General features: G+C 58.3%; 5 protein-coding genes and 1 long non-coding RNA gene across 20 annotated transcripts in view; 2 read left to right on the top strand and 4 right to left on the bottom strand.

The window, feature by feature from the left end:
• The window catches only part of TNNI1 (troponin I1, slow skeletal type), a 9,569-nt gene extending 1,701 nt beyond the window's left edge, over window positions 1–7,868 (bottom strand). The window contains exons 1-6 of the mRNA XM_043924215.1: window positions 7,780–7,868; window positions 5,000–5,029; window positions 4,412–4,415; window positions 2,714–2,755; window positions 2,120–2,251; window positions 801–890 (exon numbers count right to left, since the gene is read on the bottom strand). Coding sequence (XP_043780150.1) covers window positions 801–890; window positions 2,120–2,251; window positions 2,714–2,755; window positions 4,412–4,415; window positions 5,000–5,010 — 279 coding nt within the window. The 5' untranslated portion in view covers window positions 5,011–5,029; window positions 7,780–7,868. The remainder of the gene's footprint in view (window positions 1–800; window positions 891–2,119; window positions 2,252–2,713; window positions 2,756–4,411; window positions 4,416–4,999; window positions 5,030–7,779) is intronic.
• Window positions 7,869–23,734: 15,866 nt separating this feature from the next.
• On the bottom strand, window positions 23,735–26,849 carry LOC122707486. Its single transcript, XM_043922945.1, has 4 exons — window positions 26,742–26,849; window positions 26,218–26,383; window positions 25,171–25,824; window positions 23,735–24,138 (listed from the first exon to the last, which is right to left on the bottom strand). The coding sequence occupies exons 1-4, from the start codon at window positions 26,847–26,849 to the stop codon at window positions 24,113–24,115; spliced, it is 954 nt and encodes a 317-aa protein (XP_043778880.1). The 3' UTR covers window positions 23,735–24,112.
• A 102-nt stretch (window positions 26,850–26,951) lies between these two features.
• PHLDA3 (pleckstrin homology like domain family A member 3) lies at window positions 26,952–30,199 on the bottom strand. 2 transcript variants are annotated; one of them, XM_043923165.1, is made up of 2 exons: window positions 29,516–30,199; window positions 26,952–28,203 (listed from the first exon to the last, which is right to left on the bottom strand). In XM_043923165.1, the coding sequence occupies exon 1, from the start codon at window positions 29,914–29,916 to the stop codon at window positions 29,545–29,547; it is 372 nt and encodes a 123-aa protein (XP_043779100.1). In that variant the 5' UTR covers window positions 29,917–30,199; the 3' UTR covers window positions 26,952–28,203; window positions 29,516–29,544. The 2 variants fall into 2 exon arrangements, with proteins under 2 accessions (XP_043779100.1, XP_043779099.1); XM_043923164.1 differs by having other exon boundaries at window positions 29,502–30,189.
• A 10,337-nt stretch (window positions 30,200–40,536) lies between these two features.
• CSRP1 (cysteine and glycine rich protein 1) lies at window positions 40,537–60,770 on the bottom strand. 2 transcript variants are annotated; one of them, XM_043923162.1, is made up of 6 exons: window positions 60,518–60,770; window positions 49,990–50,102; window positions 45,375–45,543; window positions 44,445–44,574; window positions 42,164–42,257; window positions 40,537–41,778 (listed from the first exon to the last, which is right to left on the bottom strand). In XM_043923162.1, exons 2-6 carry the CDS (start codon window positions 50,099–50,101, stop codon window positions 41,702–41,704), a joined length of 582 nt encoding a protein of 193 aa, XP_043779097.1. In that variant the 5' UTR covers window position 50,102; window positions 60,518–60,770; the 3' UTR covers window positions 40,537–41,701. The 2 variants fall into 2 exon arrangements, with proteins under 2 accessions (XP_043779097.1, XP_043779098.1); XM_043923163.1 differs by lacking the exon at window positions 60,518–60,770 and adding an exon at window positions 59,595–59,657.
• Window positions 60,771–60,894: 124 nt separating this feature from the next.
• Window positions 60,895–83,379, top strand: LOC122707569. Its single transcript, XR_006344844.1, has 5 exons — window positions 60,895–62,677; window positions 71,880–73,247; window positions 79,628–79,747; window positions 80,053–80,340; window positions 83,210–83,379. It is a non-coding gene; the product is annotated as an uncharacterized LOC122707569 (long non-coding RNA).
• Window positions 83,380–84,246: 867 nt separating this feature from the next.
• On the top strand, window positions 84,247–274,907 carry NAV1 (neuron navigator 1). 13 transcript variants are annotated; one of them, XM_043923139.1, is made up of 34 exons: window positions 84,249–84,608; window positions 137,559–138,304; window positions 143,109–143,212; window positions 151,218–151,310; window positions 156,811–157,593; window positions 199,131–199,233; window positions 202,407–202,772; window positions 250,250–250,388; window positions 250,828–251,125; window positions 251,752–252,445; window positions 252,644–253,087; window positions 253,783–253,824; window positions 254,320–254,468; window positions 255,897–256,067; window positions 256,881–256,933; window positions 257,365–257,388; window positions 257,490–257,567; window positions 259,923–260,006; window positions 260,120–260,231; window positions 263,323–263,444; window positions 264,062–264,070; window positions 266,456–266,652; window positions 266,765–266,957; window positions 267,267–267,435; window positions 267,720–267,817; window positions 267,932–268,027; window positions 268,236–268,395; window positions 268,699–268,934; window positions 269,541–269,695; window positions 269,856–269,927; window positions 270,317–270,513; window positions 270,969–271,087; window positions 272,473–272,670; window positions 274,062–274,907. In XM_043923139.1, exons 2-34 carry the CDS (start codon window positions 137,589–137,591, stop codon window positions 274,155–274,157), a joined length of 6,570 nt encoding a protein of 2,189 aa, XP_043779074.1. In that variant the 5' UTR covers window positions 84,249–84,608; window positions 137,559–137,588; the 3' UTR covers window positions 274,158–274,907. The 13 variants fall into 13 exon arrangements, with proteins under 13 accessions (XP_043779080.1, XP_043779082.1, XP_043779076.1 ...); XM_043923140.1 differs by lacking the exon at window positions 84,249–84,608 and adding an exon at window positions 126,173–126,179 and having other exon boundaries at window positions 137,556–138,304; XM_043923145.1 differs by lacking the exon at window positions 255,897–256,067 and having other exon boundaries at window positions 84,247–84,608.
• The last annotated feature ends 2,812 nt before the right edge of the window (window positions 274,908–277,719 follow it).

The raw sequence follows: 277,719 nt of genomic DNA, 5'->3' as shown, positions 1-277,719 counted from the left end.
CGGACGGGGAAGGCGGTCAGCCGTGGTGGTCACACACGGATGTGTCCTTTGGAAGCCCCGTTTGGATTGGGGGGATGGGCACGTCCTCCTATTCCCGCTTCTAACAAGTCCCTCCCGGTGAGCCTTCAGGGCAGCCCAGTGAGGGCAGGGCCATGCCCCGGGGTGTTCCCAGGGCGCAGCCTCCGAGGGAATTCTGGGGAGATTCATGACCCGCAGACCCGCGGTCCTCCTCCGGTCCCTCCCCACGCCCCTCTGAACAGGTTCCCGCAAGCCGCCCACCCCAGGCGCAGAAGCCCTGCCCCCTGCATCCCACCCACCCCCCTGGAGCTGACGCCCTCACGCCCCAAGCTGAGGGAGCACTGAGCGCCGGAGTCGGGGTCAGGGACAGGCCGTCCCAGGCCCACTGCTGTGTGACCCCGGCCGAGGTTTCCAGCCTCGCTGAACCTCAGGGCCTCATCTGTCAGGTGCAGGTAAAAGCACCGCTTGGTGCACAGGTGCGCAGGGTGATCACAGGCTCAGTGCACAGAAAGGCCGTGCCCAGGGGAGCTGTCATCGCCAGGCTGTGATGATGGGTGTGGGTGAGCAAACGGGGGCTGCTCTCCCACCAAGGAGCCCGCCTGGAGGGCTGGAGGAAGTCCTGCCTTTCATCAGTGAGACTGTCCTCCCCTGCCATCTCCAGAGTCCGCAGTGGGAGGGGGAGCCGGTCCACACCTGCCAGTCAGAGTGCGCCTCCCTACCCAGCGGCCCCCACACCGCCACACCCCCAACCCTCCCAGCCCCTCCAGCTGCGCCCCCCTCACCTCCCTGGTGTTGTGCAGGCACTTGGCCTCAATGTCGTATCGCTCCTCGTCCACCACCTCCACTTTGGCGTGCAGGTCACGGCACAGGTCCTGGGGAAACAGGGAATCCGGAAGGGAGACTAGGAATGCTCAGCCCCCAGACCCTTTTCCGCCCCTCAGCCTGGGGCCCTTGGCCACCTCCCACCCTCAGCGAGACCTGAAGAGGCTGCTGGACCCACCCCCCACCCCGCCACTCTGAATGGAAGCACTTCGTTTTCCTTTCTGAATGTACTTGTTATCGCCAGAAAGTTTTCTTATGATAAAAAGAATATGTTATTTGTAAAATTTTGAAAACTGTGTATTAACCAAAAATAATAAAGAATAATTAGTACTGCCACCAGTTGGAGGGAACCATGGATGACGTCTTGATTTACAGATTGCTGTTTAGTCGCTAAGTCATGTCTGACTCTGACCCCATGGACTGTAACCCGCCAGACTCCTCTGTCCATGGGATTTCCCAGGCAAGGATGCTGGAGTGGGTTGCCACTTCATTCTCCAGGGGATCTTCCTGACCCAAGGATTGAACCCACATCTCGAGTCTCCTTCATCGGCAGGCGGATTCTCTACCACTTCACCACCTGGAAGCCCTGGTTTATGGATGGTCTCTGGTCTAAGGATGGTTCAACTTATCAGTGGTGAGGCACTGATGCACGTTCAGTAGAAACCATCCTTGGAATTCTGGATTTTTACCTTCCTCGGGCTGACATGCGGTGCCAGCAGGGCAGCCCCATGCTCACCCAGGGAACCATCAACACATTCAGAGCCATTCATATCAGACAACCACTTCTCATCATCAGTGAGTAACAGGAGATACTCAACTCTTCATCATAACATAGGCTTCCTGTGAGCTGATTTCACCCAACTGTCGGCTGCGGGAGTGCCCTGCACGTATTAAACTGGGCCAGGCGAGCTGTGATGTGCAGTGGGTGAGGTGTAGACCACGCACATTCACACTTGGATATTTCACCTGACAGTGCTTTATCAGTTCACAGCCACATCCTAAGTCAAAGGAGATCTGTTTCCTTCCAGCCCCTTTGCTCTGCAGTCACTGGTATCTACCTTCTTATTAATGTTAGGAAAACTTTAAAGCCGTCTGCAGGGGAAGCCAGGCAGGTCTGGAGAAGGGGCCTCGCCAGCGTGCTGCCCACCTGCCTGCTGGGCACCATGAGCTGGTCTGCCCCCCGCTCCCGGTCACCTGTCGGGGCCCTCCTCCTCCCGGACCCTCCCCCCCCCGTCCCCACCCCCACCCCCGTCCCCACCCCCACCCCCACCCCCCCCACCTGCAGGGCGCTGAGCGACAGCCCGCGGGTCTGCAGCGCTGGGATGCGCTCCGCCAGGTAGCGCTTCTTCTCAGCCTCGCGCTCCTCGTGCTCCTGCTCCCAGCACTCCTTGGCTTTGGCCAGCATCAGGCTCTGTGCAGGACGGAGCCGGATGAGTATCCGGGCACCGCGGGGGAAGGCGGGCCCCAGGCTGGGCCGGCCCTGGCCCCGCCCCCGAGGAGGCACGTGTGCACAAGGCACGTGTGCGGGCGTGTGTGCGCCACGTGAGGCCAGACCCTGGGACCGCATCTGACCACGTGGGTGCTCGGACCCTGGGCCTGACTGCCCTTCCACCTTCCTCTTATCATTTCCCATCCTTGTGGGACCCAGAGCGCCTGAGAGAGAAACCCTTACCAAAACAGAGCCAGCCCTTTGTCCCTACGAGGGGTCCTGCCTCCCCCCAGGCCCCGAGCTCAGTCTCTGGGCTCCACTGGCCCCCTCCGCTGCGCCTCCGTTCCTCCGCCATCTCCCCCTCCCCCGTCACCCCAGTCTCAGAGGAGCCCTGCACCCGTCTGCCTCCCAAGCTGTCTCCCCCAGGGCCAGGACCCCGCTCACCTTCAGCAGGAGTTTGCGGGAGGCAGTGATCTTGGGTTTTCTCTGAGAAGAAGGAGGAGGAGAGACAGCTGAGGCGGACGGCACAGAACCAGAAATCTGGACCAGCACTGCCTGGTCACCCTCAGCACCCAGAACCCTTGCCTCAGGGTCCCTTAAGTGCCCGTCTGTGATTTAACCCCTCAGATTCAGAGACTCAGCTCCCTGACCAATGAGCTGCATCCTGCAACACACCGAGCGGCCCTGGGGTCTGCGCGCCCCTCCGTCATCTGTGAATCGGGGTGCCGAGACACTCCCCCCGGCCAGGCCGGCAGAGGGCCTGTAGACAGAGTGAGGTCTGGGCAAGCACAGGCCTTGGGCGGCAAGGATGGCCCGCAGCTCTGGGGCAACTCCACCTCACGTCAAAGAAACAAGTTGTGAGTTCCTCAGTGAAGAAGCTTATCTCTTCAGTCGTCAAACTTTTTGTTGATGTCAACACCATCCACATAATTGCTCTCAGAAAACAGTATTTTCTCATCTTATTAAAAATCTTTGACATCTCTTGCTGACTAGATACGTTCTAATAGGTCTCAGCCCTGTAGGTGCATTCTCCAGGAAAGCGAAGGGGTCAGCTCTCCACCTCTGACTCCCAGGGCTCCTGTCCCCTCCTGGACACAGGATCACGAACCCCACTCCCGCCAGCAGCTGCTGGACTGACCCTAGACCACAGCTCGCTTTGCCATTCGTGTGCATAAGGTGGAAGTGATGGGCCATGAGCAGTCCCCATGGGAGCAAACGAATGGGCTTTGGAACCTGGAGCAAGCTTCTAATCTGCCGTTCAGTGTGGTCTGTCTCCTCCTCTGGGAAAGCCTGGGGTCTGACTGGAGTCCAGTCAGTGTGGTTGCCAGGGGTGGACTGTGGCTAAGGTCATCGCCAGCCTGAGTGTCCACTGTCCCTCACCCTTGGAAACGCTTCCCAGCAGTGCTGTCTCCCCACCACGTGGGGAGCTTGGGGCCACCTTGCACTCTGTCAGTCACCAGGGACTCACATTCATACAAGCCTCAGCAACACTCAGAGATTCCCACAACTGCTGAAAGCCAGGCTCTCCAATTCTCACTGAGAACCTCTGCCCAGCGCCCGTCCATCCTGCTGCTGATTTCTGTCGGCCAGCCCTGGGTCCACAGCTGCCCACTGCAGTGCCCACCCGAGCTGAACAGAGCCTGTGTCCTTAGCAGCCTGAACAGACCAGGACTGGCGCGGGGGCGGGGCAAAGACCTGAGGGGCGGGGCAAGGGCCCTGGCTCCTCCCTCAACGTCCTGTGGGTAGTGGGGGCGGGGCATGGACTAATCCGAGGAGGATCTCCTCCCACCCTGCAAGTGTGGCTTTGCTCAGGACCGTCTCTGCAGGGACAGGATGGCCCGCCAAGGTTGGAGCACTCTCAGACCCGGCGAGGCAGAACTGCTGGGTGGTCAGTGTGGGTGCAGTCACACTGGTCCCAACCTCAGGACCACCTTCAGGGAGGGGCGTCGTGCACAGGGCCCCCACCCCCGGACTTTGAGGCGCCCCACATCCAGTGAGTTTGCTCAGCCGCTGGACTCCCCCTCCCCAGGGGTGTCCCCAAGGGCTTCTCCCAAGCCCTCTGCTCTCCCTAAATGCCCACCCCACACCCCGTCACCCAACTGAAGACGCAACCAGGACGAAGATACCCCGGGTCTCACTCACCTCGCTGCGGGCATCCGTCACAGGAAGGCCAGGGGCAGAGGGGAGCAGAAAACAGAGTGAATGTGGACAGTGCTCAGCTTCCAGGGGGACAGACCACGGGGACAGGCTGGGACAGGGCCGCTGGGACAGCGCCCCAGAGAGAAAGCAGACACCACGCAGAGGGGCCACTCCGAGGAGGAAAAGCCACAGGCTCCGTGGGCTGCTGGAGCCCCTCGTTGGGAAACACCAGTCATCTTACGGTGGGGAGAATGGGGTCCTCGAGGGGGCCCGGGCTGCAAAAGCTTCCGTCCTGGGTGCTCGGCCGGAACCTCCCCAAGCTTTGTTCATCTACTGGGTGATATTGTCACGGCTTATGGTCCACCCATTTCACCAGCACAGACAGACTCTGAGATGCAGGCAACCCGGAAGAGTTCTGCTCAAACCCTGGGAGCACTTGTGGGGGCCCTGAGGACCCCAGCATGCAGCACTGTCCCTGTTTTAAGATCTGGCCTCCCGGGGAACTGCTTCAGGGACTGAACAGATGATCTGAAGTCTGAGGCAAAAGGACACGCCTTCTTGGACCCTGGGAAGGGGCGGGGGACTACTTACACTTCTGGCATGGTGATGGACGTTTGGCACCTGGGGTGGAAGGAACCACTGATGAGTGAGACGCACCATTCCTGCCCCACCCGCACTGGCTGGGCCTGGGGCTGTCAGCCGCCCAGCCTGGGAGAGAGAGTCCACAGCAGGAACAGACATACCGCCCCCCAGTGGGTCAGGAGGTGGCACACACTTGTCCATTCACTCTTTTTCTCTCTACTCATTTCCTCCTTCATACACAGGGGACAGAAAACTCATGAAGGCAAATAAGTAACAGAAGAACCGAAAGCGTTTCTGCTGGGTGGGTGTGTAGGGTCAGGATCTGCAAACCGCAGCCCACAGGTCAGGAACGGCCTGTTTTTGCTTGAAAGATTGTAAAACAAAGTATATGTGTCAGAACTATATGTAACATACAAAGCCTAAAGTGTTTCCTATCTGCTCCTTTCCAGAAAAAGTTAACTGATGCCTGTGGGGACCCGAATGGTATCCAGGGAAGAGGTGTTTGGAGGGCGCTCACTCAGGGGCCTTGGATGACAGGGTGAGACAGACCATCCTGTGGGCAACAGGTGGTCATGGATGGCTCAGAGAGGGAGGGTCTGCGAGAGTGACCACAGAAAACCAGAAGCTGCCACCTGGCACATGTCCAGGGGGTGCCATTCATGTGGACAGTGATGCACCCAGGGCAGGGCTGTGGGGGGCACTGCAGGGAGAGGGGCTCAGGTCAGGAGGAAGGGCAAGCCCTGTGTCCCACTCTTGTTTCACCCTGAGCCTCTGCAGGCCCATTTTCCTCTGCAAAATCAGGGATCAGAGAAGTTATTTTCCACTCAAAGTTTAGTTCTTGAACCCATTGTTCAAGCCAAATCACTAGAGCAGCCAGCCCTGGTTGGTGGGGGCGGCGGTTAGCCCAGGACCCCCATGCTCCACAGTGGGGTCCTCTGCCTATGGAGCACAGTTTGAAGCCCCCTGACCAGTGATCCTGGAACCCCTTTTAGCCTGACAGTCAGATCAAGGAAGGAGTCCTTGAGCCATAGAAGGGGCATGTTCCAGCTGGGCTGACCACACTCGGGGCCAGCCTGAACAGAGAGAATTCGGTGCAGGGGGTGGACACTGGGCAAAAGATTCAGGGACGACCGGTGGGGGCAGCTGCGCAGGACAGGTCAGGAGTCCTGAGCTGGGTTGGAGGGGGGAGGATGGGGGGGAGGGGGGCTGCGCACAGGGTCGGGAGTTTGGATTCTGTCCAGGACCTGGAGTGAGTGGGGGAGTGCAGCGGCCATGGGATCTCCTCCAGAGCCGTCCACCTCTGCCTCAGTCCTCCCTGCTCCCCTGTGCCCGTGACACCCAGGTGGGGGCTGCCCCCCGCCGACTCCCCCATCAGAAAGTCTGTGGGCCCCCTGCCGCTGGGTTGCAGGAATGTGACCCGAAGCCTCAGCTGTCACCTTGGGGCATAGAGGGGAGTGGAGCAGTCTGCACATTCCCGAGATGCTTGGCTGAAGTTAGATTTTATCGCCAGCTGTTTATTCTGGGGCCTCTGAGGAGGTCCAGAGCGGAGGGCGGCTGGGGAGAGCACCCCCTCCCTGGCTGTCATCCATCACAGCCCCTGGTGAGCAGCCCCAGGGACACAGAGCCCCCCTGAGGTGGACATGCTGCCCTCGGGCTGTGCCCACGCCTCCCAGGGGCCCACTGCCTGCCCGGCCAGTGCCAGCCCCCTGCCCAGCCACAGCCCACCCCCAGCCTGCCTGCTGACAAATGCCAGGCCGAGGGACCTCTGTGCTGCTCAACACCTGTGGGACGGGACTCCTTGACAGGTCCCCTGGAAAACAAGCGGGACCAGTGATAAGAACTGCGGAGGAGGCAGCTCCGCGGTGGGGGTCGCATGCCCGGCCCCCATGGCGGGGGGAGATAAGGACCGCAGGAGTGGAGGCTGAGGCCGCGTGTCTGTGGCCATGAGGCATGTGAGTTGCGTGTGCGTGGCTGTGCACGTAGGGAAAGGACTGAGCACTCCCCTCGGGTTCGTGTCCGCCCTCACCCCCGGCCTCCCTAACCTTGGACCCCAGCTCAAGGGCGCTGCAGGCCTCCAGACCCCCAGCGAGGCTTGTGCCGCTCTGCAGCCCGCAGCGCTGAGCAGGAAAGCCCACCCTCAGGGCCTGGGGCAGGCTCCCAGCCAGCGGACTTCACGCTCCGCACCCCAGTTAGAGAGCCCACCCAGGTTCCAGTCCCCGTGCCCCCCTCCAACAGCCCCCTCGGGGCCCTCTGCCTTCGCTCTCTGCCCTAGAGCCGGCTTGGCGCTCTGCCTGCTCCTGTTGTGTCCACTGTGCAGACAGCAACGGGCGCTGAGCGAGTCACCAAAGACGGAGAACAAAGAGGCGCTAGGGTTTCCCTGGTCAGCGGTTGGGGAGGGGAGGGAGTGCAGCCTTTCCAGCGCCTGGGTCCTGCCCCCACCCCCACCCCGGCTTCTCTGCCTCCCACCCACAGCGTCGCCCCTGCCCTTGCCCCAAGCTCTCCGTCTGCGCCCTCTGGCCCCAGAGCACCCTGCTCCTTCCTGGGACCACAGACGGGGTGACCGCGTGGAAACTAGTCCTGGAGGCTCTGCCCTGGGGCTCCCAGGGGCCTGGAAAATCCAGCTCACGGCTCCCAGCCTAGACGGCCGGTGGGCTGTCCCTGCAAAGCCATCTCGGACAGTCCACTGATAGCCCAGCCGCGCAGGCGGGAGCCACCCTCCTCGACGTCCAGGCCCCGGCCGGCTCCAAGTCTGAAGCCCCAGTGCCGCGGCCCAGGCGGGGGACACTCACCTTCCTTGGTCTCCAGGGGTGAGTCTGGCTTGCAGCTGACTGCAGACTGTGGGGGCAGAGCGGCGGGCAGGCTATGAAAGCTGTGCTCCGCAGCCACTGGCCGGTAAAAATAGAACAGGCCTGTGCCCCTCCCCTGCCTGCTGCCCCTGCCCACCACACATGGCCTCACAGACAGGCCAGGGCAGCTCACGGCAGCCGGCAAGCTCCAAGACGCTCGTGTGCCAGCTCAGGGGCACATGGAGCCTGGGCACATGGCACCACACCCAGGAGACGAGAGCCCCAGAAAGGGGGAGCCCACAGACCAGAGGGGCTCCAAGCGGGAGTGGGGCCCTGGGGAGCTGTCTCGCTGACCCCACATCCCTTGCAGGGACGTGTGGAAACTAGGCCCCGGCTCGGGCTCCAGGAGGGCCAGAGGCTTGCTGTTTGGGCATCACCTCAGACTCAGGTACGTGCCCCAGAAGGGCGTCTGACCCTGGGGCTTAGGTCATCAGGGCTGGGGGTGCACCGAGGAGCCTGGACCCTAGCTGACCCTCGGGCTGGTGGACTTTGAGGGTCCACAGATGCTCCACACCCTCTCCTGGCAGGTTTCCCAGATGGCTCCCCACACCCGAGCCTGGAACTTGGTGGCACTAAACCCCCTCCCCTGGCCCCCCACCCCTACCCCGCTCCAGTCACATGCCAGCAGCATGGGGGGGGAGTGCACCTGTTTACTGGCTATTTTTAGAATGATGGATGAACACCTAATACCCACCCTCTGGTCAGAGGAAGACAATGCCTGCTATGTTAATCCAGTGGCTATTATTGTTGGTCACCTCATGGGCCGAGAGTCCAGGCCGGGGCAAAACAAGCAGGACGCTGACCCTCACAGAGACCAGGAGAGGCTGTGCCAGCAGCAGGAGGATGGGAACAGAGCTGGTGGGCCGGAGTGTCCTTGGGGACATCCCCAAGGGCCACGGCAGGTACAGAGCCTGCCCTCTCAGGCCAGTAGAAGTGACTTTGATTTATCTTTTGTCAGGTCACCTTCGGGAAGCCTCCATGCAAGAAGGCTGCCAGGGAGAGAGCCGGGGTCTGGGAGGTTATGTGGGGTCAGGGTTCCAGGTAGAGCGGCCTGGGTGGAAAACAAAGTCAGGCGCCTGCCAAGGAGCAGCTGGGGTCGGAGAAGGAATCTGGGAACTGGGGGTGAACTTATTGTGTGGGTTTATCATGTTTATAACTTTTGCAATAACTTTCATACAAAACCTTAACATGCGCAAAGACAAAATGAATTGTCTACTTGGATTACCCTGCTTTCTAAAAAGAAAAAAACAAAGAGAACAGGCTGACAAATGGAAGAACGGATACAGTCAAAGCAACCTAAAAGGTCGGCTACCAGGTGACCTCAGAAAACGTGCTGACCGAGATCCGCTACATGGTCCCTCCCTTGTGGTGCCCCGGAGGGGCTTGATTCATTCTCAGGCTTCGTGCGAACCCCTGTCCCGGGCTCCAGAGTCCCACGCCCACCCACACCCTCACCCCACCAGCCTGCAGCGTCCTCAGCCCCACAGTCTCCGGCCACCCGCCGCCCACACCGTGCTGCAGGGCCTGGCCTGAGGCCGCAGCTCCGAGGCCCCACTCTCTGCTTCCTGTTGGCGCCTCTGCGGCCTGTCTCCTGCCCTTGCTTAGAGTTACCCTGAAAAAGCCCCCTCTTCTCAGGGTTCATCTGCCCAGACGCCAGGTCCACTGCCCCCCCGCCCCCCACCGCCTGCACCCCGCCCGCCGTCAGCACAGCTGTCCCGGGGCTGTGAGCCTGTGAGGCTCTGGTGCAGACGTGCCCCTGGCCAGGGAGGACCCTCCGCAGACACAGAGTCAGGACCGGTGCCCTCAGCCCAGGAGGGGTGCGGGCAGATTCCCTGTGTTGGCTGTGTAGCGCCCCTCCCCACCTCCTACTCCCCACCAACGGTTATACCAATGAAAATGGAAACATGCCACCTCCTCGGCCAAAGGGGCTTTGAAAATGTGATTAACCAAGGCGTTGAGTCTGGGAGATTCTACTGAATCGTCCATGGGGGCCCCACCCAATCTCATGGTCCATGAGAGCCGGAGGGTGAGCGGCAGCTCAGGAGGAGGGGTAACAAGGAGGCAGAGGTCGGGAGGGGGACCCCCGTGAGGTTGGGACGTGCCTCCAGAGCGAGTTGCTCAGGACGCCCAGTGAGGCTCAGGTGGGCTGTGGAGCTCTGCAAACGTTAGGACGCTGAATTGTGCGGCTTTGGGAGCAGCAGGTAGGCTGGGCCCTTGGCTGGGGTTCAGGTAGCCCTTGAGGCCCCCAGGACCACATGGGTTCGGGGGCTCCAAGAGCAGAGTGGCCCAGGCACAGGGGCCCCAGAGCGCAGCAGGCACCCAACGCGTCCCTGGCCAGAGCCCAGCCTCAGTCGGGGGTGGTCCCGCTCCTCATCCCCCGGCGCGGACCCCAGGATAAGGTGAGGACCCCGCAGTGGGCCACCCACACTGTGACCCCCTCTCAGCCTCCCTGCCTCCACACACTCGGCTCCTGGGGCCACAGAGGCGTCTCAGAGGCCTTTTCTCAGTCCACTTGCCTCCAAGTATCAGAGGAGCGTTGCCTCTCCCAGGAAGTTGGCTCTGACCACCCTGACTACACTTGGAGCCTCCTCCAGCCTCCACAGCCCCAATGCCTCCTTCTTTCCCTGCACGTGACCCACAACACAGAGGTCATCTACCGACTCGTCCAGAGAAAACTGAGTGTCAACTCCACGTGCTACTCCTGGTCGTATGCTCAACACCCGGCACAGTGCCTGACACACAGTAGGTGCTTAATCCATGCTCGTGGGGTCAATGAGTGGACACAGTGCCTGACACACAGTAGGTCCTTAATCCATGCTCCTGGGGTCAATGAGTGGACACAGTGCCTGACACACAGTAGGTCCTTAATCCATGCTCCTGGGGTCAATGAGTGGACACAGTGCCTGACACACAGTAGGTCCTTAATCCATGCTCGTGCGGTCAATGAGTGGACACAGTGCCTGACACACAGTAGGTCCTTAATCCATGCTCCTGGGGTCAATGAGTGGACACAGTGCCTGACACACAGTAGGTCCTTAATCCATGCTCCTGGGGTCAATGAGTGGACACAGTGCCTGACACACAGTAGGTCCTTAATCAGTGCTCATGGGGTCAGTGAGTAGACAGATGCGAACTTGGAGAGGAGCCTTCTGACCAAAGACGGTGCAGAAGATCAGCTCTGGGCTCAGGAGGTCCCGCTGGTCCCTGGGGAGCCCGCGGCCCCAGGCAAGGTCGGATGGGAGCTGCGCACTCAAGCTCTGGCTCCCAAGCGTCCAGGCCGCAGCCGCCCCCTCTCCTGGGGCGGGCAGTCCTGCCTCTCACTACCCTTGACACAGGGGCGAACTGCTGTCCCTCCAACGAGGAGCTCAGAAAGGAGAGGGGCAGCGCAGGGCAGCTGTGCCTTTGTTGATGTGGCACTGAGCTGTGCCGCCCTGCACCCCGCACCCACGCCGAGGCCAGGAGCGCCCACGGGACGTGGTGCCAAGGCAGACAGAGGGCCTGCCGGTGACAGGCGAGCACCTCCTCCCTGCCTGCCACGCCTCTATAACATAAATAAAATATTTTATGTTGTACAGTCTTGTTATGTAAACTTATCTGGGCTTATATAAAAAATGTCACATGGGCTTATTTGTATAATTATTATGGAAATTAATCAATATTAATTTTTTCCATTTCCATTTCTAATATGGTAAATATTGGTAATCATGACCAACAAACAAAAGGTTTTTAGAGTCCTCAGTAAATCTCATAAAGAGTTCTTGAGACCCAAAAGTGTGAGAACCACTACTCTTTTTTAAAATTTTTTATTGAAATGTAGACGATTTACAATGTTGTATGTTTCCAGTGTATAGGAAAGAGATTCAGAGAGAGAGAGAGAGAGATACCTATATATTCTTTTTTCACATTGTCTTCCGTTACCGGTTATTACAAAATACTGAGTATGGTTCCCTGTGTGACACAGTAGGTCCTTGTTGGCTATCCATTTTATATACAGTGTCTGCATATTTTAACCCCAAACTCCTCACTTATCCCTCCCCCTCAGAACTACTATTCTGTTTTTAGTAGATTATTAATACTATTATCTTGGCTAATTTACTTTATCTATAAAATAAAGATAAAAAAACAAAATGATCAATAAAAATGTGAAGTGTGATTTTTAATCCTGTCAAGTGGCAACCAGAAGCAGGAATAATCAAGAAATTATTTTTAAAAAGTTTTTTGATGTGGACCATTTTAAAAGTCTTTATTGAATTTGTTACAACATTGCTTCTGTTTTCTGTTTTGGTTTTTGGGCCATGAGGTATGTGGGATCCCAGGTCTCCAACTAGGGATCCAACCTACATCCCCTACACTGGAAGGCAAAGTCTTAACCACTGGATCACCAGGGAAGGCCCAGGAAATTCTTTAATATCCAAGTTATACAGTGTGGACTGGCCATTGGTAATCCGGGAATTTTGTGGCTTTGTGGTTTCATAAAATGCCCCTGAAATGACAAGTTAGGGAGACTTGGAGAAGGAATCCTATGAAACTGGGATTTTATTTCAGATTTTTGGGTGAGAAAACTCTGTCCAAATTCTAACTCTTGGAAAGTGTGTGTGTGCCTCATTCGTGGCCCACAGACCAGTACCTGAGCGCCTTCTCTCCATCCACCCAGCCCACCCTGCTGCTATACAGTCAGCCATCCTCAATCTGGCCCAAACCCTTCGCCTGTGAACCTTCCCTGCTGCGCACACCTGTCCACCCAGGTGGGCTGGGCCCGTCTCAGCACTAGACCCAGAGAGGACAAACACAGCTCATCTGGCAGAAGTCTTGCAATGCAGTCACCGTGACCCCCATGTCGCTGCTTTGACAGCAGTTTATCTTCTTTAAAGTCGGGTCCCTGAATCTCAAAGTCCTCCTAAGGCTCTAAGTGGTTAAGGGGTTCTTCACTTTGGGGGGCTTAGAACTTTCACTGAAAACTTTTGAAATCTGTAACTTGCACACACGTCATTTGGAAATCATCCCTTTCACATGCACATCGAGTGGGAGGCTCTGCGACCCTCTGAAACCCACTCCAGGATACACAAGGGCTCTGAACCAGTGGCGTGTCCCCAGGGACTCCTAGTCCTTCAGGGAGTGCGGGAGCCCTGCGCCCGGCTGGGGTCAGGGGTGACGCTGAGAAAGGGCTGCAGGGGAAGCCAGCAGCAGAGGGCGATGCTGAGCAGGGCGGTGTGGGGGTCGGTTCCTGACACCCAAGGAGAAAGAAGGGGAAGAGAATTCCTGCTGCTTCTACATCGAGGATACTAAGGTTCCCGGAGCCCTCATGGAGGCCAGGGAACCATGGCATTTCAGAATCTGTGACAAAATGGTATTCATTCTCACCGACACCTTTCCCCATGGACAATCACCTCAATAATTCAGGGGGTCCACGTGAGACACACACTTGCTACAAACAGCTGTCATCCTCTCTCCGACTTCGATAAACATGAACGCATCACAATTCAGACTAAAATCTAGACAGACGGGAAGTCTTCCCCTACTGCTTTGTTGTTCACATGAATATATTAAAAACTCCCAAAACAATTGAAATAACGTGTGTGGTTTATGAAAAAACTAACGTGGTGTGATGAATCCTGAGAGGAAACTTAGCTCATTAGGAAATATAGAAAGGAGTTCATCAGGCAGCCAAGGAGAAAGGGCATTACAGACCCAAGGTGTCTGTGTCTGTGTCTGAGACAGACACAGACAGCGGCAGGAAGACTTGTGGGGCAGCTAGGACTACCGGCAGTTTGCTCTCGCTAGAGTGTAGAGGACTAGGCTGGGGCCAAGCAGGAGGTGGGCTGGGAGAGGCTGTAGGGTGATTGCAAGTCGCAAAACCTGGTGTGCACCCACGTGCCAAGGAGCCTGAACTCTGTGCAGTCAGCAGAGGTCCGTCAAAGTGCTGTAACCCAGAGTAACCCAAAAGTGTAACGCAGGAAGGTGTGCATTTGAGAAAGTTCATGCAGGCTGCAGGATAAACCTGGACCCGAGGGTGGAAGAATTGGAGACCAAGGGACCAGTTCAGAGGCAGTCACAGTAATAATAATAATAAGCAAATATAGCAAAATGTGAATATAATATAAATCACATTCAATACAACATGCTCAGTTCCTCAATCGTGTCCAACTCTTTGTGACCCCACGGACTGTAGCCCCCCCAGGCTCCTCTGTCCATGGGATTTCCAAGGCAAGAATACTGGAGTGGGTTGCCATTTCCTTCTCCAGGGGATCTTCCTGACCCAGGGGTCAAACCCATGTTTCCTGTGTCTTCTGCATTGCAGGCAGATTCTTTTACCTCTTAGGCACCAGGGAATCCCAACAGTACAATAATAACAGTAATAGGAAAGCAGCTACTGGGGAGGGAGCAGCTGTGCTGTGGAACAGAGGAGAGTCCAGCTGAAGAGAAACACGCCACCTCTGTGTTGCGAGTTGTTTTATTTGGGGACCTTGAAGGTTGGGCTTCCCAGGTGGCTCAGTGGCAAAGAATCTGCTTGCCAATGCAGAAGATGTGGGTTCGGTCCCTGGGTCGAGAAGGTCCCCTGGAGGAGGAAATGGCAACCCACTCCAGTATTATTGCCTGGAGAATCCCATGGACAGAGGAGCCTGGCGGGCTATAGTCCTTGGGGTTGCAAAAGAGTCGGACACAACTTAGTGATTAAAACACAACAAACAACTGAGGGTTACAGTCCGGGAGACAGCCACTCAGAGAGTGCCAAAGAATTGCTCTGAAGAAGTAGCAGAGGAGCCAGCATACAAAGAAATGTTTCTTGGGGAAAAAACCCCAAAACCCAAAAACTTGTAGTTGAACATCAAAAGGTTCCTGCTAATCAGAGAAACCAGACATTTCAAGTCAAGGACTATTGCCTTTCTATGAATGGAAAGATATAAGCATCCTTGCTCGTTGCCATTACTCCTGAGACATGCATCTCAGCTAGCCGGGTCAGCGACCTGGGCCCTGGGGGTGCCCCATAGGAGTAACCGCTGCAGCAGCCGCTGGCTAGAGGAACATGCTGTCACAGGAATGTCAGGCAACATTTTTTGTGAGGAAGACAGACCCAAGAGGCCATCGGGAGGATGATCTCCAGCTCCAGCCGCTGACTGGTGTGCGTTGGGGGTGAGGGCAGAGGCCGCAGGGAGGAAGAAAGAGTCTAGACTGATTCTCTGGCTCAGTCAACAGCACAGCTGAAAGGGTCCACCCTGGAGAGATGGCGCCTGGGACGCTCGGGGGACGGGCCGGGGCCTGTCCGGCAGCTGAGGGAGGGGTGGATGTCCTGGTGCAAAGCTCAGGGGACTCGGTGCCTGGAGATGGGCGGGGTGTGGGGACAGGAGAGGGGGAGGGGGAACCCCAAGGGTCAGGCGTGCAAAGGGAAGGGGGACAGAAATCAGAGGAGGAGAAAGAGATGGACGTGGGCAGGGTGAGGTCAGCAGGGGCCTAGATGGCAGGCGGGAGGACAGCAGTCATGGACACAGGTTCAGTCAAGAGCATGGGCGTCATACCGGGACCCAGGATGGAGCGAAGCTTACAGATGGAGGGTGACCCCCCACTTCTGTTCTGGACACGCGGGCAGCCAGCCTCAGATGGGCCCAGAAGGAGATGAAAAATTCTGACCTGGGAAAGGGGGCCATCTCCAGGAAGCACTGATGTCTGGGGGCTGCAGAGAGGCTGAGGGCCTCCAGCCCCAGCCGCAACCCCGAGCTTCCGACGGCCTTTGCATGCTTCCAGGTCCTATCTGTAAATGCACAGTGGGGACCACCGCATGCCAGAGGAAAACTGAGAAACAGAATATCTCTGCCATATCAACAAACCAGGATGTCACATCACCAGGGATTGCAGCCTCTGCAGACGGCGAGCTGGCAAGCCCTGAGGGACGCAGGGAGGAAGGAACACTGCCGACCAGCAGCCGCCAGCTGCAGCCACCCCACGGTGAGCCTGGAGGAAGCTCAGGATGCGAGGACACTGCGCAGAACTCCCCCGGCAGTGCAGGGGACCACAATCCACCTCTCTTCTGTCCTCAATGCAGGGACATGGGTCCGCCCCTGGTCCAAGACAGGCCCCTGTGCACCACAGCTCCCGCGCCCACGCTCCAGAGCCAGAGCTTCTCCAACAAGCAAAGTCCCGCAGTGAGACACCCTGCACAGAAACAGAGTAGCCTCTGACCTCCACAACGGGAGAAAGCCTGAGCAAAGCAAGGAAGACCTGGCACAGTCAAAAATAAATCAATAATTTTTTAATTAAAAAAATATACAAGATACTGACCCCAGATAGGTGAGGTACATATCAAAGGAGTTTCAGTGAGCCCAGTCTCCTACGTCTTCCCACATGTAGAAAAGCCCTGCATTCCTTAACTTGGGATATCTGGTTTCTTTAATTAACAATAAATTTTGATGTTCAGACTACCTGTCCTTTATTGCAAAACTCCCGTATAACCTGGCTCCTACCCTCGCCTCCTCGGAGCAGTTTCTCAGAACTCTCTGAAGTGCTGTCTCCAGTCCTGATTTTGCCCCAAAGGAAACTTAACTTGAAACTTTCATGTTGTGCAACTTTTTCCCAACAACATCTACTGTGAAAGAGAACTGAAACACCCAAAAGTAATCTGGAGAAAACACAAAATGCAAGGAACAGAGCAAAACTTCCAAAACTGATAGAGAGAGAGGAGATACCGTGTCCATGGAATGGGGGAGAATGCTATAGAGAGAAGAAAAGGAACATTCTGGAAATAAAAAGAACTCTCAGAAGTTAACAATACGATAGCAACAACAAAGCATTCCATAGAAGCACTGGGTGGGAAGGTTGAAGAAATCTTTCAGAAAGCACAAAGAGAAACTGGTCAGGGAAAATAAGAAAGTTGAAGGACCATCGGGGCCCAACACTTTATACCTGGGGGCCTTGGCACCTCAGAGAGCAGAAGAGTCAGTTATGAAAGACCCTGAGCCACACCTCTAGGACTCAAGCTCCCAGCTTCACAAGTACCAAAATGCTGAGGACCAGCAGCCCAGCTCCAGAGAGAAACGTTGCTGTTTATTGTTTAGCTGCTGAGTCGTGTCCAACCCTTTAGCAACCCCACGGCCCGAAAGAATTCAGAGAGAAATGTGGTCACATGCAAAAACTTTAGTCGCCTCAGGCTTCTCAGTAGCAGTACCAGAAACCAGAATACAAGAGAAAATGTCTTCAAAATCCTATGGGATAATGATTTCCAACTAGAAAGACACAGGTGACCAGCCAAACTATCAACTGACCGTGAGGGTGGAGGAAAGATTTTTTTTTTAATTTATTTTTTATTGAAGGATAATTGCTTTACAGAATTTGGCTGTTTTCTGTCAAACCCCAACATGAATCAGCCATAGGTGTACGTGTGTTCCCTCCCTTTTGAACCTCCTCCCATCTCCCTCCCCATCCCTCCCCTCTAGGGTGATTCAGAGCCTGTTTGAGTTTCCTGAGCCATACAGCAAATTCCTGTTGGCTGTCTATTTTACATATGGTGATGCAAGTCTCCACGTTACTCTCTCCGTACGTCTCACCCTCTCCTCCCCTCTCCCCCTGTCCATAAGTCTATTCTCTCTGTCCGTTTCTCCATTGCTGCCCTGTAAGTAAATTCTTCAGTACTATTTTTCTAGATTCTGTATGTATGTGTTAGAATACAGTATTTATCTTTCTCTTTCTGACTCACTTCACTGTGTATAATAGCTTCTAGGTTCATCCTCCTCATCAGGACTAACTCAAATGTGTTCCTTTTTCTAGCTGAGTAATATTTCATTGTGTATATGTACCATAACTTCTTTATCCATCTATCTGTCGATGGACATCTAGGTTGCTTCCATGTTCTAGCTATTGTAAATAGTGCTACAGGGAACAATGGGATACATGTGTCTCTTTCGATTTTGGTTTCCTCAGGGTATATGCCTAGGAGTGGGATTGCTGGGTCATGTGGTGGTTTTATTCCTATTCCTAGTTTTTTAAGGAACCTCCATACCGTCTTCCATAGCGGCTATATCAATTTACATTTCCACCAACAGTGCTAGAGCGTTCCCTTTTCTCCATACCCGCTCCAGCATTTATTGTTTGTAGACTTTGGTGACAGCTGTTCTGACTGGTGTGAGGTGATATCTCACTGTAGTTTTCATTTGCATTCCTCTAATAATGAGCAATGTTGAGCATCTTTTCATGTGTAGGTGTGTTTAAATAAATATGTGAAGCTTCAGAGTCTTGTGTCTCTTTTCTCAAGAAGCTCCTGGAGCCCGGGTTTCACTGAATGAACATCCTGCAGAAGGGGAGGGCTGGGTGCCAGGCAGAGGTGAAGGGTGTCTCCCGGGACAGCGAGAAAGAAGGTTCCCAGGTCCAGCAGGACCCACGCAGGTTAGAGTGGGGGTGCTGGGGGTGGAAGGAAAGGAAAGGGGGAGGGGAGGAAGGGACTCTGCGTTCTGAGGTCCTGAGCACTCTCTGCCAACGGCGAAAACGGAGGCTCATTGCATCGTGGACACACAGGCGACCAAGCACGCACAAACAAGGCAAACCTAAGCGTCAGAGGAAACCGAAGTGGGAGAAACAGGGAGCGCCATTCATAATACACGACTCTGGCTCAGTTGTGAAAAGTGTCTACAGAGTCCAATTACCTAAAGACTATTAATTTGACCAGATTAAACTCATCAGAGGACACAAGGCGCACAGAGGAGTGCACCGCGCCATGGGAGGGGGCTGGCGACTCGGCCCCCAGATGGCCGGCAAGGGGCAGGGTCAGCAGGTGGACGGCTGAGCCGTGAGCCCTGCCACCTGACCCGCGCGGGAGCGGCTGTCCTCAGGGTTCCACAGGGACCCCGAAGCCCTCGTCTCCCCAGAGTGAGCAGGTGCGGCCCTGCGTCTCGAGAGCACTGCCGTCTCTCAACGGGAGTGAGCCCCGGCCGGCTCATGCAGCCCCTGGACTCCAAGCTCGCCTGTGAGCCGGGGTCTGGCATCTCCAGCCCCCGGAGGAGACATCCGAGGAGTGCAGGCGTCCAGGGCTCCGAGAGCCTCGCAGGGGACCAGGCAGAGCGAGTGCCGGCCAGACGCCCCAGGCCCCAGCCAGTCTGGCCATGACGCCCTGTGTGCACTTTGGAGGGCACGGGTCCCACCTCAAGGCACTTGACCCTCGGGAGGCTGAGCGGTCAGGAGACAGACCTGTGGACCAGTAACAACCACCAGAGCTACCGGCCAGCTGCACACAGGTGAACTTCAGAGCCACCGGAGCCTGTGTGATGAGTGCCGCTGACTCATCATTCAAGGTTCTGTTTCATCATCAGAAAATGTGACCTGGCAAACCCAGAGCCGTGGCACACAGGACTCAGGGCTGGGGTCCCCGGGGCACCAGCTTGTCAGTACACCACCTTCTTTATGCGTGTTTCTGTTTACACACACCCTATCCGATACGTGCCGTTGGCTCATTGACGTTGAACTCGGGGCCAACAGCCTGAGAACTCACACCCAAATGAAGCTCATGTAACACGTATTTTCTCCATCAAACATGTCCCGGCTTCTTCATGCTTAGGACAGCAGACAGCCCTACAGCACCAACTTCGGGGCCATCTTAAATGCTGGAGTCACCCACAAAAGCACAAATACGCAAGAAGCATGGCATCAAACGCTTGTTTGCAGCATGAGATGGAAACCAGAAGGCAGCTGTCACCTTGCGGAAGCTCTGCGGGGAGTGGGGCCTACAGGGGTCTCGCAGTTCTCACCCACCTGGCACAAAAGCCCCACGAGTGCTGACTGGGGGTGATACATACATTTTAGCAAGTGGGCCGCTTTGCAAATACAGATAATGAGGAGTGACTGTTACTCAGCCCATTTTATGGGTCAAGAAACAGGCTCATCAGGGTAAACAGCTGGCACCTGACCAGCGAGGGGCAGAGCCTGGATTTGGAGCTGGTCCAGAGAGGATGCTGAATCACCCAAGGCCACACAGCTACTGGGGGCAGTGCAGGGCTGAGCCCCGGCCCTGGACTGGGAACAGCACCCTCTTCACGGAGCGCCCGATCACCTGCACTGTGGACTCTCCCCTCCCCTGGTTTGCTCCACCGGGACCTGAGAACACAATGGGGAGAAGTGACTAGGTCAGAAGAGGCCCTGAGGCCGCTGCCACCCGCCCAGCCCTGGCACCTCCATGGTGCCTGCAGACTGGGGCAGCAGGGGCACCTCCCTCCCTGACGCTGGTCCCCCCCCCGCCTGAGAGGCCCAGGAAAGGGAAGGACAATGGGGAGATTGAGCAGGCGCCCTGAAAGACAGATTGTTCCGAAAAAGAGCATTCCGGGCACCAGCCAAGTGCTCGCGTGTGTGGAATGTCAAGGAAAAGCTGAGTAAACGCGGCCGTCTGGCTGGGGCCCTGGCCCCGCCTTGAGGTGCTGCAGGCTCAGTTAGGCCCCAGGGGTGGACTCTGGCGGGGTGGGGGTGGCAGGGAAGCAGACAGAGGTGAGCGTGGGTGGGAGGGGAGTGCTCTGGGACTCCGGCCCCACCCTCTGGCAGCTTCTGGACACACTCAGACACGCACCCCAGGTCCTGTCCCCACACCGGCACTGCTGTGAATCCCAGGGTAGCCTCTCTGAGCTCTGCCTTCTCATCTGCAGAGTGCCCTCTGCACCCAAGGCCACGGCGAGGGCCAAGGGGGAGGGCTAGACGCTCAGCATCTCCCCCATTCAGGTCAAAAGAGGCCACCTCGAGCCCCGCCAGGAGCCAGCCCCCCGCTCCCAGCTCGCTGCCCAGTGCCACCCTGCTCCCGAGACCCCCAGGTGACCCACCAAGCGTTGGCCCCAGTGTGAGCACCCAGCCTGGTCCACCCGAGAGCTGAACTTCCGAATATCCCCAGGGCCCGGGGAGGAAGGAGATGGCGAGGGCGCACAGGAGCTGCTCATCCGCTGGCGGTCCGTCCCAGGAGGAGTCTCTCTGGGACTCTTGTCTTCCTCTCGGGGTGCTGGGGTGGCAGGTCAGGGCCCACAGCCGCCTCACATCCCAGATCAGCCCGCAAGGCTGGGGCCAGGACTCAGCGGATGTGTACACCCCACAAGGGCCCAGGCAGTTAATGCAGCCTTCCCGCTTTATTACTGAATTATTTACAGTTCTTCCCACACACCTGGCAGAGCCCCACCCTCATCAGCCTTCAGTAAAACGCAGTGACAGCACCCCCATCACCCCAAGTCTCCCAGGCAGGGGCATAAACGCCCGAACCTTTGCTCGGGCGCCCCTCGCAATGCATGTCGCGGTCCCTCCTGCGGGCCTCCAGCCCCGCCCCAGCCAGTTCCCAGCCCACAGACCTGGGCGCAGACCCCACAGCAGGTCAGCGCCGTGTGACTTTGAGCAAGCGACTAGCATCTCTGAGTCTCCGCTTCTCTCTCTGCAGAGACGGATCCTCTCTGCTCCCAGCAGTGGGGAGACCAAACGAGGCTGCAGGGACAGAACCCCGTGACGCCGTGCACCTGCACACAGCGGGAAGTCCTAAGTCTGGTCCCTGCGCGGTGGGCAGCCTCCCCTCCCAGTCCAGTCCTTGGAGACCACTGACCACGGTCCCCAAGGTGAGCGATGTCCTTTGAACCATTGTAACTTTCCCAAGGGAGCCAGCGTCAGCAGAGGTGGAGAGGGGTGACTGGACAGCTGGAAGCCTTCGGCCTCACCTGGCCATTCATCCAGGACTTAATGTCTGCCAAAGATAAACAGGCCCACCCCCCCGGACACCCACCGTCTGCTGAGGAGGAGCTGAGTAAACAGGCTGGGCCAGGTGCTCCCTCCCAGCACTGGCAGAGTCCAGCTCTGAACAAAGGCCTCTTGGGTGCTGCTAACAACTGAAGCGGAGGCCTGCGTGCCCAGGGGTCCTGCTAGGGGGAAGGGTGGGCTGTTTTAAGTCCCCCAGTAAATGACGCTGGGGCCGTTTGCATCATACATGTAAGCGCAGGCCCAGTCCAGGGCCCGTCAGCCTGGACGGGGTTGTGTGTGCAGGACGGGCCTGCGACCCAGCAGTCCCCGTGGATGGGGTGGGCTGGTGGGGTGACAGCCTTTCCTTCTGGGGGGCTGCCACGCCCGCACTGTGAGGAGATGCTGCTCTCGGGGACAAGGAGAGCCCCTCGCTACAGCTGGATGCCCCACACACAGCCTGGGCCTCCCACAGGGGTGCCTGGGAAAGGGGGCCCTCAGGGAGATGCCGAGGTGGGCACACGTGAGGCTGGCCTGACTGCTTCAGGTGGGGGCGGCCGCAGCAGCAAGGCCAGGCCTCCCCAGAGCACCAGGCACAGGTGTCGTCTCAGCCTCCAACGGCTGGAGGCCTGGACGTGCCTGGCTGGGCCTCTGCCCCAGGGCATCGCAGGACAGTGGTCAGGATGTCGGCCAGAAGGGGCTCTCATCTGAAGGTCCAACCACGAGGGATCTGCTTCCAAATGTACGTGATTGTCGCCGGGGCCCAGCTTGTTGGCCATGCTCAGTCCTGCGAGGCAGACCTGCCCAACACAGCGATTCCTTCAAAAGCAGGCAGGAAGAGGGATGTCACTGGCGGTCCTGTGGTTAAAAAGTCCAGGCTCCCAATGCAGGGGGCATAGGTTTGATTCCTGGTCAGGGAACTAGGATCCCACAGGCCACATAACATGAGCAAAAAACAAAAACATTTAAAAATAAATAATAAAACTTAAAAAGAAGCTAGGATGAGTGGAGGCAGTGAGCAAGATGGACACTCAGGCCTTCAAGAGCCCTCACTGTGTGTGGGTGAGACATCCGTCTGGTCTCCAGGCCAGTCACTCTTGAGGGGCAGGGTCCACACGAGCCCCTCGGAGGCAGAGACCAGCGGGGCTGCATGGGGTCTGCCCGCCAGCGGCGCTCCCGAGCTGACTCTTGGAGGAGCAGGGGGCTCAAGGAGAGCACGGGGGTGGGCAGGAAGCCAGAGCCAAGGGGTTTCCACATGTGTGTGTGTGTCTGTTGTGTGTGTCTGTGTATATGCATGTGTGTGCACGTGCTTATGCGTGTGTGCACACGCTTGTGCATGTGTGTGCGTGTGTACGTGCATGTGAGTGCCTGTGTGTGCATGTGTGTGTGTGTGCGTGCGTGTGTTTGTGAGCTCGCAGGGCTCTGGGCCTCTGGAGAGGGGCCTGGTTAGCAGTGCTGGTGGAGAGTGACCACGGGGCTATGCCCGCAGATGGCCTGTGCACCTCGAATGCTGTCCTCTTTACAGGCACTCTCTCCACACGTCTCACGGCGATCCAGGAGGCAGACCATGTCAGAAAGCAGACACGGGCGGGGTTTGCACTCGGGACTGTGATCAGGGCTCGGGCTCCAGCTGCTGCCCGTACGCCTGCTCGTGTGGCTCCAGACCCGGCCCACAACGGTGCTTCCGCACCAGCCCCTCACCCGTGTCCCCTCCTGCCCCCCAGCTCCCACCACCCCTCTCTCCGTCTCCTGCGACCTCCAGCCTCCTCAAGCAGCATGCCCACACTCCCCGGCTCTCATGAGGGCCCAGCCATGGCGCGTCACGATTCTTCTAAAGAATATATTGTGATGCCTCTTACATATGGAATCTAGAAAACACAACAAACTAGCAAACGTAACAGAAAAGGAGCAGACTCACGGAAACAGAGAATAGACAGCTGGTTACCAGGGAGGAAGACGGGTTGATACAGGGGAAGGGGGTTAAGAGGATGGAACTATTATGCATAAAATAAATAAGCTACAAGGATATACGTACAAGGGATAGAGCCAGTATTTCATAGTAACTATAAATGGAGTGTGACTTTTGAAAACTGTGAGTCACTATATTTTACACCTGAAACGTAATTTTTTAAAAGAGAATGCACTTCATGCACTTCAATTTTTAAAAAAAAAAGAAAATTTAAATTAAAAAAGAATATTCTCAGAAAGAAACATCCAGAGACACAGAGAGATTCAAATAGGCAAATGTTCATTGCATGCTTATATACACAGAGATAAAAACAAAAAAGATGTGGGGTTGTCCAAGTAATGAGGGGCTGGATGGCAAATAAACAACAGTAGACCATAAACACACAGGCATTAAAATACTTAATGTCATGGTCTCATAACTCAGTGGATTTATACATTAAAAATGAAGATATAGAATACACACAGTATGACCCTGTGTGTGAAAAGTAATTACATATTACAAATCATGTGATAAGTATTACATATATTTACACAGGAGTAAAGGTAGAGGGAAATACCACGAGATGCTAACAAAGGTTATCTCTGAAAGATGGGAACACCAAGGTGATGTCTGTTTCCTTCTTTATAACTTTCTGTCCTTTCACATTTGCCTCAATGAATGGATGTCTGTAATAAAATAAAGGATTATGTATAAGAACAGCAGTTTGCAACAGGTTCCCCCTTGCCTGGAGGGAGAAGCAGGGACCAGGCCAGGGGCCCCGAGTCAGCACCTCCTCTGTGCTCTCTGCTGCACCCGTGCTCTGCACCTCTGGCCCAGCTACGTCTCCCCTGCATTCCCTGACCTTGGGAGGCAGAATCGGGGGGGCGGGCTCGGCACTGATGAAGCGGAGGCAGAGCTGACTGGGGAGCCTGGAGACACCCCCTCCTCCCTGCAGCCAGGAGTCTGTGTGTCCTGAGGACGCAGGATGCTCTGCTGGCGGAGCAGGGGTGACGGTGCCCCTACCCCGCAGCTCACAGCCCAGGACTCTGCAGGGTGCCCTTCCCAGGGCCCCAGGCCAAGGGCAGGCCTGACAGCTGGAATCAGGAAAGGGGGCGCCAGGCTTCCTGACCCTGGGCAGTGTGGGAGGGGGGTAACTGACGGCCCAAGGGCCCGGGCCTGCGGCGTTCCAATGTGGAAACCAGGGGGGTCCCCGCTCACTCCGGTAGCAGGTGGCCCCCCTGTGGGTCTCAGGGCCAGGCTGCGCAGCACGGGGTCCGCCAGCGGAGCCCAGGCCTCACCCCCAGGATGGGCCCTGTGCCCAGGTCATGAGATGGAGCATTCGGGCCAATACAGGACATGCACTGCCCTGCCCCGGGCCCCTCTGCTGCTCCAGGGGGTCCTGCCCAGGGCTGCCCCTGCAGGCTCACACAGACCCTTCCAAGCTGAGGGGCCCCTTGCTGGTCCCCTCCTGGAGTTGGACCCAGCGCTGTGTCAAGGCCTGGCTGCAGCCTCTGTCCATGAGCGCCCTCCGCACAAGCCCCCCGACGCCCCTTCTCAGGCCCCGGCCTCCGCTCTCACCCTCACCGCCCGCCTGCGAGCCCCTCTCCCCAGCCACTAGCCCGTAACCCCACAAGAAGGACTCATCTGCTGTGGATTCAGGGCACACACGCAGGGCCCACCCCCGGTTAGCTGCTGGGATGCCTAGTAGGTCACATAACCTGTTTCTGAATCCACAGCCTCCGTGGCTGGATGACTCCTTGTGCTGACGTGGGCCCGTGGAGTCAGCTCAGTCACCGTCATGATGACAAGGCACCTACTGAGTCCCAGGGACTCAGGACAGTGGCGCGTATGAACAGCGGGAGTGGCCACCCCAGGCGGTGACGGGGGCCATGGCTGAGGAGCAGAGCAGCTCTGCGGTCTGGATGGAGCAGGGAGAGTCCCCAGGGCTGGGGGCAGTGGGGGTACAAGGGCCCCCGCCTGTCCTGCGCAGGGGTCCCGGCTGGGAGTGTGGGGATGGGCAGGAGATGCCTGACGGTGCAGGGCGCGCCTCCAGGGAGCTGGGACGTCTTCCAGGCACCAGGTTCCGATCAGGAGGGTGAGCCGCGTCCCAGGCGGTACACTCCGGCAGCCGGGAGGGGCACCCCGGACTCCTGCAGCGAGGTGCACAGTGGGCCAGGGTCTGCCAGGGCCCCTGCACGAGGCCTGCTGGCCCCACGACCAAGGCACCTCTGCACCCCCAGCTCTGGGAGAGGGCCTCCAGGTCAGCGTGCAATGCCCGCTCCCCCTGCTGCAGACCCCCGCTTCCAGAGGCTCCCTGCTGCCACCCCCAGTCCCCGCCACAGGCTGGTTCTTGTCGGCGCCTCCGCCCCACCCTTCTCACCTGAACAGGGCCCCCTGCCCCCGCCTGCCAGGACTCGCCCTGCCTCACTTTCCCACTGATGACTCAGGGCTTGGCAGGGATGAGGCCACAGCGGCCGGGCAAGCAGAGTGGCGAGGGCCCCACCCAGGCCTCCTGTGAGCGAGGTTTTTCCACCCCGTGCCTGTCTGTAGGGCATGGCCGGGCCTCTCATTGCCCCCGGGAGGCCCTGACCCCACTCAGTGGTCCAGCTGAGCACTCCCAGGGGTGGGCACAGGGCCCAGGCTCCTCCCCTTGGCAGAGCGTGAGGTTACCCCTGATCCCAGGGAGAACTTCTTCCCCAGCAGACGCCCCAGGAAGGTCTGAGCCCCATGCCCTCCAGGGTTCCTAGTGCTTCTCTTCCACTCACCCACCAGCTGCTCCAGCATCCCCGGTGCTGGGGCCCGCAGCAGCACACCTTTCAGAGGGGCCGGGATCTCCCAGCAAAGTGAGCAGCCCAAGTGGGCTTGGACAGGAACCAAAGCATACTTGGAACCAACAGGGCGGTGTTCCCCAAAAGCAGGGAGCGCCAGGAGCTGAAACCACCCCACACCGGCCGTGCCCCTCACTACCCTGCACAGCCAGCCTCCCGGGATGATCCCCTCACCGGCTCTGCTGAGGACACCCCCCACTGCACCTGCCTCTCAAGGGCACAGCAGCAACTGCTCGCCCCCTGGACTCAGCTCAGACCAGGTGCTCCGTCTCCACTCCCCCAGGGCCTGCCTGCGAGAGGCTCATGTTTGCCAGACGAGTGTGTCCCACACCCTGATCCCATCTGATCACAAACACACTCCCATTTCTGAGTGTCTGGACACCTCCCTCGGTTTGCTGGAAAGAGCAAGGATCTATCTTAGAACCTGCTGTTTTACAGCAGGATGAAGCCAAGCCACTCACATAGCTTGAGTCCAGGACGTAGTGGCAACACCAATCTCTCTCGCTCTCCACCCACACACAGACAGCCATCAGCCTCCACACCTTTCTCCCGAGGCTCCCAGCAGACATCACCGACTGAGCACAGCGCGTGAGCTGGCACGGGCGAGGGTGCTTATTTGCATCGTGGACTGGGTGGACAACCTGAGACCACAAATGAGGCATCTGTAAAAATGCCTTTGTACCTTTAAGTTCTTATTCGATTGTAAGATGAGGTTCACATATGGAGAAACGAGAAGCTGCAGAGGGCTCTGGGGGACGGGGACAAAGGACAGGGGTCGTGACCGGGTGGGAGGAGAAGCCTGCGGGGAGCAAGAGGGTTGGAAGCAGCTTCCAGACTCCTGCAGCAGACACTCGATCTTCCTGCCCCATCGGACTCTGAAGCCGCCACACCGCAACAGGGCAGGCCGGATGTGGATCAGCCAATGGGCAGTCTCTGTGTCACTCAGGGCAGTGCTGTCTCTACCTCCATTTCTCTTTTGCTGAAACGATTCCTTTTAAACCATTGCGCGGAGAAGACGTGATGTCAGCGGAGCAGGCCCAAGTGTGTGAGTGATGAAGGGACGAGCCCTGCCGGGGAGACTCAGCCGCCTCCCAGGAGGACAGCAGAGGCCCACAGCGGCCCGTGCAGGCCCCATGGTCCCACTTCCAGCACCTCTGAGGCCGTGTTCTCTGGACTGCAGGGTCTCTGCCTCCCCAGGCTGGAGACTTCAGGATGGGGTTTAGCGTGGGAAACTAGAGGCGAGGAGAGAGATGTTCCCAATACCAGGTCTTTGTCTCACTCAGAGAACAGCGTGGTCACTGCCCTCTGCAGGGCATCAGATTCTGGGACAGGCGTGAAATGGTAATGGTTGAGCCTCTACCCACCCCACCACCTCCAGGCCTGGCACAGCAGTGCGGGGAAGATGGACAGGAGGGGGGAAGAAGTGTGCAAAGAGAGGCCTGGAGGAGTGGGGGTCCCGAAAAGGACCCAAGCAGCAGACGACCCCAAGAGTGGGTCTCGGGCCCATCAGCTACCCCCACCGAGGTGAATCCAGAGCTGAGCCTGGGGGGTTCATCTCGTGGGCCCCAGGCGGGCCTCTTGAGTCCTGAGGCACTGGCTCAGTGCCCCTAGGGGGCCACCCTCCTGCAGGCACGGCACCAAGCCTGAGGCGGACAGCCTGCAGAAGAGACACCAGGGCCACAGCGGGCGAGGGCTCTGCCGGGCCTCAGAGGCTGGGCCCGGGGCGGGCACGTCCTCATAGCCTGAGCGCCCGGGGCCAACTCCTCATCCTCAGCGCCCCCGTGGCCGACCCCTCCTCGCTGGTTCCCGCTGACCCGTGACTCCAACGCCTCCTCCACAGGGGTGTCCACAGCTGCAGCCTCGCCCCCCCGGAGCACAGTCAGGAGCACAGTCACGCCCCAAGAGCCAAAGTGGGACCGGAAGCTGGAGAGGAAGCACAGCCGTCAGGGCGGAAGCAGGTGCGGTGGGGAGCGTGTCCACAGGAGCTGTTTGTCCAGGGTCCCTGGACCTGCTCCCGCATTTCAGGAGAACACGGGGTGTCAGTACAACACCCTGTGACCCCCGCAGGGAGCTGCCCCCTCCGGGTCCCTGAGGCCAGGGGCACCAAAGAGAACCAGCTCAAAGGCCACGGGTCTGCCTGTCACCAGCCACTCAGGGCCCCCCACTTCACTGAGAGGCCATCAGCTGGGGTGGGGGTGGTGCTGGGCTCCACCTGCAGCGGGGAGAAGCTGCGGGATGGGACGGGGGGGGGGGGGGGGCCGCGGTCCCAGAGCGTGGCCGGGGGGAGGAGAATGTCAGTTTCCTCCAAGACAGACATACTAGACCTTCCTTAACCTGCTCCTGGTTCCCAGGAGAGGGCCTGGGTGGGGGAGCCAGGGCTTCTGGTTCTGCCCCTGGTCCCTGCCAAGCTTTCCTGACCACAGGCCCGCCCCCTGCCCCTGCCCCTGCCCGAGGGCCCAAGGAAGATCAAGGCATCACAAACAACAAATCGTGGCCGGATCCACCCACCACCAGGGCCCCAACCCCTCCTCCAGCCCCCTTCTCTGCCCAGCCCACATGCTGGACACCAGGGGCAGGTGGACAGGCCCACCTCCCTTGGCAGAGTGGCCTGCCTGCAAACCTCCCAACTCTCCTGGTTTCCCAAACAGCTCAGCCCTAGGACCCCCCAGACCCACCCCTGAGCACAGGTAGTGGAGGTCCCAGGTACAGCCCAGACTCTGCCAAAGTCCCACCCTGGGATCCGTGGCTTCTTGGTTACCGTCCCAACCCTGAGCACCCTGCCACTGATGGAGTCTTCCTGCCACAGTTCCCCGCTCAAACTCCAGGGCAAGAGTCATCCCAGCAGAAAGTGGGGGCAAGCCCATCCCCTTCTGTCCCACCCCCACCCCGGCTCCCTCAACCCAGGAGCCCCGCCCTGGCAGGGGTGGAGGCCCAGCGACCTGTCCGCCAGCCTCCTCCGGGAGTCAGGGCAGAACCAGCCTCTGGAGGCCGGCTGCCCGGAGAGGGAGGTCACAGTCCGGCCCCCTGACGGCGCCCGGGGGAGGCCGACTCTTGGCTCCAGGCTGGACTCCTGGGCGCTCCCCTAGGTTTCTCTATTCCCGCTGGCCCTCGTACGGCCCAGCCTGGAGGGGGCACGCAGGTTGGGGGCCCCCATTTCCTCCGGAGGGGAAAAAGCCGACAGGAGGTCCAGAGAGGAGGGGGGCTCAGACCCGGGGGCTCACCTGACACGACCGACCTCGGGAAGGCCAGGCGCGCCCCAGCGCTCTAGGACACCAGCGCCCCGGCCCCGAGGCTTTGCCGGGCGCGCACGGTCTGGATGGCCTGCTGGTTCTTGAACTTGACCAGGCCGAGGGTGATCTGCGCGTTCCAGCCCGGGTCCTCCGGCGGGCAGCGGAAGTCGATCTCACCGCCGCCCTCGGTCACCAGCGTGAAGTAGGTGTGGCGGCCGGTGCTCTCCACGCACTCCACGGCCTTGATGCGGGCAAAGCTGAGCTCCTTGGGCCGGCCGCCCGCGCCCTTGGCCTCGAAGAGCTGCAGCCCGCGCTCGGTGAGCACGCAACGCTTGCGCTTCCACTGCTGCAGCAGCCCGCCGCTGCGCTTCTCCAGCACGCCCTCCCGGAGCACGGCCGCCGTCATGGGCGCGCGCGGGGCCGCGGCCAGGCCGCGCTGCGCCCTGCCGGCTCTCCCCACCGCCCGGCCGGCGCGCCTGGTGCCTGTCGGGCCCCGCCTCGGCCCTGGCCGCCGCTCCGCGCCGCCCCGGCCCCGGGCCCCAGAGCCCCCTAGCCCGTTCGCTCTTTCGCCCGCTCTTCCTGGGCCGTCTGCGCGCCGGGCGGCAGCTCTTGGGATGTGCCCTCACATGTCCGGCGCCCGCCCCCTGCCTCCTGCGCCGTCGCGCATTCCAGTGCGCCCGGCCCGCCCTCCGCTCCCCTCCCATCCGCTCCCCTCCCGTCCGCTCCCCTGCGCGCCCGGTCCGCCCGGGGGCGGGGCGCGGTCACCCTGCGGGTTCTGGGCGGGGGGCGGGGTAGGGGGGACCGAGGGGGCTGCTGTCCCACCGCTCGGGCCTTCGGGCCTTTAGTCCGCCGCTCCCGGGGACCTCCGGGCCTTGGACTCGGCGGGGGTGGGGCGGGGGGTGGGGGAGGGGAAGGAGGGGTAGTTGTCTAGACTATTGAGGCCTAGCTGCTTAGGAGGGGCCAGTTCCGTGGTCGCCCACCGGCACGGCTGGGTCTCGCCGGGGGCGGGGGATTGCCAGACAGCTGCTGGAGCTCCCCAGGCCACAGGAACCCTGCCCCAGTTCTGACCCCCTTCCTCGCTTGGCCAGTTGCCCACTGGCATTGCGCAATCAGAAAAGTGAGGACGGTCCTGGGGTTTGGGCGGGGTGGGGTGGGAGGGGGGATCGGGCTAAGCTGGGTTCCTCCCCCTTGGGCAGATTTCCACGTGTGGGGGCCCCAGACAGGCTGCCCACAACGGTCTCTCCTTGGACGGCCCAGCCTCCCGCGCTGCCTCCATCCCCCTGTGGTTTAGGAGGCAGGAACCTGAGGCCCCTCAGCCTCCCTTCCGGGGGGGGGGGGGGGGGCGGGGGGAGGAAGCACCGAGTCTGCACTGGGACCTGGGACGGCCACTGACAGGGCCGCGCTCAGCCCACTTAGACCTGGGCCTGGGGGAGCCAGGCCTGGCGGACGGGGCCTGCTGCCTCTCCCCCCAGGTTCAGTCCGCCGTCGCCCACCCCCACCCCCAGCTGAAGGCTGCCCTCTCTCTGCCACCTGCAGAGCTGCCTGTGGACTCCACCTTTGCGGTTGCTGTTGGTGTGCTGTCGCTCAGCCGTGTCCAGCTCTGCGACCCCGACTCCTCCCCTTGGCTGTGTCCTGCCCACTTTCATTATCTTTCAATTTCCTCATCTGTCAAGAGGGAAGGCTAATTGGCTCTGATTTCAGGGAACTCTAACGAGCAAGATAACATCTGTGAGGAGCACAGGAAGGAGGCTCAAGAAATATTCCAGGGAATTCCCTGGGGGCCCAGTCGTTAGGACTCCAGGGTTTCACTGCTGCGGGGCCTCTGTCAGGGAATTAAGATTCTGCAAGATGCACGGCGCTGCCCCAAAAAATTAATTGAAAAGAAAAAGTCATTCCACTCCTTCCGCCACTTTTACTGACTTTAGAGGAAGATGGGAACCCTGAGACGACTAGGCTCTCACGGGTCATCATGCATACCCCATGTTGGCCCGTTCCCCCAGGACTTCCCGTCTCTTAAGGGCCTGTTCATACCCTTGTTAATAGTAGATTATTATGGGAATAGCGATATGTAACAATGATGGTGTGCCCACACCCTCTGTTTGCACCCTCCTGCCCAGTGACGCGGAGCCTAACGGGGACAGAGCGTGTCCAGGGGAGGGGAGGCACCGCCACCCCGCCCCCCCCCCCCCAGCATCCAGGTCAGGGGCTGTCAGTTCCCACCCACAGCTCTGCAGCCCGCCTGCTTAGGAAACATGCACGCACACGCCCACACGCGCACGTGGGCTCGCTAGCCCCCAGCCCTCCCGGAGAGGGCGTGGTCAGCCGTGAGGGAAGAGAGGCCATCAAGACTGGCAACGTCTGAGGTGGCAGAGGGGGGAGGTCAAGTGAGGGCCGCGGCCGGCCTTAGGGACCCCAGGTCTCAGCCTGTCTGCCGGCCACACCCTCCTGGGGCGCCCAGGCCCCGCCCCTGTTCCTCCGTAGGCGTCTCCTGGGGGCGCCCGCCTGGCCGGCCGAGACCTGCATAATCTGGAATTCTCCTGAGCAGCCAGCTCCAGACCAGCTCCGCTCCGGCTGGTTTCCTGTGGTCACCCCTCCCTCTCCAGGCCTGGGACACACTGGTGCTCTCTCCAGGCCCAGGTGATTTCACAAACTGGCTTTAAACGTTTGCAGAGCACCCTCACGTGTCTTTGAGTCGCTTGACCGATGAGATCAGAGAGGCGGAGCAACCTAGATGAAGTCGCACAGCTTCTAAATGACAAAGTTGGGCGAGACAGGGGAGAGGACCTCCGCTGTGTCGGCATCTGGGGTACAGATTTCCTTTTAGGTGGGAACCAGCCACCCGCACTCTCCTCTCCAGCTGACTGTGGAGGAGCGCCAGGCCTTTGGACACGGGAGTTTGGGCCGGAAACAGACGGGAGCACTGGGGCAAAGGCCCCGGGAGGGAGCTCAGCAGGGCGCCCCCTTGTGGAAACGTCGGGTCATTAGCAACTAAGCCTTGGTTCCCAGACCCACAGCTCCCGGGGCTGCTTGTAGATCCTTGGGACCTGGGAGACCCGCCCTCCAGGTCTGTCAGGGATGAGGAGAGACAGCTCACTCTAAACCTTTCCCCGAGCTGATCTCTGCTGGTGGCCCCGTCTGGGAGAGGTTCAGACCCCAGCTGGATTACTTGAGCCTCTGACGGCTCCAGAGGGGCAGGGGGCTAGCACTGACACCCCCTGTTTGCCAGAGCATCTGGACCCCGCCCCCGGGAACTGCACCCCAGGGAACACGGCCCTGGGCACAGCGCTGGCGCTCAGCTGCTGGGGCCTGGCTGGGTCCTGGACACACTCCCTCAGTTCTGGACCTGACCCGACGTGGGACTGCTGCACAGAACGTCCCCGCGTGCCAGCTCCCTACCCTCCGCAGGCATCTGCTCCGGTCTGCTCCCTTTGTCCATCCGCCTGCAGCAGCTGCAATGGGCTGGACTGCAAAACGGTCCCAGGGACCAGCGCCCTGGAGATGCTCTGAGCTGCAGGGCATCTGGTCTGCTCCAGGGGACTGCCCAGAATGGGATGGAAAGGAAGATGGGACGAGGTGGATTGGAGGCAAGAACGGGGCCGGAGAGGAACCAGGAGTAAAATCTCTGCTGTTTTATACAGTATTTACTTAATCTTATTGTAAATTCACTTTAGTGCTCATTGATTGTGAGGCTCAGTCCATAGAACAAGCCCTGAAGATTAATTTATTTACGAAGAGAATGTATATTAACGCCATACAAACTTAAACTGAAGGGAGTAGAAGTTGCCCCTTTGCTTATAACTCTCCAGAGCCTGAGGCCTGTGATGCAGCCCTGGGGGGCTGCCCCTTTCTTCCTGACCTGAACCCTGCCCCTCTCAGCTCACCGGCCTCTTCACCAGCCCTCCCCCAGGGCCACCGGCTCCTCCCTGCCTGGACCGTGGCCCCCCAGCATCTCCGGGTTTGTCTCCTCCCCTCACACAGCTCTGTACTGAGGCAGCACCTTCTCTGGGAGGTTGTCCCACCACCCTGCTGAAACTACCCCACACAGTCCCACTCACACACACAAAGACACACAGTGACACTCACAGACACAAAGACACACACACAGTCATACAGACACACATTCATACCCTCTCTCTCTCTCTCTCTCTCACACACACACACAGTGTCTGCTTCCCTGCCTGATTTCTCTCTGAAAGTCTTGATGTTTTCCTTACTTACTATCCACCCCCTACTAGAATGCAGGCTCCATGCCAGCAGGGAGTTTTGTGTGTTTTCTTGACCCTGTGGACCCAGCACCCAGCATGTCGTCTGGCACACAGTAGGGCCTCAGTACGTAGCTGCTGAGTGACTGGATAAAACGGAAATGGAACCAACAAAAATTGGAAGGAAGAAAGATAACACAAGAATTTCCCATTCTTTCATCATCAGGAGTCAATAAACACTACCTACAGTAAATGAACCGATAAAGTGAGGTCCAGGTATATTATTTTAAATGACAGTAACAGCCCCTAGGTGGTCACAGGGGATATCAGGGCAGTCTGTAGTGGTGGATACACAACATCAGATACATGACACCTGGGACAAGTCCGTTCCCTCTCTGACCTCAGCCTCTGGTGTCTGGCAGTGTCTGGGGGGGACGCGCTGTCGTCCTTCTGGAGAGACAGCAGGAGCGAGTCTTCTCCCCCACAGTCTCCTCTGCAGCCCCAGGACAGGGAGGAAGGTGGGTCAGCTTGCAGCCGGGTCCCCCCAAGCCCACCTGTCTGGGGACACCCCCCAGCTGGCCTCTCCCAGAGACGTCTCCTGACTGCTCACACCCCTTTGATAGAGAATGCTTTGTTCTAGAGCTTTGGAGTTTCCTCAGATCTGTTTTTCTAAAGGGCAACATAGGAAAAAAGAAACCAGATCAAGGCTTCACGTCTCCACGGATCTGGGTTTTACAGGCAGCGTTGCAACAGCCTTCAGGAGGGCCACGGCCTGCAGCTGGCCCGCCTGGACTTGCTCCCGGCTGAGCGCTCTCTGTGGAAATCCCCTCCCACGCTCACCCTTTAATCACTTTCCAGCCCAGTGACTTTCCTGATTCACCCAGGCTCCCTTTCGTCTCGAGAGTGCCCACTGCCCCTCTCCGATCCCCGAGTCTGGGCTTGAAGGCGTTTGATCCCTGCTCGGGCTGGGCGGAGGCTGCCCTCAGGCTTCAGGTCCTGGCCTGCAGGGTTCCCTTTCCCACGTTGCCGTGGCATCTGGGCGCCCCTGCCAGAGGAGCGCGGAGCAGCTCACCCTCGGGGTTCTGGGTCCGGGTGACCCCCTCAGAAGCCTGGCCACTGCCCAGGGATCCAGAGGCCTCAGCCAGCCTGCCGGCACCCACTGGGCAAACTCGGACACGTCGCCTGCTTCCTAGTTTTGTTTTTCATTGCCTTTTAACAATACTAATGGATCTGAAGTATAAGTAACACTTGAATGCACTGTTGCTGTAAAAAATTCAAGACAGAGTCTTCCTTGTTCAGTGGTTAGGACTTTACCTTCCAATGCGGAGGGTGTGGTTGGATGATCCCTGGCGGGGGAACTAAGATCCCACATGACTTGTGGCTAAAAAATCAAACCCAATACAAAAGCAATATTGTAACAAATTCAATTAAGACTTAAAAAATGGTCCAGGAGGAAAAAAAAGGATCACATTCAGGACAAGAAAGTATCTTCTTCTACCCCTCCAGTCCCCCAGCCCCAGAAACAAGAGTCCCTCAGCTTGGTCTTGGCTCACACACATTTGCACCCGGCAGAGGGAGGGGTCAGGACCCCGCAGGCTTCTACCTGGCCATGTGCGGGGTCTGCCCCAGGAATCCCAAGTCCCCGTCCCGCCCTGGCCCCTTCTGCACTGTCGGGTAGCTATTCCGTCTCCTCCTAAAGGGCAGCCCCGTCCATGGACTTGAAGTGGGTAGGGGTGATGGAGGGGAAGGGAGCCAGGTCCCCACAAGTTCCTCCTACGTGAGAGGACCGTTTTCCCTGCTTGCCTTCTCATTTCCAATGTTGTGTAGTGAGGATTATGAATTTTCAACTTCATTACTTTGATAAGTGAGATGTTCCTATCGGGGCCTTTTGTCAAGATCAGTCAAAGGTGGCTGTAGCTGTCCAGCCTGGGACTGGGGTCCAGGAGAAGTGAGGAGGGGAGAGGCTGGGGAAGGGAGGAAGTTCCCTGTGTGTTCGTGAATGTGATCCTGGGGAGATCCGTGGGGAGGAGCATCGGTGTGGGCCCTGGGTGTGAGCTGTGTTCTGCCAGGGAACAGGGTGAGCGCGGGCTGGGAGGAGTAACCCCGAGTGGTAGTGGCCTAGGACCAGCGCTTGAGCCCTCCGAAGGGTCAGGATGAGGTCACAGGGTGGAAGGGCCCGGGCTCAGCTGGAGCAGAAAATGCCCACTAAGCACTTTATTCACCATTACTGGCCTCCAGGAGGAGGCTCAGCAGGCCCATAAATGCAGGACATCAGAGCCGGCCAGTGCCCTGGAAGCCACAGCCTCAGCACCTCCCTCCACTGGGAGCCCACAGGAGGCACTGGGTCTCAGGCCCCACCCAACCGCCAAGCTGGAATCTCAGCTTTGCAAGATCCCCAGGAGGTTCTCAAGCCTAAGAAGCACTTCTGTGGACTTAATCGAGGTCACATCTCCATTCACACGGGAGAGGCTGACGCCCAGAGGGAGGAGGCGGGCCCAGGGTCACACAGCTGGTTCCAGCCTTGGCTCCGTCACTTACACACTCACTACTTCTCGGTTTCCTCTTGTAGGATAAAGGGGTAACATGACTACTGCTTACTGCTGATGGAGGGGTCAAGTCAGACAGCACGCAGACCCGTGCCGGGTACGCAGGGTGTGAGTGCCAGCACTGCTACAGTTCCAGCACCACCCCGCGCTGCCCGGCCCACAGCGGTCGGGGAAGAGAGTCAGGTAGGTGGTGCAGGAGGCGGGCCTAGACCCAGCTCCTGCCTTTCTATCCTGCTTGCTGTTTACCTTGAGCCAGATCCCAAGCCACTCTTTGGTTCTTGGCTTCGGTTGGATCGTTTGTAAATGGCAGTAATGACAGCACCCAACCCAGAGGGCTGAATGCATTTAAGGCCTTCACAGAGGCCTTGGCCCTAAGTGCACAGGATGTGGAATGAAACCCACGAAGTGTCCAAAATTGCGAGCGGCGAGCTGGCCTTGGCAGGGGCGTCTTCTCCAAGGGAGTGGCCTTGCTTTGCCCTTGACTCAGTGCAAGCCCCCCGTCCACTTCTCCAGCCCTGGGACCCCCACCCTGACTATGCTTCTCCTTCTCACCAGGCCCCTTGTGCCTCAGTCAGGACGCCCAGGAGGCAGGGACATCTGTCCCCAGAAGCAGAGTTAGCATCTCTGCAGGACTGTCAGCGGGGGTGCAGATGGGGAGCTGTTCTGGTGATTCCGGGGCAGAAGCAGCAAGTGCCGGGAGGTGGTCTCCAATTATCAGACCTACCCGTTCAGAGACAGCACCAGCTGCCGGGTGGAGTGCTGAGGACCCTGGGAAATGGGGCTGGGAGGCACCCACCTCTTGGCCTGCCCCAAGGCACCGCCTGCAAGGTGCAGCCCCACAGACACCACCTCCTCTGGGACCCCCACTTTGTAAGCAAGGTAAGTGTGTGCCCATAGCCCAGCCCCTCTGGCAGCTGGTGTTTGCCGCAGAGTCAGAGTTTGTTTGCAGGGTGCCCAGCAAGGAGACTGGGCAGCTCAGGCTGCAGAGACAAAGGCTTTCAAGCAAAATTTTTTATTTTTTGTGATATTTATTATTTGGCTGCAGCACGTAGAATCTATATCGTGGTGCGCGGACTCTCCAGATCCGTGCGGGCTTAGTTGCTCCGCGGCACCTGGGATCTTAGTTCCCTGACCAGGATTGACCCCGGAACCCCCTCCTTACGCGGTGGATTCTTAACCACTGGACCATCAGGGAAGCCGCAGGCGAGGGTTTCAGAGCCAGTGCTGGGGGAGGGCTCTGGGATGCCTGAGCAGCTCCTGGGCCTCCTTCTGGTTGCTGGTGAGGCGACAGGGTGACATTCCAGGACTCTCAATCATCCACCTTCTGGTTCCAGCCAGTCTGGGGTCTATGTGCTTGTGGTCAGCACAGAGCTGCCATCCTCCAGGGTAAGGGTCTTAGTTTCTACAGAACAGCTCAAAGATACACCTCAGATTGTAATCTACCTCCTTCAAGGGGAGCAGGGGCCTGGACCTGGTCCTGGTCTCTGACTGGCGAGTCTGCTCTTTGGAATCAGGGAGGACCCAGGAGACAAAGCCTTTCTCTGCAGACAGGAAACGGGGGACCGGGAGGGGGTGTACTGGGAGGGCCCTGGGGGTCCTGCTTGGTCTCAGCACCCCCTTGCCTTTGATAGACCTCAGTCCTGACAAGAAAGGGAATAAAGTGATGGGTAGAGAGATTCATCATGAACCCGGTCAGGGGACTCAGGTTTAGGGGGCCTGGCCTCACTCACAGCAGGCGGGCCTCCTCCACCCGCACCATGCTGCCCTGAGGGGCTTCCAGGCCGGCGGCCGGCCTCTGGGAACAGCGTCTGCCTTAACCCAGCTTCACCCCGGAGGTGCGTCCGGCCCCCTCCCCACGGAGGCTGCACCGGGTCATGCAACCACAGTTTCAGCTGGTGTTGCAGGCTGGCCGATGGCCTTCTGCTGTGGCTCCACCAGAGGGCAGCCTGTCCCCAGCTTTGGGGCCCAGATGCCCCACCCAGCTGTTCCTGTAGGCCCTCCCAGAGTGGCCGCTCTGGTGATCTGTTTGCGGAACTATCCATCCCCACCCCATCCCCATCCCCACTGTGCAAACCCTTCTGGGAAGACATCTGGTCGCCCACATCCCGGGCTGCACAGAGTGGAGGTGCCAGGATGAGGGCACCTTGTCCCAGGGACCTCACCTCGCACTTCCCTGCACACTGCGGCGCTGACTGGTTTAAACCAGTCCTGTATGTTCAGGACCCATGTATATGTCAGGGGTTCCTCCCCGGGGTCTGGTCCTATGGACATGGTGCACAGACTTGCTGTTGTTAAAGCAGCTGCTTCTTGTTTTGTAAATCCAGTGTGGGCAGAGGAGCCCAGCCCCCAGCATGAGACAGGCCGCCCTCAGCCGAGCTCATACAGAAGTTCACGTGTCCATTGACTTGGCCGAGGAGGAGACCGGAACTCATGCGTTAAAATGCTAATCCCCAAGGACATGGCGTTGGGAGGTGGAGCCTTTGGGAGGTGCTTAGGGCTTGAGGGAGGGGCCCTGGTGAGTGGGATTAGTGCCCCCACTGAGAAGCCAGAGCCCCCGCCCCCTGGTGAGGTGGCTCTGTCTGTGAACCAGCAGGCAGGCTCTCCCCAGACACTGAACCTGCCTGTACCTTGACCTTGGGCTCCCAGCCTGGAGAACTGGGAGGAGTACAGTTCTGTTGTTTAGAAGCCCCCTCAAGCGCCCCCCTCTGTACTGTGGCATTCTGTTATAACAGCCCGAACAGACCAAGGCAGAAACTGGTGCCAACCAGTGGGGTGCTGCTGTAACAAATACCTAAAACTGTGAAAGTGGCTTTGGAACTGGGTGATGGGTAGAGGCTAGAGAGGTCTGGGAAAGTCTGCTCGAAAAAAACCTACATTGTCATGAACAGACCTTGAAACAGGATTCTGGTGAGAGCCTAGAAAGGAGAGAGCATTGGAGAAAGAGCCTAAGTCGTCTCAGAGCAAGAGGAAGAAGTAACTCCAAGCAGAATGTTGTAGAAATACGGATGACAAGAGCCATTCTGATGACAGAAATGAGAGGCGTGGTATTGGAAAGGGGACGGGGGAACCCCTGTTATAAAGTGGCAAAGAACGTGGCTCGGGCATATTCAGACTCTGGTATTTTGTGGAAGGCAGACCTCAGATCAATGGTATTTAGCTGAGATCTCTGGGGAAAGTGTGGACAGAGCAACCTGGCTTCTCTCCGCTACTGAGAGGGAAATGCAGAAGTGCCCGGAGGGCGACCTCGTGAGTGCACAGGAAGCCGACCTTAAACATCAGCCTGCCCGGCTGCAGAAAGGGCATTCAGGGTGCGGCCAGGTGACCTCCGGAGAGATGAGGACAGGTCGGCCCTTAGGGAAGCCGGGTGCAGTTCCCTAGGACACTGGGGGGTGGCCCAGAAGGTGACTCAGAGACCAGGGCTGCCTCCACCTGGGGTCAGCTGAGGGGCCCCTCTGTGGGGTCTGGCAGGGGCGGGGGGCACCTGCTGTGCCCTGGGGGACAGGCCCTCCCCACCCAAAGGCAGAAGACTGGTTTCTGGCTTTGTGGTCCAGAGGCGCCTGACCCACTCCATTTCGGATTCTGTTGTTCCTGTTTCTCCCTTCCTAGTTCTCCCTCAGAAGAGGGATGCATGCCCGGCCTCTGCACATTTTCAGAAAAGAGGAATCAGCCTCAGCAACCCTCAGCCCCGGCCAGCGTTATGGCTATGGGAGGAAAGTCCAGACTCTGGGGCTGGAGGGAAGGAACTCCACGCGTGAAAGGCGCTGAATCTGGGGGCAGAATACTGCTGCCCGCCCCCCCACACGGTCACACGCTGGAATCTGGGGGAGCAGCCTCTGGGAGCTGCTGCCCCTGGAAAACCCCCGTCCCTCCCCCCATACCACTGCGCCCTCCCTGCAGACCTGAGCTTCCTGGATCTGACACAAAGCTCCTGTGACCGAGCTGCCCTCTCACTCAGGCGCTTCCAATGCTGGAAACAGCTCTGAGCACAGTCTGGAGGCCTGACTCACAGCTCTTACGCCCGGATAGGGCAGCAGGATCGGGCTGGCTGGACCCCATGCCTAGGTTCAGTTAGAAACGGACACTGGGGAGGAAGCAGACACTTTCCCTCCCCAGGCCTCCTGCCAACTTGGTTGCTCCCATCAAGTCCCCCCCAGAGCAGGACACCAGTCCCCCACCTCGAGAGCAGGACACAGTCCCCCACCCCCAGAGCAGGACACAGTCCCCCACCCCCAGAGCAGGAAACGGCTCTCCCGCCCCCAGAGCAGGACAGACGCCGGCTCTGTTCTGACAGCTTTATTGACAGGGTGCAGGGTCAGCTTGAGCACAGCCCGTGCTGCAGCCCTCGGTCCAGGCAGCGCCACGTGGCATCACCCTCTGACCCTGGGGTCAGCGGGCCTGGCCCCGCCCCGTCCTCCTGCTGCTCCGGACCTGGGGCCTGGAAGGGGTGGGCGGTGTGGCCAGAGCGCGAGGGTCCCAGGAAAAGGGTGGGGGCAGGGCCCAGGTGGGAGGGGGCAGGTGTCCAGGTGAAGGCAGGCCGCATGTGCCTCCCTCCGCGTCTGCAGGTCAAGCCGGGCATACTGAGGATGGGCCCGGGGCTGGGCTGCGCTGATGGGTGCAGCCTGACCCCCCCGCCCCCCGCAGCCTCAGGACCGAGGCTGGGCAGAGACGCGCCCTCAGGTTTGGGTGGCCATAAGGTCAGGGGTGTTTCATCAGGGCCCTGCCACACAGAAGCTCGAGCCCAGGGAGGCCAGACCACATCCTGAACTGGGGCCCTTGGGCCTGGCTTGCTTCCCCGCCCCCCCCACAACCTCTGAGCTGGGGGGCACTGTGGCCCACAGCCTCGAAGGCGATAGGCCAGGGCAGGTGGCCCCTCCGTTTGGGGCCCATCTGCACATCCCCCGTGACTGCCGGGCGGGGATGCCCCAGGCCTGCTCTGAGGGACACCAGGAGGCCCCCCAAGAGGAGCACGGCTCTCCCCAGGCAGGGCCCCAATGACGATGACGGACACTCAGCTTCTGAGAGCTGGGGGGGGGGGGGACGGGGGAGGGGGGGGAGGGAGAGGGGGGAGGGGGGGAGGACGGGGGAGGGGGAGATGGGGGGAGGGGAGGGGGAGGGGAGGGGTGGGGACACCCAGAGTCAGAGGCCCTGCTGGTGACAGGTGGGGAGGGAGAGGGGGGAGGGGGACGGGGGAGGGGGAGATGGGGAGGGGGAGAGGGAGAGGCGGGGACACCCAGAGTCAGAGGCCCCGCTGGTGACACGGTGGCCCAGGTTGGGGGCGTGCCTCCAGCAGACGCCCAAACCCAAGGGAGCCAGACACCCCGGGTCGAGTCCTTAGTAACGCGTGCAGGGCTGAGGGAGGGAGGAAGCCTGGCGGTCTCGAGGTCATCGGGGTGGGGGGCGATGAGAAGCACAGCGTGGGCAATGGGGCGTGGGCGCGGGGGTCTCACTCAGAGTGAACCAGAGCCCCAGCCCCCTGCCCGAAGCCGAAGCCCTTGGGCCCGAAGTTCTTTGCATAGCATCCTGCAGAAAGAAGAGGGGTGAGGACTCCCACTCCCGCCCCAGCACCTGCCAGGGGCTCTGGAGCAGTGAGGCGCACAGCAGAGCCCCCCAACATCGACGCTGACAGTGAGGAGCGTCCTGGCTACTGCCCTGCCTCTGAAATCCCAGGAGAAGCGCCACCTGTGATTGAGCTAGGAGGCGGAAGGGAGCCCAGGCCCCGCCCCGCCCCGCCCTCTGTCCACTGCACGTCCCCCCGCACCCCCACCCGGGCTCCTTCTCGGCTGGCTGCACACAGAGGCCTCAGGAGACGCTTGGGAAGGGACTCCAAGGCTGGAACTGGCCACTGTGTATGGGCCTGACTGATCGGCCCTCCAGGGAGGGAGGGCGTCGAGGGAAGGCTGCTCACCTTTGCAGTAAATCTCGCCATCCTTGTCAGCCAGGGTGGTGGACTCAAGGCCTTTGCCGCACTTGGCACATCGGAAGCAGGACTTATGCCAGGACTGGGGAGGGAAGGAAAGAATTAACTCCGCCACCCCAGCCCATCCCCTTGGAGGTGTGACAAAGACACCTGTGGGGTCTGCCCAGCCTCCCCCACCTCCTGGAGAAGGTGCTGGGGCCAGTGCAGCAGCTGCCCCACGAAAGGCAAGTGGGGCCCCCCAGTCTTGTCCCAACTCCCACCCAGGACCCCTGGTCTGGGTGTGGGCTCAGACCCATCTGGCCCGAGTTCCAGGCCAGTGGCCCCCTCATTCCTCACGGAGGACGTGAGGAGCAGTCATACATGCTGGGGCCTGGCCGCAGGGCCGGCTTTTGTGGTCAGCAGGCCTCTGGCGTTCTCGAGGGCGCTCACTGCAGCGGGAGGCCACAGCCAGGCAGGGGCCTGGTGCAGAGGCAGTGCCTGGCACCCCGGAAGGAGAAAGGGTCCACGGAGCTCCAGGAGAAGGCCGGGGGCCAGAGAAGCCCCGCTGGAGCTCGGAGGTCACAAGGCCAACAGCCCCTCAGGGGAAGGCAGCCCCGGTCTGCACCCGGCGGGGGCCAGCCAGACCCTAGGTCAGCCGCCAGCTCCCAGCTGACAGCTCTGCATAGCCCGAAAAGCCGGAGGCCAGCAGCGGCAGACGGAACAAAACAAAACAAGGCCTTTTAAGGGCAAGGAGGCTCCCTTGCTCAGCTGCCCTTTCTGAGCTAGAGATGGGAAGGGAAAAGGCAGGCCCTGGGCTTCCTGGCAGCCAGGCCCATGCGTGTTGACTCCTGCCCAGGGCTCTAGGGGCCTCGGTGTTTGCACTGAGGGCACCCTGGCCTTGGCTCGTCCTCAGGGAAGCCCAGGCTGCCCCCCAGTCTCCAGGCAGACGGAGGACTGACCACCACCACTGTCCCTACAGACACAGTCGGGCCCCGCTGGTGGGGTCAGCACCTAAAGTCCTGCTCCTCAGCCCTTCCTCGGGCACGGACGCTGGGCTCCTCCCACCACCTCTGCCCACAAGAGAACCCTCCTCCCTAGGGGAGAGACTCAGGTCCAGAGAGGCCACAGACAGGCTCTAGGCCCCGCGGCACCACAGCTGACCACGTGGCCCCGGCCACATCTGTGTGAAGGCCCAGCACCGTCTCCAGGCCCCTGCTGAAGAAGCCTCTTCTGCGGCCCTCTGACAGCTCATCTGAGGCCACCCCTCCCTGCAGCCTCTCTGAGGGAGGATCCCATTGCACTTTGGTGACTGGGGTTGGGGGGCTACTACTGGAATATCGCAGTGGGGGGCGGGCAAGACAGCCAGACCAAGTTTGCCTCCTAGGAGGCTCTGACAGGCCTCAACCTTGGCTAACTCTGCCATGGGGGCACATGAGTGGGTTTCTGTGGATTTGGGGTGGTTCTTAACATTTCTGTATCACAAATCCTTTTGAAAATGTGATGAATGCTATGGATCTTCTTCCCAGAGAGAGATGAGACCCCACACAACTATGCACATTCTTTTCAGAGCTGGTGTCCATGCACCCTTAGCAGTCAGGAGACCCTGACTCTGGAGACATGGATCGATCAGAAGCTCCCTATGAAGTGCGCTATTGTTGTCCAGTCAGTCAGGTGTTTCTGGTTCTTTGCATCCCACTGGACTGCAGCATGCCAGGCTTCCCTGTGCTTCACTATCTCCCAGAGTTTGCTCCAACTCATGTCCATTGAGTCGGTGATGCCATCCAACCATCTCATCGTCTGTTGTCCCCTTCTCCTCCTGCCTTCAATCTTTCCCGGCAGCAGGGTCTTTTTCAGTGAGTCGGCTCTTCGCATCAGGAGGCCAAAGTATTGGAACTTCAGCATCAGCATCAGTCCTTTCAGTGAATATTCAGGACTGATCTCCTTTAGGATGGACTGGTTGGATCACCTTGCAGTCTAAGGGACTCTCAAGAGTCTTCTCCAGCACAATTTGAAAACATCAATTCTGCGGCACTCAGCCTTCTTTATGGGCCAATGGTGAGGCTGCTATGATGGGGGATTCAGCTCTCTGGAGACTGGGAGGCACAGGAGACAGCCTCAGAGACAAACGGACTCCTTTTGTGGTGGGCTCTGAAATGAAGGGGGAGCTACATGCAGGGCCCAGGCTCCCCTGAGCAGTGGGAGCACACTTCAAAGCTTCAGAATGCACATTTCAGGAAAGTGTGTGCCCCCCCCCACCCCCCACCCCCACCCCCGGCACGCCCAGCCTTACCTTCCCAGCGCCAATCACCTTCTCAGCCGCATAGACGGCCTGGCTGCACCGCGGGCAGCGCTCGGAGCCCCCGATCTTCTGGGCGAACTTGGACGTGTTGGGATTGGTGGTGGGCCTGTGGCCGGGGGCCCTGCTCAGGGAAGAGCATGCGGTGAGGGGAGGTGTGAAGGCCCAGAGAGTGACACGGGGTGGGGGGGACAGGCCTGGAGGGCACCACCCGCCTGCACCTGGCCCAGCCCGCCCCAAGGCCGCCGCTGCCAGGGCTGCAGGGTCACCTCCCTGACGGGGGACGCACCGAGGACCCGAGGGTCACCTCTGCTGACAGGGGACCCACCAGCGGCCCATAGTATTCCTTCCTCAAGACGTCAGACTCCCCTTGGTGCCAGTTAGAACGCCGGAGTCACTGACAGCTCGTCTGCTAAGAACTGGCCCCCTCTGCCCCCAGTTCCTGCAGCACTATTACTAGAGTCTTCCCAGGAGAAATCAGCTGACAGGTCGCTCCCATGGGGTGACAACCTTGGCCAAAGTGTGGAAAGTCACCGTCACTTGCGACCATCCCCCAGGGCCAAGGGGCTGGCGGACTGACTGCCAACACCCCGCTCACAGCAGGTCAGTGGTCAGGGGGTGCTGGGGGCTTAGTGACACCCGTCTCCAGGAAGGGAACTGACACCCGGTGAGCACGGCTGCGAGGTGGCCCGGCTCAGACCCTCAGTGGCTGTGGGGCGCCTTCAAGTCACTGAGACTGGCTAGGTTTCCTCATCTGTGGACAGAGGAGAGGGGCCCAGCCATTCTCAGGGCTCCTCCCAGTGCATGGAAATACGGCTGCTGCTCCGCACGGGGAGGGGCCTGGCCGCTCCAGCCCCTCTGCCCCTGCTGCTCTGCCAGGGCCTGACGCACAGTAGGACCTCTGTTCCGGGCGGGGGTACTCACTCCTCATGTCTGATGCCGAGCGACTCCCCCTTGTCCATGCTCAGGGTGCCCGCGCCCTGCCCGTAGCCGTAGCCCTTGGGCCCGTACTTCTTGCCGTAGCAGGACTTACAGTAGATCTCCTCGCCGTGCACGGCCACGGTGGTGCTGTCCAGGTTCTTCTTGCAGACCACTGTAGGGGCCACAGGGCCAGCGGGTCACGGCTAGCCCCTGCCGCCAAAGATCCCTGGGACGCTGTGCATGCAACATCCTGACCTCCCAGGAGCCAGGGGCCTGGAGATGGGGTTGGGGTGGCCAGGGAACTGGGAGGGGAGGAGGGCCTATGGATGCTGGCCCAGTGCCTCTCCCGGAGCTGGGTGGGCTTCCTCGCCCCCACACCCTGAGAACTTCCCGAGCTCACAGGGCCAGCGGCCTAGGCCGACCCCATGCCCCAAGGGGTGTGCCGGGCCTTACTGCCCTTGACAGACACCGTGGGTCCCAACAGAAGAGGAGAAGCAAGAAGGGCAAGGCTGTCCTGCCTCCCGCGATTTGATTCAGAAGGGACGCCTGTGGGTGCGGGGGCAGGGGGCAGGGTGGAGACGCTTCCGGGGGAAGGTCACGTTTATTCGGCGCCCAGCGCAACTGGCTTAGAAATGAGATAGAGGTTGTGTTCATCATGACAATGGGATCTGAAGTTTCTAGCTGGAAATCACTTGGCCACAGGAGGTCAGATGCTGGGAGAATTCCCTGACTCGGGTGCAGGGAGATTGGAATGGGGAACACTGGAAGGCCTGCAGAGCGCCCGCAGCCTCCTGTGGGTCTCAGAGCAGCCCCGTGATCCAGAGTGAGACACTGTGGAGCCCAGGGTCACACGGAACCCAGGCTAGCCCACGTCCAGGGAGCGTCCTGGCCAGGCTGTGCCTTCCCAGCCAGCAGATGTGTCCCCACCAGCAGATGATGACGGTGCCCCCTGATAAGATGGCTGAAAATTAAATGAGATCTCGCCTGGGAAGTGCTTAGCACAGTGCCCTGCGCACAGTAGGTCATCATGAACATTGGCTGCCCCAACAGTGTGACCTAGAGTTAGCGCCCTGGGAACACAAGGGTGGGAAGGGCCAGGCCCCAAAAGACCGTCAGTGTCCAACCCCCAAGTGCTTCTCTCCAGAGACTCACGTCCTGTTGATGTAGGTTTGGGCCTAGGATAACGATCAGGTTCCACGAAGGCCCTGAGATGGGGGTGTCACTGTGCCCACCAGGACCACGTCCTCAAACACGTCCTTCTGAAGAGGGACCCCTGGAGGAGCCAGCCTCTCCTCCTCTCGAGGAGCACTCAGCTTACCTCCGTGCCCCTTGCCAGTTCCTTTGCCTTTAGGTAGATTCCTCCCCGCCCCCCCCCCACCCCACCCCCATGTGGCTCTTGGGATCTTAGTTCCCTGAGCAGGGGCTGAACCTGGCCCTTGGCAGTGAAAGCATTGAGTCCTAACCACTGGATCTGCAGGGAATTCCCAGCCTTCCCCTTGCCTTTAAAGGCCAGCTCTCTGCCCCTACCCCCACCCGTGGGCCCAGGTTGGAGACTTCAGGCTAAATAAGGACCCTCCGGTCCTGCCTGTGAGATCCCCATGTTCTTCCAGCATGCGGGCAACCAAATATGGGCTGTCCTGCCGCCTCCCCAGGGCTTGGCTCCGGCCTGGAGGAAGCGGGCACAGCCAGCCAAGGGCTCCAGCATTCCCTTCTAGGGTGGGAAGCCCGGGGTCGTTCTGAAACTGCTTCCTGTAAGACCCAGAGTGACCTGGAAATTCCTAAGACTAGACGGGAGGCGGCAAGCGAGACTGAGCGGCCTGGGGACTGAGGTCTCCTTGGGCTGAACTTCCCTGCAGGGACCTGGGGATTCAGCTCAGAGGGGACCCCGGGGTCTACGAGTGACACCTCCCAAAGGCCTTGCCATCTGGCACCTGCAGGCTCCCCCAAATTCTCAATGAGGGGGAGTCTTGAATGATGGCCTAAATGCATTTCTACCAAATCATGTTAAGCAGAAACCAACCAAAAAGAAGAACTTAGGCCAAGGCTTGCTCTGCTCTGCCAGCCAGGAGCCCTTCCAGGGGGGTCAGGCGTGAACCACAGCCTGCAGGCAAGGGGATGCCGCTGTGGCTGGGGCTGTGAGCACCCTGGGGCTCTGGGTTCTGGGGCACAGCCCCGTTCCAGCAGCTGTCCCCTCGGGGCAAGGCCACACCAGTTCTGCCTTCCCATGGGCTGGCCTGCCCCAGGACAAGGCTGTCACAGCTCAGAGACAATGCAGCCTAGGGGCCGGTGCCCACAAAGCCAAGGCCTCCCGGGCTGGGGACTGGCTGCCGCTTCTCGGACACCAGGGCACACGCTCCAAGCCCAGCCCAGCGTCTGTCCCATCCCCCCAGCCCCGCACCCTTGGCTTTCCTGACCGCCCCGCTGGCGGCCGCTCCTCCCCGGCAGCTGCTGTTGGTGATCAAAGCCACATGTGATGGTGGAGAGGGGTCCTTGGGGCCAGTAGTATGGACCGTCTCCCTGGCCAGCACCAAGCCCTCTTATGCCCTCTGAGAAAAATAAATGGCCTGAAAATTCCTGAGCACAGTGAGCTGCTGATGAAACGCCATGGCTGTCGGCCTCCTCCCAGCTGGACGCCAAAGGCTCCGCCCAAGCTCACTGCCCACCCGCGGCCGGCACAGCCCTCAGTCAGCATCCGCGGGCGTGGGGCCTGCGGGGCCTGCTCTGGAGGTGGCTTCCGGCTGGCCCGCCCACAGCCGGTGGGAGCTGGTGCTCCTTCAGGGGCAGGTGGCCCTGGGGGTCTGGGTCCCGCTCAGGAGCATGGGCTCCAGAAGCAGTGAAGCCACAGTGCGGGCGGCAGGGCCCGGTTCCCGGACCTCCCCGACAGTTTGGGGCCACCCTGAGTCCTAGGCTTCTTGCTGGGGATCCCCTGCACTGTCTCTGTGTGTGTGTGTACATGTATGCGCAAGTGTTCATATGTGTGCACACACGTGTATCTATGTGCATGGGTGGGTGTGCGCATGTGTGCACACCGTGTGTCTGTGTGGATGTGTCCACATGTGCATGGACGTGTGTGCATGCACATGTGTCTGTGCACACGTGCATGGGTGTGTATGTGTGCATGTCTGTGTGCATACATGTCTGTGTGGATGTGTGCACATGTGTATGGGTGTGTGTGTGCGCATGCATGTGTGTGCATGTCTGTGTGTGTACATGTGTCTGTGTGGATGTGTGCACATGTGTGTGTGTGTGTGTGCGTGTCAGGAAGCGGCTGTCGTTGACTGAACACTCACAACTGCTCTAAGCGCTCCTTTTGTTTTCTGACCCATTCCTCTCAGTTCCCACAGCCCTGCCCCATGAAGTAGGTGTTGTTTTTCTCCTCTGTAATGTGGAGAAAATGCAGAGAGAGGAGGCACCTGATGCTCAGCACCCAGAGAACAGAAAGGAAATTCACATGTGGACTCTCACCCACTGGTTCTGAAGGCTCAAGGCTCAGCTGACACACTCCTGCCCGCCCAGCGCTCTGCCTGGGCTCAAGGGAAACAGGTCACCTCCTCTAAGCCCCTCGGCTGTGAGCCCGTCAGTCAGGAGCCTGCGGACGTCCCCCACCTCCAGGGCCAGGCGCTCAGGACACCTGGGCCCCGGCCGCGGCTTGCACCCCGGGCATCTAGGCGCCTGCCTACCAGGTGGTGACTGGGGCCTGTCTCCTCCCAGCTGTCAGTACGACGTCAACATCCCCTCACCCGGACCGTTGGGCGGAGGTGGGGGCTGAGGGGAGAGGCCTCCCACCCAGAGACGCCAGGGGAGCCCAGCCCCTCCCCAGACGCAGCTGCCCATGAGGCTGCTGCCGGTGAGTTTTATGTTTAATTGAGGGTTAGTTGACATGTCTGTGTCCATTGCCCAAGGACATGAACTCAGGCAAACTTCGGGAGATGGTGAAGGACAGGGAGGCCTGGCGTGCTAGGGGTCCATGGGATCACACGGAGCCGGACACGAATGGGCAACTGAACAGCAAATAGTTGTTGCTGACTTACTGTGTCATGAAGTGCCAGCTTCGCAATGCAGAGGCTCACCATTTTCAGAGTTACTCGCCGTGACCACTACCGTGTCCCTTGTGCTCCGCAGTGCTTCCTCGGAGCTTTCTTATCTGACACGCAACAGTCTGCACCTTTTAATCCTCTCCCCCTGTCTTGCTCTCCCCCAACTAGAGTGTCCTCCACATCTGTGGTTTCTGTGGACTTTTAACAAAGGGTAATCTGGGTCCAGGGGTTGGTGAAACTCTGGGCTATAAGCGTCTTGCTCTTAATTGCCAGGATTGTGGTAGGGAGAGAGGCAAGACAAAGTGAGTGGGAAGTTTTCCCCACCGGGTCTTTCCGGCTTGGCGCGCAGGTGCTGGTGTGTCCACCCCCTCCAGCTCAGCGGGCCAGCCCCCCACAGCCCCCGCCTCCGCCTTAGAAAACAGCTTCTGAGGAACACAGGGGCCCTGAAGCGCCTCCCCGCCCCACTGCGCTCCAGCCAAATGTCAGGCTGTTTACGACCATCCCTCCCGAGGACCGCCCCCCAGGGGCTGACAGGCCGGTCATCCCCATGGCGACAGCCGCCGGTCTGGGCGGGCACTCACTGCACAGGAAGCAGGACTTGTGGAAGCTGCTGCCTTCGCACTGGACCTCTTCGGCAAAGTACACCGTCTTCTGGCACACCCCACACTTCTTGCCTCCTCCCCAGTTCGGCATCCTGGAAGTGGACACAGAGAAGGGAATGAATTTTCCAGGGAGGCGGAGACCCGGATGGCCCAGGACAGCGCCTGGGGCAGAGGCCTCCCCAGACAGCAACCTGGGGGCTTCCCACCCCAGAGCCACAGGGGACCGCTGCGCAGTCACTCTATTTTCAGCCCCCTCCCCGGCCCGCTAGGACATAAACTCGCACGAGACACAGGCTGGTGCACAAACAACAATAAACCCTTTGCTGTGTGCATCCACGTGGTGAGTCTCACAGCAAAAGAAGCAGGTGAGCTAGAACCCATAAAACACGAACTATCTGTGTCGGGCCTCAAACAGGCAAAACTCAGTGTCAAGGGAGGAACACATGTGTGGGAGAGCTACAAAGAAAGACAAGGGTGAGTATCAGAGACTACTTAGATTTGGCACCTCAAAAACAGAAAAAGAGGGCCGCCACGGGTCATCACATGGGGGCTCCTATTGTAATTATTCTTTGAACTTCCATGTAGGTTTAGAAAAATATATATATTTATTTATTTGGCTATACTGTGTCTTGGTTGTGGTATGCAGGATCAAGTTCCCCAACCAGGCATCAAGCCTAGGCCTCTGCACTGTGAGCGAGAATCTTAGCCACTGGACCACTAGGTAGACCCCAGTTCAGTTCAGTCGCTCAGTCCGACTCTGTGGCCCCATGGACTGCAGCACGCCAGGCCTCCCTGTCCATCACCAGCTCCTGGAGCCTGCTCAGACTCATGTCCATTGGGTCAGTGATGCCACCCAACCATCTCATCCTCTGTCGTCCCCTTCTCCTCCTGCCATCAATCTTTACCAGCATCAGGGCCTTTTCCAATGAGTCAGCTCTTCACATCAGATGGCCAAAGTATTGGAGTTTCCACTTCAGCATCAGTCCTTCCAATGAATATTCAGGACTGATTTCCTTTAGGATGGACTGGTTGGATCTCCTTGCAGTCCAAGAGACCCTCAAGAGTCTTCTCCAACATCACAATTCAAAAGCATCAATTCTTCAGCGCTCAGCTTTCTTTATAGTCCAACTCTCACACCCATACATGACTACTGGAAAAACCATAGCTTTGACTAGACGGGCCTTTGTCGGCAAAGTAATATCTCTGCTTTTTAATATGCTATCTAAGTTGGTCACAGCTTTTCTTCCAAGGAGCAAGTGTCTTTTAATTTCATGGCTGCAGTTGCCATCTATAATGATTTTGGAGCCCAAGAAAAGAAAGTCTGTCACTGTTTCCATTGTTTCCCCATCTATTTGCCATGAAGTGATGGGACCAGATGCCATGATCTTCATTGTTTGAACGTTGAGTTTTAAGCCAACTTTTTCACTCTCCTCTTTCACTTTCATCGAGAGGCTCTTTCTTCTTCACTTTCTGCCATAGGGTGGTGTCATCTGCATATCTGAGGTTATTGATATTTCTCCCGGCGATCTTGATTCAAGCTTGTGCTTCTTCCAGCCCAGCGTTTTTCATGATGTACTCTGCATATTATTTAAGTAAGCACGGTGACAACATACAGCCTTGATGTACTTCTTTCCCAATTTGGAACCAGTCTATTGTTCCATGTCCAGCTCTAACTGTTGCTTCTTGACCTACATACAGATTTCTCAAGAGGCAGGTCAGGTGGTCTGGTATTACCATCTCTTGAAGAATTTTCCACAGTTTATTGTGATCCACACAGTCAAAGGCTTTGGCATAGTCAGTAAAGCAGAAGTAGATGTTTTTCTGGAACTCTCTTGCTTTTTCAATGATCCAGCAGATGTTGGCAATTTGATCTCTGGTTCCTCTGCCTTTTCTAAATCTAGCTTGAACATCTGAAGTTCATGGTTCATGTACTGTTGAAGCCTGGCTTGGAGAATTTTGAGCATTACTTTGCTAGCGTGTGAGATGAGTGCAATTGTGCGGTAGTCTGAGCATTCTTTGGGATTGCCTTTCTTTGGGACTGGAATGAAAACTGACATTTTCCAGTCCTGTGGCCACTGCTGAGTTCTCCAAATTTGCTGGTATATTAAGTGCAGCACTTTCACAGCATCATCTTTTAGGATTTGAAATCGCTCAACTGGAATTCCATTACCTCAACTAGCTTTGTTCCTAGTTATGCTTCCTAAGACCCACTTGACTTCACATTCCAGGATGTCTGGCTCTAGGTGAGTGATCACATCATCGTGATTATCTGGGTCGTGAAGATCTTTTTTGTATAGTTCTTCTGTGTATTCTTGCCACCTCTTCTTAATATCTTCTGCTTCTGTTAGGTCCATACCATTTCTGTCCTTTATTGAGTCCATCTTTGCATGAAATGTTCCCTTGGTATCTCTAATTTTCTTGAAGAGATCTCTAGTCTTTCCCATTCTGCTGTTTTCCTCTATTTCTTTGCATTGATCACTGAGAAAGGATTTCTTATCTCTCCTTGCTATTCTTTGGAACTCTGTGTTCAAATGCGTATATCATTCCTTTTCTCCTTTGCCTTTCGATTCTCTTCTCAGCCATTTTGCCTTTTTGCCTTTTTTTACTTGAGGATGGTCTTGATCTGAACCCCTGTCCATAGTTCTTCAGGCATTCTGTCTATCGGATCTAATCCCTTGAATCTATTTGTCACTTCCACTGTATAATCGTAAGGGATTTGATTTAGGTCATACCTGAATGGTCTAGTGGTTTTTCCTACTTTCTTCCATTTGAGTCTGAATTTGGCAATAAGGAGTTCATGATCTGAGCCACAGTCAGCTCCTGGTCTTGTTTTTGCTGACTGTATAGAGCTTCTCCATAAGCTCTATAAGTCCCTGCATGTAGGTTTTATATGTTCTTTTGTATGTAAGATTTAGCTCACCAAAATTTTTCTTTAGCCACATCACAGGGCTTGCAGGATCTTTGTTCCCTGACCAGGGATCAAACCTAGGCCCTCGTATTGAATGTGTCAAGTCTTAACCCCCTGGAAATTTCATCCCCCCCCAAAAAACCCAATTTTTTTTTGAAAAAGCAGGAGTCAGACACAGAGGGCACAACGGAAGTTTTAGAGTCCATTAGGGTGGGGGGAGGGGGAGCATTTGCAAAATCCGATTTTCCAGCGCCACCCCCAACCTGATGAATCATGACCTCTGAGGATGGGGCCCAAGAACAGGAATATTTAACAAGCACCCAGGTGACTCTGAAGGCAATAGTCTGCGACAAGTTGAGAAGCTCGAGGTTGGTTCTGAGCTGGGGTCCTGAGGCAGGCAGGCTTAGTCCTTTCCTGACCCTGCCACTCACTGTTGTGCGTTCCTTGGGCAAGGGAGCTAGCCTTTGTAAACCTTCGCTTCTGCATCTGTAAAATGAGGACAAAAGCAGAAGCTACATCACGGGTTACTTCTGGGGAATCAGGGAGGCACAGCTCAGTGCCTGATACAGGGTGAGTTCAGGAACCCAGGGCTGCAGGGTCAGAGCCCAGGATCAGGGACAGCGACCCTTCCAGCTCTTTGGACAGAAGTGCACGGGGGGAGGGACTCCACGGGAGGACTGGGGTGCTGGGAAACAGTGGGAGGGCTGGGGAGGAGTACCCTCCTTGGGAACTCAGGGATGGGCACCCAGGGCGGTGCCGGCAGCTGGAGACTGGGCAGGAGCAGGGGGCATGGTCCCTACCACCGGGGGCTTCCCATCTGATGTAGTGCAGGGAGGAAGCTTGCCCCCAAAATGTCTCTTTGCCATGTGGATTATTTTGAGCTGAAAACAATCAAGGCCCAAGAGATTCAGGAAGAACCATCAACCTTCCCTCAAATGCCTGAAAGAATTTCGATAGAGGGCCAGTTCCCCAAATACCAGTTTCCAGAGATCTCTGTGAAGAATGCGGGCCGGGTATGGTGGGGAAACCAGGCAGACCTAGGAGACCAGTCCCGTTATCCCTGCCCAACCCAGCAAACACTGGTTTCCAAACATTTGCTTTTCCTTCTCCATGTCAACTGGCTTTCTCACCTCTGAAGTTCCAAACCACTGCCCCAACTTCCTCTTTTGTCTTTAGCTGAGCATGGTATTTAATGTGAGGGTTTGGGCCACTTTGGGAGTTACTCAGTTTTTTGGGGTCTCTCCCATGTAGACATGTTATTAAGCTTTGATTTTCTCCTATTCATCTGTCTCAGTTCAAGGTAATTCTTTTCGAGTCAGAAGGAGCTAGAAGGATGGAGGGAAATTTCTTCCCCAACATTGGACACAGGTGTCAGCTCAAAGAGGAGGTCCAGTCCAGGTTCACTACCACATCCCCAAGTCTGCATGTGTCTAGCACACAGGTGTTCACACAGGTGTCTGAGACGTCAGCCCCCCTAATGCTCAGAGCTGCAGCCCAAGGCCCGCAAAATGCTCAGTAGGGTGTGCGGGCCAAGAGCACCCCTCCTGTGGGTGAGGGGCACAGAGAGCTGGGGCACTCACTCTTCACAGCCTCTGCTCTGTCTCCCCGTCCCACTGCTCTTGCGGTCACCCCACCGAGGACTTCCACTGATCACTGACCTTGACCTCTGCCCTGAGCCCAGGCTCACACACCGAGTTTCAGGGGAGCGCCAGCCGCCTGAGCTCATCACCTTTTCTCTCCAACATGCTCTTCTTCCTGACTGTCCATTTGTTGCTGGAACCATAATCTTCTCTGATCGCTAAGGAATCTCATCCTAAACCCCAGAATGGGGAGGAGCTCTGTACCCAACTCCACCCACTCACCCCAAGCCCTGACCTCCCTGCCTCTCCAGGCCTCTTCTCACCACTGAGGTTCACTGGCCCTCAGCAGCCCCCTCCTCCTTGGGAATCAGCCCGATTTTCATCCAGGGCATTGGACCTAAGCTGACTGCCAAGGTTCCTGGCTCAGGGCTCAGCTCCCAAACGCCCAGGGCCGGTCCCTGAGGCCCCGATGTTCCTCCGGCCCCCTGTGGCAGGGCTGCAAAACCATCTCCGTGACGGACAGTCAGGTGGGTGTAGTGTGGTCATTACAGTCGGCCTAACCCCCAACAGCCTCCCGACCCTTTTTTGTTGCAGAACCCCATTCAAATCACGCAGCCCCCACTCCCTTGAGTAACCCCCAGGAGGTGCTCAGGGCAGAGCCTGGACCTGAAAGTCACCCAGTGACTCCAGTCCCCTGAGGGGTGGTGCAGGGACAGCGTGAGCAGGGCGGAGAGTCCTGGGGGACAAGCCAGTTCCTATAGAGACACACGGGTTCACTCCTGCCTCTTGACGGGTGCCAGGACGTGACCTCCGAACCCCAGCTCTCAGCATTCGGCAGACAGCCTGCCCCGAGCCTGCAGACCCACCGTGTGCCAGGTGGTCTGCAAGCGCCATCCACCCTTCCTGGCCACCCAGAGGCGGGGACCTGCCCAGAGCACGGATGAGGACTGGGGCGGGGGAGGCCTACAGTCGGAGCTGCGGTGAGGCTGGCCACCCAGCCCCATGCGGGCCCTCCGTGCTCAGCAGACGGGGCTTGGGGACATGGGGACCCAAGGGCTCCTGCCTCACCTTGTCCCACCCCTGAGCCCACAGGTTTCATCCTCCAGCCCCGGGACGCCCCTGACGACAGCACGCTGGGGAGACATTCCCAGCAGTGGTTTGTTCCCGACACAGAAGCCCTCCTCCCTCAGGAAACCCGCCGCCCACAGGCTGCCCTTGTTCTCCCTGGCCCTGCGTCAGGGCCCATGTCCAGCAGGGCCCGGGAACCCGAGGTGGGAAACTGCCCAGGCCGCCTCCCAGCCAGGGCCCCCAAAACCATGGGGGGGCCCCTTTAGGAACCCAGGGGACAGACAGGGCTCAGCACCCTGGGGTGAAGAGCACTGACCCAGGCCATGGGCTCCCCCCTGCCCTCGTGAGGACCCCTCGGGAATCTACGGGTTGGGGGGCTCAGCTGGGGGCCCAGCCACCTCTTCCCACAGGGGAGGTTCCTGCTCTACCCACTCCCTCCCGCCAGCCTGAGTTCAGCTGATGGAGCCCGATTGCCTTAAAAGGAAACCTACTTCCCAGACCATCTGGAGTTCAATAGGGACGACTGGCTCCCTCTCAGCTGCCTCCTCAGGTCTGGGGGCAGAGGCCCCACAGGAGACGGGGGTCAGGGGTCAGGGGTCAGGCAGTTCAGAGGTCGGGAAAGGGGATCTGGACCCATTTCTTCCCAGCCGAAGGGTCAGGCTCCCTTCCTCTGCGCCTCTTTGTGCTCATCCCTAGGTCAGACCATCCACTGACTCAGAGTCTCGTTCTGAGGGTCAGGGGGAAATAACAGCAGCGGCCCAGGGCCCGGCCTGAGGGCCCCCCAGGGCCGGACGTGCGCTGTCCTTGCCCCAGGCCATGTCTGCTCCGGGTGCCGCCCCTGTGATCACACCAGCCCTGAGCCCCGGGTGTTTTGGTTTGTCCACTTCACCGCGTCTACCATCTCCACTAAGCACTGGGCTTCATCTCCTGCAGGATGGCTGGAGACACCAGGGCAGCTATTCCCCTGAAATGTCAGGGCCTTCAGGGCCGCCATAAGCTAGAAATCCGGGACTGGATTCTTCCGACCAGCGCCCGGGTCGGCCCGCTGGCCCCAGCCACGTCCAGCTGCAGCATGAAGACCGGCCCGCGGCTCCTCTGTCCTGGGAGCAGAGACCCGGCCGGGCTCGGGCCGCGGAAGACAGAGACGCTCATGTTCCGCCAGCGGCGTGCGAATGTCAGGCTGAGGTGACGCCCAGGGCGCTCACGGTTCATGTCTAAGAAACCGCCTCGCTGATGTCAGCCCTTAACCACTGGCCGCCAGCGTCTGCGGGAAGGTCTCCCTTCCTCAGATCAGTGACCTGACGGCATTCCCCGCCGCGTCTTTGTCCCCCGTGGAAAGCCCCAAACTTCTTTGTCCCAAAGCCTTCTGCTCCCCAGGGACAGAGGGCAATTCCTGGGCACAGAGCGCAGGTGCCCCCACTCACAGTCTGGCAGTCCGGTGTTTTTCCACTTGGGCTCGCCGGGCTGGGCGGAGCCTGGCCGGGCGGGGTGGGGCCTGGCCGGGTGGGGCGGGGCCTGGCCGGGCTGGGCGGGGCCTGGCCAGGTGCACATGGGAGCTGTCATCCTTTCCAACCTGCTGCTCAAGCCTTCCCCAGCCCCCCACCGGAGGGCAGCCAAAGAAGGAGGGGCGCCCGGAGAAACAGTCCGGGAAACGGTCCTGAAAGGAGTGGTCAGTCACTGCGGGGGCGCAAGGACCGACATGGGGTGCAGGCCCGGCCTCAGCGTCACACGGTTCCTGGAACTCTGCCAGCGACTCGGCTCGCCAGCACCCCTGTGCGGACCCCACGGTGCTCCAACCCCGTGTCACCCTGCTCCCTCTCTCCCCGCTCTGAGTTCTCTTCAAGTCCAGGCCCTGAGGCCCTTGTGGGGCGGTGACTGCACCCCTCTTGCCTTTACCAGCAGGACACTCCCCGCAGGGTTCAGAATCTGAAGGTCAACAAAAGTAGAAACAGCGGGCTAGGATTTAAGCATTTCCAAACTGTCACAGGAAGCCCGATATTGTAACAAGATCCCACAGATTAACCAACAGATAAAGTTCATTTGCTTTCATCTGGGATAACGTCAATTTAGTAACAGTTGGTTACCCACGCTGAAAAGGTCTGAATTATTTTCCTGGATTAAATTTTTAAAAGCAAAAACAAAGCACATGAGCCCTTAGCCCGTGTAAAACAGGCTGCTAGCAGCTGACACGTCAGGCAGCCCCCGCGAGCCCTGCAGAAAGGCGGCACCGCAGATGGGGGTCTGCTCGCCTCTAGTAGGAGTCAGACGCTGCCTCCCGCCCAAGGAAGCCGTGGAAAAGCTAACTGCCTCCGTATTTACTCTCTTTACCATACATGGAATCACTCAGCGATGACGTCAGATGAATTCCTGGGGAGCTGCGTAGTGAAAGCCCAGCGTCACCGCAGAAATTCCTGACCACTGGGTCTGCAGGCGCCCCCCCCCTCCCCCGCCCCCAGCAAATCCCTGACCACTGGGTCTGCAGGCGCCCACCCCTCCCCGCCCCACCCCAGCTCTGCGCCTGGCTTCTCCTCAGTAAGGCTCTTTTCCAGGCTGCTTCTCTTTCTTGCCAACCTGACACCGAAATCCACACACACACCAGACTTGGGGAGAGCGCGTCCCCGGGACCCAGGCCCCAACTTCCGGGGGGCCGCCCCTCTCCCCACCTTGTAGAGGACCCAGCGATGGCAAGTTCTAACCTGACTTCTTCCACACTCACACTAGCAGAGCTGCATCCTCCCTAAGCAGTGTGGAAGCTGCTATAAAGCTCTTTGTAAAGCATGTCTGTCTTGGGAGTGGCGGGTTTGTCCCTGGAGAGCTGATCAGAGACAGGAAAGGCAGAGTTACAGGGAGGCCGGGCATGGGCCTGAAAGGTGTCTGCCTGGGTCTCAATGGCAGCCGCAACCCCGAGCGAGTCACTGGTCACCTCTGAGCCCCAGCTTCCGCCCCACCTCACATGCTGCCCCAGACGAGACGGCGAAGGACACAGGCCAGTCCCGGGGCCGGGCAAGCACAGACGTCAGCCAGCTGTTCTCTCGGGAAAGGCCAGCTCTCCTGCCAAGAGTCGTGACTCTTTCCTTATTTGCCGACACGCAAATAATTGTGGCAAGTGGCAATCTTTATTCTCCTCGATGCCTCAATATATCCAATGCATGACTCCCGTGTCCTCTCCAAGCCAACCTCACAAGAAGCCGGCTTACAGAAACTTCAGCTCCAGCAGCCTCTCAAAGAAGCCTCCCCAGTCTGCCTTCCATCAGGAGGCCCACGGTTAATGGAAACCTGACCTGGGCCTTGGCGCCACCGGGCCAGCATGGGTTTGCAAGGGTCACACGTGCCCAGCAGGGCAGCTCGGCTATGAGCCCACGTCCACCCGTTCACTCACCAGATGTTCACTGCCCGCCAACCAGGTGCCAACACTATGCTCCCGGCCAGGGAGGCCCTGCCAGGACCACAAGGCTGAGGCCTGCTGTGCGAGAAGGGACACCTGGGCCAGGAAGGCAGGCGCTGGGCGGCCCAGGGGCAGGGGAGTGGCCCTGCAGACCTGTGCCCACAGCCATGGGTCTGCTCTTCCCTTTCTCCCCAGGGGCCCCCAGACCTTTTAAAGGCCCAGCGCTGCCCCTCCCCCTCCAAGCACACCCTCCCCGCAGTAAACCTCTTTCCTTGTTCGCCTCCTCCGCCCCAGATTTCCTCCCTGCGGGACCGGGTCCTTCCCTGGGAGATGGCGGGCAGTGCAGGCTTGGATCCAGCCACAAGGATAATCTCTCTGGAAAGAGGTGGATGGGGCCCCCAGCCGGAGCCCACCTTGACCCTCAGGGGCTGACAGTGAGTGGCGGCAGGGGACACGACCCCCAGGGAGTGCCCAGATCCCAGTTGCTCTCTGAGAAGACAGGGGGCGGCCAGCTCCTCCCGCCTCTCCAGCTTCCGGGAGGCAGGAAGGCTGGGGGAGAAGACAACCGGCCCCGCCCTCCCAGGACCGCGGCCAGAGAAGCAGAGCCCCGGATCCAGGCCGGCAGAGTATCCCGGTCAGTCACCTCTCCAAGTCGAGGCCCCACTTCCACCAGAGCCCCGCGGGCCTCCAGGAGCTACTGCGACAGGACCCCCAGGCCAAGTCCCCCCAGCTGGGAGGGGCTGCACACCCGTCCACGCCCAGGAGCAGGGGCGGAGCCCACCCCCGCTCCCGTCTAGCCCCGGGTCTCCTCCACTAGATCACAAACCGCGGGACCAGACCAGAGTTTGCAGCAAACTCCAAAGCTGTGAGGGCGGAGGACGCGCCTGCCTGCACGCTGTTTGTTGGGTAACGGGCTGCAACTTGCTTCAAGTGTGCTCACAGCGCACCTTTCTGCCCCCGGCCTTCGGGACTGAGGCCGCAAACACCGTGGCTTCCTCCAGGCTTGGGTGGTGGTCCCTGCGCCGCGCCAAGTCCCAGAGAGTCAGGGGTGAAGGGGGCGGGGCGACCTCCATCTAGCCCCTCGCAAAAGGGGCCCGCCTGGCACAGCTGTGCCCGGAGAGCGGGTGCGAGTTTCCCCTTTTGCGAGGGGCACGGATGCCCTCATCCCCCGCCGCACAAGGAGCGTCAGTGCGCGCAGAATCGCCCATTGTCCCGCCGCGGGACCCGCCGGGGGAGGGAGCCAAGCCGTCCCAGGGCAGAGGCACGTGCGGGCCCTTTGCGTCCCGGCGCCCGGGGCAAGAAGGGGCCCCGCGCTAACTGGAAAGAGAGCCGCGGCCACTTCACCCCTGTCCTCCGCCCACGCCCACCCATCGCCCCTTTTTCTTGAGACCCTCCCTGTAGCATCCCTGGAGGCGGCGGCGGCGGGGCTGGAAGGCCAGGGGCGCCCTGCGCGCGCGGGTAGGCGCTCCGGCGGGTGGGGGACCTGGGCGCTCGGCGCTCCGGCGGGTGGGGGCCTGGGTACTCGTCGGCGCGTGGGCCGGGCGTCCGGGTCCGGAGCGCACTCACCTGGCAGCGGCTGAGCGCGGCAGGCGGCGGGCAGGCGAGAGGGCGGGCTCTGGAAACGAGGCTGGGTGCGCCGGCCCGTGCGCAGTTTTGTTCCGCTCGGGGAGGGCGTGTCCGGGCCGCGCCAACCCACAGGCTTTGCACACCGCACTAGGCCGGCGCCGATGTCACCGCCCCGGGCTGATGTCACGGCGCAGGGCCGCCCCCAGGGCCGGGCCGCGCCGGCTGCGCTCCGGGAATCCCCTGTGCGCCCCGCCGCAGAGGAAGCAGCGGCTCACTGTGCCCGGAACTTCTCAGCGGTCCCGGCCGCCGGACGAGGGTGGAGACACACGTGATCCGTGATCCACGAGCCAAGAGCCCAGATAAACGTGTGCCACAGGAGAAGGGGGGTCGTCGTGTTTGGTGTCCTGGTGGCAGGATGTCAGGGACACGGGGAGGGGGCGCCGCGCCCCGGTTAGGGCAACCCCCCTACCCGGAGGTTTGATCCCGCCCCTTCCGCACACCCGCTGGTCCCCAGGCTTGGACAGTCCGCTCCTAGGCCTTGGTCCCCGTCTGTGAAGGGAGTATAATCCACAGGGAAGTGGGCTTATGACGGGCAGGGGAGATCCTATAGGCTTAGCACGCCTTCAGTAGTGCCCCTCTATGACGGTCACCCCGCCTCCAACAGCTCTGTCCCCTCGGCCTTCCCCAGTCGAGGAGCCCCCTCCGCCCCCCAAACAGCAGCTCTGAGAAGTGGGTGTGACGCTGGGCTTTTCTCCGGGCCTCGGAAAGCTGCCTTGGGGTAGCTGCTGGTGACTGGGCCACCCAGAGCGCCCGCTGCGGGCATCTCAGAGGGCATAGGGGCGCCCAGCTCTTCCCTGGGTGCAGGAACAGCCCAGAAACCCAGTGGCCTGGACGGGGAAGGAGCAAGGAGTACCCAGGCCCCTGGCAGGGAGGATCTTGATGGGGAGCAGAGAGCACCAGGCTTTCAAGGAAGGTGCCATCCCGTCCCCGACGATCCTGCCAGCCTCTGGGTCCCAAGGCTCACTGCCTTTGAGGCTTGTGGATCTGGACTCAGAGGGTCATGGAAATCTGAGACACTAGTGTGCCCAGGACCTGGGGCACCTCCAAAGACAAAGCACTTTCTTTTTGTTTGTAGTTTCTGTAGCTCATTCACCACGTTTCTAAGTCAGAAGGGAACGCCCTCTGATCCTCCAGGCTGGATGGCACGGTTGGCGCTGACTGCAGCCTGAGTATGCACGTGGCACACTCTTGGGTGCCCATTGCACTGTGGCTGTGTCCACGGGGTGGGTGCCGTGTGCCCCTCCCTGCTGCCCTCTTGGCTGCAGCGTCTCTGGGAGAAGGACGCCCCCTCTGCTCAGGGCAGTGCACTGGGGGCAGGCCCCTCCCCGAGGTCACCTGAGGATACAGAGGCTGCTGGACCAGGGTCAGAACCTCAACACTCACAGCCGTCCTTTAAAGCCCAGGCAGCTGAATCAACTCTTCCAGGAATAAAGTCAGGAATCTTACAGTTCAGAAAATGAAAGATTTGTCTAAGCTTTTCTTACTTTCTACCCTAAGAACATCTTTCCCTGGGCCAGGCCCTCCGTACAAACAGGGCCCTCCCAAGATTGGGAGCACCGACCCCACCGGGATTTCTTGCAGATCAGGCCCTTCTCATCTGACCCAACCTCGATGTAGGAGGAAAACCCAGGGGGACTGCTGGTCACCCCACACCAAGCGCGCAACGCAACAGGCATGTTACCCTGCAGAGCAGCAGCCTCAGAGCCCGTGGGCCCGCTGCCCAGACGCGCCCGTCTCCCGGGAGCATCCTGCCTCCCTTCGGCTGCCCCATCCCATGGGGCGCAGCTTTGGAGTCTTGCCTAGGATTGTACAGAAGGGCCTTTCCTTCTTTGGTCTGGGTTTGTCCTGCCTGGATGGGGAAGCTGCTGGAAGACTTCCCAAATGAGGACAGTTAACGTGTGCTGGGAAGTGGCCTTAGGGCAGGTCTGGGGAAAGGCCAGCACACCTGGATTCTCCTGCAGGCTCTTAGAGAACCTCGTAAATGGGGGGCTGTGTGCCGAGTCCTGCCCTCGGGATAGCTGCTGAGAGCGGGAGCCGGTGCTGCTTCACAGGGAGCTGAGGCAGCAGGATGGCCCCAGGCCACGCAGTGACCCAGCACAGGTAACCCTTCTCTGGGGGGAGACCAAAGGGTCGGTGAGAAAGTGAATCCTTACAGGGCTGAGCGTCTGCCGGGAGCTGCACGGGCACATGGGGGGCCAGGAGGACAGAGGCAGACGAACGCGATGACCACACGCCCAGGGCAGGCACAGCCACTGCACAGCCAAGCAGGCCCTGAGACAGCAAGACCCGCAGATGACCGGGGCTCTGACGCTCCAAGGGAGCCAGGGCTGAACCCGTATTGTGAGTCTCAGCTCCATCATCAAGGATTTAAAATAATGATATTGGGACTTCCCTGGTGGTCCAGTGGTTAGGGCTCCTAGCCCTCACTGCTGAGGTCCCAGGTTCAGTCCCTGGTAGGGGAACTAGACCCCACACGCCACAGGTTGCAACCAAAGATCTCGTTTGCCCCAAATGAAGACCTGAAATAAATAAATGAATAATAAAAAAAAAAAACTGAGATCAGATTCATGCTTACAAGAGGCAGGGAGAATTGGATGAAGGCAATCAGAAGGTATAAACTTCCAGTGATAAGATTGTAAGGTATAGTTCAGGCTGAGGCAGAAAAGGAAAGAGGACCTCAAGGTAGGTTACCTTTATTCAGCCAAGGAGGGGCGACAGTCTGCCTAACGACCAGGCTGAGTGCTGGGAGGGATCAGGGAGGCTCCATATTTATAGGGAGGTTTGTGGAAGTGATAAGGGAAACGTTAATCAGGCGGGATGTTTTGGGTATTTTTTAGTTGAGATGGCATTTGTAGTCTGGTAGGGGATGATAAGTCTTCTGGGCAGGTGTAGGGGGTGGAAGGTTTCTGCAGGGGGTGATAAGTCCCAGATAGATGCAACTGGCCTGGAGCATCAGGGTGGAACCAAAGTTCTATTTTGTTTTCTCTGAAGTTAAATGATTCAGCAAGGGCCTTTGAGACTGTTGTTTTCTTTTCTAGGCCCAAAAGACTCCTTCATTCCAGACCCTGAAATCATAAAAAAATGGGGAAAAGGGCACCGTATCTCTCTGGCTTCTTCCTGCTGGATAGGGGCGATGGTTTGGGGTCTGGAATGGAGGCTCATCCTAGGGCCCAAGATCTCCTTTTTCTGAGCTTGGGGTGAGGCTCTCGAGAAGAATGGTCTTGACCTGATCTCGAGAGATGGCCCCAATCCATTCTTGGAGAAACCTTTGAAAGAGATTGAAGAGACAGGGTCCAAATAAGAAGAATAGAATGATAAGTACCAATGGTCCCAGAAAGGGAGCAACCAAGGGAGGATCTGTTGGAACAGGTTTTGGGGAGTGTAAAGGTTTTGTAACTCTTTCCTGCGGCATTCAATTCTGTCTCTAAGTTTTTTGACTCTGCCCTGGACTATGCCTGTTTCATTAACAAAATAGCAGCAGTCCTCTCCAAGGAAAAGGCAGGTCCCTCCTTTTCTGCAGTGAGAAGGTCTAGGGCCACAGAAGCTGATGAGTTAATTTGTCTTTGGATTGAAATGAAGGACTCTACTACCTGCTCCATGTCTTCTTAAGTTCTTGGGACAGCCTGTAGTAGAAATGGGCAGAGGTCAAGATGCCTCCAATCCCAGTGCCTAGGGCTGCTGCTATGCCAGCCCCAATCAGGAGGGGGGCTACAACAGCTCATCTTTTTCTGTGGGGAAGTTCCCCTTGGGGGTAGACCATTTGTTCTACCTCTTCTTCTTTGAGGAATGTTAGGCCCCAGGTCAGGAAGACCAAGATGCAGGGTCCAGAGGGGTCCAAGGGGAGACATGAATATGCATAGGTCCTGCAGAGATTGAAGATTCCCGGATTGGTGCAATTATTTGTGCTGTTCCAGAGAACCCAAGTGGAACAGAAGGAGGGAGTGGAGTTTCTAAGACCAGTGTAGTTGGGACTAGAGTAGTTGATACAGGTTAGGTTTGAAGAGATTGATAGTAGGATGTTGTCAGAGGCTGGTCCAATGAGTTGTGTAGTTTTCTGTTGGGAAGGGGAGGTATAGTTGCCTTGTAACAGCCAGGTTGAAGGTGAAGGAATTGCTATGTGTGGTGAGGGAGACAGTGACATGCATACCCAGCTCTGGGATGTGTGTTGTGTGTACTGGAAGAATTGGAAGGAAAAGTTGAGAAGGCGGGTAAGGTGTTGGTTGCCAGAGGGAGGTTTTAGGAGAGGCCGTAATTGGGAAATGAGGTCTAGGTGTTTGTAAGGCTCAGGGGTCGCCTATAACCGGAAATTATGTTCTTTGTGACTTGTTCTTGTTTCTTTTCCCGATTTTGATCTAGTACCCCGCCCCCGTCTGAGTACCCCCAGTGGGTAATGGGATAGAAACATATGTTTCTTCCATTTGGCTTATGGCAGGTACTCACGAAACTCCCTCTCTTTTGTACTTTGACAGTGAGTAGGGATTTGGACTTCGCGCCCCCGAGGTTCATGGTGCATGGTTTTGGAGCTGTATTATAACATGAGGAATGTACATAGGAATAAATGTCTGAGCAGGGGCAGGGAGTGGCCAGAAGGCTGGGGAGTGCAGCAAGGATAAGGAGCAGAGGAGTCATGGGCTGTTAGTTAGGCAGTGCAGAGGAAATAACACCCTAGGAGTAGAACACAGCTGGCAACGTAGGCGATACCCACGGAAAGACGAAGGATAGGGGGCCAGTCCTGAGGGGAGACAGTTACTAGGCCTATAGCAAGGATTAAGATTAGGAGTGCAGTTATAGTTAGAGAGACAGGGAGAGGCCAGTCAGGGCGAGGGGCAGAAGGCCCCGAGTTGGTGGTTGTTTGAATCAGGAGGGACAGTGCTCATTAGGATGTAGAATGATGTAGAGAATGAGAGTAAAGAAATCAATTTCGTCTGGAGTCAGGTTGTAGAAGGTTCCCTGGAGCCACAGTTGAGACACCAGTGTAGTCAGGTCTTTGAAGGAGGTTCCTGTTGGGGCGCTGATCCAGAGGTCTTGTAGTAGTTGGGTCAGGAACAGTTGTAGGTTGAAGAGAGTCCAGGTCATTCAGTGTCTTCTTGGATGTTTGACAGAGGTTGTTGCTGGGTGAATTTTAAGGAGGTAGGTCCTGTGAGGGAGACCTGATAGGTGTCATTTAAGGAGGGCAGCGCAGGTTCGGAGGTGACCTGTTTTAGGCGAGAGAGGTGTACCCAGGAGGTGACCTTCTCGAGTTTAGCTGCAGTTGGGGTAAGGAGGATGACTTTGAATGGTCCCTGCCACTTTGGGGTTAGGTCACTCTGGGGATTATCAGACAGATAGACCATGTCCCCAATTTGTATAGGGGGCAGGGAGGCTTGTGGGTCAGGGGCAGGCAGATTGTGGTTGGCGTATCTCCAGAGGGCATTGCGGAGTTGCGCCAGCAGAGGGGAGTGTAGGAAGCTTGGTGTGGGAGGAGGTTCAGGGGGAAGTCCAGGAGGGAGCATGGGCCTTCCATACATCACCTCAAAGGGGCTCAGCCCCAGGGGCTTTCTGGGCAAAGCCCGTATTCTGAGGAGAACAATTGGCAAAAGTTTAGTCCAGTCCAGATGTACCTTGAGGGTTAGTTTGGTAAGGGTTTCTTTGATTATTCTATTCATCCTTTGTACCTTTCCTGAGGACTGGGGACGGTATGGAATGTGAAATTTCCAGGGTATCTGTAAGAATTGGGCAAGTTGTTGGGTGACCTTGGATGTAAATTCTGGGCCATTATCAGGCTGTAGGGATGAAGGCAGGCCAAACCTGGGGATAATTTCTGTGAGGAGGATTGGGGCCACGGTGTGGGCTCTTTTGTTTGTAGTGGGAAATGCTTCTACCCATCCGGAAAAGGTGTCCCCAAGGACCGGGAGGTATCTGACTCTCTGGACCCGGGGCATATGAGTAAAGTCTATCTGCCAATCTTGTGCTGGGAGGCTGCCTCGCATTTGATGGGTTGGAAAGGATGTCAGTTTAAGGTTGGAATTGGGGTTAGTACGTTGACATGTTTGAGAGGAGCGGGTAAGGTTATCTAAATATTGTTGGTCAGCATTGGATATGGGGAAGTGGCTACGGAGGAACTGTTGGAGTGTCTTGGATGAGGGATGAAAAGGTGAGTGTAGATAAGAGAGGATTTCTCTGGTGGTGGGAGGGTCGGGTGGAGTCAAAGATAAGATGACAGGGGACTGGAGGGAAGGGTGGGACAGTGCTATCTCCTTTGCCTCCTGGTCTGCAGCATTGTTGTAGGCTGATATGAGACTTCCCTTTCAAAGTCCCCTACAGTGGAGGACGTCGGCTTTGTTTGGTAAGAGTGCTGCTGCCTCTAGAAGTTTGTGGATCAGGTATGAATTAATAATGGGGGATCCCTTTGGGGTTAGGAAACCTCTTTCTCTCCATATTAGGATGTTTGAGTGAAGTATGTTATAGGCATATTTGGAGTCTGTGTAGCTGTTAACCCTTAGATTTTTAGCCAGAGTTAAAGCTCTGGTGAGAGCTATCGGTTCTGCCTGTTGGGAGGTGGTGTGAGGTGGCAGAGGTGAAGCTTCAATTTTCTGGGTTCTGTGATTGTGATGAAGGTCCCCCTGGATGATGGCATATCCTGCTGCAAAGGGTTGGGATTTTTGAGAGCTGCCATCAACGAACCAGTGTGGGGCATCTGGGTCTAGGATGGGCTGATCTGTTAAATGTTGGAAGGGGTTTTGGGTCAGATCTTCTGTTAGGCTGCAGCTATGTAGGAGGGAGTCTGTTGTAGAGGACATGGGTAATAAGCTGGCGGGGTTAAGGGGAGAGAAGGGGGAGAATGAGAGCTGAGGGTCAAGGAGAAAGGCATGTAGGACCTGTACCCTGGAAGGGGGAAGGGAGAGGAAAGCCCGATGTGACAGCAAGTCTCGGAAGGTGTGTGGAGAACAGACTGCTAAAGGGGCATGTCTAGAGAGTTTATTTGCTTCGGGTACGAGGGCTGCGATAGCAGCCATGGCCTGTATGCAGGGAGGCCACCCCTTGGTCACCATGTCCAGCTGTTTTGATAGATAGGCTGTGGGAGCCCAGGTGTCTCCAGCCCGCTGACATAGAAGCCCCAGGGCCTGTCCTTGGTTGGAATGTGCAAAGAGAAAGAATGGTCTGGTGTGATCTGGCAGGTGGAGAGTTGGCACCCGCAGGAGGCTCTGGGTGAGCTGGCGAAGAGGATTGGCCAGCGAGAAGGGATTAAAGAGGGACTCATCCAGACATTCTTCAGTTGCTTCATAGAGCGGCTGTGCAATGAGGGAGAAGTTAGGAATCCAGATACAGAAAAAATTTAGGAGGCCGAGGATAGACAGGAGTTCCCTTTTCGTTTTTGGAAGTGGACAGTTAATTAAGGCCTGGATTCTGTCTGGGGGAATAGTTCTTTGTTGATGAGATATGGAGAGCCCCAGGTAGGTGACATTTGTCTGGGCTATTTGGGCCTTAGATTGGGATACCCGATAACCCCAGGATCCCAGGGCCCCAAGGAGTTTGGCAGTTATGTTGGAGGCAGAGTTTTCAGGTTGGGCTACAAAGGAGGAGGTCATCTACATATTGAAGGAGATGACTCGGGGCTAGGTCGAATGTCTGTAAGTCCTTTTGTAAAGCCTGTGCAAAAAAGTGGGGACTGTCTCTGAACCCCTGGGGGAGAACTGTCCATGTTAGTTGTTGGGAAATGTGAGTCTCAAGGTCTTGCCAGGTGAAGGCAAAAAGGGGTTGGGAGAGGGGGTGGAGGGGGATGGTGAAAAAGGCATCTTTGAGATCTAATACTGTGAAGTGGGTTGCAGTCGGGGGTATGGTAGACAGAAGGGTGTAAGGGTTAGGGACTACTGGGAATGTCGGCATGATGGCCTCATTGATTTTTCTCAGGTCCTGGACCAGTCTCCAAGAGTCTGGTCCCTTCCTTACTGCCAGAATAGGGGTGTTGTGTGGTGAATGGGTAGGAGTTAGGATAGAGGCTTGGAGAAGATGGTCTATGATAGGCTTAAGTCCCTTGTGGGCCTCCGGGGTGAGGGAGTACTGTTGTTGGGTGATTATAGTAGAGGGGTCTTTTAGGGTAATGTGAACTGGGAGATGATGTTTGGCTATGGATGGGTGATCAGTGTCCCAGACTTGGGGGTCTAAGGCGGGTAGATCTAAGGGAAGGTCAGGGGTGAGGGATAGGGACTGTCCAGGTGCCATCTGCATTCAGAATATAGAGACTGTATCAAGGGGTGGTATGGTAATAAAGACCCCCAATTTGGACAACAAATCTCTCCCTAGGAGTGCCATCGGGCACTGAAGCATTATGAAGAATGAGTTGTATAAGGGTAGATTTTCCAAATTGACAGAGTAATGGAGGACTGATTTTTGGCCTTAGGGGAACTCCAGAGACCCCCTGGATTGTGAGTTCTGAGTCTTGAGTTGGGCCAGAGTAGGAAGTTAAGAGAGAGAAAGTGGCTCCAGTGTCTACTATAAAAGAGGTCTTTTTTCCGGCCACTACCCCGTCTACCCTAAGTTTTGAGCTCATGTTCAGAACACGGGCTGGGGGGCTGGAACCCCGGCCCCGTCATTGAAACAACTCTTGTAGAGTTGGGCTGGGGTTCTGGGGAGAAGTGGGGGTCTCCCCAGAGGCACCTGGGCACCCCTGTGGACATTCCACTCTCCAGGTCTGGGAGGTGGGGACCTCCCCAGGGGTGCCAGGGCACCCCTGGGAACAGTCCGTCTTCCAGTGTCTCCAATGGCATGCTTTTATGGGGAGCTGTGGGTTTGGGCATGCCTTTGCCCAGTGTCCTGACTGGTTGTGTTGGAAGCAGGGTCCGGGGGGGTGGGGGGTGGGTCTTAAGCCCCATTCTGGGATGACTTGGGCCAGGCTGATCTCTTCCCTTAATTGCTGCTGCCAAAAAGGCATATTTAGCTTTTCTCTCATGTTCTTTTTCTCTCTTAGCCTCCTCCTCTCTATTATTGAACACCTTGAAGGCTACTTCTAGAAGGTCTCTTTGGTGGGTCTCAGGGCCCTTTTCTAGTTGTCGAAGCTAGCGCCTGATGTCAGGGACAGATTGGCCGATGAACTGAATGTGAAGGTACAGTAACCCAGCAGGGGTAGTGATATCTAGGTCGGTATACTTCTGGACTGCCTCTGTGAGGCGTGCCAAGAATAAGGCTGGATTTTCGTCTGCCCCTTGGGTGATTTCTCTGACTTTATCATAATTGACATGGATATGAGTATTTTTCTGCATTCCTTCTAGAATGCAGGGAATCATATGATTGAGTCTCCTGATACCTGGGTCACCGGGCTGGTAAGTCCAGTGGGGATCTAACTGAGGCACCGCTCATCAGCAACTGGGCTGTCCCGGTCTTGGTTATGTAAATGATAAGCATGGGCTCTTGCCGCTTGCCAGATATGGTCTTTTTCATCTGGAGTGAGTGTGGCATTTAGGATATAATATACGTCACTCCATGTGAGGTTATAGGCCTGGGAGAGTCTCAGGAATTCTTTTCTGTATCTGGTAGGATTTTCAGAAAATGATCCTAACTTTTATTCTATCTGGCTCATATTTGACAATGAAAATGGCACATGGACTCGGGTGGGACCCTCTGGTCCTGCCATCTCTCTCAGGGGAAACATGTGCTGGGTACGTGACCATGTGGCAGCGGGGGAAGGGAGGGGGGAGGGGGAGTCGGGGAGATGGGGTAGCGGGGCCAAGGGGGAGTCAGGAGAGGTTTCGGGGCCAGTAGGTGAGTTGGATGAAGGGGAAGGAGAAGGGCGATGGGGTGGCAGGTAGGGAGGGGGCTCGTCCGCGGGGTTGAACTCTGGGGGTGCAGAAGGTTGCTGTCTGCGGTTAGTTGAGGAAGAAGAGCCCTTTTGCTTGGGAGGCAAGGTGCATAGAAGGACCTCATGGGTGGAGCAGGCCTGGCATAGGGAGGGCCTGCTCCGAAGGGCCCAAAAGGCTTGGGCATAGGGGATCTCCGACCACTTGTCATTCCGTTTAAGGAAGTCAGTGAGATTTTGGAGAATGTTAAAGTCAAATGTGCCGACCTCAGGCCAGCGGTCTTGATTGTCTAATTGGTATTGAGGCCAAATCTGTGTACAGAGTTGCTTTAAGCGGTTAGCTTTGAGTTCAGTGAGTGAGAGTGGTTTGAGATTTTTGAGAACACAGGCCAGAGGGGAATCTTTTGGGACAGAGTGGCCAGACCCCATAATTGAAAGGCAAGCAGAGGCTCCTATTGGGAACTCGAGTCGTCACCTGCAGTCGCAATAGGCGTTATGAGAAAAGAGCTCTGTGTCGAGGTGGAGCGTCCCCCACCGTTGCCTACAGATTGGCCCTGGGCCGGGGGTCCCCAGGACCAGGAGAGGACTTTAGGAGCTCTAGAGCGCCTCTAGAACTCCATCCAGATCGGATCTCACCTTAATCTCTGGCCGGTTTGAGTGGAGTGTTGCATGTAGAGCGGTTGAATGGCAAGAGGTCCCTATTCTGGAGGTCATCAGAGAGAGAGAGAAAAGGGGGTAAAGCCGAGGCCTGGGGGTACGCAAATCATCAATAAAGCCTTAGTACAAGGCTTGCACCGCTCATGACGGCACTAGGCGTCCCTGAGGGGAACTCAAGAACCCTGGAAGAAAAGTGAGCTTGGCGGATGTTTGCGCTCCCAGACTCCAGGAAAAGGGAAAACAATGAGAGGGAGGGAGAGAGAGAGTGAGACGAGTGCACCAAGAACGTAAGGTATAGTTCAGGCCGAGGCAGAAAAGGAAAGACGACCTCAACAGAAGTAGGTTACCTTTATTCAGGCAAGGAGGGGCGACAGTCGGCCTAACGACCAGGCTGAGCGCTGAGAGGGATCGGGGGGCTCCATATTTATAGGGAGGAATCAGGCGGGATGTTTTGGGTATTCTTTAGTTGAGATGGCATTTGTAGTCTGGTAGCGGGTGATAAGTCTTCTGGGCAGGTGTAGGCGGTGGAAGGTTTCTGGACAGGGGGTGATAAGTGCCAGATAGATGCAACCGGTCTGGAGCATCAGGGCGGAACTAAAGTTCTGTTTTGTTTTCTCCGAAGTTAGACAATTGGGCAAGGGCCTTTGAGACTGTTGTTTTCTTTTCTAGGTCCAAAAGACTCCTTCAAAGATAATAGGTAGTAGGGATGAAATGTGCAGCATGGTAATTAACACTGCTGCATGGTACATATGAAAGTTGGTAAGGTAAACCCTAAGAGTTCTCATCACAAGGAAAATGTTCTTTACATTTCTTCAATGCTGTATCCGTGTGAGGTGATGGAGGCTCACCAAGCCATTGTGCTCATCATTCCAGGATGTGTGAGTCAGATCGCGGCGCTGCACACCTTATCCCAACCCCGAGCTGTGTGCCAGTTACGACCCGACAAGACGGCATGACTGATGTCAACACTGACCGCACCAGTGCCCTTCGGGCCCTTTCCAGTGGCTTCCCCACTGGTCTCCCCAGGGCCTGAAGGTTGTGGGACTATATTCACCCCCTCTTTGGCATGTAAGTGACCACGGGCAGTAATCAACTCAGTGACCATGTGACTGCGATCCAGGCCCTGGTTTTCCTCATGTGTGAGGTGAAGACTGGGACCAGCTCTGAGCCATCGAAGGTTCCCACCCGGTGGTCCTGCCAGCGTAGAGGGATGTGCCCACCCTGGGCGCCCGGAACATGGGTGGGATTGGCCACCCAGGGCCCTGAGGGCTTTGGTTTTATGGTAAAAAATTGTTTAAAATTTGCTTTCTCCTTCACAAATACCTGTGTTTGTTTAATTAAGAGATATTGTTGAGAATGATTTACGATAAGAGAAATCATCTCTTGGAAAGTGTGTCCTGTGGGCCTCTGAGGACCCTGGGCTGTGACGGGCTCTGTGTGGGGCTTAGGGGCAGCTCTGAGGTTCTTCCCAGCCCTGGATCTCCCCAGATCCACCTGAATCCTCCTGGATCTCCCGGGATCCACCAGGGTCTCCCCAGATCCACCTGGACCCGGCTCTGCTGCGCTGAGGCTGTGGCAGAGGGCTGACGGATGGGCCCACATTCCTGACCTGGGCCATCAGTCCCCGTCTTCATGTTTCCTGAGGGGGAATCCCAGAGCCCCTCAGGATCTGCAAAGAAATGAGTCTGATGGCCAAATGGCAAAAGAAAGGGCAAGAAAGTTCATGTGTAAAAGTCAGGAGGAGAAAATGCTTGGAAGCAAGATAGGGGGACATCTACCTGGAGAGGAACAAGGGCCCTACAGGGGCTTCGATGGGGAAATGCGTTTCCTTCTTCAAGCTCCTTACACGGTGAACCACGTGAATATTCCAGGGAGCTTGGAAGGGGACTCAGAGGCCTCAGGCTGCTGCTCAGGGGTGTTGTGAAACTGGAGGAATGACTTTTAAATGACCTCTTCTCCTTTCCGGCCCCCACCCGAAGGCCACGTGAGGCCACTTCCCCTCCTGCGTTCACCCAGGGGCAGGGCTCACCGCCTCTGTGGGCGGGGAATGGGGGGCGCGCGAAGAGGAGAGAGGGGGCCGGACCGCAGCGAGGGGAGCAGGAGGCCTGGAGGGCCCCCTCCTGCCTCCTCTGCTCCTAGCCCCTCTAGTTCCCTCTTGCTTTAATACTTTTTTCCCGGTTCTCCTGTCCAAGACCCTCCAAGCATTTCTGGTCGCCTGGCCAGCCCGCAGAGGGATGAGCGGTGAGTAGATTGAGAACAACCCGGTTTAGGAAAGAGCCCCGCGGCCTCTGGTCCACCGGGGTTGATCAGTGAGGCTGAGAGGCGCAAGAAAGGATCAGACGATCCAAAGAGAGCGTTTACTCGGCTACACAGGCGCAAAGGCAGGCGGTGGCTCGGTCTCCTTTGTAACTCACAGACGCCTTGCTTGGAGATGTGCTTGGCTTTACTTCTTTTCCGTTTAGGTTTTTTATTTTTTAGGAACTCCAGCACCGAAAAGTTTCTATTTGCACAAGAACTGTGAGCACGGCTGCCCCCTGCTGGTGAGCTTGTGAATCACACCCTCAGGGGCACCGGGGTCTCAGCGCCCTTCATCCTTTTTTCACCAGGATCGTTTGATACTTAAATTCCTTTGACTCTCACTTGAGACATCCTGGCTTCTCAGCAGAGAAGCCCAGAGCTCTGGGCCCCTGGTCGGAGAGAAAGGCCTTTGGAGTAGTGAAAGCTTGTTCGGCCCAGGGCTCCCATCCTCCCCACAGTGCCCACCGTGCGCCAAGCCCGGCTTCCCGGGAGGGGTGGGTGCAGGGCGGACAGCACAGAGCACCAGGGTCTCTGGAGGGCCACGTCAAAACGTTGGACTCTCGCCTAACCATGGCTGCAGGAGTCACCCCAAGCCCAGTGGCTTAGACCCACAGCAGTCACTCATCTTTTCTCCAGGTTTCTCACTCCATTTTTCTGGGGTTATGGGCTCAGCTGGAGACCACCAGAGTTGTCTAGTGATGATGGCTGGCCACAGTTGTCACAGGACTTCCTTGCCCACAGGGCTGGCGGCTGGCGGCTGGGACTGTTAGCAGGAACCCCACGTGCAAGATCCCTGGGCTAGGCTGCGAGGGCAGGCGCGCCAGGAGGGAATGCCTGGTCTTTGGCAAACCAGCCCAGAAGGCGCAGAGCTGGACCTCCCTGAGCTCTGCTGGGGTCATGGAGCCCCGGCCAGCTTCAGGGAAAGCAGATACAGACTATGCCCCCTTTCTGTGCACATGGGAGGTTCTAGAAGAGCACGTTGGGGGGCTGAGAAATACTGTTGCAGGTCTTTCGGGAAAAGACCATTTCCAGAGGCAGGAAGGTTACTCCAGGTGGGTCCCTTCAGTAACTGCCTTCAGGGACGCATTTCCTGGGGAAGAAATCAGTTTTTACAGATGGGGTGTTGCTAAGAGGAAACATGAGGGTTTAGAGGTATCCACTGAGGATTTTCCTGGTGGCTCAATGGTTAAGAATCCGCCCACGGATGCAGGAGACACGGGCTCGACCCCTGGTCTGGGAAGATTCCACATGCTGCAGGGCAGCTAAGCCTGAGCGCCCTAACGACTGAGCCTGTGCTCACAGCCTGGAAGTGCAACCACGGAAGCCCGAAGCCCGCGCTCCTGGAGGCCAGGATCCACAAGGGAAGCCAGCGCCATGAGACGCCGGACGCGCCTCAAAGAGTGGAAGACCCAGCGCATCCATAAGTAGATAAATAAAAACTGTTTAAAAAGACAGCTCTTAAGAAAGAAAAAAGTATCCACTGAGCCATCCTCACTAAGAATGGCCAAAACATTTCATTGCAGAGGAGCCTCCGAAAAGGGCCAATGCAAGCTGCGCTCCCGGGGGTCCCCGGGGGGCTATGACCACGCCCAGCTGTCCACCAAGGCGAGGCAGTAGTGGCCTTTGGGGGGATCTGCCAGGTGAGATTCTGCCAAGATGGACTCTCAGAGGGAAGAACTGGGCGGTGTCGCCGCAGCCAGAGGCCGAGAAGGGCCAGAGCCTCGGCCCTGCCGGGGCCCTGTGAACAGTTGGCTCAGAGCAGGAAGCAAGCAGCAGACGCGTGGAGAGAGGTGAGACCCGTGATCACTCGGAAGCCCCCTGCAGGTGTCACACAGAGCAGGAGCGGCCCTCTTTGGGGACAGAACTGTGTCTTGATCAAATTCTGCATGCCCGACGCCTGGGTTAGTATCCTATCAGAGTTAAGTGAATAAAGGAAAGAAGAAAAGAAAAAGAAAGAGGGAAGAACAGAGTCAGATGTAAAATAATAATAAAAACCTCTGCTGGTTTCCTAGTCACACCTGATCTGGTCAGTCCAGGAGAGCCAGGGGAGTTCTGGAAACATCCATGACTCATCCAGACAGAGTTAAAATAGTCTATGCGTGTATAGTGCATACTGGGGTAAAAGTGTAAAGAGGCACAGTGCAGACTGGCAGCCCTCTGTGGGAAGAGAGAAGGGCAACCAGCAGTGCTGGGGGAGCTTAAACTGTGTTCTTGAATTGCTTCTTACACTGGATGCTGTTTACGGTTGTGGTGGTTAGAATTTACATGTGGATGTGATTGGGCCCAGGTACTTGGCCAAAATTATTCTGGATGCTTTTGTTTTCAATAATTCTCATCACTTTTTGGCCATACCTCCCAGCATGCAACAGCTTAGTTCCCTAACCAGGGATCAACCTGTGCCCCCGGAAGTGGAAGCAAGGAGACTTAATCACTGGACCACTTCCCTCCTTGGGGACAGAACTGCATCCCCTGTGGGAAAGGCCCTCTGGGTGTTTTGGATGAGGTTAATGATTCGGAGAAGGCAATGGCACCCCACTCCAGTACTCTTGCCTGGAAAATCCCATGGACGGAGGAGCCTGGTAGGCTGCAGTCCATGGGGTCGTGAAGAGTCGGACATGACTGAGCGACTTCACTTTCACTTTTCACTTTAATGCATTGGAGAAGGAAATGGCAACCCACTCCAGTGTTCTTGCCTGGAGAATCCCAGTGATGGGGTTGCACAGAGTCGGACACGACTGAAGTGACTTAGCAGCAGCAGCAACATTTAGGTTAGTAGACTGAGTCAACCAAATTGCCCTTCCTAATGTTGGTGGGGCCTCTTCCATTTCAGTCAAGGTTAGACTAGAACAAAGAGGCTGACCCTCCCTTGCATAAGAGAGCCTCCCTCCTGTCTCACTGCCTTCAAACTGGTACATTGGCTTCTCCTGGGTCATCAAGCCTGGTGGCTTTCCGACCAGAACTATACCACCAGCTCGCCTGGTTCTCAGGCCTTGAGACTCAGACTGGAAGTAAACTGTTGGCTGCCCGGGTCTGCAAGCCGCCAGCCCCCTTGGGACAAATCAGCTGTCATAACTGCCTGAGCCGGCTCTTTGCGATAGGTAAATGAATGACGAATGAATGAATGTCCTATCGGTTCTGTTTGTGTGCAGAACTTTGATGAATGCAACAGGTATGTTTGCTATGTTATTTTCCATACCTTTAGCACGTCTAAAATATTTCATAATAAAATTGTAAATAAATAAATGACAAATGGTGTTAAGATGTCAGATGCCATAGCAGTCAAGCAGAATGAGAGCTGGGAAGCGCACCCGAGACTCATCTCCCAGGAGGCCAGCGGCACATGCAGAGCAGACCCGCTGGTGACGGCAGTGGGTGGGGGAGTGTGCACCTGGAGGAGGCTGGCTGTGCCGAGGAGGGAGGCCTGGTCTGTGCGAGGGTCGGGACAGGGTAGAAGAAGGGAGTCAAGGAGGTGTGACCTCACTTCTCCTGGTGGCTCCCGCCCTCATTCTGTTGGAACTGTTGGAGTCTGGTGCTTTGATCCCTGGGAACATTGCAGTAAAGATTCTGGAAATTGCATCCCTAGGGCACACAAAATGATTTTTAAATATCTAACCACAGGCAGGTTCTCCAGATGTCAGCTTTCTTGGTAGCGGTTTTCCAAAGTGTAACACGAAGCCCTCTCATAGAAGAGGAGAGAGCACAGCCTTAATCACCCCATGTCAGCCCAGGTTCAAGGGACGCAGCAGACCCACAGAAACTTGTTCTCAAAGTTCAGTGTTTCCTTTTCTTTCCGGTTGAGTAGCTCAACTTGGCTGGTGGCGTCTTGCTGACGGTTTCTTGGGCAGCTGGGAGCTGACCAGGCCACGGAGGCTGGAGGACACGCCAGCAGCCCGCCTCCCTCCTCCCAGAAGCTCCGTCTGGGTTTCATTCTGATTCCTCCTTGGCCTCATCCGAGAAGCCCAGCAGGTCCTAAGCCGGGCTGTCTCTTCCCACCCCTCCTAGACGCCTGGCCGGGCCGCCCACACTCGGTCCCCAGCCGCCAGCAGGGGTCAGCAGCATCCCGCGGCTGGCTGGGGCCACCGCCTCCCGGGCTGTGGGTCCTGGCGGGTCGGGGTTTACTGGGAGCTTCCTGCAGGGACCTCGCCAGCTCGAGGATCCCCTCCCTGGTGGGTGTGGGGGTGGGTGTGTGATCCAGACGGCGGCCCCGCTGATTCACTGCCCGGCTCTCTCCTGGAACGTTTTCACGTGGATTGACACACGCGATGCTGTGTGTGTGTGTGTGTGTGTGTGTGTGTGTGTGTGTGTGTGTGAGAGAGAGAGAGACAGAGAGACAGAGAGACAGAGAGAGAGATAGCAGGAGAGAGATAACGCCCTGTTGAGGTTTTCTCAGGGACCTCGAGTTCCTAGCTGGGTGCGGGCCCAGCTCGCCGAGGAGTTTCATGAGGCTGCTGTGCCCCACCCCGCCCCCCTCAGCTGGAAAGGGGGGCCCTCCGACTGGCACCCCCTGCAGAGGTCTCTGCAGACGAGCCCCGCAGCCAGCTCATCCCTTGTTTGCAGACACGCCCCCCCACCCCCACCCCCAGCCCATGGCCCACTCTCTCCCGGCTCCGGAGGCCTCTGCCTCCCCCAACCACTGCTCCAGCCCACCCCTGCCTCTGGGACAACCCCCGGCCTGCCCACACCCAGGTGGGGGCGCCCAGAGAACCAGAAGCCCCCGTGGGATAGTTGCAGGGCTGGATGCGGGCTCAGTCTGTGCCAGACACGGGCCCAGCCCCCTCGAGGCAGCCTCCACGTGCCAGGCTGGCAGACGCTGTGCCTTCTCGCCTGCATAGGACGCTGCCCTGCCCTCCCTGGAGGAGAGCAGCTGACCTGGACGGCAGGTGCGGGCCGGCAGGCATCCCGGCTGCCTCAGGGCACGTCTGTAACCAGGGAGGGGCAGCCGCAGCCAGCAGGCACACGCACCACCCCAGGCCGGCGGGAGGGGTCGCCCCAAACATGGGGGACTGGGGTCAGCACTCACAGAGACCCTCCTCCCAGCACCCCAAGGAGGGACCCCCTTGCAGCCTCAGGGCCAGAGCCCCGTCCTCCCGTCTCTGCCCAGCCCTCTGGCTGCAGCGGCTGCTGCCTTCTCCCTGGCAGAGGAGGGTGGCTTGGCCCAGCCTCCACGGGCTGGATGCAGCTCCTGGAGGGAAGTCCCGGAAAGAAGGCTCTCCATACATGCACATGACCTCTCATCATATCCGTGCCTCAAACTGCAGGCAGTTAAAGGGCAGGGGGATGTTCGGGGCTCCTGGTGTGAGCCAGGTGCTGGGTCCAATGTTTCACTGACGTCATCTCATCACATCTGCCCGACAACCCTGCCACATGTGTACTGTCAAGAGCCCCTGTCTCCCAGGGGACAGACACCAGTCATGGTCATGTCGCACAATCGGGATGCGGTGACTCAGAGATCCGACTACAGCCTTGACTCCATGGGGCTTCCCTGGTGCAGACAGCGAAGAATCTGCCTGCAATGCAGGAGACCTGGGTTCAATCCCTGAATCGGGAAGATCCCCTGAAGAAAGGCATGGCAACCCACTCCAAAATTCTTGCCTGGCGAACTCCAAGGACAGAGGAGCCTGATGGACTGCAGTCCACGGGGCCGCCAAGAGTCAGACGCGATTGAGTGACCAACACACACACGACTGCAGAGCTTGTAGTCTCTCCCCGGGGACGGGCCTGGCCCCTCCTGTCTCCTGGCGCACCACACCCTGGGGCCCATCCCCTCCTCCTGGGGAGCGAATTCCCCCCTGCCCCCAGCCTCCACCTCTGCTCACCGTAGCCAAAGTCACCTCCACAACACCATCACCAGGTTCACTGGGCAACTCACACCCCACCCAACACACCCTGTCGCTGCCCCTGGCACCAGAGGGGACCCCGCGGCCTCCAAATCCTCAGGGGCCAGGCCCAGCACTTGCCCTGTGGGCGACGGCTCCCAAGCCAGCTTCCACCACCTCATGTCCAGCCCCCTCCCGCAGCCCTACTGCATCTGAATCTTTCTCTCCTCTGCCTTCCGTACACGTGGGTGTTCTGTCTCTTCCCTCTTAAGACACTTGTGTTCTGGCCTCACCGTGTGGCCTGTGGGACCTCAGTTCCCTGACTAGGGACTGAAACCAGGCCCTTGGCAGTGAGACCGTGGAGTTCTAACCACTGGTCCACTAGGGAATGCCCACAAGACATGTCTTAATATGTTAAGAATAACTGCAGATTTATTAAGGGCATCTTACCATCTTACTCATCATCATGTAACTAATACCTGGATATGTTCTCCTTGTAAAAACAAGCCCAGCAACACAAACACACGGGAAGGATTGACCGGCCCCTGGGTGACTCTCCTCCAGCAGGGACCACTGCCATCAGTGTGGAGACTTTCCAGAGCTCTCTGAGAATGCGTTTTCACACAGGTATTAATACAGTGCTCATAGAAATACACGGCTTTGTGGGGCATCTTTTGACATAACTTGGATCACAGTGTGCAAACTGTTTTGGAAATTTTACTTCTCTTAATGCAAAGCAATAAGACCCTGCAGTGGTGTTGTGTATGCTACCAGCTCCTATGCAAGTTCTGGGTGGACAGACGCTGTATCTTACTGAGGTCTTGAGAGTCTAGCTTGGGCTCTGCTTTCTGTCACATGAGCAAAACTGACTACACAGTTTACAGGGGCTTGTGTGAAAAAAATGTGGAATCCTGTGTTTAAAAACTTTGTAGGAATTTGAAGATGGCAACAGCAAAGCACTGAAGCGCGCACAGATCCTCCTCGGTGTGGGGTCTGTGTGACCACACAGGTCTTGTGCCCATGAAGCTGGCCTGCCTGTAGGTGCTCCGAGTCCACGAGTCGTCTGTCCTGACCACGAACATTCCCGCCGCAGCTGCCACCTTGGGCCATGTCCCTGGAGTCCATGTCCAGCTTTCCGCAACTGCGCTCTCTGCTCCAAGGCCAGAGTCCTGGGTCTTCTGCCTCCAGCACCAGCAAACTCCTCTGGTCCGTGCCTGCTGGTAAGCATTGCCGAGGGGATCCCCACAAAGAGCGAGGCTGCTGGCAACATCACCCCGAGCCTCAGGTGAGGGTCTTGCAGGAGGTAAGATGCGCTGAACTGCCACCCAAGAGACCTGAGTTCTAGTCCAGCCCTGCCGCTCAGCTTGCTCCGTGACCTGAGCTGTGTGTAGCTGGATTTCCCGGCACCTCAGTTTCCATTTCTGCTGAAGGACAGAATGGGGTCTGACAGTCTCCCAGGCCACGCCAGCTCTGTATAAAGGTGATGCTAAGGAGCCAGAGCGGTAATAACTGACACATTTGCCATGTGCCACTGGTATGCCCACTTAATGCTTGAGACAGGCCTGAGGCAGCCACCGCTGTTTCCATTTTACAGACAAGGGAGTCGAGGCTCATTAAAGCAACTGAAAGAGGAAGTTTCCGGGGGACAGACACGTTCTAGAGCCCAGTGTGGTCATGGCTGCCCAGCTCTGCAGACAGAGCACAAGCCACAGACCCGCACGCTGACGGGGTGAACTTTCAGTATGTCAGCTACAGCCCACAAAGCCACTTGAGCAGAGAGAGAGAAGGAAGCATTTGCAGCCTGGGGGTCACAGAGCCCGGCCGCATGCGGCCACCCCGCCCCCTCGCTCTGCGCCCACGTGGCCGGGAGCGCGGGTTCAGCCCCGGGCTGCCCGGCTGCTTGTCTCAGCTCCAGCGCCAGCCGGCCAGAGGACTCGGGCGAGACCTCAATCTCAGTTTCTTCACCTGTAAAACAGAGACAAAGATGAGAGCACTGTTAAGGGCTCAAGGCAGCAGCTGCCCCCAGCGGAGCTCAGAGGCCTGGGCTGAGACGACCGTTTCAGCTCAGCTCCAGCCAGAGCCGGGTGCCCGAGAGGGGACTGGCTCCGTGCCCAGCCCATCCGTGCCCAGCAGGCCCTCCCCTCCTGGCACCTGGAGAAGCTGTCTTTGGGCAGACGCGGAACGTCAGCTCAGCTTGCTTCCTGGGACGGACAGAGAGCAGCACCTCCCCCAGGCGCCCCGGGGCCCCCGGGGGCTCAGACCATCGATACTGGGCCTGAGGCTGGGTGGCCACAGAGGGCACAGCGCCCACACCCACGTGCCCACACCCACGTGCGCGACGCCCCCCGCCCCCCAGCTCATGGGTCAGGTGGGAGAGGACAGGGCTTGTTAGCGGATGGTCAGTCTGAGCACGGAGCACACAGGCAGGTCGGGGTGTGGTGGGGATGGTGTGAGACGTGTTTTCTGTCTGACCCACACGTCTCCTGTATGTGCTCGGCGTGTGGAACCCACCTTCTCCCTTCCGCTCTCTCACTGAACCCCCACCCAGGCCCTGGTGGGGGCGGGGTCCCCCGGTGTCACCTGCGCACCGGTGAGCACACAGAGGTTCTGGCAAGGGCCTTGGCTGAATGTGGATTCAGTCCTCTGACGCCCAGTATTTTTCCATTGTCCTTCTGAGAAGGAAGCCAGAGATTCACTCTGACATTGTTGATCCAGTGCTTAAGAAATAAAGGCACTCACTGTGCTTCCACCCTGTCCTGCAGACCACCCTGCACGCCTAAGAAGGTGCAGCAGGCCTCGCGGACCACGTGGGATGTGGGCGCTCTGGCCCTGCAAACCCCTGGGGTCCCAGACGTAACACCAGTGAGCGTCAATCCTCAGGGCTCAGGGGGCAGGAAGGCGGGTGGGGCCGCAGGAAATCAGGCAGGACCTGCAAGTGCCTCTCAAGCCACTCTGAGGCCAGGGGGTGACATCAGGCTGTTGGGCTGACTTTTTAAAACCCATTTGTCACATTGATGTTAATCCTCTTGTTAACAATCTCCTGCCCTGATTCAGATCAGCTCTAAGCTGGATGGAGGAAGAGGCCAGGGCAGCTGTAGGGCTTAAGGAGTCTCCCGGAGGTCAGTAGGGTCTGGAGGACTCCTGGGGTGGGGGAGGGGTGGGGGAGGGGCGGTGCTGAGCCTGAATCCCACTGTCTCCCTCTCGGCCAGCCACTCCACCAGGCACCACTTCACTCCGCTCGGCCTCCTGTCCCGGCAGCCAGGCCCTTGCTTTTGCTTCTTATTGATTTTCATATTTAAGGAAAATCCATTTGCTTGATTCAGAGCAACTGAGTCATCATGGGGTTTGGAGGAAAAGTGCTCACAAAGCAGGCGCTTGGCAGAGGCCTTTCCTGGGCGGGGCGGGATCCCGCTTCCCACCCAGACAAGGCTGTGCTCATGGCCCCTGTGGCTCCTCACGCGCGGCCCTGTCCCACCAACTGGGCTCAGGGCCTCCGCCCCGCAGCAACCCAGGCCTGCTCCACTCCTCCCTGTCCACGCGCTTCACCGTCGGAGGTCCACACCAGGACATGCGGAGCAGAGCTGGGGGACTGGTGTGATCGGCCACTCACAAATGGGAGGGAAATACTGACCCCACGAGGGAAGAGAGTTCACCCTCAGGAAACCATGGCTTTTGCCTTCTCCCCCATTCAGCACCCTGGGAACAGCATCTTCCCAACAGGTCAGTGTGGGCGGGGCCTGAGGGCATCCTCAGGGTGAACTAGAGGGCGGCTCAGGGGCTGCTGTGTGATCCTTGGTTCCCGGCCTCAGAGGCAGGGAGCTCAGCAGCCCATCCTGTGAGACAGGACAGTGCTTCTTCTAAAAGGCTCCCCTTTGCAGGCAGGGGGACCTGTGAAAAGCAAGAGAGATTCCAGTTAGCCCATCACTGAATGCCAAACTGGATGCAGGCTTGCAGGACTGAGAGATCAAAATAATAACTAAGGTTTACCAAGTAGTGCCAGGCACTATTCTGCATGTGCCACCTAGATTATCATACTTAATCCTCCCAACAACTGGACAAGATGGCAACTGTTATTATCTCATTTTACAGATGAAGAAACCAACACGGTCACAAAGAATCCGTTCAGGTTCCCACGGGTGGTGAGGAGCAGACGGACTTGAGCCTGGGCACTCTGCCTTTGAGCCGTTACATCCACAGGGCAAGGACTCGCCTGTGTGTCCCTCTGGGACAGTCTCTCTGTCCTTCTCCCCACCAAAACAGACAACTCATTCCTTTCATGGGCAAAAAAGACATCAAAATCGTTTTCTCTGATCAGTTGAGAACTTCCTCGATGTCACAGCCAGTCCACTACCTAGCGCGCCCTTATCATCCTCTGTGTGCACGGCCACTGTGACCCGTCTGACTGGAGGGGCTGGGCAGGACTCTGCTGACCCTCTGCACACAGCGGATGTTGCAGGCGGACGTTCTGGGACCTCCCAGGGACCTAGTCCCAGACGTCAATCTGAATGTTCTGTGGAGCTGGCTGCCTCTGGGCTCAGGCTGCTGGCTCCTTGGTCCCACAGCTGCCTTTCTCAGGGGCCGGAGGCTCCAGAAGCTGGGGCCACTTGACATCCGCAGGCCTCCCGGGAGGCACGGTCCGGGGAAGCCACGTGGCCTGGCCCCCACTCCAGCCGGTCTGCGGGTCCGCTGTTCGTTTCCTTTCCCCCTCCTGCCCTCCTCCCCGTCCCAGGGTCTAGAAGGAGGCGGGACAGGCCAGGGTCAGGAGGTGGGATGGAGTCCCGGGGCGTTTCACTGAGCACAGCTACTTGCCAGGCCCTGCTGGAGTCTCCCCGCCTCTCTGCCCCCGCGTCCCACGCCAGACCGCGGAGCAGAGAGGAAGGAAGGGGGCCCGGGCGGAAGGGCGGGGGGCGACCCATCTGTCGCGGCGCCTCGGGACGGCGGGGCGGCCGCAGCCCGAGGGAGCGCGGGGCGGGGGCGGCGGTCCCCGGGCCTAGGAAAGGCCCGATTGTGCGGAGGCTTCCTGCCCCCCACCCAGCTCCGCCTTTCTGCGGCCGCGGAGGCGGGACGGAAGGCGAAGGCAGGAAAGGGTTACGGGAATAGCTTTCCAATGACAAAGTCTGGAAGGGCCCGGCGCCTCCGCCCCTCTGTGGGTTCGACTGGCACAGCGCGGGGGGGAGCGGGCGCTTGGCGGCGCAGCCTCCGCCCCTGGCCCGGGGAGGCGGCCGGCGTGTGCCCGGGGCAGCGGGTCAGCAGGCTCCGCCCCGCGCCCGGCCGGGGACGCACTTTGTTCGGGATGCCGCCTCTCTCCTCGTCGTGGGCCCGGCGCCCGCGGCTGCCCTAGTGCTACCCGCGGCCGGAGCGTGGACGCCGAGACTCCACGAGACCCGACCCGGCGCGGGAGCTCGAGAACTTTCTTGCGGCGCGGTCCGGATGCGCAGCTGTGCGCGGCGGCGGCGCGGAGCCCGGGCCCCGGGGCGCAGGCGCGCGGGTGAGTGGTCCGCGCGGGGACCGGGGGGGTCGCCGGGCGGATTCCGGGGCGGGGCCGGGGGCGTCCTGCGGGGCTGGGCACGAGTCCCGGGATGTGGTCTTGCGCCCTTGGGAGGCTGCGCGCGGGGAGCGGGAGAGGAGCTGGAACAAGCACCCGAGAAGGTCCCCACGGGGCTGCGCGTCTGTGCAGGAGTCGGCTTGTCGGGGGCCGTCCCGGCCCACCCCGTCTGGGCCGCGTTTTCGTTCCCTTGCGGTGTAATTTAAAGGGTGTTGAGATCCTATGATCAGAAATACCGGGCGCTACGTTATTACACACACGCGCGCACACACACACACGCACCCTGCCCACATCCTCTTCCATCCCAGCCGAGCGCGGTGAACAGCCGGGCAGGTGACCTTGGCGGCTGTTCCAGAAAGCGTTCCCTGGCTCCGGGATGCGCGGAGAAGCGCCCTCGGGCAGGTCCTCGGAGGCCGGCCTTGGCCCGCGCCTGAGAAGGCTTCCCAGAGCCGCCGGACTCGGAGCCCACCTAAGGGTGTTGGGCCCTGTGGTCCCTTCTGTGCTCAGAGCCACGGAGACTGGTCGGAGGATAAGGAGCCGGCCGGGTCTGCTCCGGGCCGAGAGGGGAGGCTGAGGGGCGGGGCGGAGGAGCGGGGTGCAGCGGTGACCCCCACCGGGCAGACAGGCTCCTCGCCCCGGCGCAACAGAGGAACCTCAGCTGGCGAGTCACGGGACTCTGTTAGGAGAGCCCGGGGCTCAGCCGGCCCCGCGTCTGGGCCGCGCATCCCCGCGGCAGTGCTTTATCTGGCTTCCTGTTTCAGCGGTTGGGACACTATTGGCTCGTTCAAATTCAATGCTGAGGAGCCTGCGGCCTTGTTCGAGCCGCAGAAGCAGGGGGGTTTGCCTCTTGTGAACGTCTGGGTCCCCAACGCGGTGTCCCCTGCAACTCACTTCTAATGGGGCCGCTGACTTCGCACAAAGAACCCTCCCCGAGTGGGCGGGGCTGCGGGTCCCTGGACCTGGGTTCCCTTCAGGTCGGGCAAGAGGACTCCAGCCTGCTTATTATGCATGCTTTGTTTTTTTTCCTGCTTTGAATTTGGGTTTGTGAGTCTTTGGGATTAAACTTGGAAATGAGACCGGGAATCACAATGACTGGGTTTCCTCCCCAGACAAAGCGTCACAAAGGTCTGTGCTTTCAGCAGCGGTTTTGGGGGAAAGTTTTTGATCTGTTTGTAGTTGTGTGTCAGCCTGTGTTGCTCACTCCCTGGATAACCAGGGTGTGGGTGGTTCCTCACTTATGTACCAGGGGAAGGACACACAAGCTGTTCTGATCTGCCCTCCAGCCTCTAGTTTCCCAAGCTGCTCAGGTTTAGAGGGAACAACCCCTCCTGCTGAGCTCCCCGTGGGTGGGTGTCACATTCTGCTCTGTGTGTTTATCTCCCTGTGATGCCCTCCTGCCAGCTCCTGTCTGACCACCTATAAGGCCCAGCCCCTAGCAGGCACCTTATAAGTGTTTTCCTTCGCTTCCCAAACCTGGCCCCCTTCGGAGTCCATGGCAGCCTCTGGTGTCAGCCCAGCTCTGGCCCCAGAATGGCCTGGAGTAGAAACATCTCTTGTCCATCTTTTAAAACCCATCTCTCTTCCTCTTTTCATTTTCCATCAGTGTCACTTCCCTTTTCTTTTAAAGTTCTTTTGACTTCTTAATGGGTTTGGCCTTTAGGAAAACGAGTCAAAGGGGTCTGTTCCCGTGTCAGCCCCAGCCCTGCCTGCCCTGCCCGCCCTCCAGTCCACAGAGGGCACTCAGGGGCCCCGGGAGGGAGCGGGTTGGCTCCAAGCCACCTTGCTGGGCTGCAAACGCTGGCTGGGCAGGCAGGGCTCCGGTCTGCTGGTCCAGGGCTCCTTCTCTCTCAGCCAGTCACCTGCATGCATCAGAGTGTTTCTCTTCCTGGTATCTCCATCCATAGATCTTAGCAGGTGTTACATAGGTGTTGGCAAGAGAGGAACAGAAACAAGGGAAGAGGGAGCCTCTCAGTGGTGGAGCAGCCTCCAGCTCTGAGAGTCTCGGGGCCACAGAGAGAGAACTGGGAAATAACACTTCATTTTTCTGGTCCCGAGTCACAAAACCATCTTTAAAAAAACACTTCTAGTTCCTTCTTCAACTTAAAAAATCCCCACCAACTTCTCAAGTGGAAAACACCCCCCTAAGAACAATTTCCGGGGCCTGGTTTGCTCCTCCCGCCTCCGGGGAAGGCTGATTCAGGCCGCATTTCCTCCAAGGGGCCTGGGATTTTGCTCCCAGTTTCCTGTGACTCTTGAGACATGAAGGGAGTGGGATGGCTCCTGGGTCCAGAGACCCAGGCTGCTCGGGCCTCCTGTGGGTGTGGCCCACACCTCATGCCCTTCCGTCCCCATCAAGTGCATTTGCTTTCCTTGGTTGTAATGAGACTCACTAACAGGCATGAAAAATTAAAGGAGCTGACACAGGCTCCCCCAGCAAGGACCATGAATAACGAGATGTTTCCACCTCAGGAGGCCGCCAGACTGTCCTGATGCCCAGTCCTCAGACACTCTGAAAGCCTTCCTAAGTGGCGTTGTTTTCTTAATGTCTTCTTCGGATTATTCACTGCCAGTGTACAGAATCGCAGCTGACTTTTGGGCTCTGATCTTGTCCCCTAAACATTTGTCTCTTCGCTCTTGTGGCTTCTGTGTGCGGATTCTTTGGGAGAGATTTCCATAGGTAGGGTTGTGTCAGCAGTGAGTAGACACAGCTGTACTCCTTTTCTGTGAAGATGGCTCTTGTTTCTGCTTCTCCCCTAATCGCCCTGGCTGGAACCTGCCGCGCAGAGCTGAGCGGCCGTGGTGAGAGCCGGCAGCCCCGACCTGTTCCTGATCTGAGAAGGAAGCTTCTAGTCCTTACCACAGAGTAGAATACTTGCCGTGGGTTTTTCATAAATGCTGTTTATCGTGTTGAGGAAATCCCTTCTAATCCAGCTTTCCTCGGTGTCTTTTACCAAGCACGGGTGTTGGATTTTGACAGATGATTTTTTTCTGTGTCAGTTGAGGTCGTCATGTGCTCGGGTGCGTCACACTGATTGTTTCTCTTGTGTTGACATTCCCTTGAGTTCCTGAGAAAAATCCCTCTGAAACATTTTTTAAACTTTCATTTCTTTTAAGTAAAAAACTGAAGAAAATTTGACAAAGTGCTAACATTTTGTAGTTGGGTGGGTTGATGCATGTTTATTATATTTTTCTTTATAATTATTATACTTTAAATATTAAAACTTTATTGTGGTTCAATATATATAACATAAAACTGACCATTTAATGACTCCAAGCAAACCATTCTGTGGTACTGAGGACATTCATGTAGTCACCACCACCACCAGAGCTAGGGCTCCTCTCGGTAAACGGCGCCTCCCATGCTCCGCCCCACCCTGACTTGCCACCACCAGCCTGCTTTCTCCTGTGAACCTGAAAACTTTGTTAAAACTGGAAAAGTCAGGACTTGGAGACATTGGTGGATTAAAGGACCCCACCCCACCTCCATAGGGAACATCTTAGAAGGATTCTGACTCAGATCTTCTTGACTTATCAACACTGTGCCAACCACTGTCCTGACATCAGAGACGTGACCAGCCCAGGCGTAGACACAAACTGGTCCAGGTGTAGACACGAACTCACCCAGGCATAGAAACGAGCTGACCCAGGTGTAGACACGAGCTCACTCAAGTACAGACATGAACCAACTCGGGGTCTTCCGGGGGCCAGGAGGACACAAGACCAGCCCTGCATGAGCTGCGTTTCTTTGGCTCGGTGGCGGCCTCACTGCGACCTTGGACAGGACAGGTCCTGGGCTTCCCTCAGCTTGGACGTGCCTGCCTCAGTGACTCTGGAGATGGTGAGGGTGAGTGGTTGAGATGATTTCCTCCCCGGAACCCCAGGCTGGTCACTGCTTGCAGTGATGCAACTCCTCCCCATCTGGACAGTAAACTGACCCACTTTTCATCCCTCCCCGAATTTTAAAGTCCATTTGTAACCAGAATAAACACCAACTTCTGTAAGAATTAAACTCAGAGCTGGAAAGAACCATGTCTTGGAGCCCCATATTTGCCTTCCGGACACCGCGGGCACCTCTAAGCCCTCCCCCAGGGTCCTCAGGCCAGGAGCCCTCTGTGGCCGGGGAACCCCCGCGATGGCATGCTGAAACCACCTGGTTCTGATTTGGACGCCCTATTAGGGTTCCTCTTGGATTAATCTGTGGTGGGCTTGACTGCCACCCGCTGGTGGAGATCCCGGGAAAAGAGGCTTTTCCCAACGCACCCCTGAATGAAGCGGGACTAGCAGTAAGCCGAGCAGAGAAGCGTGGCAGCCGTTTAGGGTGTGGATGCAGCCCCAGGCTCTTCCCCCATCCCATCTCCCTTGGATCGCGCTCACTGGGGTGATCTCCAGTACCTTCTGGGAAGATGGGTGACGTTACAGCAGGAACTTGACTGTGAAGCAAGGCAGACTGGGAGTCAAGGTTCAGGTCTTGACTTCGCAGTGAAGTCCTCAGCTCATGGTGGATACTCCACAAATGTCTGCAATTAGGGTCACACTCTGCCCCCCGAGCTCGTGTCCTCGGGACTGTAGGTGGACCTAGCCGAGGCCCTGCTTCTCCCCAGGAGGGCGTGATGTCTCCTAAGGGCCTGTCTCCTAAGACGCTGCTCCCCACGCTCCTGGTCTCAGCCCACCCCATCCATCACAGTGATCCTGGTGGTCTGGCCAGGCTGGGAAATCTCCTGGGGGAGCAACTGGGTGGCGGGAGCTGTGGAGCCGGCCCCCTCCCCGGGACGCTCACCCGCAGGCCAGCCGGGACCGCCCGCGTCCAGGGCAGGCGGCTCTCTGCTCCTACTCCCTGCACATGCCCTCTGTGGGCATCACGGCTCCTCAGCCAGGCAAGGCTGCTGTCCTGCTGTAGGCACTGCCCTCAGGAGCTGGACGCAGCTGGAGGGCAGGAGGCCGGGGTGGCTGGCGCCCTTTGCCCCTTGCTGTCTGAACCCCTCACATGCTCTGCGGGCCCCTAGTTTTGCACACCCAGGCAGAGCATAGAGTAGACCCTGGGAGGTGACTGTCACGCCGGTGCCTCTGCCCAGCTCACTGGTGCAGATAATTGAGTTAGCTGGGCAGGAGGCTGGGCTCCGGGTGCTGCTGAGATGCCAACTGTTCTGTCTGCTTTCCTTGGACAAAACAGATAGCTGACCTGCCGCCGGGCGCAGCCCCAGCTGGGACCCACCGGCAGCTGCCCGCCTGGCCCCGTCTGGGGTGGTTCTGGGGGTCTCCGCCCTCCCCTGCACCCCACCTGCAGCACAGATGCCCTTGGGGGACGGTGGCAGCTGTCAGGTCAGGGCCAGCCCCGATTCCTCAGCCCTGAGGGGCACGGCAGGGGCCTTTCGATGTGGGAAGGCTTTTTTCCCTGAAAATGTTTCATTTTGGAAAATGTCCGGTCAGTAGAGGTCAGTGACTGGCACAGGGTGTGTCTGGAGTCTGCCACCGTTTTGCTCCGAAGCTGTCTCCCTCTCCACCTGCCCTCCCATCTGCACGTGCAGTCTCCCGAGCCAGAGTCCACACGTGACCCGAGGGCAAGGACCTACAGCCCAACAGTCACCCCAGATGACACCGGGCTGACACGTGTGTCCCCCACAGTCACCCTGAATGACACCAAACTGACACGTGTCCCCTACAGTCACATGGAATGACACCGGACTTACACACATGTGTCCGCCACAGTCACACGGGTGACACTGGGATGACACACATGTCCCCCACAGTCACACGGAATGACACCGGACTGACACGTGTGTCCCCCACAGTCACACGGGTGACACTGACACATGTGTGCCCCCATAGTCACACGGAATGACACCAGACTGACACGTGTGTCCTCCACAGTCACACGGGTGACACTGACACATGTGTCCCCCACAGTCACATGGAATGACACCGGACTTACACACATGTGTCCCCCACAGTCACACGGGTGACACTGACACATGTGTGCCCCCATAGTCACATGGAATGACACCAGACTGACACATGTGTGTCCCCCACAGTCACACGGGTGACACTGGGATGACACACGTGTGTCCCACAGTCACACGGAATGACACCAGACTGACACACACATGTCCCCCACAGTCACACGGGTGACACTGGGATGACACACATGTGCCCCACAGTCACACGGATGACACTGATACATGTGTGCCCCCATAATCACATGGAATGACACCGGACTTACACACGTGTCCCCCACAGTCACACAGAATGACACCAGACTTACACATGTGTGTCCCCCACAGTCACATGGATGACACTGACACACGTGTGTCCCCCACAGTCACATGGAATGACACTGGACTTACACACATGTGTCCCCCGCAGTCACACGGAATGACACCAGACTTACACACATGTGTCCCCCACAGTCACATGGATAACACTGACACACGTGTGTCCCCCACAGTCACATGGCATGACACTGGACTTACACACATGTGTCCCCCACAGTCACACGGGTGACACTGACACACGTGTGTCCCCCACAGTCACACGGGTGACACTGGGATGACACACGTGTGTCCCACAGTCACACGGGTGACACTGGGATGACACGTGTGCCCCACAGTCACACGGATGACACTGATACATGTGTGCCCCCACAGTCACATGGAATGACACCGGACTGACACACGTGTGTCCCCCACAGTCACACGGGTGACATTGATACCCATGTCCTCCACAGTCACACGGATGACACTGACACACGTGTGTCCCACACAGTCACACGGGTGACACTGGGATGATACACGTGTGTCCCACAGTCACATGGATGACACTGGACTGACATGTGTGTCCCCCACAGTCACACAGATGACACTGACACATGTGTGTCCCCCACGGGCGGTGTTCACATGCCCCAGTGCTCCCTCCAGAGGGCCACGCCTCCCTCCACCTACCCTGTTGGGGTCTGAGCTGTGGATTTCTCTCTCGGAATAGGGACTGCAGTCATGACCCCTTACACTGGGCCAGGCGTGCCCTCGGGGCAAAGCGCTCTGAACTGAGCTCACAGCCTCTTAGTGAGGTGGGCACTGGTCTTCTCCCCGTTTTACTGGTGAAGGAGCTGAGGTTCAGAGAGTTAACCAAGCAGCCCCACCAGCACCAGCGGTTCCAGGCTGCAGGTCAAGTGAGCGTGTATTTGCAGAAAGTCTTGTTCATGTCTCTCGCGTTCCTCATCCTCCCCACCTTGCCATGTGAGGCCTCGGGACCTGCTGTGCCGCCCCTGTCTCACCGAGGAGGAGAGTGAGAGGCTACAGACCACACTCACCGGCCCCAACCCTGAGCGTGACTTGTGCTGTCCTCCTGAAGCAAGTTAAGTGTGGGTGGTGGTCTCTGGGGAGTTAAGTGCGGGTGGTGGTCTCTGGGCGACGGAGCATCAGGTGTAGCCTCGGGAAGGGTGGGAAGGGAGGGGCAGGGTCCCCAACACACTTGTCTTGCTCGAGGGGCACTTCAAGAGAGTTGTCGAACTGTCTTAAAACAAGAGACCGAAACTCAAGTCTATAGGTGGAAAATAACCCGTAAGAAGAATGAAAATCAACCTTTGGGAGGAAGAGACGCAGAGAGAAGCTCTTGTTTTCTACTACTTTGTGCTGTGCTAGGTCACTTCAGTCCTGTCCGACTCTCTGCGACCCCTTGGACTGTAGTCTGCCAGGCTCCTCTGTCCATGGGAAGCTCCAGGCAAGCGTGCTGGAGTGGGTGCTCTGCCCTCCTCCAGGGGCTCTTCCCCACCCAGGGACTGAACCCGGGTCTCCTAGTCTCCTGCACTGGCAGGTGAGTTCTTTACCACTAACCCTACCTGGGAAGCCCTCCTACAATAGGTATTTGTCAGGTAACAATAGGTATTTTCTAAAGATGACGAAACAGGGAGTCAAGTTATTGGTGTATCGTCCCAGGTCGTGTCGGTCATCCCCCAAACAGGTGGCCACGGCGGCTCCTGGGGCAGCAGGCTGGCACTGCACGGTGAGGATGGCTGGGCTGGCACTCGGTGTCCTGGCGTCTGGACATGAGGGGGACAGGCAAGAGGCCGGCCTGGCTGGCGATGCTGAGCCCAGACCCCAGGCCCGCTGGGCACTCTCACCGGCCAGAGCCCTAGGACTCTGCACCCACACTCTGCACCCCACAAGGAGGACTGATATTTTTGTTGTAAAAATTCTAAAAACACCTTTCAAAGTCTTTGGACATTGGCAATGCATTTCTTAATCATTTACTATTGGCTATTTCTTGGTAACCCTAAACCTCAGCAGAAATTATTGTGAGGTGAGAAAACATTTACCTACCACTTATTTTCAAATATAATGCATTGTATGAAAAGTAAATTTAATTATTGATTCAGTTGGCACGTTGTTAGGGTTTATAGATGCAGTCACTTTGGTTAATTTCAGTTTTTGCGATTTTATTTTGTATTTTGGAAACTTGGTTCCCTCGCGGGCCTCTGAAGTCTCCTCGGCCCCGGGCCTTCTGTTCTAGAAGCTAGTGGGACTGGTGAATGCAGAGGTGGCCCTGAAGGCTGTGCTGTGAGGGCCTGTGGCCTGACCTCGTGCGTGAAGCTGAGCCAGCCTAGAGCCCCGAGAGCCTGGTCCCGCATCCCCGGCTGCCTCTTTCTGAAGCCTCCACTGTGAAAGTTCCTCTAGTTTTGTGAACGGCCCCCACAGGCTGACTTCCCATTCCAGGATCTCATTTGCTCCTCCTGGCACCCCCGTGAGGAGGCAGGACCTACGTCCCCTTTCTGCAGATGGTCAAGCCAGGACCCAGAGAGGGTCAGACTGCATGGACATGAGTTTGAGCAGACTCCGGGAGACAGTAAAGGACAGGGAAGCCTGGCATGCTGCAGCCCATGGGGTTTCAAAGAGCTGTGCGCGACTTAGCAACTAAACAACAATAATAGAGAGGGTAGGTAACTTGCCCAAAGCCACACAGCTCTAGGGAATCGGGTGTGACTGGGATCCCTGTTCTTTCCTTGCCCCCAGCCTGCACAGCCCCAATGGGCAGCGTCTTCAATGGCCCGTGGACGTGAACTGCAGACGTTATGTCTGTTACACAGAGGCAGGAATCTCTCACGTCGACTTTTTACTAACTTTGCTATTGCATTTAATTTGACAAGTCCTTAAGATTTGTCTTTTAAGAGCAGCTACTTAATCTTATCATCCCTGCAGACTAGTCTAAGTTAGACTTAGTCTAAGGAACACTGCGATAGAGTTATATTTTAGGTTGTGTTTCTCATTTTCTCCTCAGAGTTGAAAATAACCATTTTGCATGAACTTAGTTGTGCCGTCTCGGAGAAGGCAATGGCACCCCACTCCAGTACTCTTGCCTGGAAAATCCCATGGACAGAGGAGCCTGGAGGGCTGCAGTCCATGGGGTCGCGAAGAGTCAGACACGACTGAGTGACTTCACTTTCACTTTTCACTTTCATGCACTGGAGAAGGAAATGGCAACCCACTCCAGTGTTCTTGCCTGGAGAATCCCAGGGATCGTGGAGCCTGGTGGCTGCCGTCTATGGGGTCGCACAGAGTCGGACACAATTGAAGCCACTTAGCAGCAGCAGTAGCAACAGTTGTGTCGTCTGACGATGCAGTGAGGACTCTGGGCTGGCAGCTGGCCTGGAACTGATGCCCCGGCCCTCCAAGTCCCGCGAGCCCAGGTCTCTCCGCTGCTACCCAGCTCCTTACCACGTGTCACCACAAGGCCTCGTCTCTCAAGACCACGCCACCCTGAGTCACCCCCATTTCCTCATGCTGGGCGTGGCCCCTCGCAGGCCCAGAATGTGCCCCAGGGTTGGCGTGACTGGGGAGAGGGTGGAAAGGGCCCCTCCAAGCCAGCCACAGGGGCCAGGACATCCAGCCCTACGTCCAGCAGAGACGGAGGCCTCCGTGTCTGGGTCTGGGAGGGCCGATGGGCCCACAGGGCTGGAGAGGCAGCCCAGGACGGAGGAGAGCCTGCTGGGTTGGACTTGGAGCTGGAGCAGCCTGAGGGTCCTGTCTCAGTTGGGTCAGGAAATGCTGGCTCATGGACGCCTCAGGGGACGCGGTGGGGCATCCACAGTTGGGTGGCTGCAGACGTCCATCGCCTCTCCTGGGGGGTCGTGGGCGTCTGTCCCTTTCCCGGGCAGCCGTGGGCATCTGTCCCCTCTCCTGCCCACAGGAGCCCCTGCTCCTGGCTCTCCCTGGCCACTGATTGGTCCCCTCCCACTGGCCACGGTTGTCATCCTTGGTCTGGGCACCCATGGTGCCCCCAGGACCATTGCACATGTCCTCAAAGGGCAAACGCCGCTGGGCCAGGTTTGGGGACAAAGCAAGCTGGCCGCAAATGCTTGGCTGCCCAGCCCTGTGGACCATGCTTCTGGATGGATTTATGCCTGGGGGGCTGTTTATACCTCCGAGCAGGGCGGGGGAGGGGGTGGCTCTAAGTTGTGTGGTCCTCTGGGCCTCCTGGCCTGCAGGCCTCTGGGCAGGGATGAGGGGTGCAGTGCAGGGACCCGGGCCCCTGGGCACAACCTGGGCACTGCCCGGCCCCCGCTGTCTCCAGGGCCTCATAAACAGCCCCGGCTTTGCAAGGAGGGTTCACAGGTGTGGCCGAGGTGGAGGACACGGGAAGCTGGGAGATTTGAAATGAGGAGCTCAAGCCTCAGGAGCCGAAGTCTCAGGGTGGCCATTGCCATGGGAGCAGGGTGCCAGGGAGGGTGGAAGGGAGCCCGGTGTCTTGAGCCGGGAGGGCCATGCCCTCTGCCCGCCTCACCCGCCTCGCGTCAGGAGGTGCCGGCTGCTGCCCCGAGCCGGCTGGCCGGGCCCCGAGCAGAGCCTGAGCAAGAGCCGGTCCAGAGAGAAGCAGGAGGAACCCCCTCCCCCACCCCGCTGTCCGTGGCCCGCCACACAGCCCAGGCGCTCCTTTCCCGCCAACCCAGAGGGAAGGGACCCTTTTCTCCTGTTCTCTATTCTGTGTTTTCATTGAGGCGTGATTTACAGACAGTGCGATGCACGTTCGCAAGTGTCTGTCTGCTGAGCTGTTAAGACTGAGCGCCACAGTGCAAACCCAGGACGATTCCCTCGGCTGGTCCCCGTCCCGCCGTCAGTGCCTCCGCCGTGGGTGCCCTGCTGTGCGCCTGTCGCCATGGACTCTGTGGGCCAGACTGTGCAGCGGGCCTGGGTGCATCTGGCCTTTTCCACTCAGCGAGCGGCTTCCGGGCCTCATCCACGCCGAGGGGCCTGCTCTGCTCCTTCCCACTCCTGACGTGGGGATGGACGCAGTTGTTGGTGGGGCAGCTCCTGATGCTTCTCCTGCCAGGAGTCACACCCACCCCTGTTGAAAGGCTCTCGGGGTCTGGGGCTGCAGACAAGCTGGAGGTCTCTGAGGAGGCTTCTCACCTCCCTGGTGTCCAGATGGCTCCCCGCGTCGTGGCTTCCTGTTTGTGGCCACAGAGCCTTCTCTTCCCTCCCGGAGCAGAAGGTTCAGACCAAGGCTCCAAGAGGGGGTCCGACCGAGGCTCCAAGCTCTGGCTCAGCTCCGGGCACTGGAGGGGCCCCAGCCCGTGCTCTGGACTCCGAGGAGAGCCTCCCGGTGGGCTGGTGGATGGAGTAGGTGAGTTAGCCAGCGGGTCTGCTGTCAGCCACGGGCGGCTGCTGGGGGAAGGGGTGCAGCCAGGTGGGAAGGCCCTCAGAGGTACTCCTCCCTCGAGAGCAAGCCCATTGCCCTGAGCACGGCCCCGGGGAGGCCCGCCCCACCTGGCCTCAGAGTCCTCGGCAAAGGCCCGGCAAAGGGCCGGGCGTGCGTGTCGGTCCGCTGGGCCTAGGGTCACACAGTGCCAGCAGCAGGGTGGCCAGAGTGGACTGCCGTCTCTGGCGGGGGCTGAGCGCCGGCCTGCGGGGCGGGGCCGGGCCCCCTTGCCTGCCCTGCCCCTCCTGGCCCCCCGTGTCCCTGGCAGCCCCGTGCCCCTGGCTGGCAGCTCCTCACTCAGTCTCTGCCTCCATGCTCAGGGCTACCTCCTTCTTGCAGTCCTCATATCGGGCCCCAGTGTGTGTCTGTGTCCAGGGTCTCCCTCTCCTGACCCGGGTGCCCTGCTTCAGGGCACAACCACTCACACATGCAGGGGCCCTGTTTCCAAACAAGGTCACGCCCTGAGATGACGGAGGCTAGCGTATCAGCCGCCTTCTTCAAGACACGGTTCAGCCCCTAACATCCCGCCCGCCTCGCGCCGTGAGATGAGGCAGGGTGGTACCAGGTTGGCTGTTGCTGTGGCCTGCAAGGCCCGCGTTAGTGGCGCCTGTGCCTTGTTGACGGGTTCCCTCCCCCCCAGCCTCCGTTTCCTCATCAGAGTTGGTCTCCGGCTTCTTCTCCAGGTGTCAATACTGTAAGTCTTTGCTTCTGCAGTTCTGAGAGTTCAAGTGTGGGGACCTGGGAAAGCTGTGGGATCCCCGACAGATGCAGATAAGCTGGGGAACCAGTCTGTGTCCGACCCCCTACATCTCAGGCCTGCCCTTGTCCCGGCATTCAGCTTCCCTCCTTGGGGGTCGGACCCTCACAAGGCCTGAGGCTTCACCTGCAGCCCTGGCCATGGCCTGCCCTCAGTGAGGTGCTATAAATAACACTTTCCCTCCGGAGGCCCTCTTCCTGCAGGAAGCACAGCAGCCTGCCGGCAGGAAAAAGATGTTTCCGCCGGGTCTGGGGTGGGGGGAAGGCCCCGGAGGCAACTGAGCCAGGGGTCAGCGGGTGGCCCAGGGTACCCTGGGGGCTGGCGGCGGCTCTGCTGGGTGTGTGCTCACAAGGACAGGCATGGAGAAGGTCCAGAGGGTGGGACACGGGCTTTCGGACCAAGCAGGAGGGAGGCGCCGCGTCTGCTGACGCCCCAGCGCTCTGCTCTGTGGTTCACTGAGCACTTGCTGGCGCAGCGCTGGGCCCAGGACAGGTGGTCCAGGCTGGGGACGAGACTGGTGGGAAAGCAAACCAGGGTTCAGCCTGGGGGCAACCGTGCAGCAGAACCAGCGCAGGGCTGGCAGGGGCGACGCAGGAGGGATTGTAGCCTCGTGCGGGGCGGGCTCCCAGGGCTGAGGCAGGCGGAGGGCGGGGCGGGGCGGGGTTTCAGGCAGGGCCAAAGCCCCCAGCCTCCTGATCTCGGTCCTCCTGGCCCAGACTTGTCCCGGAGGGACCTCTGGTCAGTGGGGGGCCTCCGGGCAGCCCTTCTCCTCTCGAGGCCCTGCCCACCCCGGGGGCTGTCTCAGGTGTGTTGCCCTCTCCTGGCCGGCCCACAGCATCCTGTGCTGGAGACCCGTGAGGGCCCCCAGTGCCGCCTCCCTAGAGAGCCCCAGAACATTGTCACCCCTGGAGAACAGACTTGACCTGCCTGTGCCGCCCCCGGCTCCCAGCAGTGGTGCTGACGTGCCGCATGTCCGCTGCGGCCACCCGGCCAGGCGTGGATCATGAGCCCGTGCTCAGCCCCGCCTCCCCTTGCCTGTGGTTTGGGGAAACTCCCGAGGCTGGGCTGAGTGCTTGTCTGGGTCCCTGAGCCCAGCCCACAGGCCGGCGGCCAGGCTGTCCTGAGGCCTGGCCTCCTGAGCAGGTGAGCTCAGCCAGGGCCCGGTCCGGCCACGATGCAGGCCCTTAGGCCTCCAGGCAGGGGTCACCTGCTGCGGGGTCCTTGGGGTCTCACCACCCTTCCCCTGCTGGAAAGCAGTCTTCCCGCGTCTCAGGCGGGTGAGCCGAGGATCACGGGCCCATGCCACTCAGATGGGAAAGAAGGAGCCGCTCAAGCCGGGAGTGGCCGGCAGGACAGTCCCCTTCCTGTGATCACCTGAGCACCGTCAGGCGTGCTGCTGCAGAGGGCCAGGGAGGGGCAGGTGCATCCAGCCGCCCTGGGCTCTTCGGGGAAGAGGTGGGAGGCCTCCTGTTGGTTGGCGGGGTCCTGTGGGAGGGGCCGCGGAAGGTGTGCAGCCCCGTGGGAAGGCAGGAGGGCCCGGGCGTTGCTGCCCAGCGGGGACCTCCCATCCTAGCTCGCTGGGCTGGTGGGGATGAGGTGATGATCAGGGGCGAGGCTGGTCTCCAGAGCTGAGCTTCCCCGTATGCTGGTCACGGCTGGTCACGGCCGCCCCGCTTAGGCCTGGGAGAGCTCCTGGGAGCTGCGGAGGGGACAATGCTGGCGGGAACTGGCCCCGGTCAGTCCCACCGCCACGCGGGGAGCTCCCAGTACAGCTGGAGGACCGGCCGTGTGCCCTTGGAGGGCTGGACCGGGAGCCCCGTGTGAGGCGAGGAGGCCCTGGCTTCCTGCTGGAGGAGCTGGGAGTAGCAGGGCGTTGGGTCCCCACTGGGCGGAAGGGCAGGTTTGCGGGGGCTGGACGTGCAGGGGGGGCCGTCGCCTGGAGCTGTGGGGTCCCCTCCCTTTCGGGGCTCCATTTGGGAGCCCTCAGGAGCAGGATCGTGCCTGTCCATGCCCTCCCCAGGTGGGGCCGGGTGCCGCCCTCCGGTGGGTGCTGCTGTGCGGAGCGTCCGGGGCCCCAAGCAGGATGGTCACCCTTTGTCTGTAGCGGCTGCGTCTTCCCGCTGCCGCCACGAGAGGGCGCAGCTTCCCACAGAAGCCGGTCCCATCCGCCGTGTGGACCGCAGGGGCCTCGGTCGCTCTGCGCCTTGGGGGCTGAGGGCAGCCCCAGGGGTCCCCTCCTCCACCACTCCCACCGCCCGGGGGGCGTCCTGGGCTGGCCCAGCGGCCCTGTATCCAGACTGGTTCGGAGCCAGGGGGCGACACAGCCAGCGGGAGGCAGGTGGGCTGGGACTGTGCTTCCCGAGGCCTTGCCCCGCAGACTCCCTGAAACCCCGCCTCCCGCCCTGCAGGCCCAGTCGGTGTCCCACCGGGGCCCAAGGCCTCTGCAGTCCATGTCTGTGGCTTCACTGTCCCTTCCGCCCCGCTCTGCAGGGCCCCTTCCCTGGACAGAGGGCCTGGGCAGCCCAGGGTCCGTGTCCTGCGCCCTGAGGCCCGGCCGCGCTCTGGGCCAGCCCCGCGGGCATGCGGCCACCCTGGGCCTGGGACAGGTCAGCGCCCTGCTGCACTCCCACCCCGAGGGCCCAGCCCTCATGCCCTCCATGGTCCGAGGGGGGTCCGTCCAGGGGCTGGCTTGGGGCTGAGTGGAGTGCGGTCCTGGCGCCCTGAACCCCCTCTTGCTGAGACCCCCGAGCCCCTGCGTTGACCCCGGGAGCCTTGGGAGGCCCTGCTTTGCCCCGAGTCCCCCCTCTGTCTTGAAGAGATGGTGTCGGCAGCCCCTTAATGCTGGGACCGTGGGAGAGGTCAGTCAAGGACTGTCCTAAGTGTGGTGAGGTTTCCATGCTGGGAGAACGGTGACTGGACGGCAGGGAGCAGGGCCCCAGCCTCGAGGAGGAGAGGGGATGATGGATGCAGGCTGCCACACCGCACCCTACAAGGGTGCATGTCCCAGTTCTCCTCCCTGCTGGCCCAGTAGCCAACAGGTGCGTCAGCCTCCTGGGCTTAAAGATCGACCTGCAGGGGGGCCGGCCTCACTCTCCATCATGTGTTTCTAGGTTTTCCTTCTGAGTCTTTTTGCCCAGACGGCAGGCTCTGTTGGGGGTGGGCTCTGCCTCCCACGTGAGTTTGGGGGGCTCTCCCTGAAGGCAGGAGCTCCTGTGCCATCAGCCTGGGAGCAAGATCTTCAAGGTTAGAACCAAGGCACCTGAAAACTGACAGGGATTAAGCTGGAGAGCGGTTGATGGGCTGGGCTCCTCGGGATCTCAGGTTAGGATGCTGTCGGCAGGAGGGGCTTCTGCAGGGGAGGGTCTGTGAGGCAGACGCTGGGCTGGGTGCAGGCCTGGGAGGCTCTGATTGCAGGCCCCATGACTCCCCTCCACCCCCAGCAGGGCGGCCCCTCCGCAGCGGGCCACACCAGGACTGAGTGGGTAGCCTGGCCTGGGAGCGGGGAGGCTACAGCTGCATCTCGGCAGGAAGAGACAAGGGGTCCTGGCGGGGCTGGCCGCTTTGTAACTGCCTACGGCAGGCCAGCCCCGAGCTCCCCTCAGGCAGCTCGCAGGCAGCGGCCCTGTGCCAGGTCCCCCTGAGCTGGGCTGGGGCGGGCTCCGGGCCGCTGGGCCGGTCCTGCCCCCAGTGCTCTGTCCGGGGTCTTGTCTAAGAAAGCCAGGGCCCCAGAGAGGAGGTGGGGGTCTGGGGCCACGACCATCATCCGGATCCTGGGCCCCTGGCCTGCTGACCGCGGCTCGTGGGCTATGTTGCGTGTCGGCTTCCTCTTCTGAAGAGGGGGTAAAAGCTGCACAGGTGGTGGGTGGTCAGGAGGTGACACGTGGGCCTTGTGAGTAGTGTTTGCCGGGACGGGTGGCCTGGGCCCTTGACTCAGCTGCCCTGACCCGTGGGGAGTGGCTGCCCTGTTCAGAGGTGACCCCAGGAGCCTTGGGAGGCCCTGCTTTGCCCCGAGCGCAGCACAGGGGAGCCGCCCTGGGCTCGCTCCTGAGGAAACAGAGGCAGAAAACATGAGCCGGAGGAACCCCTCGGAGAAGCTCGGATGGCAGAGGACTGCCAGCTCACCCCATGGGTGACGTCTGTCCAGCGTGGTTTCCTGGGGCAGCCAGGCTGGGCGGGGGGGGAGCACAGAGGCGCTGCCTGGGGGCGGAGGACCACAGCCGAGGTGCAGTGGGGTGACCCCTGGAGCCCTGAACCGGAGGCTGGTGGAATCGGATGCTTGGGGCGTGTGCTCCGGGCCTGAACAGCCACCCCGCCATGACTTCTCTGAGCCTCCGTTTCCTCTTCTGCAAAGTGAGGGCATGATTCCTGTTTGAACAGGTGCAAGAGATCAGGGTCAGGGACCGCAAGAGAACCACAAGGCGACCAGCAGGCTCCGCAGGCCCGCCAGCCCGTGGGGGCCAGACTGAGCATGGGGTCTGGGGGAGCTCCCCTCGGGTCAGTGCCCGAGGTCAGAGCTCCTCCTGCTCCCGCCCCTCTCTACCTCTCAGGGGGTCCGACCCCGCCCGCTGGGTGGCTCCCCACCCACCCTGCACCCCCGTCACCCCCGGCTCTGTAGGTCGGGGTCCTGGGGGACCACCAGACTAAGGCCCTGCGTGACTGGTTGTGTTCCTCCAGGGCTCCCGGGAGAGCCTGGGCCTCACTTGGCAGCTTCTAAGAAACCTTCCCTCCGTTTCTGAGCAGCGGCAGGGCGCCGGGCCCTCCCCACGCCACCCTCTGTCTCTGATGCTGGGAAAGAGGCTCTGCTGTGAGGGGTCCATGTGATTGGATCGGGTCCCCCTAGATCACCCGGGGTCACCCATCACTGGTCCAAAACCCGACCGCATATGCCAGGTCTCTTGTGTCAGGGGACATGCTCACAGGCTCCAAGCGTCAGGGCATCTTGGGGTCCTGGCCCCTGGCAGGTGGTGGTGGGCCCTCTCAGAGGTAGACTGCGGGATGCGTGAGCAGGGCCGCGGGGCGGGGGCGCAGTGGGCGTCTGGCTGCAGCTCGTTGCCCTGCGGTGCCCGGTGCCCGCGCCCTCACGGGTCTCAGCAGCCCCAGCGCCAGGCCGGGGAGACACACAAAGCACCCTTGTGCTGCGTGGGGGCGGCTGCCAGCCGCGGGCACGGGGCCCAGTGTGCTCTCCCAGGGACGTGGCATCCACCCAGACCGCGGGGGAACAGAAGGGCCCCTTCTCCAGGCGGACCCCGCAGGAACTGAAGCCCCTCTGTGCAGAAGAATCTCTCTCTTGTAAGCAGCATTGCTGTTTGCAGAGCGTTTCACAATCGTTTTTACTAGCGGAGCCCCTGGGACAGCCCCTGGGCTGTGCCCACCCCCCCACTTCACGCAGTGCCCGCTGTCAGGCTGGACCCCCAGCCCCGGGGTGGGGAGGGTGAGGCCAGCCATCCATCACCAGGGGCTCCAGACCCTCCCCCGCCCCCAGTTCACCGAACTGAGCCCAGAGTCAGCACCAGCGCACCCCGCGACCCCTGCAGACCGTCCTCTGAAAGATCAGCTGGAAACGCCACCCTCCCACCCTCACCTTCTGGGTCCTGCTCTCAGGCCCCGACCCCACCCCACCCCTGCCCCCTAGCTCAGGGGTCTCCCGTCGCATCTGGACACCCCCCAACCCCCCCGCCCACTGTCCCCACCCCAGCAATCCCAGGCTCTGACAGCTTCACTGTTCTCCGAGGACCCTCAGCTCGCCGCACAGAGCACAGCAGCTGCGTCCTCACCCGGCTCACCCTGCAGACCTGGGCCAGGCCTGCCGCCTCCAAGAAGCCCACCACATGGCCCCACTTTGGGCCTCCCAGCCCCTGAGCGCCCAGGGACGCTGCCCAGGGCTCGCAGCTTCACACCCCCACTCGGTACTTCAGCTGCACTCCTGCCTAGAGGGGTGTCCCAACGACCCGGCAGCCTGCCACTCACTCATCAAGGTGCTTGCCCCCAGGGCTCTCTCCCTGCCCACCGCAGACCCCCACGGACCCCCGCTTCCCCTGGGACTCAGCCGTGTGGTGCCGGCGAGACTCCCCGCCATGGGTCCTTCCCCCTGAGTTCTAACAATTTTCCTTTCCCCTGGTCGGTGGAGCCCGATGGGCCAGTACCCAGCACTGAGCAGCCTCCCCGCCCGCCCCCAGGCCTGCTGCTCTGTCCTCTCTTTCTGGGAGAGCTCCTCTCTCACCTCAGGTGTATGCCCTGCCTACAGTTTTGTGTTTTTGTTTTTTGCTTAATATTTGCTCAGGTGTTTTCCATCTCAATCAAAGCTCTGAACACACCCTTTTGCACGCTCTTTCCTGTGGGTGTTCCACAGTTCGCTCACCCACCTGTGATCCCAGAGCACCCGCACGGCTTCATTAGTCAGTGCTCTGGAATCGTCCCCCTCCCATCCCTCAACCACCGGAAGATAGGAGGTGACCAGCTGCCTTTCCCTGGACGCTGATTATGATCTTGAACCGGGTGGAGTTTGGAAATCAGTGTTGGAGCCTCCCCACCCTGCCCTTCCTGCCGGTCACACGGGAAGCTGCCAGCTGCAGGGGCCTCACAGGCACCCCACGCTGGGAGTGGGGAGGCAGCCTCTAGGGGCGCAGGGGGTGTCTCTGGGCTCTCTGGTGGGGCATCCCAGACCTGCGCCACCAGAGGGGTCTTGATGGGTGAACGGGGCTCCTAGCCTGCTCAGGGGAGAGGGGCCTCCGTCACAGGGCTGGTGGGGCAGCCGGGGCCCCGCCACCGCTCCGCTCTGCCGCCGCGGAGTTCAGAGAGGGGTCTCAGGGTCCATCCTGTCTGCTTCAGCCGGCAGTCAGGGGCCCCTGCGTGTGCAGACAGCGCAGATGAGCCCTGGGCTGTCAAAGGAGGTAGTGCGGGCCCACATAGAGCAGGGGTGGTGGGCGGAGGGTGTGCGGGGGCGGCGGCTGCGGACCCCTCGGCCCCCGCCCAGGCTGAGGCCCCGGGGCGGCGACGTCCGGGGCAGCGCTTCTTGTCCCGGGTTGGCAGGTCCTGTGGGGAGACCTGGGCTGTTAACCCAGCACCAGCTCCCACTGCGTCCTAAGGCTGCGGCACTGACCCCGTCTGAGCGGCGCTGTGTCTGTCCCTCCTGAGACGTGTGAGGGGGGCGCGTCTGGGACCCGGCAGCTCCTGGGAGGGTCTCTGTGCCGCACGCACACACGCGCCCTCTGCGTGCGGGGCGGGGCAGACTCGGGTTCCTGAGGACTGCCGCTGGGCGTGTGGTTTCACCTCCTGGGGCCTCAGTTTCCTCACCTGTAACACGGGGATGTTCATCGCTCCATGAAGTTGTTAGGACTCAGCGAGGTAATGCAAGCAACACCCGGTGCACAGGGGGTGCTCGGGGGCTTCTCTGGCGGCCTCCCTTCCCTGGGGTCTCTCTGATCTGAAAGCCCGGAAGTCTCGGGGGGCTCTAGGTCACTGGCTTGAATGGGGGGCGGGCCCCCTCAGCCCCTCGGCCAGCTGCTTCCTGTGAGCGGGACCCCCGGGAGAAGCGCGCTTCCTCCCTGTGCTGGGCACACCAGGCCGTCCCCTCCCCCTGCCTGCCGGCGGCTCTGTTGGGCCCCGTGTCCGCCCTGCAGACAGGCAGCACTGGGGGTTCAGGGGAGCGAGAAGCGGGCCGGGCTCTGTGCAGGAGTCTGTCCAGAACCACCACCTTCTGTTCTGGAAGCAGACGACTCCAGGGAACTTGGAGCCCGCGGGACGACACTCAAGGGTGTCAAGGCCTCCCCTTGTCTTCACTTCTGTGGTGGTTGAAGAGAACCCTCTGATCCGATGCCTGTGAGGCCTTCTGGATTGCCAAGCGTGTGTCTGTGTTTAAATAGTTATTTAGGAGGAGACAGGGGGTCTGAATGCAGTCTGTGAACCTGGACGGGGTCTCTTTACTACAAAGAGCCCTGTAGATAGTGACTGAGCTCGAAAAGAATACGAGGGTCCAGTGACCATGCCTGAGTGTTGACTTTCTGACCGGGAAGGCTGCTTGGTGGTTTTGTAGAAGGTGCAGACTCATAGGGAGCAAACCCTAGTCATGGGGTGACGGCCTTAGGTCGGCAGTTTACTGTCAGATGGCTCAGGTGGGGACAGTTCTTTGTCCTGAAACTGGGAACGTTTCTCCAATTTTAAGGCAATTTCCAAAAGGTTAATTAAAAAAATAGAAAAACTTAAAAAAAAAATACCAGCTTTGCCTGGACCCAGCCTGAGCTTCTTTCCGTGTCTGGATGTCTCTGGTCCTTCAGGTGTATTTCTGTTCTTCTGCTATTTTAGGCCTGGCTTGAATTCACACACTCTCAGTGACTGACACAAGGCATTGTTAGAGGATATAAATATCACAAATCTGCCGAAAATGGAGGTCAGTTGTATTCTTCCTGCAGACCCGGAGTCAATACCTAAATTGGGGCAAGCGGGGTGGGGAGGAGTTGCAGGAAAGGGACGGTGTCCTCAAGCTGGAGGAGCGGCTTACCGAATGGTTGGTGAGAAGCACGATCTTCTAGGGACGGTGTGGGGGTGCTGGGTGCAGGGGCAGCGGGAAGGAGGGGGCGCTGTCCTGTTGGGGCCCTCAGGGCCCTCAGAGGCCCTCCCAGCCTCTGTCCAAGTGTGCCCTTAGCGCTCCTGAATACCCCCCGAGACCCTGGCGGAGGCCAAAGGGCCAGGCCCTGTACAAGTCAGTTTGCTGCTCGTCCTTAGTTTATCTGCGAAGTACAGGGAACGCTGTCACCTGCCTGCCTGCTTCACGGGGTTATCGTGAGAACCAGTGAGGACATTTATGTGACAAGGTTCCACCCGTAAACACAGCTTCTGCTTCATCCCTCGTGATTTGCTATTCACTACTGATGCTGTTTACTGGGATGTATTTGCTACGAGAGTCGTCACAGCCATCTGATCCTGGGAGGCGCTCGGCCTCTCATGTGAGGGTGGAGCTCCCTGATGAGGCCTCAGCCCATGTGTGGCTGTGCCCAGCGCAACCCCGGCCTCGTGTGCAGGGCAGCAAACCCAAGAGCCAGCAGCTGCCAGGGTTGGAATGCCCGGCTCTGTGCCCTCTGGGCTCAGGGGCGTCTGGTCACAAAAGCCCGTCCCTGTCGGGCCTGCAGTCCCAGCTGGTGGGAGGTGCAGGTCAGTGGCAGGAAGGGGCCTCCAGCCGGGCACACGCCCCCAAGGCTGTCCTCGGAGAAAATGAGAGGTGAGTTTTCAGAGCAGGTGGGACATTGCTCAGTGCCGGGGGTGGGACACCCTGTTCACGGCCCTGCTTCGTGGAGGGTGTCCCTGGGCTGTCTGAGGGCCGACCCCTGGGTGCCGGTGGCCCTGCCACCCCTGCACTCCGGCGGGCTCCCAGGAGCCTGGCTGTGGCAGCGGGAGGCCTGTCTCTGGGACCCAAGCCGGAAGCTGTGGCCTCTTTTCCCGCGCCAGCCCTGCAGCTGCCTCTGCTCTGCCGCTGACCCTGGTGGCCCGTTGCTAAGGCGACCAAGCCTTGCGTTTCCTGAGCTTCACAGCCTCTCGGCACCCGTTTCCGCCATGTCCACGTGCACCCCACCCCCACGAGGGTGGAGGAGCCCGGGGCTGCTCCGTCCCCACCAGGCCTGCTGACCATGGTGTGGGCTGCCCAGGCGCGCTGAGCTCTGCTGGCCTCCAGGCCTGGCTGGGCCGGAAGCCCCTGCCCCGGCAGTGTGAGGGCGGTGCTGGGCACCTCCCGGGCCTGGTGCTCACCGGGGACATCGCGGGGAGTGGGGTGGCCGTGGGGTGGGAACGCGATGGGGCGGAAGTCGTGCAGGCCGGGTCCAAGTACAGAGGTCGCTCACCTGCTGGACAGCCGGGTCCGTGTCCTCTGGGCGTCCTCTGGGCCTCTGCAAGCGTGCTCACCCCTCACAGCGAGCGGCCAGGCCCCGCCGAAGGGACCCAGCTGAGGGCCCTTGGCCTCTGGCTGTGGGAGCCCAACTCTGCAGTGGTTCCTTGGCTGCCCACACCTGAGAACTGGGGGCCTGGCCAGCCTCTTTTTTTTTTTTTTTGATGAGAATTGCTTATTGTAGCTTTTATTTTTCTTCTGCAGCAAATTCCCCTTCCTAATATGGTTTTGTTTATCCCACTATTAAAGAGGGATTACATAGGAATTTATTCTAAGTAAATGCTCATCAATGTGTACAAAGTCTAGCAGCAAGAATGTTCTCTATGAAAAAAAAAAAAAAGAATGTTCTCTACAGAACCGTTTATCACGGTGGAAAAACCACAGACGGTCTGAGCAGCTCAGCCCGGGGTGCCTGCCACACCCCGTCCGGCGGCCGCGGGAGGGGGCCTTGCGTCCTCGGGGGCTGCCGAAGTCTGATCATCCGTCATCCCTCCACCATCCCCGCGTCCGCGCAGGTCCCGTTCCTGAGCACCTTCGAGCAAAGGCCTTCATGACGGAGTGTCTCATTCACATGGGTGTGATCTGAGGTGCGTGGAGGGACGTGCAGAAGCTGGGGCGGCAGGAATGCGGGGCGCCTCCAGGCTGGGGCGTGCGGGATGGTTCTGTGACGAACAGACCCTCCTGGGCCTGCAGAACTCAGGTCCCAGGCCAGACTCTTAGCTCCGGAGAGCAGTGTAACCAGGTGAGCTCGGGGCTGGAATCCAGAGACGTGGGGATAGGTTCCTATTCATCCTGAAGTCCCCGCTGCCACCAGCAAAGTGGGCCGTCTCTGCCCGTCTGACCGGCTCACTGCCTCCAATGAGGAGGCCGGCAGGGCCCTCAGGCTCTGCAGGAGGATACGCGGGGTTAGTTTCTCCAGAACAGCGGAGGTCCTTTGCCCCGTGGACACCCTGAGGGGTAGCGTTTGGCCGTGTCCTGGGCATCCCCTTCCAGCCGCTCCTCCCCACATTGGGCCCAGCGCAGCCCGCCCAGAGCTCAGTCATCGCTGGGAGCCTCCACAAATGGGCCCCCCTCAGAAGTAAACCATCAAACTGTGTTTGAAGCCCTGACGTCCATCGTGTTTATTTGTGTTGGTCAAGCTCAGATTGAATTACACCCGCACAGAGTCTGTCCCTGAGGAATTCATCATCTCGGCCAGATGCCCTGACCAGTTCAGAGGACAGGCAGACAGCCGGATACCCAGCCAAGGCCGCAGGGAGCCAGCCCACGGCGGGGCTGCTGACCCGGGGAACTGCTTGCTGACGCGGGTGCGTGCACCAGAGCCTCTCGAGAAGGGAACGGGGAGGGAACAGACGCGAACCTCAGAAGAGGCCCAGAGGCCCATGTGACAGGCCCAGTGTGTGCGGCCTGCCCACCCGGCACTTCCCAGCACCGTCCTCACACTCGGCGTCTGTTCCCCCACAGCTGCTCGCTTTCCTGAAGTCAGGACCCTCCGTGATGAATCAGGGAGGCCCGCACCATCTCCTGCTCCAGACCGCCTACCCTCCCTGTGGTCAGCCTGGACGTGGCTGCCCTGGGTGTGGCCGAGGGGAAGGGCAGACCAGCTCCTCAGCAGGGCTGCCAGCCTCTGGCCCAGGCGGCTCTGTGGCTTTGCACAGCCTGAAATGACTCCAAGGAGCCCTCTTCCCGGGAGGCTGCTCTGCGTGGCAGGGTCAGCCCTGCCCACTCCGCCTGGTGAGGGGAGGGGGGACTGTCCACAGCCCCTAGCCAGCCCTCTGCCCACCCAGGCTCCAGACAGCCTGGTCCAGCCCTGCCCACAGCGCTCTGTCCAGGAGACTCTGAAAGAAGCCTTGATAAGAGCAATATTGAAACAGACATCTCCGTATGTAGAAGAGATAGCCAGCGGGAATTTGCTGAGTGATGCCGGCAGCTCAGACCTGGTGCTGTGACAACTGAGAGGGGTGGGACAGGTGGGAGGTGGGAGGAGGTTCATGAGAGAGGAGACGTACGTACACTTATGGCTGAGCCATGTGGGCATAGGGCAGAAACCAGCACAATATTATAAAGCAGTTATCCTCCAATTAAAAAAAATCTAAAATCTATTATGAGATTAAAAAATAAATAAAGAGGCCCTGCAGTACAGCGGCCCTAAGAAACTCGGGGTCCAGATTCCTGGGTTCAAGTTCTGGTGTCTGCTCTTTCGAGCTGTGTGACGTTGGGCAAGCTGTTTAGCCTCTCTGAGACACTGTTCCTTCTTTTGTAAAATGAGGATAATCCAGCACTACCTCCCAGAGTCCCTGTGGTGACTGGATGAGCTCACAGATGAGGAGTGTGTCGGATGGTGCTGGGAGCCTGAGCACAGATGTGGGTGGTCGCGGGCTTAGTGTTCTAAAGAAAACTGCCCAGCTGTTTTCCAAAGTGGCTGCACCATTTTACATTCCCACCAGCAGCATACGAAGGATCCGTTTCTCGGCATCCGCATCAGCTTTTGGTGTTGTAACTATTTATAAATTCTGACGTGAGTGCAGTGGTTTTAATTTGCATTTCATTTTACATTCCCACCAACAATGCACGAGGGTTCTGTTCCAGTTTCTCCACATCCTCACCAGCACTTGTTATTTTCTGTTTTCTTTCTCTATTTTTTTATGGTGGGTAATTGCGTTGTAGTGTTGTGTTGGTTTCTGTCCTACAACCACATGAATCAGCCATAACTATACATATGTGTGTGTCCCCTTCCTCTTGAACGCCCCCCCACCTCCCACCCCGCCCCACCCCACCCCTTTGGGTTGTCACGGAGGCCCGGGGCTGAGCTGTCTGTGTGGCCCAGCACCTTGCCGCTGGCTCTCTGGTTCACATGTGACAGTGTCTGCGATTCAGTCTACCCTCTCAGTTCATTCCTCCCTCTCCTTCCCCTGCTGAGTCCGCAAATCTGTTCTCTCTATTTGTGGCTCTGTTTCTGCCCTGCAGATAGAGTCATCAGTGCCATTTTTCTAGATTCCATATATATGCATTAAATGTATGATATTTGTTTTTTCCTTTCTGACTTACTTCGCTCTGTATGACAGGCTCTAGGTTCATCCACCGCACTAGAACTGACCCAAATTCATTCCTTTTAATGGGTGGGTCATGTTCCATTGTATATTTGTACCACAACTTCTTTATCCATTCATCTGTCTATAGACACTAGGTTGCTTCCATGTCTTAGCTATTGTAAACAGTGCTGCAATGAACACTGGAGTGCGTTTTTTTCTTTTATTGTAGCCATTCTAGTGGAAGTAAGGCTGGGTCTCACTGTGCGTCTTCCTGATGGTTAGCGATGCTGAGTACCTTTTCATGTGTTTCTTGGTCACTTTTATATCTTCTTTGGAGAAGTGTCTGTTCAAGACTTCTGCTCATTTTTCACTTGTTTTTTCTTTCTTTCTTTTTTTTTTTTTTTTGCTATTACTGAATCTTAGGAGTTCTACGTATATTCTATATATTAACTCCGTGTCAGGTATATAATTTTCAAACACTTTTCTCCCATTCCATAGGGTTTTTTGCTCTGTTGATTGTATCCTCTAATGTTTTAAATTTCAAAGTTTTAAATTTTGTAGTCTGGCTTTTCTATTCTTACTTTTGTTGCCTGTGCTTTTGGTGTCATATCTTTATTTTTTAACAATGCAAATAATATATTAATATGGTTTCTATGTGTTTATTATTGGCCTATTAAAATGATATTTCCATGTTTACATCATTCCTGGTGACTCTTCTGAACTCACTTATTAGTTCTAGGAGTTTGTTCTTGTAGATTCCTTGCGATTTTCTTCACAGGAATGTCATCTGAAAATCAGGGCAGTTTTATTTCTTCCTTTCTGATCTGATGGCTCTCACTTTATTACTTAATCTTTCCTGATTGCAATGGCCAGAACACCCAACGCTATGTTAAGTAAGGGTGGGGACAGTAGACATCTTTGCCTTGTTTTCAGTCTTGGGGATAAAGCACTGAGTATGTTAGCTATAGGACTCTTGCAGATTACCAAGCTCAGGAAGTTCTCCTTTAGAGCTATTTTTCTGAGAGTTTGTTAAAAATCACAAACAGGTATTAGTTTCTGTCAGATTTTTTTCGCATTGACACAGGACCGTGTTATTTTTCTTCATCTTGTAAAATACTGGATGACATTGACTGATTTTTGGATACTGAACCAGCCTTGCATCCCTGCAGTAACCCCATTTGACCACAGTGTGTAATTCTTTCTATGTTTTGCTGAATTCTATTTGCTAATGTTTTAGTAAGAATTTTCATGTTTATGTTCATGAGAGATATTGGTCCATGGTGGGGTTTTTTTGGTACTACCTTTGGTTTTGGCATTGGAATAATTCATTTGATAAAAGTTTCAAAAACAGGGAAGTGTTTCCTCTTCTATTTTCTGGAAGAAATTATGTAAACTTGGTGTTAATTCTTCTTCAGATATTTGTAGAATTCTCCAGTGGAACCATCTGGAGATTTCTTTTTGGGTAGTTTTTAAACTATGAATTCAGTTTCTTAAATAAGTACATAGCTATTCAAATTATCCATGTCATATTGGGTGAGTTAAGTCTGCCGTTTTACTTTTTGCTTGTTTTCTCTGTTTTTTTATGCCTCTGTTTTCTTTTTCCTGCCTTTCTCTGGGTTACCCGAACAGTTTTTTAGAATTCCACTTTAATTTATCAATAGTTTTTTTTTGAGATATAATTGACACACAATATTAGTTTCAGATTTACAACATAAGAATTCAGCACTTTGTTTATTGCAAAATGACGACCATAATGAGTCTTATGCTTATCTTTGCATAGTTTTTTTAGTGGTTGCTACAGGTATTAATTACATATACATGCTTTATCACTGTCTACTGGTATTTTCTGATCATCAATTTGAGGAAGGCATAGAAACTTTATTTTTACATCCCTTTACTTTCCCCTGTTTGTAATTTTCTTAAATATTTCCTTTATATACTTTCAGGACATTAGACAGTGTTATAAATTTTGCTTCAAACATCAAACATGATTTAGAAAATATAAGAAAAGGAAGCCTTATCTTTACCCATTTTTTTTGCTTACTGGATTTTTTCCTTCCTTTCTAATATTCCGAGGTTTCTTCCCTTTCATTTCCTTTTTGTTTAGAGAACTTCCTTTAGCCAGTCTTTTCTGCTGGCAACAAATGCATCCTGGTTTCCCCTTATCTGAGAATGTTCTTGATTTTCCCTTTATTCCTGAAGGATATTTTTACTGGGTTATGGGTTGCTCCTTCTTTTCTGTTTTTACTTTAAAAATACCGTGCCACTTCCTTCTGGCCTCCATGGTTTCTGATGAGGTATCCAGTTATTTTAATTGTTTCTCCCCAGAGATAAGGTTGGAGTTTTAACTCAAAAAGCTGACTTAAAACTTAACATTCAAAAAACTAAGATCATGGCATCCAGTTCCATCACTTCATGGAAAATAGATGGGGAAACAGTGACAGATTGTATTTTCTCGGGCTCCAGAATCACTGCAGATGGTGATTGAAGTTATGAAATTAAAGGATGCTTGCTCCTTGAACAAAAAGCTATGACAAACCTAGACAGCATATTAAAAAGCAGAGACATTATTTTACCAACAAAGGTTTGTTTAGTCAAAGCTATGGTTTTTCCAGTAGTCATGTATGGATGTGAGAGTTGGACTATAAAGAAAGCTGAGTGCCAAAAAATTGATACTTTTGAACTGTGGTGTTGGAGAAGACTCTTGAGAGTCCCTTGGACTGCAAGGAGATCAAACCAGTCCATCCTAAAGGAAATCAGTTCTGAATATTCATTGGAAGGACTGGTGCTAAAGCTGTAGCTCCAAAACTTTGGCCACCTGATGCAAAGAGCTGACTTATTTGAAAAGACCCTGATGCTGGGAAAGACTGAAGGCAGGAGGAGAAGGGGACGACAGAGGATGAGACGGTCGGATGGCATCACCGACTCAATGAACATGAACTTGGGCAAGCTCCGGGAGACAGTGATGGACAGGGAGGCCTGGCGTGCTGCAGTCCATGGTGTCGCAGAGTCAGACATGACTGAGCAACTGAACTGAACTAATAGATAAAGTTTACTGTTTTGCTGTCTGCTTTCAAGATTTTTTCTGTCTTTAGTTTGGGGAAGTGTAATTGTGATGTGTCTTATGAATTTCTTTAGGTTTATCCTGGTTGTCATTCGTTAAGCTTTTTGGACCATAGGTTTACGTCTGTTGCCAACTTTGGGATGTTTTCTGCCGTTACTTGTTAGACTACTTTCTCAGCTTCATCCCCTTTCTTCTCTCTTATTATGACTTCAGGGACATGAATTAGACCTTTTGGTCCCTAAGGATATGCTTTTTTTTTTTGGTCCGTTTCTTTCTGTTGTTCACCTCAGGTAGTGTCTATTCTGTCTTCCAGTTCACAGGTTCTTTGTTCTGTCTCCTCCATTTTGCTGTTGACCCCATCCACTGAGATTTATATTTCAGCTCTTGTGTTTTTCAACTTAAAATTTTCCATTTAGTTCTTCTTTATACTTTCTGTCTTCCGCTTCTCATCACCACTGGCTGGGGGTGGGCAGTCCAGCTCCTCCCTTGGTCTCCACGGACCACGGAGAGAGGTTGTGGCATCATTACCAGCAGGTTGGGGGTCCTGCTCTGACACCACCCAGCAGGCGTCTCGTTACAGCTTCAGCCTGGGAGGGAGAGGGGCTTCTGCTCCACACTCAGCTTTGGCTGTTGTGGGTGGATGTGGCTGAAGAGGAGCAGTCGGTGTCCTAAAGTTTTCTGTCTTGCAAGGTTCTTTTTCCTGGTCCCTTGGCTGCAGAGAGCGGGTTCTTGTTGGTGCCTGTTGGCATCTCTGAGTTGCCAGCTTCTTCAGCGCCAAGTCTGGGGTGCGTGAGGAAAAGAAATCCCAGGGACCTCACCACCGTGAGACCCTCAGGAGGTCCCCTCGTCGATCTGCCTGTTCCTGTCTCCCTTTTAGAGTCAGTCCTCTCGTGTTTGTCTTATGGATCATGTCCATGGTTTTCAGTTGTACTTCATTGGTGAATACAGAGAAGTACACCACATCTTCCCAGGATTATTTTTGAACACTTGTCTATGCCAGCCTTTAGAGATGCAGAGACAAATGAAATTAATTTTTTGCTTTCTAAAAGCCCAAAGGAGAGGATTCAGATGTGCAAACAAGTCAAACATTCTGAGTGTTTTGATAGCCGACGAGATGCTGTTTGCTGGGGGCTGGAAGGAGGCGGGGTCACTACCCCACCCCTAGGATGGGTGGAAGTGGGGCTGGACTCTTAGAAGAGGCCGTGGTACTTGAGCTAAACTGTGGCAGATAAGCAGATTCCTGGCCAGACACAGTAGGAAAACAGCAGGTACAGAGGCGTGGAGGCATCAGACAGCACCAGGGCTCAGCGAGCTCACTGCGGGCTGGTGCTGAGCAAGGGTGGGGCTGGGAGCGAGGGGCGGGATGAAAGCCAAGAAGCTGGCAGAGGGGGCAGGGGAGGGAATGGGCTCAGCACCACAGAGGGCAGAGTGTGCCAGGCGAGCCCCTGAAGCCTGGCATTCTGTGGTCGGATCTGTGTTCTCCGCGGTCACGCTGGGCGGGATGGACAGGAAGTGCTGAGGCCACCAAGCAGGGTTGTGTTCTGGTCAGGCCAGGTTGGACGTGGACAGTGGCGATGGTGGTGGACTGCAGGGGTGACCTCGGGGGATATTTAGGAGATGAGATTCAAGATGCACAGGGTGGAACAGAGGCAGACGTGCCTCAGCAGAGACGTCAGAGCTGGAGAGGTGGACAGGTCGGGATCGCACACCGAGCTGGGCGTGAAAATCGTGGAGGGTTTGAGAAATACAAAAGAAGATCCAGAACCCCACTGCCACGTTTGAGAGGAGGGGACAGTCAGAGCGGGCCCTGGTGCGGTCTAGTGGGTCTCCCCACAGCCACATTCCACGTTCACCGCAGGAAAGCATCCACAGGACCCACCCCCGCCCTCCCCACAGACCGGGCGCCCCTTCCTAGAGACCAGGCGCCCCCCCCCCCGCCCCGACCAGGTGCCCCCCCGCAGAGACTGAGCGCCCCCCCCCCCCAAGACCCAGCGCCCCTCCCTGGAGACCTGGCGACCCCGCCCCGCCCCTCGCTGAGCCTGGGCGGGGCAGGCATCGCTGAGTTCCTTCCAGCCTCCTCTCCACCCGGCCTGCCTGTCTGTGTGCCCAGCCTGGCCCTGTTTCCCCAGCTCGCCTGCGTAGGGACAGTGGCCCTGATCCCCAAGTCTGGAGAGAGGGCATTTCGGGGCAGGGCTCCCACCAGGGCCTATCAGACCAGTGCCCAGTGGTGTTAATTGTCCTCCAAAAGCTCAGCCTGTCCTCAGCTGCGGTTAGAAATCTGTCATCTCCTGCTGCATTATCCGCAGGCTGCAGGGGCCTTCTCTGCAGAGCCTGGTGGAGGCTGGCGTCATTAACTGCCCCCCTACTGTCGCCGGGACCCTCTGGGCCTGGGAGGGCTGCTCGGGATGCAGCCGGACCTGTAGGACGGGCTCTGTCAGCCCCGCGGGGTGACCTTGAGCCGATGGGTGCCCTTCTGGGCCTTGGGAATCCTGTCCCCCAAGGCCGTCTGCCCGGGAGGCTGCTCCCGCTGTTGGCTCCTGGAGTAACCGCACACAGCCCGGGGCCTCCTGCAGCTGAGGCCCTGCGCCTCTGGGCAGAGCACGCGTGACTGACGATCGGCAACTTGAGCGGGATGTGCGGCCCCACGGTAAGTGGGGCAAGTCACTTAGTCTCTCTGCTCCAGTTGCTAACTCTGAAAAGCAAGGGGGATCCAACCGGAGAGCCTCCGAGATCCTTTCCTTCAATGATTTCTCTACAGCACAGTTTGAGAAGGAAGGTGGGGCTTACTGACTCCCGAGCACGTGCCAGGACTTCCCGGTGTATGTCATTCCCGTGGTAAAGTGAGGAAATGAGGTTCAGAAGGGTGCACGAAGTTGTCCACCGCCAAGCACCTGGCCCCGGAGGACTCTGGCTCAAGTCCGTCACCCTTTCCGTGACCCCATGGCTGAAGGGGGCTGCCGAGCTCTGTGGCTCCTCCCACGATGGCACTGGATACAGAGGGAAAGAAAGTGAAGTCGCTCAGTTGCGTCTGGCTCTTTGCGACCCCATGGACTGTAGCCTACCAGGCTCCTCCGTCGGTGGAATTTTCCAGGCAAGAGTACTGGAGTGGGTTGCCATTTCTTTCTCCAGGGGGTCTTCCCAACCCAGGGATTGAATCCGGGCCTCCCACATTGCAGGCAGTCGCTTTACCATCTGCGCCACCAGGGAAGCTCTAACTAAGGCAAAGGGTCTGAGTGCTGACTCCCCACTGTCTCCAGGCCCATCGTCTGCTCAGGAAAGCATGAATGATCCAGTGTGACTGAGGGATTGCCTGGGATGTGTGTGCAGGCTCTGAAAGTCAAGGAATAAACAGTCTGAACAATCTCTGGGTGCTGGGCTCTTGCTGCCGGCTGGGTGGACTGAGCCCAGAGATGGAGCTCCAGGGTGGGATGAGCTTGTGGGCGGCAGAGCCCCCGGCCACCTGCCAAGACCCTCCTGGCCAGCCCTGGAGTGGCCTCATGTCCACAGAAGCCGCCTGGGCTTACCCTGGGCCGGCTGACATCTGGGACCACGCGGACGCCCTTCCGAGCTCGGATCCTGGACCTTCCACACAGATGGCTGCTCTGCTCCTGAGTCATCAGAGAGAAGGGCCTGGGGCGTCTGGTGCAGACAGCAATGGAGGGGCTCCAGGAAGCTCTTGGCCGCTGGCAGGGAGCCCAGACCCCGGAGCCCTGGGGGCGGGGAGTGTAGCCCCTGCTTCTGCACAGGGAGGAGCTGGAAAGCCTGAGAAGCAGGCCAGTCCTCACTGTGAAAGCAGCTGACGGAGGTGCTCCCTCCGGCCCGCCCCAGCCCAGCTGATGAGACGGTGCTCCCTGACACAGGTCCCCACTGGGGCCGTCGACAAGGTGCTGGTCTTCTGTCCTCACCCCTCGAGGTCTGAGCAGCTTCTCGGCACGTCATCCCTGAGCTCGGGCCCTGGGCTGGACCTTCCCAGTGTGAGGATTCTGAGTCGGTGACACCTCGTCTTTCGCCAAGGGCATTTCTACAGAGCATTGAGAGCCTGGGAGCTGTGCATCTCAGAGGGAGTCCTGGGCTTCCAGTCCTGTGCGTGCCCCTGACGGAGGCTCACGGCTGGGCTCCTGAGGTCAGCGTGCCCCTGACGGAGGCTCACGGCTGGGCTCCTGAGGTCAGCGTGCCCCTGACGGAGGCTCACGGCTGGGCTCCTGAGGTCAGCGTGCCCCTGACGGAGGCTCACGGCTGGGCTCCTGAGGTCAGCGTGCCCCTGACGGAGGCTCACGGCTGGGCTCCTGAGGTCAGCGTGCCCCTGACGGAGGCTCACGGCTGGGCTCCTGAGGTCAGCGTGCCCCTGACGGAGGCTCACGGCTGGGCTCCTGAGGTCAGCGTGCCCCTGACGGAGGCTCACGGCTGGGCTCCTGAGGTCAGCGTGCCCCTGACGGAGGCTCACGGCTGGGCTCCTGAGGTCAGCGTGCCCCTGACGGAGGCTCACGGCTGGGCTCCTGAGGTCAGCTACAGTTTGGAAATGCAGTCGAGTCCATCTGCCTTCTGGAATCTCCATCTGTGTTAATATGGAAAAGGCTCTGAAACACTCTTCCATCACAGGCATCAAAGGGAAACAGCGATACACTGGACTTGATAATTTAAAACTTTTGTGTTTCAAAGGACACTGTCCAGAAAGAAAGGACAGCCCACAGGATAGGGAAAAGTTTTGCGAATCGTATATCTGATAAGAGCCCAGTATTCAGAATACATGAAGAACTCTTACACAGTTCTTTATGCAAATCTTAGAACAATAAAAAAGACAAATAACAATTTTAAAATGGGCAAAAGATTTAAACAGACGTTCCTCCGGAGAAGACACACAAATGACCAATAAGCACATGAAAAGAGGCTCAACCTCATTCGTCATCAGGGAGATGCAAATCAAAACCACGGGCTGCTGCTTCACAGCCGTGAGGATGGCTGTTATCAGAAAGACAGAAATGACCAGAGTTGACAAGAGTGGGAAAGTTGGAACCCTCATACATGGCTGGTGGGAGTGTGGATGGTGCAGTTACTCTGAAGAACAGTTTGGCCATTTCTCAAAAAGTTAGACACGGAGATGCCATTTGACCTAGCAGTTCTCCTTCTTGTGCATACCCAAGAGAACTGGACAGGAAAAGGTGGAGAATTCCTACTTTCCAGATAAGGAGAGAGAAAGTCATCCATCGGTTCAGTTCAGTTCAGTCACTCAGTCTTGTCCAACTCTTTGTGACCCCATGGACAGCAGCAAGCCAGGCCTCCCTGTCCATCACCAACTCCCAGAGTTTACCCAAACCCATGTCCATTGAGTCGGTGATGCCATCCAACCATCTCATCCTCTGTCGTCCCCTTCTCCTCCTGCCTTCAATCTTTCCCAGCATCAGGGTCTTTTCAAATCAGTCAGCTCTTCACATCAGGTGGCCAAAGGATTGAAGTTTCAGCTTCAACATCAGTCCTTCCAATGAACACTCAGGACTGTCCAACTCTCTCATCCATACATGACTAATGAAAAAACCATGGCCTTGGCCAGATGGACCTTTGTTGGCAAAGTGATGTCTCTGCTTTTTAATATGCTGTCTAGGTTGGTCATAACTTTCCTTCCAAAGAGTAAGCGTCTTTTTATTTCATGGCTGCAGTCACCATCTGCAGTGATTTTGAAACCCAGAAAAATAAAGTCAGCCACTGCTTCCACTGTTTCCCCATCTGTTTGCCATGAAGTGATGGGACCAGATGCCATGATCTTAGTTTTCTGAATGTTGAGCTCTAAGCCAACTTTTTCACTCCCCTCTTTCATTTTCATCAAGAGGCTCTTTAGTTCTTCTTCACTTTCTGCCATAAGGGTAGTGTCATCTGCATATCTGAGGTTATTGATAATTCTCCTGGCAATCTTGATTCCAACTTGTGCTTCTTCCAGCCCAGCGTTCCTCATGATGTACTCTGCATATAAGTTAAATAAACACGGTGACTATATACAGCCTTGACGGACTCCTTTTCCTATTTGGAACCAGTCTGTTGTTCCATGTCCAGTTCTAACTGTTGCTTCTTGACCTGCATACAAGTTTCTCAAGAGTCAGGTCAGGTGGTCTGGTATTCCCATCTTTTTCAGAATTTTCCACAGTTTATTGTGATCCACACAGTCGAAGGCTTTGGCATAGTCAATAAAGCGGAAATAGATGTTTTTCTGGAACTCTCTTGCTTTTTCAATGATCCAGCAGATGTTGGCAATTTGATCTCTGGTTCCTCTGCCTTTTCTAAAACCAGTTTGAACACCTGGAAGTTCACGGTTCATGTATTGCTGAAGCCTGGCTTGGAGAATCTCGAGCATTACTTTGCTAGCGTGTGAGATGAGTGCAATTGTACAGTTGTTTGAGCATTCTTTGCCATTGCCTTTCTTTGGGATTGGAATGAAAACTGACCTTTTTCAGTCCTGTGGCCACTGCTCAGTTTTCCAAATTTGCTGACACATTGACTCAGCACTTTCACAGCATCATCTTTTAAGATTTGAAATAGCTCAACTGGAATTCCTTCACCTCCACTAGCTTTGTTCGTAGTGATGCTTCCTAAAGGCCCACTTGACTTCACATTCCAGGGTCTGGCTCTAGGTGAGTGATCACACCATCATGATTGTCTGGGTCGTGAAGATATTTTTTGTACAGTTCTTTGTGTATTCTTGCCACCTCTTCTTAATATCTTCTGCTTCTGTTAGGCCCATACCATTTCTGTCCTTTCCTGAGCCCATCTTTGCATGAAATGTTCCCTTGGTATCTCTAATTTTCTTGAAGAGATCTCTAGTCTTTCCCATTCTATTGTTTTCCTCTATTTCTTTTCATTGATCGCTGGGGAAGGCTTTCTTATCTCTCCTTGCTCTTTTTTGGAACTCTGCATTCAAATGGGCATATCTTTCCTTTTCTCCTTTGCTTTTGGCTTCTCTTCTTTCCACAGGTATTTGTAAGGCCTCCTCAGACAGCCATTTTGTTTTTTTGCATTTCTTTTTCTTGGGGATGGTCTTGCTCCCTGTCTCCTGTACAACATCACGAACCTCCGTCCTTAGTTCATCAGGTACTCTTGTCTATCAGATCCAGTCCCTTAAATCTATTTGTCACTTCCACTGTATAATCATAAGGGATTTGATGTAGGTTATACCTGAATGGTCTAGTGGTTTTCCCTACTTTCTTCAATTTAAGTCTGAATTTGGCAATAAGGAGCTCATGATCTGAGCCATAGTCAGCTCCCACTTTTGTTTTTGCTGACTGTATAGAGCTTCTCCATCTTTGGCTGCAAAAAATATAATCAATCTGATTTCGGTGTTGACCATCTGGGGATGTCCACATGTAGAGTCTTCTCTTATGTTGTTGGAAGAGGGTATTTGCTCTGACCAGTGCTTTCCCTTGGCAGAACTCTATTAGCCTCTGCCCTGCTTCATTCTGTCCTCCAAGGCCAAATTTGCCCGTTACTCCAGGTGTTTCTTGACTTCCTACTTTTGCATTCCAGTCCCCTAGAATGAAAAGGACATCTTTTTTTGGGAGTTAGTTCTAAAAGGTCTTGTAGGTCTTCATAGAACTGTTCAGCTTCAGCTTCTTCAGCATTACTGGTCAGGGCATAGATTTGGATTACCATGATATTGAATGGTTTGCCTTGGAAATGAACAGAGATCATTCTGTCGTGTTTGAGATTGCATCCAAGTACTGCATTTCGGACTCTTTTGTTGACTATGATGGCTACTCCATTTCTTCTAAGGGATTCCTGCCCACAGTAGTAGATATAATGGTCATCTGAGTTAAATTCACCCATTCCAGTCCATCTTAGTTCGCTGATTCCTAGAATGTCAACGTTCACTCTTGCCATCTCCTGTTTGACCACTTCCAATTTGCCTTGATTGGACCTAACATTACAGGTTCCTATGCGATATTGCTTTTTACAGCATTGGACCTTGCTTCTGTGACCAGTCACATCCACAACTGGGTGTTGTTTTTGCTTTGGCTCCATCTCTTCATTCTTTCTGGAGTTATTTCTCTACTGATCTCCAGTAGCATATTGGGTACCTGCCGACCTGGGGAGTTTATCTTTCAGTGTCCTATCTTTTTGCCTTTTCATAGTGTTCATAGGGTTCTCAAGGCAAGAATACTGATGTGGTTTGCAATTCCCTCTCCAGTGGACCACATTCTGTTAGACCTCTCCACCATGACCCATCCGTCTTGGGTGGCCCCACATGGCATGGCTCAGTTTCATTGAGTTAGACAAGGCTGTGGTCCATGTGGTTAGATTTGTTAGTTGTCTGTGATTGTGGTTTCAGTCTGTCTGCCCTCTGAGGCCCTCTGTCAGTGCCTACTGTCTTAGTGGGTTTTCTCTGACCTTGGACATGGGGTATCTCTTCATGGCCACTCCAGCAAAGCACAGCCGCTGCTCCTTACCTTGGACGTGGGGTATCTCCTCACGGCCGCCACTCCTGACCTTGGACGTGGGGTAGCTCCTCTCTGCTGCTCCTGACCTTGGACGTGGGATATCTCCTCTCCGCTGCTCCTGCTCCACACAGCCACCATAGAATGTCATCCATAGAATGGGGCTAATAATATTTAGTACCTCGTACAGTTGCTATGGTGTTAAGTGAGTTACTATATGGAAAGCCCTTAGAACAAGGAAGCATTTGTTGTTACCGGAGCCCCTCCTCTGGAATCACCACTAAGAACAGCTTCTCCCTTAGCCACCCTGTAGGGAGGATGCTAGCATCTCAGAAGGTGAGACTGGAGGCTAGGTTAGTAAGTGCCGAAGGCAGCATCACCAGTCCAGGCTGAGGACGGGCTGTACCTGGGTGCCTGCCTCCTGGAGTTCCAGCCGAAAACCTCCCCAGGAGTGAGGCTCTGTTGACCTGGCGTGTGTGCTGGTTTACTGAGGTACAGGTTACGTGAAATGAAAATCCAAAGAGCTTTCACAGATGGAAGCAGTCGTTTAAGCGCTGTGACAAGCGTGGTTTGGGATATTCCCAGCCCTTCAGGAAGTTTCTGCGCATCCCTCGCTCTTCGGTCCTGCAGACCCAGGCTGTATCTCTCTGACACAGCAGTGGTGCCCGTGTGGCGTGCAGGGTGCTGCCTGCGGGTGTGGGTGGCCGTTCCACTTGGGTGGCAGGCGGCACGGCCAGGCCGGAGCACCAGTCAGAGCTGCGCCTGCACCAGGCCTTGGGCTCGTCATCAGTCAGCCGGGCCTATTGCCACGCTGCGGTCAGTGCACGGCCGGGCTCCGGGCACCAGGGAGGGAGATGGGGCCGCCAGGCCCTCTGGTCCTGGTGCAGCTGGAGGCGGGCCGATGGCCCCTCTGAGAGGGGACCTCTGCAGCTAGGAGGTCACAGGCTGCACCTGTGACCCACAGGGACCATCCGCACGGCCACCTGTAACCCCCCCTTCTCCTCCTTCATAACTTCCTGTGGGGGTGAACCCGCTCTGAGATGATGGCGAGGCTGAGCTCCCCGCCTTGAGGATGAGGACCCGACCCCTCTCTCCTCTGCCTCCGTGTGAGTCAGGATGTTGGGTTCCAGGACCCTGCGGCTTCTCCCTGCTCTGCCCTCCGTGTCTCCTCTCGTGCACGTGGTGTCGCCCTCAGCAGCAAGGGGCAGGTTGGACCTGAAAGGGGCAGTGTGCCCCCCAGACCTTTGTCAGGCAATGAGGAGGGGGGCGTTTGTCTGCACTGCCCCCCTGAGTGGGGCCCTGCCCCTGGCTCCATCACAGCTGGGTGCCCCCATCCAGGGAGGGGCAGAGCAGACCTGGCAGAGCGGGGTGGGGGTGGGGAGCGATGTGTGTGTGCAGGTGTGTGATGTGTGTGTCGGTGTGTGCGCATTTGTGCGGGTCTCCTCAGCTCAGCCCCGCGTGCTCTGGGCAGGAGACCCAGCCCAGCCCAGGTCCCCCTGACTCCCCTCTGGCCGAGAATCCCCTTCCTGCTCATCGCTCTCGGTGCCCACCCCTGCCCCCAGGGGAGTCTGGGCAGTGAGACAGCTGAGTCAGGAGGTAGGGAGTTTGCGGTGACCTCACTGTCCCCGAGCTCCTGGCTGCAGCCCTTACTGGGTCCCCTTCCTGAGGGACACAGTCTGCTGAGGTCTGGGGCAAGCTGGGGGCCCCAGTGGAGGCGCCCTGGATGCACTCTGAGCTCTCATCGCCCCCAGGGGAGGAAGAGGCCCCGAGGTAGGGGCACTGCCCGCCCCGCGGGACACCAGCCTCCTGAGTTTGGGCCTTCTGCCCCTCTCTGCCTCCAGCCCTGCCTGCCCCGGGCACACCCCACCTGCTGTCAGCAGTTCTCGGTGATGGGGCTACAGCAGCACAGCCCTGGGCCAGAGGGCGAGGGGGACGCACAGGCCCTGCCCTGAGAAAGCCTGTGGTCCAAGGTGGGGCACAGGGACAGAGGCTCACACCACCAGACCTAGAGTGGGTCTGCAGAGCTCCTGGCTCAGCCCCTCGGCTGCTGATGAAATCGATGAAACAGTGGGTAAGGGCTTCCCTGGAACACACAACAGGTGCGCTGACCACCAGGTTCTGCAGACCACATCTCTTTCGCTTGTCCCTTTAGTGGCACTGAGGGGTCAACAGTGAATGAGTGGGGGTCAGGAACTGAATGACAGGAGACCTTCCTGGAGGAGGCAGTGTTGGGCTCGTGCTCTGAGGGCTGAGTCAGGAAGAGTGGCAGGACAAGGCAGGTGGTTGTGTCCCAAGGATGCGAGGTGGGTTTGAGCCAGGCCTTGTGGCCCAGACGGCCAGACGGAAGCTCCCTGCAGACGGGGCAGCAGCCCCAGGGCCGCTCCTCCGTCAGAGCCACACCTGCAGCCCCGGGGTGCGTCCCAGGGTGACTGGGTCCTGCTGCTGGCCTGTCACTCCTGGAGGCCGCCCTTCTCAGCTTGGGGCCACGCCCCTCAGTCACCCGCTCCTTCCGATCACCAGGGTTCTCGGTGCACAGACACCTCCATGAATGCATCTCCAAACCCAGACCATCCCTTGGAAGGTGGAAATTTGGGTCTCTGGGGCTGAGTAGGGGCTGCGGCCGAAGTAGGGGGGCAGAGTCACTGAGCCTGGCACAGGGGCTCCTCCCCCATCAGACTGGAGCTCCCACAGGCTCACAGGCTTCTCCCTCCAACCCTGCCCCTCCTGCCTCTGCTTCTGCCCAGCGGGGCCAGTGGAGGCGCACGGGATGGACAGGAATTATGAGCAGGTGTTCAGACTCATTCTTGGCCCTGAGGGTCAGTGTAGGGGAACCACCCCCAGAGCAGGTGGGCAAAGAGACCAAGTGCACAAGCATCGGAGAAGCCGCAGCTGAGAGCCTGGGGAGCCTGGTCTGCCTGCGAGACAGGACCACACCTCCCGGCCCCAACGGTGGCTCAAAAGGCCCCTCCTGGCGGTGGCCGCCCCGGCCCAGTGCTATGAGGAGGCCTCGTGTCGTGGGGCCCCTCCTCTGTGCCTCAGGGGCCCTGTTTGCAAGGCGGGAGCTCTGAGGATGACCAGGAGAAGAAGGGAGGAGGCAGCTGCTGGGATGAAGGGACATGAGTATGCTCAGGCGGCACAGGGTCTGGAGGCACTGGGAGGGGCCCCCAGAGCCGGCTGTGGGGAGGTCCGCGGTCAGACTCACTGAGGACAGCCCACCGTGTGACCTGCCTGCCCTCAGAGGATGCCGGGGGCCCTGGGTTCCCACAGGGGGCGGGGATGGGGTGGGGCGGGAGAGGCGAGGGATGGGGGTGTGGTGGGCGAGGCGGCCACGCAGGGACCCCCACCCCCACCCCGCAGCAGGAGGCGGCGCCCGCCTGGGCTGCTGGCTGGGAGCTGTCCAGCACGGAGCCTGCTGAAAGCAGCAGGGCCTGGCCCGCAGGAGGCCTCAGGGGAGTCGGGCTCTGCCCCGTCCCTGCCCCTGGGGTTGAGGCCAGCGTAGGGGGTCAGGCCTGGGATGGCGGGTCTCTGCTCCTTCTCCAGGCAACGGCCCAGGTCGGGGAGGGAGCACTGTGTGTCCAGTCTGAGCACGACCAGGGGCGAGGTCTCTGCTCTACCCTCCCCAGGGAGACCCCAGGAGGGGGCGGCCCCCACGCCCCCAGTCTCACCGTGAAACCAGCCCAGGAGTGGCCCTGGACCCACGCACAGCTGGGGACCCAGGTTGCCTCTGCTGTGAAGGGAGCGTGACGGTGTCTGCCTCCTGGGTTGTGTGAAGCTGAGCTGGGCTCATGCAGGTGCTATTCTGGGAACCAAGGGTGGGGCGCCTTGCAGTTCTTCCTCCGAGTAGTGAGCCTAGTCCAGCAGTCCGTAACCCCCAACGCCAGGCTGGTGGTAAGGGTCCTTTCCCATCATTCCCAGGCTGCGGGTGGGATTGAAGGCAGTGCCCCCTGGGGAAGGGGCCTGTGATGAGAGGAAGGGCGAGGAAGGGGTGGTGAGGGGGCAGTGCAGACCCCCAGAGCCTGCCTGCTGCCCAGACCCCCAGGGTTAGCCCCATGGCCCACCTTCCCCCCACAACACACACCCCCAGTCCTTAGCCTGGAGCTTCCGAGTGAGCCTCCATGAAGACCACAGCCTCTCACACAACCACCAACGTGCCCCAGGGGCCTTCGGCTGAGCCCAAGGGGATGACACTGAGACCCCTTCCCGCAGGGCCCTCCCCTCCCCCAGCTTGGGAAGCTGTGCCTGCGTCCACCTGCTCCCGGCACCGTGGGGACGCTTCCCGGCCTGCGTCCTCCCCAGCTGCCTCTTATTTCCTCCGTCTCACAGCCCCCCCGCCCAGGGAGGGGCGGCGTCCCCCCGACCCAGCTTCCCGGGCCTGGGAGACCCCCACCGCCTGGCCTGGACAAGGAGCAGGGCCCAGCCTGCGGGCACTGGGCGTCTCTGCTCCACCAGCACCTGGCACCTGCGCAGCGGGTCCCAGAGCACAGAGCGGGGCGGGGCCGCTTTCTCCAAGAGAGCAGCTCTGGAGCCGAGTCCAGGAGCTGCGGGGACTGAGAGCCAGCTGTGGGACGCTGCCGGGGGCCCCGGGGGCTCCTGGATGGTTCGATGCCCGGGCCGAACAGGAGGGTGTGGAGACGTCAGCTGGAGGAAGACAGGACGCAGTGCAATGGGGACAGGCCAGAGGCGCGGCCGGCAGGCACGGGGAGTGAGTCAGGGGCTCTCGTGGCCCCCAGGGGCTTGGTTTAATTGCACAGGAGGGTCGCGGTCAGACCGTGGTTCAGCCTCAATGAGGGAACGGTGAGTGGGTCAGCAGAGAGGCGGGGGAGAAGGCCTCCATCCTTCTGATGAACAAGGGGCCTGAATGGGGGCCCTGGCACAGGGGTGTGGAGTCAAGAAATGCCCGCAGGAACCACGGATCTGACTGGACGTCTGTGGCCTGGAATTGGGGGACTGGCTGCAGTTCTGTGACCCAGGACCCAAACCCCAAGTTCGCCAAGTGTTGGGGTGGCAGAAGCAAAGGCCACAGGTGAGGGCAGGCACCTGCCATCAGGAGGCTGGCTCCATGCACTCCCCCAGCTCGGGGACACAGGAGGTGTGGGTCTCTCTGGGGCTCATCCTGGGGCCGGCAGAGCCCCAGAGGTGGTCGTGCCCGTGGGCTCCCTCGGACTGGTGGCTGTCGTCACGTGGAGCGTCAGAAGCATTGGGCTCTGCCCCTGAGAAGGGTGTCTGCACCGCTCTTGGGGTTGGGGCTTCGGTGGCCCCCTCAACCACGAGGAGAATGCGGGGATCTCTGTGCCGGTCGGCAGCCTCCACCTGCCTGGGGGCCTCCAGGAGTGGGCTCCCCTGGGGGGCTTCCGGAAAGATGAGGTCACAGCACTCTTGGGTCCCACGCACAGTGTCCCCTGGACTGTCACCTCATCTTCACGTACAGCCCAGTCCCTCTGGCAGGAAGGGGGCTCCTTTCCCGAGGCCGTGTTCAGTGGGAGCAGAAAGCAAAGGTTGTGTATACAGAGTCCATGCGCCAGCCCCCCTCGACCTGCACGCTGGGACAAGGCCCTCGTTCACCCACCACTTGCAGGCCGGCTCCCTCCTTGCAGCCCCTCTTGGGCCACAGAGCACAAAGCGAGCTGCTGGGGGCTTCTCTCCCCAAACCCACTTCTGTCGGAACGCGGCGCCCTCCTGTGAGGTGGGGCCTCGGGCAGGCTCCCCGGCCAGGCTCTGACTCCTACTCAGGGCCACTTGTGTAACTGCTCGGAAAGAGACCAGGCTGAGGGACAGAGGGAGGAGGGGGTGTGTGTCATAAACAAGGAGAGAGATTTAATGCATTTTCAGCACCACAGTCATCTCCAGGGAGACCTTGAGAGGGAAAAAGTAACACTATTTGGAAACAATTCTGCAGAGATGCAGGCCCCTCTCTGCTCCCTCTTGGTGCTGCTGGTGGCCAAACCTTCTGTGCTCAGAGACAGGCTGAGTTTGCTGTCAGGCCAACCCTGGGCTCCGGACCAAGGGGGCGGCTCCAGCCAGGCTGTGTGCCTTGGGGGGAAGCGTCTGTTCTGGACCGGGGCCATTCCTCTGTGACTGTGGTCCACTCATCCCATAGCTCTTCGGGACTGAGACCCCACAGTCACCTCTAAAAGCCTTAGCAATGCTGAGTGACCTCTGTTTCCAAAGAGGAAAGCTCCAGGGGAGAGACCATTCCTTGTTCCTTTATATTATTATTACTGGATTTTAGTTGCTTGGCAGTGTTGTGTTGGCTCTGCTGTACAAACTCCTCTTTGTCAGCACAGGGCCCTGAGCAGAGCTCCCTGTGCTCACAGCAGGGCTCAGCGGTTACCTATTTTATGCATCCATGCGTGCGTGCTCAGTCGTGTCCGACTTTCTGTGACCCTGTGGACTGTAGCCCACCAGGGTCCTCTGTGCCTGGAATTGTCCAAGCAAGAATGCTGGAGCGGGTTGCCATTTCCTTCCCCAGGGGATCTTCCTGACCGAGGGATCAAACCCACATCTCCTGCATCTCCTGCATTGGCAGGTGGGTTCTTTACCACTGTGCCACTGGGAAGCCTATTTTATGCATAGTATCAATAATATATATATATATATATATGTCAATCCCAGGCTCCCAGTTCATCATCCCACCCCCTCTTTTCCCACTTGGTGTTTGTTCTCTATGTCTGTCTCTCTATTTCTGCTTTGCGTATAGGTTCATCTGTACCATTTTTTAGATCCCACACACATGCATTAATCTAAGATGCTTGCTTTTCTGTTTCTGACTTCCTTCACTCTATATGACGGTCTCTGCATCCGTCCATGTCTCTGCAAATGGCATCATTTCATTCTTTTTATGGCTGAGTAATATTCCATTGTATGTGTGTGCCATCTCTCGTTTATCCGTCCCTCTATCGGTGGATCGCCAAGCTGCTTCCCTGACTTGGCTGTTGTAAATACTGCTGCATGTACCTTGCTCTTCCTGCAGCCCATGACCTGCTCAGAATCAAGTGATAGAGGCCCAAATGCCTTCTCTTCGTCCCCTGGAGCACGGTGCAGACAGACTGGGATTTGCAAGGGGAAATTTAAATTTTAAAAGCTAAGGGAAGCTAAGTGCAGTAGGGCACCTGGGACACAGAGAAAGACATGGGTGGAAAGACTGGTGAACTCTAAGTAGAGTCTAGTTCACTGAGCAGTAATGATCCGATGTCAAGTTCTTCTCTTTTCATAAGGTACCTGGTTATACGAGACTTCAGCACAAGGGCAGCTAGACCAGGGGGCATGGGGACTTTGTCGTATCTCTGCAGCTTCTCTGTAAATCTGAAACTACTTCAAAATATGAACTTTGTTTTATAAACGATGGAGGGAGGGACAAAAAATGAACAAAGATGAGTCAGGAAATATAAGAATAGTGAGGCTTAGCATGCTTCAGAGTCCAATGCCTCCTTCCTGGTGGGGGAGCAGAGAGCCTACTCAGGGCAGGGCCTTTGGAGCAGGTTTATCCTGAGATGACCACCCTCCAGCTCCCGTGGTCCTGACCTCAAGTCTGGCTCTGGAGCATCATTTCCCCCACCTCACGGGAGGTCCACACCCCCCCCCCCCGCCGCCCCCGCAGGGCCTCTGCAGAGTCCCAAGCCTGCTTTTCTCTCTTGCTGAGCTCTCAGGCCCCCAGGGGCCCCCTCCCCGATCCCTGTCCTCGGCAGACTGACTGAAGCCCCCGTGGTCACTGACCCCACCCAGCCCCAGGGAGTGAAGCTGGAAACGCATTGTTGATAAAAAAAATCCTATGTGGAGAGCCAAGACTTCAAACAGATCAACTTGAAGCTGAAGTGGGGGAGGCCCACACCCCTTCCCACCCACTCACAGCAGGACCCCCACTCTGGACGACAGAGCCCCTCCCAGCTCGGGTACCAAGTGCCCCCCCGCCCATCTGGGGCTCTCACCCACCCTCCCCTCCCCACCAGAAGGAAGGCTCTGAGAGGGCCACTCCCTGAGTCTCTTCTTGCCTGTGACCCCCTTTCTCCGTGTTTCCTCTCAGCGCAGGAGAAAAATGACAGGACACTGTCAGACCCAAGGTCGCTTTGCATTCTCCATGCTGTAGTTAGCCCTTTTCTGAATCATCTTTTCCCATGAAATTGCTTAGAACCCTCAGGTGTGGGCCCGTGGCCAGGTCTCCCGAGCCCTTCACCCCTCAGCAGGCGCTGCCCCCCGGCCCGGCCCCCACCCAGGGGGCAAGCCTAGCCCAGGCCCAGCGGAGGCGGGACCCTCAGAGCGGGCCCTGATGCCAGCCGTGGTGAGAAGGCAGCCTGGAAACCACAGAGGGCTTCAGAGTGCCGGGGACTGGCGAGCTGCAGACGGAGAGGTGCTGAATGAAGCAGCGTCTGCCTGAGTCACCATCTGCTGCCTCTGGCTGGCTCGACACGGAGCTGGTGAGCCGGTCCGTCCTCAGCCGTCACGTTGCTCTCTGAGGACGGGAGGGACCAGGAGGAGCAGAGGGCAGCAGGGGGGTCAGGCTCACACCTGGAATCTCTAGAACTTTTATGGGCCCACAGGAGTCATTCGCCGAGGATCCACGCCCAGGTGACCCGCCCCCTTGAGTGCCTCTTCTGTGCCTTGGGGTTGTCTCAGACCGTCCTGAGAGTCCTGTCCAAGAGGGAGTCCCACCTGGCCCGGCGTCTCGCGGTGCCCATGCAGGGGCAGCAGAGTCCGTGCTCCCCGGGCCGCTGCGGGGACCGGCAGAGGATGCCGGTCACTGCTCGGGAACTCGCCGCTTGCTTTGTCTGCTGGTTGCCTGCACTCACCCACTCTCACCGCTCTGGGGCCATGTGTGACCTAGGTGCTAGGGAGGGTGCCCAGCACCCCCGAGCCATCCTGCCTGGAAGGACGACTGAAACTCTGCGGCCGTGGTCTCCACCCCCGAGGGCAGACCTGGGCGTGGAGTCAGGAGTGCTGCCCTGGCTTTTAGGGCATCTGGGCATCAGTGGGTGCTCAGGATGGGCACAGCATCTCATGAGCCCGCTGGGATCTGTTCCTCCTGATGACGCCCCCTGGGACAGACCATTTCAGGCCTGGACAGCTGGCCCCTAGAGAGCCCGGGGCTCAGACAGTAGGCCTGTGAGTCTGGATGGGAGTGAGCTGGGCTTCTCCTCTCCACGTCACGCGTTTTCAGTTCTGGTCATGATGCTAGTGATTAAGATAACGAGGAGCGGTTGGTCACAAAAGGCCCCTGCAGAAGCCACATGAGAGAGCACTGCCCACGCGCCCACTCCCGCTGGTCAGCACTCATCTAGCTGGCCCTGGAGGTCAGGGCGCTCTTCCCGTTTCACAGATGAGGAAACTGAAGCTCCAAGGCTTCAGTCTTTTGATGGCGTCACATGCAGAGGAATGGGTGGGGTTGAGCTTCACATCTAAGTTTTCGACCGCAAGCCCTGCCCTTTCTGCTGCACCACAGGGCCTTCCTAAAGCATTTCCCCACTCTGATATTCAGGACCTTCTCTTTGTTGAAATCCCCATCCATCCTACCAGAGTGTAAATACAGCTATGAAAATACATTGCTGTGTGTTTGTTTGTCTTGCTTTTACTGAGAGCATCAGAGCAAGCACACAGGGGGGGCCCAGCCCAGGATGCTCCACGTTCCCTCCTCCTCATCACCTGGTCCTCTGTCTGCTCCCCTCCCCATGCTCGGTGCTCCCGCAGGGTTTCTCAACCCCCCCCACCTTCCCTCAGCATCCTTGCTGCTCCTTCAGACCTCAGCAGCCAATCCTGTACCTCCAGCCTCTCGTTGCCAAGTAACAAGCTTCCTACATTGCATTAGAATCTCCATGACAACCAGTATTGCCAAAAGGGGGAGAAAAAGAAGTTAGGTGGTGGTTGGAGGAGGTGGTGAGACCTTGTGTTCTGGGACATCCACACAGCGGTCACTTGCTTGCTCTCAGGGCCCCCAGAGAGGTCACAAATAGCCTGGGCCAGAACCTAGGAGACAGTCACGAGGCCGATGTCAGCATGTGCGGCTGGAGGGTCTCCTCGGGGACGTTCCCTCAAGGTCCCAGGAGGAGAGTCACGGGCATTCGTTTAGGTGGAGTGAGGCAGGGCCCATGAGCACATTTCTGTGGGCAGAGCAGAAGGCAGCGGATTTTGCTGCTCGAGGGAGGGAGGGGTTTGGGGAGGATGTGGGGAGGCAGTGAGGGAGAGGAGGGAGGAGGGAGAGGAGGGAGGAGGTCGTGAGAGGGAGGAGGGAGGAGGACATGAGGAGCCTAGGTCCCCGGGCTGGAGCTTGCCCTGGCTTTTCCACCTGCCTGTCCAAGGGCCTGACGGGGTTACCATGGGGCTCGGCTCGAAAACCACCTGGATGACAAGTCAGGGGGCAGTCTCAGAAAGGGGAGGGACTGAAAAGAAAGGGGAGGCCTGGGCAGGCCAGGGCACTGAGGAACAGCGGACGGACCCTGGGGAGAACAGGCCTGCTGTGCTGCCTGTGGGCCCGCCCTAGGCTCTCTCCGCACCCCCCAGCAGGCCAGACGGGCCCGTCGCTGGTGCTCCCCAAGGGAGGAAGGCCCTCCCAGCCTCAGACCCTAACCCCCCGAGGCCCAGCAGCGTGCCTTCTTCCCTGTGTTCGGGGGCAGGCAGAGCAGACTGGGGTCTGCCCCCTACGTTTCTGCCTCCAGCTCTGCCCCCTTGCTCAGCCTGACTACCTGACCATGGTTGAAGTTCCAGGCCCCCCACAGAGGCTGCACCCACCCCCACCCCGCCATGGCTGCACCAGGACCTGGGGGAAGGGTGCTGAGAGTCAGACTGGGGAGCCAGGCTGGATGTGGCTTTCAGAACAGCGTCTGCAGTGTGTAACTGAGTTCTCCTACAAACCCCCGCTTGGACCTGGTAATCCCCTTTCCAGAAGTGCAGCCGGAAGCCGTCATCCGAGGCCCCAGCAGAGCTGGCCTGGGTGTTCATCAGAGTCTTACACAAAATGGTAGGAAACCGGAAACCTCCAAATGGTTAGGGACACTGGGGTGATGAGCCAGTTTTGTCCAATGCAGTCACAGAAGTTTATCAGTGATTCACAACAATGTTTATGGAAAACATCTGAAGGTTTTTAAATGAAAAGTAAAAAATGCTTACTACATAGTAAGTGAAAAGAAATAAAATGTATGTATAGTATCATCACAATTTTACGATGTCTATGGGTATAAGCATGAATTGTAAGAAGCCTGGAAGAAACCAAGACATATAAAAAGGCCAATGTCAGCTAGTAAGGCATATAGAAGCTGTAAAGGACAAGGAAGCCTGGTGTGCTGCAGTCCACGGGGTTGCAAAGAGTCGGACAGTACTGAGTGACTGAACAACAAAAGGCCTGTAGGGAACGGACACTTTCTTCTTTATATTTTTGTCGGTTTTTCCAAGTTTTTTCTAATGAGCATGTTACTTTCATTATAAGAACTAACCTTTTAAAAGCACTTCCCTCGGGCTACCACATGAAGTGTTTTTCACTCTTGCTTTAGACTAAATGCTCATGTCCCCAAGATCTTATGTTGAAATCCTAGCTTCAAGGTGATGGTGGGAAGAGCTGGGGTCCTTGGTATGTGGTTAGGTCATGAATGGGATCAGTGTCCCCGGAAAGAGCCCCCCGAGAGCCCCCCTCACCCCACCTTCCACACGAGGACATGCTGAGAATACAGGGCCCACCAGATGCCGAATCTGCTGGCTCCTTGACCTTGAACTTCCAGCCTCCAGAAGCATGAAGAATAAAGTTCTGTTGTTTATAAGCCCCGCCCCACCCCGTCTATGATATGCTGTGAAAGCAGGCAGGATGTGCTAAGACACACATTATCTCATTTCATGTTTAGAGCAGCTCAGTTATGTCCATCCCCCCCTCATTTTTCAGATGAAACAACCAAAGTTTGGAGAGTTTAAGTGACTTTCCCAAAGCCACACAGTTTATAAACAGCAGAACCAGACCCTAAACAACACTCCAAAACAGTTACTGAAAGTCCAAGCTGTCGTCCAGGGTGAGTGGTGATCTGTGTGGCTGTGGGTTTCTGATCTGACAGTGCGAAAGCTCACCCGTCCGCTCTCCGTCTGTGGCCTCGGCTGGCCTGGGAGCCTCTGCTCTGCCAGTTGGGCAGCCCCAGTCCAGCTCCTGAGCTAGCCATCTTGGGGGGGGCCCTGCCCGGAGCCCCTGTGCCAGGAGGAGTGGACAGTGGCGGGGGCCCTGGGCCTGGGCAGGGTGGTGGCGGCTGCTCCAGGGTCTGCCCCCAAGTAGTGAGAGACTAAGAGGGGGTCCCCCCGCTCCCACCAACGCGGGTCTCCTGCAAGCTTGCCAGCCAGCCTGCTGGGCCTGGTGGACCCTGGGCCCTGGGGTGCCAAGCTCTGGGAACCTCACGGCTCTGGGCCCATCCTTTGAGGCCGGGTGGGGGGACCGCGGGGGAGGGGAACCTCTCATGCAGCCTGGCACCCGCACCTCTGGCGACAGCCAGGCCAGCCCCTCCTCTGTGCGTGACTCCTGCACGGATGTGCTGCTGCTGGAATGCAGGTGGTCCCAACGTGGGGGCGTCATCAGCAGGAGTGACTGGAGCGTGGTCAGTGTGGCCCAGAAGGGGCCTGGGATGCACTCTGCACCGGTGGCCGGTCCCCCCCGCCCCGCTGCTCTGGAGGACAGCAGCATGGAGCCTGACTCCCCACGCCTGACTTCACCCCAACTCCCAGATGGCGCCGCGGATACCCGTGTGTGAACAGCACTGGAATCTGGGCACAGGGCTGACCCTGGGCCGCCACCAATACCCCACACCTGCCCTCGCCCTCCCCTTGAGGTCTCTGCTTGGGTAACCAGCCCAAGGCCACGTGCCTTGGCAGGTGGCTTAATGGCACATCACAGGGGCTCTCCCTGGTGGGTTTGCATCCCGCCCCTCCAAAGGCCTCGGTGTGGCTGGTGCTCAGACCAGGTACCAGCCCACACTGCAGGGGCAGGGTCTCCAGTGGTGGGCTTTCAGAGAGGCCCGGAGTCCCCCAGACCCCGCCTGCCCCAGCCCAGTGGCCCTGGACCTCAGGGCCTGGAAGAAGTAAGTGGGCTTGTTGGGTGATGTCGCCTGCATCTGCCTGGCTAGACAGGCAACCCTGGGCCTGGGGCTGAGAGCAGACGGGGAGGGGGAGGGTGGCGGGGATAAACCGCCAGACCGTGGTGGGCCGGCTCGTGGCAGGGGTGGGCGGCTCGAGGCATGGGCAGGCGCGGGCCTACACGGCTCCAGTTCGGGGTGCCGGGGCAGGTGGGGGCCTTGGGCTCCCCTCCCCCAGGCTCCTTTCCATCTGCTGCCTGGCCCGTCTGGAAGCCAGGCCTCTGCTGACCGACTGAATCAGGGGGCGTGACGTGGGAGGGAGGAGGAGTGGGTGCAGCAGGGCTGTCGTGGGCACCTCCCAGGGCCTGGCACCCGCAGCCTCATGAATCATGCTCCAGACACCCATCTGCGTTATGGGGGGGAGCTGCTGCTGCTGGGAGCCTCCCCGAGGGGTCTCGGCGCGGGGCTGCGTGCTGAGTGGGGCTGTCCGTGGGTCCCCCGCCGGCTCAGCGGCTCCACTCCCTGGATTTGTGGGACAGTTTTAAGTCATGGATTTTCACCAGCACGAAGTCATTTCTTTTGGCCGATTGGTTGAAAAGGAGCCGGTGGTCCTGGCAGTAGAGCCGTCTGTGGGGATTGGGTCAGTGGGACGTGCGCCCCCGACACACACACACCCTCAGCTGTGGCTCAGGGTGCCTGTGCTCAGTGGGCCTCTCTCTTAGAGGCCAGGGAAGCAGCCCCCCAGTGGGGACAGACATCCTCTGAACTCTGAACAGGGAGGGTGGGCGTTGGAGCCTGGGGGAGCTCCTGGCCAGACAGATGGAGGGGGCGCGGCCAGCCTGCGTCCGCGTGTCTGGATCCAAGCTCGCCCAGGGCCGAGCTGGCGGGGAGCCCTCTCTGGGGGGCGGGGGCGGCGTTGCCCCAGGAGGCAGGTCCAAGCAGTGCAGCCTTGGGAGCCGACCTGGGGCCAGGCCGGGCCTGCGAGGTGCTGTTGGCACCAACGGGACCACTCACTGTGACTGCCCGGATGCTGACCTGGTTCCTGTGACCCAGGAGGACCAGAGCTGGCCCTGTTCTTCCTCTGTGAGGACTTGGTGCCACGGGGCCAGAAAGAAGACCAGGCTGCAGTTCTCAGGCTAAAGGGATTCCCACGGGCCTGGCAGCACCGGGCTCTCGGGGTGGAGACGTGGACGGGCTGAGGGGCTCCACTGCTCAGGGCCAGTCGGGCCCAGCTCTGAGCCAGGAGCCAGCTGGGCGGGCGCAGGGCCCCGGGCGCCCCCACTGGGTCCCAGCCTCCTCCAGCCCCCAGGGTTGGCCTATGCCTGAAAGTGATGGCACTGTGGCAGCTTGTCCTTCCTGTCCTCCCCACGCTGAGAGGGGCACGGCCTTCTCCGCCAGGGCCAGACTCAGTTGAATGCCCCGCCTGGTTTGCCTGAGCCCGAAGCCAGGTCTGGAGGCCAAGGGGAAGTTGGGGCGCCGCGTGGCTGTGCCCCCGGGGCTGCAGGAGAAGCACACAGGATCACGTGATGCTGCGCCTGCCTGTGCGGGACTGAACCTGTGGACGCTGAAGTCTGAGCTGTGGCTGCAGTACTCAGCGGTCTGGAGCCCTGCTTGGTGGTGGTCAGCCTGTTGCTTCTGCCGGTTGGCGTGTGGCTCAGCCCTGTGCCCGAGGCCAAGTTCAGCCACTCAGGCCACATCTGTGATCATCCCCAGGACACACGTCTGTGTCTGGGGCTGTTCCCACGGCCATGTGCCAGGGCCTTGCACTTGTACCACGACTGGAAATCACAGTTTTCAGGAGACAGTAAACTTGACAGCAACCGACATTAACTGATTTAATTTGCATCTCCTTCAGTCTCATGAAGCCCTTTGTTTTTGTTGTGTTCTGGCCAACCGTATCACTTTATGAATTTCTTGTTTGATCCTTAGGCCCCTGCTCCTAGGGGGTGTTTGCTCTTGATCCATTTGATGGAGCCCCCCGGAGGGAAGGTGTGGACTCCTCGTCCCTCACCCGAGTGGCGAGTGTGTTTGCAGTTTACTGGCGGCCTGAACCTAGGGAAAGGGCTTTCCTGTCCCCCAGGGACTTTAATTCTATGCACTCCAACCTCTCAGCATCCTCCTTCAGGATTCCTGCCTTCGGCACGATGCTGTAAGGCTTTTCCCACAACAGTTATGGGAGCATCCGTGCCTGTGCTCTGCTAATTGTTGCATGATTCATTTCTACACTGAGCTCTTTCCTCTGGAGTTGACTGTGTGTCTTTGTAGCCGACTTCAAACTTCCTTTGAAATGAAAGTAATTTAATTGGTCAATTAATTCGTTAGCATGCTGGGGAAGATATGGGAGAGAGGGGATGACTCACAGATTGGGGTCCAAGAGAGAAGGACAGGTGCTGGTGGCAGAGGCTGCCTAGAGGGCTCCACCTTTATCTCAGGGTGGGACCCTCGTCTCTGAGGCCAGAGGAGGGGCAGGAGGAACGGTTGCCTGGGGCAGAGGTGGGTAGGGAAGGGGCTAGAGAGGAAGGCTGTGGGCTGGGTGCCCACATCTCCAGGGACGCATGGGTGGGCACAGCAGGAAGGAGCCGGGAGAGGGGGCATTGATGCCAGGCAGGTGCGAGCTGGGCGCCAGGAGCCTGGCCAGGATGGGTGCAGGCAGGCTGTGACCACGGGGGGCTGACTGCCGTCAGGCTGGTGGGATCTGGAGCTGACGCCCCAGGGCCATATCCGGGGGAAGGTAGGCGTCCGGCAAAGAGGCCATAGCAGAAGCCAGCTGAGGGCAGGGAGTCAGTTCCGCGGGGGCAGAGCATTCTGGACTCGGTGCGAGAAGAGATTGAAGACAGGGGCCTGCCCCCATCTGTGGCCAGGCCCCGGGACAAGCTTAAACCGCCTGTTCGCACAGCACGTCTCAGTGCGTGGGCACTTTCTCCTGCGTTTGCAAGAGGCAGAGGGTCCTCCCTGAGCCGGGTGGGCAGCCAGGATGCGACCGAGGGGCGCCAGTGCCCCCAGGACAGGGCCTCACAGTCTCCCGTCCTCTCTCCACAGGTCAGTAGCCTTGCCACAGGCCCGCCAGCCATGGACGGTACAGCCAGCCTGAGCGCCGCGGGCCGCCCCCAGCACTCCTCCGCCATCCCCATGCCCCGCGCTGCCTCACAGAGCAGGACCCAGACCCCAGCATCATCGCCCCAGCTGCGGCCGCGCCAGGCCGGCCTGGCCCTGAGCCCCCAGCGGGCGGTCTCCCCAAGACTAGGCAAGACCAGCGGCCCTTCCAGGGGATCGTCCCCTAAGGCGCCCCGGGGGAGAGGCTCCCCCAAGGCCGCGGGGGCACCGAGGGAGCTGTCTGTGGGGGTGGGGGCTCCCAACGGCTCTCCTTGGAGCAGCCCCCACGTGGCCCCCAAGGCCACCCTGGCCAGCCGGGCCAGGTTGAGACGAGCTGGAGAGACACGGGGCACCCCAGGGCAGAAGAGGGGGGCCCAGGAAGGGACTGTGAACCGCCAGACCCGCGGCAGGAGCCCCTCCCGGGCCAGCTTTCACGGAGACACTCAGTTACCGGGCACTCCCGAAGTGCGAAAGCCCTCCAGCCACCCAGGGAAAGATCAGAGAGATGTTCCAGGCACAAGTCACGGGACACCCAGGCCTCTGGAACCTGAACCCCGGGCGGCTTCGGGGCCTCCCTCCCCGGCCTGCAGCCCCGTGCGGAGCCCACGCCCGGGCCCAGGGGCTGTCAGCTTCGGCTCGGCCCACCCGCACGGCCAGCCCATCACGGCCACCGTGGCCCCCTTCCGGTACAGGTAAGCTGCTGGGGGATAGCAGGGGGATGGAGCCCGGACTCGGGGGGTCATGGAGGGGAGGTGCCGGCGGAGAGAACAGAATGTGTGGGGGGAGTGCAGGGCCGGGGGTGGGACCCTAAGGGGTGCCCAGACCCAACTCTGGGCACGCCACGAGACACAGGTCTGGAGGGGGTGCCCCCAGCATGCTTACTTCTTCGAGGACAGGTGTCAGGGTGTCATGCAGCCGAGGCAGTTAGCTACAGTCTCACCTGACTCACCTGGGCCAGCCACCGCTGAGCGAGGCCCTCCCTCCATGGTCGTGAAATCCCCACGGACCCCCGGCAGCCCCCACGTGGCCTGTGTGCATACCCGGGGGGACCGGCTTCTGACATCGGCACCATCAGCGGGGGCTGGGCCACCCTTCACCCCAGCACAGCCAACAAGCCGAGCTGCCAGCTCTCTTCAGACACTGCAAGTGGAGCTCAGAGATGTGCTTCCGTCACCTGTCCTTCCTTAGCAAAAACATATACCTCTAGTCTGAAACGGCCACCTTTAAATAAGCAGCATTCTAGTTACCAAGTATGGCACAGTTTCGAGATGCTTGAATGCAAATGAAGTGCCTTCCCTGACTAAGCAGACTTCCTGGGGTTTTCCTCTGGGCTGATTCCAGGACGAGCTCACCCACAGTTTGGGTGGAGGAGCTCCCTGAATGCTGGGTCCCCCAGGTGGGAGCAGCTGGGATGGGAGAGGAGGGTGCATGTTCACACGAAGCCAGAAGTGTGGCTTGACCCCTGAAAAGTCTTGGGCTCCCCTGTTGCATGTAACAGACAGCTGGGCCGGGACAGGGGCACGCCCCCTCTCAGTAGCCCAGCCTTCTGCCGGGTACTGCACTCAGTTACAGGCTCCACAGTCTAAAAGGGCATTGGTGCGAGGAAACCACACTGAGAGGAAGCCTGCCAGGGCGGTGAGGGACCCCAGAAGCCCTGAAGGGTGGTTGCCAGCGAGGAAGCAGTTTGCCCTGGAGAAGGGTGGCTGAGGCGGGCGCGAGGCCTGCTCTGAGGAACGTGAAGGGCTGTCGTGTGTGCGATGAATTAACATTTACTTGGTGCAGCTCCAAAGTGATAAGTCCGCGTCATGGTGTCTACAAGTTAGCAAGAACTTTCCAGCGACGGAAGAGGCTCAGATTACCCACCGGCTGTGAGCCCCCAGCAAGTCTCCTGTGGGGACCCCGCCCCTGGGGGCGCCCCGGCGCAGCCCGCACAGCCCCCCTTGTGCTTCTGGAATTGATTCTCAAGGCGGTCAGGCCTGTCCTGGGACTGGTCCTCTCCCCGCCCATGAGCCGCGTCCCTACGACTCTGGGGCCTGCGTCTCCTCCCGGAGTGCCTTCGCGCTGATCGTCTTTGGGGAAATGTGTCTCTGACTCCACGGTTCCAGATTTTACATTATCTACCCTTCGGGTCCCCTGGCAGATGTAGAATCTGACTTTTTCCAAAGAGGTCAACTCTTTTCCTCTGAACATCTCCGTGCGACCTAAACAGACATTTTCCTCCGCTCAGGACACCATTGTGTTTTAAACAGAAAAGTGTCCTGACACCTCAGCAGGGATCTTCATTCATGTCCCACCTCTCAGACCGTTTCAGGCCCGTGTTAGGGTTACAGGAGGGTTGTGGTTCAAAAGGAAGCCTGGGACCAGTGGGCACCCCTCCCGAGCAGTGCTGGGCCGCGTGGCGAGGATATGTGTCTGCCCCCAGGGGTCACAGACACCCTGTTTCCACGGAGACCTTCCCGCACCCCACAGCCTGCCTCTGCACAGCGCCAGCCCGTCACAGAAGCCGCGGGTCTCAGGCTCCACATCCCCAGGCCCCTCCTGCTCCTCCAGGGAATGAAGCGGTGGTATTTTCCCCTGCCTCCTTGGAAGGTGTCCCTTCCCCACAGCCCGGACAGCTGCCCCAGACACACAGGACAGACATGACAGAGACGGCCTCGGTCTGCTCTGCATGCTCTGGTCCTGCCCACCTGCTTCCCTCGTCTCTGCCCTCACCCTTCTCTCTCCACAGAAAAGAGCCCAGGCCTGAGGGTGAGGTTAGGGTGAAAGTTAGTGTGAGGGTGACGGTTTGGTGAGGGTTTAGGAGACACTGCGATAGCAGTCTCTCGAGGGTCAGGCATGGGTTTTCTTTTCTCTGGTTCAACTTTCAACCAATGTCCCACATAGACGGTGCCATCCATTCCAGCTGGGATCACTGGGGGACGCAGGGCGTGGCCATGTGGGGTGGAGGAGGTGAAAGTGTGCTGCTCCTGAGGTCAGAGCCCTGAGACTGCCTTCCCCACTGCCCAGGGTGGGCGCCTTGTCCCGTGCACCCCCTCTCGCCCTTGCTCACAAGAACAGTGACAATCAATGTGACAGCCAGGTACTCCTATTCACTGCCCTGGCCCCTGACAACTGGGTAGGGGTGCTCAGCTCTGTGTGTGTGTGTGTGTGTGTGTGTGTAGTGTGTGTGTGGTGTGTCTGTATGTGTGTGTGGTGTGTCTGTGTGTGGTATATGTGTATGTGGCGTCTGTGTGGTGTGTGTGATGTGTGTCTGTGTGTGTGTGGTGTTTGTGGTGTGTGTGTGTGTGGTGTGTGTGTGGTGTGTGTGTGTGGTGTGTGTGTGTGGTGTGTGTGTCTGTGTGTGGTGTGTCTGTGTGTGGTATATGTGTATGTGGCATCTGTGTGTGTATGTGTGGTGTGTCTTTGTGTGTGTTGTGTTTGTGGTGTGTGGCGTGTGTGTGGCGTGTGTGTGGCGTGTGTGGTGTGTGTGATGTGTGTCTGTGTGTGTGTTGTGTTTGTGGTGTGTGGTGTGGTGTGTGTCTGTGTGTGTGTGGTGTTTGTGGTGTGTGTGTGTGGTGTGTGTGTGGTGTGTGTGTGTGGTGTGTGTGTGTGTGTGGTGTGTGTGTGTGGTGTGTGTGGTGTGTGTGTGTGTGTGTGGTGTGTGTGTGGTGTGTGTGTGTGTGTGTGGTGTGTGTGTGTGGTGTGTGTGTGTGTGTGGTGTGTGTGTGTGGTGTGTGTGTGTGTGGTGTGTGTGTGTGTGTGTGGCGTGTGTGTGTGTGTGGCGTGTGTGTGGCGTGTGTGGTGTGTGTGTGTGGTGTGTGTGGTGTGTGTGTGGTGTGTGTGGCGTGTGTGTGTGTGGTGTGTGTGTGTGGCGTGCGTGTGTGGTGTGTGGTGTGTGTGTGGTGTGTGTGGCATGTGGTGTGTGTGTGGTGTGTGTGGCGTGTGTGTGTGTGGTGTGTGTGTGTGGCGTGCGTGTGTGGTGTGTGGTGTGTGTGGTGTGTGTGTGGTGTGTGTGGCGTGTGTGTGTGTGGTGTGTGTGGTGTGTGTGGCGTGTATGTGTGTGGTGTGTGTGGTGTGTGTGTGGTGTGTGTGGTGTGTGTGTGTGGCGTGTGTGTGTGTGGTGTGTGTGTGTGGCGTGCGTGTGTGGTGTGTGGTGTGTGTGGTGTGTGTGTGGTGTGTGTGGCGTGTATGTGTGTGGTGTGTGTGGTGTGTGTGGCATGTGTGTGTGTGGCGTGTGTGGTGTGTGTGTGTGTGTGTGTGTGTGTGTGGTGTGTGTGTGTGGTGTGTGTGGTGTGTGTGTGGTGTGTGGTGTGTGTGTGGTGTGTGTGGCATGTGTGTGTGTGGCATGTGTGGTGAGTATGTGTGTGTGTGTGTGTGTGTGTGTGTGTGGTGTTACATTACTCAGCCCTCACCTAGTCTCACCAGTACACTGCGCCCCCTCCAGAAAAGCGCAGGTTTATGCTCGATTTCCATAAACTTCGAAGGCAGCACGTGGCAGGTGCTCCCAGCAAGGTGAGTCCCCCTGCTCCCTCTGAGCCCGCCCAGTCCCCAGCGCAGGGCCTGCAGACCCACAAGGGCCCTGGCTGCCTGCGGGAGTTTGCCGGCCAGCAAACGCCCCCACAGCCCCAGACTCTCAGGTGAGTCTGGGCCTGGAGGGCATCTCCTTAGCCATGGACCCAGTGAGGCCGGGAGAGAGGAGGTCCCTCTGGTCTCTGACCCGCTCAGGTCACCCCAAAGCTGAGACCGGTCAAGCCTGGACAGGGAGGCAGCCCCCGCCCCACGACCCAGGCCAGCCATCGATTCCTCCTCCTGCTCACACGTCCCGCCAGCCCCTCAAGCTGCCAAAGGGCCCATTTAGCTGGAGACTCAGCAGGGGCAGGCGGCTAGGAGAGCCCGGGGAATTGCCTGTAATAGAAGTTCCCGGGGCCTTTGTTCCTGGGAGGACTGTACCCAGGGGTTGTGCTCGGAGGCCTGTGTGCACTTGGGAGCTGGTGCTCGGAGACCGTGCCCTTCCTCTCCACCGCCAGGTTGGGCCCAGGCCAGGTTGGGCCCAGTGAGGACTCCACCCTCGGGGGTCACAGAGACCTAGCTGGGCCCTCCCCACCGCCTGCTCCATCCTCCTCAGCCATGAGCTCTCCGGAGGGGTCAGCGGCCTCCGCTTCAGAGCACGGCCCTCCCGCAGGTTCATAGGGCGACCTGGGGGCAGGGACCTTGGCAGGACACAGGCCCCCAGGCCAGGGTTACTCAGAGTCCCTCTGCCTCACGGTGATTCATGGTCCAGGGACTCGGGGACCCTGAGGGGTGACTGGCGTCAGGCGGCCCCCTGCCCTCAGGTGCCCCTGGCCTAACTGCCAAAAAGGCCTGCTGCCCACCCCCGGGGGCGGGGGGAGGCGTATATGCCCATCGGGGGTCCCGGCCCTGGGCGGGCACAGCAGAAGGGAAGGCCCGGGCTCCAAGGGGAGAGGCTGGAGGCCAGGGCGACCTCCACCGTGAGTGACCCCGTTCTCTGTCCTGCAGGGTCCAAGCCGACCCGGAGCCGGGCCCCCTCCACCAGGGCAGCTGGGCCTCTGACGGCTACTCCAGCCCCGCTGGCGGCGCTGAGGAGAAACTCTCGAGCCTGGGTAAGTGCTCTGGGGCGGGGCTTCCTCCGGGGTGGCGGGAGGGGGGGGGAGGGGGGGGGGGGGGTGCAGGAGGCGGTTCATCTGGGGCGGGCGAGGCTCCCTCTGGAGGCGGGGTTTCATCGGGGGAGGGGCTCCCTCTTCGGCAGAGTCGGAGCGCCGAGGAGGTGAGAGGAGCCCGCCCCAGAGGCCTGTGGGCTTCAGGACGCGGTAACCAGGAGACCGTGCGGGCTGTCTCTACATCTGCAGAGCTGCCAGTGTAATGGCTTCCTCATGCTTGTGCCACACCGCCAGGGCGTGGCATCGTCAGCCCAGGAGTGGGGAGAGGACTCACTCACTATATCTGGGAGCCCTAGGCTGCTTGGCCAGAAGGCCCCTCACCATCTCTAGCGGCAGTGTCTGGTGGAGGGCAGGCGGGGTTCTCCACGGTGCGAGGTGCAGGGCAGCTTTGCGAGGTGGGCTTCACAAAGAGAAGAAGCCCCTTCACAAAGGAAGAGAGCCCCCCACCTCCTGCAAGCCTCCTGGGCAGCGGGCAAGGCTCTCCGCCTTGTGGTCAGTGTCCACCTCTGCCAAGGACACTGCAGGCTCTTTGACGGGTGGGATGGGGAGACATTTGGGGTCTGCCTATGCTTTGTGGGGGGCCTGTCCTCTGAGCCTGAAGAAACGGAGATGAGAGGAAGGGAAGGGAGTCTAGAGGGCCGCACTCACTCATCACTGCTCTCGTTCAACCAACAAACCATCAGGGCGGCTCTGTGCAGCAGGGAGAGGCTTTCCATGACGACGTGCCCCCAAGCAGGGTGCTGGGTGCCGCCTTTGTTTGTCCCAACTGGGTCCACCGCCAGCTGCTCCTTCCGCATCTGCCCTGGGCAGTGTGGGGGTGTCCACGCCTGTGCCCTGGCCCTCCGCACGCCCACCGGGTGTGCCAGGGAGACCTGGCACTGGTCCCATTTGCTGACACACCCCTTGGTTGCTGACATGCAGACATTGCCAGAGTCTCCATTGGATCTTAATTTGGGAAACAGGGCCAGAGTCCCCAGTGCCTGCATATGAGGCCATGTGGGAGAGGACCAGGAGGGTGACCCCAAGATCGGCATACTTCATGCATGTGCAAGTACTGAGCGGGCAGGGAATGGCAGGGTCTTCTCTCATCCTCACGCCGCTTGTCCACGGGTCACTGGGGCACGCGCCTCTGCCCCTGGCCTCTTCCGCGAGGCTGATTTGCATTTCTCCTCCCTCTCTTGTTGAGCTGACTCCATCTTTAAGCCATACTCAGTTGTTCACACCTTGTAGGTTTAGGAGAGAAAACCCCAGATCTGGCACTTCCTCCCAGGGCAGGGGGGAGCCGGGACACCGCCTTGGGGCTCCTAGGCAGCCACACGCCACCCTCCACCAACTCTCCCGGGATCCTCAGGCTGGATCTGGGTCTCTGGGCTGCAGAGGCCTTGGGCTCAAAAGGTGCTGAGGGTCACAGCCCTAATAGACGGCGTGTGCATGCTGAGTCGCTTCTGTTGTGTCCAACTCTTTGCGAGTCCGTGGACTGTATCCTGCCAGGCTCCTCTGTCCATGGCATTCTCCAGGGAAGAATACTGGAGTGGATTGCCATTTCCTCTCCAGGGGATCTTCCCCACACAGGGATTGAACCCATATCTCTTTACATCTCCTGTATTGGCAGGAAGGTTCTTTAGCACTACCGCTACTTGGGAAGCCCTTACGGACAGTGAGGCTACGCTAACAGACGGTAGCCTCACCCAAATGTGGCCTCATTTTCGCCAGGAAGAAAGGCTCAGGGAGGGAGGGTGACCTGCTTAAAGCGGCGTCTGTGGTTCATGAGTAGCTGAGCTGACACCAGGTCCGCTGCCTCAACTCCCCAGACACAGGGAGGACCAAATGCTGATGACAGCTGCTGTTTATTGAGCACCTACTGTGTGCAGAGCAGAGCACCGGGTGCTCCCCACGATGTCCCTCGTAAGCACATGACACACGCTTCATCGGGGGAGTGCTGCTCTGCTGTAGGCAGGGGGCTCAGAGAGGTTCTGCAAAAAGCTTTTCTGAGGACGCGCAGCGAGGGCTGCCGGGACTGGAGTCCAGGCCCCGCCTTCCCACGTGCTGCTGGCTCAGCTGGGCTTTCCTCACCTCCGCCAGTGGGACAGTCCCTGACCCCGGCCCTAGTCCAGCCCAAACGCCACTGGCTCTGCATCCCAAGCCTGTTTTGTTTGCGCTAGGCTAACCCCCCTTCCCACCCGCCTTCCCACCCTCTGGGGACTTTGAGGCCGGGTGTGTGTCCCAGCCATCTGTGAAGAGAGGATGCACAGACAATCGACGGGAAGCACAGCCCATGCTCCAGGCAGGCGGTGTGGGCTGTGGTCTCGGGGGCAGGGCTTCCGTGGGGCCGGAGGGATGTGGAGGTGGGGACCCAGGGCCCCGCTGGGCATCGCGGCCTTGCCTTTGCTGGCTCTGCAGCCTTGGGCTGGTTCCTGGTCCCCCTGTGCCTCCGTGATGACAGCCACACCAGCTTCCAAGGGCTTCATGGGGCTAAAAGGCACCCGCATAGGCAAAGCCTTGAGAAGCTTTGCCCAGCACACAGAGCCACTCAGCACATGCTGACCTGCTGCAGCTTGGTGGGACAGACCGGGGGGGTGTGCTCCTAAGGTGCCCACCTTCCAGGTGGCGGGGCGGGGGGGTGGGGATATCCCAAGGTGGTCCAGCCAGGATTGGAGCCCAGCTTTCAGAGGTCACACTCTAGGCCGTCCCAGCCGTGACCTCACTGCAGGGTTGCAGGGGACAGTCCGGGTCCTGGACACCCAGGGAGGCTGCACAGTTGTGAGATGGCCAGGGAGGCGGAGCCGGGCTCGGGGAGGGCCAGGGAGGGGGAGGCTGGAGCGGTGAAGTCACTGAGGAAGCCGGCGGGGAGGAGAGATGGAAAACCCGAGGGATCTGGACTCTGTCTCTTTGGGGGGAGGGAGGAGCCTGGGGGATTCTGGAATGGGACTTGTCTCCAGGCAGGGGGCTCAGCCCATTTCAGTGGAGGGTCAGAATCAGCAGAGGCCGGGCAGCTTGGGCCCCCAGACCACTCCCACTCTAGAAGGAACATCAGGGGTTCTCAGGTGTTTGCACCCATGAGTACAGAGTAGGCAAGGCCTGGCTTCCCTGTTTCCTGTTCTGGCCAAGAACGCGGGGCTCTGTGTTATCCACCTCCAGAGAGTTATACCCAGTGACCCAATTTTTATTCAGCACCGAGCACATGTCAGGCTCTGCTCTAGACACTTGGGTACATCCAGGGACAAAACAGGCACAAACTCTGCCCTGTGGGGCTTCTGTGGCCATGGAGCTGTGCAGTGTTCAGCCTGTGCAACTGCACATGAGCTGCATGGAGGCCCCGAAGTGAAGCCCCAGCTCTGGAGTGTGCGAACATCCCAGCAGGCAAGGGCAGAGCTCTGGTTTTGGGAAGCCCCCTGAGGATACGAGCAGTGGCCGTCTTCAGTGTGGGGAAGCGTGGTGGGAGGGAAGGTGCTCACTGCCCGCCGTGGTCTTTCTTGAGGCTGCAGCCTGGTCCCTGTGTCCCGAGCCTGTCTGTCCTGGACTAGGCTCCTCTCAGCATGGCTTTGAGATCCAGCCTCCGGCCTCAGATGAACTGGTGTTCATTCCTCTGCAAGCTGCGGGCAGATCTCAAGGGTGAGGGTGCTTACTGAGGGGTGGTGGGCCGGGTCACTTGTGGTCTCTCCAGACCAGACCACTCTGCCCAACCTCGGGACAGTTTTCCAGGGAGCAGGGGGACAGCTAGGAATCCCAGCTGGGGTGGGCGCTGTTTGGTAGATCCTTACCACCATCCATCCTTCTGTGACTGGCGGAAAGACCTCGCCTCCGGGGTTGTCCTGAAGACTCAGCTTCACAGGGCTTTGCCCCTCCTGCATCCCAGCAAAGGCAGGCCAGTCTTCTTCCCAGCTGCTGGGGAGACCAGGCGGATGAAGAGCCCTCCCAGCCAATGACGGGCGAGGCTTCAGTCCCTCCCTGGGCACCACTGAATGGGCAGAAACGGGTGTAGAGCATCCGCTGCCCACAGCTCCCCACCCCTGTGAGGAGAGGTTAGGGTCCCTGCTGAGAGACTCCCCATGAGAAGACAGCCCTCAGTCCAACCAGAAGGAGCTCTGGGAGACACCGTGGAGTGAGGGGACCTGGACACGGTGACCAGGAGGGTTAAGGACTGAGAACCACCCTAGGTTGTAACATTCATTCCCCGCGCATCCTTCAAGGGGCAGGAGGAATCCAAACCCCGCCTTCCTGGGTCTCCAGGGGTGCGGCCAGAGCTTCAGAGCGAGCTGAAGATGACTGCAGGGTCAAGGCAGAGGGCGGGCAGGTGCGGGGCCACCCCAGGCCCGGGGTTGTCCTTGCCCTGAGAGCCGGCTCTGGGGGCAGAAGGATTTAGGTCACAGTGGGAGGGATCTCCAGCCGGAGGGGCTTGGCCCTGGGGTGGAGTGGGCAGCCCTGGGTCCACAGTCCAGGGAGGAGCTGCACCCTGTGAGCTGCATGCTTCCTCCCTGGGAGGCTGGGCCTCCGCGGAGCTGAAGGGGTGGGGGTACAGGACGGAAGCATCTGGGATGAGATCAGACTCATGTGGGAAGGCTGAGTCCCTGGCCCCTCTCCTGTGGGTATTCCGGACATTCGCAGGGCGGTTTATAAGTGCCAAGGGGTCGTACCATCATTGAGATAGGAGCCCCACTGCACTTTTCTGTTATGTTTAATGCCTAGTCTAAAACTAACAAAGCTCCGGTAAAACACAGAGGTGCCACCTGAGAAGCATGGGAGGGGAGTGTCCCTGCAGATAGGAAGAGGCAGGCTTGTTAGCTCAACCAGTCCATCAGCCCAGATCCACGTCGGCCAAGGCTTCTCCTTTCTATTGGTGCTGGCTTCAATTTTTTGGCATCAAGGACCTCTTTCAGAACCTGATGGACCCTATGTTACGTCTCCCAGCGAGATGAACGTATTCACGCACAACTTGGCCATCTGATGGTTGTTTTATGGACTTTCTGTATCCAGTTGCTGAGCACTGACTAACAGATTCTGCTTTGTTGGCGGTGAGGTCATCACAGGGCTGCCAGACCACCTGGGTTTGGCCCAGTGTTTCCTTCATCTGGCTTTTGGGTTTCATGGCCCACAGCGAGGTAATAGGGTTCCGTGTAAGAGCACCAGTTCTGCCCTAAAGCAGAAAACTGAGTAAAGATGTCTTTGAGGTTCCTCTGAGCATTGTGGTTCAATGATCTTAGAATAGCCAACCCTGCACGGACGGGTCAGAGAGGCCTGTAGGTTCCCCTGCACAGAGGACACACCCACACATGTGGTTCATGCGTCTCCATCCCACACGACCGCACACAGCCAGCAGACGCGCCAGCCCCACCTCCTGCCTGGAGTTCCTGCCACCAGCCCCCCCGCCCCCCGCAGCCTGCAGTTGCTATGACAACCGAGGGCTGGTCCTGGTCTCAGGATGCTGTACCTGGGCCTCATGGAGCTCCTCTGGGACCCAGTATGCAATGGACGTGCCAGCAGGTGTGTGGGGGACGGTTGCCATGGCAACACACAAGCCAAGCCCACATGGGAGACATCGCCTTCTTACCTGGTCTCCCTGTCAGCTGGGAGCTGGCTTCTGACTTCACTCAAGTCCAGTTTCAGACTGAGACCTGGATCAGGTGCTTCCTCCCGCCCCTCCAGCTGGAAGCCCACCCCCACTTCCAGCTGACCTCTTCCTGATCAGCCGAAGTGCAGAGAAGGGAGGCGTTCTCTTAAGGCCATGCCGCGAGCCCTGAAGGGAACCCAGGGCCCCAGCATTTGAGAACAGGGAAGCCTCCAAGGGTCCTGGATGGTTAGGGCTGCCAGGTCCCCCGGAACTGACCAGGACCCCAGGACAGAGGTCCTGCGGCTGAGCCACGAAGGGACCTTGGTGCTGAGCATGGAGGAGGAGAACTCCACCCTGCCGCCACCCGGGATTCTGCGGGCCAGGCTGAGTGTGACTGCAGGCCTGGGCCTGGCAGACCCCAGGCAGGCGGGACGGGCGACCAGGCCCTAGGGGACACCTGGACAGGTAGGAGGGGCGGGGCCTCCTTCCCAGTGCCCATACCCCCTGCGGGGCCCCGGCCTCCTACCCCACCAGGACGCTGAGTTTTCTGCTATGGGGTGCCACACTTCTTGGGATCACATGCAATTGTTCAGTAAGTCCCCAGGACAGCAGGAACTGGCTGCTGTCCAGGCAGACGTGAATGCCCCAGCCTGTGTTCAAATCCCGATCCCCACGGCAGCCTGCAGGGTGGTCCTGGTTAAGCGTATTTCTCGTAAAACAAAGACAATGGCAGCCCCAGATTTGGAGGATTTGATGGAACACGCCCACCATGGGTCTCAGGGAGTCCGTGGCAACAGCAGGTGCCCAGTGGCAGTAAGACCCCTGGCCCGCAGCTCACAGGCATCCACGGCCCTTGCTAACTGCCACAGAGGAGAGGCGCGGTCAGTGCAGGTAGCAGAAGTGTATTTCTCATGGCTCTAGAGGCTGGGAAGTCCAAGGTCAGAGTGCTGGCCATTTCAGTTCCTGGCGGGAGCTCTCGTCTTGGGGACAACCATCTTCTTGCTCTGTCTGCACACAGCTCAGAAGAAGCAAGCACCCTGGTGCCTCTACTTATAATGCACAAGTGACCCACCCTTGTAACCTAATGACCTCCCGAATGCCCTATCTCCAAGCACATCACACTGGGGATCAGTTTCAGTTTATGAATTTGGGGGGACATCAACACAGTCTGTAATGGGGGGCTTACAATTTAGCTGGAGGGAAAGAACCTCTCTGCCTTGGATATGACTGGGCAGGATTTGTCCAAACAGCCCCCTGACTATAATAGGTAGAGAGGAAAGTTCAAGATCAGTGTGGGATGCAGTCAGAGAAGGCTTCCTAGAGGAGGCGGCCCTGAGGCTGGGCCTTGAAGGGTGAATTGGAGTTGAATTCATATACGAGAAGGCATTGGGAAGAAGGGCAGACATAGGTGGGATTCAGCCTGGACCAGAGGGTGAGTAGGAGGGCATCAGAGCCAGGCTCCAAGTCTGCCTGTTGGTTGGCAATGCCCTCCACAGTGGTCGATAACCAGGGTGGGCGGCGGGGCGGGGAACAGTCCTTCCCTGGGAGGCCGTTGGGTCACCGAGTCAGAGCTGGGCACCTCTGCCCACCATTGTGGAGTTCTGGCTTTACGCGGGGTCCTGGCTGCCTGCTCAGAGGAGGAAGGGAGCCCCAGTGTCTGGCTGTGCAGGCCGGGCGCCCCCACCGAGGAGTGGAGGGCCGGTGTTCTAGCCCGGGGTCAGGACAGCTGGCAGGCATTCGGCAGACAGAACAAGGGGCCACAGCCCAGCGCCAGTCACCTTCCCTCCCAGGTCAGCAGCCCTCCAGCCACGGTCCCCATCCTGGAGGCCTGCACACCCTGAGCAGCCAGCCCCTGAGGGGACCCACACCTTCCCGGCCCAGGAGAGCCCTACCCTCCAGGGGGGCTCCTGCCTCAGCCTCGGGCCTTGGGGCCTCCCTGGCCCAGCCCCCACGTCACACGACAGAAGGCTCAACCCCCATCGGCGTGCCGGCCCAGGACGGGTGCGTTCCCAGGAACTGGGGCACCCCACCCTCCAGCAGTCCTCCCTGAGATGCCAGGCCAGAGGCACATGGGGACCACGGCCCTGGCTCCACCCCCAGCCTTCTGTTTCCTGGGCCCCATCTTTCCCAACACAGGCTGACAGCAAACCTCTCTTCTGGGCCCCCACCCCTGACCTTGAGTCCTTGAGAAAATCCCCCAACCCCAAAGTTCAGAAAGCCCCCAGGCCAGGGAGGCTCAGCCAGGGCCCCGCAGAGTCCACAGAAATGTCTTAGGCCCTGGACAGCTGAGGCTGGGAGGAAGCGAGTGGGTCAGTCTGGGAGGGCTTCCTGGACGAGGTGTGAGCCAGCTGGTGCTCCCACGCTGGATCACTGCGTCCACCGGCTGCTTTTCTCTTGTAGCAGGAGGCAGTCCACCCGCCCTGGAGGGCGGGACTGCCCAGGGCAGGAGGAGACGTGAGGACTTCTTGCCCACTCGTACCAGAGGCCCCCGAGGTATGCAGGGCAGAGGCGGGGAAGGAGAGGGTCTCAGCTGTCACAAGGATGGGAGCTTCCTGCAGGGGCAGGGAGGGGGACTGCTGGCCCCCGAGGCCCAGGGTTGCAGGGACCAGAGGGAAGGTGTGGCTGGGAGCTGTCCCGGGGCCTGGCTGCCGTTCCGGCCCAGCTGCGCTGTCTCTCACCACGGGCACCAGAGGTCACCGCTGTTGACAGCCGCACACATCTGCTCTGAGTCACGCACCCGTTCACTCTGCTCGTCATTCACTAAGCATTCCCGAGAGCCCACTGTGCGCAAAGGGCCGCAGTGGGTTCTGGGAAAAGCTCATGGTCGGTACAGCAGCCGAGGGTGGATCCTCAGGAATCACAGACGGGTGGATGAAGGCTGCTGACAGGATGCCAGGAAATTATCACATCGGCTGCAGAAAAGTGCGTGGGGAGTCAGGAGAGGCGTGCAGAGGCGGGCCCGCGGCCGCAGGAAGGGCTGGGAAACAGAGGGCCTAGTCCTCTCCCGAGGGTTTCCTGACCTTGATTCACAGTAGCCCTGCGCCCAGAGCCACGCAGGCCACAGTCCCCGGAGTGGTCTAGGCCCCTCTCTCTTCCACATGTCCGCTTCTGCTCCAGCGGCGACTCCCACGGCTTCAGTGCGTGCCCAGAGTCGGCCACTCCTCCCCGCCGCCCAGGCGCCCGCCCGCCCCGAGCCACTGTATTCCCTCCCCTCAATTTTTGCAGCCCTGTCTGCCCGGGAGCCCAGCCCAGAAGCCATGGCACCCTCCCCAGGGGAGCTGCCCATGCGGGTCCTCTGCCTCAAGCCTGCCGGGGCTCCCACCTCACTGAGCCAAAGCTGAGTGGTGACCACCGCGGCTTCGTCACGTCCTGACCCTGACCCTGTCCTCCTCTCCATCAGACGAGCCTCTGATCCCTCAGTGCTCCAGACACACCAGGCACACCCTGTCCCGGGGCCTTTCATGGGCTGTTCCCACTGCCTGGAAATGTCTTCCCCAGACACCCAGAGACTGAGCCCTCTCTCTGGATCCTTCCTCAAACATGCCTCCTCAGCTCAGCCTCCCTGGGTCACCCAGTCACACGCTCACCGCCCGCCCTCAGCTGCTTGACGCACCCCATCCCAAGTCTGTTCCTTCTCCTCAGCACTTCTCAGTAGCTAGCCTCCGGCCTGTCGCCTGTTCCTCCTGTTTGACTGGCCGTCCCAGGAGGACACGTTTCTATCTGCCGTGTCCCCGGCCCATCCCAGCGCCTGTCAGGGCGGCCTTCAGAGGCACTGGGCAGGCGTGAGGGGCGGGGGCTGGCTGTCCATCGGCAGATGAGACTCCGCTCCGCGCCGTGCGGCCTCCAGGCTGCCTTTGGGTGTGTTCTGGATGCTCAGAAAGTCCCTGCTGAGGGGGAAGGACACGGGGTGGGGTGACACAGCGGGGACAAGGGCAGAAGGACGCGGGCATCAGTGGCTGGAGGGCTTTCCACAAAGGCGGGGAGTTGGGAGGGGATGAGCTCAGCACAGGGATGGCAGGGCCCCTGAAAGGTGGGGCTGGCCCCCCAGGTCCCGCAACGGTGGGCGCAGGAGTCGGCAGAACGCCCCCTCTGCTCAGCCCTCAGCCCATGAGGAGCTGAGTGTGGACTCACCGCCCGCTCCCGTACCTGAGTCCCTCTTCTCCCAAGGTCACCCTTCAAGGTCAGTCAGGTGGGGGCATCCTAGCCCTTCCCAGCAGGGACCCCCTGTCAGACTGAGGGGCAGGGCCTGTGGCTCCCGGTTATCGGTGGGGGACGGAGCATCACACCGCGTGCCTGTCCCTGGCTGGGTGCCTGTGTCTCCATTCTTCAAATTGCTCTATGGTAGTGAGCAGATGCGTCAGCCCACTCCCCCCACCCTCACTGCAGAGACTGCCATGCCGTGGCAGATAGGAGGGAGAGGATGAGCAGTCTGGGGGCCTGGAGATAGATGGGGGGGCCATCATGATTGCAAATCAGCCTCCTTTCCACATCCCCTCTGGAGCCAGGGAAGGGCCCAGTCCCCTCCACCGGCCTCCGCGCCGTCCGCACCCACTCCCACCCAGCTGGGCCTCCGCCTCCCCGCACAGCCCCTCGCCGTGGCCCCTCTGTGGCCCTGCCCGGCTGCTCATCCTGTCGAGTGGGCAGATACTGGGAGGGCCCCAGGCTGGCGCTGGGGTGCGTGACGGGGCAGGAGCCTCTCTTTTTAGGAACTACTCGAAGAAGCAATCTGCATGTATTGGCTTTATCGACTGATGCTGGAATGGCTGTTGCCACGGCAGCGAGCACTCCCACTGCAGTGGAGGATGATGGGAAACTCAGGGGCTGTGAAAGGAATAGGGAGCACAGAGGGAGGGAGCGTCTGTAAATTCCAGGACGATGGTTTAAAGACACCTCCCCAAGGCCGTGGCGAGACCCTTCAGAGAAGGACAGGGGAAGGGGGGCGGGCAGACAGGCAGGGGACCAGCCCCATGGAGTCAGCACTGAATCGGCCCAGGAGAGGATGCAGAAGTGTTTTCCGTCTTGTAGATTGACAGGTGGTGCTTCACACAGAGGGAGGGGGAGGCAGGCTCGTGTGTCCCTTCTGGAAAACACTCTCTTCTGGAAGAAGGTGAGATTTCAGGAGCTGATTATTGAGGGAAGGGAACGGACTTGGGGTCCGGGGCACATGACGCCCCTTGAGAGGAGACACAGGGGAATAGAGAGAGGGCAGGGACCAAGCTGAAATGCAGGAGCCGATGAGTGAGTGAGGGCAGCAAGGAAGTGGCAGGGGGCACCGACCAGGAGGGCAGTGGGTGGAGCAGCTCCCGAGACCAGGCGGGGAGGAGGGGACCCGCAGACGGGGTGCAGAGGGCCAGCCTCTGTCCACAGCGGCACCCAGGCTGGGACGGGCCACAGCGCCAGCCCGCCCGGTCTGCCTCGGAGGAGGCGGAGTCCAAGTGCAGGACAGCACAGAGCAGCAGGCGGACAGTCACCTGGGGCAGCAGGGAACAGTGTCCCCAGGTTCTCGAGCTGCTGGTTTTAGGGATGGTAAGACCCCCTCATGACCGAATTCGCTGTGTCGTGTGCAGGCTAGAGAAGACCTCTGGGTGAGGCTGGGGACTTGGGAGGCCGTTGTGATTTCAGGAAGAGTGGTAGGCTTGTCACCCAGACCTTTGGCGCCTACGGTGGGACTGGCTCCCATCCTCCAGCTGGGAGGGTCCGGGCTTGAGCAGGGTGTCTCCCGTATGCCCAGGCCGGGGGAAGAACTTCCGACCAGCCTCCTCCTCTGCGCAGGCCCCGAGGCCTGTCTGCACGGTGCCCTCTGCCTCGGGACCATCTAGTGAACTCGCACCCACTCTGCCCCCCACCCCGCTGCTGGGCACCCCCTCCTCCGGCTCCCTGCCCCCCTGGTCTGAACCCTTCCCTACTTTCGCCGATCCTACTGCAGGAAGCTTCCGAGAGGTCCTTCACGTGTTCTCCCACCTGCCACACCCACTCACATGTATGGGGGACCGCCTAAGTAGGTGCTGGAGCTCGGGGTCACAGCAGTAGGGTGATGTGGGGCCTGCCCCCGGGTTCAGAGCCCCCTCGGTCCTCCTGGAAAGAGCACTGCGCACCTCTGTCCGCCAGTGCGGGACACGCCGCTGGGCCTGGGTGCTGTTTCCCAGGAACAGGAGCAGCCTAGTCCAAGTCTCGTTTGTTATTCTGCGGGTTCTGCCAGACATTGAGCTCCCTGAGGGCAGCACTGCCATCTTTCTCTGATTCTCCAAGTCCCAGTCAAGGGTCCACGTCTCTCAGCAAATGCCCTTCTGCCTGAGGCGTCTGTGCTCAGTCTGTGGCCAGCGCATCCACGCTGCCACAGTCCTTGGACCTGCAGGCTTTACGTGTCTCAGTCAGGCCCCGGGACCCTGCCAGCACCCAGGAGCCACGCAAGGAGCAGGCCCCGAGCACTGCACTCGGGCCTCCAAAGCCATGTCACCATCTGGTCCACCAAGGTGCAGGGAGTCAAGCTCCATCTGAGCGCGGGGGAGCTGGCGTGGGGGGCGGCAGACAGACACGTACACAGATGCCTCTGGCACAGGCAATTGGTGCCTCACTAGCTGAGCTGAGCTGAGCAAGGGCCAGGAGAGTGGGGGCAGCAGGAGCCGCAAAGTCTGAGGGCGCCTGGGGCTGCAGAGACGGAGGGTGGGGATGGGGTGGCTCCCCGGGACCCCCCCTTCCTCCTGTCCCTCTCACTCCTGCCTGAGGACTGTTTGCTCAGGCAGTTTGGTCCTGACCAGGGAGTCTGGGCAGTGTCGCGTCTCCTGAGGGCCAGTCCTCGCTGGGGCCAGCCCCATCAACCCTCAGTCTCCATCCCTCCACACCGCCCTCTTCCCGAGGCGGGTGGGGGCGGCTAGGAAAACATCTTTTTATTGGCCTTGCAGCCCCCACCACTGCTCCGGCAGGCGAGGGGCCAGAGCCGACCCCTCCTGGTGCCCTGGGCTTGATGGAGCACATCCCAGGTCCAGTCCCTTTACCTCTGAGGCCGGTACTATAGTCCCCGGAGAGATGCCAGAGATCCAGGGGCTGCAGTGACTTTGACAAGGTCACGCAGTCAGACCCAGACGTCAAGGTCAGCCCCCTTCTCCAGCGCTCGGAGGCCCCTCCCCAGTCCACGAGGCCAGTCTCTCCAAGCCGCCCCCGGCCCCGTCGTACGGAGGCGTCCCCACCTCAGGAGGGCAGCCTTGAGCCTCGCAGAGGACGGGAGGTGGGGCGGGAGTGTCCCAGACGTGGGGGCGGGGAGCCAGCGCCCCGACACGGCTTCTCCACCCGTCCCAGCGTCTCCCCCAGGCCCGCTCAGCCCACTGTCCCTCCGAGTCCCGAGCCGCCCAGCCTTAGTCCCCTTTACCTGCACCCCCCACCGCCTCAGCAGACCCTCCCACCGCCCCCGCCCCCCGGGCGCGGCAGGGGACCACCGTGCCCCAGATCCTGCCCGCCCTGCGCCGAAAGCGAGGAGAAAACCGGGTCGAATCCCTCATCCCCACACCCCTCCGCCCCTGGATCTCGGCTGCAGACACCACCCCCTCCCGAGCCAGAAATAGACTCTCGCGCCCAGCTCCGCGCGCGCGCACAGCCCTCCCCTCCGCCGCCCTCCTCCTCCTTCCTGCGCCCCGAGTCGCAGCCCGCAGCCTCCGCTCCCGCTGGCGGGCGGCTCACGGCCCGCGGGACCCACCGGCCGGGCAGGCAGGGGCCCGGGATCCGCGCCCGGCATCCCGAGCGCCGGCGAGCTTCTGGGCGTGTGTTCCTCTTTGATCGATTTAAAATTTTTAATTTGTCTTTCCCCCGCCCCGCCCCTTTCCCCCCGACCCCGCCCCATCGCTCCCCGCTTCTTCCCTTCCCCACCGCCTGCCTCGCGTTTCTTCCCCCGCGCCTCGGCTCCCTCCCCCTTCCTCCCCCTTCCTCCGCGGTTTCTTCCGTCCTTTCCCTCCCCCCGCCCTTCCCCCGCTCCCCCAACCCCCGCCCCCGGTGCCTGCAGACGCCCGGTTCGTCCATGCGCTCCTCGCGGGCAGAATGCTGGGCGGCAGCGTCAAGAGCGCGCAGCCCGAGGTGGAGCTGAGCGGCGGCGGCGGCGAGGGCGCGGACGAGCCTCGGGGCACGGGCCGGAAGGCGGCGGCGGACGGCAGAGCCATGCTGCCCAAGCGCGCCAAGGCGCCCAGCGGCGGCGGCACGGCCAAGGCCGGCGCGGCGGAGCTCAAGGTCTTCAAGTCCGGCAGCGTGGACGGCCGAGTCCCCGGCGGGCCTCCCGCCTCCAACCTGCGCAAGCAGAAGTCGCTCACCAACCTCTCGTTCCTCACGGACTCGGAGAAGAAGATGCAGTTGTACGAGCCCGAGTGGAGCGACGACATGGCCAAGGCGCCCAGGGGCTCGGGCAAGGGCGGCCCCAAGGGCCGCGAGGCGCCGCTCATGTCCAAGACGCTGTCCAAGTCCGAGCACTCGCTCTTCCAGGCCAAGGGCGGCCCGGCGGGCGGCGCCAAGACCCCTCTGGCTCCGCTCGCGCCCAGCCTGGGGAAGCCAAGCCGGATCCCGCGCGGCCCCTACGCCGAGGTCAAGCCGCTCAGCAAAGCTCCCGAGGCGGCCGTGAGCGACGACGCCAAGTCGGACGACGAGCTGCTCTCCAGCAAGGCCAAGGCGCAGAAGGGCTCCGGGCCCGCGCCCCCCGCCAAGGGCCAGGAGGAGCGCGCCTTCCTCAAGGTGGACCCCGAGCTCGTGGTGACCGTGCTGGGAGACCTGGAGCAGCTGCTCTTCAGCCAGGTGCTGGGTGAGTCCTGCGTCCCGCCCCACCCCTGTCGTTCCCCTCGCGCTGCCGGGAAAGGTGTGGGGGGAGCGAGCCTCACTCCGCTGCCCCCTCCCCGCTGCGGGGCTCTGCGGACCCCGGGCGGGCTATGCGGGGACGCTGTGCCCAGATGTGCCCTAACTGGCCCACCCCCAGATGCATGTGGCCGAAGTGCGCCTCGGTAGGTATGGATGTTCCCGGGCCAGAGCCCCGGCTCGGTGCTGGCCTGTCAGAGGTGAGGCTGGACAATGAGGTGCCGGGCTTAGCTTCTCAGAGATAGAGCCCATCAGCTTCCTGGAATCTTAAAGCCTGCCTAGCGTCCTCATTCGGCAAAATCTGGGGGCTGGTGGAGCCCACAGCCACGTCGTGGTCTGTTCTGGGTTGGAGCGCATCGCCGGGGTAGAGGCCAGCTGTGGGGGGACAGAGGTGAGCGCTGTTCCGCCGCGGAGTAGTGCCGAGGCTCCGCTTCCTCTGCGGATCCCCGGCGGGAGCGCGCGTCGGATTTCCCGGGTGTGGGTGTTCTGGCAGGGAGACGCTCCTGGGGCCTGGGGGCCGGAGGGCAGCCAGCTGCGCGCATCTGGACGCGCGTCTTGTACCTCGGCCCGGCTGTGGCCCGCACTCCCACCCCACCCCCGGTGTGCAGCGCCTGGGGAGAGGTCTGGGGGTCGCGCGGAGACTCCCCGCTGACCGGGAGGCCTTATCCTCTCGGCTAACGGGGGCCGGGCGGGCGGGGAGGAGGAACAAAGCTCCCTGGCGGAGGAGGCGCGGAGAGCTGCTCCATTGTTCTCCGGCCTGAGGAGCCTGAGCGGCAAACCCAGAGCAGGCCCGGGGCTGCGCCGGCTCTCTCGGGACGCGGCGCCCTGGGAGAGAGGCACCCGCGAGGCGCGGGGCAAGGTGGTGCCCCCAGGGGCCAGCGCGGTCGTGCCCGGGAGGACAGCGGCGAGGCCCGGGGCCGACGGCCGCCCGCGCTCCGCTGACTCGCTGTAGTGGCGGCGGGGATGTGGGTCCCCCGGGCCGAGGGACCGGGCTTCCCGGGTCCCCAGGAGCGGCCCGCTCCGCCGGGGGCTGCGGAGGGGCGTGTCCGTGCGCGCGCGGGGGCGGGGCCGGCGGGCAGCGGCCCTCGTGATGGACAGGCCGCGGCGGGGCGAGTGGGCCCGGGCGGGCGGGGGCTCGGCCGGCGGCCCGGGGCGGCCGCGCTGCGAGGACTGGTTGGCCGTGACCTTCCTGGGACCCCGAGGGCCCTGCTGGGCCGGGTTGACGGACCCCCGGCAGGGCGGGTTTGGATTCAGGGGCTTGCGGAGGAGGCCTTATACGGGCTCTGCAGTGGGTGGGGGCTGAACACCCGCAAAGCGGGGCGGGGGGGGGGCGCGGGGGCCTGAAGGCCTGGCCTCCACAGGGACCCGTGCGGATGCGGGTGGGGGGCGGAAGTCGAGGGGCCGCCTCATCCCCTACCCCGAGCCGAGCGCTGCCCCCAAAGAGCTTACAGTCTAAAGGGGCGACACGGATGATCAAGGAGAAAAACAAGTAATTCTGGGCCAAAAGGAGGGCTGTGGAGAAAATGGGGCTGCAGGAGAGGGCCTGGGAGGTGAAGTCCTGCCTCGGCCCCTTGGTCAAGGGGCTGTTGAGTTGTGACTGAGCCAGAGGCGCAGGGCTGAGGGGGGTGGGATGGAGCAGGGGAAGGTGTGGCCTGTCTGGGGCAGGGAAGGGACAGGCGAGCAGAGGGCACGCCCCCTTTCAAGGTCAGGGCTTCCCAGGCCTGCAAGTCCCCTAACTGCCCAGGATCGGGCTGCCTGGCTGAGGCCCTTCTCAAGAGACAGTGACCACAGAGACCCTGACAGACAGTTCTGGAGCTGGCGGGGAAGGGGCGGGGCGGGGGTGGGGGGCGGCGCTGAGCTGTAGCCCCTCACACCCCCGGGCACCTGCCTGTCTCAGAGAGGAGGGAGGTCGGGTGATGGAGGGTCAGAGCCTGGCCAGGGATATCGGGAGCCTCCTGCAATCACCCTGAGTCCGTGGTGGGAAGCCGAATCTGCGGATCCCTGAGTTGCAGGTCTGCGTAGGAAGCCTGATGGAAGGAAGGGGGTCGGCAGGTGAAGAGGGGCCTGGCCAAGCTGTGCGCTGGGCACGGGCCCCCAGACTGGTCCTGATGACCCCATGGCAGAGCTGGTGCGGGAGAGGGGTGGACACTGGCAAACGTCCTGGACTGACCACAGGTGGGGCTGATGGGCGGATGGCCCCAGGAGGGCAGGGCATTGAAGGGGGAGTGGGGGGCGTGGGAGGAGCCCGTGACCCCAGGCAGAGCCCCTGTTGTGAGTGGGGTGGGGGGACCCCAGAGCCCACGGAGGTGCCTGTGTCGTCAGGCCCCTCCCTGGAGAGGAGGGTGGCGCCTCCAGATGGTGGTGAGAGACACAGGTTCCACACCTGTGAGCTCAGCGTCAGGACACGCCTACCCTGGGACCATCCCAGACCCCGGGAGCTGCCCAGCCCGTTCCTTGGGGGAGGCAGGGAGGCAGCCCCACATGAGAGCCTTTCTGGAACGAAAGGGAATGAAAGCTGATCACGGCTTCCCAGAAGTCAGCTGGGGCCCAGATGGTCCAGGCGGGCGCCCTGCCCTTCCCTTGCTCTGGGAGCTGCCAAAGAACGAGGGTCCCACTGGGAAGGCCTGGAAACTTGGAAGGCTGGGGGGTGAGCGTCCGGAGGAAAGGGGCCCATCTTAGGGCTCAGATGCCGTTGGGCCCCGGGGGGCAGTCCACCGCAGGCAACTCCAGGGTCCACACCTCCCAGGTGAAGGTCATGGCTGGCCCGGGGTGGGGCTGGAGGGAGTCTGCAGCCTGCCGCCCTGTGCAGACGTCCTGAGATCCGGGGCCTTCTCTGCGGCTCAGGTTCCCCACTTGGGAAGGGGGCTCCCCTAAGTGTCAGGACCGGGGAGGGGTGCAGATTGAGGCGAGCAGACCTTGACGATGCCCCCCTGCCCCGAAGCCTGAGAGCCTGTGCTAACTGAGAGCAGCGCACACGCAGTCCCATCCCGACCTCCCCTCCGGTCGGTTGGTCAGCAGTTGACTCCCTTGGAGGCGCCCCCTCCTCCGCCCTCCAGGTGCTTGGCCGTCAGGTGCAGAGGGACCCAGGCGGCTGGGTTCCTGCTCCCACCTCCTCAGAAAGCGTCTGGACCCACGTGAGGGGTTGCCATGACAACAGCTAGGCCCTTGGAGGCGCTGGCCAAGCAGAGCAGGGGAAGGAAGTCAGGAAATTATCTGTCTCTGAGCCAGTGGGTTGATGTGGGGTGTTTCAGGGGGCGGGGCTTACTCTAGAGGCTGCTTTCAGGGATCTGTGAATGGGGGGGGAGGGAACCGCCTTCTCCAGCGGCGCTTTTCCTTTTTGTTCAGCACACTGGGTGGGTGGAGAGTTCTGCGGAGTCCTCCCAGCTCTGATGCCGGGGCAGACGGGCTGTGTGTGCGAGCTCGCCCACACTCACGTGCCCGCGACTCCACACACAGGGCTGCGGTGCCGGAGCCTCCCCGGGGGGGGGGGGGGCGATGCTCCCGGGCTCATAGAGCCCGGGGGAGCCCCGCGTAGTCAGGGGCAGCAGGCGGGACCCTTCCTCCAGGTTCACTCCTCCTGGGTCCTGCCCCTGCCCTTTGGGCCTCCCCGCTCCAGCTGCTGTAGGCCCTGCTCTGCAGCTGAGAGCAGCGGATGGGCCGAGGAGGCCTCTGGCCGCTCCTCTGCCCTGAGGGCAAGCACACGTGGAGGTGCGTGTCCGGAGCTCCTGGCAGGAGACAGTGGTGGTCAGAGTGTCCACCCCCAGGCCCAGACTCCCCGGGTGAGGGCCCGAGGTGGAGCAGGATCAGGTCGCCTGGAGTCACAGCTGCTTTCTCACTGCTGGCCCGTGTCCCCTCCCTAGCTGACATGCACTGCGGTGCAGCTGGCCTGTCCCCCCTGCCGCCAGCACCAGAGGCTTTCTCTCCTGCAGACCCCAGCCTCACCCTGCCCTGGTGCCCCCTCCACGCACACGCCTGCGGTTCACAGCCTCTGGCATCCGGGGCTGGGGGTGCGCTGTGTAAGGGGGCTCCAGGGAGAGCCGGTCCTGGGTTGACCAGGCTCATCCCTGCTGTTCTGCAACCCCTCCCCTCACGGCGGGAGGAAAGAGCCCCTGCCTCCCTCCGTGGGACTCAGAACACACAGTGAAGGTTGTCTGGTGGAGCCACTCACCTAAAGCCGAAATTACTCCCTCATAGCATCGCAAGCAGGTGGGTGTTCTGTTTACACACTCCCAGTGACAGAGGGCTCACTACCTCGTTTTCCTGGAAAGCACTCATTGTTAGAAAGGCCGCTAAGCTGACTTTCTGTCTCTGGAGAACCTCCTCCAGCGTGGAGGGCACAGACCGCCCCCGCTCCGGATCCTCATGAGTCAGGCCGGTCACCTCTCAGATGCCTGTCCACGTCTCCTCCCATCTTTTTTCCCTTCCCTGTCTTTTCTTTTGGAGTGAGACTTGCAGAGGTGGGGCCAAGCTGTTCCCCCTGATTCCTGGGCCCCAAGGAGCCCAGCTCCTGCCTGGACCCCCACCTCCTTGTAACATCTGCACCCCAGCACCTGGCCGACCTGGGGTCCATCCCACAGCGTCCTCTTCGGCCTGGAGGCCTGTGCTGGCCAGCCAGGGGGAGATGGATGCCACGTGCTTCCCACTTGTGCTGGCCAACCTCCTCCCCCCGCATCTGCGTTATCCGGGTGTGTCCGATGTCCCCAGGGCCTGCCCTCTCCCACATGGGGAGGCGGGGGGCCGGACACAGCTCCCTGGCCCAAACGGGCAGGCCCTGCTCCAGCACAGAAGCCCCTGGAAGGCTGGGTCAGCCCTTGGGGGGCTCCCACACCTTCCCTCACTGTGGCTCCTGGGGACCCGGCCCTCAGAGGGAGGGAGCCAGAGCCCCCGGCCCAGCGCCACCTCCTGAGTAGCAGGTGCAGGGCAGGCCAGGAGGACGCCCCGGGGATGGCGTCTGTGCCCAGGCTGTGTCTGGGGCAGCTACAGCCTGCGTGCCTGGAGGACTGGTGGGCCCGGCTCTCGTCTCTGACGGGCACCTGTGCCTGTGGCAGGAGAAGGGGGAGGCAAGGGGGTGGCAGGGGGAGCACGTGCAGGGTCCCCTCTTGCCGAGGCAGGAGCGCGCAGGCTCCGTCGCAGGACTGCTCTGGCCTCACCCGAGGGCTCTGGCTCCAGCAGCGTCCAGGCTCTCCCGCCCGCACTGCGTGTTTGCCACTCGGCTCTTCTCCAGCTCTGCCCGGCCAGAGCGCTGCTGGGCGTGGCTCAAGCCCTCCTCACGGATCTATTTTCAACCCCCTGATGATAGGTCCAGGGCTGCAGCGGGTGGGACCACACAGTTTTCTAATCTCAGCCTGGACTGACTGCCTGTGCCTCGGGCATGCAGACCTGGCGCCTAGGCTGGTCCCTGGGGAAGGCGGGTTGTCTGGAGGGGGTCCAGGAAGGGTGCTGCCTTTGGGGGTGATCGGCTGAAAAGTGCTGGTGTTTTCTGGGAGAGCCAGACTATCAGCTGTGACCCTGGCTTGCGAGGCGAGGTGGTGAGAGTTGAGAGGGCAAGCCAGGCAAGTGTGGGGAGGAACTGGTGTCCGGACATGAGCCCCAGGGCATGGTGGGGCTGGGAGGCTGGGGGTGCAGAGGGTGGCGGGTCACGTGCACACAAACGCCTGCACACTCAGCCTCCAGCAGCGGCACGCAGACCGGAGGTATGTGTATGCATGCATGCCCGCGGACTGGCCAGCTTGAAAGGGTCTGAAACACGACCAGATAGACCCCTAGGTGGAGACCGCATTGAGGCTCACCAGTCCCTCTCCCAGAAAAGCCCCATAAGGCTGTTTATCTAGGACCCAGGCTCCCTCTGCCCTTGGTGACCCGCTGAGCAGGCCTTCGGGGAATGCTGGCAGCCCCGTGGGAAGCCTGGCTTCTCTGGGCAGGACTCCTCACCTGACATGGGGCACAGGTTCTGACATCTCGGGCTGGGATCTGACCCGCCATGGGAATCAACAGGCCCAGAGAAAGCGACGGCCTACTGATGGCTGGCCCCTACGGGTCACGTGGGGGTGTAAGGGTCTTGTTCCTTAGGGTTAATAGGTCACTCTGTGTCCAGTGACCGTGTGCTTACAACTGGGCGAATGCCGACCCTGGACAGTGGGTCACCCTCCTGAGGGCAGGGCCAGGGCCTGACCTTGACTCCTGCGGTGCCAGCTGCCAGGAGCCTCAGGAAGTTCCCCTCCCTGCGGGGTAAGCGTGACTCCTCTGCGTCCAGGGCTGCTCCTGCGGTCGTGGCTCTTTCGCTCTCTGCTACCCATGTGTGGATGAGCCGGCAGGAGGCCCCTCTCACCCCTGCAGGGAGCAGGCAGGCAGGGTGGCCTGGAGCCTGTCAGTGTGCGGGGCAGGGGTGGTGTCTGGGCGCGAGGGGACACCGTGGATGAGCGACCTTGGAAAGAAGGTCGGATCCTGGCAGCAGAGATGAGAGGGACTGGGCTCAGGAGGAGGAGAGGATGGGGGCTTCCTTGGGGCTCCGTCCAGCCGGGGGAAGTGGAAAAGGACACAGGTGGGCAGGTGGGGGGCGCCCTGCGGCGGCCACGACAGGCCCCGGGCAGGCCCTCGGAGGGGGTGGTCAGGGCTCGCCCCCCACAGGCCCCTGATGGCATCCCAAGCCTGGTGTCAGTCCGGGAGAGGTTGCTGAGTGGGGACTAGGCGGCCCAGGCCTCCCGACTTCCATGCCTGTGTGCTGAGCGAAGGCACCCTTTGCAGCCCCTGCCGTGTCTGGGGCGGGGGCGGGGGGCAGCGGCAGCTCTGAGGAGGCCCAAGGGGTCAGCACTGCCCCCCAGTCCCCACAGAGCCCCGACCCACAGCCCCGGCAAAGCCAAGCAGGACCGCACGGGGCAGCGCCAGCACCCCCACCGGTGGGGACGGCAGAGGTGCCCTGACGCAGAGCCCCGCTGGCATGAAGAGAGACACGCACGTAGGGCGGGCCGCCCATCTTGGCTGCAGCCTACCTGCTGCATCCCAAAGACTTCCTGAAGGAGCTGGAAGTTGGGATAAAGGAATCCATGAACACTGGGCATGAGGGGCCAAGGTATTCCAACCGCCCAGCGCTGCTTGGGTGGGGTGGGAGGGCTAGATCAGAGCTGACAGTCCTCGGGGGCCCCGCCTGCTTGGAGGCCCCGATGTGGTGTGGGGTCCTGGGGACGGTGGGGGGGACTCGTCTGCACTGCAGGTCTTCCCCACCCTCTGTTCTTCAGGGGGCCACCCGGCTGGTCCACGTCTGTGCCTCGGGTGTTGCCATGGGTTCCGCCGTCCCAGGAGCTGGGTGTCTAGCTTTGTCCTGGGGCTTGGGTTTCGCAGGAGGCCTAGGGTTCAGGGTCACTCGGCAAGTTTGAGCTGAGCTGGACGCGGCCGCACAGTCTGGACTGCAGGCTTAGGGCCCCAAGCGCATTGGTGGTAATCCATTCTCTCTGGCTCCTTGCGGATGTCCCTGCCTCTGGTCGCTGTCCCGCCCAAGCAGCAGACGGGCAGTCGTGGGGCAGCTGTGGCTACAACGCCCAGGGCTGCCAGCGGGCTTCTGGGGAGGGGGCTCCTCCATGGACTGGAAGATCGTGGCCGTGATGGGGAGGACCGGGCCAGCCGGGAGGAAGTGGGCAGGGCCCCACAGTCAGCCTGGGGTGAGCTGTCCCCCCTGGGCCCTGCGCCCGTGGGCCCTGGACCTGTCTGCCGTAGCCGTGGAGCGGGGACATGCCCTGTCAGCCTCAGCCTCCCCTGTGGCCAGAGCAGGGTCAGACTTGCCCACCCGCCGCCCCGCAGGAAGGGCGCGGGAACAGCCCCCTCTGCCTCTCAGGGCCCAACTCCCTCTTCTCTCCCTGCATCACTCCCCCTTGGCCAGTTCCCCTGATTTTAGATCACTGTGTCTGCAAGATGCAGGAGAGCGGTTAGGGAGCGTTAGCTGCATGGAGGATATGGGGGGGGATGTTAGCTTCATGGAGGATCCAGGGGATGTCAGCTTCATGAAAAATCTGAGGATGTTAGCTTCATGGAGGATCTGGGGGGGACGTTGGCTTCATGGGGGATCTGAGGATGTTAGCTTCATGGAGGATCTGGGGACGTTGGTTTCATAGACGATCTGAGGATGTTAGCTTCATGGAGGATCTTGGGGATATCAGCTTCATGGAGGATCTGGGGGGGACATTGGCTTCATGGAGGATCTGGGGGATGTCAGCTTCATGGAGGATCTGGGGGTGACGTTAGCTTCGTGTAGGATCTGAGGGGTGTTAGCTTCGTAGAAGGAGAAGGCAGTGGCACCCCACTCTAGTACTCTTGCCTGGAAAATCCCGTGGACGGAGGAGCCTGATAGGCTGCAGTCCATGGGGTCGCTAAGAGTCAGACAAAACTGAGTGACTTCACTTTTATGCATTGGAGAAGGCAATGGCAACCCACTCCAGTATTCTTGCCTGGAGAATCCCAGGGACTGGGGAGCCTGGTGGGCTGCCGTCTATGGGGTCACACAGAGTTGGACACAACTGACGTGACTTAGCAGCAGCAGCAGCAGCTTCGTAGAAAATCCAGGGTTGTAGTAACGTGTGTCGTTCATCGTGTGGCACGTAGCAGGCACGGTGCTGAGCGTGGTGTTGATTCACGTAACTGTCATTAACTGTCAGCCTGGTGCGTTAGGTGCTGCTTTTATCCTCGTTTCACCAATGAGGAAGCTGAGAGGTTGAGTAACGTCCCCAGAGCCGCCCAACCAGGAGAGGAGCAACCTGGGTACCCTGCCAGGCAGAGGGGCTCGAGCAGCCTCTGTAACCGTGATGCTCCTGGGCCTCCTGCAGGCCTGCAGGCCCTCTGGGCGGCCCTCACACCCTGACTCTGAGCGATGTGGTCCACTCCGAGGTCTCCCGTGGGAGCCAGGTGGTGCAGGCCACCGAGCACGGCCCCTGGAGCCCCTGGTCCCTACTGCCACGCTGCGGACAGCGTGCGGGGCCTGTGTCCACGCCACCTCCCTGCGCTCCGGTCCCAGCCCATGAGAGCGGCAGGGGCTATCCTCGGCTGGAGCCTCGTGTCTGGGGCCCAGGCTGCCTGGTGTAAGAGAAGAGCATGAGCTTGGGGCCGTGCAGAGGGGCCAGGCGTGGTCCTTACCTGCTGGCCGCTCTTGCCCCCCCGAACCCATCCCTGTGTGTAGGGCGGGGTAAGGGCCGGGATTAAAGAGAGCTGTGAGCTCAGGGCCTCTGGCAGCCCCGGGGACCACAGAGTCAGTTCTGTTGCTGCCTTCCCCTGCAGGCCCCAGACCCTGGCTCCTCGCCCTGGTCCCTGATGGTGGCTCCCAGGGGCAGTCGGTGATCCAACCGCGTCACTCGTGGGGCGGCATCAGTTCAGCCCAAGAAGCCTAGTTCAGACTCTGGTATCTGGAGCCAGCCTGCGGGAGGGGACTCAGCACTTGAGGTCTTTCAGGGCTGGGAGCCGCCAGCCGGGTTTCCGAGAGGAGGGGCGTCTTCTCCTGCCCAGTGTTCTGCCGCACACATCTGGCTCCTCACTTCCCGAAGGCAGACCTGGCCTTGTGCCCCTGGTCCACCTGGCAGGACGTGGTGCCCACGGCTCTGATCTGTCCCAGGATCAGAAGGGATGGACAGTCTCCAGAAGTCAGCTTCGCCAAGTTTTTAAGGTCATTCATCAGCCAGTGCCTGTTAGACTTTGGTAAAAAGAAAACAGCAGAAGCAGCATGTTAAGGGCCTGGAGGTCAGCGGGGCAGAAGGGGCGCCTCGTGGCCAGGCTCGTCCCCTGTGCCTGGACTTTGGCTCTGGCCTGGGGCTTGTCCGCATCGGGGAGGAGCTGGCAGTACCCTCATTTCTGGGAGGGTGGGGACTCAGGCCCAACTGCAAGCTTTGTTCTGCTTTGGTGCCTCTACCGCCCAGGTCCTCTGGGACAGTCCTGCCCGGTTCCCAGGGCCGCCTTCAGCCAACGACCACTCTGGTGGTCCTCGAAATGTCCTACAGGACTGAGGCGTGGAGTCGCCCCATGGCTGATTATCACTCAGCTGGGAGGACGTCTGAGCAGGAATGAGGCCAAGAGGTCCTGGCTCGTCCCTCATCTCGGAGGACGGGTGACGCAGTGATGCTGACCCAGCACTGGGTGCACGCGTCAGCCTGGGGCCCTGGTGTTGGGGCCAGCGGTGGGGGCCACTGGCCTGGTGTCGGGTGTGATGGCCAGTGGGGGCGGGAAGGGCTTTGCCTGATGACACAGGCTGCCTCTGAGCCAGAGCAACCCGGGCGGCAGGGACTGGATTCCAGCCACTTTCTCACACTCTCACAGAGATGGGGTTTCCTGCTGAAACCGCATCTCTGACTCAGAGTTCCCAGCTTCTCAGCGCGAGCTGTCGCAGCAGCGCTGTGCGTTGCCCCCCTCTCGGCAGATCCTGGGAGGAAGGACACGGAGCAGCCTGGTCAGACCCCACAGGCTGCGGGGCAGACACCCCAAGTTCAGATCCTGCCTCTGGGTTAATCGGCCTTGAGGCCCGTCAGCCCTCCGGAGCTTCGGCTTCCTCACCTGTTCGGCAGGTCAGATCGCCTTGCCAGCCACCGCCAGGATGAAGTGAGATCTTTACTAATCTGTGGCCGCCTCGCTGGTGCACATCTGGCTCCCCCCTGCCCCCTGCATCTGTGTGGGTCTTCGGGAAGGAGGCCCTGTCCTTGGGGAGCCCCAGGCGGATGCAGCCCAGGGCCCTTTTCCTCAGACCCCTGAGTTCTGGGCCTTAGAGAGCCCCCAGCCTCCCCCCAGCAGAGCGCCCCTGCTCTCCGTGGTGTGTCCTTGGAGCCTGCCTCTGCTGCTCCGGCTCACCCTGGCCGTGCCCCCAGGTGACCCGGTCCTGTCTGTGAGCTCTGGAGGCTTCTCCCCAGGGCGCTCCCTCTCCAGACACCAGCACCCTCTGGCAGTATTTCTTCCTCCCACGCCTTGTTTCTCCCCCGCACTCTTCCTCCCCCGCACGCTCCCAGACTCCTGCTTTGCAGCCCTCAGGGCGCCCGGGTCGGCCTCCTGGGTGCCGGCCGTGCTCCCTGCACCTCCAGCACCCTCCCTCCTGCAGCTGGTGGGGGTCCCCCCTCTAGGCTTCGGAGGCCTGTGCCTGGGGCTGGTGAGGCCTCTCGGTAGTCTGTCCCCACCCGTCACAGCGCCCGTGCAGCACCACCTCTCAGAGGCCTCCTCTCCTCCAGCCCCCGCTCCTCGAAGGAAAGGGCAGGGACCGCAGGCCGGCAGGGGTACTGTCGCAGTGGCCGCCTCCTGGGCCGACAGGTGAGGGGGCCGGAGGAGCCCTGGGGCGGAGCTCAGACTCCACCTCCCCTCCGCCATCTCCCTCTCCGTGATACAAGATCCTTGTTAAGAGGCCAGAACCGGCCCCGCCTCCTGCTCCAGCGCCGGAAGCCCCGCCCCCAGCAGGTGTGGATTTTCTGCATCTCCTCACGTCGCAGATGTACTCGGTCCTCAGGGACTCGCGCCGGGCTGAACTTCCCAGGAGCCCTTCCTTCCACCGAGGGCAGCTTTCCTGGAGGCCTGGGGAGAGTGGTGTTACTAGCCTGGTGTCAGGTCCCTTTGCAGCTGGGGTCTACGTCCCCACCCAGAACTCTCCTGGGAGGCCACCTGTCAAAGGAGAGCCCTGTTTGGGTGGGGGTCCGAGGCTGGAGCCGAGGAAGGAGCTCCGGATCCCACCTTCTTCTCGCTTGGATGACTTCCCCGCCTATCGGCGCCGCTCCCTGGCCCCTCCTCCTCCATCCTTGCCTCCTCACCGGACAGAGCTGGAAGGGGACTGTCCCCACACGCGCTCTCATCTTGCTTCCCTCCTTACCAAAAAAAAAAAAAAAAAATCCCACGTTATCTCAAGCCGCTCTGGGAGCAGAAACATGAGTCTGGAAGAGAAGACAGACTGGGTGGGGCTGCCGTGGGGGCGGCCCAGAGAGGTCCTGTCTTCAGGGTTGATTGAGGGCTGCTGCTCTGATCCCTGAGCCCAGGAGGGGCAGGGGAGCAGGCCTGATGTCCCATCCAGGCCCGACCTGGGGCCCCAGACGCCCCGGCTTGCCAACTGCACTGACTCTGGAGGAGGAAGCACGTCGTGGTCTTTGGGGCCACAGTGGTGCACGAAGCAGATCCTCCTTTCTCTTCGTGGGTGTGAGACTGGGGGTGGGCGGCAACTTGCGCACGTGGTCACAGAAGGGCGTTCTCGCATCACACTGGTCGGGGCTGGGCAGGAGGAGGCCAGGGGGCCTTGGCTGGTCCTGGGGGAAGGGCCCCCTGGGCCAGGCCTGCAGGAGTCGGCCCGGCTGGCGCGGTGTGTGCAGCGGGTCCGAGATGGAGCGCGTCAGCGTGTGGGGGGAAGAGAAGCTCATGGGGGAAGGGAGAGCCCGAGGCGGGGCCTGGCAGGGCCTGGTTATGGTTGGGATTCCGAATTTCATCCCCGAGTCCAGTGGGAAGTCGGGGAAAGTGGGGGGACTGACTCCAGGTTTGTGTTGTTCAGAAGGGACTCCAGTTGCTGTGGGCTTCAGCCAGAGGAGGCAGGTGCCCAAGTGCTAAGTTTCCCTCCGGAGCCTCTGGGCAACTCTGCAGCAGCCTGGGGCCAGGCTGGGGGTGGGGGCAGCAAGTGGGACCCCCAAACTCCACAGAAGGACACCGAGAAAGCTGGGGTGTCATTTTGCCTGGACACTGAGTTTCTTAAATGTAAAACAGGTGCACCTGAGAATAACATCTTGTTGTTGTTGTTTATAATGGCTTATTTAAGATGGTGAGCTTGTCTCAACTGGCCTGAGGACGTCTGTGATTCATACAAACTGGCCTCCGGAGGGGGGGGCGGTGGGTGTCCTGAGCTGGGGACATGTGGCCCCAGCGGTGGAGGTGTGGTCATGTTGACAAGGATGGAGATGTTGGTGGTCCTGCTTCTGGTGGTGTGGGGATTTGGGGGGTGGTAGTAACCAGCCGTCCCACACACGTGAGCCAGGAACTGGTGGTGCTGGCAGTCTCTGTCCCAGACGGGCTGGGTTACTCGAGCTGAAGGTGACCTGCAGAGAGCCCCCCTTCCCCGCTCCCTTAGGCATCGCGTGTCCCTGAGCCCAGGGCCCAGCTATGTGATGGGGGGTGTTCCCTGGCCTCGGGGACTTGGCCGTATCTCCGATGTAGCCAAGTACTCAGTCTTTGTGTCCCCCTCACTCTGCCCATTCTGCCCCCTGTCTGTACCCTCCTCCAAGACCCTGAACGGGGGCACTCCACATGTGCCCTGGGGAACTGCCTTCAAAGCTGACACCCCCTCACCACCCTCTCCCCTGCCCCATCCGCGTCTGCCCCTCTGCAGACCTGGGCAGCTTTGGCTGGACTCTGGGGCCAGCTGTTACTCTGTGAGCCTGGTCAAGGCCCGCAAGCTCCTGGATCCTGAGTTTTCTCAGCTCTTGTAAACAGAGGGTGATGTTTTCCCTTTTTAGCTCAGACCACTGTTGGGGGACGCAGGCAAGACCATCGAGGAAGGAGGGGATGCAGGTGCAGGCCCCATGTGAGCCCACCATGGGGTCAGCAGACCTGCCCCAGAGGGGCCCTCGTCTGCCAGTTCCCTGGTGGACCCCGGCTGTCAGCTCTGGTGATAACCTCAGACAATCTTGTGGGAGTAGTTCTCAAAGGAGTCTTTCTCTGCTCCACCAGGGACAGGCTGGCCCCCTGGGTGTGAAGCAGGAGGTGCAGGCTCTCCTTGAAGTCTGGGTCCTCCCTTTACTGCCCCCACCCCATCCCGCTTTCTCCCAGACAGAACCAAGGACTCATTCACACAGAGGTTGTCAGCGCCTCAGAGCAGTGGATTTTCAAGTTTTTTTTTCTATCTTGACCCCATAGGGAATACATCTTCTAGCAAATGCATTGTGTGATTTGCTACATTATGTTTGTTTGCTAGTCAGGAGCTTTTTGAAACAAGTCAAGAGGTTTCTGAAACAATACCAGGTCCAGTGCAGTTAATGTTCTGTTATGTCAAATGTGCGTGCATGTTTTTCTTTAACTTTGAATTGCACTGAACTGACTTCATGACCCACAGATAAGTGGTAACTGCAGTTTGAAAGCCCTGCCCTTAAAGTGTGCAGAAGGCTCTGGGAAGGGGTGTCAGGGCAGGACTTAACCCCAACTTGGGGAGCAGCATCTCCCTGCACCCCTCGCTGCTCCGGGCGCCATGTTATAGCAGATCAGTTCATCCTCACACCCACTCGCTGAGGTAGGTGTGAGTGTCATCGCCCTGCCCTGGGTTCGGGCCAGGACATGCTGCTAAGTGACGCGCGCTCAACAGTTGGGCTGTGTTGGCTGCCAAGATGCCTTGGAAACAAGGTGGTCCCAGCCGCGGGCCCAGCGCCCACTCCCTGGCTGTCAGAGCCAGGCCGGGGGCTTCCGGAGGGCAGGCCTGAGGCTCAAGCTGTGAGAACCCAGAGCAGACTGGGCGGCACCCACCTCTTAGCGGATGCGCCGGCTAGACTGCCCCCCGGCTGCATGGAGCGCTGGGGGTCTGGACTGCCCCCCAGCTGCGCGGAGCCCTGGGGTCCGCGTTAGGCCCGGAGCAGAGCTCTGCCCGCTGGCCAACAGACAAGCAGGACCTCCCTGCATGGAAAGAAAAGCCTGACTCCAGCCTTTAAAAATAATACTGCTGTTAATTTTAAACATAACGCTCTTACAGGCTAAAAAAATAAGTGAGCTTAACAACACACTTTCACTGTTTTTTAATGAGTTTATTGTTGTAGACTCTGTAAGGATGCAACAAATGTCTTGAGAATTTATTTCAGAGCACAGTACGTGTGTCCCTGTGTTCTGTGGGCAGCTTTTAAGATCTGAGCCCGGTGCTCCTGGCGTGTGGGCAGCGGCCCGCAGATGGGCCTCGGCGGAGGAGCAGGAAGGGGGTGTTGGCGGAGGCACACGCTTGTCAGATGGATCCCTGGGGAAGACCTGCGGCAGAGGAGAGGGGGACAGGGGCTGAGAGCCTGGACCTCAGACCCGGGCCCAGAAAGCGTGAGGCCCCCACGGCCCCACCTCCCTTTTCCAGCTGGAGCATCAAGCCGCTGCCTGCCCCCATGCTCATCCCTGCCTCCTCAGAGTTCAAAGCCAGGAAACAGGCCTCCGGCCTCACAGGCGGAAGGTCCCAGAGGAGAGACCTGTTAACAGGGCGCAGCTGTGCCCCGTGCAGGGCGCTCAGGGCAGCTGGACAGGGCCTGCCACCCAGGGACCCGCCCGCGCAGAGGCTGCAACCCAAGGGAAGGCTGAGGAGTTGGCCTCCGAAGCCAGACGGGCTGGGGGAGGATCCCTGAAGGGGAGGGGCAGGGTCTGGGAGGACTGGGTAGGGGGAGAGGAGCCGGCGGGGGACCGCCCAGACCGCCATCCTCCTCTGTCCACCCTTCGCTGGGTTTCCTGTGAGCCTTGCTTGACAGATAAGCAGAGGGCCCTTCTCAGCTGTGGAGCCAAGTTCAGTCGCCATGGTAACCCTCTGGTTGCTATGGAAACTTGTCAAAACCAAAAAGTACTTTGGGGGAGGGGTCTCAGTCACCAGCAGGGCCGCTGGTGGGAAGATGAGGGCCCCTCCTGGGGTCCTCCTTCAGGGACGCTTCTCTGGATGCGGACCGTGGTGGGTGGGTCCGGGGGCACCGGGGCTCCGCAGCCAGACCGCCCCGTGTCTGGGGCGCGCCTCGCAGCCTCCCCCACAGCCAGCCCTGAGTGTGGACACAGCCCTGGAGCTGCGCGCTCCGTGCCCATCCGCGGCCCTGCCCCGCCCGCGCTCACAGCTGACCAGTCACCGGGCGGGTGGTCAGCCTGGCTCCGTGGTGCCACGCTGGAGGACCACCATCTGGTTCCGTGGGCAGTCGGGAGCCAGGCACAGCCCGCTGCGTGGACAGCCCCCCAGACCTTGCTGCCACTCCCGTCTGGTCTCGGCGGGAGCCTCCATGTTACCAGAGCACTTGTGTGTGCGGTCATTTCAGAGCAGAATGAGGTTGAAAAAAAGGCAGGGGAATTTGAGGTGCTTCCAGGCCCCCAGAGACCCCCACACCGCGCCTGCGCCTGTTTATCATCACAAGACTCACCTGCCGCCCTGTCCCCCTGCCCCCAGCCTCTGGGGCTGGAGCTCTCCTGGGGTCCTGGGGCTTTGCTGCTCCATCGCCTCCCCGGCCACCCTAAGTCCCCCTGGTCTAAAGCTGGGTAGCAGGAGGGTCAGGGGAGAAACCACTCTCTGGCCTGGCTCGTAAGCTGTCCTTCCTGGTTTGAGGTATTTATTCCCCAACGGCCAGCTCAGGCTTCAGGCGCAGCGTGCGCCCCAGAAGGAGGCGAAGGCGGCAGCCCCCTTTGAGCCAGGGCTGAGGCCAGCCCGGGAGGCCTGAGGCCCTGCTCTGCAGACCACGGTGCCCCCGCCACTGTACCCCCCCCAACCGAAACTGCACCTCCCACAGCAAGCAGTGCCCACAGTGCAGAGGGGCTTCCCGGGCACAGCCTCTGTGCCCGGTCCTCACGCGGGAACCTCGAGGGCAGGAAGGATAGGAGCCCAGAGGCCAAGTGGGGCAGCTGCCCAGGCCCATGCTCAGGACCCTGTGCGTGCAGCAGCTTGTTCGTCTGACCGTCAGTCTCTGGGGTGCAATGCCCCCTGCCCCCATTGCACAGGCGAGGAGCTTGAGGCCAGAGAGGGTGGTCGCTCTGCTGCAGGGTAGCGGCATGGCCAGAACTGTCTCCTGGGGGGGGCTTCCCGGTGACGTCAGCTTCCCTGGGAGGGAAGAGACCAGGGAGTAAGGGCCTCAGTGGCGGTTGTGTTCAGCTTTCCCATTCCACCCAGCCCCCGACCAGAGAGGCTTTTTGCAGAGCCCAGGCTCAATTCACCCTGTGATTTCCCCTCACCACACGCACCTCTGAGCCTGGGGACTCCCCTCCCAACCCTGAAGGAGGCCGTCCCTGCCGGCTGGAGGGTTGGCAGCCCCTCCTCTCTGTCTGCTTCCTGCCGTGTTGGGGGTCGCGGGGGGGCTGCTGGGGAGACACTGGTCAGCCAGGCACAGAAGGGAGGAAGTAGGCAGGTTGCTGGGGGTCTGGATGTCCCCCCACAGCAGAGCCGCAGGCAGGATGAGCAGGAGGCCAGCTGGGGAGAGAGAGAGAGAGGCTGCCCCACGAGGGACAGGAAGCCCTCTCCTGCCTGGACCCGAGTCCCCGCCCCAAGCTCCCCTGCACTGGGAGCAGCTTCCTTCAGCCCCTTCAATCAGAACCGCCGCTGGTGCTAATGTGGAGCAGGCCGGGCACCAGATCCCATTCTAAGCACTTGACACAGATGAACTCTTCATAATAGACTCCAAGCTGGGATAGTTTTGTTCCCCTTCTGCCAGTGAGGCAATTGAGACAGAGAGGTTGGCTACCTTGCCTGGAGCTGGGAAGCGGTGGAAAAGGGTTTGGAACCAGCATCTGGGGCTGGGGCAGCGGAGGGCACAGGCCCTGTGCTGGTGAGTGGACCATAACCTGCCTGCACGACTGGGGATTCTGTACGGAGACTGGGCTTCCCTGGCCCTTGTACTTGTTTCTCCGTCACTAACTAGTTAATTTTTAAAATATTTATTTGGTCGCGTGGGATCTTAGTTGCGGCCTAAGTGGGACCTAGTTCCCTGTTTTCAGTTTAGTTCAGTCGCTCAGTCAGTTGTGTCCGACTCTGTGACCCCATGGACTGCAGCACGCCAGGCCTCCCTGTCCATCACCAACTACTGGAGCTTGCTCAAACTCGTGTCCATCGAGTCGGTGATGCCATCCAGCCATCTCATCCTCTGTCATCCCCTTCTCCTCCTGCCTTCAATCTTTCCCAGCATCAGGGTCTTTTCAAATGAGTCAGTTCTTTGCATCAGGTGGCCAAAGTATTGGAGTTTCAGCTTCAGCATCAGTCCTTCCAATGAACACTCAGGAGTGATTTCCTTTAGGATGGACTGGTTTGATCTCCTTGCAGTCCAAGGGACTCTCAAGAGTCTTCTCCAACACCACAGTTCAAAAGCATCAATTCTTCGGCGCTCAGCTTTCTTTATAGTCCAACTCTCATATCCATACATGACCACTGGAAAAACCATAGCCTTGACTGCTGCTGCTAAGTCACTTCAGTTGTGTCCAACGCTGTGCGACCCCAAAGACGGCAGCCCACCAGGCTCCACGATCCCTGGGATTCTCCAGGCAAGAACACTGGAGTGGGTTGCCATTTCCTTCTCCAATTCATGAAAGTGAAAAGTGAAAGTGAAGTCGCTCAGTCTTGTCCGACTCTTCCCGACCCCATGGACTGCAGCCTACCAGGCTCCTCCGTCCATGGGATTTTCCAGGCAAGAGTACTGGAGTGGGATAGCCTTGACTAGATGGACGTTTATTGGCAAAGTAGTATCTCTGCTTTTTAATATGCTGTCTAGGTTGGTCATAACTTTCCTTCCAAGGAGTAAGTGTCTTTTAATTTCATGGCTGCAGCCACCATCTGCAGTGATCTTGGAGCCCAAGAAAATAAAGTCTGACACTGTTTCCTTTGTTTTCCCATCTATTTGCCGTGAAGTGATGGGACCGAATGCCATGATCTTCGTTTTCTTAATGTTGAGTTTCAAACCAACTTTTTTACTCTCCTCTTTCACTTTCATCAAGAGGCTCTTTAGTTCTTCTTCTCTTTCTGCCATAAGGGTCATGTCATCTGCATATCTGAGGTTATTGATATTTCTCCCGGCAATCTTGATTCCAGCTTGTGCTTCATCCAGCCCAGCATTTTCTTATAATCTACTCTGCATATAAGTTAAATAAACAGAGTGACAATATACAACCTTGACGTACTCCTTTCCTGATTTGGAACCAGTCTGTTGTTCCATGTCCGGTTCTAACTGTTGTTTCTTGGCCTGCATACAGGTTTCTCAGGAGGCAAGTCAGGTGGTCTGGTATTCCCATCTCTTTAAGGATTTTCCAGTTTGTTCTGATCCACACAGTCAAAGGCTTTGGCATAGTTGATAAAGCAGAAGTAGATATTTTTCTGGAACTCTTGTGCTTTTTCAGTGATCCAACAGATGTTGGCAATTTGATCCCTGGTTCCTCTGCCTTTTCTAAATCCAGCTTGAACATCTGGAAGTTCACAGTTCACGTACTGTTGAAGCCTGTCTCGGAGAATTCTGACCAGGGATCAGACCCAGGCCCCCTGCGTCGGATGTCTTAGCCACCAGACTACCAGGGAGGCCCCTCTCCATTCCTGATTTGTATCACATGGACTCATGCTGTTTGTGCTCTGAGTTATGATCCAGGTCTACCTTTCTATTCTGTTGCTCAAATTGAATGTATTCTGTTGTGCCCTTTGCCCAATGAGGCTTGGAGGTGCCATGTCTGGTCATGGTCTTTGGGAACAGAGAAGGGAGGCGCATGGGGGGGTGTCTGTAGACTGGTTGCCGGCCAGCCTTGGGGCTCCATGCCTCTTCTGTCCCCCTTCCCTGGCTCTGACCCCACCCTTGGCTCAGCCACTCGACAGTCTGGTTGCTTCTACCTGTGAAATACCCCCTGTTGTCTTAACTCACACCGTCAGCCCCTCATGGAAGCATCCTGGCTCCCCGTCTCCGATTCGTCCTCAGCCCTGCTCTGGGGGTCCCCTCCTCGGGCACAGCTGGGACCCCACTGCTCCCCATGGGGGGTCCCAAAGGCTGCTGCAGGACAGCATTCTGATTTCTTATCCTGACGCCCGAGGCCTCCACGGGCACACCTTCCTGCCCTCCTGGCTCCCCCTTTGTCTTCTCTGCCCAAGCCATCTGCCAGCATTTCCCTGAGGAAGTCGGGTGAGACTTGGTAATTGACTCTGCTGAAAAATACAAGACTCTTGGTTTTGTGCATCTAGGAAGTCCCGGCTGAACAGGGTTAGACGGGGTTCTCTATTGCAGGACTTCTCAGCACCTGTGTAGACTCACTGCAGCTTGGTGACTGCCCAGGAACGGGTACGTGGGTGCAGAGTCCCCGCATGGCCTGGGATCCTGGGTTCGCACGGGGCTTTCTGGAGGACGGTGGTCCACGGTCACCTGGTGGATGCTGCCCTGTCTGTGCTCATACTGGGCTCTGTGGTTCCCAGAGCTGCCCCAGCTTTCTGGTCTCTGTGCCTTGGATTGAGCCATGTCCTAGCCTAAAACACCTGCTGCCTCCAGCGTCCCCCTAGGAAGCCTTGCCCGTCCTTTTCAGATATTTCTTGGCACCTCACCCCCAGCCCGAGCGTGAGCCTCTCCGGGGTCCCCTGACCCCCCAGCGCCTCCTCTGACAGTGTTGTCGGGTGGCACTGTTGGTTTTCACTCCTCGGCCTCTTGCCTGGCAGCTGCCCCGCCCTCCCTGGTCAGACTCCAGCCCCTCGCTGGCAGGGCTGGGTCGTCCTTGTCGTGCGTGTCACGTGATGCACCCCCACTCCGCTGTGCCTCGGAATCCCGTGCAGTTTTTTATCTTTTAATAAACGTGAACATTTCAGAATAGTTTCAGATTCATCAGAAAGTTGCAAGGATGTTACCAGGAGCTGTCACAGGCCCCACGCCCAGGGTTGCTGTGTTGTCCTTACTGAGTTCATTTGTCAAAGTCGGTGAACCAGAACATCATTGCTAACCGAGCTCCATGCCTTGTTTCCATTTCCTTAGTTTTTACCTCATGCCCTTCTTCTGTGCCAGGATCCCATCCAAGGACCGCAGTCCCTTTGGTCCCCCTGTCTCCTTAGGCTCCTTTGGGCCGTGGCTGCTTCTCAGTCTTTGCTTGGTGGGATGACCCTAAAGAGGACTGCCAGGCATCTTGTAGGATGTCCTTCAACGTGGGTCTGATGGTTGAACAGAGGCTTGATGACCACGGAGGCAAAGTGTCATTCTCACGGCATCTGATGAAGGGTGTTTACTCCCAACGTGATCTGCCATTGTTCACCTTGATCCTCCGGCTGACATAGCGTGGTCGTGTGTTTCCCCAGCAAAGTTCCCCTGTCCTTTTCTCCAGGGTGCACCCCCGGGAAGGTGGTTACCCTGCGCAGCCTCATTCAGGGAGGCAGGCAGTTAGGTTCCACCTCCCCCCAGGAGAGTGTCCAAGTAAATCCTCCTGTGCGGGAGAGTTCTCTGTTCGTTTCTTTAGTTAGGTCAGTGTGCACTCGTGATTTTTTATTTCATTCTTTGAGTTATGCTCTGATCCTGTGTTTTTTATTTTGATCAAACTGTTTCAGCTTTGGCTGTTGGCAGAGAGCTTTTAGTTGGTACCTGTGTCCCTTTGACATAACCTGATATTTTTTAGTTTTCTCCTTTCTGGCCCTACAAGGAGCTCCAGATTCATATTGCACCTGTTCAAAACCAGCCATTTGTCCAAGGGGTCCTGTCCTTTCATTGGAGGATGGAGTTAGAAACCAGGATCCAGGTGCTGGTGATCTCACTGGTCCTGGGGCATCACTGCTTCCAGACCCCTTCAGTGGACAGAGTGAGGACATGTTTGTGTGTGCCAAGCTGTGTACACACACACGTGTGCATGCATGCTAAGTTGCTTCAGTCATGTCTGACTCTTGCAACCTATAGACTGTAGCCCATCAGGCTCCTCTGTCCTTGGGATTCTCCAGGCAAGAATACTGGAGTGGGTAGCCTTTTCCTCCTCCAAGGGATCTTCCCCACCCAGGGATTGAACCCTTGTCTCAGGCATCTCCTGCATTGGCAGGCAGGTTCTTTACCACTGGCACAATCTGGGAAGCGTGTACACACACACACACACACCACACACACCACACACACACTACATACACCACACACACACACACACACCACAGACACACCACACACACACACACCACAGACACACCACACAGACACACCACACACACACCACACACACACACCACACACACACACCACACACACACCACACACACACACCACACACCACACACACACACACACACACCACACACACACACACACACACACACCACACACACACCACACACACACACACCACACACACACACACACACACACACCTGTAATTGTATTTAATGTAATGAAAATAACAAACATTAGTTAGTGTCTTTGTGTCCAGCAACAGTGTAGTGCCACATGGTTCGTTGTAATGTTCCTTCTTTCGTGTGTGTGTTCAGTCACTAAGTCGCCTCAGACTCTTTGTGACCACGGACTGCAGCCAGGCTGCCCTGTCCTGCACTATCTCCTGGAGTTCGCTCAGATGCATGTCCATTGAGTCAGTGATGCTATCTACCCATCTCATCCTGTGCCTTCTCTTATGCAGCTTTTTAAAGCCCTGTTTCTTCTGCATCGCAGTCTTTTCAAGCCAAAGACTGCACTCCGGAGGCTCTGTAGCAAGCATGCAGATGTGTCTGAGATTGACTTGACTTTAAAGAAAGTCACAGGCGTGCAGGGCCTCTCACCCCTGGGGCGGTGGGCGCGCTGGCTCCCGCGTCCCTAGGTGACGCTCTGCGGGAAGCCGCCTGCAGTCCTCGCCAGGGTGTCCGTTACCCCATGTTTGGGTGTTTCTGCTCATTTCCTGCTGTATCTGGTTCCCAGGGCACCTGATACTTCTGGTTTGAGGCCAGACGGCGGATCCGTTACAGCCTGCAGTGGAACCCTCAGGGCAGCAGGCCTGCCCCGGCCAACAGCTTCCTGCCCTGCAGCCACAGTCAAGGCTCGTGTGTCTCTGAACAGAGTCCCCAAGCTTGAATGCCTTCTGGATAATTTTCCAAATGAGGAGCTGGTGCAGGGACACGGTCAGCTAGTGGCAGAGCAGGCAGCAGACCCCGGCCTCTTCCCTCTTTAGACGCCCCTGTCCGCAGCCCCTCCGCCAAGTGCCTACGCTGGAAGCGTAGGATGCCCGCTGGACTCGGGCTTTGTGGGGAATCGTGCCGTCTGATCTGAGCTGAACCTGCCCGGGGCTCGTGTCCTGCAGACTGTCCCTGCGAGACGCTTCTGCGGGGCAGCAGGACAGGCTGTCCTCAGCTCACTGAGCTTGGTTTCACGCCCTCCTGAGGCTCCAGACCCAGGAAAGAGGGTGGGAAGGCTCACACCTGGCCAGAGGCAGGTGCCACTGCCCCATTCTCCTGGACGAGGGGGTTGTGCTGGCCCTGGCCTTGTCCCCGTCCCCAGCCCCGGCCGCTCACTCGCTCTGGGGCCATCCTGCCTGCACCTGCCGCGTTGCTTGTCCAGATCAACCATCCCCCGAGGTTCCCATCAAAACACTCATTTCTTTAGTCTAGATGCTTGGAACACAGTCTGATTAAGCTGTGGGGCAAGGGAGTTCCTGGCGGCCTAATGGTTAGGATTCGGTGCGTTCACTGTGGAGGCCCAGGTTCCCTCCCACATGCTGTGTGGCGTGGTATGGACAAAGAAGCCAGCACAAACAGAGAAAACTGTGAGACAAGATGCTTTCAGGCTTCAGAGATCTGTTACTGCATCTTGAGTGTTTAGGGTGCAGGCCCTGACCACCACCGGATGCCTCTTGTTAACTGCACTTGGTCTTGAGGGTGTCCCAGGCGTTTCTAGCCACGGTTCTTTATGCTGAACTGACAACCTTGTGATTTTGTTGCAAGGTTGCTACCAATTACTTCTGCCTCCTACCCCACCCCCCAAATCCACTTGCTGGTTTCAGGAGCTCCTGGAAGTAGCTTTTCTCTGGTTCCTGTCTGGCCGTCTTTGCCTCCTAAAGAGCCCTCAGGCTCCTCCTGGTCACAGTCTACCCTGTTCCTTTTGGAGAACGGCCGACCCCTGCACGGCTTCGCACACCTCCCCGCCCTGCCCTCCGCAGGAAAGCCAGGGTGGCAGGGGCTCAAATTTGCTGAGAAAGCTCCCACGGCAGCTGCTTTGTCACTCAATTCAGAGACTCCTTCCTGGGTGGAAGGTGCTCTGTGATTATGCATGGTTACCCATTAACAGAAACCTTTCAGCTCCAGCAGCCTTCATCCTAGCTTCATCCTTTTCTCCCTTCGGAGAAAACCATTCAGTTTTTAGGAAGGTCTTCTTTGCCAATATGTACAGTATTGTACAAATTCCTGCACAAATTAACCAATGACCTGCACACTCTTTCACCCTCAATATATAGCCGAATGTATCTCACTGATTGACACTGGCAGCTACTACGGACGGTTTCATAGGTCGCTTTAAAAAACAGAAACAGAAAACAGGGACCTTGGGTGGAGGGTGGGCCAGGAATGTCTTCCCTGAAACCCCATCACCACTCAGCCTGACAGACATCCCTCCAGCTCCAGGTGAGGGATGGGAGAGTGTGGTGTCCTCAGCTGGGCGGGGGGTTGCTGAGAGCTGAGACCAGAGTGGCCCAAGATGACAGTAGTGATTGTAACTGCTGCTTTTGAGTCCTTCCCGTGTGCCAGGACTTAACAGATGGTATCTCACTTACACTTAACCATCTCTGTAACCCTAAGCAGTAGATGTTTCGTTGTTGTTCGGTCATTCAGTCATGTCCGACTGTGACCCCATGGACTGCAGCACGCCAGGCCTCCCTGTCCATCACCAACTCCCAGAGCTTACTCAAACTCATGTCCTTTGAGTCGGTGATGCCATCCAACTGTCCTGTCCTCTGTCGTTCCTTTCTCCCGCCCTGAATCTTTCCCAGCATCCGGGTCTTTTCTAATGGATTGGCTCTTCACATCAGTTGGCCAGAATATTGGAGCTTCTGCTTCAGCATCAGTCCTTCTGATGAATATTCAGGATTGATTTCCTTTAGGATAGACTGGTTTGATATCCTTGCAGTCCAAGGGACGCTGAAGAGTCTTCTCCAACACCACAGTTCAAAGGCATCAGTTCTTCAGTGCTCGGTCTTCTTTATGGTCCAGCTCTCATATCCATATATGACCACTGGTAAAACCATAGCTTTGACTATATGGACCTTTATTGGCAAAGTAATGTCTCTGTTTTTTAATATGCTGTCTAGGTTGGTCATAGCTTTTCTTCCAAGGAGCAGCGTCTTTTAGTTTCATGGCTGCAATCACCATCTGCAGTGATTTTGGAGCCCAAGAAAATAAAGTCTGACACTGTTTCCATTGTTTCCCCATCTATTTGCTATGAAGTGATGGAACCAGATGCCATAATCTTAGTTTTCTGAATGTTGAGTTTTAAGCCAGCTTTTTCACTCTCCTCTTTCACCTTCATCAAGAGGCTCTTTAGTTCTTCTTCACTTTCTGCCATAGGGGTGGTGTCATCTGCATATCTGAGGTTGTTGATATTTCTCCCGGCAATCTTGATTCCAGGTTGTGCTTCATCCAGCCTGGCATTTCGCATGATGTACTCTGCACAGAAGTTAAATAGGCAGGGTGACAATACACAGCCTTGACGTACTCCTTTCCCAATTTTGTACCAATCTGTTTTTCCATATCAGATTCAAACTATCGCTTCTTGACTTGCATACAGGTTTATCAGGAAGCAGGTAAAGTGGTCTGGTAGTCTCATTTCTTTAAGAATTTTCCAGTTTGTTGTTATACACACAGTCAAAGGCTTTAGTGTAGTCAATGAAACAGATGCTTTTCTGGAATTCTCTTGCTTTTTCTGTGATCCAGCGGATGTTGGCAATTTGATCTCTGTTCCTCTGCCTTTTCTAAATCCAGCTTGAACATTTAGATGTTTAATTACTTCTGTTTTGCTGGTGAAATAAAAATGAGATTTCTGAACGTTAAGACTCTTGGTTTACATACCTCTCAGTGGAGTCAGTGGTTCTAAAGCTACCATCTACCTGCCCTGGATATGGGTTCAAAATAGACTGGAGCCCTAAAACTAACGTGGTCCGTACTGTCTTCTGAAACTGACTTAGTTTGTAGAGGCTGACAAGGAGAAGGAGGGGAAGCCAGTTTCCCCGGAGCCATGCCTGGGGCAGGAGAAGGTGGGAGCCGGGCAATGTGCCAGGCCCTCTGACCATGCTGTCCTGAATGTCCCTTGTTTGCCCACACGGTTAGGAGAATGACCACCTGGCCATTTTATATCTAATCGCCACAGAAGAGATAGGTGACACTGCAGGTCATTACATGTGTCAGATTAACTTGGTTGTTTTATTTAAACGCTAAATTCTTTTTCTGTGTGCTCAGCGTCTGTCGACTCTTAATTTAAAGAGGGAGAGAAGGCAGAGGTGCCAGACAAGAGCTGCTTGTCCTCAGGTGTGCGGATCTGGGGGCTCTGGGTGGCGGGGGAGGGGGTGGCCCTGGGGGAGCGGCCCAGCAGGCTCGTGGGCAGGTGCGGGAGTCCCCTAGCGTGAGGGCGGGTCACACAGCTCCTGGGCTCCCTGACCCCATGGCATCAAGGAGAAGGAACGTCCCAGGACAAGCAGGGTGTCCTGAAGAGCGTGCTGAGGGAGGGTGGAGGAAGGTCGTGAGGCATGACAGCACCTCCCTCATAAAGGGCTTCCACATGAAATACTGGCTCCTTCCAAGCAGGCCAGAGCTGACACGGAGCCATCCTGCTCGCCCTTCAGAGCCGGAGATCCCTTTCTGCGGGCCTTTCACTGGGGGAAGAGGCTCAGATATCACGCGATTATCCCTGACACCCGCCCCAGAGAAAGTCATTATTCAGGGGATTCTGAAAGCCAACATAATTAGTCCAATTAATCTCTAGCGATGAATTATTCTGTCCGATAATCGTCTTCGGAAGCAAAGGATTCATTAGGGTCTCTGGCTGACAGCGGGGAGTCGAATGTCTTTTTATCTCCCTCCCTGTCCCCTACTCAATAAGATGGGTCTTCTCGCTTTGATAAATTCCATCTCCATTAAGGAGGGAGGGGCTGGTCGGGAGCAGCAGGGCTGGACCTGGGCTCCAAGGCGTGCCGCCTGCTCCCCAACCTTGTGGTTAAGGCCTGCACGTATCTAGTGTTAGCGTGGAGGCAACTGGATGTGAGCTGTGTGACCAGCCAGCATGGTAACTAGGGGTCTTCGTGGACTTCCTGCTACTACTGAGTCGCTAAGTCGCGTCTGACTCTGCGATGCCGTGGACTGTAGCTCGCCAAGGTCCTCTGTCCATGGGGTTTCCTGGGTGAGAATACTGGAGTGGGTTGCCATTTCCTTCTCCAGCAGATCTTCCCCACCCAGGGATCGAACGCACGTCTCCTGCTTGTCAGGTGAATTCTTTACCACTGGAAACAGTTAATCCCAGCACACCCACTGACTGGGGGTTCTCTAGGAGTTCCAAGGCCAAGGTCCGCATTTTTGTCAGAACTTACTTTGCATCATTTAGCAATCGTGGCTCCAAGTGGAGGCAGATGGTGGAACCCAGGGAGTTGTGGTCCCGAGTTGTTGGGATGGGCTGCCTGGGGAGACGGCGCCCGGCGAGCTCAAGCAGACTCTCTGAAGAGCTGCCGGCCCGGGCACTGGGGGGCTGGTCGGGCCCCTTGCTGGTCGGGATCCCTGGAGTCCCAGCTCCGTGAGTCTGGGATAGAGAGTTTTATTGTAGCTTTTCTCACCGCATGTTATAGAGCCATCAGTCCACTAAAATACATGGGTCTGCCTCCCAGGAAAATCACGAGGCCGATGCGTAACAGGGGTTTGTGATGGCCTGGAAAATTCAGGGAGATCTTCAGAATGAGTTCCTGAGCTCCACGGAAAGCGTTTCTGGTGTCAGGGGAGCCGCTTTCCTCTGATTTGTGTCTGGGCAGGGGGGAACGGAGGCAGAGATGAAAGGGAGGAAGAAAAGGGCGCCCTGTGAGCAGCCTGGAGCGGTCCAGCGCCGACCCGCACAGAGCTGCAGGTGCCGGCCGAGGACGCTGCTGGTGGGGGCAGGGGTGCGTGAAAATCTCCTTGAGGCAGAGCCGGAAGGTGGGCAGCCGTGCTCGTGGGAGATGGGCCCCTGGGGGCAGCAGCTGCCTCCCTGCACCACCCCCCACCCCCGCCACCGCTGTGAACCCAGCGGTCCCTCGAGGTGGAACAGGTGGACGTCTGTGCTTCATGGAGCAGGTGCCGGGCCCTTGGGGACGAGAGCTACAGCCTCTGCCCTGGAGGCAGACAGAGGGTGAGGAGGTGAGGGGTGGACAGAGACGCGGTGGGCAGGCTGTGGGCAAGCCTGTCACGGGCTCCAGCAGGGACCCCAGGGCAGGACGAGTGGTGTCTCTCCAGGCTAGTAGGTCTGTGTCCAGGTAAACATTCCTGGGCTGTTGGGGTGGAGGTGCGGTTACAAGATGTCGTGCGGGCAGGGGGATGAGGCCAGATGTGGTTATGAGCGATGTCATATGGGCGGGGGATGAGGCCAACAGGTGCCGGGAGGGGTTCCTGCAAAAGTCGGGTGTGCTGCTGGTCCAGAGTGACGCAGGCACCAGGTGTTCCATCATTTGCAGAAGTGATCACTGAGGTGGCCAGGAGGGCTTCCTGGAGGAGGTGTGACTGGGCACTGAAGCATAGGTAGGAGTCACCCAGCAGGGAAGGCCCTTTAGATGGGAGCAGTAGGGGATGAAGCATGAAGGATGGTGATACATGGGGAAATGGTGCAAGGTCAGGCCAGTTCTCCTAGAGGGCCTTGAAACACCAGGCCAGGGTCTTGAAAGTCACCCAAGAGGCACTGAGCTCTCACATTGCAGAAGCCCAGGGTGCTGCGGATGGTGTGGCCTCTGCACCCTTGGGCTGTGGGTGGGAGAAGGGTCTGTCTGAAGCCACCTGAGCCACTCTCCAGCCTCTGTCTTGGACTTGGCACTTCTCTGCTAAATTCTCTGTGGGGGAGGGGAGACACAGACATCCATTCAGTCGTCTGTTCACCCTGGTCCCCAGGAGCCCAGCTCGCTGTTCCCATGGCAACTGTCCCTACCCAGATGGGAGCTGCTGACTGTGATGGGAGGTGGGGGCACCGGGCAGGAAACCTGAGGGCCGGGGCCCCTTTGTCCTTGGAGCAGACAGCATGAGTGCGGAATGGAGCCGGACCTGGCACGGGCCGCCCCCCATCTCTCCTCCAGCCACCCCCCCGGCCGAGCCTGGGGCACCCTCTGTGTCCGCGGTCTCACTGATGATGGATGACCCTGGGCCGGGAGGGCAGGGCTCACGGCTGCTGGGACCTCCTGCCGCGAGGGGCTGGGGGTCATTTGCAAGGAGATCGTGACCTGAGTTGCCAGTGAGCTGAGCTGGACCGTGGACAAGCCCTGGGGGGGTGGCTTTGGTGGGCAGTCAGCACCATGTTCCTGAGAACAGGTCCATCTGCTGATGATACTGGAAGCCGCCTGGGTGCCAGGGGAGGGGAGTGTTCCCTGGGCCCAGTGTGATTGCTATTAGATGCTTTTTCACTGAAGACCCTGATGGGCAGGAGGCAGTCCCAGACAGGCGCTGGGCTTGGAGGAGCGGGGTCCTCCCCTCCACCCCATCCCCACCCCCCGAATCCCCCCCCACCCCCAGCTGCAGGGCGCACCCTCCTGGTGTCGGGAATGTGACGGGGCTTGGCACATGGTGAGTGCTAAGTCACTCCAGTCGTCTGACTCTGCGAACCCTTAGACTGCAGCCCACCAGGCTCCTCTGTCCTGGGACTCCCTGCAAGAATACTGGAGTGGATTGCCATTTCCTCCTTCTCCAGGGGATCTTCCCCACCCAGGGATCCAGCCCGTGTCTCTTATGTCTCCTGCATTGGCAAGGGGGTTCTTTACCACTAGGTCCACCTGGGAAGCCCCTGACACATGGGAGGCAGTTAATACCTGTTACTTTGCCTTTTTGCTTCGAAGGCAGGGGGACAGGTGGACTCCGTTTTGCCAGAGGGCCTGCGTATCTCCAAGAGGCAGGCGGCCAGCCCCGCTGCTGGCTTTCTGGCCCGCAGTCTCCTCTGGAGACCTCTCCTCTGAGGCCTCAGGCCTCAGCCCCATCCCAGCCTCTCAGCTCCACGTCCTGCTCCTGCCTGATGGGTTCAGGACGGTCCCTCGCACCAGGGAGGAGGATGAACACAGAGGACATTGGCTTCTCCGTGTCCACTCGGGGGCACTTGGCAGCCTGTCCTCTGCAGGCCCCTCTCTGCCCAGCCCCGGGCTCCCCGGCCGCCCTCCCGAGCCCTGTGTGTGTCCCTGGCCCCAGCAGGCCCTTGGCGCACAGTGGGGACTTGCTGCTCATCCGTCTCTGCTCTCGAGGAGGCTCCGGCAGGAGGACCTGCAGTTCTTCCAGAACCCACACACCATGGGGGACGTGGGTGTGCGGAAGAGGCTGGGCTCCCTGGGAGGGTGAGCTCTCCAGGGGCTTTTCCTTGGGAATTTGGTTCCATTCAAATGGGGACCAGTCATCAGCTGCCAGGCCCGGGGGTGGGGGCAGGGGAGGGGGGGGCATGGGGGGGCGGGGAGGCATGGGGGATGGGGGAGGCATGGGGGTGGGGGGTGGGGTGGGTCGGCAAAGACCAGAGAAGGCCCGGGGCCCCCCGTTTCCTCTCCCTGCTCCTCCCCGGCCAAGCGTTGAATGGGTCCCAGGCTCCTCCAGCGCAACCCCGGCCTCACCCCCGCCCCACATGGGACCAGGCCAGAGCGGAGGCTGGTCCCCTGGAGGAGTGGTCCCGGCACACGGGTGCCCCCGCCCCCCCCCCACCCCCTGCCCAGATGCGGGGACCGGCCAACCAAGCCCCAGAAGAGGCTGCGTGGGAGCCCTGGAGGCCGCTCCATCCCAGCCTGTGGCCCCCAGCCCCCCAGGGCAAGGCTGGGGTGGGGCAGGGAGGACAGCCAGGAGCCGCTCGGGCCCAGTGGGTTCCCGGACTCCGGGCCGGGGTAGGGGAGCAGCTCTGGGGGTCTGAGCCCGGCCTGGTCTTGGCGTGTGGGCTGCACATGCTGGCAGCGGCGCTCCAGGAAGGTTCCTCCCAGGCCAGGGCACCCACAGGCTCCAGAAACGGGACAAAACTGGTGGGGGAGCACTCCCGCAAGGAAGGGTCAGGCAAGCCTGAGCCTGCCAGCAGTCCCAGACGTGGGGACGCCGGCTGGCCTGCCGCCCAGTCCTGCAGCCTCCTGGCAACCCTGCCCCCATTCATCCCGCGGGCAGAGCAGGACAGGCCTCCTCCTGTGGCCTGGAAGGCCATGCTGGACGCCAGCCTGTCCGTCAGGAAGGGCCTCCAGGCGCCCAGTTCTGCTGTCCTCCTCGCCAGTTATAATTTATTCTGAAAAATGGTGGACGTCAGTCAGACTTGGACTCAAGACTCCTACCATAGCACATACGCCAGCGGCATGCACTACGGGAGTTGAGTGGCCTCTCTCAGCCTGGCCTGTCGAGTCAGGATAACTACACTCAGCGTTAAGTAGACACCTGTTCCTTTCTCTTCCTGCCTTGGAGGACACTGCCTGCCCCGCAGCGGCCCCAGCCCACCTCATTAGGTTTATGCTGGATCTCTCTGCCCTCTCCCCTCACCTCACCTGGGAAGGGCTTCCCAGGTGGCACTAGTGGTGGAGAGCCTGCCTGCCGATGCAGCAGGCGTAAGTGACGCGGGTTCAATCCCTGGGTGGGGAAGATCCCCTGGAGGAGGGCACGCAACCACTCCAGAATTCCTGCCTGGAGCATCCCATGGACAGAGGAGCCTGGGGGGCCACAGTCCACGGGGCTTGCAGAGTCAGCATGACTGAAGCGACTCACAGGCAGGTAGGCCCCTCGCCAGAAGCCTTCTTTAGACCTCACTCCCCACCTCGCTGCGCTTGGGCCCAGCCCGGGTAAGCAGAGGGAGTCTTGGCCTTTGTTAGCCTGGTTCATTGGTGGGTGTTGGGGCCGCCCTGGAGGTGTTGCTGGCAGATGGGCTGAGCCTGAGGGCCCCCGGGGCTGGGGAGAGCAGAGGGCTGAGGGGATCAGTGACACAGAAGGCTGTTTCAGAAATGGAGCCCCCAGGGGCGGCCGGGTGAGGCCGGCGGCAGCTCTGCTGTGGAGCAGCTGTGCTCCTGGGCGAGAGGCGGGGGCCTCCTAGGAGAGGGGTCCCCCTCTGGGCGGCCCCGCACGGCCAGGCCCTGCCCCCAGCTATCCCCCCGAGCCCTCCCTGGGGCCTGGCTACCTCCAATGTACGCCCGCCTGGCTCTGTCGTCTTGACCAGGTCTCTGCCACTCCGTCGGGCCTCAGTCTCTCCCGTCAAATGGCCTCGGAGGCTCCCACCAGCTCTTTGACACCCGCCCTCCTCCAGGCTGGCGGCGGGGGCGTCCAGGCTGACACACGGCCTGCTGACCTTGTACCCACAGCCCAGTCCCCGTGTCCCAGGGCCAGCATCTCATCTTACAGGGGAGAGGGTGGGGCCCGGAGCTCACGTTTCTGCGGATGGTCCCAAGGCCGTGCTGGCTGCAGGCCCCGTGCAGAGGTGGGGTTGGGGGGCAAGGTGCGGCCCCTCCCCAGGAGCCAGGGAGGGCGAGTCTGCAGAGGAGGCTGGAAGGGGGGGATCTGCAGCCAGGGCTGCTAACGCCAGAGCGCCCACCCCCAGCAAGGCCGCCCCTTCAGAGGCAGTGTGTCTTGTCACTTGGCCCCTGGGAGGCCCAGGAAAGGCAATGATGCAGGGGACCAGGGCGGACGGGGCGTGAGAGTGAGCAGAGCAGGGCCTCACCCTGGTCGCCACCGACTCGGACACTGTGCTCTGGCAGCTTTCTGCCCAGCCCACCCTGGGCCCCCGTGCACCTCCAGACGGGCCCTGTTTTTAAAGTCGGTTGCTGGACTTAGGGGGCACCAAAGGTGAACACCTGTGGGAGCGCCGGGACATGGGTGCAGACCACGCTGGGGGGCTCAGCGGTGCTGTCTGGGGGGCCCTGGGGACCCCGCTGTCCTCTCTGCTGTGCTGTCCCCAGCCAGTGTGGGAGAGGCCCCTCAGCAGTTCAAGTGTGGCTGATACAACTGTGTTTAAACGTAACTAGTTTCACCATGAAAGATGCTCAACTGCATAAATCGTTAGGTAAATGGAAATTACATCTCTGGTGAGACACCCACTAGGGTGGCTGCAAGCAAAATGACAGATGGTAACAAGTATTGGCGAGAACGTGGCAAGGCCAGCGCCCTCATGGCCTGCTGGTGGAGTACGAGTCGGTGAGGCCGATCCAGGAAGCAGCCTGGAAGTTACTCGGATGCTGCACAGACGCGGTACGGCCCCGTGTTGTGTTCCAAGGCATTTGTCCAAGAGAATGGAAAACGTGTCCATCTAGAAGTTTGGGTACGAATGGTCATAGCAGCTTCAGTCATAAAACAGGCAGAAAATGGAAGTGACCCAAATGCCCATCAAATGATGAGCAGAAACATAAAATACAGTGTATGTATACAACAGAAAGCTATGTGTACAGTGTATGTGTACAGCCTCAGTCATGGAAAGGCGTGAAGTACTGACACATGATACGTGAATGAGCCTTGAAGGTGAAAGAAGCCAGTTACGAAAGTCAGCTTGTTTGAGATTCTGTGGGGCACCCAGAACAGGCAGATTCACAGACACAGAAAGGAACTCTGGGCTGCCAGGGGCTGGGGCAAGCGGTGATTGCTGGGGGCCTGGGGTTCCTTTGGGGGTGACACAGACATTCTGGAATCGGACGGCGGCAGTGTCTGTGCAGCCCACCTGCCAAGTCGTGTCCGAGTCTCTGTGACCCCACGGGCTACAGCACGCTGGGCTCCTCTGTCCTTCACTGTTCCCCGGAATTTACTCAGACTTGTGTCCATAGAGTTGGTGACGCCACCCAACATCACTCTGCAACTTTACAAATGTACTAAAAACCACTGAACTGTGTCCTTTAAAAGGGTGACCGTTATGCTTTGTGAGTTAGCTCTCTGTAAACACACTATATATATATGTGCATTTGTGGAACGTGGCCACAATAATACTAGGTGGTAATATTTCCAGAGTCAGACTATCTGGTTGGGATCTTGGCTTTATTGCCTTCAGCAGCTTACTTACCCTCTCTGGGCTTCAGGTTTCTCAACTGTAAAATGGGGATGATAATCAGACCACCTCAAAGGGTCATCATGACACTTACACGGGCTGCAATCTGAAAGTCCGGAGAAGTGTGCCTGGCAGGTGGCAGAGGACTTGGCCGAGTCAACTGATACCAATGTTACTGGTGTCACAAGCAGAAACCCCGCAGGGCCCCTTCAAATTGCTGCCACACCTGGGCCCAGCCCCAGCCGCCCCCACCCTCTTCCTTCCCCTCCCCCTCTGCCTGCAGATGGTCCTCGCTAATGTGAGAACTGTTGCCATAACAACCACTTTGCCCCCTGCAGCAGCGACTTCATTGGAGCCGGTGTCACGTGACGGCTCTGGGCAGCATCACCATAACACTGCCAGTGAGCCAGGAGGCTTATGGGGCAGGAGAGCCAGGCTCGTCAGGGGACAGGCCCGACCCCCACTCGGCAGGCAGGCCACCATCTGCAGGAGGCCAGCCCTTGAGGCCCCAGGAGGATGGGGTGGACAGGAAACATCAAGAATCGGCTCTCTGACCCTGTAGCCCTGTAACCATCAGAGGGAGATGGAGCAGACAAGAGGGAGCCAGAGGCGGGCACCCCCCAGGGTCCCACAGCCCTCTGCATGGCCGCCCTGGACCAGCAGGTCTTTCCCGAGGCAAACCGTGCCAGAAGTCAGGGAGTGGCTGCGCTGGGCTGGCCGGCGGGCCCTGAAGGCTGCCCGCTGCAGAGAGAGGCGGCCAGTGCCCCCAGAAAGGGCCGAGTTGGGCATGGTACAGGGGCTGGAGCGATGACCCTGCTCCCTCTTCCCCAGGCGTGCTTCTGCCCAAGAGCCCTGCAGAGCAGAAGGGCAGCCAGGGCAGGGTTGTGAAGCCTGACCCACTCTCCAGAGGCGGCACTCCGCGTGCAGCCGCTGGGGCAGAAGACAGTGGGTCTCCACTCTCTGGCCCCATGTCCGAGCTCGCCGACTGGAGCCCACGGGTGCCCAGAGGCCAGGCACTGCCGCTCTGTTCTAGCCGGCGGCTCCCACTGGAGGTGCCATCCCCTGGCTGTTTCGCAGGAGGATGGCAGCCCTGGCGTGCCCGGCGCCCAAGGGGGCTGTGCTAACGCCAGGAGCCGCCCGCCTGCCGCAGCACTGCGGCAGCGCCCGGCGGCGCCCCCTGGTGGCCAGTCGGGTACAGGCACCGCCCCCCCAGGATCATCACAGAGAGACCCCTGCGGGGGTGAGGCCTGGGGACACGGGAGTGGGCTTTCCCAGAGAGGGGACAGTGCCCAGGGAGCAGACTTGGGCTGAGGGCCCGGGACACACTGCCCCGAGGCCTGGCCTCTGGAAGTCAAAGCCTGGTGTCGCTGGGCAGCCTGTTCTGGAGGCTGCAGCAAGGTGTCTGGGCTCTCAGACAGGACCCCTGGTCCACATCGCCTGCAGTGGGGCTTGGACGGTGCAGGTTCCTGGGCCCCGGCTCCATCCTAGGCATCTCTGGGGGGTGATACCCAGGCACCTGCACTTTCAGCCCTCTCCGGGAGGAGAAGAGACACTTACTCAGGCTTCACCAACTGCAGAGCTCCACAGCCAGTCAGAGTCGGCTAGAGCCTTGAGTGCCCCCAGCCCCAGCTCCCTTATTCTATCCATAGGGCAACTGAAGCCCAGAGAGGGGGAGTAATTTACTCAAGGCCCCACAGCCAGCTGGCCCGCACCATGAGTAAACCACATGCCCAGCCCCCCAGGCCGCCTCTGTCCCTCCCCCGCCCCCCCCAGCCTCACGCCTCCTCCTGGCCAAGTGCCCCCTGGAGACACATTGCTGAGGGTCCCTGAGCCAAGTCTTCTCATTCAATCAAAATCAAAACTGCCAGTGATCTGCAGACACCCATGCCTCGCAATTCCGGGCCAGGGGAGGTCCTTCCTCCCCCCCCCCCCGGCCCCTGTTGGTTCCTTTCCTTGTCTCACACATCCTCGTGGCCAGCACCTTACTTTGCCGTCCTGGCTCTGCCTGGTGTTCTGCCAACTCAGCAGCTGTGGGAGGATCATTTGCTGGTTGAGAAGGTTCAGGCTTCTCCTGGGCAAAGATGGAGACCCGGGAGCCCTCCATGGCAGGAAGCATGGATTGGCCATGCCGCAGGGCTCTGTAACAGCTGCCTCCAACAATACTGTGACTTAAGTGGGGAAGGGGGGTGGGAAATGACTGAATTAGTAACAATAAACTGTCCCACACCGCATGCTGGTAGAGGGGGAGGCTCTGGCACGGAGGCCTGCCCCAGGCTCTTTCTGGGGCCTCTGGGCTCAGAGGGGGTTGGGGAGGGGTGGAGTTTCAGGAGGATCACTTGGCTCTGCCGGACGGCAGGGAGGTCTGTGTGCAGGGTGCTCTGTCCTCTGTTAGTTTCAGCCCCGCACCAAGTCTCACACAGGACGGAGCCTTCAGAGGCCACGGCCCCTGGGAGTCCATCTAGGGCAGGGTCACTGGCTGCCAGAGTCCACAGAACCCACCCTTATGACCTCTGAGCAGTGAGGATGTGTGAGGTGGGCCTGCAGTGCCTGCCCCGGCCAGACCTTGAAGGTCATATCCTTGAGCAGAGGAGACGGACAGAAATGAGTCAGACTCCCAAAGACGTGGGACTCAGTGTCCACAGAGTGGTCATCTATAGACATTGGGGCTCATGTGGTGGTGCAGATGCCCAAGGACCTTCTGGTTAGGGGTCGTGTTGTCAGAGAGATGTGTGCTTGTAACTGGTTCTTAGTCAAAGCTGTGGTTTTTCCAGTAGTCATGTATAAATTTGAGAGTTGGACTATAAAGAAAGCTGAGCGCCAAAGAATTGATACTTTTGAACTGTGGTGTTAGAGAAGACTCTTGAGAGTCCCTTGGGCAGCAAGGAGTTCCAACCAGTCCATCCTAAAGAAAGTCAGTCCTGAATATTCACTGGAAGGACTGATGCTGAAGCTGAAACTCCAATACTTCGGCCACCTGATGCAAAGAACCTACTCATTTGAAAAAACCCTGATGCTGGTAAAGATTGAAGGCAGGAGGAGAAGGGGACGACAGAGGATGAGATGGTTGGATGGCATCACCAACTCGATGGACATGAGTTTGAGTAAACTCTGGGAGTTGGTGATGGACAGGGAGGCCTGGCGTGCTGCAGTCCATCGGGTTGCAAAGAGTCGGACATGACTGAGTGACTGAACTGTAACTTATTATACTGATATTTCACCTGTGTGTATTAGGAGCCTAAACTGTGACAGATTTTAGAATTTAGAGAAGACTTAGGTGCTATCCTTGGGACAATAGGGTCAGGAGAGATTTTTTTTTCTTTTTGGAAGTTGCTGAGAGAGGGTGTATGTGTGAGGGAGATGCCTCTCCCAGGTTCTCCAGCCTGGGTTTCTAGGTGGGTATATCTTGTACTGTCTCAGACAGATCCTTTACACAGTGGTCACCCCCACTGGTGACATCTCAGTGCCTCTCAACCCCAGGGCAACATGGGGCAGCCAGGCCAAGGCCTCCAGTGCTGGAGCCCCAGGCCTACCCCTCCCCACCTGGTGGGGAGCACAAGCCTAACCCTCTCTGACTGGAGTGACATGCTGTTTCTTTTGAGCTCTGAAATGCTGGGGCTTGAAAATCTTCCTCTTGAGGCACTTCCGTCCTCCTGTTGGTTCCTGCCTTGTCCATCCACTCAGGAGACAGGAGCCAGTCTAGAGGCTGGGCCCCGCCCCAGGCTAAACTGAATGTGTTGCAGGTAAGTCTCAAGCCTCTGAAGTTCATGTCATTGTCAGCTGGTAATTCAAGGCGTACAGAGCTTGGGGAAATGTGCCTGCTGAGTGAGGGGCCCTGAGTCCCCCTCCTTCCTGCATGCCCCTAAATCTCTTAGGGTCCTTGTCCTCTCACCCACTACATCAGGTTTCAGATCCAAGGCGAAGAGCTGGGCAGGGCAGGTAGCTCCAGCCAATCCGTGTCGCCTCCCCACCCCCACCCTACCCACTCCTGTGGAGAACCTACTGTGCGCGCAGCACCCACGTCAGCTCTTTAATCCCTCTGACAGCCCAGGAAGTGGGTACCACTATTCTCCCCTCTTCATAGAGCATACAGCTCAGCGGGGTGGTGAAATGCCTCGCTCCAGGTCAGAGGGAATTGGGGGGGAGGGGGGCGGTTGCTGCCAGCACCTGCCCTTGGCCGTGCTGACTGGACCTACGGTACCACTTGGCAGCCCTTCCTTCGGGATTCAGGAGATTCAGGGTCTTGCCATCCGGGGAAGCCTGCTGCCCGGGTCAGGCTTCAGGCAGAAAGCACCCTGCTTGCCATCATCTTCTCAGGGCGCTGCCCCATCTCCAGCCCCAGGGACCCCTGCGCTCTGCTTCCAGATTTTCCCTCCGCACTTGTGGTGGGAGACGCGTCCACACAACTCTCCGTGTGCACGTCTGCGGGGTGACAGAGTGGGGCGCCTGTGATCCTGACGTGACGGTCCCCACGGGCTGCCGGCCAGACCGCGGAGGGGTGCGTCTGAAGCGTGTGTGCGTGTGGGAGGCCCTCTGTGGTCATGGAAAGAACAGCCCTGCAGTCTCACATGGGGAAAGTGCCTAATTTTGAGCCCACCTCGATGGGACGCTGTGTGCATCTGGGTGGGTGTGCCTGCCCCTCCCCCAAGTGTGCGCACCGGGTGCCAAGGTTTCTCAGAGGCCAGTCCTTCCACCAAGGACTCTTAACAGAGACAGTAGTCTGTCTGTGGTCGCCTATGAGAAACTCCACCCCAGTGCATGCTGGGAGGATGCTGTGGTCTCCTATGAGAAACTCCGCCCCGGTGCATGCTGGGAGAATACTGTGGTCTCCTGTGAGAAACACCGCCCCGGTGCTTGCTGGGTAGGTGCTGTGGTCTCCTATGAGAAACACCGACCCGGTGCTTGCTGGGTAGGTGCTGTGGTCTGATATGAGAAGCTTCACCCCGGTGCATGCTGGGAGGATGCTGTGGTCTCCTATGAGAAACTCTGCCCCGGTGCATGCTGGAAGGATGCTGTGATCTGATGAGAAACTTCACCATGATGCATGCTGGGAGGATGCTGTTTGTGGCAACTGTGTGTTACCGTGGTGATGGCTGGTTTGAGGGAGACTGTTGCTACCTTCTGAGCCTGGGAAGCACACACGTCCAGGTGTCAGCCGACAAAACCTATCATTGTCAGAGTGGTGTGTGCCCCGGACTAACACCCACCCCAGTGAGCCTGGCGGAGATGGTGGAAAAGGGGGGAGGGTGATGACGGCTGTTATCAGTTGGGGGTCAGAGGTGGGTAGGGGTGTGGGGTGAATCATTTTACAGATGTAGCTTATTTGTAATTTAGAGTTAAAAATGTGAAGAGTTCAGACACAGCCAGACTCTGAGGCACCCTCACCATCCCTCACGTAAGCGGAGCCTTTGGGGAGCAGGATGGTGTGCCCCAAGATGGCCACCAGGGGACGCTGCTGGGGCGTGGAGGGATTGGTGGGATGCCGCTTCTGCGACTGTCCTTGTCCTTGCTCAATCCCAGCTCTGTCCCCACCTGCCCCTCCATGCCCACCTGCTCCTGGGGCGACACGCTGGTGTCACATGTTCCTCCTTATTACATTTCTACACCTCAAGCCAGTCGCCCCACCCACCCCCAAGAGCCACGGACCCGGTTGGACTGGTCACTTCCAAGGACTCTTGTGGCTCTGATTTGGATACTTTGGGGTAGCTCTGCCCCACTCTACTGGCATGTTATGAGGAGAATGCTGTGTGAGTTAAACATTTTTCCCTGTTTTTTAAAAAAAAGACATCTTCCTAACGGGACACACATCCATCCACTCTTTTTTATGTATGTTTGTTGTGGTCAAGTCCGTCCGTTCTTGTGATGGTCGCTGAGTACCTCTGTGTGCTGTAACTGGTGGCACCAAGATGCCCTGTGATGAACATGTGAGCTGCTTCCTGGTCTGGGTGCAGCCCTGCGCTCTGTGAGGTGCAGGGCCCCGTTTCTGGGGCTCAGTGTCTCCTCCATGAAATGGGGCAGCTGCACAGGCTCCCCAGTGTGCCGTGCACCTCCACTCACTGAGGCCTGCAGGGGGTTGGCACACACGGTCTCCGAGTTGCCCCTGGTCCCCTGCTCTCTGGACCTCTCACCCCTCAGAGCTGTGCCCGCCTTTTCCTTCATCTCTGCCAAATCCATGGAAAGCATCTCGCTGGCCCAGAAACCCATGTCTCAGCAGCATGTTCTTGGTCCTCATATAGGCATCTTAGGGCCAAGCTTTAAATACACATGTACACCTTCTGACCCTACCTGTTTTCCACACCAAGCCATCATGACAACCACGAAGCCGCGCCAGGAGGCCCTTGCCAGGATAAACAGTCATGGGCAGCCAGAGGAGTGATGTGAGGAGGCCTGCCCTCGTCCCTGCCAGCTGCCAGCCTTCCTCCGCCCCAGAGGAGGGGAGGAGAGGAAAGAGGACTGGGCTGGCCTGGGTGTGGAGCTGCTTCTCAGGAAAGGTGCCCCCGAGGCTCTGGGAGGGCTGGGCACCTGGCTCCCTGCCCCCCTCCTCTGCTCCTGCCTCGCTGACAAGGCAGGCTGAGCAGCCACCAGCCCGACTTACTCTTGGGAAAAATGCTTCCTGAATTCAGACATGTCCCCTGTGGCAGCTTTTAGAGCCGCGCACTCCTGCTGGGTTTGGGTGGGTGGGGGGCTCATGGGCTCTAGGATGAGACCCCAGGGGGTCTGGTTGGGGCAGTCCCCTGGGGGTCAGAGCTCTTGGGTTTTCTCTGTTGCTTTGCTGTCGTTTCTGTGGGCACCTGACTCTCCCAGGTCGCCTTTCAGGAGGCATTGAGGGAGGTACCTACATTCAATGACTGGTCCAAGGTCCAGGAGAAGCCTGGGTTGGGCAGACTTCACAGAGGCTTCCTGGCTGGAGTGCGGGAGTGAAGGGGACCATCTGGAGTGTCTTCACACTCGGTACCCTTGGTCTTTCGGATGCTTTTCCCCTAGGAAGGCAATGGGGTCTGTTTTTGTTCACTGTGGTCACCTCTCCTCTGTCTGAGGTGATGTCCTGCCTGCAAACCATGGCAGATCCCACAGCCCTGATCCTTCAGGAGTCTGCGCTGGGGCTGCGCCACACACGCTCGCCCAGATGCACACCTCTGATCTGGGGTCTGCGTGCCCAGCCTTCCGTGGCTGCTCACCGCCCCTCCCCACCAGCATCTCCGGGGCCCTGGACAAACTCTGCCCTGCACGTTGATGGCCTCTGCAGGCGCTCCCAGCCAAGGCCTGATGCTAGCTCCCGCCAGTTTCCAGTGCTGACCCCCAGCCCAGCTCTCTGGCTCTGGGCTCAGCGACATCACGGCACCTTCGCAGAGTGTTTCTGCCCCGGAGACTGGCCAACACCACACATCTGGGTACCCCCGCCTCCGAGAGCCAGGGTGAAACACCAACCCATGCACCACGGCAGGCTGGGTATTGGGCAGACGTTCCGGCTAACCCCAACCACGGGGGCCTGGCCTGGAACCTCTGCTAGGAGAAGCAGGGCCCCCCAAAGTGATGCGGGCCAGTGTGGTCCCATGGGTGTCTGGGAGGACACTGAAGGCTGGTGCCCCCGGCCCTGGAAGGGACCTCAGGGGCTCAAGGGCATGTCCCAGGCCCTTAGGAAGGCCTGAGAGGCAGAGTCATGTCCCAGGACTCGTCCAGGGATGCAGCTTCCGGCCACCTCCAACTCGGCAGTAAGTCCTCCCCACTCACCCAGCTCCTCTCCTCCCTCCAGACCCGGAGTCCCAGAGAAAGAGGACCGTGCAGAACGTCCTGGATCTGCGCCAGAACCTGGAGGAGACCATGTCCAGCCTGCGAGGGTCCCAGGTGACTCACAGGTAAGAACCCACTGCCCCTCCTTCCCTCTGTGGAGGGCGGGCACCCCACCTGGGCCAGGGCAGCGGGCACTGAGTCCACGGGGGGAGTGCTCCCTTGCCTGGCGTCGGCTTCTTCTGGAGACTTGGATTCCATCTCGTCAGGCTGGAGCCTTGCTGGATGGGTGGGAAAGAGGAGCCAGCATGCGGCTCAGGCCGTGACTGCCCTCCTCCACGCCCTTCTGGGTGTCCACTTCCCCGTTGTCTCAAGGGCTTGCTCACTCCCTTCCTCTCCCTGTTCTGAAGCTTCCACGTGCCCTTCCCGACACGCAGCAGCTGTCTTGCCCCCTCAGCCAGCAAGGGGCCCAGCCTCCGTGCCGTGCAGACACCCTCCTCCTGCCCCTCTCGAGCCCTTGCAGCTCTCGCTGTGCGGGGCGCCCACCCCTCCTGCCGCGCCTCTCTCTGCCCTGGTGTCCTGGCCGCGGGCTCAACGTGACTCAGAATTTCCCGCACTGGCTCCTGGGGCTGCCCAGATGAGGTCATGCTGTCAGCTCCAAGGGGGACAGAGGGCCGGGCTACACCCTGGGGGTAGGGGGCAAGCCGCCAGGATTGAGAAATCCTGGGGGTGTGGAGCAGGAAGGTAGAGAAGAATCGGTTCCTCCCCACCTCCTGGGGTTGGAAAATGAGAGCAAATGGGCAGTGGGAGAAGGACTTCTCCTGACCCAAGTGTGTGGCCAAGTTATATGCAAACCAAACTTACATACATACCTCCAATGACAGAGGACTCATTACTTCCCAGCCATCCCGTCCTCGTGGGGTGGTGGTGACTGTGAAGTGGAGCTGAGTCTGGCCTCAGTGGCTCCCAGCTCCCTTGCTGAGATCCCCTTCTCCCTCCTTCCCACACCCCTCCCCCAGCCTCACCCCATCCCCCGCCTGGGACACTCAGCCCATCACTGCCAGATATCTGAAATATTTCCAGTGATAAGCAGAGCCTCTTGTCTCTGGGGTTACCTCTGCTCTATCCAGCAGGATTCTAACTGCTGAAGGGATGTGATGAGGAGGGCTGAGAAGAAAGTGGATGTGGGCTCTGGGAGGCTCTGGGACCCTGTACATCCGTCTGCAGCCTCCAGCCCTCCCAGCCCTAAGCAGGAACCCAAGTGGCACAGGGGTCTGGCTCAGCTCCACTCACCGTTTTGAGGACCCAGTGGATTAAGTTTTGGATGCCCTCCTTCCCCAGCCAGGGAAGGTGTTGGAACAGCTCAGCCCCACCTTGCCTGCCAACCCTATGCCAAAGAAGGCCTGCGCTGCTCCTGCGGGGTCACACCCCAGGTGACTCACCCGCAGGGCAAGGGCAGCAGCCCCCGTCTCCTGTCCCCACCCCCGACCCCCACACGAAGACAGTTTGGCCCCGGGCAGGCCCTGCTGCTCTCTGCAGGGGAACTGGGAGGCCTCGTGTGTAAAGACGGCTGGTTAGAGGGCAGCGCCTAGGCCCCTGGCTTGTCTCCCCCTGTGGGAGAGGAACCAAGAGCCCTGAAGCGTCCTTTGTTTACTGTGGACCCAGAGCCACTTCCTCCCTGAGCCTTTGGTTTATATTATTCCTGGGGCACACTTTGATAGCCAAAACAATGACTCCCTCAGCTTTGATGGCTCCTGTACTAAACGCTTTACATCAGTCAGCCCTCCCTCAGCCCTGGGAGTGGACAGGATGTGCACACAGGCCCCAGGTGAGGGGAGGAGCAGCGGGAGGATGGGGAGAAGGGGCCACGTGCCAGACTCGCCCAGGCTGATCAGGGTGCTTCTGCGTTCAGCCAGCCAGGGGCGCAGCACCCAGGACAGACACGGGCTGTGTCCTGGAGGAGCTCACAGCCCGGTGAGCGCGCCCAGCAAGGCGGTTTTCACCCTGCAGTCACAGGCTGCCTGTAGTTTAGTTAAGTTCCTTTTCAGAAATCTTTCCTCCCGTGCTACTTCCCCTATTTCTCTGGCTTGATTGCCCCTCAGAGAGAGAGTCTGGGTCAGGGGCCTGGGGCTGCAGAGGAAGTGAGACTGCTCCCCGCCCCCCAGCCCGCTCTGGCCCATCACGCCGTCCACCCCACACACATCCTCCCAGAGAGGAGCAAAACTAGAAGGTGGGATCTGGGACTGGAAATCAGGGACCCAGGTTTGAGCTAGAATTTCGGCCACCGACTCAGAGGTGGCTGGAGGTTTGTTTGGGATAAAGATGAGCGGTGAGGTCAGGGCTGCCCCCTCACCGCACCGCCAGGAGAACAGAACCAGGGGCACAGCTGCTCTTGGTGCCAAGTTTGCCCTGAAAACAGGCTTCCCTAGAGCCCGTCCCGACCAGGGTTGTCACGTCCTCTTCCTTCTCTCCTCGTCTCCTCGTCACGGCAGCTTGTTTTTATTAAGTCCTTACTGCGTGAGGCCCAGTCCCGAGTCTCAGGCAGCGAATCCTCCTGCTCGTCTGTCCAGAGCAGCAGGAGTGAGGCTGGCCACCTCCCAGGACAATGGGCGCCCCTTCAGGGAACTTGCATGTTCCCCAAGCTCCACGTCATTAGAAAGAGAAAGTGCACAAGGCATGAGACGGGCCGGCAGGAGGGCCCAAGGGGAGACGCTGGGCAGCGGCCAGGCCCGGAAGCCCGCTCACTGACTGCCCTGCCGTCTCGGGCCCTGCGCGCCCACAGGGCTTCTACAGGGACCACCATCGGGCTCACCCTGAGCTCACAACAGAAAAGAGGTGCTGGACACCCTGAGCAAAGTGGGTGATCAAGGCCTACTCTCGGGTGACCCCTCCCACCCTGCCTCACGGGCCCTCCCTGTTTACTGAGCACCTTCTGTATACCAGGCACTCATGTGTGGTCCTTCCGGATCTGTACATGATGAAGTAGCTGTTGTAGTCTCATCTCCATTTGACAGATGAGGAGATGGAGACTCAGGAAAGTTGATGAGGAATCTGGCTCACTAATAAGAGAAGGATTCAAACTGGGGTCATATTACAAAATCTGTGCCCTCAGCAGCCTTCTGCCCACCAGCCTCTTCCTTTGACACCTCCCCTGAGGTGCAGCAGGGCCTACACCCTGAGAGACCTCCTGGAGGCCAGAGGGCTGGGGCAGGAGGGTGGAGGGAGGCACCAGGGTGCCTGAGACCGCGCTTCGGGCTCCCCGCAGGGCCAGAGAGTAACCAGTGCCCTTCTGCCTGCCCAGCTCCCTGGAGATGACTTGCTACGACAGTGACGACGCCAACCCCCGCAGCGTGTCAAGCCTGTCCAACCGCTCATCGCCCCTTTCCTGGCGCTACGGCCAGTCCAGCCCGCGACTGCAGGCCGGGGACGCGCCGTCGGTGGGCGGCAGCTGCCGCTCGGAGGGGACGCCCGCCTGGTACATGCATGGGGAGCGCGCGCACTACGCACACACCATGCCCATGCGCTCCCCGAGCAAGCTCGGCCACATCTCGCGCCTGGAGCTGGTCGAGTCCCTGGACTCTGAAGACGTGGACCTCAAGTCCGGCTACATGAGCGACAGCGACCTCATGGGCAAGACCATGACGGAGGACGACGACATCACCACTGGGTAGGGGTGGCCTGCGGGCCGCTGGGAGGTGGGCAGTCCGGCGATCGGACGCGGGAAGGGCGAGTGGACGCCGGGGCGGGTGCTGCGCTATGACCAGGGGCGAGGACCGCGTACGGGTCCAGGGAAGCAGAGGGGGCGGCGAGGGGGAGCTGATTGGTCAGCGAGGGCGCCGCGTCACTGGCCCCCGCAGCTGTCACTCTGTGCCTCGCCCCGCCCCCCTAGTCTCCGCCCCCTGCCAGCTGGTGGCTCCCGGCTGGTTGAGAGGCCGAAGCGTTTGTTGGCAGCCCTAGCTCCGCTCGCTCCGCCGGGCCCGGCCCTGGCGCCCTCTCTTCCCTATTGTCTCCTGCAAACCTCTGCCGGGGCTGGAACTTCTATCAGACCCAGCCTGTCAAGGCCTTCTTTCCCGCCTTCCTCCTCTTGTCTTTTCCTGCCCCTGTAGAGCGGTTTGGGTTTGTGGGGCAACTTGGACAGAGGGGCGGGGGAGCAGTCTGGAAGGCGAGGGGAGAGGGCAGGAGGAGAGGGGTGCTGGGGTCTCGGTGTTCAAGCCAGGAGCGCCCCTGGAGGCTCTCGGGCACCCCCGCCACCCCCACCGCCGCCTGGCTCCGCCCCCACTCGCCCCTCACACAGGAGGCCGCAGGGCCCCTCCCCGACCCCTCGGGACCACCTCTCCCCAGTAAACAGCTTGAACTGAAGGAGAGTGGGGAGTAGCTGAGGTCCAGGCCGTCCACTGCTCCCACCCCGGGGATGTACTGGGAGGACCTGGCAACGCCGGTCCCACTGACAGGCTGCTCTGAAACAAAACAACTGACTCACCAGCGGGGCTGTTTACTGCCCGTGAGTCCCAGGGGCCAGCCGACCTCACGCTCTGATCGGCCAGCCCGGGGCTGGGACCTGAGACGGCTGTGCACTTCTTCCTGGGCGCGGAGGGTGTGCTGGGCCACGGGGAGCCTGGTCCCTGCCCCAGGAAGCCCTTCTCCTTCTCTGAGAAAGTGTCCAGTGCTGACCCCTGACAGCACCCAGCTGGACACGTCAAAAGCACAAGCCTTGGGGCTAAGGACCCTGAAAGCCCTGTTGTGTGGGAAGGACAGGCCCCCGCCTGCAGGGCTCCCCCACCCCAGACAGAGTCGGGAGAGCTGGCCCCCCATCCACACAGGGGCCATGCAGCGCGCTCCCCGGCCAGGCCTCTGCCCTGGGAGAGACCCCAGCCTGAGGCTGGCAGTGGCTCCTCCGGCAGCTGACCGGCCCTGTGAGCTTGGGTCAGTCCATTTACCTCTCCAGGCTTCAGTGCAGATGACAGTGGAACCCACGCTAGGGTGATTGTGAAGGTTAAGTGCATTCATCACGTGAGGTGTTTGGAATAGCTCCTGGCTCTTTGTAAATGCTCAGTACACGTTAGCACGTATTTATTGCCATTATTCCTATTATTGTTACTGTTATTCCTATCATTGTTACAACGCCCCCTCCAAAGGTCGGTAGGTACTCCTGCCCTCTGCGGGCCCCAGACTCGCCCCTGGGGACTGGGCGGTCCAGCAAAGCCCCACCAGGGTCAGCAGCAAGGACCGACGTGTCAGCAGCCGGCCATTCCTGGGGTCGCAGATGGGGGGTGGGGGGCTGGGAAGATGCCCTTACCCACCCTCGATCACCCTGTCTTTGTCCTCTGCCCCGGACAGTGTGTGTGCCTGGAATCCGTGTGCAGGACCGTCCCTCCCTGGGCTTGCTCTCCCCACAGTCCAGGGACACCTGCAGTTCCCAGGGGCGCGCAGAGCGTCAGGGGCGACACCCGCCTGGTGGACCTCACCGCACCTTGCGGTGCTGAAGCCAGGATAACTTCACGTAGGCTGTTGCGGTCAGCCCACAGTCAGCAGCCGCACTCAAAGCCAGTTACAAGGAGTTTCAGCGTTCACTTCCCCACCAGCACCTGAACACACCGGGCCTCCAGTGCCCTTGAGCAGTCAGAGTTGAGGGGAGTCCGTTTATGTTCCTCAGTAATTTTAATGTAAGCAGTCGCTCCTCAGTTACGTGTTTTCACAGTTAAGGGTTGTGTTTTTTTCTAGAAAGCTAGAAGCGGGGTGTCCTGGGTTCCAGCAAACCTGAGCCACACTTGCCAGCCTCTGCCTGGCCCTCCCTCCCCCACTGCAGTTCCCACCCAGGTTTGGTAACTTACCAAGTGCCCTGCTCCTGAGGAAATTGCTTTTCCTACTCATAAAACGGACAGAGCTGTCCTCCAGTCCCAGTGGTGACTCCTCATCTCCCCGTCAGCCCCTGCCCACGGTCACTCACTTCCTGCCTCTCCAAAGCCCCGGCGCAGGGCCAGCGGGACAGGCAAGGCCACCCCCTCCCGCCGGCCGACAGCTGCCATGAGCCCTCTGGGTGAGCTGTGGATGACAGGGACCCTCAGGCTTTCCTGGCGCCCTCAGTCACCTGCTGGGGGCCGTCCACCCGGAGCTCTTGCCAAGTTCGTGTTCAGCCCTGAGTCAGCCCCCCACCCCACTCCATCCAAATGCCCGGTCCTTCCCTGGGTTGTCCACCCGGCTGAGCTCAGGGAAGGGAGGTTCTTCAAACTGAAGCTCAGCAAACCAGGATGAGGAAAGGGAATGCAGTTGCCAAAACCATCGTATACGTAAAGTTAAGTGTTTAAACAATTGTGGTAAAATGTGTCTTTATATATGGCCAATATCTTAACCACGTTTAAGAGCTCAGTGGCATTAATTCCATTTGGATTACTGTGGCACCATCACCGATGTTCATCCCCCAGACTTTTTCATCTTCCCAAACTGAAGCTCTGCACATGTGAGACGATCACTCCCTCGCCCTCCCTGGCTTCTGCCTTTCCACTTTCTGCCTCTATGAGCCTGACTATTCTAGGAACCTCTTAGAAGTGGAATCACATAGTGTTTGTCTTTTTCTGATTGGCTTATGTCACTCAACAGCAAGTCCTCAAGCTTCATCCACAGCAGGTGTCAGAATTTCCTTCTTTTTCGGGGCCAAATAATGTTCTACTGTGTATACGCGCCGCACTTAGCTTATCCATTTACCCATCGATGTGCCCTTGGGTTGCTTCCACTCTTCTCTATTGGAAATAACTTGCTATGGACAAGGGTGTACAGATATCTGCTTGAGAATCTGCTTTCAATTCTGTGGGGTATATTCACAGTGGTGGTATTGCTGGATAGTTCTATGTTTAATTTTTTGAGGAATCACCATACTGTTTTCCACAGCAGCTGTGCCATTTTACATTCCCACCAATGATGCTCAAGGGTTATAATTACTCCACTTCCTTGCCCACAGTTGTTATTTTCTATGTGTTTGTTTTTTAATAACAGTCATCCTGATGGGTCGGAAGCAGTGTCTCACTGTGGCTTTAATATGTATTTCTCTAATGACTAGAGATGCTGAACACCCTCTCTCGTTTTTCTTAGCCATTTACATGTCTTCTTTGGAGAAGTGTTTATTCAGGCCCTCTGTCCATTTTTCAGTCGGGCCGTTTAGTTGTTCTGGATGAGTTGTAGGAGTCCTTTATATATTCTTAATATTAGTCTCTCATCAGACACATGATGTGATTTGCACACATTTTCTCCCATTCTGTGTGTTGCCTTTTCTTTCTTTTGATAGTGCTCTTTAATGCATGAAGGGTTTCATTTTGATCAAGTCCGGTTTATCTCCTGTTTCTCTTATTGCCTGAAATGTGGATGTTGTAGCCAAAAAATTATTGCCAAATTCACTGTCGTGAACCCTTTCCCCAATGTTTCTCTCTAAGAGTTTTATCACCACTGGGGCTTTTTAAAAATACAGACTCCACATCTCCTGCACCGCCTACCGTAGCAGATTCTCTGCTCCCTCAGGAAGCTGTGTTTTTCTGACACTTCTCGGTGATTTGGGGCTCGTCCGTCTTCCCTTTAAGTTAAGAAATCTTCTGCATGGTAACCCCAGCAGCATCTCTCAGCCTTGATTTGCGTGGGCACAGTGACAGGGGGCTTGTGCGAGCATGCTCAGTTACTTCAGTCATGTCCGACTCTTTGTGACCCCATGGACTGTAGCCCACCAGGCTCCTGTGTCCGTGGGCTTCTCCAGGCAAGAGTACTGGAGTGGGTTGCCGTGACCTCCTCCAAGGCATCTTTCCCACTGACGGATCGAACTCCTCACATCTTCTGTGTCAGCAGGCAGGTTGTTTACCACTAAGAAGCCCAATGGGGGGCTCATTCACCTGCAAATAGAGTAAGATGACAAAAAAGTGTCTAAGTATTCCCCTGCAGTCTGCTTCACTTCTGCGTGGTGACTCGGATGTTGTCATATCAGAAAGAAAAATGGAGTTCGAGCCTCCATCCAGACATTTTGTTGTGTTCTCAATGCCAGCTCAGAGTCTCTTCTCCAAAGACAAGCTCGTTCACTTCAGTACTTCCTGAAATGACCCAGATATCCAGCTCCCTGTTGTTCTCATCACCCCGCTGTGCAAGCAGGTCGTCAACCACCCCTTAACACCGGGCACCTGGACTGACCCGCCTGCCGTGGTCCTGCCGGGATGATGATCAGAGCACAGCGCTGTGGACAGTGTCGGCCTGGCCCTGTCCTGGGGGACGGTGCGGGACATTTCTGCCCCTGAGAAAAGGTCTAAGATTTCATCTAAGGAAGGATATGAGCTCCACAGCCATCTGTGGCCCCCAGGGTTGGGGCTGGAGAGGGAGAGCTGGCACCTGTAGAGGGGAAAGCAGGCTCCGGGTACGGGGTGTGTGTGTGTGTGTGCATGTTCTATATGGGCCGTGTGTGTGTGTGTGCGTGTTGTGTTTGGGCTGTGTGTGCATGTGTGTGTCCATATGTGTGTTCATGTGTGTGTATGGGGCATGCGTGTGTGCATACGTGTGTATGGGCCGTGTGTGCGTTTGTGTGTGTGTGTGTGCGCGCACAGGATGTGTGTACCCTCCCGCCTTGGATGTGGACGTGCCTCTCACTGTGTCTCCATGTCTGTCTATGAACACTGTTCTGGGGGGGCAGACGGGAGATCCAGCTGATCAGCAGCAGCGCTGCCTCTCACACCCGCCCGGGAGCCCTTCACGTGCTGTGGAATGGTCTCAGCAGCCCTGCAAGACCACAGTCCAGCGACCCAGGCTGCAGAGCCTTAGACTGGGCCCTGCAGTGTGCCAGGGACAGCGTGTCTCCAGGTCGGGTGGTCCCCGCCCCGGTGGTGGCTGCTGTCCCTCTCATGTCCCTCCTCACAGCTCCCCTAGCTTGTCCTCTTGAACGGTGCTCGGGGCCTAGGGACAGATCACATTCGTGTCCTTGGCACTAAACTGCCTGACTTTGAAAAATGTCACATAACATAAACCGCGGGCCCTGGCCGCCTCCAGGCTGGCTCTTGACTTCCAGACGCAGGCGCCCAAGCCTTAAAGAAACCCTCCGCTTTGCTGCACGGTCTGGGCCTCAGTGGCCCCCTCCCAGGAGGGGGCGTCACTTGCTGGGCTCCAGACCCCAAGACACCCCGCCCGGCGACCGTGTCCTGCAGGCACCGCGTCGCTGGGTTTGTTGGGAAAGAGGCGGATCTGCCGTGTGACGGGCCGGGAGCAGGCTCGTCCCACTCTGCCTGCCTCCTGTTTCCCGGTGGGCATCCCGCCCGTGAACCAGGGCCCTCAGCCCAGCCTGTGCCTGTGGAACCCAGGATCAGGGCAGAGGCTGGGGCTGTCCCGGAGAGGACCCGGCATTCAGGTTCAGGAAGGAAGCCAGTTCTGCCGTTTCAGGGCGTCACACCCGGAAGAGAGGGGCTGCCTGCTGTGTCCCCAGCAGGAGAAGACACACGGACAGTCGATGTGGACAGGGCTGCGTCTCTTCGGGGTGACACCTGGCGGGACGGTGTCGGCCTGCAGACTTCTGCACGTGGCCTCGGCTGGCAGCTTCTGGGTGCAGAGAAAGGGGCCTCTGGGCCTCTGGACTCTGTCCTGAGCCCCCACTAGCTTGCTCTGTGGCCCCAAGCAAGCCCCCAGCCCCTCTGAGTCTCAGTTCATTCACGTGTAAGAAGGTCATCATTTGTGTCTTGGGAGGGTCAGGTGGAAAAGAGTAAAGTGTTCTTTAAAAAGTGTAATGAACTGTTGGTTTGAAATATATTTATTCGAGTCCCAACATACTGTTCTGTTCATCTGACTGGTGGCCTCTGTCTTTATGAGGAGCTGTTAGTGTATCCGGGTAAGCTTTCTTAAACATACCACCTGAGTTCGAGTTTGGGCTTAGACTTGTTCGGGGAACCTTGTTTTGCTTTTTGACAGCGTCTTGATGTTCTTTTCGTCCTGTGGTATGCAGTTAAATAAGCCGGCCTTTGTGAGCAGGCTTACCAGCATGGGCCAGCTCAGGCCCGCGGCAGCTGGTGGGGTTTCCAAGGGGTATGGAGCCAGCTCAGGGCTGGACGGGACCCGGCTCTTGTCTTGAGCTGGGGGTCCGCTCTCTGTCTGTCTGAGTTCCCTTGGCTGGAAAAGGCAGCGGAGGTCATGCCTGGTCTGTTAGGCTCGTGTGAGGACTGAATTAGCGAGTCCGGTTACTTCATATGTAATGAGCATCAGACAGATGTTAGCTGTTTGGTGACTGACAGTAGCAAGCTGTTGCCGTCAGCAGTCACAGGCACCTTCTGAAATACAGGACGGTTTTTGGAAAAGTGTGCTGACCTTCACGCTTGAACGTGATGTTTCTGAGCCTCAGAGGGAACGTGACATACTGAGTGGTTTAGCAAGAGGACGACTGCGTCCTGGCCTGCTCCTGCCTGTTCGTGCAGTGCCCACGCGTGGCTTGGAAGCCCTGGCCACGGGTCCAGCGTGTGGCTGTGCGGTGCAGCCCCTCCCTGAGCGCTCGGAGCACGACACCGGCGACCGTGGCCGTCCCTGCCCCGCAGGGCTGCCCCTGCCTGAGGGTGCATATTTCTGCGTGAAGCGTGTCCTGGATGGGCTCCCCAGAAACAGAACTCGAGACAAGGTTTGATTACGAGTGGTTTATTTTGGAAACAATTCCAGAAAGCCCTGACAGGGGTGGGGAAGTGGTTTGGGGAGAAAAGGAAGCCAGTGCAGGACTCATTCTGTGGGAGTCACCACTGTGGCAGCTGGACTTGGGGGTCCTGGGGGATTCCGTGCCCACCCAGAGGGACAGGAGGCATGGGTATTGGCTGGAGGTATCGCATCCCGGTGTTTCCTGCTGCTCCACAAAGGCTGAGCGTCACAGGTGCCTGCAGAGGGGCTCTGTCTGTGTTCCCGGGAGCAGTCACTGCAGGGAAGGTGTAGGGGCGACTCAGACAGCATCAGTGATGAAGAGGGAAGACGGGAAGGGAAGAGGCTGTGGAGTCAGACCCCTCAGTCTACTGGGAAGGAGGGGTGGCTTTAGAGAGGGGATGGCTTTCGAAACACCCAGAATTCCTAAAAGAGAACAGTGAAAGCACCGCTGAGTCTGTGTGGGGTTCATCAGGGTCACCAGGTCTGTGCGGACCCAACAGGGTCGCTGGAAGGTTGGAGTGAGCCAGGTACTCCAGAGGGGCAGCTGGGTGTGTGCTGGTTGCCAAGGCAACGGATGCAGGCTGAGGAGGGCCCCTCAGTGTGTCCTGTGACCTACAGTTGAGCTGCTGGGCTGTCCCTGAGTTTGCGGACATACAAGCTCATTGACAGTCAAGGTGGACAAGGGCTGCGGCAGCTGTTGAGGGTGGTGGGCTCGTCCCCACCAGCCTGCCTGTCTGCCTGTCTCTCCTCTTTCATCCTGAGCCTCCTCCTTTCCCCCGACACCTTCTGCTCTGGGATGAGCTCACAGGGCTCGCAGAGTGCCTGGACAATCCGTGCTGTCTGGTATTACAGAAGGGGCCCAAGTTAGGAGGAGGTTCAGACCCCATCTCTGAGGCTTTGGGAAGTCTGCCGTCCATTCTCGTGGGGATGGTCAAACAAGAATAGCGTTGCAGTGAGGATGTTATGGAATGTGTTGTAATAATATGCTTGGTAAACAGCAGGCGCTCAGCAAATGGTACCTCCCTCCCTCCTCCTGGTCAGCCCCTAGAGAACAGAAGCCATGAAGGTCTGAAGGCCATCTGCAGAGGGGGCTCCCCTTCCTGAGGGGGTGACACCTGGCCGCTCACCGTCTTTTTCGGGCACACCTCTCACCTGAAGCCTCTCCAAATTTACCCCATTGCACCATGATGCTGTTCGACGCTGGGGCTTCCTGTAACTTGTGTGTATAATTTTTACTGAAGTAACTTGTGCTCTTTTATAATTCTTTAACAATTGCATAGCATATGCAGTTTACAAAACACTGTCTTATTTAATCTTAATGACTCTGTGAATTAGGTATTCTTTACCCTAATTTTAGGCTTCTCTGATGGCTCAGACGGTAAAGAAAATCTGACTGCAGAAGACCTGGGCTCGATCCCTGGGTCGGGAAGATCCCCTGGAGGAGGTCATGGCAACCCAGTCCAGTATTCTTGCCTGGAGAATCCCATGGACAGAGGAGCCTGGCGGGCTACAGTCCATGGGGTCGCAGAGTCAGACATGACTGAAGGACTAATGCTAACCAGCTTCCCAGGTCAGAAGAGAGGAGACTGGGACTCAGCCTCGCTGGCTTGCCAGGAGCTCCCAGCTTGAAAGCGGGTGCACCAGAGCAGAACCGGGCCTCTGAGGCACACACCCCTCCCCACCCCACGGTCCCCTGCCAGTTCTGGCTCACCCACCACCTCCCTCTGCCCCTGAGGACCTCTGCCCTCCGTGCACCGTTCTGGGGCCCTAAGCTTGGCAGCAGCGACCACAGGCCTTCCTGCTGCTGCAGTCAGAGCTCCCCAGGCACCAGCAGGCGTGCCATTGCCTGGCCAAGGGGTCATTGTGGGAGGCTTCCTCAATGCCTCTGAGCGACTGCTCCGTCTGCAAGGACAGAATTGCGCTTTGCAACCACAGAGCAACCGCAGTGGGGGAGCTCAGGGCAGAGGAGCGCCCGCCCTGTGCATCCAGCTCTGCTGACTAGGACTCAGAGGCCGGGCTGTCCCAGGATGCTAGAGACGGGTCCCTCTGGTCTCCGGGCTATCAGATGTCTCTGGCCAGGCAACAAAGGACCATTCATGGCAGCTGAAGGAGGGCCAGCCAGCCAGGCCGGGCACTCACCTGCGGAGCCATGAATGGGCTGCCCCCAGGGGCTCTCGGCCGTGTATCAGGGATGATGGACCAGCGCAGGCAGATGCATTAAGGTCTGGGTTTGAAAGACAGGCAGAACGAGCCAGGTCCAGAGACTTCAGGCAGGCGGCTGTGCAGAGACGGACTGGCACCTGTGAACACACGGGACAGGACTCGGAGGACAGGTGGACAGGCCGAGGCCGGGGCTGGTGCCTGCATGCCGCGTAGCCGGGGACGGGGGTGAGAGCCGTCTAGACGCAGTGTGCGGGGCCAGACACAAAAAGAGGCTGTGTGCTCACAGGCACGGCTGGCCGGGGAAGGGGACGGCACCCAGACAGGCCAGGGAGCGTCCGAGGGGTGCAGGGGCCTGTCCAGTCCAGAGAGCGGCAGGGACCGGGGTCTCACAGCCTGCCGCCCTGCCCGCCTTGGCTGGCTCGCATGAAGGAGGTCTTCCTTGCGCCTTGTGCCATCTTCCTCATGCGGTCTCTCCTGCCAGAGGCAGGGACGCAGACCCACTGGAGCTGCCGCCCTCCTCTCCTGACTGCTCCCCTGGCCCCATCAAGCCCGTCTCTTGGCCCCTTTCTCACTGGCCGTGCTTTCCATCTCTCAGCCTCCTCATCTGGCTTCTGGCTGAGCCCTTGTGGGTCTGATGACCGGGGGCCATTCGGGAGTGACACCATCTCTGTGGGTGCAGCCACGCAGACAGACCCGGGTGTGGGACTTGTGGCAGCAGAGGCTTCCAGAACACGGGCTTTCTACCGAGTGTCGTTAGAAGAGGAGGGCCAGCCGCCCCATCACTGCCCCTCTGAGCCATGAGCCCCCACGGCCACCCCGAGCCTGTGCTCAGCCTTACCCGTAGGTTCCCTTGTGAGCTCCCGCCCTTCCCAGCTCTGAGCAGTCAGCCCCGCGGTCTGAGCGGCCACAGCTGTCCTGTCCCTCGTGTCTCCCCCGGTTCCTGTGGTTACTTTCCTGTTCTTGGGAGTCTGGCGACGTCGGCGGTAACTTCTGGAGGCCTCCCACCCCGATTTCTTCTCAGATTGTCGCTACTGCCTGCATGACCCTGGATGATGACCTAGCCTCACCATCTGAAAGGAAAGGGGTGACATGGCCCTCCACAAGCTGCTTGTTCACACGGTCAGTGAGGTATTTGGTGGATACAGCAGGGAGAAGTCATCATTCTTAAACTCGTGCACAAAAGAGAGATGGCAAACAAGCCAGGAGGGGACCCTGGTAGGTCAGGCGGTCCTGTGCACCGTGGGGGAGATGAAGCAGGGTGAGGCGCAGAGTGAGGAACTCGGGCTGCTGGAGAGCATGTCAGGGAAAACTGTCCAGAAAATGCTGTCCAGAAGAGCATGTGCAAAGGCCCTGGGGCAAGAGTGAGCACGTGTTCAGGGGCTGCAGGGAGGTCAGCGTGGCTGAAGCAAATTAAACAGGACAGACTATGGTCAGAAATGAGGTTGGGGGAGCCAGGGGCCAGTGTGCAGGTGGGGGGCAGCCACAGGCAGGCTCCCAGTGGGGGAGCCACCTGATCTGTCTTGTATTGCAGAGGGTCTGTGAGGGGGCGGGGACGGAAGCTGCGGGGGTCACTTGGCTGGAGCAGGGGCAAGGGAGGAGGCAGAGGTGGTGAGCAGGGCTTGGGGTGAAAGGAGACAGGCATTTCCAGCACCTTCTCGGCCTGGGTGAGATTGGAGAGACAGCTCAGTAATGGGGAACCTGGGGCAGCGGGAGCTTCTGTCATCCTGAAACCAGTGCTCTGTCCTCAGGGATCTCACACTGGTATACACACTCACACACACTCACACACACACTGTCACATGCATGCGTGCACACACACGTGTGCACACTCACATACACTCACACATACACTGTCACATGCACACACACTCACACACTGTCACGTGCATGCATGCACCCTCACACACGTGTGCACACTCACACACACTCACACACACACTGTCACATGCATGCATGCACACACACGTGTGCACACTCACATACACTCACACATACACTGTCACATGCACACACACTCACACACTGTCACGTGCATGCATGCACCCTCACACACGTGTGCACACTCACACACACTCACACACACACTGTCACATGCATGCGTGCACACACACGTGTGCACACTCACATACACTCACACACACACTGTCACGTGCATGCGTGCACACACACGTGTGCACACTCACATACACTCACACATACACTGTCACATGCACACACACTCACACACTGTCACGTGCATGCATGCACCCTCACACACGTGTGCACACTCACACACACTCACACACACTGTCACATGCATGCGTGCACACACACGTGTGCACACTCACACACACTCACACACACACTGTCACGTGCATGCGTGCACACACACATGTGCACACTCACATACACTCACACATACACTGTCACATGCACACACACTCACACACTGTCACATGCATGCATGCACCCTCACACACGTGTGCACACTCACACACACTCACACACACACTGTCACGTGCATGCGTGCACACACACGTGTGCACACTCACATACACTCACACATACACTGTCACATGCACACACTCACACACTGTCACGTGCATGCATGCACCCTCACACACGTGTGCACACTCACACACACTCACACACACACTGTCACATGCATGCGTGCACACACACGTGTGCACACTCACACACACTCACACACACACTGTCACGTGCATGCGTGCACACACACATGTGCACACTCACATACACTCACACATACACTGTCACATGCACACACACTCACACACTGTCACATGCATGCATGCACCCTCACACACGTGTGCACACTCACACACACTCACACACACACTGTCACATGCATGCGTGCACACACACGTGTGCACACTCACACACACTCACACACACACTGTCACGTGCATGCGTGCACACACACATGTGCACACTCACATACACTCACACACACACTGTCACACGCACACACACTCACACACTGTCACGTGCATGCATGCACCCTCACACACGTGTGCACACTCACATTCACATAAACACATGCACTATCTTGTGCACACATGCACACACACATACATTTACACACACTCACACACACTCGCATTGCATCTGCCTGGGCAGCTGAGGGTCTGCAGGCCTTCAGGGGGCAGCTCCTGCTGGCTCCATCCCCACCGCCCCATCCATCCTGCGCTCTTAGAGCCACAGAGATGCTGATGTTTGGGAGGACGTGAAACAATCACCCACTGTGTGTGCTCTGGCAGGACGCCGCCTCTCCCAGCTGTGGGGTGGCGGGATGGCCGGCCTCCTCAGAGGTTGTGTAAATATTTGGGGAGCAGCACACAGCTGGGAGCAGACCCTCGCCCCCAGCTGGCTCGTTTGCCGCTGCGGGGATGTCTCGGCCTGGTCCAGGGCTGCCGACTCCAGGCCCATCACGGCTGCCCTTCGTCCCCTCTTCCCTCCGAGCCTGGTGGCCTGGTCTGCGGGAGGGCCCTGAGCAGCTCGCTTGCCCTTCTCAAGCCCCCTGGCCCTCCCCACGAGGACAAGAGCGGGCAGAGAAGCTGCCCCCGGGGTAGGAGTGGGCAGAGAACGTCCCCCCAGGGGGCCTGGAGGGGATGGGGGCCGGGACAGCCCGCTAGGTGCCGGGTGGAGAGCTCTCAGGGTCGTGCATGGCCCCAGAGCCCAGGCCTCCCTGACCTGAGACAGAAAGTGCACCGAGGACCCAGGAGCCTGGCTCCCGAGGGCTCTTTGAGGAGGAGGCAGTTGGGTCCTTTCCTCTGCGGCTGGGTTTTTTTTCTGGAAAAGCGCCTCCCTGTCAGCAGGTGTCTCGCCGCCACCCTCCCCCCCCACCCCGCTGGCCTGGAACCCGGAAAGCAGAGCTCTGTCGCACCTGTGGGCCCCCCCTGTGCTCAAGGCAGGTGTGCCGCCGTCCCCCACAGTGGGCGAGGTCGGGTGCTGACAAGGAGACCGTGACTCCTGTCTTCATGAAAGACCCCAGACAGCTCTTGTGTCCAGTCACCCTAAGTGACCAAAGCCCCAGTGACCCACGGGCAGAAGAGCAGATGCTAATCTGCAGGCTCATTGCTTACGGAGCCAAGCCTGCAGGGAGCGGTCCTCCCAGGCCTCTGCCGCAGGAGGGGGCGTCACGGCGAGGAGGTGGCCCCTTGTGCAGCACACCTTCCCCCTTGAAGAGGACAGTGGGCGCTCTTCTGTTGGGTTCTGGCAGGAACCAGGCCCAAGGAGGAGGGGTTACAGGTCCCCCAGCCCAGCGGGCCCCAACCTTTTGGCACCGGGGACCAGTTCTGTGGCAAACAGGTTTGTCCACAGACGGGCGGAAGGTGGGGGTGGTTTCAGGATGAGTCGAGCACATTCCGTGTACTGTGCACTTTATTTCTGTCCCTGTTACACCAGCTCCGCCTCAGGCCGTCAGGCATTAGATCCTGGAGGCTGCAGACCCCTGCTCTAGCCCACAGTCCTCCTGGGGAAGAGGGGCTCAGAGAGCTGCGACCCATCCCCAGGCTGAGCAGCCGGCTGACTTGCTGTTTCTGTTCAGCCCCCCATGGCCGTGGGGGTGAAATGCAGCGGCTGCGGAGGGCCAGGGGAGGGGGGTGGCTGAGGTGGGAGCGCTTGAGGGGAGTCATTGGGGGGTGGGCGGCAGAGGTGGAGGTGGGGCGAAGCTCACGGCTCTGGGCTTGAGGGGCGTCACTGGGTGGGGAGAGTGACCACTGAGTTCCCTGCACAGAAACTTCCCGCCCTCCAGGTAACCCCAGGCTCTGCCAGGAAGCGTGGAGGAGGAAAGGCCTGGAGGAAAACGTCCCCTGCTGGTGGCATTCCACGCTGCCTGGCCGAGGCTCAAGAGGAACCCTCTTGGTGCACTCCCCTAAGCTGTTCCCAGATGACCCAGGCCGGCCCAGCACGGAAGATCCATCCCCCTCACCCTCTATTTAGGGTGGGGGTGAAGGTGGGGTGCCGGCTGGAGTCTGCCCCCGGGGACACCGGGCCCCAAGTGAGGTGGGCGATGCTGCTGCAGAGCCTGCCTTGTTGTGATCCCCCCAGAGCCACTCAGCCTGGCACCTGCTGGTCCTTTTCTAAATCTCACCATCCAGACTCCCCCCCGGAGAGTTAAGGGAGTGAACCCGCCCCCCGCATGCTGGGGGCCTGAGGGCGTGGTGCTGGGCTCCCTGCAGCCCCTGACTCCCCCTTGGACACAAAGCGTATCTGGAAAACGTGACCAGTGTCTGCACCCTCAGAAATAGCCCCCTTCCAGGAGGACTGTTCAGGGACCCGGGACAGTCCCCTCGGCGAGCTCTCCACTGCTCGGGCAGTAGAGCTGCAGCCCTGGGTGAGAGGCCTGGGCACTCAGGTCCGATCCTCGGTCTCACAGCCCGCCCATACCTCCCTGAGGGTGGGAAGTGGGGAAGGGCTCCTCGGCCCTGTGTGCGCTCACTCAGTCGAGTCCAACTCTGCGACTCCATGGACTGTAGCCTGCCATACTCCTCTGGCCATGGGATTCTCCAGGCAGGAATACTGAAGTGGGTTGCCACGCCCTCCTCCAGGGGATCTTCCCAACCTAGGAATCTAACCCTGTCTCCTGCATTGCCGGCAGTCTTTACCATCTGAGCCATCAGGGAAGCCCTAACACCGTAAAGCCACAGGCCAGGAGGTGAGGGGCCTCCGGAGCACTGGCCCAGGTCTCTGCACGGCTGTCACCTGAGCGGCTCAGACCCAGAGGTACAGCTGCTCTGGTTCTCCGTCATCTTAACTCAGTCCCTTGGGGCTTTAAAAAAGCATCATTGCTGGTGCTGTCTCTGTTGATTTAAGAAATTGAGGATATAACCTGTCCGTTTCTAAGACACGGGCTTCCCTGTTTGCTCAGGTCACTCTGGGGTTGGGGGACACTTTACCTTCCACACTCGGCGCCTCTCAGAAGCAGGGGTTGGGGTGCATCCCCTCCTCCCTCACCACCAGAGTTAAGTTACCAGGAATCCCCTGCAGGAATTCTCACTCTGCATGAAAATCTTCACATCTTGTGATCCTTTTCTTCCTGATCTGTCAATTGAAAATGCCCCCCCCCCACACCATGAAGGCACAGACGCTTGCAAGGTGTGAGCTGTTCTTTCTCCCCACAGTCAACCCCAATACGCATGCCTCCCTGTCCCCCAACCCCGTGCTGGAGGAAGCGAGACCCCCCCCTTTGTGGTCACCCACCCTGCACTCTCCTGAGCGGCCTCTGGCACTTGCACTCGGGGTGCCCTTCACCCCCTCAGCATCCTCTGTGATGCTGCTAAAAATTTTGACTTTCTCTGCCCACCAAAGCTGAATAAAAAAATACAGAGTTTGGAGAAAATAGAAAGGTGGCTTTAATCCTCAGCTAAGACACAGCAGGCTCATGCTTCAAGAAAGGTGCCCCCCTCCATGAGGAATCTGGGAGATTATCTAGATGAGGGCTCGCAGTCAGGGGTGGGTCATTAGGAACAAAGGTGTAAGGATCTTGTATTCTTCCTCTTGCATTGTTTCATAAATACTTCTAGGCCAGCATCAGGTAGCCCAGTAGTTGGGTCCATTGTCTTTGGTGAATTTTACTGTGGCCTCCTTTCTGTAAGGCAAAAAAAAAAAAAAAAAAGGGAAGAAGAGCTACAAGGGGTGGTCTGCAAAGACAGTGCTATAAACACAGGATGTGATTAGCAGAGTTAAATATAACAGGTGCAGAATGGAGGTCAGGCAGAGCTTGAGGGCGATAGGTATGCTGTCTAGGCAATAAGAAACCTAGACAGTGTTTTAAAAAGCAGAGACGTTACTTTGCCTACAAAGGTTCTTCTGTTAAAGTGCTGCAGTCAGTATGCCAGCACATTTGGAAAACTCAGCAGTGACCACAGGACTGGAAAAAGGTCAGTTTTCATTCCAATCCCAAATAAAGGCAATGCCAAAGAATGTTCAAACTACCGCACAATTGCACTCATCTCACACACTAGCAAAGTAATGCTCAAAATTCTCCAAGCCAGGCTTCAACAGTACATAAACCATGAACTTGCAGATGTTCAAGATGGATTTAGAAAACGCAGAGGAACCGGAGATCAAATTGCCAATATCTGGTGGATCATAGAAAAAGCAAGAGAATTCCAGAAGAACATCTACTTCTGCTTCATCGACTACACCAAAGCCTTTGTGTGGATCACAACAAATGGCGGAAAATTCTTCAAGAGATGGGAATACCAGACCACCTGACCTGCCTCCTGAGAAATCTGTATGCTGGTCAACAAGCAACAGTTAGAATCGGTTTATGGAACAACGGACTGGTTTCAAATTGGGAAAGGAGTATGTTAAGGCTGTATTGTATATTGTCACCCTGCTTATTAAACTTATATGCAGAGTACATCATGAGAAATGCTGGGCTGGATAAAGCACAAGCTGGAATCAAGATTGCCGGGAGAAATATCAATAACTTCAAATAAGCAGATGACACCATCCTTATGGCAGAAAGCAAAGAAGAACTAAAGAGCCTCTTTTTAAAAATTTTTTTTAATTAATTAATTTATTTTAATTGGAGGCTAATTACTTTACAATATTGTAGTGGTTTTTGCCATACATTGACATGAATCAGCCATGGGTGTCAATGTGTTCCCCATCCTGAACCCCCCTCCCACTTCCCTCCCCATCCCATCCCTCAGGGTCGTCCCAGTGCACCAGCCCTGAGCACCCTGTCTAATGCATTGAACCTGGACTGGTGATCTATTTCACATATGATAATATACATGTTTCAATGCTATTCTAAAGAGCCTCTTGATGAAAGTGAAAGAGAAGAGTGAAAAAGCTGGTTTGAAACTCAACATTCAAAAAACGAAGATCATGGCATCAGGTCCCATCACTTCATGGCAGATAGTTGGGAAACAATGGAAACTGAGAGACTTTATTTTGGGGGGCTCCAGAATCACTGCAGATAGTGACTACAGCCATGAGATTAAAAGATGCTTGCTCCTTGAAAGAAACTTTGTTGACAAAGGTCCGTCTAGTCAAAGCTATGGTTTTTCCAGTAGTCATGTATGGATGTGAGAGTTGGACCATAAAGAAAGCTGAGTGCCAAAGAATTGATGCTTTTGAACTGTGGTGTTGGAGAAGAGTCTTGAGAGTCCCTTAGACTGCAAGGAGATCCAACCAGTCCATCCTAAAGGAAATCAGTCCTGAATATTCATTGGAAGGACTGATGCTGAAACTCCAATACTTTGGCCACCTGATTGGAGGAACTGACTCATTGGAAAAGACCCTGAACCAGGGAAAGATTATAGACAGTAGGAGAAGGGGAGGACAGAGGATGAGATGGTTGGATGGTATCACCGACCTGATGGACATGAGTTTGAGCAAGCTCCGGGAGTTGGTGATGGACAGGGAGGCCTGGCATGCTGCAGTCCATTAGGTCACAAAGAGTCAGACATGACTGGGTGACCAAACTGAACTGATGGCTTTTCCAGTAGTCATATACTGATGTGACAGCTGGACAATAAAAAAGGCTGAGCACCGAAGAATTGATATCTTAAAAATGTGGTGTTGAAGACTCTTTAGAGTGTCTTGGACTGCAAAGAGATTAACCCAGTCAATCTTAAAGGAAATCAATTCTGAATATTCACTGGAAGAACTGATACTGAAGCTGAAGCTCTAATCCTTTGGCCACCTGAGGCAAAGAGCCAACTCATTGGAAAAGACTGATGCTGGGAAACATTGAGGACAGGAGGAGAAGGGGATGGTAGAAGATGGTTGGATGGCATCATCAACTCATGGATATGAGTTTGAGCAAACTCTGGGAGATGGTGAAGGACAGGGAATCCTAGTGTGGTGCAGTCCATGGGGTCACAAAGAGTTGGACACACCTGAACGACTGAACATAACAAAGGTACAAGATATAATTTACATATCAGCTTAGTCTCCATTACCAACTATAGGTCAAGAACAGTTAAAGTGAAAAAGGAACTCAGAAAAGGGCTAGAGAAAAAAGAAAACTGTTTCCTCTTTTTCACTGTAATATCTGCAGACCTTGTTTCAGGTGCTGTACTCTTATTGGAACTGATTTAAAAGCTTGGAAAGAGTCAGGGAGGGGATTTGGAGAAAGCCCTTTGGGGAGGGTCCAGGTTCCAGACCCAGTGCCCTCCTGTGCACCCCTCTGCCAGCAGAGTTCCAAGAAGAGCCGGGATTTACCCACTGCCATCCTCCTGGTGGGGACGGAAGACTTGTGACCCGCAGCTGGCGTGGGGAGGGGGGGGCCTGGGGGTGTGACCCACAGCCGGCGTTGGGGGGGGCCTGGGGGTGTGACCCGCAGCCGGCGATGGGGGGGGCCTGGGGGGTGTGACCCGCAGCCGGCGATGGGGGGGGCCTGGGGGGTGTGACCCGCAGCCGGCGTGGGGGGGACCTGAGGGGTGTGACCCACAGCCGGCGGGGGGGGGGGCCTGGGGGGTGTGACCCGCAGCCGGCGTGGGGGGGGGCCGGGGGGGTGTGACCCGCAGCCGGCGTGAGGGGGGCCTGGGGGGTGTGACCCACAGCCGGCGTGGGGGGGCCCTGGGGGGTGTGACCCACAGCCGGCGTGGGGGGGGCCTGGGGGGTGTGACCCGCAGCCGGCGTGAGGGGCCCTGGGGGGTGTGACCGCGACCGCCTCAGTGGCCGCCGCGACCCCAGCCCCCGGGCCACTCTCGGACCCGGGCCCCTGAACTGTCGCGCCGCCGCGGCTCTTTGTCTACCTGCTCCGGGCATTAAAGGGCCCGCCCGCAGCCGGGGCTCGGGACCCGAGGCGGCGACAGGAAATGGGGCTCTGTCGCTTTAAGTGCCGCCGGAGCCGCGAGGCGGACGGGCGGGGGAAGAGGGCGCGGGCCGGGCCGGGTCCCTAGCGGTCCGCGTGGCCGCGCTCAGACCTCGGCTGCCCGCCGGGCGACGCGCTGTCCCCGCTGGGTGCCGGCCGCGAGCCGCCACGCCGGGAAGATGCTGCAGCTGCCGCCGCCCCGGGCGGGCAGGACCAAGTTCCCCCGCAGGTAAGCGCCCCGGCTCGCAACGCGGCCCCGCGGGCGTGGGCTGAGGTCCTCCGGGAGGGCGTCCTGGCCACCCTCGCGGCTCCGATCGGAAGGACGGCAGCGCCACCTGGGCCCCTGGCTCCGGAGCGTTTGGCCTGTTGCCCCCGGGGTGGAGGTGCGCGTGCGGAGGGCTCTCGGGAGGGGAGGGAGGCCGGGCGTGCGGCCCTGGGACCGGTCAGAGTGGGACCGTACGTAGCACGACTGGACCGGACTTGCGGGGCTCCTGCAGTTCGCTGGGAGCTGGGCAGTGGGAGAAGGGGGGCTTCGATCTCGGCCCCGGAAGCTCTGGGGGTCCCTTGGGCTGAGGGGAGGTGGTGGAGGTGCGGGCTGAGACCCGAGGTGGGGGCGGGGTTGCACGCGTGACCCCGCAGCCGGCTGGACCCCTTCGGGAGAGGTGAGAGCCGGGCGACCGGGAGATGCGCTCCGGGGGACCGCTCGGCCCTGGAAGGTGAGGGCTGCAGCCCCGGGACCCCAGCCCACTTGGAAACCACGCTTCTGAGAGGGCTAAGGGGTCCTGCCGCCTGAGGAAGCGTGCTGATGCTTCCTGCTTTTTCTGGGAGCTTCCCAGACCGCGGACACCTTCCCCTCCTCCGCCTTCGGAGCTGAAGGAAGTTGGAGATTAGAGTTGAATGGGAGGCCGACGCCCCTTGCTGGGACCACTCCGCCCCCAGCCCCGCCCTCGGCCCAGATTGCCCTCGGCGACTGCCCCTCCTTCCCCTCCGGTCCCTGTCTGGACCTCCAGGTCGCTCTGCCCACACAGGCTCCGGGTGGAGCAGACGGGTGGCAAGGCCCGGGTGGGGCATCTCCAGCGCCCAGAGCCCCTCAGAAGCCTGTCCTGCCCCCTCCACCTGGGGTCGCGTGGGGTCACTTTGCTAAGCTGATCGGTGGGGGCGGGGTGTCGCAATAGCAGCCAATTCAGTAACAGAGAAGACTCCAGAGAACAGAGGTCTATTCAGGGACCCGTGGGGATTTCTACTTCTGCGGAGATCCTTGGCTGAGTGCTGAATCTCTGACCCTGAAGAAGGCAGAGGGAGGGTCCCTTCCTAACCGCCCCAGCCTCTGCCACTGCCTTACAGCTTTTACCCACTTCAGGTCCACAGGGCTCTGTCTGAGGAAGTTATAATTGCCCTGGTTCTACCCTTAGGTTCCCCGCTGCCCTCTCCATGATGGAGAAAGTGGAACTCTGTTAGTTGGCCCTGGCATCCTTTCCCTGAACGCGTCTCTCCTTCTACTGGCAGCCGGCCTCTGCTCGGTGACTGCACAGGTGACATGGGGGTCACCCCATGGTGCATAGACTTGGAGTCCTCTCCGCTCCCTCTGCCCACCTCACCCCCACCCCGGAGACCCAGGTTCTGTCCAGGGAGCTCAGTACTGGAGCCGCAACTGTCCGTGCTCACCTGGCTTCTTACCGGAACAGACTTCTGGGCAGGTGTGGCAGGTGGGGCGGGCCCTGTTTGCTGTGGCCTCAGAGGCGGAGGAGCAGGTCTAGTTACACCTCTGCCTGCCTGCTGCCTGCTGGGCTAGGCCTGGGCTGGCCTGTGGTTTCCTTTTCACCCAGGCCTGAGACTTCCTGGGCAGAGGCGGGGGTTGTAGCTAGTAGGGAAGGAGAGACGGGATGTCATAAACTGGAGGTCAGTCCGAGAATTGCCGGAGTTCAGACATAAACTTTAACTGCCTTGGCTTTCATCCACCAAGGGAGGCTTGGCCCAGGCCTTGGCTCAGAAGGGGGCTGCTCAGAACCTGCCTTGTAATGGTGTTTGGTTGGGAACAACAGGCATTGAAGAGACACTTTCCCTGCAGGTTCAGGGAGCCCTGAAAGAGACAGCTGGGGCGGAGTGGCCCCCAGCAACCCATGGCCAGCCCTGGGCGTTCCCTCCCCAGGTGCCCTGGGTGGCTGTGTCCTGGGGGAGGCTTCTCCATCAGCCCCATCCTCTCTCGTCTCAAGTGTTAGGGTCGCTCCTGGAGACGCCCCCTTCTCCTGCTCCGGCAAACCTTGTCCTTCAGTATCTCCCAAGCTGGAAACCCTGAATGCAGGTGGTTGTCCCATTCAGCTCTCCTGGACTCCCTCCTGGGAGAGACCCTGAGCTGGAGCCTGGGGTCCCTTGGGAGTAGGGCCGGCTCATGGAGACCCCAGGGCCACAGGTGTGGGCCCAGCACGGGGACAGCCCCTGTGAGGGAACGTCAGAGCCAGCAGCTGCGTCCAGTTAGCTTCCAGGGCTGGGCACGCACGCCATGGGCAGGCCACGCGTGCCGGCAGCCCCTCGCCCTGCGGAGCCCAGCACCCTGCTTGGAGGCAGGAGAGAGCACAGGGCAGGACACGCCCGTGAGGACGCTGAGTGTGGCGGGCGCCTGTGCCCACGGCCGGGCCGGCCGCCTCTCTGGCGGTCACAGGACGCACCACGACAACGCCTGTGCCCAGGGCTCTGTCAACACCTGCTGGCGTAGTCCCCAGAGCAGGCCCCGAAAGTGCCTGTTTCACGGATGGAGATGCCGGGCACAGGGAGGCCCAGTGAGCGTGCCCAGGAGCGCCCGAGGGCCTGTGCGCCGCTGCAGCCAGCCTTTGAGCCTGCTCCCGGTAGCTGTTCTCCTGGACCCTAACCCAGGCCCAGGGGACCTGCCACACCGACGCAGCAGGAGCCGAGGACAGTCGTGGCCTCACGAGGTCGAGGACTGGCCGACCGCTCACGGGTGTGAGGGAAGAGCCTGGACTCGGCGTGAGGCCCGACTCGGACCCTGGCTCCACCGCAGATCCCTCTGTGACCTTAGCTGCTCGGCCACTTGCCTCAGTGTCCTCGAGCTCCCAGGGTGTGGGGACGATGGTGAGAGGGTGCGAAGGGCGGAGTGCTTTCTGGGAAGAGCTTCCCAAAAAAGTGTCTACATGTCCGTGTGTAACCGATGCACTTCACTGTACCCCTGAAAGGAATGCAACATTGTGCATCAGTTATACTCCAATACAAACTTAAAAAACGGATTACAGGCACAAAAGAGCAGAGTGCTTTCAACACGGAGGCTTCACGGGTGATGTCACATAGCCGAGGTCCCTCCTCGATTCTCCAGGCCGCCCGTTCCCTCGGCATCCTTCCCTGCCATCCTGCTAGGGCCCGGATGAACGTGCCCGTCAGTGTGACAGACTACACAGCTCTCCGCTTAGAGTATGTCTTAGATCTTTACGTAAATTCTTAATGGTCCATTTTCAGACTTCTGTTTAGCCCAAATTCTATGCTAATTATGGAAGTATATTATACATCCTGTTTTTTGACGGCAAATTACAAAGACCACCTGAAAAAACGCAACCTTTAAAAATACCAGCATGTATTTGTTCAGTCTCTACCATGTGATACTTTGGGCCCACAGCATGCTAGGTGCTGGAGGAATGCAGACCCCCACCGAGCTGGCGCTTCTCCATCTGTTCAGCTGTGTCGTGAGCACCCCCGATGTGGGAGTTGGGGACACAGTGGTGGACAGTCCCTGCCCTCAGCAAGCTTGGAGTCTTGCAGAGCAAACAGACAAGCAACAGTCAGCAGACAGGACTTCCCTGGTGCTCCATTGGTTAAGAATCAGCCTTGCAGTCCAGGGCATGGGTTAGATCCCTGGGTCGGGACGATCCCACGTGCCGTGTGCCAGCTCCTGAGCTGGGGCTCTAGGGCCTGTGCTCTGAGACGAGAGAAGCCGCCACAGTGAGAATCCCGTTTGCCACAACAGAGTAGCCCCCGACTCGCAGCAACTAGAGAAAGCCCTAGCGCAGCAACAGAGACCCAGCAGTCAAATAAGTTAGTTTTTAAAAATGTCAGCAGACACATGTACACAGCATTGAGAATTTCAAGACACATGAGAGGCAGTCGTGCAGGAGGAAGTGGATGTACCTGTGGTACCCGGAAGCAGACAGGGCGGGAGGACTTCATGGCGAAGGCGGCATCTTCCCTGGGCCTTGACGATAAAGTCAGAGTTTCCCAAATGAACATGAGCTCCTCTGAGGAGACAGGGAGGAGATTTTCCTTGGTGGGAGGCTCTGTGCCATCTACCGGCTTCTCTGCCCAGACCCACCCTCCCCGGGATGTCCACCGTCACACAGGCTCCTAGTGTGAGACAGACAGCTCTGTCCATCCTTGCATGTTCAGCTGCACCAAGAGCCCTGCCTGAAAGCCTCTGATCTAGTAGCACAACCTGCTGTTTCCTCTGGACGGGATCCAGTGTCACCTCAAACCACGTTCATGGCTGGAGGAACAGAGCCCCTCACCCTCGCCCTCAAAGCAGTCAGGTGATGCTGCCCCGTGGAGGATGCAGAAACTACAGGAAAACACTGAGACGAAAGAACGTCGCAGCACCTCCCCAGACCCGCCACGAGCACGTGTGCGCATGCTCGGCAACCCAGCTGTCCTGTCAGTGCAGTCGGGGATGCTCACTGCGGCCGTGCACGCACGGAGGCTGCAGCAAGTGCCAGTTGCCTCCTGGGGGGACTTTTCTCCTAGATGTGTTGCTGCTGGGGCCGTTTGAGTAGCAGGGGGCTCATTCAAAAGAGGAGATGGGAGGGAAGCCCTGTATCTGACTTCCCTGCCCTGCACCGAGCTGGGGCCGCACTTTTTCTGTGTTTACTCTGCATGACGACCTCAAAAGGCTGCTGATGACATGACCACTGGGGAGCTGGGGGTGAGTTTGGGGTGAGGGTGGTGGACAGACGTGCCTATCCCAGGTTGTAGGTTGGTGAAGCAGAAGTTCGGACACAGTTCTGGCTGGTCCCTCTGCCCGTTGCACCCTGGGCGGGATGTCTGGTTAAGGAGCCTGGTGCTTTCTGAAAGCTTGAGGACACTGGGGCTTCCTCGGGGAATGGTCGCTCTCTGCAAGCAAGGGCTGGTGGTGTGTCAGTTCAGCCTCCAGGGAAGCTGCTCTCCAGCCTGTTTCTACTTTTCCCCCAACAGTCATTCACTGCGTGATGCTGGCTGTGTCCAACCACAGGTTCCTGCGGACAGGGTCTCTTACTCAAAAGTGATGTGTATGTGGAATTAATAATGTTCTTTGGACGATGACAACAAATAGCCAGCAGGGTCCCATCAAGACAGTTTATATAACAGGTCAGATGTGGATAAATCGTATTTTTTGAATTTTACTGTATTGAAATATAGTTGATTGGCAGTGTTGTGTTAATTTCTGCTGCACAGCGAAGTTACTCAGTTATACATGTGTGCACTATTTTCCACGCTCTTTTCCATTGTGGTTTATCACAGGATATTGACTGTAGTTCCAGAGGGTGGCTAGGGAGGGATGGGCTGCGAATTTGAGGTTAGCGAGTATACCGGTGGCCAGTGCTCTGTCACGCTAGCTCTTTAGGGTCAAATGGCTACATGGAATAAAGCAAGTCAGTTCTCCACCAGCGCCTGTTGAAACTGCCTCCTGTATGCCAGGCATCGTTGTGATCACTGCAGACAGAACAACAGACAGCTTACTTCAGTGGCCGTGGCGGTACGATTAACTTGTAATAGGGTGGGGTGCCGGCTTCTGACACTGGGATGCCAGTATCTGCAGTGAGAAGCAAGCGGTCAGAAAGAGAAGAGACTCACAGCCATTGGGAAGCAGCTGTCAGGAGGGCAATGGGCGTGGCGGGCTCGTGGCACGCCGTCACCCTCTGGACATTTGGCCCTTTCTTCCTAGTGACTGTCCGGTGTGCGTTCCGTGCCCATAGTTCATACTGTTTGTCCCATTTGAGCTCCTCTCTTTCAGTTCCACTTTTTCACAAACATCCTTGCAATTTCCAGGCTCTGGGTTCCCAGCTCAATGTCCATGCCTGCTGCTCCTGAGAGTTGGTCCCTGGAGCATTGTTCTCCCAGAACTCAGCTCCCATGGCAGACCCGGGAGAGGGGTTCCCTCGAACATGGGCTTCATGCTTAGCAACTTTGCCTTTCGGGCCAGCCTCAAGCTGCTGTTGGGGAGGACTTGTGAATAACCTCTTCCTACAAAGATGGCTCCCCTGAATGAGGAAAGCCCATTAAGACCACTCTTCTTAGTGCTCGAATGTGTTTTAGAATTATCTTCAAAGTACAGTGAGCTGTATGTTAATTGATGAATTTCCCTCCATTTTCCTTGGTCCACTGTTAGCAGGCCAGCTCCTATAAACGGACTGAGAGAGAGGGGATGTGTAATGAGACCAGTCTCATCCTGTGCCTTATGGAAATCCCCTTCGTCCTCCACGAGGCACCTCATGTTTGCATTATCTTCCAAGTGCTTGTGTCCGGCAGTCTCTGCATGAAAAGCCTGGGCACAGCGGTGGCCCCAGAGGCTGTGCAGGCAAGGGGTTGTATGGGAGGGGAGGGGAGCTCGGCTCCCTCAGCAAGACCCTCAGGGCATTGACCAAGTTCTTCCACTCAGGCCTTGGGGACAGCATGCAGGGGCTGCTGGCCAGACATGCGGTGACTCTGGATCTGTCCCGCGTCAGAGCAGAAGGGGAAGGATAACAGGATGTTTTCGTTCTGTCTGTCGCCTGAAGGCTCCTTCTCCAGAAATACAAGCCAGTTTGATTTTAACTTCTCTTTTAATTTCAGTCTTCCTTCTTTCAACTTCTTTAAAGATTATGCAGAGAGCCCCAGACTGGTCAGAAAGCCTCAAAGCAGAGATTCCAACTCCAAGTTGCCCAAGAAAAGCATGTTAATACCCAAAGTCATTTCATAGCCAGTCATTTCCTGTGTTCTCAAGACTGTTATTTTTTCCTAAGATATGTGCCTTTAGAGAACAAAAACTTCTGTCCCTCTTGACCTGGGGGAGATGAGGTGGCAGGAGGCGTGATGGAGGAACGGGTAAGTGTACATTCTGTACCCAGACAGTGTTGAAGAACAGTTTCGATGCTGAAGTGAAGAGATGAAGTACCCAAAAATCCAGTGTTGGCTTTGCCACTGACTTGTTCTGGAACCCAGGGTGAAACTCCCCCTCCTAGTTTCCCTTTGAAGGAGAAGTAGGGCCACTGCAGTGGAGAGGCTCACGGGCGGTGGTTCAGAGGGAATGGAATGTCTGAGTGGAGAGTGATGGCTTGAGAATTTGTTCCAGAATGATGGCAGTCAGCCTCAGAGAATCATCCTCAAGGGTGTTGAACGCTATAACCAGTTCCCAAAGTGGCTGGGTACGTACATTTGCAAAATACTGCGGATACTTCAAACCTGATTCTGTAAGAACTGTGTGGAACACCTGCCTTTCAGAACTGTGTGCGTGCTCCCTCTGGCACTTGCAGGTGAGGGTTTGAGAAGTTTAAATCTTTTCAGTTCCCTGTTATTTTTTCCTCCATTCATCCTTCGTCCTTAAGTGGGTAGCCTGTCGTGCCTGGGGCAGGGAATGAATGTCTCTACCTTGCCTGAACACCTGCCTGTGGTTTGTTTCTCTGAACTAAGATCTTTGTTTCATCTCCTTACTGATTAAGAATTAAGATTCCTTTTCTTTTCATTCTTTTTGTTCAGGGCTTTGTCATAGGTGAGAGATGGGCTTACTTTCACATGCATGGAAAACTCTCCCTAAAAACTTGGAGTCTTTCACATGCATTAGCTGGGTTTTCCTCTGAGACTGACCTTTGACCTACCCTCACAAAGTGGTATTCAGCTGTCCTGCTCTCTGAAGTGAAAATCTTCAGAACCCTCAACAAAGATGCTTCACTGAGAGTAAGCAGTCCGTGGACTAAATGGCTCTTGATAAGAAGGCACTTAATTTGGAGATAAAGGCGAGACATCTATAAAAACCACAGTGCCCACCACAGCCAGATCACTGACCCCTCGTGGTGGGGGCAACAGTTCGGCCTTCCTTAAGACCTCGATTAAAGAGACAAGTGAGCTTTCTAGTCAGTGGGGTTTCCGGATGCTCAGATTTCTTTGGACAAACCTGCCCAGTCCTCCCTGGGAGGATTAAGAGTGGAGAATCTTAGTGAGGGGATGAGAAGCAGTCAGAACACACGAATCTGGAGGGCCTCTCAGGAGCACCTCTTTTAAATCCTGAACAAGTGCTGGTTTTCAAGGACGTAAGCATTATAGGCTGGTTGGCAAGCAAACAAGGGGTTCCAGGCATCACCTTAGACAAAGTGCGAGAAAGGTAACAGATTATAGCATCGCCTTTTTTCCCTTCTTGCTCTCTAGAAATGTAAGGAAACACTGAGGAACAGGCCTTGGGTGCTTAATTGTGAGGTTGGTTGAGGAGAAGGAGACAGAGTGGCGAGGGAGGGAAAAGTTAGGGTTTGGTTTACACAAGAAAATCATTTCCAAGGACTGTGTTTGGAGTCCTTGCCTGCCAGTTGTGTGCAGACGCCCAGGTTTCCTTGGTGTGAGGAAACATCCCTCGTGTCTACCTCACAGTGGTAACTTGCAGATTTTTCCCCCATGAAGCTTTTATTTTTGGAAACCACTGTAAATTACATGTTGGGACCTATTATTAACTGCTCATTTTATGCTGCTATTGGAAATCTTTACATTAGGAAAGAATGCACGGGTTGTTGGGGGTCAGGTGAGGGGGGAGGCTCAAGTTAAAAGGTACCTTGCCTAGCATCCCAGACCTGGGGTCTGAGAACAGATTAGAGACCCATATGCCCTCAGGCAAAGAAAGCTCTCTGGTCGCCTGCCCAGGACTGCCTTCCCAGATGAACGGCACTCACGGATTTAAGAGGTGGCTGTCTCGAGGGAGAAGACTGTCTCTTTGGGAGCCACAGTGCTGTAAGTACTGCAGTCCAGCCTCGAGGACACGTTGATGAGGGACTATACGGCATGTTTCATAAATAGAGAAAGCAGAAGCAATTTCACCATGTACATTTCAGCCCATAACTGGGTGATTGGAAAAGGCCCATGTTTAATTGAATCCCAGCACATGGTGTCTGACAGGAAGACCTGGTGGCCTTCAGCTTGACCACTGCCTGGGATTGGAGAGAAGAGCCCTCCATGAGTCCTCGCTCAGGGCGGCCTCAACTCAAATGCTGAGCGCTCTTGGCCAGAAAGGGCCTCCTGGGCTTCCATTTCGGGTGTGCTTGGAAGACATCTGAACTGCACCGCATGTAACTTCCTTGCCGATTCTGCTCCTGACTCATTTTCGATCTGTCCTGGGCAGACTCCACATAGGATGGCTCTTTGGAAACAGGGCTACGTAAGTGTTGGCCTCTGGTGGGTGAATGTAGGGGATTGTTGTGAAACCAAAGACCCTCCCAGAGACAGAAGCCAGGAAAGTGTGCACCACAGGGACACACCGGAAGGGAGACAGGCCTCCCCGCAAGCAGACCAGTTAGCAGCCGCCGTGCCGTTGACAGGCAGGGCAGGTTGCTGCGGATGTGGAGTTAGTGGCCGGCTGGTTGACCTGCTCTTGGTGGGGAGTATGTGACTTGGTCCTGGGGCCAGGCTGACACAGGAAGACCCTGCGGACCCCCGGTTAGGGCTCTGCCACTCCAGGGCCACACTAAAGGCAGGTGTCCCCACGGCGTCCACCGTAGGCCTTGCCCAGCACCCAGGCCGTTGCTACCAGGGGTATTTTAGTTTCACCTGTCGCCACAAAGAGTCCTTTGCTCAGTGCCATTCTGGAGACGACTTCACACTCAGGCCACGTGGGCTCTCGATGAATCCCATGTGGAAGGAGGTGGACAGGGCTCCGGAAAGCCCTCCCACCCAGGCCGAGGCACCTGAGTCGTCGAGAGCTGCCTGCACCGTCCCAGCCCCGTGCCACCGACTTGCAGGGGCACGCTGTCCACTGGCCTGTGCCAAGGGAGCCGACGTGCGCTCGTGGAAGGGCCTGTGGGGATGGCTGGCCTGCTGTGTGCTCAAGCCCTTGTCCAGTTCCTGAGAAGCAGACCACTCTCGGGAGTTTTCTGTTTGAGTCTTCAGGCCTTTTGAGGTCCAGGACCAACCCCATTTCTTCATGATTCTCCATTCCAGACCTCAGTAACTCGGCAGAGCAGATACAAATTGCCTTTGACTTGGAGACCATCTTTTTATGCAAAAGTCCCCTGGAGGCTTGTAAGTGATCATTGCCCTGCAGCAGAACATCATTTGGAAAGCTGCCAAACCACACCCTGCAGAGTGACACGCCAGAGAGCTCCCTGTGATCTGAGCAAATGCCCAATTTAGCTTCGCTAGTTCTACCACGCCTAACTAGAGCTGTCTCCCTCCTGATGGGAATATTTCTGTTCTGCTCAGTGGTTAATGACAGGTCTTTAGTCAGACAGATCGTGACACTAAGGGAGGCTGTGGGGCCAAGGGCAGGCTTGTGACCTTTAGAGTGAAAGTGTTCGTCGATCAGTCGTGTCTGACTCTGTGTGATTCCATGGGCTGCAGCCCGCCAGGCTCCTCTGTCCATGGAATTCTCCAGGCCAAATGCTGGAGTGGGTAGGCATTCCCTTCTCCAGGTCTTAAATCTTTTCCCCTCTCTTACAGGTAAAATGGAAATAATATCCTAGTCCAGGCTGATACGAATATTAAGTGAGGTTGTGCATGTATGTAAGTGTCCAGGACAGTGGTTAGACACGTATTTAAATATTGGACATACGGTAACTATTGTTTTCACAATCTGGTGATGTTCACAAGAAAACTAAGGTTAGAATATATGCATGGATGAGCACAAATCCATCCCAACTAGAAAACAGTGTATAAGGCATGCCCTTCTGATGAAAGCAGGTGCCGTGGATCTGGAGGAAAGCAGCATGCTGCTGCTGCTGCTAAGTCACTTCAGTTGTGTCCGACTCTGTGCGACCCCACAGACAGTAGCCCACCAGGCTCCCGTCCCTGGGATTCTCCAGCCAAGAATACTGGAGTGGGTTGCCAGTTCCTTCTCCAATGCATGAAAGTGAAAAGTGAAAGTGAAGTCGCTCAGCCATATCTGATTTCTAGCGATTCCATGGACTGCAGCCTACCAGGCTTCTCCGTCCATGGGATTTTCCAGGCAAGAGTACTGGAGTGGGTTGCCATTGCCTTCTCCGAAGCAGCATGCTAAAGACAGCTTTTTACCTGTGAGCATTTTGGAGTCGCTCTTTGGACATCCACAGTGCACTGGGTGGTGGGAAGGTGGAGAACCTGCTTAGCTGTGAGGAAGGTTACAGGCAGGTGAGTGAGTGAGCTTGGTAACTTCTCGACTCTGCAGACGGAAGGGGACCGTCATGCTGGGCTCCAGCGTTTCTGGTGTTGGGTGGCATGATGGTCAGTAGCATCATTTAAGGGTGTCTTCCAGAAAGCCTCGCATCTTCAGTACAGCTGCAGACCTTGCTCTGGTCCATTGCTGCATGTGTGTCCAGCAGTGAAGAGTCCTGCCGGTCCTGTCTACCAGGTGGGCACAGGTCGTAACTCCTATTGGGTCAGACCCCTGCTGCCTGCTGAGTAAGCGAACAGCAGCTTTGCACAAGGCAGCCTGACTCACACGTGGACTGCTTTGCTACAACTAAAATCTTTATCATTAAAACCACACAGATAAACAAACGTCCCATTGTGAAACATGCCCTTAAATTCTCCTACCTTCTCAAGACCATTTCTTTTGAGATAATGACATCAGGGTGGCAACAGAGGCATCCAATGAGCTCCCCCAGGAGCAAATTGAGAAGCCTCACTGGCAATGCACTGATGCTCCTTTGAGGCCTCAGCTGCTGATTCTTTGTGGAGAGAAAGCTGTTACCACCCTGGACTCCTACAGCTCTGGCCACTGCCAGCATGTACGACAGACATTTTTCTTTTGGAATTTGAGTGAGGATATGACATGAAGATGAGTTGCAGGCATTACGGGTGTGAAGAAATCCAGCCAGAGCCACTTAAAACTGCAAGTGACCTAAATGGGCGCTATCCAAGTGTTCCTGGAACCTGGGAAGCAGCTTCACCTTTACCCCCAGGTGTTTCTTCCTTACATTCAGTGAAGGGACAGCAGTTTCTGTGACCGTGCCTCTGACCTGCTCGAGAGTAACCTGCCTCGTCCACGGCCGGCTGTCGGCGGGACTCCTCCCCAGAGGTCTCGGGAGGGTGGCAGCTCCTCGCAGGTGCTCACCCTCTGCCCTGGATTGATTTCTCAGTGCCGCTGCTGAAAAGGAAGGCCAGTCGCGGATTCGGATGACATTGCCTGTGTGTGCCCTGAAGGCCGCCGTCCTGTCACCAGCTCTGTATTTATCCTGAGCTGATCCTCTTGGTGGACGTGAAGGGCACTCGGGTCTCTGACCACACCCTCCCAGGGGTCCGGCAGGACACATGCAAGCAGGCGGACGCGGGGAAGTTTCTCTTAGGTCCTAGATTGGGAGTGTGTGTTTGCTCTGTTCTGCTGGCTTTCTGAATGAATGTTCCTTGTCACGCTCCTCTCTGGTGGATGAAACGAGGACACTGTCAGGGTGATCACAGGCGGGAGACAGGTGGTGTGTTGCTGTCTGTTTCGAGTCAGGATTTTTAACTGGATGAGGAGACTCAGTGACCAGAAAAATGATGTCCTTGGTTTTTAATGTGGAAATACTAGGAGGAAATTGGAAAGTGGGCTTTTATTATTTAATAGAGGAAAAGAGAAGAAAGGCGATAATGCAAGGCCAGGGATTCTGAGGTGAGAGGTTGAATGTGACACAGGGTGGTCAGAAGAAGGGTGTGAGGTGTTCAAAGGGAAGGCAGGGCCGCCAGGTCTGTGGGAGGCCGCGTCCCGCCCAGTGCCTGCGCACAGCTGGGTGCTCACTGCCCACGCTGCCACTCACGGCGTCCTGGTTGCACCCCCTGCCACCGCTTCTGATGCCTGCCCTGTGCTCCCAGGCTGCTTTGCGATCTGGAGCCGGGACCCCTCTGTTGCCGTGACCCTAACGGGAGACCAGGACGTCCCAGTCTGCCCCATCCCTGGGGCAAGGTCTGTGCTTCTCACTAGAAAAGGCTTTGCTTCTGTCAGCTTCACATCATCTACTCTTAAAACTACAAATATGTTTGAATCTATCTCATCCTGTTTTAAGGCAGTGCCTCCTCCTTCAGTTCAGTTCAGTCGCTCAGTCGTGTCCGACTCTGCGACCCCATGAACTGCAGCATGCCAGGCCTCCCTGTCCATCACCAACTCCCAGAGTCTACCCAAACTCGTGTCCATCGAGTCGATGATGCCATCCAACCATCTCATCCTCCGTCGTCCCCTTCTCCTCCTGCCCTGATTCTTTCCCAGCATCGAGGTCTTTTCCAATGAGTCAGCTCTTCGCATCAGGTGGCCAAAGGGTTGGAGTTTCAGCTTCAACATCAGTTCTTCCAATGAACACCCAGGACTGATCTCCTTTAGGATGGACTGGTTGGATCTCCTTGCAGTCCAAGGGACTCTCAAGAGTCTTCTCCAACACCACAGTTCAAAAGCATCAATTCTTCGGCGCTCAGCCTTCTTTATAGTCCAACTCTCACAGTGAAGGGCAGGCCAGCCTAGAGCTTCCTCTCTTCCTTCTCTTTTCCTCTCCTGCCTCCTCCATCCCCACCCCCAACCTTTTCTTCTCCTGTGTCAAAAGGAGCCAGTAACATTGCTGGTAGGAAAATCTTGTTTTGACTTGTAAACCCAGCAGGTTGGATAAGAAGGGCACTGAAAGGGAATAAAGGAGAGGTCTTTCTTAGTCTAGAGTTGCGTTTTGGTCCAAGACTTGTCAGCTGAAGAGTTACTTTCCATTTTGCTCTAGTTTCTTCTAGCCTAGTGGTCAGCAAACTTTGGCCTTCTGGGCCAAATCTGGCCCACTGCCTGTTTTGGTTTGGCCCACAGAGCACAGAATGGTTTTCACATTTTTAAGTGATGTGAGAGGGGAAATTAAAAGAAGGGTAATACTTTGTGACACCTGAAAGTCATATGAAACTCGAGTTTCATTTCCGTACTGTCTGTGGCTGTGTTCCTGCTTCGGGTGCACAGAGCGTGGCCATCAAAGGCTAACGTGATGACCGCTCTTCCAGGAGAAACTTGCCAAGTCCTGCTCTAGGTGCAGAGCTTCCCGGCTTTTCAGAGTACCGTCGGTTGTGTCTAACTCCTTATTGGTTTAAAGACGGTGCAGGAGTGCAAGAAGGCCCGTACGTCGTCCCTTCCGTCAGCCAGGGGTTTGGGAGTTGGGTGAGGCCGTCCTGACAAGAGCCTCCGAAAGAGCCAGGGATGTGGGGAGGAAGCAGGAAGTGTCTCCCGAAACGCCAGCGCTGACAGCATTTTCACCCCTTTCCAAAAGCCTGTGAAACGGGACGTCTGTGTTGACTTTAGGAAGCGAAGGGGCCGTGGGTCCCAGACAGCATGCTGTCGACTGTTCCTCTTGATGAAGACGCAGACACTCAAACTGGGATCACTTTTAACGCTCGGCACCTTAATTTTGTGATGTGTTAGTTTTTGTCAGAATTTTCTTTGTCCAGGTTAGGAATCAAAATTATTTTCCCAGATGTTCAACTTTCAGAACATCCTGCTGGAAGGTGCTGGATGACTTGTTTACACCTGGGGAAATTGAGGCCCAGGGGATTCAGCTACAGTACTGAGTGCAGAGGGAATGGCCCCCGGTGCTGCCCTTCATCCTCCAGAGGTGGACAGGCTGCATCCTGTGGGGTTCTCCCTCGTCTTCAGGTTCCCAGTTACGTTTTACTCTGTGAAGGATTTAATTTCTTCACTCTGAAAAATAAGGAAGTGCCTTTTTTCACTCCTACTTCTGAGAAAGTAGGAATCTCTGAAACAAGAGAGAACCCCATCGGGCTTCGGCCAGCTGAGTCAGCATTCCTCACCCGCAGTTGGTCTTAATTAGAGAGACTCCTGTTCAACAGCTCCGCGTTCTGCTGTTTCCTACGCTCTGGCCCTGCCAGCTGACATGGCAAAGCCATAAGCCACACCTCGGAAACCCTCGCTCATTCCTCCCCATCCTCTCCCTTCTCTGTCTCGCCCGCCACCCTGCAATTATCCTTTCCCACATGAAGATGCCAATGAGATACATTGATTCCTCTAATCCAGTTGCAGCCATTCAGTTCCAAAAAGTGCTGACCAAGCTGTTTGCAGGGCTGAATGACCACGTATGGTGTCATTGGGGGAGCACACCCAGAACCTGGTTTCATCATAAGAACATGGGTTTTCTCCAGCAGGACACCCCTGCCAAGTTAGAGCAGCAGCCGTCGCTCACTCCTGCCTCCTCGCCCCTCCCAGCCCGTACCTTCTGCTGAGCCTGCTGATGGATCTGGGTGCTCTACGTGAACTGTAATGACCTGTGGAGTCACAATCAAAGACCTCATGTTAGTAAACCGCTGAACTGAAAACTGCCTGGACCCTGGAGGTGGTCAGGCTCCAATGTTTTCATGTATGAATATAGAATCAGCTAATTGTACCAAATACCGAAGGCTGGGAGTTTAGACAATAGAAATCAATTCTCGCACAGTCTGGGAGGCTGGGATTCTAAGGTCAGGGTGCTTGGTTTCTGGTGAGAACTGTCTTCTGGCCGAGTCAGGCCCTCACATGGTGGGTCCTCCTCCTTAAAACATCAGTCTTGTTGGATCAGGGCCCCACCCTCCTGACCTCACTTAATTAACCTTAATGACCTCCCTAGAGGTCCTAGCTCCAAATATAATCATTGGGGGTTATAGCCTCAACTTAAGGGTGTGGGGGGACACATTTCAGTCTGTAACAGTGGTCTAAGTGGGAGAAACTGTCTTAACCTCAGGGTAGAGATTAAATGCCAGAATCAAGAAGGCTATGCTTGAAGCAGGGTGTTAGGAGGCAAGATGATAATTTAAAAGAACTTTTCTCTGAGTCACAGACATTTGAGACTCCGAAGGTGTGATCAGACACTGGAAAATTGCACGTATGCACAGAACTTCCTACGTTACCTGCAGGAGCACCCAGTCCTCCAGAGTTAAGCACTCGAAGCCAGCGGGCTCATTCTCTAGATCATTCTTTTGCCAGTGCTGAGCCGGCCTCCCTCCAGATTCAGACACAAGCTGAATCTTGACCGGGCGGGGTTCTGCCGAGGCCAGGACCGCATCCCCCTGCAGTAACCCTTCCAGGAGAGGGGAGGGGGCTGTGCTGGGTGGTGACAGCGGTCAACTCTGGCAGGGGAAGGGTGCAGGGAGCTAAGATGGGGATGCGTCCACGAGGGTGCCGTTCACACTCTCGGTGGCCGAGCAGCCTGTGTGCTTATAGCAGCCCCTCCAGATGCCCACGTGGAAACTAGGAGCTGAGCCACTTGACAGACAGAGGCGGCAGTGGAAATGGTGATTCCGCAACTCGGCGGGATGATCAAAGTACAGGAGGGCATGGCATCTGATTTTCTTGACTTTCACTTGAGTTGGGTTTGACCTCCAGGAAACACTTCCTGAATCTGTGGTGTTCATCTTCATAATCTTCCAGGCCAGGTCTGAGTAAGGATTCATCACCAAGGTGTTGCCCAGGTCTCACAGAGTAATGGGCTCCAAAACGGTGTTGTGGGATCTGCAGAGATTAAATATGAATGTTAGAGTCCCCAGCCCATTCACAAAATTAGCCTCAGCATTTGAGAGTTGGACAAAATTCAGCAGATCTGCAGTCCAGGAAGTGTCTGTAACAAGTTGCTGAAGCCCTCAGTTTTCTTAGGGATGGGAGTGAGGGGTATGAGCTCACTGCCATGTACCAAGGGGGCCAAATAAATTCCCCTGATTATACACATCCTCCAGTTTCCTGTTGGATTCTGGTCACTGGGTCCTCAGAATTCCTTCTGCTGGTGAGCTTTACCCTTAGACTTGGCAGACCCCTAGCGCGAGACGTTTACTTTGGCTTCTTCTCTGCCCCACCCCCTCTTCCTCTAAATCTCTCTGCAGTTCGTCCTTGGCAAGACCCGGCTGCCTCGCTGTGGCCTCAGCCAAGCCACAGACGTGTAGTGAAGCTGCGCTCGGCCTGCCCTGCAGAGCTGAGGCCACGCGGGGCGGCGAGAGCTTGCTGGTGCCTGAGCAGAACGCTGGGCTCTCTGCGTGGCCCCCGTCGTTTTCAGAACTGAACCTCACTCAGGTGCTCAGTTACGCTGTGACTCCTCCATCGCCTTGTCTTCTTTCTGTCCCTGTTGTATCACTCATTCGCTTTAACCTCTTAGATGCTCAGGGCTGTGGTCAGTCATTCAGGGTATGTGCCCAGTGCCTCTGCCACACCTGGTGCCATCCGGAGAAGGTTCAGCTGGCACTGACCTAGGTCACAGGCCAACTGCAGCCACAGCCTCGCCAATGAGCCCGCCTCTTCCAGGCGGACAGCCTGTCAACCAAAAGTTTCCTCCAAGACACGGCTTCCAGAAGTTGTGTGAGCCACATCTGTCATTTTAAATTCCCTAGTGGACATGTTTTTAAAAAGTAAAACAGGTGGAATTAATTACAATAACAAGGTTTGTTTAATCCAAGATATCTAAAAATATTATCATTTAAGTATTAATATGAAGTTATTAATAAGATACAGAGCATTCTTTTTTCTTTTTTTTTTTTTTTTTTTTTTTTTTTTTTAGAGCATTCTTTTTTCAAACGAAGTCTCTGGACTCTGGTGCTAAATGTGAACCCTTACCACACCTCAGTTTGGACCGGCCATGTTTCAGGAATTCTGCGTGTAGATGTGCCTGGCCGGTGGCTGCCCTGTTACAGAGACCTGTGAGGGCACTGCGCTGCCCTGGCTGCTCGGTGGGGAAGCATCCACCTGCCGGTTGCAGGAGAGGCAAGAGACGCGGGTTTGATCCCTGAGTCAGGAAGGCCCCCTGGAGGAGGAAATGGCACCCACTCCAGTATTCTTCCTGGGAGATCCCATGGACAGAGGAGTCTGGCGAGCTACAGTCCATGGGGTCACAAGAGAGTCAGACGTAACTTAGTAACTAAACAACAACAGGAGTTGACCCCCTGGCAACCAAGGGGACAGGGTGCTTGCTTGCTGCAGGGGCCAGAGAGCGAGCCTCACCGACCAGCTGTGAGGTCAGGACCCGTCATCGGGCTGGGAGTGAGCTCCAGAGAGGCCTGGCTGTCATCCGAGCTACTCACCTCTCAGAAGGGCCTGCAGGACAGCGAAGGGCAGGGCCTCCTCGAAGTGCACTGAGGAGCATCCAGGATGCTCCGCAGCACCAAGTTCGGCCTCAGGACCGGCCGTCACCTCTGCTGTTTGACCCAGATCCCGGGACCCAGCGTCTTCCTGCTTGAAGACTTCAGGGACTCCCTGGCGGTCCCTGGTTAAGACTGCACCTCCAGTGCAGGGGCTGCGGTTCCGGTCGGGGGAGCTAGGATCCCACTCCCTGCAGCCAAAGGAAACCAAAAACATAAAACAGAGCAACACTGTAACAAATTCAATGAAGACTTTTAAAAAGAGTCCACATCAACAACAAAAAATACTGGAAAAAAAAACACCCTCTGCCCAGGTCTGTAGCAAACAGGTGCTGAAGCAGGCGCCATGGGTCTCGCGGACGCCCCGCGGTCAGCCGTCTCCCACCACAGCCTCGGCAGCTTCATGGGGCTCGGCCGTCACGTTCCGTCCTGGACGGTGAGCAGGGAGGCCGTGGCCGTCTTCAGACCTGGAGCAAGGGTCAGGATGACAGTGATTTGGAGGCTCCTTCCGTGTGTGGTTCTGACTCAGGCTGGTCCTGACCAAGCCCTGTCCACCTTTCTGGTCCCCTGAAGTAGAGCAGTTTGAGCTGCGGGGCCGCCGCGCCATCTGGGGGCCTCGTCCAAAGCGCTTATGCCGGTGGGATGTTCCGTTGTCTTGACCCGCAGCCCATCACGGGAGTCGCCGTCCTCACCGTGGCAGTGGGGCTGGGCTCTGCCCCAGGCCTGAGTCCCGCTGACTCACCTCTGCTCACTGCCACCTGTCTAATGGCCGGGCCCCGCAAGGGTTGAATCGCAGGTCCCGAATTGGTGACTCTCCCCGGGGCCCACCCGATGTCCGTAGGTTCACAGAGCACGGCCACCCTTGCAGGTTCAGTGATGGGCCCTGGAAGCCTCCCACGTCTGACTCGGGCTGCTTTTTATGAGCAGTTGAGGACTGTGTTTCCTGAAGGCTTTCTACTCTGTGGTCAGAGAGCCTTCTGCTGTCCTGGAGCGAGTTTCTGTTCAGAAGGGAGTGATACCAGATGGAGACCAGGAGGGCTTGGGCGTCTGCTGGGGCTGTAACCTCAGGCTTCCAGCTCCGTCAGCTCCACCTGGGAGCAACGTGTGTGCTCACTGTGTCCTGGTGGTCTCCTCGGGGGTGCAGAGTGCAGCTGCAAATGCTTCGGGGTTGTTGTCTGCCTGATGCTACCCTCAGAGTCAGCTGTTGTTTAGTTGTTCAGTCGTGTCCAACTCTTTACAACCCCAAGGACTGTAGCTTGCTAGGCTCCTCGGTCCATGGGATTTTCCTGGCAAGAGTACTCGAGTGGGTTGCCATTCCCTTCTCTGGGGGATCTTCCCAACCCAGGGATTGAATCCATGTCTCCTGCATTAGAAGCAGATTCCTTACCACCAAGGCGCTGGGGAAGCCTCACCTGGGAGTGAAAATGACTCCACAAGAAGAAAACAACCAGCCCTGCTCTCACACCAGTCTGTTGGATCTTGGATGTTTCTGAGGAAAAAATAAGGTTTTGTGGACAGAGCTCTTATCCACTAAGTGGTAAATAACCAGAGAAACGTGGTTTCCTCAGGTTCATCTCTTTACTGCTTCATCAGGCACATATATTCTGGACCAAAGGAAAACAGATTCAATGTCAGGCATGACTTCCAAAGACTGCTGGAGAAGGGAGAACTGAGGCCTTTTCCCGTGCACCGCCGGCTCGCCGGCCCGGCCCGCCGCTGGCCCGGGCCCTCGGCCTCTGGTGGCCTGCAGGCTCCCTTGGCCCCTGAGCTCTGGGGGCGACGGCTGGGAGGGGCGCCTGGCCGCAGCCAAGAGCTTTGTGAGCGCTGGCGCGGCCCCCAGAGGGAGGATGCGCCCGCCCCGGGCCTGCAGACAGTCGGGGCAGCGTCCAGGTGCACCACTCCCCTCCGCGGCCAGGTTCTCCTCCCACAGAGATGGGTGCCCCCACGCGGCCCAGGGCCAGGAAGTGGGAACGGGAACAGCAATCAGCCGCCACGCTCGCAGCCTAGATGGAGGGCTTAGTGATTTACTGACGGGAACAGTGCAGAGTCGCCGTACACTGCCACTTCCACCCAGTGGCAGGAAGCTGGAGAAGTAACAATTACGATTTAGAAAAGAAAACCATAAGTGCCTAAGGATACAGAGTGTTCTAACTGAACCAAGTTTCCGGGGAGCAAGAATGCTTGGCGGCTTTCATCCCAGAGGCCCGGTGGGAGGGGGGTCAACCCACCATCAATGAGGAAAAGGAGACAGATGGACTCCGTACAAACTTCTGGAGGCTACATGTGAATTGGCTACAAGGAGACACAGTCACAGAGCAAGTACGACCCCGGCCAGCCCCAGTTCTTTCCCACAACGCCTTCCCTGGGAGCACGCAGGGGCCGCCAGCCGATGACCAAGGACAGGGTAGAGACGGGGCAGACGCCCTTCCCAGCCAGGGAGCACAGAGCAGCCGCCCGGTGCCTGGCCGCACAGCGCAGGAGAAGCTGAGAGCGGGGCCCCCGCAAGCACAAGGCCCTCCTCTCGCGCCCGGGGCAGCCCCTGCGAGCCGGCAGCCGGGCTGCAGAACACAGAGAAGGCTGGCGTCACCACGGTCACGTCCCAGCCCCACAGGAAGAGCAGCCTTGATCCGGCCCCCGAGACGTCAGGACCCGACTTTAACCAAAGTGACCGCAGAGTGACCGCAAAGCCGAGATTTGGCTCCACCGCGGGGGAGGCCGACGCTGCCCTCAGCTCTGGGGCGTTCGTTCCCAGGTATAGCTTCCCATGCACTTACTCACAGAACCGACAGCTGACTCGGTGTTGGAGCTGGCAGAAGGATCATGGAGTACTTTTTCTAAGTACTTTGAAGGATCCGGTAGACGGGCTGGATCACGTGCTTGCGTAGACCGAGAATTCAAGCGGAGATCTGGAAGCTCTACAAAGAGAAAGGTTATCGATTCCCACTGAAGCGAGGATCCTTCAGAAACAAACTACAGGTCACTATTGGAGAACGGATCTCTGGCACAGGGAAGCTGTAACCGCTTCTCTGAGTGTGCACCCCCGCTTTCACAGGTCTGCCTGCTGTGTAGACACTGTGAGAGGCACAGAGGCCAGAACTCTGTCCTGCCCCTCGGGAGACTGCCTGTAAGGCGGACGCTCCCGCAGAGCCCGAGACGTGATGAGGAGACACGGGAAGGGTGATGCAGAGGACCACGGGAGCCTGGAGGAAGCTGGTGTTTGTGTGGACCTTGGCTGCACACCGCGGGGCTGGGAGAAGCCCGTGGAGGCAGATCGGCTCTGCGCGCCCCCCATCAGGTGCCCACAGTGATGCCAGGACTCCTGAACCCTCGCAGAGAGGTCACGCGTGGTGGTGAGGGGCCTCCTGCTGCACGTCGGTGCTTCCATGGAGCAAGAAGGGGGCCCGTGGGAAAGGCGGCGTGCCCTGCCCACCCGTGTCCCACGAGGCTGCGTCACATTCCCGGTGTGCATGGAGAATTAAGCCACCCCACTCTGCCTCCTCTTCTTTCTGATTTCCTGTCTCATTCCCATCTTTCCCCTCCTTGTGTGGTGAGCCAGATCTCCACAGTCTTCATCAAACATCCATCGGCTGATGCTGCCCCGTAGATGTGACCTCCGGGGTGTTCGCCATGTTGACCTCAAATTCAGCCCTGGGCAGAGTTTGCGGGACTTGAGTTCTGAGAGTCCGGCCCCCACGTTTGTGTTCTTAATCATGCAGTACGCGCCTGCTCATGGATGCAGAGTTTGAGTTGGTTGTGTCCGCAGCGAGGAGCTAATGGAGGTTTTGGAAAGGCTGTCAGGCCTCTTCTGATGGTGCTTGGTATATCCCCGGAAGAGGGGGCTCTGTAGACAGTGGGGTGGGTAGAGGCTTTCATGGGGGTTCAAGTGTGAGCACGTCCAGATTTGACCCAGAGCAAAAGCAAGAGAGACGTGAAGGAAGAAAAGGCGACGGGCTGGTGGTACCACAGCCGGGCCTGGGCTGGGGGGTGAGGACGGAGAAGGAGTTGGAGGTGTAGATAAGGTAGGAAGACAGGAAGAAACAGTCATGCTTCTAGTGGAAACAGGAAGTGGGAAGTTTAAGATGTGGCGGGGGAGGGTTAGGGGTTTGAGGGGATGGGTAAATGGGAAGATAAATATCCTGCAGAGAAAGTTCCCCACTTGACCTGTCCCAGGGCGTTAGAGACGCCCCTCGAGTCGCCTCTGCTGTCTGGTTTCTGTGTGACTCAGCCCCTCCTGAGCTGCTTCAGACGCTCTTCACTGTCTTCTCTCAGGCTGAGTGAGAAAGGTCTTACAGTAACCACCCCAGAGGGAGAGCTTGGTTCCAAGTTGGTGGTGTAAAGTGATGTAAACGCACAGGAGAACACCTCTCCTATATGCCAGGTGCCCATTAGTGACTGCTGTTTGGATTTATAGGTAGAATGTAGAATACTAAGTTCTCTGCAAAATGCCAGGCTGGATAACTCACAAGCTGGAATCAAGATTGCGTGGAGAAATATCAACAACCTCAGAAATATCAACAACCTGCAGATGATTCCACTCTAATGGCAGAAGGCGAAGAGGAACTAAAGAGGCTCTTGATGAAGCTGAAAGAGGAGAGTGAAAAAACTGGCTTAAAACTCAACATTCAAAACACTGAGCATGGCATCCAGTCCCATCACTTCATGGCTAATAGATGCGGGAACAGTGGAAACAGTTGACAGGTCCTCCCTGTGAACACAGAGCTTCCAAAGACCTCAGGGTGAGGGGCCCAGGCTTACAGGTAAGCGTCAGCCAAGGATTGTCAGCACTCCCAGAAGTCTCACCAGTAAAGACAGAACAAAGTAAGCTGGAGCCAGGAACTAGGCAGAGAGCTTGTGGACCTGCCCCTCCAGACAGACAAGTGAGTGAGCGTCTCTGAGAGTTAAGAGAAGAGGTTACATCCTTGAGAGAAAGACCGATAATGCTGTTGTATAAAATAGAAACATATTGATAGCAGAAACGGAGATCTTAAAGGAGGCAATGGAGATAAAACTGGGGCCACTGCCCAAAGAGTAGTGTTTAAAATACATACGTGTGTGTGTGTGTGTGTGTGTTGATGGAAAATAAGAGAAAATCAGAACCCCAACCTTAGACTATCGTCTGAGTAACAGTCTAGAGAGAGAGAGCTGGAAAGTGGAAGAAACCGTGAAAGGAGTAACTGGAGAGAGTTTCCCAGGGCTGAGGGCGTGAGTGTCCAGGTGTCAGGGGCCAGGGGGGCACCAGCTCACGCATACACAGGCCTCACCAGCCACATTGTCCGCGATGCCTCAGAACACCAGGGGAGGTGCTGAGTGATCCCAGAGAGGAAACCCACCGAAACCTTAAGGACTGGGAGTCACAAGGGCAGCGGCAGAGGCTGGGCCATGGAGCAAGGCCCTCACGGTTGGAGAGGACATTATCTTCAGCTAGGAGTTCAACGTCCGGCCAAAATCTCACACGTGAAATAGAAAAACAACACTTTGTAATGTGTTAGATCTTATAAAGTCTGCCTTCCGAGGACGCTTTTCCAGGAATCTACTGCAAGAGGCACTCACTGAAACAGGAGAGTGAACTGACGCAGGGGCCGAGGTTCCACCTGAGAGCAGGCTCTCAGAGCCTGCGGCTGGGGTGGCGGGGTGCAGGCAGCAGGGGGCGGGCGGGGGCCGTGCGGGGTGCGTGTCAGTGGGCACGAGAAGCCGTTCCCGTGGTCACCACAGATAAGGGGCGTTTGTCCTCTCCCTGTATAGTGTTTCATAATATTCGAGCCTTGCCTATAGCATATAATACTTGTCTAATTTCTCCAACTGGAGATGCTTACCCCTTCAGTCATGAACACGGAATTTTCCTTTTGTTCAGCACCTACAAAGCAATTTCTCCAGGAAGGCTTCCGGTCATCCAGCCAACCTTCTCGGCAATTAGGCTTATGCTTCCTCATGACCGCAGGAGGGTCTGTGACTCGGGAGGGGACATCTTTGGAGCCAAGAGGAGCGTGTGTCCCCCTCCCCCATCCCAGCCTTAGGCTTTCCGTCAACACGGGAAATGACAGGAAATTTGGGGTTGGTGGACTGCAAAGTCCTCATTACCCATGAGAGTTTTCTCTGCTGTGAGGCCTCAATGACCACCAGTTAATCTCGGTGGAAGGTTCAGTGGAAGGACAGACTTCTCGTGTCTTTGACCTGAGAGAACGCCCTGGGAATTGTGTGTGTGTGCTTGCCAGAGAGCTCATCTTGACCCAGGAGAGCCGATGGGATGTTACAACCATATTGATCTTTCCTCCTCAGTGTCTCTTCTCTTCAAAATGGGGGTGAGGACGACCTTAGCCCAGGACGGGTGTGAGATTTAATATACATCACCACTCGGGGGGGGAGAGTCGGATGGCCATTTTGTGATGGCCGTGATTCCTAGTAATGAAGTCAAGCTCGCTCTGTGGTGTGGTCCAATCCCTTGCTCTTTGCTTTCTCACTGTGTTTGGATTAATCCCTGCAGAACAACAAGCCAAACATCCAAACCACCCACTTTCCTCTTCCCAGCAAATAAATCACAGGGAGACTGGCCTAAGTCTGGGCCAAGCCCTTAGATGCCTTGTGTGTCTGATTTTTGTTCCATGAGATGAAACTCAAAATAAATCAAAAGGGAACAGTGTTCCAGAAACCAGCAGATTCATGGAAAACATCTTCAGCCTCTTCAGCACACATGTGAAGCTGATGAATGAGGGCTTAGAGGTTCCCACGGACACGGGTTCATGCACTGCAGTCTTGCTAGAGGTCCATGTTCAGTTTGAGGCTCCAAAGCTGAAAGTGGAACTTCAGATTTCACAGGAACCTGGAGAACTCTTTAGGGTCCAGAAGGAAGAAATAGAAATGCGGGAAGGCGTGGGGAACAGGACATTTGAAGAAAGGTTGTAGAAGATGGAATTTGAGCTTTGAAAATAATGTGTGAACACAGAGATGCCTTTGGTAGCAAGCTCAGATGATACAAGAGGAGTCTGGTGTGAATAGGGGAGGAGGCATTTCTTTCAGATGTTAAAAGTAAACCTTCTGACAGTGAAACTAGTCAAACACAGAAATCAATGCCAAGGCACTGCGGGAGAGTGGCTGAGGCTGGGTCCGGCTCTCTGGGAGTGTGGACCAGGTTCCGATAGAAAGATGCTCAGGCAGATGCTGACAGCCGTCCATGCTCCAAGCAGCTAGCAGGAAAAGGAGACCTCTGAGCACGTGTGGTCCCTGCGCTGGGCCACCGCGCCCAGAGTGGGGCGCCGTCACCAGAGGAGCAGGGCTTGCTGTTGAGAAGCGGGACCTGGTCTCACTACGGGGTGAACCCTGTAAAGAGAGAAGCATGAGACGTGATGGATCTAAGCCGCTCTGAAAAGATCAGTCTTCTTCCACCCTAGTTACCAGGTATAGAGAATTTTAGAAAAGGGAGACGAAATACCTAAAAGAACACATCTAAAAGTAAAGACATGGTGATTTTAGGATTGGAGGGGACATGGGTTTGTATGGTTAGGTCAATCCAAGAATTGCCTTGTCTTTATAATACACTGTTCTGCTGAGCAGATAGAACATCCTCCTTGGCCAGATAAAGCTCGGTTCAGTTCAGTCACTCAGTTGTGTCCGACTCTTTGCGTCCCCATGGACTGCAGCACGCCGAGCTTCCCTGTCCATCACCAACTCCCGGAGCTTGCTCAGATTCATATCCATCGAGTCGGTGATGCCACCCAACCATCTCATCCTCTGTCATCTCCATCTCCTCCTGCCTTCAATCTTTCCCAGCATCAGGGTCTTTTCCAGTGAGTCAGCTCTTCCCACCAGATGGCCAAAGTATTGGAGTTTCAGCTTCAGCATCAGTCCTTCCAATGCATAATCAGGACTGATTTCCTTTAGGATGGACTGGTTGGATCTCCTTGCAGTCCAAGGGACGCTCAAGAGTCTTCTCCAACACCACAGTTCAAAAGCATCAATTCTTTGGCGTTCAGCTTTCTTTATAGTCCAACTCTCACATCCATACATGACTACTGGAAAAACCATAGCTTTGACTAGACGGACCTTTGTTGGCAAAGTAATGTCTCTGCTTTTTAATATGCTGTCTAGGTTGGTCATAGCTTTTCTTCCAAGAAGCACGCATCTTTTAATTTCATGGCTGCAGTCACCATCAGCAGTGATTTTTGGACCCCCCAAAAATAAAGTCTGTCACTGTTTCCATTGTTTTCCCATCTATTTGCCATGAGGTGATGGGGCCAGATGCCATGATCTTAGTTTTCTGAATATTGAGTTTTAAGCCAACTTTTTCACTCTCCCCCTTCACTTTCATCAAGAGGCTCTTTAGTTCTTCTTCACTTTACTGCTATAAGTGTGGTGTCATCTGCATATCTGAGGTTATTGGTATTTCCCCCAGTAGTCTTGATTCCAGCTTGTGCTTCATCCAGCCTGGGATTTTGAATGATGTACTCTGCATATATAAGTTAAATAAGCAGGATGACAATATACAGCCTTGACATACTCCTTTCCCGATTTGGAACACAGTCTGTTGTTCCATGTCCAGTTCTAACTGTTGCTTCTTGAACTGCATACAGATTTCTCAGGAGGCAGGTCAGGTGGTCTGGTATTCCCACCTCTTGAAGAATTTTCCAGAGTTTGTTGTGATCCACACAGTCAAAGGCTTTGGCATAGTCAATAAAGCAGAAGTAGATGTTTTTTTGCAACTCAGTCTTGCTTTTTCAATGATCCAACAGGTGTTGCCAATTTGATCTCTGGTTCCTCTGCCTTTTCTAAATCCAGCTTGAACATCTGGAAGTTCACAGTTCACATGCTGTTGAAGCCTGGCTTGGAGCATTTTGAGCATTACTTTGCTAGTGTGTGAGATGAGTACAATTGTGCGGTAGTTCGAACATTCTTTGGGATTGGAATGAAAACTGACCTTTTCCCGTCCTGTGGCTGCTGCTGAGTTTTCCAAATTTTCTGGCATATTGAGTGCAGCACTTTCACAGCATCATCTTTCAGGATTTGAAATAGCTCAAATGGAATTCCAATACCTCCACTAGCTTTGTCCATAGTGATGTTTCCTAAGGCCCACTTGACTTCTCATTCCAGGAAGTCTGGCTCTAGGTGAGTGATCACACCATCGTGGTTTATCTGGGTTGTGAAGATCTTTTTGTATAGTTCTATGTGTTCTTGCCACCTCTTCTTCATATCTTCTGCTTCTGTTAGGTCCATACCATTTCTGTCCTTTATTGAGCCCATCTTTGCATGAAATGTTCCCTTGGTATCTCTAATTTTCTTGAAGAGATCTCTTAGTCTTTCCCATTCTATTGTTGTCCTCTATTTCTTTGCATTGACACTGAGGAAGGCTTTATCTCTCCTTGCTCTTCTTTGGAACTCTGCATTCAAATGGGTATGTCTTTCCTTTTCTCCTTTGCCTTTCACATCTTTTATTTTCTCAGCTATTTGTAAGGCCTCCTCAGAGAAGCATTTTGCTTCTTTGCATTTCTTTTTCTTGGGGATGATCACTGCCTCCCATACAGTGTCACGAGCCTCCATCCATAGTTCTTCAGACACTCCATCAGATCGAATCCCTTGAATGTATTTGTCACTTCCACTGTATAATCGTAAGGGATTTGATTTAGGTCATACCTGAATGGTCTAGTGGTTTTCTCTACTTTCTTCCATTTAAGTCTGAATTTGGCAATGAGGAGTTCATGATCTGAGCCACAGTCAGCTCCTGGTCTTGTTTCTGCTTACTGTGTAGAGCTTCTCCATCTTTGGCTGCAAAGAATGTAATCAATCTGATTTTGGTGTCGACCATCTGGTACCCCTGTGTAGTCTTCTCTCGTGTTGTTGGAAGAGGGTGTTTGCTATGATCAGTGTGTTCTCTTGACATAACTTTGTTAGCCTTTGACCTGCTTCATTTTGTACTCCCAAGGCCAAACTTGCCTGTTACTCCTCCAGATATCTCTTGACTTCCTACTTTTGCATTTCAGTCCCCTATAATGAAAAGGACATCTTTTTTGGGTGTAAGTTCTATAAGGTCTTATAGATCTTCATAGAACCGTTCAACTTCAGCTTCTTCAGCATAACTGGTTGGGGCATAGACTTGGATTACTGTGATATTGGTTTATGTTGATTGTTTTGCCTTGGAAACGAACAAATAAAGCTAGTCCCTTCCTTTTATAAAAGAACATCACCAGGTGTTTAATACAAGCAAGTTTAAATCAAGCTTTGCTCTGCTACCAAATCTAGGATTAACCCCCAGACTCTCTGTTCTTGGCCTGTCTGTCTGCTGGAGTGCAGCCATCCTCTCCTCCATAAGGGAACTTTAGTTCTCGCCCTGGCTTCTGTCTTGACTGCTCACCTTTCTCCCCCGCCCACAGCTGGGATGAGAGCAGCTCCATCAGCAGTGGGCTCAGTGATGCCTCCGACAACCTGAGCTCCGAAGAGTTCAATGCCAGCTCCTCACTCAACTCCCTGCCCACCACGCCCACGGCATCTCGCAGGAACTCGACAATAGTGGTAGGTGCGGGTGCAGACATAGGGCCTCCTTCTCGAGGCCAACCACGGGCAGACCCAGCCGCACCTGTGTGCGGGGTGGTGTGTGCTCTGCACGCGGGGTGGCATGTACACTGTGTGCGTGTACCAATCCATGGGATTGGTCCCCACATGCACGGAATCAAGTCTTCGAGCTGGTGGGAAGGAACACCTAGGGTGTGATCTGTCCTGGGGGCAGGTCTGTTTGGAGCCCACGCCCGTTTGGAGGATGCCTGTGAGCGCTGTCCCACCTGGAGAGGAGAAGCCTGGCGTGCGTGCGCTGTCATCTCCAGCAGCCTGGGGTGCAGGCGAAAACCTGGGTCTCAGTCCCCTGGAGAGGAGGGCCCTCCATGGCCCCCGTTTGCCCTCTGGCCCTGCCCTCCCTGTCCCGCTGAGCGTCCACCCCGCCCTCTCTTGCCTCCAGCTGCGCACAGACTCGGAGAAGCGCTCACTGGCGGAGAGCGGGCTGAGCTGGTTCAGTGAGTCGGAGGAGAAGGCCCCCCGCAAGCTGGAGTACGACAGCGGCAGCCTGAAGATGGAGACTGCGGGGTCCAAGTGGCGGCGGGAGCGGCCCGAGAGCTGCGACGACGCGTCCAAGGCCGGGGAGCTGAAGAAGCCGGCAGGCCTGGGCCCGCCTGGGCCCCTGAAGAAGGGCAAGACCCCGCCCGTGGCTGTCACCTCGCCCATCACCCACACAGCCCAGAGCGCCCTCAAGGTGGCAGGTGAGCCCAGGGGGCAGGTCCCAGGGCCGCGCGGCCTGCTTCCCTGGCGGCTCCTGGTCCTGTCGACCGGTAACTCCTTGGGGGGGCGGCGGCGACCAGCCTGCTTGCAGCTCCCACACATCACTTGGCAGGGCTCCAGACCGTCCTGAGTCAGGGAAGACGGGCAGATGCGGGCACAGGGGCTCCACATGCTTAGAAGGCTGAGCCAGATGTAGGGCAGGAGGGAGCCTGGTCTGACCCGCCGCCCACACTGCCCAGTGATTCCTTTCCTCTCCTGGGATCTTGGGTGATATCCTCACACCTCCTGGGGCCCTGGGTGCCATCCCGGGAGATTCTGGCAGTGTCAGAGAGGTGCTCACGGGGCAGCCCCTTGGTGACCTGTTGTTAGACGTGTGCCCTTCTTGATCGTCTTGTGATTTCAACCAAACTGGGACCTCCTAGCCTGGAAGCAGAAAACATCAAAAAACAAGAGAAATTGAACAGCTGGACGCGAGGCCTGCACAGAATGGTCCTCAGCCCGTGGGTCCCCGATCGCCCGCAGTTAGGCCCAGCACCCCATGGTGCCCCTCCTCCCGGGGTGGGGAGACGCTGGCTCTCCTGCTGCTCACAGTGCCTACCCTCCGCAGGCAAACCCGAGGGCAAGGCCGCCGACAAGGCCAAGCTGGCCGTGAAGAGCGCAGGCCTGCAGCGCTCCTCCTCAGACGCCGGCCGCGACCGCCTGGGCGATGCCAAGAAGCCTCCCTCGGGCATCGCACGCCCGTCCACATCAGGGTCCTTCGGCTACAAGAAGCCCCCTCCTGCCACGGGCACGGCCACCGTCGTGCAGACCGGGGGCTCGGCCACACTCGGCAAGGCCCAGAAGTCCTCAGGCATCCCCGTGAAGCCGGCAAACGGGCGCAAGACAAGCCTGGACGTGTCCAACAGCGTGGAGCCCGGGTTCCTGGCCCCGGGCGCCCGCTCCAACATCCAGTACCGCAGCCTGCCGCGGCCAGCCAAGTCCAGCTCCATGAGCGTGACCGGCGGGCGCGGTGGCCCCAGGCCCGTGAGCAGCAGCATCGACCCCAGCCTCCTCAGCAGCAAGCCGGCGGGCCTGGCACCCTCCAGGCTGAAGGAGCCCTCCAAGGTGGCTGGCGGGCGGGCCGCCCCGGCCCCAGTCAACCAGACGGATCGGGAGAAGGAGAAGGCCAAGGCCAAGGCCGAGGCGCTGGGCCCTGACGGCCTGTCCCTGAAGAGCGTCGGCTCACCTGAGAGCACGCCCCGGAGCCAGGCGGGCCACGCCCCAGCCCCCAAGCTGGCGGAGCTGCCCCCTACCCCGCTCAGGTACGTCCTGCATATGTGTGCCCACCCCGCCCGCCACGGCCTGCGTCAACCCACCCGGTCAGGGGTCCTCCCCAGTCTCAGGGGCGCTCAGAGCCCCGGAGTACCGAAGAGGATGAGGACTTGGCCCAGGTCCCAGCTGCCCGCCGCCGCCGCCCTCTCCCTGGAGCCCACACGTCTGTCTTGCCCTCGCTTCCCCAGGGCCGCAGCCAAGAGCTTCGTCAAGCCGCCGTCCCTGGCCAACCTCGACAAAGTCAACTCCAACAGCCTGGACCTGCCGGCGTCCGGCGACGCCCCTGCACCCAAGGCCACAGACCTGCACGCTCCAGGCCCGGCCGCCGGGGGCCCCCTCACCTCCTGCTTCACCCCCAGCCCGGCCCCCATCCTCAACATCAATTCAGCCAGCTTCTCGCAGGGCCTGGAGCTCATGAGCGGCTTCGGCGTCCCCAAGGAGCCCCGCATGTACCCCAAGCTCTCAGGGCTGCACCGGAGCATGGAGTCCCTACAGATGCCCATGAGCCTACCCGGCACCTTCCCCAGCGGCGCCCCTGCCCCCGGCAGCCCCGCTCCCCCCACCGCCCCCACCGCAGAGGATGCCGAGGAGCTGGCCTGGAGCGGAAGCCCCAGGGCCGGGCAGCTGGACAGGTAGGCGGCCGCGTCTGCTTCCCACTCCATGACCTTCAGCGTCTGTGTGATTAAGCGTGTCTGCTCCTTGCGCTGTGGATGAACAGGCTTTCGTTTCTGTGTTTTGATCCCGATTCTCACCTCCTGCGTGGGAAGCCAGTCCATAGATGCTGGCGGACTTCTCAGGACCTCCTGGTGGGTTTAACCTGCCAGCCGAAGCTGCTTCTTCCTGGCCCCAGATCACTCCTGTAATGTCACGTGCTGCTTTCCGTCTCCCATCGTATCATCTTATGAGAACAGTTATTTGCATGTATTTACTTACGTTGGCCACGCTGTGCGGCAGGCAGGCCCTTTGTCCCCTGGTCAGGACCTGAACCTGAGCCCCCTGCACTAGGAGCAGAGAGAACCCCCGGACCGCCAGGGATGTCCCCCTAATGCGATCTCTGAAAAGCAAGTCAGAGGGAACTCCCTGCTGGTCCAGTGGTTACACTCCACGCTTTCACTGCCTAGGGCGTGGGTTCAATCCCTGGTCAAAAAAAAAAGCTAATCGGGGAAAAACATGGAGCATCTCAGAACTATTTCTCAGACCATGAGGGGTGCCAGGGCCGTCCTCCCCTTTGCTTGTGGAGCCGAGGGGCTCACAGCGATGCCTGGGTCCCCGTCGAGTCTCTGGTCCCGAACCCTGAACCCACGTGCTTCTCTTTCTTCCTCCGCAGTAATCAGCGGGATCGGAACACTCTCCCCAAGAAGGGGCTCAGGTAACGCTCGCGCGTGTTTTCTTTCCTGCCCATGGGGCTCCTGGCCTGAGTGAGCCGCTGTGCTTGCCCCGGCCGCGGCCGTACGTGCCGCCCCCCCCGCCTCCTCCAGGGCCCACTCCCAGGCTCACCCCTGCCCGAGCGCCACCGGGAGCCGGGCGCTGCTCTGGTGACAGAGGGGGAGAGTCTCCACGTGGGATCGCATGCTGGCCCGCGCTGGCCCAGGCCTCGGGTCACTCTGCCCACAGCAGCAGGCCCTGCAGTCCGTGCCTGGAGCCCCCGGGCTGTGTCCCGAGCCTCGGGGACGGCGCCCTGGCGCCTCCTCTGTCGTCAGCCCTGCCTTGCGGAGCCCTGCAGCGACACCCCAGTCTGCCAGCCCCTCTTGCTGGGGGGTGGACGCTGCTCTCGCTGCCCCCGTGGGCAGCTCGGCCGCTCCTGCCACCCGTCCCCGAGCCCCGGTGGTGGACGCCCAGCCGCGCCCTCGCTTGCCGCCTGCAGGTACCAGCTGCCGTCCCAGGAGGAGGCCAAGGAGCGGCGACACTCCCACACTGTCGCGGGGCTGCCTGAGTCAGACGACCAGTCGGAGCTGCCGTCGCCCCCTGCGCTGTCCATGTCCCTGAGCTCCAAGGGCCAGCTCACCAACATCGGTCAGTACCTGCGGGGACTGCCGCGGGGGCAGGGCTGGCGGGCCTTGGTTCCCGCTGTGCGGGCTGGGTCACGGAGCCTCCATTCACCCCCCACAGCCTGAGACCGAGGGCCGCGTGAGCCACGACCTGGGGCTGAGGGGCGGCCCCGGGGCACAGGGTGTACCTGTGCAGCATCAGATGGTCTGAGTGTTGCAAAGGCCATGAACGCGGCCCCGAGCAGAACCGGTGTTTCAATCCCGAAGGCGGCTACCCCCCGCGCCATGCCACCTTCAGCGCCAGGCTACTGGGGGACTCGGCGGGGTACCGGCCCGGTGCAGGGGGTCTGCCCCCACTAGGGCCGGGCTCACCCCAGGGGCAGGGCCAAGTGAGCCCCTGCTGGCCACACGCTTCTGGACTCTGAGAACGAGGGAAAGCTTGTAAGAGCGGGTTGGGGGAGGCTGGTTGGAGACGGGCAGGGCAGAGGCAGGGGTCGCCGCCCTGCCTCCTGGGAGCCGGGGGCCCTCGGGGACAGCGCCTGGCCCAGCCTGCGGCTTCCTCCTCCGCCAGGCTCTGCAGGAAGGCAGCTGGCCCAGCCCGAGGTCCTGGGACGCACCTGCAGGCGACCGGGCCTCTGAGCAGACTGGGATGGGGCTCTTGCCGGAGGAGGGAAGCAGGCTGAGGAGAGGTCAACTGGCCCCCGCAGGGCCCTTAACAGGAGGGCAGGGACCGCGTAGGAGAGCAAGGGGCCCGGCCAAGCTGTGATCACCTCACAGCTGAGGGGCCCCGAGGGAGCCGGGGTCTTCTTCCGCCCGGGTCTTCGTGGACCCCCCAGGGCGTGCAGGCCGAGAGGCAGGGCTGAGGGGGCAGGACTGCAGGCCAGTGAGGCTCCACAGCCCCCCGAAGTGCTTGGGGGCTCTGACCCCCAGGCCAGGCTGAGGCCGGGCGCCGCCGTGTCCCCGGGTCCACCCAGAGCGGCGTGCCCGCTGGGGGACCCCCTCACTGACTCGCCTCGTCGCTCAGATCTGAGTCTTGCTCTGAACTCCCAGGCCGCCCCTTATGTGTTAGGGAAACACAGGGCCCCGTTCTCATCGGCACATCTGAGCGAGGTGAAGGCTTTGGAATAGCTGCCAGACCCCCAGCCTGACCTTTGGCAGCCTTGTCTCCAGGGCAGGAGGGCTTTCACACAGGCCGCGCTCTGAACCCTGGGTTCAGACGCAGGGCCCCCCCAGGCCTTGCTCCCCACACCCAGCCCAGCACACACACCCCTCCTCTCCCACCCCCCACCACCTCTGCCCCTGAAGCCCCTGGACCGAGGCTGACGCCCCTGCCTCCTCCCCACCTCCCTCCTCTCCCGCCCCCCACCACCTCTGCCCCTGGCACCCCGGGACCGAGGCTGATGCCCCTGCCTCTTCTCCCGCCCCCCCACCCCGCCCCGCTCTGTCCTTCCAGTGAGCCCCACCGCGGCCACCACGCCAAGAATCACCCGCTCCAACAGCATCCCCGCCCACGAGACGGCCTTCGAGCTGTACGGCGGCTCCCAAACGGGGAGCACCCTGTCCCTGGCCGAGAGACCCAAGGGGATGATCCGGTCAGGATCCTTCCGAGACCCTGCGGACGACGGTGAGACCTCACGCCCGCGCGGTGCACGCTCATCCCGGCTCCGCTGGTGCCCTCGCCCGCCCGCCTCCATGGCCACCACCGCCCCACACACTCTCTGACTCACGGAACATCCCCCCGGGCCATCTCCGCGCTTTCCTCCCATGCCTTGAAGGGTCTGGGGGCCCAGGGCCTTTGTGGGTGGGCAGGGCAGCAGCGTGGACAGCTTGGACAGTGCCCCTGGAGTACAGCGCCTCTGTCCCCTCTGCCCCCCACCCTCGTCAGAGGACAGGACCACCCCACACGGAGCTGGCAGGGATGCGCGGGTGGTGCTCTAGCCCTTCAGAGCATCAGGCTTCTCCATCCTCTTTTCAGAGCACTCCAAAAACCAGCTTCGGGGTGGTGTGGTCAGGTCTGAACTTGGGCTTTCCGGGGGGAGAACTGAGGACCTCAGGACGCTTGTCCTGGGGCTTCTGCAGCTGCCTTGATCCGGTTCTCTCAGTAGGGCCATTGCGCTGAGCGCAGAGTCACAATGCGTGTCTTGCACTTAGGGGTTTCTCATCCACAAGGTGCCCGCTGGGAAAAGGAGGCACAGGCAGGATTGTGTTTCCTTCTGAGCAGCTCTGGTGCAGTGACTCTGTGTCCCGCGGGGGCATGTCCTCTCCCGCCCCCACCCTCAGAGGGGCAGAGCAGCTCTGCCCGTGCCTGGAGTCCTTGGCGGGGCCGGACCGCCGGGCCCCGTGTTTGGTGCCAGAACCAGAGCCCGAGCTCCTGCCTCGGGCGCCTCCTGCCTCCACGAGCCCTCTGCTAACCCTTGGCGCTCTGCCTCTCTTGCAGTTCACGGCTCCGTGCTCTCCTTGGCCTCCAGCGCCTCATCCACGTACTCCTCAGTAAGCGCCCTGGACCCTCTTCGGCGGGGGGCCGGGTGGGAGCCCCTGGAGGTCAGGGCATCAGGCGGGCCCTTCTGGCCTCACTGCCAGTCCCTGAGCAACTCTGCAATGCGGAGGGTGCCCTGGTCTTGGGCTCTATGCCAGGGAGGGCGGGTGGGCAGCCCCGGCACCCGGGACCCTCGGGGTATGCAGAGACGGCAGCTCCGGCGGGGCCAGGCCTTCCTGCGGTTGGTGGAAACAAGGTCAGTCTTCAGGCCAGCTCCCTCTCGGCCCCCCGGGTGACGCAGCTCTAGCAGGAGACTAAACCCTGGCCTGGGGTCTGAGCCCGCAAGGGCCCCTGGCGCCCCACGTCCCGCTGCCGCGCGTCTGTGCCTTCCCTCCTCCGTGTAACCGCCTCCTCTCTCTCCCCCGCTTCTGGGCTCCTTCTCCAGGCTGAGGAGAGGATGCAGTCTGAGGTAGGGTCCCCAGCCTCTGCCTCTGCCTCCTAACACCCCGCACCCCTCCTCCCACACCTCCCACCCCTTCTGCCTCCGTGACTGTGCCTTTCCCTCCATAGCAAATCCGAAAGCTTCGCCGGGAACTGGAGTCGTCCCAGGAGAAAGTAGCCACCTTGACCTCTCAGCTCTCGGCCAACGTGAGTGCCTGGAGCCGGGCCCGGGGGGAAGCGGTCTGGGCCCCAGTTGGACAAGTCCATCCAAAGAGAAGGCCTCCCAGGGTGTCCCCTGGGCTTGGTTACAAGGGTGCAGAGGATGGGGGGCTGGCTTCTCCTCCCCCAAGTCTGCGTGTTTGTAAAGAGCCACTTCCCCCCCATCCTAATTCATGGGCATGGACAAGTGCCTGTGTGACGCCTACGAACTCGCTGGAGAAAGAAAGAAGGATTGTGTCAGTGGCTGTGTGTGCAGGAGGAAGCAGCCTTGCTCGGACAGTGGTGGTTACTCGTGGGTCAGAACTGACAGACGTCCCCGGGAGCCCTCTGTCCCCCTGGGGCGTGCCCTGTCTGTTCACACCCTGTCCTGCACCGCCCCGGGCTGGGCGCCAGAGCTCCAGCTTTAGGAGCCGGCCCCAGGCCCTGGCCACGGTGGCCTCAACTCTTCAGGACGTGAGCTTCGCTGGGGACCCGCCTTCTCATCCCTTCCCTCAGCCTGCCCGAGTCCGCCCGCTTAAAGCAAGTCTCTTGTGGCCTCGGTTTTTCTACCCCTCATGATGGGGAGAAACGAAGCCGCCCCGAGCAAGGCTGCGGCAGTGTCTCCCCAGTGGCCGAGCTGCAGAGAACATAAGAGCCATTTTCCCCCAAAGCTGTAAACAACAGCTGAGCCGGATCTATGGAGCCTTCCAAGTGTTTGCACAAAGTGACCGTGTCTGCAGTTTCCGCTGGTTTTTTCTCTCCCCTTCCTCCCCGGGGAGCCCAGCTGTCTGGCCTGGGTCTCCCGTGGAACCGAGACTCTGCGCCGCAAGTTCGGGCGTCCCCAGCACGTTCCGGCTGCCACGTCCTGCCCACACCCGGGTCCCTTCCTTCCCTTCCCCAGGCTCTCAGTGGTCAGGGTTTGCTCACCAGCTTGTGTGCAGCCCCTGGAAGGCCTTTCCTCGCAGCTGGGACACAGAATAGTGACAGAAACAAGACCCGTCTCTCTACTTGGCCCGCACCCCACGCCCGCCAAGGCCATCACATCCGCAGAGCCCGGGAGTCCCTGTCTGGGCTTGGAGAGCAGGAGCGCGTCTGACCCACTGACCCTGTGCCCCGTCAGTGCCGCACTCCCGGGGAGCCTGAGCCCAGACAGTGGCCGTGGAGGGCAACTCAGGGCAGGACGTGCCCCTGGCTGAGAGAGAGCTCCCTCTCCTGGGGATCAGAGGCAGCCTGGCCCCGAGGGTTGGAGCCCTGCCCTCAGTGGGAGCCGCGACACCAGCGCTCTAGAAGGTGCCCTGGGTCCTTGGGCCCTGTTCCTGGGCCTCCACAGCTACACACGCTGGGCGCAGTCTGGACACCCTCCCCTCCCACTCACCAGGCTTTCTCCCGGCCCCCAGCTGAACCCTGGCCAAGGGCATCTGGGCCGCCTAGTGGGCGGGGACAATGTGGAGGCGGGTGACGGCGCCCCCCAAGGAGAGGGAGCCCCAGACCGAAGAGGCTGGGATGGTCCCCAGGAGCCGGGGTCTGAAGACCTCTCACGAGGGGACCCGTGTCCACAGATGAGCAAGAGGGGCCCCGAGGCCAGGAAGGCAAGAGTCCAGCACGTGGAGGGAACTGCTCCCTGGATGGGAGAGGCCTCCAGACGTGTCGAGGGCAGGGGCGAACCGTAGGGTTGACTCCCAGGAAGGCAGACGACGGGCGACAGGAAGCAGGGGTCCCAGGCCCCAGAGCTCTGCAAGGGGCGTCCCCCCCACTCCCCTCCGGGTCACAGTTGGCTTAGATGCCCCCCAAGGCTGGCCCTCTCCTCCATGAGCCTGCCCTCTCTGGTCGCAGCCTCAGCCCCCACTTCCCCGCTCTCCTGCCCCCCAGCTGGCAGAGCTGGAACTCTGCCCTCCCCGCCTGACCTCCTCTTCTCTGCCTTGTGGGCCCCTCACCCCTCCCTGCCCCGCAGTCCTCGTGGGGACCCCTCGCGCCCGTGGAGCAGGCCCGACACCTAGCGGCCAGACTGCGGAATTGCCCCGCGGGCCCTTGAGCTGCCTCTGTGGGGAAAGGCCGGGAGAACCGAGAGCAGAGGCCCCGGGGGCGCGGGGCTGGCGAGGAGTCCAGGCAGTTCTGGGGGGTGACGGGCTCCAGGCGAGGAGTGACACCGGATAAAGCCAGGGCCCCAGAGGTGACGCCTCCAGAGGCCCGCCCCACCCTGATGATGTCTGTACTCCCAGGCATGTCTTAAGGCCAGAGTAGGAAGCAAGGTTTAAGGGCTGCCACGAGGCTGGTTGGCAGTGGTCATCCCTGAGACCCCCAGAGTCAGCTCAGCCGGCCCCCCAAACCCCGGCACCTGAGGCGTCCCGTGCCCATTTGTTTCAGGCCAACCTGGTGGCGGCTTTCGAGCAGAGCCTGGTGAGCATGACCTGCCGCCTGCGGCACCTAGCCGAGACCGCCGAGGAGAAGGTGAGGCCAGCCCCGCCCCTCCGGTCGCCCCGGGCCCCGCCCCTCCGGTCGCCCCGGGCCCCGCCCCTCCGGCAGCCCCAGGCCCGCCTGACGCCACTCCCGTTTCTCCCTAGGACACTGAGCTGTTGGACTTGCGGGAAACCATAGACTTTCTGAAGAAGAAGAACTCTGAGGCGCAGGCTGTCATTCAAGGGGCCCTCAGTGCCTCAGAGGCCACACCCAAAGGTAGGCCCTTTGGCCAGTGGCAGGGCTGGGCTAGAAGGAAACTTACCGCAGGACTTCTCTGTGCCCGATATGTGCCAGGCAGCTTCTAGAAGGCGAGGGTCCTCTGACGGTCAGCGAGGAGTGGCAGGGGCATGATCCCACCACCCAAGGGACTGAGGGAGACCAGGGATCCTGTCCTTGGGCCTCAAATGACTGTCATAGACAGTTGCTAAAATAGCACTTTAATTTTCAAACTCAAGATACCCCTGCTGTGCAGCCCAGCAGTCACTTTCCTTGGAATTCCCCCAAAGGAGCAGAAATATCATGTCCCACAAAAACCTAAACGTGGGTGTTTACGGCAGCTTTATTCACAGTCGCCAAAACTCAGAAGCAACCCAGCTGTCCTGCATGGACAAATGTGTGAGTAAACGGCACTGTAGCCAGACAATGAACTGTCCCTCAGCACTGTAGAGAAATGAGCGATCTAGCCGCACGACGACAGTGACAGAGCCCATCAGGAAAGACCGTGTGTTCTATGATGTCAACTGTAGGACATTGTGGAAAAGACGAGACTCGGGACAGTGAAAGGATGGTGGCTGTCGGGTGGGGCAGAGAGTGGAGGTGGCCAGGCTGGGGGACAGGACCTGTAGGGCCGTGACAGCACTCTGGAGGACATGGTGATGGGGGTACAAGTCCTTATCCGCCTGTCTAAACCCCCGGGATGTGGCACTGAGTGAACCCCAGTGTAGGCCATGGGCCCTGGGGGCTGCTGGCTTGTCACGGCGGCTGCGTTGACTGCAGCAGATGTAGCATCCGGTGAGGGTGCCGATCGGGGGGCCCTGCTTTAGGGGCAGGGGGTGGGTGAGGCACCTCAGTACCTTCTCAGTCTTGCTGGAAACCTAAAGCTGCTCTGAAGAGCTAGCACGCTCCACTTTGACAACGGGTGTGCTTGCACAGATATGTGTGTGACCCTGTTTGATCCTCACTTCAGTTCTCTGAGGGGAAAGAAGCTACCCTTCAAGTGAGACAGAGATTACATGGATCTCAGGGCTCAAGGGAGAAGTCAGCCTTGGTTTTAAGTGTTTCTGTGAGTTTGAAACATTTCAGAAAAGCGAGTGAGAAGGAAAGAGAATGTATTCAACCGTCAGCAAGAGGAGCACCGCCTCTTGCTGGTGTAGGATGCGTCCACTTCTCCCATCGCTTCTCCTGTCTTCTCTGCCCAACTTGGTCACAGACACAGCCAGCCTTTAGGAGCATCTGCAGGACACCAGGCCCCGCTCTGATCGCTGTGCTTACATTAGCTCATCTAGTCCAGACAGCAGCCCTACAAAGTGTACTCTGTAGTTCAGAGTAAGGCCAGAGAAGACAGAGAAGGCTTGCTCAAACACGGCTCCTCAGTGACAGGTCCGGGACACTGAGCTATTTCTAGTTTCCTGGGTAACCTGACTCTTCGGATACACTTGTGTGGGATGGATGAGTGCATCCTGGCCTTTGCTTTCATATGGTCCTCCTTGTTGACCCAGGTCCAGCTTGGTCAGGATTTCTAGGAGCCTTCAAAGAACTAATGCTTAAAGCAATAATGCCTAATTTTGTTTGGTTTGTAGATAGGTAATACATGCACATGGCACAAAATTTTAAAGGCACAAAAGATTTCCTAACTTTTTAAAATTCTCATTGATAGGCTCACAACTAATTGGATCTCCAAGTATCATGACAGACAGTTATTTTGCTGCCTTTCATTTTATTTTGTAATTCACTAATTGCAAATTAAATTGATCACAAAAGCAGTCTGTGTTCTGGAGGAAGATGCAAACTACAGGTTGGCAGACCATCGTTCCTTGGCCAAATCTGGCTCACCACCTGCTTTTAAATTAAGTTTTACTGGCACACAGCCATGCTCACTAAGGTACATATCATCTGTGGTGGTTCTAATGCCACATGGCACTGCTGAGCAGTTGTAAGAGAGCTCAAATGACCACAAAGCCTGAAATATTTACTCTCTGGCCTTTACAGTGAAGGCCCACCAGCCCGCAGTGCACACAGGGCCTCCCGCCCATGTGTCCCTGGTTTCCTGTGAATCTGTAATGATTTCAAAATAAGGTTTTAAAAACCCAATCTTCGGACTTCCGTGGTGGTTCAGTGGGTAAGAATCCACCTGCCAATGCAGGGGACATGGGTTCCATCCCAGGCCCGGGAAGATCCCACATGCCTCAGGGCAACTAAGCCATTGCCCTGCAACAAAAGCAGCCATCGCAGTGAGAAGTCTCTGCTACTAGAGAGTAGCCCCGCCCACCATAGCTGGAGAGAGCCCACCCCGCCGCCAAAACAACGGAATGAACCTATGAAAATGTCTGATCATCTGGTGCCTCTGCTTAGACTCCGCTGCCCCTTACCTGTGGCACAAGGCACCATCCTGTGAGGGGCACCCGGGACTCGCCCCACCCAGCCTGGCCCCGCTCCCTCGCTGCACCCGCCCCCAAAGCCCAGCGCTCTCTGCACAGCCAGCCTGCCTGGACTTTTCCACATCCCACCTGAAGAGCTTCTGTTCTGTCAGCACTCAAAGGCCGCCTCCTTTATTAACCCTTTCCTTCCCTGAAGTAGGAAAGGAGGTCATTTTGGTGCCGTTACAGAACTTTTCCAAGAGCTGAAGAGATATTATTCTGCCCGTCAGATTAAAAGGGAAATTAAAGGTCGTTTGGGTTAAATGCAAGGCCCTTGGCCTTGGGCCGCCGCCCCCCCCCCCCCCCCCCCCCCCAGTATTTCTGAAGCGAGTCCTGAGGGCGGCAGCCAGTGCATGTGGGATGGCAGAGGCCTGGGCTGCCCCTGGTCCCTGCTGCTCAAGCCGAGGTCACTGGTTTCTGCGCTGGTCTTTCTCCTGCTAGACTGCAGCTTCTTGAGAACAGGGATCATTTCCTACTTGTTTATTTGTTTATGTTGAAATATGATTGGCACCCAGCAAAGGCTTGTGGTGAGGATGCTCCCCACAAATGAAGGATGTGGATGAGGAGGTGGGCGCCTCCTCCCCTTCCTGCTGCAGCACGCCCTGCCTCCAGCCTCGCAGCGTCGCCTTAAAGCCCCCGTGTCTGTGTACGCCCCTGTGCTTGGCCCCCAGAGCTCCGGATCAAGAGGCAGAACTCCTCCGACAGCATCTCGAGCCTCAACAGCATCACCAGCCACTCCAGCATCAGCAGCGGCAAGGAGGCCGACGCCAAGAAGAAGAAGAAGAAGAGCTGGGTGGGTGAAGGTGTGGGGGGCGCTGTGTGGGCTGGGGGGCCACCCCACCGCAACACAAGAGCCGACCTCCCTGAGCTTACCATGCTAGAGTCCCGTCTGACGGGAGCCCCGGGTGGTGTCCGCCCAGAGCAGGGTCTGCCGCCTGCCAGCCGCCCCCTCCAGCCCTGCACACATCTGGTGGGCAGCAGCAGGAGGAGGTCCTCAGAGGGACCAGCCTACCTGTGCCCACCCCTCCCATCCTGTGGAGAGATGCTATGGACAGAGCCACTCGCTGAGATGCTCCTGGAGAGGTACTCGTGGAACTTGCCAGATCACTCCCAAAGGAACTGTTGTGCCGCCTGACCGGTCCAGAGAGAGAGGTTCTAGCTGTTCGTGTCTCCCAGATAACCCTAAGCGGACTGGGGTGCCCCTTCCGACATCGCCATGCCCCCCGCTGCCCGTATGGAGGAGGGGAGCCGCAGGGGCACACCCACCCGCTGGCCCCCACCCAGTGAGCCTGCACACAGAGCGTGGTGTAGTCTGTCCGGGCCCGCTGTGTGAAATGAGTGATTAAGTGTTGCTTCTTTTTTTTTTTTTTTCCTTCAAAATGCTGACTTAAAATCCCTATTTTTTTCCAGGTCTACGAGGTAAGACACTCATTTCTCCCCCCCCTTCCTCTTTGCCTCTGCCATACCCTCCCCTTTTCCAGAGCAACCCCTTCCCCCTAAACAGAGACAACCACTCATGAAACTAACCATGACCACCTCCGCCAAGCCCCTAACCCTCCCTGCATGTCAATCCACGGCCGCCCCTGGAGGACAGAGGAGCAGTCTGGCTGGGGCAGTGGAAGGACTCTGCCCCCTCCCGACTCCCCTGGTGCCAAAGTCCACCTGCTACAAAAGCAGCCAAACAGCTCCTCCTGCTGGGACAGTGAGCCCTGGTCCCTCGCTCTGTCAAACCCTAGACGCCCCAGACAGAAGGCTCTAAGGGGGTGAGCGTTACCTTGACCACAATTGACAGAGGCCAGGTCAGTTTGGGGTGTGGCCTGAAGATTTAGCTCTGGAATGAGATGAACCAGAGACAGGTGAGGGGTGGGACCTCAGATCACCCCCAAGCCTGAAGCCCTCTGAGCAGCCGTGGGGTTGACAAAGGGATTTCGGGGATTAGGGTATAAACGTCTAAAATAAGCAGCAAACCCTGACAAACCAGGCACATAAGGTCCACTCAAACCCTATGCCAACATTGGCTGGGTGTCGTGAGGACAGGAAACATGGAGTCTGTGATCTCAAAGAGCCTGCAAAATTGCCAGGGAGACAGAAATAGTCTTTATAAGACTTATGACAATCCATTGATGTCAGAATGCTTGTCATTTCAGTGAGTGAGGCTCTGGGAGTTCATAGATGGCTTGTCCCAGGAGGCAGGCAAAGTGTCACAGGGGGGCAAAAGCCCACTGGAGGTGGAATCGAGGTGGGATCTTGGTGGACAGAGAGCGGTGCTTCCTGCAGACCCCGGTCAGAAGGGGGAGGTCCAGAGAGAGGTTCTGTCCCCTAGAGCCTGTCTGAGGGCCATGGGGAGGAAAGAGCTGAATGCAGGGTGATTACTGAAACTTGAGTCATAGCTTGGCATTGCCCCAAGTTTCACACCAGCCCCTCAATACACTCAGATCTGAGATCTGAGGAGTGCTGCCTTCTACACACTCGGCCTCACTGGAGACGTCCTGAGATGTCCCTCAGGACAGAGTCCGGGTTTGTTTTGCTCCATCGTTTGACCCCAGCATCCCTTACCACATCACACTGCACAGTCCCTCTGCCCAGCAGTTCTGGGTTGGAAACACAGACCCACACAGAGCACTGTTCCCACTTAGGATCTCTATGACCTTAGAAGGGGGGGGGCCCTGCAGATGTGGGTCACAGGACCTGTTCCTGCATCCACATGCACACTTGTGCACACACATACAATTCACACATGCACACACACTCATGGTCTCCTGAGATGCAGGGGTTAGAGACAAAAAATCGGGAAGCTCGTGTTCTAGTCCCAGGTCTCTGTCGCTGCAGAGAACTTTGCTTCTGACACTGTGCCCTGACTACCCAGAGAGGACACAGCTCTGCACACACACTCCCTCCCTCACACCCCCACCGAGCCAGATGGGTTTTCCTTATGTCCTACCTGGTAGAGACCCTGACACACCCCTGCTGCGCCAGCTACCACCCACAGCTTTCCCAAGCCCCAAGAGAAACACCTGGAAAGAGTGTCCTCAGATTTGCACTCTGCTCTCTTGCTGTTCCAGCGATCTGGTTTGCTTTGACCCTCCTTACTCTCTGTCTCCGGCTGCAGCTCCATCTCCGTGTCCCTGCGTGTGTGTGCATGCTGAATGGATGCATGTGATGGGCGTGGGACAGATCCCTGGTTTGCCTCCCGCATCCCTAACACCCAGCTCATCAGCACCCAAGACCGAGCCAGTTCCTCCTGCATACTTGGAGGAAATGCTGGGAAGTATCCCTTATTCTGGCACACTTGAGTGGACATAGTCGAAAGCACCTGTATCCTGCAATGTGCTGAGCGCGTAAAAGGAGCTTGGTTCACTCCCATCTTTTGATTCACGGAATCATGTCCGTGTCTGCTGGGTAGGCTCTGATCTGATAAGTCCAGCTCAGAGGTGGGTCCTGAGGCCCAAATGAGCCAGGCTGCAGGCTGAGCAATTGGTGGTCTGCTGGAAAAATGAGGATGGGGTCACCAGGAGGTACACCCTGTGCCCCAGGGGTCCCCTCCGTCCCTTCACAGCGGGGTGCCCCCAAGGGGAAGAGAAAACCCAGAACGTTCCCACAGTGCAGCAGCAAGTCCTACTATCACTCAACCTGAGTTCCTAGGCAAGTCTCCCACCCCCATTCCACAAAGCCAGAGAAGCCTTCATGAGGGCGTGCTCACTGCTGCACACCCCTTCCTCTGGCCTGTGTCTCAGAAACCCCCTCCCGCCTCCCCATCTCCAGGTCCTTGCCTCACAGCTGTCTCCCGAATCTGTTTTGTTTTAGCTCCGAAGTTCCTTCAACAAAGCCTTCAGTATAAAGAAGGGGCCCAAGTCAGCCTCCTCCTATTCTGACATCGAGGAGATCGCCACGCCCGACTCCTCTGCCCCCTCGTCCCCCAAACTGCAGCACGCATCCACCGAGACTGCCTCACCCTCCATCAAGTCCTCCACCTCGTCTTCTACAGGCACCGACGCCCCCGAGTATGTGTTCCCAGGACGCCCCCCACTGTAGCCTCCTCCCCAAGCCATGGGACCAGTGACGGCCACCCGTGGGCTCAGGGTCTAACGTCCGGTGCTCCCCGCCTCCTTCCAGGGGCCCCGCTCCCCCGGCTCCCCATGTTCGGCTGTTCCATGGCAGCGAGGAGGAGGAGCCAGAGAAGAAGGAGGTGTCCGAGCTGCGCTCAGAGCTGTGGGAGAAGGAGATGAAGCTCACAGACATCCGCCTGGAAGCCCTCAACTCGGCCCACCAGCTGGACCAGCTGCGGGAGACCATGCACAACATGCAGGTCAGTCCTGGGCAGGGCGGGGCTGAGGGACGGGGCGCGGGGATTGGCTGCGGAATGGGGCGGGACTGCAAAGGGGCGGGGCCGCAGGACCAGGCGGGGCTGTGGGACTGGACGGAACGTGGGGATTGGCTGCGGGTTGAGGCGGAGCTACGAGGAGGGGCGGGGCTGCGGGGCTGGAGGGAACGGGGCGGGGGGGAGGGGCTACAGGATGGGACAGGACGTGGGTCTTGGCTGCTAGAGGGATGCAGCGCCGGTCGGGTCTCCAGGACCCGGCAGCCAAGGCTCCAGACCCGCCTGTTCTTGCCACAGTTGGAGGTAGACCTGTTGAAAGCAGAGAACGACCGGCTGAAGGTGGCCCCGGGCCCCTCGGCGGGCTCCGCTCCTGGGCAGATCCCAGGGTCGTCGGCTCTACCCTCCCCTCGTCGGTCTTTGGGCCTGGCACTCACCCATCCCTTCAGCCCAAGCCTCGCAGACACAGGTACCTGATGGGGCGAAGGCCCTGGGCTGGTGAAAAGAAGGAAAGGGTTCACCCCTAAATCACTCTGGTGCGGCTTCCTGGGTACCAGTGCTGCTGCAAGCCGACACCAGAGTCCTGAGACACCGAGGATCGCGGTGGTCCTAAAACCCTAATCACTGTTTGGGCTTGGGCTCCTGGTACTTCTTTGGGGGTAGATAAAGACTTTATGGAAAGGGGAGTGGCAGGAAGGTGTAGGGTAGTCTGGTGTGCCCCCCCAAACCAGCATTCCTGTTCCCCACCTCCAGACCTGTCCCCCATGGATGGCATAAGCACCTGTGGTCCAAAGGAGGAGGTGACTCTCCGAGTGGTGGTGAGGATGCCCCCCCAGCACATCATCAAAGGGGTAAGGAACATGGCGGGGGGCGTGACGCTGTCGTTCCCGCCCGAGAAGCCTTGGCTCTGAGAACCCCTGAGCCCAGTGAGCTCAGCTCCTGAGCCGTCCACCTTGGCCTCATAGGACCTGAAGCAGCAAGAGTTCTTCCTGGGGTGTAGCAAGGTCAGTGGGAAGGTTGACTGGAAGCTGCTGGACGACGCTGTTTTCCAGGTGTTCAAGGTAAGAGGTGCAGGAGCTCAGGGACTACTGGCCCTCTGAGAACACGGGGACCCGGGCCTTGGAGGCTCCGTGCAGAAGCCCCCAGGAGACAGACGGCTCCTCCCCTTCCTCCTGGATCTCGGTGCCCTGTAGCGCTGCTCTTCTTGTGGTCTTGATCTCCTCCGCGTCCCTCTCAAGCACCTCCTTTCTCCCACTCCTGTCCCGTCAGGACTACATCTCTAAGATGGACCCAGCCTCCACGCTGGGACTGAGCACCGAGTCCATCCACGGCTACAGTATCAGCCACGTGAAACGGCTCCTGGACGCAGAGCCCCCAGAGTTGCCCCCCTGCCGCCGAGGGGTTAACAACATAGCGGTCTCCCTCAAAGGTCAGTACCGGATCCTGGGTGCAAGGCTGTGGGATGGGGGGACCATCAGGTGGTCCATTGTGTATTCCTGGAGCAGGAACTGGCTGAGGGGCTGCAGGGTGGAGGTCACCAGGAGACACAAGATAGGCTCACCTGGTCTGGACTCGTCCCAGGGAACGTGTTGTTCACAGGACGTTTCTGCCCCACTTGGGCTTCCCCTCCACCCACCCCCATAGTACACGGCCTTCCCTGCGTGTCCAGAGCCAGCCCAGGGGGTCCCATGGGGCCCGGCAGCGCCGGCTGACGCAGGCGGGCGTGCTGCAGGTCTCAGGGAGAAGTGTGTGGACAGCCTGGTGTTCGAGACCCTCATCCCCAAGCCCATGATGCAGCACTACATTGGCCTCCTGCTCAAGCACCGGCGCCTCGTCCTCTCGGGCCCCAGTGGCACCGGCAAGACCTACCTGACCAACCGCCTGGCCGAGTACCTGGTGGAGCGCTCTGGCCGCGAGGTCACGGAGGGCATCGTCAGCACCTTCAACATGCACCAGCAGTCCTGCAAGGTGGCCCTGCTCGCTCCGCCCACCCCGCATGGGCCTCCCTGCTCCACCGTGCTCCCCTCCCCCCGCGGCAGCCCTACTCCAGGCTCCTCCCTCCCCCGGGGCTTCCGCCCCCGCAGTAACCACGGGCCACGCTCTGTCCCTCTCACATCCCACCGGCCCTCTGCCTGCCTTGTCAGTCTCTCCTTCTCCTTCCCTGCCTCCCCTCAGCCTCTCTTCTAGGACGTGTCTCTGACCGTGGGCTGGCTCCTCTTAGGGGTGCCCACAGAACTGTCACGTGCTGTGCTGTCCCTGCCAGCTCCCCCTCCGCGGTCCCCGCATGCTGTGCCCCACAGGGAGGCGTGTCCACTGCGGTGGTTCCCGGTGCAGGTTCTGTGCACGTTGAGTTAAGACAAGTGTGTTCCCCAACCTTTAGGGATTTAGGAGCCGCTGCTGATCAGGCTGGGGTGGTGGGCTTCTGCAGTCACAGATCCAAGCGCATCACACAGGAACCAAGGCCCCTCCCAGGGGATCCAGAACCAGCCCAGCTCCTCTGAAACCCTCCTCTGCAAGGCCGGTCCAGGGGCTTCGCTGCTCCTGAGTGCTGACCTCCCCCTTCTTTCATTTCAGGACCTGCAGTTGTATCTCTCCAACCTGGCCAACCAGATAGACCGGGAAACAGGAATTGGGGATGTCCCCCTGGTGATCCTATTGGATGACCTCAGTGAGGCAGGCTCCATCAGCGAGCTGGTCAATGGGGCCCTGACCTGCAAGTATCACAAATGGTGAGCTGGAGTCAGGACCAGACTCACCACAGTGGGCAGAGGGGAGCCCGGGCTGGTCCAGCCCAAGCTGTCAGCTTTCCACGGGGTAGGGGGTGGCACACGGCAGAAATCGAGTGTTCAGACAGGTCTAAGCCAGTCTTTTTCCTCTGTCTTCCCACAGTCCCTATATTATTGGTACCACTAATCAACCGGTAAAAATGACACCCAATCACGGCTTGCACCTGAGCTTCAGGTAAGATCTGTGGCCCTGGATGGACCTCCAGATGCCCCCAAGTCTGTAAACCAGTTCAGTCCGGGATCTGGCCAGAGGGACAGCAGAAGGAAAGAAAAGTAGCAGCGCCCTGTGGGCTGGGAGAGGAGGTGTGTGCCGTGTCGGTGCAGGGGGAGAAGGGCCCTTGACGCAGGAAGAGGAGCAGCCTCTGCCCATACACCCCTCATCCAGGCCAGTGGGGGCGGATGGTTTCCTGAGGGGGTCACTGATCTGAGCGCCAGCTCTGCCTCGGCCCTGAGTTCAGCAGACATGCAGGTGTCAGTGGGAGGCAGGCAGCTCGGGTGGGGTGGGAGCGAAGTCGACACGCCCCCGTGCAGTCCCCCCCCAACCGTCTGTATCCCTGGCCACAGGATGCTAACCTTCTCCAACAACGTGGAGCCTGCCAACGGCTTCCTGGTTCGCTACCTGAGGAGGAAGCTGGTGGAGTCGGACAGCGACGTCAACGCCAACAGGGAGGAGCTGCTGCGGGTGCTGGACTGGGTGCCCAAGCTCTGGTACCACCTGCACACCTTCCTGGAGAAGCACAGCACCTCCGACTTCCTCATCGGTGCGGCCCGCGCCTCGCCTGGGCGGGGCTGGGGGGGGCCCTCTCCCTCCCGTGGCCAGCGTGTGGGGCACTCACTGACCCCATGCCTGCAGCCTTCGAACTGCAGGACCCTGGGTAAGCGCCCAGTGTGGTCCCCCTGCCTGCGTCAGCTGTCGGAGCGCTGACCTCACCCGCGCTCCCCCAGAAGCGCTGAGAGGACGCAGGGGAGGTGTTAGGGGAGCTTAAAGCTGCCTCTGGCTCCCCCACCTCCCGTCTACCTGGAGAAGCATCATTTCTGAGGCTGCAGCAGGCTGTCAGCTCCCACTGTCTTGACCACGATCTCAGTTAAGCCCAGCCCTGTGCTTCTCTCACCCTTTGGTTCCAAGGCCCCCTGCCTGGTATTAGGGAGTCAGTGGGGCAGACGGCCAGGGAGAGTGAGGTTCTCGGCCATCTTCACGGCCCTCTTCTCTTGCCAGGTCCCTGCTTCTTTCTGTCCTGCCCCATCGGCATTGAGGATTTCCGGACCTGGTTCATTGATCTGTGGAACAATTCCATCATCCCCTATCTACAGGAAGGGGCCAAGGACGGCATCAAGGTGAGCCCGCCCTGGACTCTGCTCAACCGAGGCCAGGTTGGCCCACGTCACAGAGTGGAGATAGCGTCAGACACGCGGCCACTGAGATTTTTAGGGTCTCCTCCTAACAGGCCCAGCAAGGCACTACACAGACCATGCTGCCTTCCTGCTTATGGCCAGCGTCCAGCAAACGACTAAACGACCAGTGACCTGGGGCTGTGTGTCCAGTCCTAGGCCTCTGACTCTCCTCCAAACTCAAACTACTCCCTAGGGATTTGGGCAGGTTAAACAACTGAGTTAAGAATTAAGTAAAATCCTATTATAACTTTAGCTCATTACTAATTATTAATAAAAATGTTATTCTGGTCAGGTTACTTAACCTTTTTAAACTCCTCATATGTAAGAAAGGAGATAGTATAAATTTGCTCTGTTTTGAAGGCAAATGAAATGTGTGAAAACATTTGTAAAAGTTAGAATAAGAACTTTGTACAAAAGGCAGCTGTCACTTTTAAAAGCCTCCTCAGTTTCCTCACCTGTAAATTAGGGCATGCTCACCACTGGCCCGCTGGCCGGTGATGTGGTGACTGGACCAGTGGTCATGTTTTATCCATAAGAGTCATGTGTCGGCATGACACACGCCATCTGATGATGTGGGAGATTTCCAGAGGTGCAGTGTGTCATTATTTTAATTTTGATTATTAACAGTTTTCTAATTTAAACCATTTTTACACAGATATCTCCTTTCAGCAAAGCCCAAATTTCTTTCAAAAGGTATTATTACTGAACTGAAATTTCTTACTTGGAAAGTAAAATTGCAGGGTCATATGATTTGTGGGGTTCTTGTCAACTTTTAATACAGTTTGCCAAATCATTCTCCAAGATGGTCTTGGGACTCCCCATTAGCCCCGTGGTTAAGCCTCCGCCTTTCAGCACCGGGGGCGCAGGTTCAGTCTCTGGGTGGGGGGCTAAGGCCCCACATGCTGTGTGCTATGGCCAAAACTTAAAAAAAAAGATGGCTTCCACCAGTCTATGCCAACTTATTTTATTTCCCATTTTGGGAAACTCAAAATCCTACAGAATCCAAACCTCATGGCTTTACGTTTGAGGAAGTACGTACACTTCAGGGCACTTCCCAGGTGGTGCGGTGGTAAAGAACCCGCCTGCCAGTGCAGGAGACCTAAGAGACAAGGGTTCGATCCCTGGGTCGGGAAGATCCGCTAGAGGAGGGCATGGCAACCCAGTCCAGTATCCTTGCCTAGAGAATCCCATGGAGAGGAGCTGGCGGGCTGCAGTCGTGGGGGTCGAGAAGAGTTGGACATGAAGGGCTGAGCGCACATGCACACACACGTCAGGAGCTTCTCATCTGCGGGCGCTCCACCAGTGATCACACCGCTCCTTCTCTCCAGGTTCACGGGCAGAAAGCCGCTTGGGAGGACCCTGTGGAGTGGGTCCGGGACACTCTTCCCTGGCCCTCAGCCCAACAAGACCAGTCAAAGCTGTACCACCTGCCGCCCCCCACTGTGGGCCCTCACAGCATTGCCTCGCCCCCTGAGGACAGGACAGTCAAGGACAGCACCCCCAGCTCCCTGGACTCAGACCCACTGGTGAGTAGAGGCCGCTGTAAGGCGGAAGTCAGGGTGAACTGAAGCCTTGTCCACACCCTGCTGGGCCCAGAGGCTAGGGTGAATATGAGGCCAGCGGCGGCAGCTCTGAACATCAGAACCCCGGACTGAGCTAAGCAGCATCACCCACCAGCAACGTGTGTGTCCGGCAGAGGCCGGGTGGGAACAGCCGGGGACCTGCAGGTGCTGGTCCTGCTCCCTGGGGTCATCCTGGGGACAGCCATGGTGCAGTGACTCCAGGAGCTCTTAGGAAGTGGCCTGAGGGGCTTCCCTTCCGCCTTCCCAAGGCAGCGGGCCGGGTTCAGTCCCTGGTCAGGGAACCAGGTCCCACATATTGAAGCTAAGAGTTTGCGTGCAGCCACTAAGACCCGGAGCAGCCAAATAAATAAATATTTTAAAAGAAAGAAAGAAAACAGGCTGAGACAAGTGACAAACTACAAAAACATATACAGTGCTTGTAACGAAGAGAATTGACACCCAAAACATATGACCCAACCCTGAAACTTCCACACAGAACGTGGACCAAGGATATGAGCAGGCTTTGACTAGGGGATAAAAACGGAAGAGGACCCTTCCCCTCTCTAATCACGGAGGGGATGCCTATGACAGGGAGGTAACAGGTTCATATTAGCAGAGTCACACGTGTGGGAGGCTCGGCCCTTCCTTCTGCTGGAGGGGGTGTTGGTCATCAAGCCATCTTGCAGGAGGGTATGGATGGTAGCAGATGGTATGGACACATGCACAAACCCAAGATCTTGCACTTTTATACTGCCAGTAGGAGATCCTTCTACTTTAACCATAATACATTTTATTTAAATTTGGACCTTGTAGAAAACAGGTGTTCTCTGTATAAAAAGGCTTTTAAGTCAGCACAGTGTTAATTGTGTAAACAGAAGGCTGGAACAACGATGCTTCCTTAGCTGAATGAGGGGGTTAGAGTTGTGACCTGTTGAGGAAGCTGAGGGGACCAGGGCAGGAGGTGAAGACACGCATCCAGGCCAGGCCTGGCGGGGGCGATAGGGCCGGGCTGGAGTGATGGGGCGGGGGCGGGGTGATGGGACGGGCCTGGGGAGAAGCAGGTCCTAGTGGCACTGAGTTCAGCCCTTAGCCCCTGGGCCGCAGCCTCTTGGAGAAGAGCTGTTAGGTAGCCTTGGGGACCCCACATCCTCCAGGGAGTGGCCAGCAGGTCACAGTGTGCGCTGCCCCCAGCCCACCCCTCACTCCCCAGGACGGGGTTCACACAGGGTGGAAGTAGCCATCGCAGCCTGTTCCCGAACCGGTCCTGCACTCTCTGGGCTTTCAACCACTTGCAAACCCCATCTTCTCCGTGTGAAGTCCCCACTTTCCTTAACTGTCTCTCTGCCCCTCTTTAGATGGCCATGCTGCTGAAACTGCAGGAAGCTGCCAATTACATCGAGTCTCCAGACAGAGAGAGCATCCTGGACCCCAGCCTCCAGGCCACGCTCTGAGGGCCCAGCGGCCAGTCACAGGACAGCGGGGCGGGGACAGTGCTGTGCTGTCCCCTCTTTCCCGCTTCCTCCCAGCGCGGGCTCTCCAGCCCCAGGACAGGAGGGGCCGTGGAGGAAGGGGCAGGTTCCTGGTGCTGCACCTTGGAGAACTCCCTGTGGGACTGGCGGGTGGACTCGCGTCCCCAGATCCATCTCCTAGTCTCCTCCAGTGACTTTGGGGAGAAGATGATCCTGGCTCTTTTTCCTTGATTTCTTGTCTCAATTACAAACTCCTGGGCCTTCTGGGGAGGGGTTTAGAAGACATCAAACAAGCCTGCGGTAGTTCCTAACTGATTCTCACGAACGGCTCAGAGACACAGCCTCACCGGGGGAAGTCTGGGAGGAGGGGGCTCCTGGACCCTCCCTCGGACTCTGCCCAGTTCCATCCACTGCCAACAGCTCTCCCTGCCCCCAAGATCCGGCTTCAGCCCAGGAAAAAAAAAAAAAAGCATGTGGTTTACAAACATTAAATCAATCTGTAAAAGGTTTAAAAAAAAAAAGGAAAAAAGGAAGCTGGAGGAAGGAAGTCCAGTTGTGAGGTGTGCTGCCCGCCCCCCTTCTGGACACACAGGGGATACCAGCGAGACAGCCGCCCACCTGAGACACGGCCAGACCACGAGGATGCCACTGCAGCCTTCAGAGAAACGCCGCCAGCTCTGCTCACAGCGCCTAAGTTAACACACGAGTCAATAAACCCGGCTTTTTTTTTAATTTTTGTTTTGTTTCCATTTTCCCCTCCCATTTGCCTATTTATTCTCTTCCTCTTTCTCGGCTTGTCTTCCCGTATCCTCACAAGTCCGTGAATGCTCAAGCTGCTTTTCCTGGGGCTGGTCTGGCTCTTCCAAGTTGCCCTGTGGAGAGTCCAATGCCAGGCGACTGGCACCCTCAAGACGCCTGCCACGCAGCCGTGTCTGGCACCTTTGGGGCTCTCGTAGGACCTGAAGTGCCAGCTCAACAGTGGGACAGGAGGGACCTCAAGTCCCACACGTCCTGCCTGGAGCATGGCGGCCAGTCTCTGGAGGAGAACGTGGGCCCATTCTGACAGAAAACCTCAGCTGAGCTTCCCCATGGACTGGAGGGAAACCGGAAACTGGAAATCTCCCTCTGTCTGTGGCCTGTGGAGCCCCTCACCACACTGTTCTGATGGCAACTGCTTTGCCCGACTGAATCCAAAATCCCCGCTGGCTTTTACTGTTGGTTCTGAACGAGCAAAGATTCACTTAGGCGTGGACACCCACTTAAGACACTCCCAATCAGAATATAAGGAGTCTGATTTGGTGGCAAAGATCTGCCTTCCAAAGGGATCCACCTTTTGCAGAAGTTGCCCTGAAGGTTCGGCAAGTCCTAATTCCTTCATTGGACAAGCATTTATTGGGCACTTACTGTGTACCAGTCACTAGGTATAAAGAAAGACATGAGACCTTACATTCACAGTCTAGTAGGAAACATTAATCTCCACTAAACACACATCTCCTTATCTTCTGGACCCTCAGGATCACCTGAGAAATGGCGTCCAAACCACAGGAACTAGCCATAAAGAAGCCCATGATTAACTGCCCAGTGCACTGGGTTGCCTGGCGAGGCTATGGTTTGGGCTCTGCAGACCAGGGATCTGTGATGCTCTTTGGAGCCCCAAGTAGCACACACTCTTATCAGAACCTACAGGCACAGTAACCACTAACCTGGCTCTCTCTGTCCCACCAAACCAAGGAGCAGCTGCATCTGAATCTTCCTATCAGAAGAGGTTCACTTGGGTCCAAAAGGTGGTCAGATCGCTCCTTCCAGAAGCTTCTGCATTCACCTGGCGGCACCCAGCGATGACGGGTCTTATCTGCTGGAGGGGATGTCTGTTGATGCTGCTAGAGCTGCCAGAAAATATGCAATTCTCCCGCAGGAAGAGGCTGTCTGTCCAAGGATGGTGCTGACATCACTGCCTTAAGGTCTCTGCCGTGCAGAAGGAGGCGGCCCTGGAGCGGGGCGTCCCGGGAAGGACAAGACGACGCCCCGCCAGGTGGCCTCCCCTGGGCGCTGGCCTCTCGGCCCCGCCTTGGCCGTCGCCCCATGGCTGGGCTCAGGCCCCAGCGCTGTCTCCCCCAGGGCTGAGCCCTATCTCTGTTCTCGGTGCTGCCCGGCCGGTGCCTTCTGTCCTGGGTGTTACTGGCGACTTGAGAAAAAGGAAAGGGGTGACCCCCTTCCTTCATTCCAACTGCCTCAGAACCCCCGGAGCGATGCCTGCCTCCCGGGTCAGCGTGGAGACCACCGTGCACTCTGCCGGGATCTCAGCAGGTTGGCTCGGGAGGCCTGGGATTCTGGCGCCTCATCTCTGACCCCTGGCCCACAGCTCTTCTCAGCCAACAGCAGCATTGTGCTTGGCTCTTCAGCTGCTTGCGTCCAGAAAGTGGGCTCCCATCTGGCGAGGGGGCACCACCCACCGCTGTCCCTCTGGAGCCTGGACCCCATTTCCAGTTGTCCACCTGGGCCCCTGGCTGTGGGTGACGGTCATCCCCCAGGAATCGCGGCGACGTGGCGATTGCGGCTGGCCGAGCCTCCTCACGGTGCTAGGCCCCTCGGCGCTCACGCAGGCCCCTCTTAAGCCGACTCCCCACCCCGGCCCCACCCTGGAGTGAGTGGCCAGCGCAGATCCACAGCATCCTCTCCCACCTGTCCCCCTGCCTCCTGGTTGAGAAGCTGGGACCCCTCAGAAAGGGACGGCCAGGTCCCAGGGCTAAACTCGCACCCTGGCACCTTGAGAAAACCCAGCCCCTCCAGGATCGGACTGGGTGCTGCCCCCTCCCACCCCCAGCTCCTCTCCTCACCGCATCTGGCGAGCAGACCACGTGCTTCAGTGCCCAGCCCCACTTCCAGGCAGAGGTGCGACCATGGCCCCCATTTCTGGATGAAGAAGACCACCACATTTTGTCCAGTGTGTTTGTCCTCCACTCCTGCTTAGGCACCAGAAATAAAGCGCGAGGTGTCGAGGCCGGCAGAGGACGGGCTGTCTGTGTGTGTGTCTTCAGGAGCGGCTGGCTGCTGCCGTCGCATCTTCCGAGGCAGCTCCGCGGTGCTCATCTCTGTGCGCGCATCTCGTCTTGGTGTTTCTGCTGTGTGGTCTGCGTGTCGGGAAGTGGGAGGCTGGCTGAGGTCTTGGGGGTCCCCTCGCGGAGTCCCTAGTGGTCCAAAGGCTAAGCTTTGGTTTTGAATGACCAACTAGTCTGCCCATCCTCCTTGAGGACCTAAGACAACATAGGCATTTTTAAAATTTTTTTCTTTCTTCCGCTTTTCCTGGTTTGGGCCTAATCTCATCTATTCACTTCAAACTCCTTGCAACAAGACCCCAGGTATTCAGATGGGCACCCCATCAGTCTCAGAAGTCACTTTATTTCCAGGGGGAGGAGAGAGCCCCCTCCCAGCAACACCTCACACACGAGCCCTGCCCAGAGGCGAAGGCTTTCTATGAGGCCGAGACTTGCGGGACCCTCTACTGCAGGGTGTCTGGGAAAGGAAGCTGGTCTTGTCCTCATTG

Source organism: Cervus elaphus, chromosome 14 (genome assembly GCF_910594005.1).
Source record: "Cervus elaphus chromosome 14, mCerEla1.1, whole genome shotgun sequence".
NCBI lineage: Eukaryota > Metazoa > Chordata > Mammalia > Artiodactyla > Cervidae > Cervus > Cervus elaphus.
This window is presented reverse-complemented; position numbering and strand designations above follow the sequence as displayed.

Bases quoted from the DNA above. Each gene is read 5' to 3' on its own strand.
- NAV1 (XM_043923139.1), top strand. From the start codon at position 137,589: ATGGACGGTACAGCCAGCCTGAGCGCCGCGGGCCGCCCCCAGCACTCC. The intron at 256,068-256,880 runs GTGAGACCTCAC...CCTCTCTTGCAG, and splicing joins CCGAGACCCTGCGGACGACG to TTCACGGCTCCGTGCTCTCC. The intron at 257,568-259,922 runs GTGAGTGCCTGG...CATTTGTTTCAG, and splicing joins CCTCTCAGCTCTCGGCCAAC to GCCAACCTGGTGGCGGCTTT.
- PHLDA3 (XM_043923165.1), bottom strand. From the start codon at position 29,916: ATGACGGCGGCCGTGCTCCGGGAGGGCGTGCTGGAGAAGCGCAGCGGC.
- CSRP1 (XM_043923162.1), bottom strand. From the start codon at position 50,101: ATGCCGAACTGGGGAGGAGGCAAGAAGTGTGGGGTGTGCCAGAAGACG. The intron at 45,544-49,989 runs GTGAGTGCCCGC...TGGCCCCTACAG, and splicing joins CAAGTCCTGCTTCCTGTGCA to TGGTCTGCAAGAAGAACCTG. The intron at 41,779-42,163 runs GTGAGCAGCCTT...TTCTTTCTGCAG, and splicing joins TGGCGAGATTTACTGCAAAG to GATGCTATGCAAAGAACTTC.
- LOC122707486 (XM_043922945.1), bottom strand. From the start codon at position 26,849: ATGTCTGCTGGGAGCCTCGGGAGAAAGGTGTGGAGGCTGATGGCTGTC. The intron at 26,384-26,741 runs GTGAGTGGCTTG...GGGTGGTTTCAG, and splicing joins ACGTCCTGGACTCAAGCTAT to CTCCTGGCGCTCCCTGCTTT. The intron at 25,825-26,217 runs GTGAGTGGAAGA...TCAGGTGAGAAG, and splicing joins GATGCTGGAGCAGCTGGTGG to GGTGGGGCGGAGGCGCCGAC.